The following is a 287,208-nucleotide window of genomic DNA, read 5'->3' on the forward strand; positions in this document are numbered from 1 at the left end:
TACCCTGTTCTCCTGCCAATCAGGTGTCTTCTCTGCTCCTCACATTGTACCTTTGACCTTGCAGATGCCCTGCCCCGGGGTCCTCTCGCCTCCTTCATGAGGCTGAAGGCCTCCTCCTTGAAGCCCTCTAGGCTGCCCTTCATAGCGACATTTCAGTGCTGACAGGAAGTTCTGAGGATGTGCTGTGAACTTTCTCTTGCTGACTCTCTGGGGCCGGGGCTGTGCCCTACATGATGAATGCATGCTCAGGTACATGGACTGAGCGTCCATGTACCTGAGCTCAGTCAGACTGAGCGTATGACTCAGGATTGGCTGCCCAGTTGGTGCTGGTGGTAAAGAACCTACTTCACACTGTAGGATACATAAGAGACGCTGATCCAATCCTTGGGTCTAGAGGATCTCCAGGAGAAGGGAATGGCAACCAGTATTCTTGCCTGGAGAATCCCATGGACAGAGGAGCCTAGTGGTCTACATACAGTCCATGGGGTCACAAAGCGTCAGAGGTGACTGAAGCGACTTGGCATGCATGGATATGCATACGATTCTGGACACCCCAAACTAAGATGCTAAGATGTGCATTCAAATCACCACAAGACAATGACTTGGAGACCATTTTCCCATTAATTTCACAAATGTTTATTGAACAACTACTATGTGCCTGGGGTTTCCCTAGGCACTGGGGATTCCAGTGTAAAAATACGTGGCTTGTAGGGAGCTTGTATCACAGTGGACTGAGATCTTTTCTATGCATTCGGTTCTGGAGACACGAAGATTTAAAAAATCCAGCTGCAATGATTTCATAAGCATAAGCTTCATTTTCCTTGCATGCAAAAATGAGGTTAAAATAGTTATCTCATAGGGCCGTTTAGAGGATTAAATAAAAAGATGAACATTTTTGGCATTGAGGCCTCAACAGATATTATTTTTTCCCTGAAAAGTCTAAAAAGCCACACATAGCTTCACAAACCTCAAGACAGCCTGACCAGCAGTCAGGCCCTCGCGCCTTTCTTCGGTAGCCCAGTCTTGGGCTGTGCAGGTCCGCGGGCCAGCCCTGGACCAGGCTATGTCGGCCTCGGCGGGGCCCTGAGCGGCCACGAGGGGGCAGCGCTCGGCAGGGAATCTGCGCCACCGGCCGCGGCCCCGCGGCCCCCGGGCCTCCGTGCGCTCTTGCGTCGCTCTGACGCGCCCGAAGGCGGGCGCCGGGAAGGAGACCGCGACTCCCCTCATCTGCGCCTCCGGAGGAGGGATCGAGCGCGTTCCCAAGGCGGCCCGCGAAAGACTGGGGTCCGGCGGGCAGCGGCGCAGTCTCGGACCCGCGTCGCCGGGAGGACCCCAGCGTCCTCCCCCCTCCGCCTCGCCCGGCGCCCCGCGCGCCCACCCTGCTCTGGGGCTGTCACTTCCGCGCGCCGCCGGGCAGGGGACCGGCCGTCGTCGAGGAGGATGCCCGGGTGCTGGCTGCGTCCCCAGGCTGCTGGCCGGCGCTGCCCAAGGAGGCGGTCGGGATAGCGCCGCCCAAACTTTCCTTCGCTGCAGCGTCAGGCGGAAACATCCCGCTCAGAGGCTCACGGAGAGCTCAGGAGGCTCTGTCGCCAGAGGGGACAGGCCCGGGCCTGCGCTGCGGAGCGCCCTGGAGTTCCTGGGGGCGCTGAAGGCGCCTTAAGAACAGGACTGGTGTCCGGCCTGCGCCCAGGCGGGGCAGGTCCAGGGCGCGGCTGCCCCTTCCCGGCGCCCCGCAGTGACCGTGACCTCCGCGCGCTCCCCGCGCACGTGCTCGCGGCCGAGGACGAGGAGGGGTCTGGCTGCACCCGCTGGGCAGAGGCTCGCGGGGAGGCCCAGGGCTCACCGGGGCGGTGCGGGGGAGCGCGCACGCCGCGCCCCCGCCTCCCCCGGGATCGGACTGGCGGCTGAAAGCTCAGAGCCGCCGGGTGTCTTGCCCGCCCGGCGGCGCCGCTGGAACCCGTGCCGGCCGGACTCGCAGAGAAGAGACAGGTGTAGTCCGCATCTGCGGGCGCTGCGCTCCGAAGCACTGGGTGGGCTCGGCGGTCCGGAGGGGGCTTGCGGGACTCGGAGCTCCGGTCCCGGCCGCGCAGGCCGATTGGCACCCCTTGGCGCTGCCACCCTCAGGGAAGGAAGTCGCGGTGTAGCCCGGTCCCCAAGCGGTCGTCCAGACGCGACCCTGGCGCCCACTGCCTTCGGCGGCGCCCGCAACGGCCCCGGGACCTAGAGGTGCGCGCGGTCGCCGCCGGCGCCGCCCCCATGCTGCTCGGAGCGCCCAGGCTGTGCGCATCCCGGGCGGCCGCCGCGGCGCAGAGAGAAGACGACGGCGACAGGCTGGGCGGGGACATGGACGAGTCGTCGCTGCTGGACCTGCTGGAGTGCTCCGTGTGCCTGGAACGCCTGGACACGACGGCCAAGGTGCTGCCCTGCCAGCACACCTTCTGCCGCCGTTGTCTGGAGAGCATCGTGAGCTCGCGTCGCGAGCTGCGCTGCCCCGAGTGCCGCATCCTGGTGGGCTGCGGCGTGGACGAGCTGCCGGCCAACATCCTGCTGGTGCGCCTGCTGGACGGCATCCGCCAGCGGCCCCGCGCCGGCGCCAGCCCCGGCAGCAGTCCGCCCGCGCGTCCTGGCCCGGGCCCCAGCCCCGCTTTGGGGGCGGCCTCGGCGCTCGCGAGTGGCGGGGGCAGCTCTCCTGGCTCCCCAGTCCTCCTCCCCGCGGCGACCGGCGCCACGTCCAGCCTGCGCGAGCTGGCGACCAGCAGGAGCGCGCCCCCGGCAAAGGTGGGTGTGCGCTTCTCCGAGTTGTGAGTGTGTTGTGGGCAGGGGGCAGTGCGGAGGGGCAGGGGACCAGAGGTGTTCTGCGATGGCCTTCACCTTGTGCTTCTTTCTCGACTGGCTTCCCTCCATCGACTCCGTAGGTGTAACCCTCCGAGTCCCACTTGCCGACTCTGGGGCATCACTGTGCTCCCATCCCGCCCCCTTCCAACTTCTCCTTGTGACTTGACGTCCATCCTCTCCCTCTGGAATCCCTGTGCCCACCTGCACTTGTTATGTGGCCTGTGCGTTTGTGTCAGTGCCCCTCACCACCACCACCACTTGGTGTGGCCAGGACTCCCTGCCCCTGTCCCCATCCAGTCCCTTGCTGCACTGGACCTGTTTCTCCACCTGTAACTTTGCTGGGCCTTTGGTCTCTCTGAACATAGTCTTCTCCTCCTGGACCCCAGACTAACCCTCTGTACACCCTTGCCCACCTGGACTGAAGTTAGTGCCTGCTGATTTCCCGGGTCCTGGCTGCTGGGAGGTGGGGGTGGGGGGGCGCTCCTGTCTGGTGTCTGGCAAGAGGGAGTCTGGCAGAGGCCAGTGCACACCTGGGTTACGAGAACACACACTGTAAACCTGTTTAGCAGGAGGGAAGAAGTCAACCTGGAGCCCAGGAATGTCTGCTTCAGCCCTAGGTGGACCGGGCCTGTCTGGCAGCCCTGGTCCTGTCCTGGGATCTCAGGCCTGCCGTGTCCCCACTGGGTTGTTATTTGAGGGTTTTTCTCCTTTTGCCTTTGGTGCAGCTCTGTTGTATAGCGTGGACTGCTTCTGTTTCAAAGACCGTATCTGGAGGGTTCCGGCGGTTTTGTTTCAAGAGCTACTCAGAGTATGTCATTTCACACCTCGGCCACCTTGGGCTCTGTGGCTGGGGGAAGCCAGCCCGTGGGATGCTGGTTTAAGTGAGAGATGAGAAAGTACTTGTGTTTCATGTTTTGTTTAAATGTGGAAAAGCTTAAAAGGATTGTTGATCTGTTGCAAATATTCACTTTAGAAAGCACAGCCATACCCCGCTGCTTTTGACCTTTTAAAGGTCTGGTGGTGCAGAAGCCATTTAATGAATCCTTCTTATATCTGAAGTACTGCAGTAAGGGAAGGTCTCCACCAAATTGCTAAGCACTGCAGTGTCTCTGAGGTCAGGAACTTAAGCCCTTGGGTAGTTAAGCTTTGGAGTTAAAAGTCAGACTTTGCCAAACTGGGTTTTTCCTATTAATCAGGGGGAATGACCATTCTCAAGTCAAGAATAGTCAAGGAATATTTATAAACGGGATCACTGCTGAAGGGGAATTGATGATATTAATTGCACGCCTGCTCAGTTGTTTCAGTCGTGTCTGACTCTTTGCGACCCCAGGGACTGTAGCCCACCAGGCTCCTCTGTCCATGGGATTCTCCAGGCAAGAATACTGGAGTGGGTTGCCATACCCTCCTTAAGGGGATCTTCCCGACCCAGGGATGGAACCGGCATCTCCTGTGTCTCCTGCATTGCAGGCAGATTCTTTACTGCTGAGCCACCAGGGAAGCCCGATTGTGTTAATTAATTTGGTTTTTAATTGTGATTAAATCCAGTTATAAGTGTTCTTGTTACAGATTTTTAGACTTTTCTTTCCCGCCTTGCTGTTATTGTCTAAGGTATTATAACTGAAGGCCCTTTTTTTACAAAACAAGTGGGTTACCTCTTCTGGCTCAGAGAATGAAATGATTTTTGAATGATGCTTCTAGTGAGGACGTTTTGTGAATGGAGTCTGATCAGGAGGGTGGGAGGCCTTGAGGCAGCTCCTGGAATCCATGGCATTTGCAGCATTTAAAGACATTTGTGAAGGGGCTGAACTTATAATTTTTAGTGATGACACTTAGTTCCAGAGAATTAATTTTTTGTTGCCTGGAGTTGGGGATGATTAACTGACTTTCTGTCTGGATACGTGCAGCAGATTCCGTCCAGGTCTGTCTGAACCCAGCAGACTCTGGAACACATTTCCCTTTTTCATTTTCCTGTTTTACCTAAGTGGGAGCTCAGTCCTTTTTTTTCAAGGCCCCCTCACCTAAGACACACTAAGCTTGTGTCTTAGGAAGGGTCCGAATTAAATCTGATATTACATTTGATCATTTTCAGAGAGGAAAGAAAGAATAGCGTCTGTGTGGACTGTAGTATCATCTAGGCTTTTAGCCACTGGTTTTCAATAATCGCTGGATGTCTTGGATAGAGGACTGTTAGCAGCCCCTGTGAGTGTGGCAGGCAAAACCTTAAGCTGAGCATCACTTCCAAGTAGGCTCTGGTACTTGACTGTCCACTGGAATAAATCTGGATCCGGGTGTTGCCGTGTGCTGTTTCATAGATGGGCACTTGCCATCAGTGGGTACTATGTATGCCTTAGTAGTAGGTGACTAAATATAAGACAGTCCCATTTCCCAGCGAGAAGCTCCTCCAACCTTCCTTTGGGTCAGTGGGGAAGTGTGGATGTTTTATTAGGTGGGTGGATTAGCAGGTATCTGCTTAGATGTCTGTTAATTTAGTGACAGGTAGATACTGGAATCAGAGAAGGCAATGGCACCCCACTCCAGTACTCTTGCCTGGAAAATCCCATGGATGGAGGAGCCTGGTGGGCTGAAGTCCATGGGGTCTCGAAGAGTCGGACACGACTGAGCAACTTCACTTTCACTTTTCACTTTCATGCATTGGAGGAGGAAATGGCAACCCACTCCAGAATTCTTGCCTGGAGAATCCCAGGGGCGGGGGAGCCTGGTGGGCTGCCGTCTATGGGGTAGCACAGAGTCGGACATGAGTGAAGTGACTTAGCAGCAGCAGATACTGGAATGGACTTAACTCCATTCAGTTCTGGGAACACTTTCCAAACCCTCACTTGCATCTTTCACTGGAGGTACTGGGACCCTCCAGCCTGGTGGGCGGGGCTCTGCATTCACCTGTGCTGCCTGGGACAAGGTGTTAGAAATGAGTTAAACCTGCTGCCCTGGAGCTCTTACACCATGGTTTCGGTGCCCACTGCCCAAGGCTGGCAGATGCCACCATCCTGTATGGCTATCAGAGTCGCCTTAGCCCGTGGGATGCGCTGCCACTGCAATTGCTGAGTTTCTCAGCCTAAGCTTTTTTTTTTTTTCTGTTTTACAGTTTTGCAAGGTGACCCCTCAAACACCCTAACTGCATTGATGGAGGTTTTTAGGGCCACTGGTCTTTCTGAGAGGGTTTTGTGGTTCCCAGTTGAGTAATTCAGAGAATACTTTTTAATGTGAATGAGTAGGGCATAGATATCAGACAACTGCAGTCTTTTTCTGAGTGATTTTCTGAGAAAATCCTTGCTTGTATCTGGCATACACCTGCACTGTGCAGGCGCCATCCTGGGTGACCAGGTAGGCGTGTCCCCGATGGAGCTGACATTAGGGCCCGGAGCCATTCTACCCTCAGGAGGTTCCTGGGGGGCGCCAGGCAGGTTTTGGCCAGAACTTTGTGGTGGTTAAAGGAAGGACATTATCACAGTTAAAGACCTATGGAGGGTTTGGCTAAGGCTCTTGCTGATGGAAAACATAGTGCTAGAGTCTGACTAGTTTGCCCGAAGGTACTTAAAACCTTGTGTATCTCTTGGCCAGCAGTATCTCCGAGAGATGGGGTCCGGGTAATGGGAGCGACCCAGTAATGGGAGCAGCGAAATGAACCATACCAATGATGTCTATTTGCTATTATATCTTACAAACACACACATACAATAATTCACCATATTTTGGATGCAGACTCAGAGTGTTCTCTGGGTTCTAACTTGCCTTTCTAGTTTGAGCCACAGTCACAATTTATGGTTTCCTATTTGTTTCTTTCAAATGGACTGAGGACTAAGAGACTCAAAATAATCTGAGTGGAGCACCTTCCAGATTTTAAATAATTCCCCCTGAATGTGTTCTGTTTTTGTTCCGGCCAAGTGCCAATTTTAAAGCCATCTCTCTTTGATAAGTCTTTCCTAAGTCATCACCTTGGTTTTCCAAGAAGTGACTTTTTATGCACTTAGATTTCTTTGGTTTACGTACTATTTAATTAGAGTTGTATCTATAAGTAAGTATATAAGCACGCTTGCATAAACATGCTTGAGAATCCAGACAGCGGACTCCTGGTGAGCACCAGCCTCCCCAGCAGGAGTGTTTACCTGGACAGTGGCCAGTCAGGTGCAGCTCTCTCTGGGGTGGACACCTTGGCTGTCCTGTGGAGGGTTAGGGCTAGGACATGACTGTGTCCTAAGGGTGGGAGGCTGTGGCTTTTTCTAGGGTGTCACAGGGGCTCCAGAGAAGGGACTTGGAGGTTATGAAAGCCAGGCTGCTCCCAGGATGGCAGGCAGTGGTGACCGCGGTCACTGTGTCTCCAGGGCAGATGCCAGCCTTTGTGATGGAAGAGTCGTGCCAAGTCCTTTGGGACATGTTTTTAGAAGGGCCTTGGGTGCAGAACCAGCTCTTCTGGGACACGTGGCCATTATTGAGTGCCTGCTGTGTGTGGGTAGGCTGGGCGGTGTAAGTGTGTCTCCTTGCTTTCCAACCGCAGCTCAGCGAGGCTGTTTCTTAGCAGATGGAAACTGACCTTGGAGGTGAACTCTGGATATACCGGCCTACTGGCTTCCTGATTAGCCACCTCTCACTATCATAGACCTAATCAGTTAGAGACTCTGGTCCCAAACCAGGCAGTTGGGTCCTGAGGTCACTCTGCCCACAGCTGCAGGTGTTTTGGGCCCTATAGGCGGGCCTGTGCAGAGTGAGGTGCTGGTGGGGGTCCCGGTGGGAGAGTGTCATGTTGGCTGTGGCTCTGGGGACAGGTTGCTGGCAGCTGTAAGTGTGGAGGCCCGGGCATCTGGGGTCTGTCCAGGGCTCCATTCTGTCCTCAGGGATGTATCTTCGTTCACCCTGTTCTGTCACTGTCCTGGGATGACACCAGGGGTCTCAAAGCAGATGCAGGGGCATCGTGACACTGTGAGAGGCCAGGTGTTCACTGCTCAGGTCAGGGAGCAGACCCAACTCGGCCACCCCCACCACACACCCCCGCACCCCATCCCTGAGGACTGGAGCCCAGCTCCTCGGGGTTTGGGACCCAGGCCCACCTCCCCCTGGGCCGCGCCCCACCGCCCCACCTCAGGTATTGGCAGGTTTCAGGGCTCCTGAGGGCCATGTGAGGAGGGTGGGTGGGGACTTGATAGACAACCAGGACTGGCACTGAGGATGGGTGTGTTCATTCCTGGGCAGATGGCTTGACTCTCCTGGGCCTTCTCATTAGTGGTGGGGAGAGCTTGTCTGCATTAGTGGGTGAAGGAGGTGATGCAGGTGGAGACCAACACAACCCAGGGGCTGTCGGCTGGGTACCATCAGCCACACACATCTTGAAACCTCAAATCACCACCAAGGTGTGCTCCTTGGGTCCACCTGACTGCTAGTGGAGTCAGAATATGGTGTCCTAAGTTGTGTGTGTGTGTGTGTGTGTGTGTGTGTGTGTGTGTGTCTCTCATACATGTTGTACCTCTAGGTTCAAAGTCGGTTCAAATCTAGTTCTCGTGACTGAATCTCTGAATGTTGAGGAGCGCCTAAGGGCTTGAATCTGTTTCACCTTTAAATTGCCTCCAACTTTTATCTGTTATTGAGGTAGTGTTCTTGATCCTTACAAGCTTCATTGAACTGAAAAAAAGCCCAAAAGATCATCTGTTTTAGGGAAGGCAGCTTAATAACCCTGCTGGGTGCTGAGTTGCTGCTTGGGCCTCTGCTGAGAGGGAAGGGGCACAGCTTCCTCCTCTGCAGGATGGGGGTAGTAGGATGGGGGGAGAGGAGTCGGGGGTCTCGTCTATACCTCCCACCTGTGCAGGAAGTGGTGGTGGGGGCTCATCTACACCTCCTGCCTCTACAGAACAGGCTTACCCCCGTTGTTCCCTCATCCAGCCCGTAAGAGCCCATGGGCTCGCTGGAGCAGGATGAGATTGAGTCTCAACTATAGAGTTGTTTCAAGTGTGCATTTCACTTCAGTCTGTATTTAACCTTTATTTTTGCAGTTAATATACTCTTTTTCAAGGTACATTTTTGGAATAAAACATCAGCAGGATTCAGTTGGGGAAATGCTCTAACTTTATGGTGCTTGAAGAGACCAAGGTCACTTTGTATCTGATTTGCCTTCCTTGGAAGATCTTCCAATCTGATGTACTTGATGCACATGTCATGATGTACTTGATGCATGTGTGACGTCAGTCCTGTTGGAATTCTAATTCACCTTGAAATGCGAGAGTGTCAGAGAGGTGGTGGCTGTGGTGAATGGTTTAAAAACTGTGGTGTGGCTCCCTTCTCCCTCCACACAAAACTGGACTAAAAAGAGCAGGTGAAGCAGCAGCATGATTCAGAGTCTCTTCGTAGGCTGCTGCTCCTTCGAGCCGGACTTCAGCTCCGATGGGAGGACTGGAGTCCAGCAAGCCCAGGGAGCTGCTGCATGGACAGCATGCTGCAGGCAGTCCACTTGCGCCAGCCAGCCCTGGACAAGCTACAGTACTTGGGCAGCAAAGAAATGCTCTTTGTATATTGTTATTTTTCATTTGCTGCTTGGTCAACACATCTGAGTCACGTTAAGTGAAAATCTTGCTGCACTAAATGGAATTCTAAACATAGCCCCATAAAGGGGCCAGAGAAAGATGCAGTGTCAATTATTCAAGAGGGTCGAACGTACGAGGTCTCATACTGTCACAGTTCCCAGTGCTTTCAAAAGTGATTTACTTCTTAATTGTCCACTGAGTGACCTTTCCAGTTATATCTTTCTGCTTCTAGGTCTTAGGGCACTTGGTTTAGTAACTTGAGTTTCTCTTACAAGTATGACAGGTAAATCATCAGTTGTTTAGGTAAATCGTCTGGAATTAGAGCCTGACCTGTTCATTCTCACTCAGTGACAAATATATTTCAATATATGTAAATGGATTTATGTATATACATACACATAAAAGACGCTTACTTCTTGGAAGAAAAGCTATTACAAACCTAGACAATGTACTAAAAAGCAGAGACATCATTTTGCCAACAAAGTTCTGTATAGTCAAAGCTATGATTTTTCCACTTGTCATGTACGGATGTGAGTGTTGGACCATGAAGAAGCTGTGCATCGAAGAATTAATGCTTTTGAAATGTGGTACTGGAAAAGACTCTTGAGAGTCCCTTGGACTGCAAGGAGATCCAACCAGTCCATCCTAAGGACTGATGCTGAAGCTGAAATTCCAATACTTTAGCCACCTGATGTGAAGAGCTGACTCATTAGAAAAGACCCTGATCCTGGGAAAGATTTAAGGCAGGAGAAGAGGGCAACAGAGGATGAGATGGTTGGATGGCATCAGTGACTCAGTGGACATGAGTTTGAGCAAACTCAGAGAGATAGTGAAGGCCAGAGAAGCATGGTGGGCTGCAGTCCATGGGGTTGCAAAGAGTTGGACATGACTTAGTGACTGAACAACAACAAATACACATATACTAATATATAGGAAGTATAAATATATGTGTATCATTTTTATATGTTACACATTTACCATTATTAATTTGGTTGGCATTTCATCCCTTTGAATGAAAGTTTGGGGACTAGCTGACTTCTGGTGACCTTTAGTTTCCTCACAGTGAGTCGTGTGCTATGAAAGCCCATCCAGATGGACTGAACTGTCCAGTGGTGACAGGAAAGACCTGTCTGTGCCCACGCTGTGTCCAGTTCTGGCAGGCCCCTCTGGCTCTGCTACCAGCTGCCACAGGGCTTGGGCAGCGCTGGCCTTCTGGGTGCTGTCCGGGCAGAGCACATGGATGAAGGACCTGGATGTGTGGCTGCCCGAGAGCTGCCAGCTGTCACTGGGCTTCATGGGACCAGTAGAAAACTGGCATCGTGCGGTCGTGTCTTCTGGGCCAGTTAGTGAGAGGCTGGGGCTTGAGGTGTGTGCAGGTGTCGGCAGGTGCAGGCGGGCACTTGTGAAGCACGGAGGGAGGCTTGAGTAATTGGCTCTGGGGACTGTGGTTGCTGATGGGGCCGTTTTGATGAGTAATAGACCCCATTAGATCCAGCAAGGTGCTCGATGATGTATAATTAAAGACGGCATTAGTCAGGCAGAAACCACAGCGTTTAAAAGTGTGCAAGGAATGGTGTCTCAGGCTAAAGCTTGCATCTGGGATGGGGGAGGCAGGATGCGAACCAGTCTGAAGCTGCTGCCTCTGGACAGTTGGGTGGCTGTTCACAGGACAGCTGGTGTCCTCCTGAGTCTCAGATATTTGTAGTGACAGCGGCCATGGTAGTTTAGAAGTTTATTTTAGGTGAATTTACAGCTTGTGGAACAGTTCTGATTGGTTACCACAAAACAGAAGTCCTATTTCTGTTCTCCGTGGAGCAGGCTGAGCCCAGGTGAGCGCTGGTCTGAGACCCGTCTGCACATTCCAGCTTCGGCTCCCAGTCCCTTCCTTATTCATGCAGTGGAGGGTGGGGGTGTGTGGGGTGGGGGCTTGGGTCTCTGCGGGTGGGGGGAGTGGGCCCAGCAGCTGGGCTGAGCGCTGCCCTGGCCGTCACCCACCTGACCGTTCAGACCTCTCTGTCCAATGCTGAGAGAACCGTGTGCCCCGCTGGGCCTTGGCTCCTGGACTCCTTTTAATCAGAGTCAAGCGTCTGGCAGACAACCTCAGTTGTTAATTATGCTGCTGTTAATATTCATGTTGACAGTCATCTGCTCTTCAGCCCAGGGGTTCCCGCAGCGCTTCACAGGCCAGGAGGCGGGCCCCCTCCTGCAGCGACAGACACAAACGGGAGCCCAGGTCACTGCTCCAAATGTCTGCTCTGTGCCTCCCACCAGTGTCCCCAGGGGAGGAGGGCTGCAAGGCTCCTCCAGGCAGCCATGTGGCTCTGTAGCCTCACAGAGGCCAGGGTCTGGTCTCTGACGCCCTGGAGCTCAGAGTGTGGGTGTTTCAAGAGACCAAGTGGGGTGCCAGCTGAAAAATGTCAGATGCAATGGAGATATTTTGTGATGTGTGTGTTTTATACTCTAGATGGATTAATTTAGGTAAAAAAAAAAAAGTTACTGAGTTCTCTTTGCATTCCATAGATGATGTCTTTATTCTGTGGAAGAAAGTGTCCTTGAAAGGATTGCAGCCATGGTCCCTTATGAACCTGGTGCTCCTGGACTTGGGCCACACATTGAAGTCCTGTAAATGCTGCAGCGTGGCCCCAGCCCTGAGGTCTTGATGCATTCGATCTGGGTGCAGCCCGGCGTTGGCTTGTCAAAGTCCCCAGGTGGTGCAGACGCTGGCCTGAACCACAGGGGCTGGGGAGGTTGGAGGAGTCGGGAGGACATTTCTGGAAGCCCTACCTCCCAGACGGCTGGCCAGGTGGAGAAGGAGTGTGGGCTTGGAGGCCTGGGACCCCGAGGTGCAGGGAGCAGACTTGGTCCTGGAGGGAGGTGATCGGGGCCAGTGAGGGTCATTGGCCAGCTGGACAGGGTCCTGGAGGGAGGTGATCGGGGCCAGTGAGGGTCATTGACCAGCTGGACAGGAGGCTCCAGGGGAGCTGGAGACAGAGGGTCATCCTCGGCCCTTTTATTTAGGAGCCTGACGCTGCTCTGCTCATTAATTCACTTAATAAATAATTCTTTGGGAGAAAGCTTCATACAAAAGCAATAAATTCGGCTCATTAATCCACCAGTGCTTGTGACGACTCAGCAATCTGGGCACTGTGGTTGCCCCCCTCTATGCAGACCCAGAGGAGTGTAGGAACTTGGGCTTTTCTGGGGCCATGCTGAGGTGGAGGGCTGAGGCTATGAGCCCCTCTCCACAGGGCTTGAAGGCGAAGTGTGAGCTGGGTTCCGATTCTTTCCCGTTGTTTTCACCTCACCAGGATGCCCAACTGGGGAGATGCCAGGATACTTCCTGCGGTCTTTACCACGTCATGAAAGAGGCAGGTGGGTGGGAGAATTTCCTGGTGGAACCGAAGGGGCAGATGTGGAGGGAGGGAGTCTTCCTTTCCCACCTGAGGGGTAGGTGAGAGTGGCCTGCTGTCACTCAGGGCCGGAGCCAGGGGCAGCCACTCACCTCAGAGGCCAGGGTGACATGATGACCCGCCCTGTGCTGGGGAGGTGGGGCTGTGGGGTCTTCCTGCATTGGAAGGCCTCTGCATTCACACGGTGAAACCAACATTATGGAAATGCAGTTAGTGAACCTGGGTCCCCAGAAGTGTCCTTCTGTTCAGTGTTCTCACATGGCAGCCTCTGCCGTCCATCTGAGGCTGCCTGCCCCCTGGACTGAGTGTTAAAATTGGGCCAGATGTGCTTGCTCGGGGCTCCACACTGGTGGCCATGGAAACGGACTAGATACAGAATCTTCTCCTGGACATCTGTGCCTCCACGGCTCAAACACATGCACAAAAAGCTACCGGATTTACACATGTTCAGATAAAGCCTTCGGATGGCACAAATTCTAGATTGTATCCTCCAGGCAGTGCTGTCTGCAGGTCTAGGATGGAGACCACCTGTGAAACATACAATTTTCTATAGCCACATTACAGAAGTCAAAAAGCAACAGATGAAATTGGCTTAATAATGTATCTTATTTAACCACTCGACCCAAATGTGTACCTGAGCGCCGCTCAGCACAATACATTCTCAGGGTGCTTTGCCTCCCTGGTCCATGCCTGGTGCCAAGCCCGCTGTGTCTGTCACCGGCCAGCACGCCTCAGCGATGGTTCAAGGGCCACACATGGCTGCAGAGCCCCCTGGGGGCACCAGGCTGCTGGCAGGGCTCCAGACACTGTGACAGAGGGCTGTCGTCTCCTGCTTCTACATTTCCAGTGACCTGTGCCCACGTGATTTGGAGGGTCTGTGGGCCATGCCAGGAGCCCCTCTAAAGTGTCAAGGTGACAGGATCTTCCAATGACACAGGCTCTGGGGATTTGGTGTGGTGACAGCGGGGGCAGCAGGAATGTGCCCCGAGGACCCCTCTGGACCCCAAGTGTGGTGGTTTCCTGCCTGGTCGATCACTTGGGTCCCTTCCTCACCAGCTTCATCATCAGCGGGCTCTTCTCTGGGTCCTGACAGGCATGGTGTTCTATCCCCTGGACAGAGTGAAGTCCAGCTCTTGTAGAAGGAGGGCCAGCGTCCCCCACATAAATGGTTATGTAACTGTCACCTGCCCGGCTGTCGGTTTCCTGAGGTGACAGGTGCACCGTCGGGGAGGGGTGTTTCCCTTCTCAGTCACCTGCAGTTTGTTCAGGGTGATGGTGGTGGGGGGCACTCTAGCTCCTTTCAGCGACACCAGGCAGGGCAGGGTTGTTTGGGTCTGACTTGCCCTTGGGGCGGTGTCCAGGGCAAAGCCCAGTTAATGGACTGTTTGAAAGTTCACGACCTGAAACTCAGATTTTTGCCTTTTCTGGTTTGCACTGTGTATTATCAGATTTCTATATCAGGCTGTGAGGACTTAGTTCAATTCAGTTCAGTTGCTCAGTCATGTCCGACTCTTTGCGACCCCATGAATCGCAGCACGCCATGCCTCCCTGTCCATCACCAACTCCCAGAGTTTACCCAAACTCATGTCCATTGAGTTGGTGAGGCCATCCAACCATCTCATCCTCTGCCGTCCCCTTCTCCTCCTGCCCTCAATATTTCTCAGCATCAGGGTCTTTTCCAGTGAGTCAGCTCTTCGCGTCAGGTAGCTAAAGTATTGGAGTTTCAGCTTCAACATCAGTCCTTCCAATGAACTTCCAGGACTGATCTCCTTTAGGATGGACTGGTTGGATCTCCTTGCAGTCCAAGGGACTCTCAAGAGTCTTCTCCAACACCACAGTTCAAAAGCATCAATTCTTTGGTGCTCAGCTTTCTTTATAGTCCAACTTTCACATCCATATGTGACTACTGGAAAAACCATAGCCTTGACTAGATGGACCTGTGTTGACAAAGTAATGTCTCTGCTTTTGAATATGCTATCTAGGTTGGTCATAACTTTCCTTCCAAGGAGTAAGCGTCTTTTAATTTCATGGCTGCAGTCACCATCTGCAGTGATTTTTGAGCCCCCAAAAATAAGGTCAGCCACTGTTTCCAGTGTTTCCCCATCTATTTGCCATGAAGTGACGTGCCCAGATGCCATAATCTTAGTTTTCTGAATGTTGAGTTTTAAGCCAACTTTTCACTCTCCTCTTTCACTTTCATCAAGAGGCTCTTTAGTTCTTCATTTTCTGCCATAAGTGTGGTGTTATCTGCATATCTGAGGTTATTGATATTTCTCCCAGCAATCTTGATTCCAGCTTGTGCTTCTTCCAGCCCAGTGTTTCTCATGATGTACTCTGCATATTAAGTTAAATAAGCAGGGTGACAATATACATCCTTGACGTACTCTTTTTCCATGATTTAATGAAGAGTTAGCATTTCATTGGAAATTCAGTTCCTGGGTTCTGGCTGGAGTGGGCTTGGGCAGGGACTGGGTGTCCCGTGGTGGCCTTCGTAGTTGGTCAGCAGCCCCACACCCTGTTGACTAAGGTGAACGATTGTAGCATTTGAAGTTGTGTCTCTACTTTGATGACACATCTTTTGCTACTTAGGATTTATTTCAAGCAGAGTGTTGGGTCTGTGATTTAATTCTGAGTTATAACATTGAGCTTCAGTATAGCTTCCATGTAACAGTGCACATATAATACACACTGTGTAAGAGTACACATGTAATGGCACCCGTGGAAGAGCACACGTATAAGTGCATATGTAATGGTGTACATGTAAGAGTACAAATGTAACACACATGTAAGAGTACACGTGTAACACATGTGTAAGGGCGCACATGTAACAGGACGTGTGTGTGGGCGTACATGTAACAGTGCACATGTAATGGTGCACGTGTAAAGACACACATGGAAGAGTGCATGTGTAAGAGTTCATGTGTAATGGCTCACCTGTAAGAGCACACCTGTAACGGTACACGTGTAGAGCATACATGTAACAGCACACGTGTAAGAGTACACATGTAATGGTGCATGGGTAAGGGCACAGATATAATGGCACACATGTAACAGTGCATGGGTAAGAGTGGACGTTTAATGGCACGTGTGTAAAAATGCACATGTAATGGTACATGTGTAATGGAGCATGAGCAAGGGTGCCTGTGTAAGAGTGCATGTGTAATGCTGCACATGTGATGACACACGTGTAAGGGTGCACATGTAAGGGTGCACATGTAACAGTGCATAGGCCCAGGTGTGTAACTGATGCAACATAGACACGCCCTCACCCCAGACTGCGAGACTATCTTAATTCCCAGTGTCTCTGTTCACTGTGTTCACTGCACCAAGAATGTTGGGTTGATTTAGCTTTTCTTGGTGACTGGGGGTCACTCATGGCAGTTCCTGAGCTGTCCCCTGAGTCAGGGATGCCCTGGGGGCCCCTGGGGGCTCCTGTGCTTCTGTATGAAATGCCCCAGGTTGGCAAAAGCAGGGCCTCCCCTCTTTGCTGTCACTTTAGTGATTGCTGGCTTCGAGTTGTCCTCTCTGCTCCTACAGCTAATTTGCAGTCACCTTTTGCAGATGGAGCCCACTGAGGGTGTTGCTGGGCTTGGTAACACTCTGGAGCTGTGGGTGGAAGGTCCAACAAGTCTCACCATGACCAAGGGCGAGTATGTGTTTCCAACTTGTTGGTGGCTCCCAAGCCAGGTGCTGACACTGCCGTGCTCCATCCAACGTGAGGATCTCATAGGGGAGTAGGTGACCCGAAGTGCTTGTTTGGGGACTTTCGGGTGATTCTGGGCAGCGTCCCTGAGTGTGAACACAAAGTTGTAATTTTTACGTTTTTAGAAAAGTGATGTGAGGGGTTGTGTAACTTTCCATGACGATGGGAAGTTACCAACCAGTTGCTCCTGATTTGGTAGTATCCACTGTGAGTTCTTTTCAGTTTAAATACTCTCTTGTTTGAAGATTTCCAAGTAAAGGTAACAAAGGCCAATTTCTCCCTGAAATAGCACAGGGATTATACATTCCATCAGCTTGCTCCCTGTGGAAAGGGTCTGCAGCTCTGACCTGGAGGGTTCCGGCATGTCTGTGGTGAATGTAGGGTTTCCTGTGATGTGCCTGGCATGTTCTCATCCACTGGGATGAAAGCCCAGGGGCTGTGATAGTGACTGAGGATCTTCACAGAAGTCACTCTGACCTACTTCATGCTCTGGGTCCCTATCCTGTGCCACCCACAGACCCCTTTTCCTGGGAGTCCCAGGTCTGGGCTGACTCCCAAGCTGGGCTTGGGCAGCTGGTGACCGTGGGAGTTTGGGTTGTTCAGGCTCTGAGCCCCACTCTTGCCCTGTCATTCAAGGCAGCTTCTCCTCCCAGCAGTTGCTGCTCCCACAGGTGTGTGGGTCCAGAGGCAGTGCCGTGCACCTGATGCGAAGGTGGGCAGGGAGGCTGCCGCTGCAGCCACTGGGGGTGATGAGACTAAGTCTGCTGAGGTTGTGTGGGTAAGTCCAGGCCACCTGGTGGGCTTTGCATGTGAGAGTTGAGGGTGGATCCTTTTGAAAACATGTAGATCCCCCAGTGAGGAGGGGCGTCTATCTCTCTGGCCGTGGACCTGCCAGTCCAGGAGCAAGGGCCTGTCTTGACCCCCAGGGCCGCCTGGTGAGAGGCCATCAGCGTAGTCAGCCTTCCTCTTGGGTGGGAGTCTCTGCCTTCCTAGGAGAAACCATGTGGTGTCAGGACACAGCGTGAATGGTATTTGCACACAAATGACTGTGCCCTGATGGGCTCCCCTCCTCCAGCTTCCTCACCTCCCGGAAGGGTCCACAGGGTCTGGGCGGTTCTTCTTCAGTCACTGAGGGCAGCTTCTCAACGCCTCTGGGCCAGCGAGTCCTGGGAAGGGCTAGCTTTTTGCATGGAGCAGCCCTGCCAGATCTAATGACCTGAGCTTGACTTCACTGGGGTGAGAGTCCACCGTGGGATGATTCTATATCCATTGGAGAGTTAAGCATGGCTGGGATGTATGTGTTTGACCAGGAGGAGGGGAGCAGCTTTTGCTAAGTTCAGAGCGCCTCCCCATGAATTCCAGGATTTCAGGACGGCTCCCCTGCCCTTGCTGTGAAGGTGTAAGTGATAGTGGTGTGATGGCAGTGATGGGGGTGATGGGGGTGATGGCAGTGATGGGGCTGATGGGGGTGATGGAGGTGATGGGGCTGATGGGGGTGACTGGAGGTGAGCTGATGGGGGTGATGGAGGTGATGGGGCTGATGGGGGTGACTGGAGGTGATGGAGCTGACAAAGGTGATGGAGGTAACAGTGGTGATGGAAGTGATGGAGGTGATAATGGTCATGAAGGTGATGGAGCTGATGATGGTGAGGGAGGTGATGGTGGTGGTGGCAGTGGGGTCCCTGCAGTGGAGGAGCTTTGGAGGCCTGTGATCCCCTGGGTGCCAACTTGTTCAGAGGTCCACTTGCTGTTCTGCTTCTCTGGGCAGAGCAGATCCTGGCATAAATCACCTTGTGCTCGAACATGGTGGGGGCATCACTGTTTCCTGGACTTTTAATTTTCCTGGGGTCCTTAACTTAGGGATGCTAATACATGAATTGAGGTGAAAGAAACATCAGCTCCTGTTTCCCTAATGACACAGAACTTAGCCTTCATCTTCTACTGCCCGAAGCCCTTACAGTTCTGATGGCATTTTGGCCAAAAGACATCATTAAAAGTATAGTTCTTATGCCTTTAAAAGCTTCCTTAGTGTGGAGGAGGTATGGTGTGTGGTCCCGTGGCCATGGGGAAGTAGGGTCCCTGAAGAGCCCTGGGACCCTAGGTGTCTCACATCTGCTGTCCCTCTCTTCCTGCCTTTCCTGTGGCCACTGGGCCATATTTTCTGAGAGTTGGTCCATCCTGCAGCAGGACGTTCATTCAGCAGTTATCTGGGGCAGAGATGGGGAGCCCCAGGGTCTCAGGGTCAGTCCCTAGGCAGATTTCCAAGCTGGAGACAAACGATCTTTTCCTCAGTTCAGGGGAAGCGATGGGCTCAGGGTTCAGTGACTCCCAGGTAAACAGGACGACTTGCCAAGTCTAGGAGCCTGGGGAGGGGGGCGTGGCTGGACCTGGGTGGGGCTGCAGCAGAGTGGGTCCTAGCAAGGCGAGGCGGGGCTGAGGGGGTTAGTTTACAGACACCCTGCTTGCTTTTTGACTTTTCTTTTCCTGAATAATTCGCAGAATTTAAGCAGCTCACCAGGTTTTTGTTGGTTGCCAGCGTCTGTCTGGTTGACTGTCCTTTTGTCTCCTCGCCATATCTGTGTCTTGTCTGCAGTCTGCTTAGAGTTCAGGGGTTTTGTCGTCTTCAAGCAGAATGGTGAGCTCTGCTGTCAGTTCCTCTTGTGGGCTGAGGCAATGAGCTCTCCCATGCCCTGAGCCCTGCTCCTTCTCTCTGTCCTTCTCAGAAGGACGCTGGGGGCCTGGGCACACAGCTGCGTCAGGACCCTCCTGCCTGAGGGGGGACAGTAAGTTCATCTGGACATAGAGCAGCTGTGCCGGTCCCTCCTCATCGTCTGTTGTCCGGGAGACGCTTGCTCTGGGAGTTTGGTCCCGTGATGCAGCCTGGAGGCCCCACCCCTCGGTGCCCTCCAAGCCCCTGCTCTGTGTCCCAGACGGTCCTTCGGGGCCTGTGGGGTCCTAACTCACTCCAGACTGGGAGAAGGGCTGCATCTCTTTCACAGACGGAAGACCTGTTCATGTTTCATGTGGATTTGTTTGTGAAAATCTCACTTCGTGTTCCATTAAGTACACAAATGTGCAGAGAACTGAACCATAGCTACCTCCTTTGTGGTAAAACTCTATCATTTTCTGAGTGACTTTGAGCTGACTTGTCCATTTCCCAGTCAAAGCCACTTCCATTGAAATGACCCCAAGGCAGGGGGCTTGGAGAGCATTTCTTCCTCTTGGAACCCTCTGCACAGGATGGTTGATGAGGAGCTGGCCATTTGTACCTCCAGTAGGTCCTCGGGGGGGCGGGTCTTCAGTCACAGATGACTGAATCATGTTTGAGCAAACAAAGTGAGCTCTTAGCCCCCCTTAACAACAGCTCAGAGAGCAGCAAATCTGAAATCTTAGGTCTTTGCTTTGGCGTAAAAGTGAGCTGTGTGCTTCCCTCATGGTCCAGTGGTTAAAAATCCACCTGGCAATGGGGGGACACGTGTTCAATCCCTGGTTTGGGAAGATCCCACAACTACTGAGCTTGCTTGCCTGGAGCCTATGCTCTGCAACAAGAGAAGCCACCTCAGGGAGAAGCCTGTGAACCACAACGAAGAGTAGCCCCTGCTCACCCCAGCTGGAGAAAAGCCGTAACAAAGACCCAGCTCAGCCAAAATAAATAAAATACATCTTCAAAAAAAAAAAAAGTAAGCTCTGAGCAGAACCTTTATTTTTAAGGATAAAGAATCAGTAAAAGGAAAAGTTACTTTCCCTAGGGGATTTTTCTAGGTGGGTGAACTTAAAATTAAATGAGTAGTTTTTAACACTGTGACCTTAATAGAAAATAATTCATTTTTCACCAACTTTAAGCTGTCATTCCAACAGATTAGTTTTTAACATGCATTTTAGTTTTGCATTTTAATTATTTATGGGATAAGTGCTGATTTATTTTTCCTGAGAGTCCTTTGAACATTTTATGGTGATACTTCACTTATCAGGATCACTCACATTGAAGCACATCAAAGAGCCAAGCAAGCAGGTGTCCACCTGACCCTCTGTTTATATCCATGAGACTTTCTTGGTGTCCCTCTGGGGCTTGTCTCCTCTTGGTTAACATACTGGGAGAATTCACTGAGTCAACCTGCATTCGTGCCTGCTCTTTTCTTGGCACAGTGCTAGGTGCTGAGAATTCAAAGGATAATAACCAACATATAGCCTGCTGCTGCTGCTGCTGCTGCTAAGTTGCTTCAGTCGTGTCCGACTCTGTGCGACCCCATAGACAGCAGCCCACCAGGCTCCCCCATCCCTGGGATTCTCCAGGCAAGAACACTGGAGTGGGTTAATATTTCCTCCTCCAATGCATGAAAGTGAAAAGTGAAAGTGAAGTCGCTTAGTCGTGTCCGACTCTTAGCGACCCCGTGGACTGCAGCCTATCAGGCTCCTCTGTCCATGGGATTTTCCAGGCAAGAGTACTGGAGTGGGGTGCCATTGCCTTCTCCGAACATACAGCCTAGTGAGGGAAAAACAGTCTGTACCATAATCATTTTGTGAAGTGTTAGTCGCTCAGTCGTGTTGGACTCTGTGACCCCATGGACTTTAGTTCATCAGGCTCTTCTGTCCGTGGGATTCTCCAGGCAAGAATACTGGAGTGGTTAGAGCCATTCCTTTCTCCAGGGAATCTTTTGGACCCAGAGATCAAACCCAGGTCTCCTGTATTGCAGGCAGATTCTTTACCATCTGAGCTACCAGGGAAGCCTGTTATTTTGTAAAGCTTGAGTTAAATGGTAATTGTAGACATTCAAAACATGTAAAAGTGCAGAGAAGGAAGTCAGTCAGTTGAAAGATCATTTCAGAGAGGGCTGGATGGAGGGCTTTGAAAGATGATGGATGAGTAGCGATGAGAGAGATTGTCCAGTTGGAAGGACGCTGCCTGTCCTGGAGACCAACAGTTGTCATGATTTCTGGGTAAATGTATAAGGGCCACGGAGGCAAGAAAGAGGGCAGTTATGTGGGCAGAAGCCAGGCTCAGCCCTGAACCTGAGTTCACAAGAGCCGGGGCATCGCTGGATGCTTTCAGCAGAGATGACGCTGTTTAGGGGAGAGGGACTGCTGTGTGTAGAGGTGGGGACATAGTCCTCAGGTGAGGCCGGTCAAAGACCACACATGGAGGAGGCTCTGGATTCTAGATGAGCTGTGACTGCCCTCTGAGGCCGTGGAGGGAGGATGAGAAGATGACCGAGGAGCAGACCAAAGGGCTGAGGAGGAGCCCTGCCCCGGGGCTAGGCAGTCAGGCTTCTCCCAGCTTTTCACCCACTAGCCCTGTGACCCGAGGGCGGTTACTTTTCACTGTTCCCAAATCTGAAGCAATGCACTGTGTCACCTGGGTGTGGGGCCCGGCTGGCCAGTGAGACACACCCAACCCCCTTTCTTATCATCTGTTAGAACAGGAGTGGTGGCCCCTTGGCAGGGCTGTTCGACAGGCAGGTTAAGTGCCACCTGGGGCTGGTGCACAGAAAGGGACGAGTGGCTTTCTTTCACTTCTATAAAGATGTTCGTGGTGGGACCCATGGGTGTCACCAACCAGGCAGGAACAATGGACATGAAGTGGTTTGGGGCAGGGGTTTCTTACCTTGAGACTGTGGCTCCCAAGAGGGTCTGAGGATGGACTTTGGAGCCCTGTGACCCTGGGGACCGTAAGTGCTTTCTCATGGAGATTCTGTTTTCCTGGGGACTGTGGCTGTCAGATTCTCATGGCAGTAGGGGTAGGGGCATGACCCCACCAGGCTGGAGCCGTGATCTGGAGCAAACAGGGGTCCTGAGGTGTGTAAGGTGGACCCGGTGCCAGGCGGCCTGGGTGTCCCAACCACGCTGAGATCCTGATCTTTAAAGGAGCCTGAAAACTCTCAAAGTGACTCAGGCTAGGAATGCTCAGAGGAAAATCACAGGAGTTGTTCCACTTGATCCTCCGGTAGATTTTGATGTAAGGAGTATCAAAGCCTATTAGACAAGGCAGTTCTTCTGATTTATTTTGGCTGACTGCCTGATGGCATGTGGGTCACCATGTAGTAAGCTTGTTTGTTTAATCCGTCCTTCTCCTTTGAGATAAGATTTCTGTCCTAAATTGGAAGTTTCTAGGGAGCAGGAGCCTCATTTGATTGGTCTTTCTATCTCCCAAAGCATCTAAGTTGCTCGGGAAGCCAGCAGACCTAACAACCCAAGTCTTTTCTCCTAGTTGTTCAAGCACGTTTCAATGTTAAGATATAAGCAAAACAAACAAGCACATGTTCTAAAACCAAAACACTTTCCCTTCCTACGTCTAAACCCCATCTGTCCTGTTACACTAACCACAGTTGAAAATATTTGAAAAAGTTACAGAAAGTTTCAAACAGCAAAACTTGAATTTGCCGCCTCAGCAACTATTTGCATAGCATTTATGCTGTCTGAGGTATTCTCAGTCACCTGGAGGTGACCTCTAGTCTGCCGAGGATGAGAGTAGGCTGCGTGCACCATTTTGTACAGAGGACTTGAGCTGCTGGAGTTAGATATCCTCAGGGTGCTGGAACCAGTCCCATGGGCACCCAGGTGGTGCAGAGAAGAAGCCAATTCTGACTCGATGTTGAAAACTGTTTCTTTGACTCACTTTTCATTCCTCTTGTTATTATAATCATACCAATGGCTTCCTTAAAAGGACTCTGCCCCTCTGACAGCTGAAGACAAGCATCCTGGGTCCCTGACTTCCCAGAGTCCTGGTCCCTGAGCTGGCATTAAACTAAAGTCCTTTTGTTCAGAACCCTGTCCACCTGTAGATCGCAGGAAGGAAGAAATGAACACATCCCCTGCTGGAGGCTTGCCATTCTAGATGTTTGCAAGATTAATTGGCTTTTTACTTTGCTTCCTTACCTTCCCCACCTCCATCTCTGATTTACAAAAGAACCTGCCATCCAGACCCCATAAGATGGTTATTTAGAAGAGGCGCTAGCCTGCCATCTTCTCAGTCAGCTGGCTTTCCAATAAAGTTGTTTTCCTTGCCTCAACGCCTCGTCTCTGGGATCCATTGGCCTGTCGTGCCGTGAGCAGAGCAAGCTTAGACTTGGTAACACAGGGACAACCGTATCACGTTGACTTTTGGGCCCTAAGTCTTTGACCTCAAATGTGCTGTTTGAAAATCGATCCCTGGTAGTTGAATGAAGCAGACAGTGGCTTGGCCCGCTCTCCCTCCTGGAATTCACTTCATTAAAAATCTTGTGTCACTCACTTAAATCTAATTAACATATTTAATTGGCATGTTGTGTAGTTCTGGAAGCTGCTTATTAGATTTCATAGGTGTCTCTGGCAGCACAAAATGTTAAATGAGCAAAATAATTGTGTTACAGTGAAATGAATATAAATTAATAAATGAGCTAAATGATGACTTCATGGAAAGTCCTGAGAACTTTGGGTTTAGGGTTATCTTCTCAGCATAAGATATGAAAATTGACTTTTTATGTGTATATGGAGGTTTTGGAGGAAAGAAATGTGCTTTTTATTTTAGATGGTGAAAATCTTGGGTGTATGCATGTGGTTTTAACCAGAATGAACATCTGTAAGGAGAGTGGGCTGGTGTCCTTTGAGACTGGACGAGCCTGGAGTTGGCTGGGGTAGTGGCAGGAGAGCCGGGCTGTGAGACGTCTCTGAGCAGGGAGGTGACGTCCCACCGCAGCTCTGGGGAGAGTGAGGGTCTACTGCCCTCTCTGATTCTGGACATGGTGCGGGGGAGCAAGAGGATGATATGAGAAGAGTGGTCCAGAGACTCGGAGCTCCTGGGGCAGCAGGTGAAGACGAGCATCCTGGGTCCCTGACCTCCCCAAGTCCTGGTCCCCGAGCTGGCATCCCAGGGCTCTTAGCCTCCAGCCCAGAGCCCTTCTGGCTGAGCCACCCTGCCTGCCACCCTCGAAGTGTTCCTTGTGGGAAGAAAATCGAGGGGCCAGAAAACCCCAGGGCTGTTAAACAGAGGCTGGCTTGTCCTGGTTCTTTAAAGGCTCTTGTGGTTGCAACAAACAAACCCACTCAGACCCATCAGGTGGTGGGCATTTGTTGAAGGTTCCCCCGCCTGGGGACCCAGCTGAACATGGGGTGCAGGAGGCAGGAGCCCAGCAAGAGGCCGACCCAGGGGGTGGCTGCCCTGCGGTTGTGTGCCCACCTACCAGCTTCTCTCTCCAGACATTCTCCTGCTGACCTCAGCCCAGGTTTGTCTACACCCTCCTCCCCCAACTCAGTCTCTGCTCCTCCCGCTCAGGCCGCCTCTCCTGCCTGAGCAGCTGGTGTCCTGAACCCAGATCCCAAAACAGACCGTCATAATGGCTGGGAAAGCTCTGATTCTGAAAATGCTCCCCCCGGCCCCCAACATGTCCCTACCTGGAGGATGTGGTCCTTACAGAAGCTCTGCCAGGTTAGGAATAGTTTTTCCATGTTTTAGACATGGAGGTAAGGCCCAGAAAGGGCAGGTTACTGGTTCAAGGTCACGCAACTCATAGGACACAGGCTGTCAGTGTCTCGTCTCTGAGGCCTCGTCCTGGGGGTTGAGCTCTCGAGTAACCCCGCCCCCTGTCACTGGCTGGGGATGGGCTCCTTAGCACGTCAGCCCCTCCTTTCTCACCTGTAACCAGATACACAGCAGTTGTGGATGGGTTAATGCTTGGTTGTGTTAACCCGTGCGTGCTGGCTGCCTGATCTCTGGTGGATGCGATGTTGTGTCCCACCCAGGGCACTGCTGGCTGAGCATGGTATCTGGGCAGGTTCACGTCCCCCTCCAGGTGGTCACTCGCTTGGGAGTCCTGGGGGACTTATGGTCAAATCATCCTTAGCAGGTTCTCTCTCCCATCTCCTAAAGAGCAGGTCCAGACCCTGTTCATCAGAGTGACCCCTGATTAGGGTGGACACGGGGAGTGTGGCCAGTTCAGGTACAGGGGTGGGGGTGGGGTGCTGGTGTCCTGCTGTCTTGCTGTCCCTGCTGCTGCCCAGGCTCCACTCGGGATCACTCAGCCTTCCTACGAGAGTGTGTCCCCCCAGGCCCCCTGCTCAGGGGTTCCTTCTCCTCCGCCTGAGGCAGCCCTCTCTCCAGTCCTCCATCTGAGGTGGGCGGAGCCACTGGCCAGAGTTTGGGGGGCAGGGGCCGTGCCACCTTTAAGAACATGTTTGCCCACTGGGGCAGCTGAGCTCCAGTGGGACACCCAGCAAAGGTCCTGGGAGACGGGGCCTCATCAGCCATGAAAAGTATCCATGTTTCCCTTTATTTCCGGGCGCCCTGACGGCATCACACCCAGGTCCTGGCTTCAGGGCCCATCTGCTGTCCTCTTAGTGTGGCTCTGAGTCACTTGCAGGGTGATCACAGGTCACCGGGTAGGTCCTGTCCCCTAGTAGACCCTGCGTTGCATCTGGAATGTTCTCCCAAGACTGCTGTGGGTCTGAAGGGCTATTGCTGTTCTGTGTATCGACCAGAATCACGTGGCAGGGATGTGTCGTCAGGTAAATGGTACTTCTGAATCGATGTGGATAAAATCCCCTGTAAGACAAGTTCAATGTGTGTGCATTTATTTAAACAATAAAAAATTGGATTGTTAGAGCTTCAGCAGAGAGTGAAGGCAGCCGCATTTGTTCTTTGGGAACTTGTTTTAAATCCTTGTCTGAAGAGGCAGTTGATCTAACAGAGAGAGGAGGACGTCTGTCTTCCTGGAGAGACAGAGCAGTGCTGAGACCTGCTGATGCCCCAGGCCAGCAGGTCTCTGGGTGTTAGTGGGGGGTCCCCACCATGGACAGGACACCCCAGTTCACCTCGGCTCTAGCCCATGGCTTTAGGGGGAGAAGATGTGCTGGGGACAGGAGGTGGGAGCTTCCTGCGTTTCAGACACGAGGCTTGTCCAGGGGTGACACATGAGCCTAGCTGATACAGGAGTTCATCTTTGGTTGAACTTCTGATCTTCTGTGTCTCAGCAGGAGATAGGGTGGTGTCCCTGGCATTACAGGGTCCCAGTGTGGACACAGATGCCCCCTGGTGTGGACGCGGATGGCCGCCCTTGGGTTCCTGAGGACATCAAGGCTGGACAGCAGGTGACACGTGGTGTCCAGGGACTCAGCCGCCCTTGGCTTCCTGAAGGGGGAAGTTCACTCTTGTCCTGGCTGCCTGGGGGGCACTTCCTCACAGGGTGCTTCCTTCTGCTTCAGATTTTCTCCAGCACTGGTGGGGCTGCTGTCTGCTGGCTTCTGAGACTTTCTGAGAGGCCCTGTTGCAAAAGCAAAACATTACAATCTGGTTATTTATTGACGTCCGTGAACACAATGAAAAACGGTGCTGGCATTCCAGGCTGCTCCTCCAAGTGCCACTGAGAGGGAGAAAGTGTTTGCTTTTCTGGGGCATTTATAGCAGCTGGCATTTATTCTAGCACTTTTTGTATTTAATAAAAGAATCCAAAAATACGTTTGAAGTGCTCGTTTCAGTCTGAAGACTAGAGGCTTCTTCTGAGGGGAGGAGGCAGCCCCCCAGCAGTACATCCAGCTTTCCAGGGCCTTGGGAGAAATGTCGGGGTCACCCCGAGCTCCAGCCCAAGCCCGGGCTCCCAGGAGCCTGTGACTTCACTGAGGGTTGAGTTTCTTCTAGGTGAAAAACAGTCTGTGCCCCACAGTGACAGCGAGGCCTTGGGTGTCCTGAGGGTACCTGGTGTGGGGCCCAGTTTGGGGGGGACTCTGGCTGCACCCCTACATCGACCACCAGGGTCATGTGCCTTGTGGCCTGATGGGTGGGGGTTACCTGCTGGACACCCCCTCCCTCTGACTTTCTGTGTTGCCCTCCTGGGGAAAAATGACCATCACAACCACACTTTCTCTACAGTTTTATTCAGCGAAATAAAAAAGGCTATTATTTACATCAGTGTTCTACATTTTTCATACTCTCCCACCAAATGATTTTCTAGTGAATCACAAATATAGATCCTGGAAATGGATCAATTTGATGTCTTATTATTAACCAAAGTTGACATTAAAAGCCCAGAGAATAGCTTTTATGTTTGCATCACTCCTGGCTACTTGTCCAGAGCATCCAGCAGTTCTGACCGTCTCTTACAAGCCCCAGGGTGGCCCCACCCCACAGCACATGTCCAGGTGTGCCGGCTGCTGGTGGAACAGACTGCTGTATCAGGCACACTTGTGGTTGGTGGAAGGCAGGGGTCACGCCTTGCAGGCAGACTCAAGGGGTCAGGAACAGCCAGGGTTGTGGGTCTTTAACTGTCTGTCCACAAGGAGGGGGAGCTCTCAGGACTTTCTGACACTCTCATTGCTTTAAACCCTCCTGTAATTGGGTGATTTTGCCTACATGAGCTTTAACAAAAGCTACGATCTAGCTCTCTCCCTTGATTGCAATCAAATTGGCGTCTTATTTTTATAGGTTGTTGCTGACAGGTTGTAAACTTCCAAAATGTTGATTCTTCTCCTCTGGAATTTCAGGACACTGAGTGAGCAGATGGTTAATGAGACGACAAGTTCCCCGCCTCTCATTGTACCTAATTATGTGGCCCTTGGGGCACACTTTTCTTATTGTTGCATTTCCACAGCCATGTGCATTTCAAGTCACCTGCAAACTGTTTAAAACCATTGACTGTGCCTGGTGTTCCTTCCTTTTCCAGTCAAACGGCCTGACACTCCTGGGATAGGAACACCAGTAGGTGCAACACACAAGGCTGAGGCTCAAATTAATCATTTTTAGGGGAATAATCAATTCAGGAAATATTTTATGAGACACGTGTGGTATGCAAAACACCGTGCTGTACACAATGAGAAAATGCAAGGTACTGTTTTCCCAGCTAGAAGCAAATATTTTTGCAGAGGAGATAACTCCAATTAATTTAAATAATTGCTTTAATACGGAGTCAGCAAATCTTTTCTGAGAAATATTTCAAGCTTTGCCGACACCAGTAATCTACCTGTCTTGTGGTAGCAGGCTGGTGGCCGAGGACAATATGCAGATGCAATTGGAGAGAGACAGGGAAGATTGCAGGTTGAGAGTCAAGGGGGGCCATGTAAGGCTGGTGGTGGGGGAGGCAGGGACAATGCCCCTGAAGAGGAGGTGGGCTTAGACACACAAGCCGGAGGAGGTTCCTGGCTGACACAGAGGGGAGGTGGTTGGAGACAGAGAGGGCATTTGCTAACCCGTTGAGAGTCCACGAGGATTCAAAGGCCCTGGGGACTCTGCTCAGGGCTGGGTTTTCTTGACTGCTGAGTCCTGTTTCGAGGAAAGTGGGATCATCAGCGAATCTGTGGGTTTGAGAGGGGCCCGCCTGCACCAGTGAGCTGTTTCTGGTCACCCTCAGCAGCCTGGCTTGGGGAGACCCTGTCCCATGGTGCTCTCTGGGTCTCCTCTGGCAGGGGGGCACTCTCCTCGTGTCATATGGCTGGACACGCAGGCCTTGCCCATGTTTTTACAGGCAGAAATGGTAATTGAGGACAATGCAGTCCAGATGGTGGAGGTGGTGTGGCAGGTGTAATGAGCCCCCTCATGGCCAGCTGTGTGGATGTCAGAGTGCTGGGGCCTCCGCTGCAGGGTCACCAGGCAAGGGGTGAACGCAGTAGCCAGGCTGGGGCTACCACAAATCATCTGGGTTATTCAGGCCAGACTTGTGGGCACCTTCGTTTCTTTGTTTTTGGCAGAAGATCCCTCTGCTTAACGGGGACACTTAAATGTGGTGTTTTTCTGGTCCATGAGTAGGCCCAGCTCTTCTGACCTGGCCACCATTTTGGAGGAAGTGGTGACCTGGTCTGCCTTGCTTTCTTCCCCAAATGGGGAAACAGTGACAGTGGTCAGAACGAGCTGGTTTGCGGTCATGCCCCAGCTCCGTGGGGGCAGTCTGCAGATGGCAGTGACCTACATGGGCACCAGCCTCTTAGCTTCTTCTTGGTTGTGTCTGTTCCCAAAAAGGGGCTTGTCAAGTCACTCAGCCTCGTGGGGATGTTTGGGGAAACCATGGCTTACCAAAACCAGATTTATTTGAGGTGCTTGGGTACGGAAAGCAAGAGAGTTTTTAAAAAATCTCCTTTCTTGAGCAGCCATCATTTTCAAAATGCAGAGTGTTTATGGTATTTATTACTGTGGGAAAAGACTTTGATTATTAGGATTTAATTTTCATTAGCCTGCTACGCTTTGTGCTGGTTTGGATGAAGGCACTTGAGTGCACATGTGGTCACTTCTGTAGCTGTCAGCATGGTCCTCAAGTTGGATTTTATCCGGAAGTGGCAGGGGACAGTGGACAGGTCTGGGAGATGGCTCCGGCTTGCATTCCAGCTGCAGGGTGGGATTTCTATCCTGAGCGACAGTTTCAAGGCCTGATTTTTAGCTCTGGAGATGGGTTTGCATTCCTGGGACTCCAGGGCAGCCACCACAGTTGGTGGAGGCCCGAGCAGGGACCCAGGAGCTTCATCCTTGACAGAGGTGCTGGACTCACTCCAGGTCATGTGCGCATGTGTCCTGCTTCTATGAATTGCTAATTTACAACCTTCCTCTGAGAGATGCCACCTCAGCTGCAGCAGCCTTGTTATTTAAATTAAGGGCAGTTCAGACAGAGGGAGCGAGGTGAGCTCCTATGACCTGGTACCCAGCCTCCTGGCAGCAGCAATGCAGGTCTGCTAATGACCCAGGGGTCAACCTGGAGAGAAATCACTTAGCCTGGTTCAGAGGTGAGCGAGCAGAGAATTGTGGAGAGAGATGTCTTAATAGTTCTAACAGTTGGGTTTGGGATCCCAGAGGGCACGCCAGAGGCATCACTGTAAAAGAAGTGGAATCAGAGTAGACAATTCGAGCTCCCGGAAGAGAAGCTGAGGGGACGAAAAGTACGTCCCCGGTCATTCCTCCTACATTTACTTTTTTTAACAGTTTTCTTGAGATAGAGTTAACATTCCCTACAATTCACACAGGGGCTTCTAGTTCATGCAGGCGTGTGAGAGCAGCACATAGTCATCATTGAGAAGTTTCCGTCACCCTGAAACAGTCTTCCACTTCCTTCCCCCCACCTCCGGAGCCCCCACTGTTCTGCTTCCTGTGTCTAGGTTTCCCGTTTCTGGGTTTTCCTGTGCAGGGACCATACAGTTAGTGACCTTCAGAGACAGGCTTCTTTACTCAGATAAGGTTTTCCAGGCTCACCCATGGTAGCAGGAACCAGCATTCCAGTCCTTTTCGAGGCCGAGTATCATTCTGCTGTGTAGATAATACCCCGTTGAGTTTACCATCCCCGCTGATGGACCCTGGGGATGTTGCCACCTCTGCGTTTGCTTGTGATGATCGCACAGAAAGACCAGCCTGCACCGTCAATTCTGGAGTCCAAACCGTCCTTTTTCTCACATGAGAACTTCCTGGTGATTAAAGGGACAGTATTAGGTCAGACTAAGGGTCCGGCCAGTCTCGGGACTCTTCTGAGGTCTCTGGCCAGTAAGCAGGGATGGCCGTGCAGAGTCCAGGTGCCCCTGGAGGAGAGGAGGTCCCTACATGCAGCCTCCTCTGCCCGTGTGCACTCGGCGTGCAGGGTCTCCGTGTCGGGACGTTCTGGTAAATGTCCCTGGGCTCTGGGTTTGTGGGCGGGGGCTGTGGCTGGGCTGCGTTGAGCCCCCTGCCCACACCAGCCCTCCCAGGAGTTCCAGTGTCAGGTCAGTTCTGACCTACCCAGGGACCCTCGCTCTCCCACCCACAGGAGGGCTTCCTAGGCTCAGGATGGGGCCACGTGTGCCGTCCACCTGCCCCCACATGCCATCCCCTCCTGCCCCTGTGTGCTGTCCCCTCCTGCCCCCCATGCCCCAGTGGCCCATCCTGCCCCATCCAGGCTCACCTCCCTGCCTCTGGCTGACGACTGGGCAGGTACCTGGTGTCCTCCGAGCCCCGGGTGGGTGATCGGGGAGCAGCGGAGACAGAGGGCTTGCCACTCTGTCTGCATCCAGGCGACCTGGCCTGCAGACAAGTGTCTGCTGCTTATTCCGAGGCCCAGCCACGTTCCCGCCTGCCCCCTCCCAGCGGGGCATGGCAGGAGCTGTTGTACGTGGGAGCCCACGTTCCCTGGAGGCTGCTTAATTCAGTCCCCGTTTGCACCTCTCCTGGCGCACACGGCGGTTTCTCCCTCATTGGAGCTATTTTTGGGTCCTTTTCTGGAAGACGAGTCTTTCCCCGCAGGCAGCCTCTGACCATGCCAGATGGCTCTGTGGTGTTTTATTTTTCTGAGCACTTTCTATTCCTGGTTTCGTAGGTACTCAGTTAACCCAGAATTCTGATAAGGTGTTTAAAATAGCCTTTGGACTCCTGTGAGCTGCTGGACTTCTAAAGTTACTCTTGTACTTTTTTGTCACCACTCGACTCTGGGGCCGAGGCAGGTAATTGGATGTTTCTCCGTTCCCTCCTCTGGGTGTCCTGTTGCCCATGCCTGCCCTGCAGTGAGCAGGGCGGCAGCATGACCAGCTCTTATGGAAGATTCCAGGGAAGTGTGTTTGCTGATCCCGAGGCATGTGCTTTTTAAAAGCAGGAATCCCCGTATGTTAGCAGTGGACAGTAGACCTCTTTGGTCGTCTTGTTCATAACTACTCAGAGGCCAAGCGGGGTTGGGTTGCTCCAGGTCATGAGCTGGTTCTCTGAAATCCTGTCCACCCTCGGGGCATGTCAGGTGGCCTCTGGGGTGGTTATTCCCTGGGCCCATCACAGGCCACCTCTGAGGGAGTGGAGGCTGACCTTGGTCTGTGGGTGCGTCCCCCTGCCCTGTCCTGGCTTACCCTGAGGAAAGGCCTCCTTCCTGCCTTTGCGCAAAGACCCTGACTTGTTTCCACAGAGTCCCACAGACAGTGGACCGGCCAGGCTGGCAGTCTGAGCTGGGACTCGTCTAGTGTGAGCTGCCCTATCAGTGGACCTTCAGGACATGTGGGGTCAGCTCCCTGCAGGAGTGTGGCCCTGAGAAGGCCCCTTAGAGGCTCCTTCCAGACGTCGGGATGGTTACTTTCAGGAACTTCGGGGACTGTGAGTGACCTGATGGTGTGGATTGCAAATAAAAAATAGAGTAGGACACACCCGCAGTCTCGCCCTGTGAGATCACAGCTACAGTGTCGTGTGTGTGGCAGTGAAATGTATGTCCCCAGAGAATAAATCCTTAATAGTACAAGACGGGGGTTACTTGAAGATCCAGCTGACAAGACTCAGAGCTGGGGATGGGGAGGGGCTGCCTCACAGAGTCTGGCAGTGTGTGTCCCCAGACTTTGTCAACGTCTGGAGGCAGCCTGGTGGTCCCAGCCCAGGACTTGTGGCCAGCCTCTGTGTGGGGAGCCGGGGGTGGGGCCAGGTGCTTGGCCAGGGCACAGAGTCCCCGAGGGAGGCAGGGGCCAACATCTGTCTCTGCGGAGATTGTGGCGCTGCCCTGTCCAGGGGCCAGTGGGGTATTACATGTGGCCTCCATGTTTTCTTAAGGCAGCCCTGGGGGTACTACCATTTCCAGTTTCCAGAAGGACAGAATGAAACCCAAACTCCAGATGCGTGTCTGTAGAGGTGCCACTGAGGGTCCCCTAGGGCCAGGGGGTTAGGGTTTTGCAGGAGGATAGACCCCCCACAGACCCCAAAGCCTCCTCCATCCTGTGAACTGTGGCAACAAGCCCCCATCCTGTGGACTGTCCTCATCCTTCTCACCCATCCTGGCTTTTCCCGGGTCTGCTCTGGCCCTGTGTCCTGACTGGTCAGGGGCCCCCAGAGCCCCTGCCCTGGCCTGAGTCTGCAGCCCGGATCCCAGACTTATTGTCACAGTCACCAGGCATGCTTTGCCCTGAGATGCTGACAGCTCCCTGGGTGACCCTGGTACAGGGTCTTCCCTGGCAAAGGGGGAACGCCTTCCAGCAAAGCTGGGGTTTGGGCTTCTCTGGTCAACACAGCGGGGCCAGCCTGCATCCCTGCCCTCATCTGTCAGGGAGCCTGGGAAGGGAAGGTGAAGAAAGCAGGGGGCTGTCTACATGGCAGACACACTGCCATCAGGAGGAACTGGCTTCCTGCTTGGACATGCAGACCAAGTGACAGCCCTGGAGCCCAGAGTGACAGGCCCTTGGGAAGCGTCAGCCATGACCTGTGACCTCATCACTGAGGACAGAGTCTGGTTCTTTGGTGCTTCTGTTCAGAAGTGGGGCTCCCATCATGTGGCCAGCATGTTCTTCTCCCACAGGGTGCAGACGTGCCCGGACCCCAGACCTGCCCTCTGTGCCCACGAGGGTGGGGCAGGTGATCTGTCTCTGTTCCCGCCCAGAACCCCTGCAGTTTCTGTCTCATGAGGGTCCCTCTCGTCCCCCTCCCTCCTTGAGTCTGGGTCTTTGATGGACTGCACGGTGGGACAGACCCTGCAGATCCTCCAGTGATGCCTGCGAGACCCTCAAACATGCACACATTGATGCTTGGGAGACGTTCTGAACATGAGAATCAGAATATTCTATGTTCGAGAGAATGTCAGAGAATGGGAATATTCTACCTTGGAGAAAACGTTAGAAGACCGATCACACGTGGTCAGGATCTCCTCCTTGCGCCAACCCAAGTGCACAGGAGAGAAGACAAAAGGAAAGTCTGGGGAAGCTGGGGTCTTCATCACTTTTATTCAAATTCAGTAAGTTTTACATGATTGCTTTTCCTTCCGGTCTGTGAGTCCAAGATCTTGGATGAACAGTGAAACAAAACCTTGATTTTGTAAGCATGCCAGCTGAGCCAGCATCTTCACTCTTGTTCAGTCGCTCAGTCGTGTCCGAGTCTTTGCGACCCCATGAACTGCAGCATGCCAGGCTTCCCTATCCTTCACCATCTCCTGGAGCTTGCTCAAACTCCTGTCCGTTGAGTTGGTAATGCCATCCAACCATCTCATCCTCTGCCACCCCTTTTTCCTCCCGGTGCCTTCACTCTGAGAACCGGCAAGAACTTCCTAACATTGTCAATGTCAGGTCAACAGGGAGCACGTGGTCCATGTTTGGGATTTGCCACTTGTCCCTTAAAATTCATTCTGTGGGTTTCATTAAAACACAGTTCATTGGTTACTTTTCCTTGTAATGTGTCTCTGGTTGCTCTGATCCAGACCAGGGCTCCTCAACACCGTGGCTGCTTCTCAGATGAGCAGGTGAACACCTTGCCTCCCCTTCCCTGCAATGTCAGGTGCCAACCTCACTGTCCCAGAGAGGCTGTTGGGGGTGGGGGGAAGGTCTCCCCAGCCCTGCTGTCCAAGGCTGCAAACCTCTGATGACCCCAAGCCCCTTGTTCTGTAAAAACCTCATTCTGTGTCTGCAGGTCGTTTTGTGGGTGTCATTCTCTGAACCAGGCATGGGGGCCACACCGAAGGCTTTCTTACTTCCTAGGCAAATGATTTTGGAAACGTGACTTTTAAATTACAGCAGTGTATGTGACCATCTAAGCTCACAGAGAGAATAGGTTTGAGAAACTTCCTCACATGTGGGGGGTGGGGAGCATGGATGACAAGTCAGGCCAGCTCTACCCAGGCTCCACAGGGCCACGTCTCCTGTCTGTGCCAGGCTGGGCAGGGGTCTCCCCTTGTCCTCCCAGCACCACCTCACCTGTGGAGGTGACACTCAGGTGGGCTCTCTCCATGTCCCTGCAGCACCACGTCACCTGTGGAGGTGACACACAGGTGGGCTCTCTCCATGTCGCTGCAGCACCACCTCACCTGTGGAGGTGACACTCAGGTGGGCTCTCTCCATGTCCCTGCAGCACCACCTCACCTGTGGAGGTGACACTCAGGTGGGCTCTCTCCATGTCCCTGCAGCACCACCTCACCTGTGGAGGTGACACTCAGGTGGGCTCTCTCCATGTCCCTGCAGCACCACCTCACCTGTGGAGGTGACACCTGTGTGAGCAGCGCTCCTGGACCTCGGCTGACCTTCCTCCTGTCCTCGTGTTTACCGTGGAGGCCAGCTGTAGGTTGTGGGCTGTGTGTTTACTTAAAAGTAAAAGGCCGTGTTTCTCTGAGCTCCCAGCAGCGCTGAGATGACTCTACTCACTTTCTGGAAAGCGTTTAGAGACCTGGTGCCAGTGGGACCCTCTGGGCATCTCCTGGACTCTGAGGTCACTGAGGTCGTGGAGCACTTTGTGACTGAAGGTGTGAGGATGGAGGGCTGGCCCCCGCCCCCTGGATCCTGCTCAGCATCAGATGTTATTCTGCAGGCTCTGCAGGGTGTTGTTAACACAGACCTGACCCAAGGGCTCTGTGGTCACCACTCTGACCCCGCTCTGCCCCCGAGCTTGCCTTGAGTTAGGAAGGTCACCAGTGATTGGCCGAGCTCTGCCTCTGGGAGTGGGAGTTGTGCGTGAGCCCTTGGGGCTGGGGCAGGACCCTCCTGGATCATTCAGAGGGAAGGGTGGGGGCTGAGGTCCAAGCATCCTGTTGTATAATTACACCCTTGTCCAGCAGAGAGGACTGTTTATAGGGGCTTAGTTTTATGAACTACGGTTATTGGTTCTGCACCATGCTGGTGGATGGTAATCATTAGTGTAAGCCATGTATCTGACTAAATAAAGAATTTGTCTCAAATTTATGCCAATTTAAAGATGTCTCCTGTGTTCTCTTGTCTCTGGGGGAGGGGAGGCCTGTTGCTATGGAGACAGCAAAAGAAAGAGTGACAGCAAAAAGGCTCCGCTTCAATTTTGAAAATATTGGTGACACAGATGATTATGTATGTAACGATGTTGTGTGGCAGAGTTATCTTCCTTGGAAATGTGTGTCTTGGAATTTCACGGTGAAACGGTGTTTCTATGAGGAGCACGATGCTGTTTGTGTGTTGTTAGGATGTTGTCATGTGAACGATGAGGGTGTGATTGTTCCTGGGGGTGGGCAGGATGGAGGGACAGCTGCTGTAGGAGGTGGTGTGTCACCCATAGAAACTGGAAATAAGGCAGATGTCGTAAGACTCACTGAGATTTGTCAGTGGCTAAATGTGAACCTATATCACACATTTGAGAGACCAATTTGACAAACCGACACATGCTGTTTCCTTCTGTCCTCACGTCTCGCTCAGGTTTGGAATCCTGTCTTCTGCCCGTGTGAATGGAGAAGCCTCCAAACCCAGCCCCGAGCTGGGATTCCAATGCGGTTTAAGACATGAGGGCACTTCAGTGTGGACCGGGTCGGCCCCACAGTTCAGTGAACGTTCACTGAACGCCTGTGCTGGACACTCAGGCTGTTACTGCCGGGCCCATGCTCCAGGTTTAAGGTCCCAGGGACATGAAGTCACTGTCCCAGGGTGGGGGACTGCGCATCAACACAGTCACCAGTTCCAAGCCTGGGTTTTGTTTAACATCTTGGTTATTGATGCTAGAAGCACCCGTTAACAGGGATTTAACGGGATTCACAGATGATGTTACATCGAGAGGAAATATGGCAGTAGGTGGTGAAGCCACATCTGGGAAAGTGGAGGGCCTGCCAGCCTGCAGGGGGCCAGGGGACGGGCCTTAGGAGATCAGAGGGCTGTCATGTCCCCTTCTGTGCCTCAGCCTGGAACCCTGAACCCTCTGGGCAGCAGGTTGGCTCCAGGGTCCAGGGAGCAGCTGAACCTGGGGGCGCTTTGGAGGATTCCATGTTCAGTGAATGGGCTGGTCCAGTGGCCCGTAGCCGGCTGGTCACAGTCCCAGGCTTCCTGGAAGAGGAACCAGAGGACAAGCCTGATTTCCTGTGGGTCTCATCCTCTGAGGAGCCACCCACCTGCCTCTGCTGAGGGCCTCGCCGGTGACCCTTCCCTGTGGCCAGGAGGTCAGGTCTTGCCTCTGATGCTAGTCCTGTAGGCCCCATGCTGCCTCTCTTGGGTGACAGTGCTTGGCTGCTTCCAGGATGCGAGGGGGAGTTGGAAGTTGCCTGTGGGCACCTTCCTCTGAAGGGGGATGTCAGGTTCCCGGGACACATGTTGTGTGAGGTCCTCTGCACGCTCCGGCGTGGTCACAGGGGAGTGACGCCAACCAGTTAACCTCAGGCTGAGCATGTCAGCCCCTGGCGGGGGCTTGGTGGCTCTGGTCCAAGCCCAGCATTGGCTGGTGGGCCAAGGCTGCAGAGCCAGCAGTTAGGTCGCAGAGCTGGCCGCTGCGCAGAGGGGTGAGGAAGAGTCTGTCTCTCTGGGTTGTGTTGGTCCCAGCAGAGCAAGTGCTGCTGCCTCACCGCCTTCTCCATCCCCGAGCAGCTTCTCACAGAACTGAGTTAGCCCCGAGTGTAGAGGAAGGGGGCTCTAGGGACCCAGCCGGGCACACTGTCTACTGACCATCAGCTCCATGAACTGCGGTTGGAAGCCATGCTCTGTGTGAAGGTGGACAGGCCCACGTAGCAGAGGAGAAAGCCAGGACCCCAAGAGAGAAGATGCCCTAAGCCTGGCCTCATGTCCAGTCCAGCTGGACCATCAAGATAACAAAGAGCAGAGGTGAACCCTGAGGCCTGGGGGAGGGAAGCCAGGCTCTGATGGGGGTACTGCCTCAGCCTTGTCCCCAGACTTGCTGGGTGGGCAAAGTCACTCACCTACTGATCGTCTGATAGAACTCGATGTAAATGGAAATTGTGGGGAAATATAACTAGGCTTTACCATTTTAAAAGTTGTTAAGTGTCTGCTTCAGTGGCATTTTTCACTGTGCAGCCATCACACCCTCGTGTGCAGAACTTTCTCATCTTCCTAAAGTGAAGCTTGGTCCCCATTAAATGCTGGCTCCCCCAGCCCCTGCCACCTATCTATTTCTTGTCTCTCCTATCTACTTCCTGCCCCCATCTACTTCCTACCCCCATCTACTTCCTACCCCCATCTACTTCCTGTCCCCCATCTACTTCCTGCCCCCCATCAACTTCCTTTCCCCATCTACTTCCTGTCTCTATGGACGAGATACCTCTGGGGACCTCACAGTACTGGAGTCACACAGCACTTGTCCTCCTGGGTCTGGCTTATATCCCTGAGCATCGTGTCCTCCAGGGTCACCCATGCTGTGGCAGGTGTCAGTCTCCTTCCTCTTCAAGATGAGCAACATTGCACGGCATGGATGGACCACATTCCATTTATCCATCATCTGCTGCTGGGTTGCTTTTGCAGACATTTTTGTAGGCTATTCTGGGAACAGTCACTCAGTATAATTCTGGTTTTCCTTGGAGCTTTGATCATGTTTTATTCTTATTTTTAGTGTATGGCGTGTCCTTGGAGAGCTGGGAGGCCCTTTCTATAGACACAGACCTGGGGCTACAGGTACCACACTGAGAGCCAGGTGGCCGCTGGGCTCCCATGAGACTGTTACCTGCTAGTCTGGGGTCACTGCCTGTCCTCCAGGTCTCCCTGGTCTTGACCTTAGTTGCTCTGCTGGTTTGTCCAGATGAAGGTTGATTGAGAGAGAGCTCATTCTCCTTTCACTGAGAGAGGATGTCACCTTGGCCTTCCCCAGACCTCAGGCATCTTTAGAATGTCCACCTCAGGGAAGTTTACTTAGCCTCCCATCATGAGTGTTTGGTGAACAGAATCAGAGCTCAGAACAGGAACACAAAGCCTAAGGGGGACTGAAGTGTACCAGTAGCTGGAGGAATCTCATATTCCAGGCTTTGGGAGTGGGGCTGTGTTTTAACTCCGAGTAACCATGGCAGTCAACACAGATGATCACCCCACTCTGAGCAGTGAATGCTGGTCTGGCCTGCCTGAGGGCAGGCGGGGCCCTTTTACTGGCCCATGCCAGGGCCAAGCCTCACTGTTTGTAAACCTGGGCCCTCAAAGGCTGTCCATGCCTCTGGGCTAGGGCGGGGTTGGACCCAGCAGAGCTGGTGGGCGATGGTCTGGGAAGCAAATGCAGCCATAACTTTGTTTTTAGAAGAGAGCTGGGACCTTGAGCAAACAGGCCCAGACCTCTCAACCTGAGATCCCCCTCTGTGGGGCTGGGACCCCTCCTATCCCCGGATTTCTGATGCCACCAGTCTCATCAGAACGTGCACTTCTCACAGTGGCCAGGGCCTCTTCTGAGTGTGCTGTGGCCAGCATCCCCTTCTCCTGGATGTGGCCAGTGGCCAGCATCCCCTTCTCCTGGATGGCACTGCTGGGCTGGACCCATCCCTCCTTCACAGATAGAGGAGCTGAGCCCAGGGTGGCAGGGACCTTCCCCATTAAACTGGGTGCAGGGTGAACCCCAGAGCTGGACAAGGGCCAGGCTCAGACTCCACGCTGGGGCTCTTCTCCTGACCTGCAGTGAGCAGGTGACAGAGCACCTATCTCGCTGAGCACTGAGCACCAAGGAAGTTATGGGCCATGGGAAGGGCTTGACTCACTGTGAATGTCAGTCCAGATCTGGTCCCCACTGTCCACCCTTGACATTGTTGTCCCATCAGAGTTCTCAGAGCTGTCCCGTGTGCCCTATTCACCCTCAGGACACTCCCGTGAGCGGCTGATGGGCTGGGAGGCAGCCCCGCCCTGGACATGACAAGGCAGGGGTCAAGGAGCTAGTGGCCAAGAGCAGGGTGTCCAGTGCTGACCCCTCACTGCCTGGCCTTCACTGGGCTCCTCATCACTGTCTTGCCCTCCCAGCCTTTCTCACTGCCCTGCTGCCCATCCCTTGCTATGTTTCTCAGCGTGTGACACACAGGACAGGGTGGGGACAGCTGTTGGTGGTGCAGTCATCCTTCTGGGTGGGCGAGGCCCCATGCTGGCCTCTTCAGGCCCCATGAGTGTCACCTCGTTTCCTCCACCAGAGCCAGGTGCCTGCTGCCTTCTGTCCAGCGTGTAAGCTCCTGGATGCTGTCTCTTCCTTTCTTTTCTGATTTTACACCCTTCATGGGGACTGGCCCTTCCTTCTTGGTCGGGGTGCTCTTTGGGCTCAAGTCCTCATGTAACTGACCTGGACTTGAATAATTTCCAACTTGCCATCAACTGGCGTCCACCTGATTGGCTGCAGGGAGTCCAGCCCCTCATCCCAAGCCCCACCTGTGGCGGGGTAGGAGGCACCATCGCCTGGAGCATCAGGGTTCTTGGCTGTCTCTAGAGTATCCCACGCAGTCACTGCCAGACATTTTGATCAGTATTTGGTTTCAGTTCAGTATATTTTCCGAAGCGTTTTAACTACATAGTTTCCACTTCATTGTTCCAAGTACAAAGTTTAAAATTTTCACCATCATTTAATAACAAACATCTTGATATCACAAGTAGATAGTGTAGCCATTTCTATTAAACAAAGTAAGGGAAGTTCTAGCCAAAGAAATTCAGTTCAGTTCAGTTCAGTCACTCAGTTGTGTCCGACTCTTTGCGACCCCATGAATCACAGCACGCCAGGCCTCCCTGTCCATCACCAACTCCCGGAGTTCACCCAAACCCATGTCCATCGAGTCGGTGATGCCATCCAGCCATCTCATCCCCTGTCATCCCCTTCTCCTCCTGTCCCCAATCCCTCCCAGCATCAGAGTCTTTTCCAATGAGTCAACTCTTTGCATGAGGTGGCCAAAGTATTGGAGTTTCAGCTTTAGCATCAGTCCTTCCAAAGAAGACCCAGGACTGATCTCCTTTAGAGACATCCAAATTAAAAAGGAAGAAGCAATATTTTTATGTTTGTAGATGACATGAGCTTATGATAGTAAACCAAAGAAGTACTTAGAAGTAATAAATGAATTCAAGAAACTCAAAGAGTATAAAATCAACACTTAGAATTCAGTTGTATTTCTATACATTTGCAATGAGCAACCCAATGTGCTGTGCTTAGTCACTCAGTCGTGTCCGACTCTTTGCAACCCCATAAACTATAGCCTGCCAGGCTCCTCTGTCCATGGGGTTCTATAAGCAAGAATACTGGAGTGTGTTGTCATGCTCTTCTCAACCCAAAAACAACCCAGTAAGGAAATTTAAAAAACAATTCTATTCACCACAACATCAAAGAGAGTAAAATAGGAATAGATTTAGCCAAGGCAGTAAAAGACTTGCACACTGAAAGCTACAAAACATTTCTGAGACAACTAGAAAGTCATTGCTTGTACATGGACTGAAAAACTTAATACTGCTAAGATGACAATGCTTCCCAAAGTGGTCCACAGATTCAACACCATCACTATCAAAATCCCAATGGTATTTCTTTACAGAAATAGAACAAGCTGTCCAAAAGTTAGTGTGAACTCTCAAGAGGTCCCAAATAGCAAAAATCAATCTTGCAAAAGAAGAACAAAATTGAAAGACTCACTCACAGATTTCAAAATATACCACAAGACTACAGAAGTGGACTCAGTGTGCTGGCCTGGGTAGAAACCACAGACCAATGGACTAGCGTGGCAGAAAACTTGCACAAATGTGGTTAATTGGTCTCAGCAAGACCATCCGGTGAGGAATGGCAGTCCTCAACAGATAGTGCTAGGAAAGCTAGATGTCCACACGCAGAAGAGTGGAGTGAGACCCTTACCTGACACCATATACAAAAGTTCTGTCTTGGGAGCTGGGCCTCTGTTATCTGAGGATGCTCGGGGACCAGTTCTATCTTCGGAAACAGGCCTCTGTTATCTGAGAATGCGCGGGGACTAGTTCTTTACTGGGAGACAGGCATCTGGTATCCAAGGATGCTCAGGGACTAGTTCTGTCCTGGGAGACGGGCCTCTGTTATCCAAGGATGTTCAGGGACCAGTTCTGTCTTGGGAGACGAGTGTCTGTTATCTAAGGATGCTTGGGGACCAGTTCTGTCCTGGGAGATGGGCCTCTGTTATCCGAGAATGCTAGTTCTGTATCCACCCTGCCCTTTTAATTTTAGCATGTCTGTGCCTGCAGCAGAGGGTTCCCACACAGGGAAGCACTGGGGTGGATGGGAATGGGGATAGTGGGGGCTATGAGCAAGAGCCTGGCTGTGGTTCCAGGGATGGAGTGGATGCCCAGGTCGTCTGATCCTGGTCATGAGGGCACAGTGAGGGCTGAGTGTGAGGCCCCATGTGTGGAGCAGGGGATGTTGTGGTGTAGACCTGGGATTGTGGGACTGCATTTGAAAGGCCCTCTCCCAGGCTGTCATGTACTCACTCCAGACTGGGCAGTGCTGGGTGAGGCCTCCTGCAGGGTCAGCCAGGCCCGGGACGCAGAGCACTGGGTGCAGAATAAGATGGGACCATCAGCAGAGGCCCCCTTGCAAATGAATGATGCAGGACTCATCTCTGCTGGCCTCCAGGCCTACCCTTGCTGCAGCAGGTGTCAGAACCCCTACTTTTTAGAGCCAAGTCATGTTCCATTTTGTGTGCATACTACACAGTTTGTTCATCCATTACCTGTATCTACTTTTAGAGGAGACAGAATATCTCATTTTCATTCCTGAATCTCCTGGGAGTTCACTGGCCCATTGGCTTCCCTTTGGGGCCACTCAAGTGCCTCTCAGGCAGGAAGGCAGGGTCACTTGAGTAGGAGGGAGGCTGACTGTGCGAGGCTGTGCAGGGCAGGAGGGTGAACTCTGGTTACTGTGGGAAAGCCTCCAGAAAGTGTGTGGAGGGCTTGGTGCAGTGGCTACAGCCCTTACTCCTCGGTCACTTCCTTCCTTCTTCCTCCCCTAGTGGGTTGGTGGGCAGAGGCTGGGCAGACCTTATGCTGTTCTGACAGAACGAGAGCTCTGGGAAGAAGTCATCCTCACGCCCCACCATGGCTCATGGACCTTTCTCTTCTCATGCCCACCAGATCTCGCTTATTTCCAACGTGCAGCTCAAATTCTTTTTGCAGAAACACCAACAAGAGTGAATGTCAGTGTTGGTCCGTGGGTGCCTCCAGCCTCTACAATTCTACTCAGTGATGCTCTGCTTTGCCACCTCCCAGGGGACCAGCCCCTTCCCTCTGCTCTGAGTCGACATGCTGTGGAGGACACGTTCTGGTTTTAACATTAGCCTGAGCAGGGATGTCATTATCAGTCGGTTTCCAAGTTAGAGCTTCCCTGATAGCTCAGTTGGTAAAGAATCTGCCTGCAATGCAGGAGACCCTGGTACAATTCCTGGGTTGGGAAGACCCCCTGGAGAAGGGAAAGGCTCCCCACTCCAGTATTCTGGCCTGGAGAATTCCATGGACTGTGTAGTCCTTGGTGTCACAAATAGTTGAACACAACTGAGCGATTTTCACTTTCACGTTTCCAAGTTAAACCTTACCATGCATCTACTGGGATGTATGTGCTGTGTTGACAACCTCTGACTCATCTGTAGTGACCAGGGTTGTGGTTCTCAGGCTGTTGGCAAGAATACCATGAAGTGCACATTCTGTGGACAGTTAACGTAGGAAAACTTTAAAAATGTTAAACTCTTCCTTTATTGTGAGACATTAAGCACTAAAACGTGCTGCCCTCCAGGCAGGAGGTGAGTAGATAGTTTTTCTGAATTTATTTGATGACAAATGTCTCATAGAGCCAGTATCCTTTGGAACCAAGTTTGGGAAATGCTGGGCTGCAAAGTACAGATGCTTGTTGGCGCTCCATCCAGTTATCTGCCATGTCTGTGCGGGCCTGCAGGTGTTACATCTCACCCGCCTTCGTTGGCCAGAATGAACCCCCGGACTGCACCTGCCTTCCTGGGGTCTGGTCGAGAATGTGTACATGGGGGGCAGCCGCTGGTCACCCCCTGAGTCTGGAGGGGCTCTGCCCCTGTCCTGTGTCCCAGCTGCGTTGTTCCCACTTGTGCATGGCTCACTGCCGTGGGATGTGGGTCTGGAACCCACCCTGATCCCTTTGCCCCACTTCCTCCTCCTTGGAGGCATCACTTTAAAGCCAGAACCCAGAGTGAAGAGGTTCAGAGGGGGCACTTGGAGCCCTGCCACCTGGGTCTCCAAGCATTTTGTGGAGGAGGAGCTTTCTTCAAGGCGCGACAGCCTGTAGGGGAAACACAGGAGTTCTGGGACGGGAGTGGCGGGGAACCAGGAACATGACTGTGCTTCCACGTCCTTCCCCTTCCCTCCCCTCAACCACTCTCTGGGCCTCCAAGGCTCCAGTCTGAGACCCCCATCCTCTCTGACCCTCTTCAGCCACTGAGCCAGGTGAGTCTGTACTTTCACATCAGTCCCTGTGGGGTGACAGGTGTAGGGGCACCTGGCCGCCTGGCCACCTGGAGACTCGGGAACAGGTGAGAGGGCCCCCATGCTGGCTGAGGCGGGCCTGAAATCCAGGGGCCAGGCCACAGAAGGACCCTAGAGTTGGCGCCTGGAACAAGTTCCCACCCAGAGAGGGAGGCAGTGCTTTCAAGGCCAACCACGCACAGCTTTACAGACAGGTTGTTGTTGCTGTTGTTTAGTCCCTCAGTCATATCTGACTCTTTTCGACCCCATGGACTGTAGTCCACCAGGCTCCTCTGTCCATGGGATTCTCTAGGCAAGAATACTGAAGTGGGTTGCCATGCCCTCCTCCAGGGCATCTTCCTAACCCAGGGATCAAATCCATGTCTCTTATGTCTCCTGTATTGGCAGACAGGTTCTTTACCACTGAGCCACCTGTGAAACTCTAAAGAGTCTTAACCACTGGACCGCCAAGGAAATCCAGACAAGTTAGAAATCTCATTAAGGCAAGATATACACCAGGAGAGATATTTACAGAGTGTATTTCAAAAATGTTCTTAATCTGTGGAGAATTTGTTGAAAGCAGTTGTTTAAAACTTGATTATGTAAAACAGCAAAGACTATAAGTAAATAATTCATAACAGAGAAAATGACAAAAGTGTTGGAAAACATTTGATCTTGTTGGTCTGAAAACGTGGAGAAATGTGTGGTCTGAGTAATTAGAGAGGCATACGTTTGCAAAAGCAGTAAAATGCTGTTCCTCAGCTGTCGAGTTGACGAGGAATGTAAGAGAGTGCAGTCTGGAGGACGTAGTGGTGATGGTCATCCCCAGGGACCTGCTCGGTGGGCTGAGAGCCTTGAAGAACCGTGCTGTGGGCTCCGTGGTCACCGTAGGGATCCACCACCAGAATACAAGCCTCAAAACCCACGGAAGCCAAACACCATCTCCACAAAGGCTTCCTTTAGTGTTGTGAAAAGTAGCCAACAGGGGAGACCAGCTTCATGGTATTAATTAATAGCATGGGGATCACTAAAGTCTCCTATACACAGTGAGTCCCATGTTATGCATCCAATTTAGATTGATTTTTATTAAGACTAATTCAAAAGGCGAGTGTTGGTTCTTAAAAATAAGCAGGATACCAAATGACATGTACATTGTTGTCACTGTATTTTTTTAAATCTTATAAACCTCTGCATGGAGAACAGAAGACAGCTGACAGGTAGATTATTAAGCCTTAAAGCAGATTTACCATTTCGGTGTGTCATGATTTTGTTATGTATTCTCCTGATCATGATGAGATAAAACTGAGTCTTTAAGCCTGTGACTGACGACGCTGCAGCCAAGTATCCAGACTGTGTGGATTCCCCTGGAGCTTCATGTGGTGATGGCGGAGAAGCTCTCAGTGCCACTGCCGCTTCTGCCTCTCAGGAGAGAGAGGGCCTCCCCAGAGAGAGGGCCTCCCCAGACAGACGGCCTCCCAAACAGACAGCCTCCCAGGTGGACATCTATCTCCCCCAGACAGACGGCCTTCCCAGGTAGACAGCTTCCTCAGGTAGACAGCCTCCCCGCGTAGACAGCTTCCTCAGGGAGACAGCCTCCCCATATAGACAGCTTCCTCAGGTAGACAGCCTCCCCATATAGACAGCTTCCTCAGGTAGACAGGCTCCCAGGCAGGTAGCTTGCACGTAGTATTTCATGCGAGGACGGTACTGTCAGGTGGAACTTCCTTCCCCGCCTCCACCCCTGAGCTGCTCACACTCCCCTGGGCCCTCCTCACTATAACCCCCGGGTTTTCTCTTCTCCCTGAGGCAAATCCCCCCTGGACTCTGGAGGCTCTGCATCCATGGGAACCCCTCCCTCTCTGTCTCCTTTCCTCCAGGGAAAGGAGCCCAGCCCTGCTTCTAGCCACAACTGGGTCCCTCACATCCACTCTTCACTTTCCTTTGACCCAGAGGACTATATTGAGCATCAGAAGAATTACTAAAATATATTGGCACCCTACTCCAGTACTCTTGCCTGGAAAATCCCATGGAGGGAGGAGCCTGGTGGGCTGTAGTCCATGGGGTCGCAAAGAGTCGGACACGACTAAGCGACTTCACTTTCACTTTTCACTTTCATGCATTGGAGAAGGAAATGGCAACCCACTCCAGTGTTCTTGCCTGGAGAATCCCAGGGACGGGGGAGCCTGGGGAGCTGCCGTCTATGGGGTCGCACAGTCGGACATGACTGAAGCAACTTAGCAGCAGCAGCAGCAGCAGCATGTTTAAAATCAGGCTTCCCTGGTAGCTCAGCTGGTAAAGAATCCACCTGCAATGCAGGAGACCTGAGTTCAATCCCTGGGTTGGGAAGATCCCCTGGAGAAGGGAAAGGCTGCCTACTCCAGTATTCTGGCCTGGAGAATTCCATGGACTGTATCATCCATGGTGTTGCAAAGAGTTGGACACTACTGAGCGACTTTCACTTTCATGTTTAAAATCAGCGACCTCAGTAATAAACTCTAAGAATGAGAGGCCTCATTGTCTAATAAATTAATCAAAATCAGATAATGGTCAAGGAGGACCAAGAGAAGGAGGCAAGTTTTTGTTTCCACAAGTGGAAAAGCAGCTTGTCCACATCTGCAGAAAATACACAGCAGCTGCGATCTGGCAATTTCAGTCTGAGAATTTAACAGGAAAAAGAGAAAAGGACAGCAATTCATTCATGAAGAAGTTCATCCCAGGGCTCCCCTGGTGGCTCAGTGGTGAGGCATCCACCTGGCAGTGCAGGGGACACAGGTTCGATTCCTGATCCAGGAAGATCCCACGTGCTGAGGAGCAGCTAAGCCCGTGGGCCACAACTGCTGAGCCTGTGCTCTAGCTCGTGCTCCACCAAAAGAGAAGCCACTGCAGTGAGAAGCCCGTGCACAGCAACACAGACCCAGTGAAGCCAAATATAAATACATACGAAGATCATCCCAACATTAAGGCCATTATAAAGAGTGGAAGGACAGTAGAACAATTTAAGTGAAAAAAGGATACAAAATTCTTTGTGTGGTGGGACATTCCCCTGTTTTCAATGCCTTACATGTATGTATTGGGGGAGAAGACTGGAAAGAATATTTGCGAAGTGTCTTTTTTTTTTTATTGAAAATATTTTAAGGATTCCCCCATCTGGTTAATTAACACATCCATCTTATCACACTTTTAACTTTTTTTTTTTTTTGTCTGCTGAGAACATTGAAGTTCTGTCCTCTTAGCAAATTTCAGTTATACAGCAGGGAGTTGTCACCTATAGTCACCAGGTTTTGCATCAGAGCTTCAGACCTTGTTGATCTTTTACCAGCCTCTTCCTGTTCCCCACTCCCAGCCCCTGGGAGGGAAGGGGCAGAGATGGGGAAGGGGAAGGGCGAGGGGAGTGGAAGTGGAGATGTTGTTCAGTTGCTCAGCCGTGTCTGACTTTTTGTGATTCCATGAACTGTAGAATACCAGGCTTCCCTGTCCTTCACTATCTCCTGGAATTTACTCAAACTCATAGCCATTGAGTCAATGATGCCATCCAACCATTTGTTGCCCCCTCCTCCTTTTGCCTTCAAACTTTCCCAGCATCAGGGTTTTTTCCAGTGAGTCGGCTCTTCACATCAGGTGGCCAAAGTATTAGAGCTTCAGCTTCAGAACTAGTCTTTCCAATGAATATTCAGGATTGATTTCCTTTAGGGTTGACTGACTGGATCTCCTTGCTGTCCAAGGGACTGTCAAGGCTGGGAGCATGCAGTTCCCTCCTGCTCCCCACTTTTCAGCCCAATTCTTATTCCCAAGGAGCTAACTTAAAGGTCATCTCAGGTTCCAACAATGAATTAATTGTCCTTCTGGATTCCTGCAGCACTTTGCTTACGACTTTTTATGCAACAATTTTATTATTCCTTGTGTTTTATTTGTTTTGCTTCAGGCTTGTGAGATCTTAGTTCTCTGACCAGGAATTGAACCTGGGTCCTCAGCAGGGAGAGCTCCAAGTCCTAACCAGTGGGCTGCCAGGGAATCCTTTATTATTCCTTATGTGGTAGACAGTGCATGGCCATGTCTCCTCCCTGGACTGCAGACCACCTGAGGGCCACGTCTGTGTCTTCTCTATCTCACATCATCCCTCTGAACCCCGGCCAGTCACAGTTCAGTGAGGAATGCTGAATGGGTGAGTGGACAAACGTGTATAAATGAGTGGTGGATGGCTGAGCTGGGGCACGAGGGTACAGGTGGGAACCTCAGGATGGTCCGACAGTCGGAACTGAGCATGGATGCAGTGTATCTGCCACAAGATGCTCCTTGATACCTCTGCCCCACTCCCGCTGCCAGCAGTGATGGTCAGATCTGTGGCGGGTAATTGTAGGGACGTTATTTTCTGTTCTGTTCGTCCTGGGTTCCCTGTAATTCTGATGGAAACTATGGTTTGCTTGAACTGAAAATTAAGCAAATCCTCCTTCGCTATGTTTTTGTTTTCCTTGTACTGTTTTGAAGGGTGTACTGTTTACAGACTGAAAAACAATGGATTCTAATCTGAGCTGGAGATGAGGAGTGTATGGGCAGTGTGAGACGTTTGAGAAGCATGACCACACATGACTACGATGAGAAAGTCACATGAAAGCTTTCTTCAGAAAATGTGCACTTGGCATTTTAGGACCACCTTGGCAGGGTAGCCCTTCAGATCTCTGGCAGTATTAAGAAAATAAACACTATGTTAAGTCTTTACTGGTCTTCACCTGTGAATGCAATTCTATCTTCCTGATATGCTGGAAATACCCCCAGACAAATGTCAGTGTGAGACTGGACACTGAATTTATAGGGCCCTGCACTGTGTGGAAGTGTTTTTCAAGAGGAGAGCGGTTTGACCTGATGCTTGTTTCAGGGATAAGGCAGCAGAGTCAGGGAACCCCGGAATGTCGTCTCCAGAATCCCCTTCGGGCAGGGACCTGGAGGGCACCCACGAATGTCCTTGTTGGCAGCCCCTGGGTCTCAACCTCTAGAAACCAGTCAGAGGCACATGGAGCCTCCGTTCTCAGGCCTCGAAGCCAGCTGTGGCCCTGGACAGCCTTATGAGGGCTTCAAGCAGAAGTCACATGCTTTCCACACTGCAGCCCACTGCTGAAGCCCAGCTGGTGTGGGGTGGAGTCAGAGTCAAGGCGAGGTGGTGGATTGGAGGCCTCCTCCCAACAGGCCCTGAGCCTCCAAGGAGGGGAGCATCGTTCTCGCTGAATGCCGGCTGATGGTGACCCTGTAGATGATCTGCAAACATGACCCATGACCTGTCCTGCCTGCTCTCAGCAAGGTGAGGGGCTGGCTCCACCCGCCCAGAGCTCCATCGCCAGGCCTGGCTGTGAGCTCCAGGCTCCTTCCTGTAAAAGACCCTGCCGTCCTGAGGTCCGAGCATCTGTGCTCGAAGGTTTTCAGACAAAGAGGCGAGCAGAGCTGCTGTTGTGAGTGAGGCCCCTGCCTTCGGTCACCCACTCTGTCCCCAGCTCACACCAGCGTCAGCTGCCACTGTAGCTGGACCCCCTCTTGGTGTTCAGATGGAGCTTTTATTTCTTTGTGCAATTTTAGTCTGGACACTCAGACCCTCAGAGTCTAGAGAACAGACTTGGACGCCAGTTCCTCCTTTTCAAGGGTCCACTGGTGATGAAGCCTGGTTAATTTCTGTTTTTCTTGGACTAGCTACCCCTTATAGGGAGACACGTTTAAGGCTGTCTATAAAATATCTTCATGGATTTTCATGATTGTTGCTCATCCCTTGAACCGAACCCAGGTTCACTAAGATTTTCCTTTGAAGTTGGCCAGCACGGTGTACTAAGCAATTCAAGAAGTTCATCATAAATCTTCATTTTTGCTGTGATTCCTCAACCTGCAGATTTTCCAGTTAAAGTTGCCTCAGGGGATTCTCAGTTCTTTTTGTAAACTTCCGGAGGCTGAGGACGCTTGGACGTGGAATCTGGGGCTCTGACCCAGGCCTGGCATTATTCCCAGAATCAGGAAATCCTTTGTGGAAGCAAAACCATGTGCCCCTGTTACAAAATGTGCTGATTCACAAAGCAGCTCATTTGCAAAAAAGTGTGTGAGCAAGTTCTGAAATTAGGACACCTGGGCTCAAGCCTCGGTCATGATGAGGTCGTCTGAGACTGTGATGATGTCACCTGGGATGTGATGACATCACCTGGATGTGGTGGTATCACGTGGGACTGTGATGACATCACTGGAGACTAATGATGTCATGGGGACTGTGATGACATCACCAGGAATGTGTTGGCATCATCTGGGAGTGTGATGATGTCACCTGGGATGTGATGACATCACCTGGATGTGGTGGTATCATGTGGGACTGTAATGACATCACTGGAGACTAATGATGTCATCAGGGACTGTAATGACATCACCAGGGTTGTATGACATCACCTGAGACTGATGATACCACCTAGGATGTGATGACATCACCTGGGATGTGATGATGTCACCTGGCACTGGTTCCCGCTGGGTCCCGTGACAAGCACTCAGTCTCTGGGTGTGAATATGGTGGACCCCAGACTTACATAGCCACTGCATCCATTTCCCAATTCCTGACCCCCTGGTAGAAGAGTGGCACTGGGGTCTGAAGATTGTCTTGACCATGGCTGTGGATAAGTGGGTGCATCTCTGTGGATCACTTTTAAGGTTCTCTGGTGTCTTGAGCTGCCCAGGAGTCTCTGAGAACCCCCTTCCCAGGGGCTTCCCCCCAACCTGCAGAGCTTCTCCCCTGACCCTGTATGAGCCCAGAAGGCTGAGCTGTTGGGACCACAAGGTTGGATTTGTCCAGTGTCTGCCTGCACTGGCTCCTCCCAGGGGGACTCTGCTGGGCGCTTGCCCAGCCAGGATGCTGTGCCCACTCCCTGCTGCTGGTCATGGGGCCACTCCATGCTGACACGGTTCCTGACCTGCCTGCACACCCAGGAGCCCCATCGAGGGCATCCCCACACCCCTTGGCTGGTGGCCCCTTGTGACGTTGCTCCTTTCCTCACCAGCCCATCAGTCTCTGGCCCTGAGCTCTCTGCCCAAAAGATGAGGCTCTGAAAGGGACTCAGGGAGCCAGACATCTTCACATGCAACCTGGGGAAGGCAAGGAACCTGAATTCCAGCCTCGTGAGAAAAGGAAACTAACAGTTGGGGCAGCTGTCTTAACTGCAGTTGCTTTTGCAAACTCCATTTGGTGTCCCAGTGGGGCCTGGAGGCCAGAGGCCACCTGAGTTCTTAGCGTGTTGGGGCCACGAGCACATGGGTGATGGTCCCTCAGCCCAGTTCAGGAAGGAGGGTTTTAATGTAAATACGCCAGCTCCTGAAAACAGGATGAAACCAGACATAAGGGTTCCCTACAAAGAAGCCCCGTGTCGTTGGCACCAGAAGCCTCTTGTCTATGGAGGGTGGGCCTGCATTGCTGACTGCTTGCTGCGAGTTTTGCAAGGAAGGTGCCATGCCCAGAGGAGACATCCTTAAGCTCTTGGTGCCGACTTCCTCCTCGCCGTCCCTGAGCCTTACGGGTGATGGAGGACACAGTGAGGCCGCCAGTGATCGGAGAGCTATTCCGTGCTCTGCAGCTCCCAAGACGCTTTCTGGGCGCGTGCGGGACAGCAGATGGCGGGGCCGTCTGCAGAGCCCACACCCATGTGGCCAGATTGACAAGCTTGTCGTGGGCTCGTTGAGGACATAAAGGAATCATCTGGCCACGCATGAAACTGGCGTTGTGTTGTCACTAACATTCGGTCGTCAACTGTTCTTGGAATAGGTGTTAAATTGTAACCGAGGAGCTGGCATTATCAAGATGAAATGGGAGTTTTCCAAGCTGTCAAATGAAAAGAAATCCTACCTACCCTTCTCTCATCCTCTCTCTGTCCCCGGGAACAAGGCCCTTCCCTGCTGCCCACGACTTGGCATGTGGCTCCACGCTGCCTGGTGATGACGTACTGTCACCACCCAGGCTTTTTATTTACTCTCAACTAGAGCAGATCTCAGATCTTTTGCTTCTACACAAAAGAACCTTAAAAACCACCGTTTCAGGGAGTTACTGGACTGAGAGCTGGGTGTATCGTTCCATAGAGTGTGGTTGTTTGTATACACATTCGCCATCTAGATGGTGTGTCTCAGCTGAACCTTGGCTGTGGTGGAAATGGGTGCAGAGTTCAGTAACCATGATAACCGTGGGGCAGCCCTGGGAGGTGCCCAGCATGCAGGTGTCTCTGTGTTTGGTTTTGAAACATACCGAAAGCTATGCAGATTTCCATCCCGTGGCCTCATGTGACAACACGCATGATGAGAAGTGGCGGGTTTTTGACTCTGAGAGCATGTGCTGGGGGAGGGGTGGGGGGGAACCTGCAGTCAGGAAATGATGGCTTGGGGTTTTTAGCCCCAAACTGGGTGACAGTGAAATCTCAAAAGGGGGAACCCTGGGAAACCAGTTAGCACTCTCAGACCCCGGTTTGCTCGTCCGGCACATGGTGGGTCGAGCTGGGTGACCACTGAGCTGCCCTCCAGACCAGCCAAGGGCTGGATCCTAGGCTTTTCAGTCTGGGTCTGGCTTCCCACCTTGAGGTGTTCACTGTGTGCTGGGGGCTTGTTAAAATACAGAGTCTGACTCTGAGATCCATGGACGCAGATGCCGTGGCCGCTGGGTCCTTCTTCATCTATAAATTGTCGGAGCTCTTCTTGTTGTTTTTCCCTCAGCAGCAAAGACACATAAGGATGCAGAGCAAAACCGATGCATCATACCAGCCACTCAATCAACATTTATTAGTTAACTGATGGGAAAAGAACTGTGTATCCAGACTGTATATGCAGGCTGGGTATCCAGGCCTGCAACACTCAGAGTTCCCCCAGGCACACACATGGGCATGTGTACACGTGAGCACACCCCTGCACACACGTGCACACATGCACAGCCCAGGTCCTTGCTGGGAGCCCCAAGGCCTAGGTCTTCCCACCTTACCCTCCAACACAGCCTCTGTTTTCTTAGTGTCTCCATTATGAACACCCCCCATAACTCGTCACTTTCCATATCAGTTCAGCCCGGACTCCTCCTTGTAGCTGCCTAGCCCCTAGCTCCTTGTCCCTGATAGCTTCCCTGACCCTGGGAGCCCAGCCACGCCCACTTCCCTGCTCACATACCCTCCCTGGCTTCAGGTCCTGCAAACCCAACGCTCAGTCTTGAGCTTCTAATAGCTCACCTGGTCTAGGGCTTAAATATTACCTTCATTCTTTCTGTGTATGTTTTCTGCCTCTTTGGCCAGATGGTGAACTTGCTGAGATAGGGGGCCGTGCATGTGGCTACTTATCTTGTTGCCATTTCCCATTTCCCCAGGGTGGCTGGCAGAGTACTGGGTGCAGAGTGCTGGGTGCAGAGTACCAGGTACACAGTGCTAGGTGCAGAGTGCTGACTGTAGTGTTGGGTGCAGAGTGCTGGGTGTATAGTGTTGGGTGCACAGTAGGTGATGACCTGACATTGTCTCCTGGGCTCATCTAGTGCCCGTGAAGCCCATGGCTCCCTGACCTGGGAGGTGGCCAGGACCATTCCTGATGGTCAGATGGAGCCTGGTTTAAGCCTCTTGTTCTCCTGAATCTGGGATTGGGGGGTGCTCCATTGAACATGAGCCTTTGAAGATGCTGTCAAGATGATGTGGAGAATTGCCAGGAAAGCAGCAACAGAAGGCTGTCAGGAGAGAAAAGAAGCTGAGAAATTTCTGGGTTTGCATTATGCTCGAGGGGTAGGGAGGCTGTTTTGAGTTTCAGTGTTCTATGTGCAGCTGCCTCCGCCGGCTTTGGTTGGATGAGGCCCATGTGCCTGAAGGCAGGTGGGGCGTGTTCACTCGGGACGGGAGGGCTTCTCCGCTGTGGGAGTTGGGGGTGGGGGCTCAGGTCCGGGAGGCCTGGGGGCCTCTCATCCCGTGATGCTTATGGAGGATGCTCTGCTAAGCCTAGGCGGCCCTGCGTGGTGGGGAGGTGAGCCCCCCACTCCCAGTAGCTGCCTATTCAGGGCATCTGCGGCTCCAGAGCCGGCACCCAGCTCAGCAGTGGCACCCATTTCCAGTGACTCTCATGTCTCAGTCCCGCAGAGGAACCACCAAAAGCTGAGCCGCATTTGATGTCTTTTCAGTCTGAAAGTAATATGTATTTTTAAATGTTTGCATCTAATTAGAAGCATTATTTATGCTCACTACGGAAAATGTAGGATGTGTAAATGTATAAAAGTACTGTTTAAAGAAGGAAATAGAACTTGCCCTTACCCTAATGTAGAGTGAACCTCATGGAGCCTTTGTTGTTCTGCACACGCGTTTGTTTCCAAACATGATCAGTCACGTTTGTGTGCTGGGCTCTCCGCTTCATCCTTTGTTTAGAACATTTTCCCTTTTTTAGAGTGTTTTAAAGGCAGGATATTTAATGACTATGAAACAGATCATTGCCGATATTTCTGTACATTGTGGAACAAGTCTCCTGTTAGACACCTGGGCTTGGTCCCATTCTTCTCTGTGTTAAATAATATTTTATCTCATTGCTTCTAGTTGTGTTTTTCCTCACTTCTATTTTGGACTTTTTTCTCTTCCCTTCTGTCACTTTTCTAGCCGCACGTGCTGTCTGGCAGGACCTGTTTTGGTGAGGGCACGACAGGGCACCCACCTGCCTGGCTGGGCTGGGACCACAGAGTGCTCAGGGTTAGGTCCACTCCACAGTGACCCGGGAGGGCAGGTGGGGAGAAGGCTGGGGCCAGAACTCCCAGAAATGGCGCCAAACCTGCCATGCCCATGGTTTGTGCGGCCTCTGGGTTGATCTGGTGGGACTGGTGAGGAAAACCCTCATTTTAGAAACACCCAGCACTGCAGCAGAGACCTGCAGATCCTCACAGCTGACTGGAGTCTGCTCTTTCCTGCAGCATGCATCACAACCTGTAGGTCTGGACCATGTCCCCCCCACATGGAGGCAGAGGCCACCACAGCTGAGCACATGGGCCCTGGCCCTGCTTCTCCTGGTCTGAGCACTCATAGCATCACCAGCTCAGGCCAAGGACAGAAACCCGAGGGCTTGATTTCCTCACCCACAACCCATCTGCACACATGGTCCCCTGACCAGTAGAGGATGGAAAGCAGGGAGCCCGTGCCAACCCAGGAGCCGTTTCCTCCAATCAGCCCAGTTTCCCAGGCTCCGTCATCCTGGGCTGTGTCCTGTGAGAGCGGGATTGGGTTTCACCAAAGAGGAAGCATCCTGTCTTAGCATCCCTGCTTTGCCACTGCCATCCTGAAATCCCTCTACAGCATCCCTGGGGACAGAGCCCTCCCTGCCCAGGTCTGGGTAGGATGTGGGGGTTTCTTTTCAGTCCAGAGTCCTGTTCCTTGACACAACACAGATTTGCTGCTCTGTGTTGGTGGAGCTGGGTGTCCCATGCCTGCAGTCCGGCCTAGCCCAGTAGCTGGGGGTGTCACAGCCTTCTTGTCTTGCTGTTTGTGGGGCGGGAGTTGTTTGTGGTCTGTGGTTGTTGTGTGCCCCTCCCCACCCAGGAGACAGGTCACTCCAGCCAGAATCTTTTCTCCCGTCGAGTCAAGGATGTAGGTGCAGCTCCTTGGAGCCTCAGCAGTGCATCCCTGCAGGTAGATGGGTGCTCTGTAGGAGGAGTTTGGTTAGCACACACCTTTGCATTCCTTTGTCCGATCAGCAAACGTCTGAGCACCTCCCTAGTCCCGTGGAGAGGCCCACCTGGTGGAGGCGCTGGCTGAACTAGGCCTCGGCCAAACCCCAGTATGGAGCCCACGGTGAGGTGCCCAGAAGAGGGGCCTCACAGGCAATGAGGAGGATTTAGTGGTGGGCGAGGGGAGGAGCTGTTGCCTCAAATGTTACAACACTTTGGCTGAAGTGAGGACACATGAGGCCTGGAGCCACCCAGGGTCTGAACACTCGCCATGTCCACATCACCTGCTCCCTGGTGCCCACTGCATGCCGAGCACTGGGCCCCGAGTGAACAGCTGAGAGGGACAAGTCAGTTTCTGCCCTCAAGGAGCTCTGGTCCAGGCAGGAGAGACAGCTGGGACATTAAGCTGCCCAGACACATGTCCACAGTGGGGGCATCGGGGTTGGAGTCTTGGGGGGTCACGGTGTGGCTCCGACATGCCAAGTCCCCAGGAGGAGTCACTCCTGATTTCATGTTAGTATTGTTATTTCAAGTGCTGTAAATCATAGGAAAGACTGCCTTCTGTCTGCCTTCTTGGAGACTCCTTTGTAAAACAGTTGAAAGGAAGCCCACAACAGAAGGGAAGGGGGCGAAGAGGTGAAACTCTGCCACCTGGTGACCAGAGCTGACTAGCCCCTGGAGAGGAACCCCAAGCCTGCCCTCACCAGCACCTCGCCTCCTGAGGTGACCCTCAGGCATGCTCCAGTATGGAGAGGCACCGTCCCCTAAGGCATTGTTCCTTAGGGAGGACTGGGGTAGGGGACACCCGGTGCTGGACTGGGAGCTTCCTTTTGTTCGGGGACACGGAAACCCTGACTTTAGGGCACCTGCACTTGGCAAATCTTATACCAGTTCTGCCTGGAATATTCTCACAATCAGAGGGACATGAAGTACAGAAGAACCCCCTGCAAGGCTCTTTGCTGTGTTGTCAGCACCGGATGGAGGATGTGGTCATGGTACGGGCTCATTTATTTATTGATTAAAATGCTTACAAAGCCCAGCGTGTACAGCCAGGCTGAACATTCAATTAAAAGCCTGCAAAGAAGATTCAGAACTGCTGGGTGACGAGCAGGCCGTGCAGAGCAGCTCCAGGAGGGGAGGACTCAGAGCCAGCAGGGTCCCACCCCCCCACATAGTTTGGAGTCAGAGCATCGTGGCCCACAGTGCAGCCGCTGAGCAGGCAGGGAGGCAGGGAAGCTCACCCGGGGCGGAGGACAGGGACCAGCTTGGCGGTGGGCATGAGGGCAAGTGTCTCCAGCAGGGGGCTGGCCACCCTGAGGCCTCCTTAGGGAAGGACTTGGATGAGGCCCTGGTGCCAGCGTCTGGTCTCCATGTGGACAGCTCAGGGTGGGAGGTTCGTGTGCCTCAGGAGCTCCTTCTCCTCCATCCGGCCCCTCCTTCCCTCCGCCTGCAGGGGGTGGACACCAGCAGGACCGGCCCCTGGCTCAACCTGGTGCCCACTGCCCCCCACCTTCCTGGGAAATCAGAACAAGAGCTCTGGCTGTGGCCCCATGCCCTCGAGGATGCTGGCAGCCTGCTAGCCCTGTGGATGGGGTGCCCGGCTCCCTGAGTTCTCAGTGACTGACAGCTACTGCCTCCATCCTTGTGAGCTGCCAGCCGGTCTGCTCAAGACCTGAACTTGTCTAAAGGCTGCAGACAGCTAAGTGGTCACATGTTTTCCTGGCTCTGCAGGCATGAGGGCTTAGAGGGTGGCCTGGCACCCAAGTGGAGGCCAAGGGGGTCCTGAAGGAGAAGGGCTGGGCCTGGACTGAGCTGGAGCAGATGGATGCGGAGTGAGTGCTTTGCATCGAGATCCACAGGAAGTGAGGGGATGAGTGAAGAGGGATCTGGTCCCCAGGCAGAAAACGCCAGCGGAGGAGGGCGGACAAGAGCTCTGGCGGCTACAGTAGAGCCGCGTGGTCCCGCGTGTGCTTCGGACCCCGGGGTCTGCGCTTGGCTCCAGACACTGATCTGGGCACACAGGTCTCTGCGGTGTGCTTGTGACTTGTAAACGGGAGGCTGTGTCTTTCTCAACTCTGTATAACCATCATGAGGTCTTTATTTCTCTCTTACCATGACTTGAGACAGAAAAGTATCCACGCCTGGCGTCCTGCTCACCAGCGACACTGGTGTTTAGCTCCCATTGCTCAGATATGCCTGTTGGGAAAGCAAATGTACAAAGGAACCTTTTCACAGACTGAACTTTCCTTTGGCAAACTGCCCTCATCCCCAAATCCAGCATCACACGTGCCATCTGAGACCTGTTACTGTAGCATCTTCAGGGGCACCCAGTGGGGTCGGGTGTCAGGGGCTGGGGTTAGGGGTCAAGACCAATGCCAATTCTCTGCCCAGAGCCCCTTCTTCTGTGTGGCAGCACTTGAAACTGGGGTGTTTTCCCTTTGGTTTGGCTCTTCCTGGGGTCATGGATGGTTGAGGGGTGACTTGGGACCAGTCAGAAGGGAATCTCTGGAAGCTCCCTCTGACTGGTGGAGCTGAGGGGAGCTTGAGTTTGTCTTTTCTGGCTTCACTTTGGGAGCAGCCCTGACTTCGCATGATGAGCAGGTGACACTGAGACAGATCCTTTGTCTTTCTGTGCACCTGTCCCATTCTGTACCTGTGCCCAAATGTCACTTCCTCATTTTCTGTCCAGTTATTATATTCTAATAATCAGAGGGACAGGAAATACAGAAGAACCCCCTCTCAAGGCTTTCTTTGCTTACGCTTTGCTCTGTTGTCAGCACCGGACGGAGGATGTGGCCATGGTGCGGGCCAACACAGAGCCCCTAGCTGTGGATAGAGTCACACAGACCTCGGAGCTGATATTTCTGTAAACCTCAACCATGCTTGTTCATGGTGGTGCATTCAGGCTGGAAGAGCTTGGCACTGTCGTGGAGCTGACCTGGGCACCATGTGGCCAGTCCCGCAGCTTGACCTCAGCCAGGGCAAGACTGCGGTGTGCTCCTTGGTTGAAAGATATGTCAGCTACTCAGAACTGGCACCTTGCTTATTTGAAAACTCAGAATCTTACAAAGAATCACAGATTTTAGTAAACAAAATGTATGAGGCCTGAGGGACAGAGTGCACCGCCGCTCAGGTCTCAATCCTCCCTTCCCTGTGGCTAGAATTCTAACAAGTTCAGTTCTTGGCCCTTTATGATCTTTCACTGTCTTTTACCACATGAATGCCCCGTCGGAACCATTTTCAGGTGTACATCTGTCACCCCTGCCTGGCTCGCACTCCCGAAGCTGTCACTCTCTGTCCCACCCCCGCCCCCAGCACATGCTCTCTGACTCTGAATTTGCTTCTCTGGGGTTAGGGAATGATACAGGACATGTCCTTTAGTGTCTAGCTTCTCTCTCTCAGCATGATGTTTATAACTTTCATCTGTGTTGTAGCCTGTGGCAAGGTTCCCTTCTTCTTCTTTTAAAATAATATTTATTTATTTGCCTGTGCCGGGTCTTGGCTACTGCATGCAAGGCTTCGATCTCCAGAGCGGCAGGTGGGAGCTTTCCTGCTGCAGCATGCCAGCGCTTAGTCGTGGCATGTGAACTCGTAGCTGCAGCACGTGGGGTCCAGTTCTCTGACCGGGGATCAAACCCGGGCCCTCTCCTTTGGGAGTGTGGCATCTTAGCCACTGGACCATCACAGAAGTGCCCGGATTTCCTTCTTTTTCAAGGCTCATACGCCGTGTGCTTACACGCATTCTGTGTGTCCATCACCTGTGGACATTTGAGCTGCCTCTGCCTCTGGGCTGTGGTAAGCGGTGCTACATGGAGCTTGCTGCATGGGCATTTGCTTCAACACCTGCTTTCAGTTCTTTGGGGTGTATTCTGGGGCATGAATTGCTGCGTCCTGTGGTAATTTTGTTTTTATCTTGTCGAGGAACCTCCAACAGCTCTCGGGTTTTGTTTCCAAATGCACTAAGGTGGAACCAGGAGAGACTGACAGGTGGCCTGTCTAGAGGGTTGAGAAGGGATGAAAGAGGGGGGCCTGGCTCAAGCCTACTGGGAAGGGGTCGTGTGTCCTGTGTTCATCACCTCCACTGAGGAGCCAGGCGGGACCTGGAAATGGGTGGGACCCTCGTCTGTACCAGCATCCTCGGCCCTGGCCCGATATCAGGACCCATCCTCCTTGGGCAGGGCCAGACCTCAGCCTGACATCTCAAGGATGGAGCTCTGTGTTTGTGGTCACTGCAGGAGGTCATGGTGTCACCGGGAGTGCAGCCACAGCTGGGGCATCCCTGGTCCTCACATTTGGGTGCTTGCTGTGTGCCAGCTGCTCTGTGCCCTCTGTGGGTGTGATGCATTGAAGAGACTGAAGCCCAGAGGGGCTGCTTACTTAGCCTGAGGCCACACAACTCGGCCAACGTGGACCTGCCTCTCAAGCTTTGTGAGCACAAGAGGGTGAGAAGGGAATACTCTGGAGCTCAGAGTTCAGGGGGATCTAGTCTCCTGGCTCATGGAAGGGACGTTCTCCCTGGGTAGTGGTGTTTGCTTTAAGCCCATTTCTGGCGGTCAGCCTCAGACACCGAGGGTGGGTAACCCTCCCACCGTGGCAGCAGGAGCCGAGGAGAAGGGTTGGCCTTCCAGGTGCTAGTAGGAAAGAGCAGGTACTGGGCTTGGGAAGCAAAGAGGCCTGAGGAGGAGCAGTGAGAGGAGGTTTGGAGGGTTTTGGGGGTACAGAGAGGACGGAGCCCCAGGACCTTCCTCCCTGAAACAGGGGAGAGGGAAGAGGCAGCAGAGAAGACCCTCTGAGCACCTGGGCCCATGGGTGGGGCCCCGAGGCAGAAGGTGGCAGGCCTGAGCCGGTACCTGAAGGTGGGCGGAGGCAGCGGCGACCTGGGCGAGTAGCCAGGGGACCATGAGGAGGGGCCGCGTGTGTCATGCAGCCTGTTTAAGAAAGCAGGGCTTAGAATACAGTTTAGAAGAATGTGCTTTTCCTGAAATGATTAAATTGATAAATCCTCAGTTATCTTCTAGAGGCTCAGGATTTCAATAACGATGCTTGGGTGTAGCCAGGAGGGCAGGGATGTGGTGCCCAGAGTCAGTGGGCCACCCGGTGGCCTGAACCTCAGCCTTTCCTCGCTGCTGGCATGCAGACTGCCACTGCCTGAACAGAACAGTTAACTTTTTCACTCTCATCACCCCAGCCCTGGGGAAGAGTGTCTGTATTCTAATTTGCACGCATCTGTCACTCTGCATCATCCTTATGGTTGTGTGTACATTTGTCAGTTTCTTTAGATGCTAAGACATACCTGCTCCTTCATGAATCATTTTATGAATCTTTTTTTTTTTTTCTTTTATTTGGGTGTCCTGGGTCTTAATGGTGGCACATGGGATGGGATCTTCAGTCTTCGTTGCAGTACTCGGAATCTTTAGCTGTGGCATGTGAACTCTTAGTTGCGATATGTAGCATCTAGTTCCCTGACTGGGGATCGAATCCGAGCCCCTTGCATTGGAGGCACAGAGTCTTAGTCTCTGGACCGCCAGGGAAGTCCCTACTGACTCTTCTTAAAGGGACTCCTCTCCACCAGATTGTTTCTTACTCTGTAAATTCCTTCACACTCTGGTTTTATTTAATGTGGGCTTTAACTATACTGGCTTCCCTGGTGGCTCAGCTGGTAAAGAATCTGGCTGCAATGCAGGAGACATGGGTTCAGTCCCTGGGTTGGGAAGATCCCCTAGAGAAGGGAATGGCAACCCACTCCAGTATTCTTGCCTAGGAAATCCCATGAATGGAGGAGCCTGGCAGGCTACAGTCCATGGGGTTGCAAAGAGTTACTGGCCTCAACTTTTGTCACTGAGTAGGGAGCTGGATGGTAGTAAGTGTACTCGATGGGCCATCACAGACCTGCGTAGGCAGGATGTTCCCAGAGCCGCCCCATGGCTGGAAGGCTCCCAGGAACCCTTGGCCATAGGCCCCCCCATACCCAGTGTTCACCCCTGCTGTGTCCAGCAGGGCAAGGCCAGCCATGCACGGAAAACGGCTGCTGGGCTGGATGGTGGGAACACAGCGTGGCCTCAGCAGAAAGATGACAGGCTGCAGCTTCTGCTGGTCTGTGCTGTTGGCAAGCGGCTGTGTTTTTCAACTTGCTCTCTGGGGCCTCCTGTCGAAGGTGAGCCCCACCATGTGTCAAGCACTGCACTGTCCTCTTGACGAGGTGGCAAGTGTAAAGCCTCCTGGGTCCAGCCCCAACCTTGGCCTCCTGTCCAGTGTCGCCCATCCAGCCCCAGTGCCCTTTGTCCCTGCCTGGCTCTTGTGGGACAGGAATGCCTGTCCACCTATGCCCTTGTCATTGGGAGGAAACAGGGAGCCTTCGAGATGTGTTGGGTGGTTTTTAGGTCTGAGATTAGGTTTCACGCAGGTATATCAGGATTTTTTCATCCAAATTGCAAAATTTCTGGTATTTAGGGATTTGGAGCTTTTGAAGGAAAGAGAGGCAAAGTGGGAGAAGGTGAGTTCTGCCTTGAGGGCCAGCAGGAGATTGACCTGGAGGTTGTGTGGGCTCCTGCCCAGCAGCCGGTCTGCTCTTGGTGCTGCGGGGCCTCTGACATGGGAAGGATGACAGACGGAGGAGGGTGAGGCTTACTCCACCCAGCTGATGGTGGGAAATGGCTGCTTGGTGGCTGGTGGCCCCTCGAGCTGGCTGGGGGCTCAATGTGTTGGGGTCCCTCCTCTAGACACTGGCTCCCTGCCCAGCACAGGTGAGCCAGTGGGCATGTGTGTCCCTGTGCCCATGGCTGCTCAGGTGACCTTTATACAGTCCATGACATGAAGAGAGCTTGTCACACATGTAGGAGTTCTGTTACTTTAAAAAAAAAAAAAATAGACTTTACTTTTTGAGCAGTTTTAGGTTCACGGCAAAACGGAGAGGAAGGTACAGAGTTCCCATATGCCTGGCCCCCACCTGCACAGCCCCCACCACCCCCAACCCCCGATGGTACATCTCTTGCAGGTGACGAGCCTATGTTATCATCACCCAGAGTCCACAGGCCACGTGGGCAATGATGGGCATGCTTGGGGTTGCATCATCTGCAGGTTTTGACAAATGTATAAGGACCTATTGGAGGAGGAAATGGCAACCGACTCCAGTATTCTTGCCTGGGAAATCCCATGGACAGAGGAGCCTGATGGACTACAGTTCATGGGGTCGCAAAGAGTTGGACATGACTTAGTGACTGAATGATGATGACAAGGACCTATGCCTGCTGTTAGCATGTCATACAGAGAAGTTTCACTGCCCGCAAGAGCCCCTGCTTGTCTTTCCAAGTCTAGAAGTTCCCCACTCCGCAAAGCCCTCCTAACCCTCTGTCTTGGTCCTGGCTTCATGAAGACACTGAGGGCAGCCTTGTGTGGCATCTGGTGAGGATGGGAAGGATGTGGCCGGGAGCCCCGGGTGCATCTGGGGTTAGGGTGGCTGATGTCCTAATGGCATTGGTCCTGCTGGGCCTGCCCACGTGGTTGTCTCTGGGAAGCATGGAAGGGGTCAAGAGGCGAGGTGCTTCCCATCCCTGTGTGACCACCTATGGCCCCTCCGCTGGAGAGCAGGGCCCAGGCTCTGGCTCTTTCCTTAGCCCCCCGGGGCAGCTCAGGGCCAGGTGAGCACGAGGAGCCGGGGGCTGTTCCCTGCAAAGAACAGGAAGAACTCAGCTATCTCGGATCCCCCTGGGTTTCCTAATCCAAGGTCAGTTTCCATGGTCAAGAGGAGGCTCCTCTCCTGTGGGATCCACGCTTGTCCTCTGGGGCCACCAAGACTCCCACCAGCCTGAGCTGAACCTCCCAGCCCTTGGCTTTGAGGTCACCAGGGCCCATGTCAAAATTTCACTCTTCATCACACAGGACTCAGAACTGTTGTCTGTGTGAAATCCCCATGAAGTGTCCATGTGAAGGCAGGTGCTTCCGGTGGTAAGCCGCCTCCTACGTGCAGACAGACCACGTCTGGAGAAAATCACAGTGCCCGGGCTTGTGTGCCAAATGGGCATGGACTGTGGCCAGACCAAACTCGGACCCCTACACTGCTCCATCATCTGTGGGACCCTGTACAACTTCCATAAGCTTTCTGAGCCACAAACCTGTGAACCAAGGATAATGTTGCATCTTGCAAGGTTTTAACCAGGACCAGACAGACGTATGTAAGGCATCATCAGAGGTTGTTCACAGGTGCTCAGAACACGGCTGTGGGTACCAACCAGCTTCAGAGAGGAGAGCCGTGTCACTGCTGATGAGCATTAGTCAAAAGTCAGAAACGAGGGAAGGCCGGGAGCACGTCTGTCAAGGACTGCTGCTCTGTGCCACCTCTGAGATGACGCAGGCAGCAAAGGAGCAAGCCTCACACCCCCCGAGTCACTTTTAATTAGGCTGTTCTCATCAAAACGCTGCTCCTTCACTCTCTTGCCACTTAATTTAGAAAATTGGTGGAGCAAGTGTGGCATGCAGATTGCCTCTTCCTCTGAACATCCTTCACTACCAAAGCCGCCGCGGACTGGAAGCATTTGAAGTGGAAATGAGTGGAGTCAGGGCACGGAGTTGTTGATTCCTGATTATCTGCTTGTAGTATTTTAAAAATTAGATTGTGCTTTGTTTCCATTTAACAAAGGAAGGAAAGTGTGTCAGTGGCGTTTTTATTAAAATAGAATTTTGACAAACACTCTTCAGTGGCTTGATGGATTACAAGAGATGAGACACACCCACAGAGGATGAAATTTTGCCAGATTAGGAGTCCTGTCTGAATATAGCTGTCTTGTGGTTGCAGAGACCTGGTAAACATGAATGAACGACAGCAGTGTCAGATTGGTCCCTGCGGGCAGCTTGAGGAAAGGCAGGTTTCCAGAGTGGAGAGGGTGAGGGTCTCCCTCTAACTGCCAGGATGAACACAGGAGATGTGAAAGGAGGAGCTTGTCTACATCTGACGTCAGAGGCCGGCCATGAGAAAACCGAAATCCTCTCCAGATTCCGGTGAGCTCCCACCACCTCCACAGCCCAGCATAGCTGGGACTTGAGGCCACTATGGAGTGGAAGCTGGGGTCACTTCCTGCAAGTCTGAGCTCGGAAAGTCGTCATTCAGAGCCAAGGCAAATACCGCATTTCAAGGAGTGGATGGCTCTTAAAAAGTCACCCTGACAACTGGAAGGCACAGCAAGGCAAGAGGATGGGCGGGAAAGAAGGAAGGGACTGATTAGAGTGGGGGACAGACAGACAGGATACCCGGCATGGCTTCTAACAGCCTGGAACCCCAAAGCAAGTAAAACCACTGTGCATGAGGGTGGCCAGGCCAAGAGGAGGCCGAGCCACGCCTGAGAACTGCCTCCCAGGACAGCCTGGCAGGAAGGCTGGCAGGAGCCCAGGGTACAGAGCGAAGAGTTGAGCTGAAGTCAGCCAGGAACACCATGAGTCTTGAGGAAGCTTGCATTTCTAAATAAGGCTCTGAGTAATTTCACGGTGGGGCCTGCACAGCAATGTGTGTGCTGGCTCTTGAGAGCTACAGCAAGGCTGGATTTGCTGAATGAGTGAATCTGCAGTGGCCTCCGGTCAGATGTGAAAGGACAGTCCAGTGCAGAAATCACACTTAAAAGGTGCAGCAACCGAGCACAAAGAGTGCCTGGGGACGTGATCTCCAGTTCATTAAGCTATGGACTGTCAGCTCAATCCTCGGTTTTCAGCAGAGAAGAATTCAAATGAGGACCCTCTCCACCTGGGCAGTCAGGCTTGTGCGGTCTGTGTGCTCACCACGTTGAGCTCTGGGCTGACAGCTTTATTGCCATCAGTTAAAAGTTCCACGCTCAGGCCTTGTAATGTTCAGATGAGGCCAAGAGGTGGCGCTTCCCTGGCTCAATGGGGATTTAATGAGTAGACAGACTCATAGGAAAGCCCAGCGTGGGATGTGCTGCCTGGCTGTCAGGGCTGCACAGGGGGCTCTTCTACTGTCTGTGTCTGTCCGACCCCAGGCAGTCTCATCGAAATGTCAGCAAAGATGGGGGCTCCCAGTCACTCTGCTGCTTCTACTCTGCCCACGTGCTGGGCTCCCAGCTGCGCTCCCTGGAGGGGGCTTGGCCCCTGTGGACGAGGCGTGGGACGAAGGGGGCCTGTACTTCTGAGGGGCATCCGGACCCTCTGGCTCATCAGGTCCTGGTCTGGAGGTCGTCAGGTGTTCAGTCCAGGCTGACATGGGGGCAGGTCCCCATCAGGCCAGTCATACCGGAGAGGATGCCCTGAAGAAGAGGCTGGGAGACTCCAACTCCAGGCTCTGTGTGTGCTCCATGAATGGGGATACACGGACACACACATGGGCTCACGGAGCACACACCATCCCAAGGAGTGTTCCGTGAGATTTAAAGGAACAACCACGGTGGTTATCTGCTAGTCGTCTGTGGTGCCCCCACCCCCAGGAGGAATATAATGGAGGTGGGAGGGGCACGAAATAAGCCCCCAACAGAGCAGTGCCAGCGTGACCCAACCTGGATGGCAAGGCTGCCTGCATGCGCCCTCCTGCAGTGGCGGGACTGTCCGGACGCTGTTCTAGACTGCCGGCCAGCCTGGCTTGCAGATGTCCATGCTTGTTGTCAGTGTAGGTCCCCAAAGGGCTCAGAGGGCTCACCTTTCAGTTTCTAAGTTTCCATTTTTATCTTTTAAAGTGGTTTTTAGTACAAAGTCGTGCGACCAGCGCACTGATCCCAGAGCATTTTCGTCACCCCAGAAAGGAACCCCACACCCTGTAGCAGTCCCTCCCTCTCCTCCGGTCCCCGCCTGTCCCCCAGCCCTGGGGCCACTCAGCTGCTTCCCGTCTCTATGGATTAGCCTATTCTCACCACTCCATGTAAATGGGATTAGTATATGGCCTTTTGTGTTTGACTTCTTTCCCTTAGCATCACATTTTCAGAGTTTTGTCATGCCTGTCACAAGTGTCAGCACCCCATTCTTTGTACGGCCGAGTAGTAACACGTCACATGGAGAGGCTCACTGGTTCTCGCTGATGCCTGTCAGCCTGTGGACACTTGGGCTGCCGTCACCTCGTGATAGCTGTGGTGAGTCCTGCCATGAATGTTCTTGTCTGGATTGTGTGTGGACGAGTGTCCTCGTTGATCTAGGAGCAGAATTGCTGGATAGCATGGTAACTGTTGAATCTTTTGAGGAGCTGCCTGACAGTTGCTCAGAGTTACCAAAGCATTTTTCATTCCCGCTTGCAAACTACAAGGGTTCTGTTTCTTGACCTTCGTGCCAACAGCCACTGAGGTCTCTTTATGGTTATAGCCCTTCTTGTGGGTGTGAAGTGGTTTCAGTTTATCTTTTAGATTTTAAAATAATGATGAAGGTTGTGGCCACCGCTTACCTTGGAAGGAAAACCATGCTGATGGTCTGTGAACTAATATTTATAAATTATGTTCTTTAACGGTCATGCTTTGAGAAGGCAAAGCTGACCTTTATTCTGAGCTCCCTGCTGGAAGCTGTGGACACCTCCTGGTGGTAAAGGAGATGCTGAGGACAGGACAGATGTGCAGACACCGGAATCCGTTTCTAATCCCACCACATCTTCTTTCCCAAGGCCCAGTGAGCTTGAACTCCACACGTTTTCGAGCACATGTGCTGATGTATCTTCTCCTGGAAGCAGCAGGACAGACGTCACCTCCCCAGGCCCTCTGTGTCCCCAGTTCTAAGTGACATGATGGTTCATACAGGAACATACGATACTCAACTCTGCAAGGAAAGTCCGTCCTGGGACAGGCCTTGGCTTGTGTTAAGAAACTTTTTAAAATTTATGTGTGGTTTTGTTTTTGCTGGAGGTTGACAAAGGGTGTGATGCCTCTCAGTGGTCCCTAGAGGTCAGTGTGGGAGCCACCCAGCAGGCCACACGTCCTTACGTGGCCCGGAAGCAGTGCTCAGTCTGACCTGTACAGAGCAGTGCTGGCACCGCCCAAGTGGGTGGGTCAGTCTCCACAGAGCAAGACAAGAAGTCATAGCATCTCTGGACTGAGGTGGACATCAGGGACCCCTGCCCTGCTTACTTCCTTGGTACCCACTCCCCGTGGCTCAGCCTCTTTAACTGCAGCCCCCAGAGTGGCTGTTTGCCGTCTGCCTGGACCCCAGACAGTGAGGAGCTCACCACCTCCAGGCAGCCTGTTCTCTTCCCAGTTTTCTTCTCTTCTCAGCTGGAAGGTTCTTTATTCTGTGACCTCCCAGTCTGCTGCCCAGGAACACCCCCCTGGCAGCCTGGGCTTCAGCCTGTGGCCACTCGTGGCTCAGTCTTCACATGGCGGCACCTTAATGAAAACAGTTAACTTAAAAACAGCCATTACCACCCCCTCCCTGACCCAGTGTCCAGGCAGACCCCCATTCCTCCAGCAACCCCAGGCCTGCAGCCATGTGTGGGGCCCGCAATTATCATGGATGCCTCTCCTGATCCCAACAGGAGCGTCTTAGGCCTTCATTCCAAACCACTGCTGGTGAAAAGCTTGGAGGGTTAAAAGTGTGTGCAGTGCTTAGATTAGGATGAAAGTCTGTAAGCTTTGTTTCTAGCAGCTTTTTTGTTGGGAGATGCATTGTACACAAGAGGGGGTTCGTGTGTGCAGTTGACAGTGAGAGCGGGACAGGCGGGGATGTCTCCACACAACCAGACCCACGGGACCTGAGGCCCTGCCATCCTTCCTTCGTTCCCTTCGGGTGAAGCCACACAAGGATGTGGACATGGATGCATGTGTCCACAGGGTCTGGGTGGTCGATCGGACACGTTCTGTGCTCACAACCACAGTGGTTTCTCCATGACCTTCTCCTGCTCATCAAGGACTTGCCATGTCCTCACGTGAGGCATCCAGCATTCCCACCGGACAGTGTCCATGATGGACGAGTCAGAATATTCCCGCTTAGCCCAGGGGCATTCCCTGCCCATGAGGAAGCGTGTTCTTGCATCCGATCCCTGGGCTGTGCTCTTGGGCCTGCACGCAGGCCTCTCACCGACCATGCAGACAGAAACTAGTTTTTATACCCTTGCAAACACTTGGTATTGTCAGACTTTTCAATGTTTGCCAACCTGGTGGGTTAGAATGGCATCATGTGTGCTTAATTTTCAGGTCTCTGATGACAAGTGACCAGTGTACTCATGGACCATTCATGTCTGTCTTTTATTCAATGCCTGTTGGAATTTCCTGCCTTTTCCTTGAAAACAAGCAGACAGTGTTCATCTCTGGTTACTGCCACCGTTCTCAGTGGTTTGGACACTCTGATAGTTCTAATCCTTCCCAGGGAAGTAGTTCCTAGTAGGGTGATGCCTGCCTCCTAGGTGAGGCAGCTGAGGGCCAGGTGGAGTGTCTTGCCCGATCCTGGAGGTGAGAGCAGGTCAGGGATGGCCGCTGACACTCTAACCACTGATTCATTTATATGTTCTGGGGACTACTACTCAATATCTTCTCCCAGCTTGTGGATTATCTTTTTCTTTTTAGTGTCCTGTGATGAAGAGACATTTTCTTAGTGTTGTTGAATTGAACACATTTTATGGTCAGTGTCTGTCTTGTGTCTGATTTAAAAAATCTTTTCCTACCTTAGATCCTTAGATTAGCTTCTAAAAGTTTCATAGTTTTGCTTTTCATGTCGAAGACTGTAATCTGGCTGGAAATAATTTCATACGGTGTGACGCAAAGGGCTATCTTTTCCCGTGTGGATGCTCCAATTTTGCCAACACCCTTTATTAGACGCCTGGCCTTCCCCTGCTGCCTGAGCACCCATGCTCAAGATCACGTCTCTCTGTGGGGTGCTGTTTCTGGGCTGACTCAGTCCCCTCTGCCTGTCTATCCCTAATTCCATTATGTTTTAATAATTGCTATACTGTCTTTAAAGTCTTGATGTCTAGTAGGAAAAGGAACTTTGCTGATCCACATGAATTTTGAATCAATTTGTCAGAATCCTGCTGGGATTTCCATTGGAAACGCATTTGAACCATGCATCAATTTAAGAGAAAATTATAGCTTTTCTAAATCCTCCTACTCAAAAACATAGTATTTCTTTCCATTAATTTCAATGATCTCTAAGGTCTTTCAATAAACTTTCATAATATTCTCCATAAAAGAAATGCGTATTTTTTGTTAAATATATTCCTAGTACCATTTATAATCCTGGAGAAGGGAATGGCAACCCACTCCACTAGTCTTGCTTGGATAATCCCATGGACAGAGGAGCCTGGTGGGCTACAGGCCATGGGGTGGCAAAGAGTCAGACATGACTGAGCGACTAACACACTGTAGTAGCAACAAAGAAAGTATTTTAAAACTTATATACTCTGCTTGTTGACTGTGTATAGAAAAACAGCTGACCTTTGTGTATTGGTGGTTGGATCCCATAACCCACCTTCAGGTGCTTGTGTGGTGTGTGGAGCTCAGCAAACAGAAAAAGAAAGTCATGTGAAAGCAACCAGTGTCCAGGAGTCTCTCTGGGGAACCTGCAGCTTTGGGTCTAATGGGTTCCTGGACCAGCAGTCATGGAACCAGGCACTGAGAAGGGGACACCATAAGTTCCTGGCCCTGAAGAAGTGTTTCTTTTCGTCCAGAGGAAGCAAAAGTTCAAAGGTTTTCAAGGCATGTGCATGATGAGCTGCATGTGCCTGTACCAACTGTCTGTCTCCTCTCCGGCTGTGGGAGGTTCCCTGAGGGAAAGTGCAGGAACGCGTCCCGTGCCCGGCTTCGGTCACAGTGAATGTGTATGATCGGCCTGCACTGCCAGGGGCAGGAAGAATGCTGCCTTTCCTCAATTTTGGTTTGATTTCAAATGTTATTGCAAAACTAAAGAGAAGTGGCAAGCTCCTCCTTGCCCCATCTCTTTCCTTACTTTTTTCTTTTTCTCATCTTGGCATATCTCAGAAGCATCAAGACTTTTATACTGTAGATTTTTCAAGTATGTAATTTCCGTGTATTGTTGTATAAATGAACGCTCCATCTTCCAGGAAGCAAGTGGGTGACAGGTGGAACAAGGTAGTACTTCACGTCTGCACTGAGACGCGAAACAGAGACTGCCATCGCCAGCCCCAAGAGGAGGGGGGGTGTGTGTATGTGTGTGTGTGTGTGTGTGTGAGAGAGAGAGAGAGAGAGAGAGAGACTGACCCACCGTGCACGGGCTCTGTGTGAAGGGCTGGGAACCCTCTGGAAGGGTCCCTGAGCTGCTCACCACTGGTCACTAGAACCCTGGGCATATTTGTGATGGGAGCCCTGAAACATGTGCCGAGCACAGAGGGTGCCAAGGGTTAGCTCATGGTCTGAGCCCAGGAGAAAGGCCAGGGATTTGGAATCTTCAGTATCTGTGGTTGACTTTGGACCAAAATCTAAAAAGGATGCCTCAGCTTTTCTCTTGAGCACAGGAAGGTGAGAGAAGAAAAACTGAAAGGCCATGCTGTGGGCCTGGAGCTCTGCTGCCCTGAGCATTGGAATCAAGACACTGAAACACCAACCACCCCCAGTTCTGCCTCCTCCTCCTCTTTTCTCTCTGCAGCCCACTTGCTTCATAAAGAAACCAATTTGATTATGAAAAGATGAATTCTCAAAGGGAGGACCTTCTCAGACCCCTGCCTGTCATTCCTGCCTGGAGTGTGTCCCCCTAAGCTGCAGGCTTCAGGTCCCTCCTTGGCCTCTCCCACCAGCTTGATTTAAACTGTGAAACCTACAGCCGCTGACTCTTGGACTCTCTTGCCTTGTTCTTTGTCCAGGGCTCTCCCTTCAGCATGCTGCGTGTATGGATGGCTCATTTTGTACATCTCTCCCTGCCTCTACAACGTGTGGCCCCTCAGGGCAGGAGTGTTTTCTGTCCACTTTGTTTCTGATGTATTGTTGTTGTTCAGTTGCTAAGTTGTGTGTGACTCTTTGTGACCCCATGGACTGCAGCACACCAGGCTTCCCTGTCCTTCAGTATCTCCTAGAGTTTGCCCAAACTCTTGTCCATTGAGTCGATGATACCATCAACCATCTCATCCTCTGTCGTCCCCTTTTCCTCCTGCCTTCAATCTTTCCCAGCATCAGGGTCTTTTCAAATGACTCAGCTCTTCGCATCAGGTGGCCAAAGTATTGGAGTTTCAGCTTCAACATCAGTCCTTCCAATGAACACGCAGGAGTGATCTCCTTTAGGATGGACTGGTTGGATCTCCTTGCCAGTCCAAGGGACTCTCAAGAGTCTTTTCCAACACCACAGTTCAAAAGCATCAATTCTTTGGCACTCAACTTTCTTTATAGTCCAACTCTCACATCCATACATGACCACAGGAAAAACCATAGCCTTGACTAGACGGACCTTTGTTGGCAAACTAATGTCTCTGCTTTTGAATGTGCTGTCTAGGTTGGTCATAGCTTTTCTTCCAAGGAACAAGCATCATTTAATTTTATGACTTCAGTCACTGTCTGCAGTGATTTCGGAGCCCAAGAAAATAAAATCTGTCATAATAACAGTTCCTAAAATGTGTCTGGCCCATGTTTAGGTGGCCAGTGTACATGCAGCGGAGGACCGAATACTACTAACAGTTCTGAAGAGTCTTCTGTTAAGACTCCAGAAGGGGCTGCGGCTCCCCGGCTTTCCCTATGGCCTTGTGGTGATCTGAGCCTGTGCGGGACTGGGGCTGAGCCCGTCCACACTGAGCCTCGGAGGCCTGCGAGCCGGTGGTGGGTCCAAGACGGTGGCCTTCCCTCCAGCCGCAGTGAGAAGACAGTGCAGTGTCTCCGGTCCTCCAGGCGCTTTGGTCTGGCCCTGTAGTGGCTGAGGCTGACTGTAAGGGCAGCAGCGGAGGCTCTTTACCCAGAGGGCTATGGCCTGTAGCCCCTTCAGCCTGCCTGAGTCCTGCCCGCCCTGGCCTCTGTGCCTCTGTGCACTGAGCCTGCTGTATCCTCGGGCTCCATCTTACATGAGCTCACGCCCTAGGGCACCGAGGCCAGCCTTTTGGCAGATGCTGTGAAGGCTGAGCCTCTGGCCAGGGCTGCCTCCCTCTCACCAACAGCTCAGCTCTGACCAAGGGCCGCCCCTCCAAGTTGCTTCACGCTGCTTCTGACCCTGCCTGCTCTCAGGGCTGTGTGGGAATGAGACAGAGCCTTCCCACCCCCGCGTACGGGGCCCCAGGCTCCCCTCTGCCCAGAAGGCTTTGTGCTTTCAGCCATGCCGGGACACCTTTCTTAACTTCCCTGCTGCTCTGAGCAGGCGGGCTGCCCACAGTGGGCAGGACCGGTGGGCAGGACCAGCTTTATCTGTCGGGCAGGAGGTGGGGGCATCAGCGTCTCTGCTGGGCAGGTGTCACAGACTCTGGGGTCCACAGGCAGCCGCTAGTTGCCTGTGTGGGTGGAGAGGCATACCACGCTCTTAAATTTACACAGTATGTTAATCATGTTCTCACAAATGCATTGAAACATTCTTGCCATGGGTGATAAATGCCCAGGAACCACTGGGTTCCTCTGAGCTGTTCTTATTGGGGAATGAACAGTCAAGCCAGGCCTCGGTGTGGCAGCTGACAGAAGACAAGGGCGGCCTTTGCACACCCACCTCTGCTATCAGCGTGGGGCTGGGCTATGTGGAGGCCTGTGCGGTGGAAGGTGAGTGTGGCCGAGCCTGGCCTGGTGGAGCGGCCACCCCCATCCAGGAATGACCCTGGCCCTGGGCAGACACCTTAGGGTCTGCCTACGTCCACTCTGAAGTCACATGAGAGCGTGAAGGCGAGAAGGGACTTCCCGTGGGCACGACGGCACACAGCCGGCCGGTTCTCCTGCACGTGGAGCACATTTGGAGCAAAGCTGTCCCCAGGAAGTCCCCCTTTCCATCTTGTAGTGACTCTGCCAAATAACATCAAAAGATGAAATTTGTCCATCAGATTATCACCTAAGGTCTTTGTTTCCACAGAGCTCGCCGGTGAGTGTGTCGCCTGTCGTGTGATGTGGACAAGTTGAGAGGGCATATCACGCCCTGCACAGCCAGGCCCTTAAACGTGCCGATGCCCAGTCACCCCCGATCCCTCCAGGGCCTGGGACCTGCTCTAACAGTGGTCTCCCTCTGGTCTTCGGAGCTGGATTCCTAAGGCAACTGATTATTTTTTAACCTGGATATTTATAAATACCTTATTTTTCCCTTGCTGTTGTTGTTTAGTCACTAAGTTGTGTTCAACTATTTGCAACCTCATGGACTGCAGCACATTAGGCCTCCCTCTCCTTCACCATCTCCCGGAGTTTGCTCAAACTCATGTCCATTGAGTCAGTGATGCCATCCAACCATCTCATCCTCTGTTGTCCCCTTCTCCTCCTGGCTTCAATCTTTCCCAGCATCAGGGTCTTTTCCAATGAGTTGGCTCTTCGCATCAGGTGGCCAAAGTAGTGGAGCTTCAGCTTCAACATCAGTCCTTCTAAAGAATATTCAGGACTGATTTCCTTTAGGATTGACTGGTTTGATCTCCTTGCAGTCCAAGGGACTCTTGGGAGTCTTCTCCAGCACCATCGATTCTTTGGTGTTCAGCCTTGTTTATGATCCAGCTCTTTTTTGGTAGCCTTGAAACAATGATGTTTTTTTAAAGTATTTAAAATAAGGTGGTGTTAGTGAGGGCTAAAATAAGGGCCTGAAAGGAGCCATCTGCCTCTCATTCTTGAGAAAGGACAGAGCCAATGAGAAGCCTCTGCTTTTCTTCCTGTCGCCCAGATACCCAGACACCTTTCATATGTGGCTGGAGATTTCATATGTGGCTGGAGATCTCAGCACAAAGCCCCTCCCTATAAAGCAGGCTCTGGTGAGTGACCTTCCCGCAGGATCCTGGGTGGAATGTGGGGACATATGACTGGCTGAGCATCCCTGGTTTGAGGCCACAACAGACCTGGGGTTGTTGGGGAGTTGCAGGCAGCTAGCCCCTCATCTCCTAGGGGAGCACTGGGGTACACACCACCAAACAGACCCTCTAGGGGCTTGGTCATACGCTCGTCTGGTAACCATTGTCCAGAATATAACTAGGAGCTTCTCAGAGTCGGTCTGCTGTTTGCTTGTTTTCCCTGAGAGTGGAAAAATGAACAATTCTCCAAACTGGATAAATGCAACACAGGTCTGGACCTTCCCAGCCTAATGGTCAACAATCCACCTTCCCTTTTCCTTCTGCACTAAACAGAGAATTGTCAGGGCCCCTCACCTCTCCAGTTTGGGTGGTGGTTAAGAGAAGAGGGCTGGCCCCCTCTTACCAGCCTCACGACATCTAGGAGCTGATTTGCCTCTTAGTTTTTCTCACGTGTCAAGTGGCAGTAATGACTGATTCCTACTTCTCACGGTTCCTGTGAGCAGTAATCAAGTTGCCTGGCATTCATGGCTCAGGGTCTACAGCTAGATAAGTGGTCATGTTATCAGGAGCAGCGTGAGTGGCAGGTATATGCTGGGCTCCAGAGGACAGTCTACCACTCTGCCACCTCTGGGACCCGGACACGTTACTGAACTTCACTATGCTTTAGCTCCCCGTCTGCAAAGTGGCAATGACATAAGGCCAGCCTCATAGGGTTGATGTGAGTGTCTGGTGGGTGGAAAGGGGTGTAGCCTGGTGCTCAGGAGGAAGGAGCCCGTCCTCACTGTGAAGGGGTGACAGAGAGTGTGAGTCAGGATGGAATGTCCCCTAGAATCAAAGGGGCCCTGAGCCAGTGCCCACAGACACGCAGGAGGGAGAGGGGGTGTCACACAGGGTTCTACTTCTCTGGTATCACTTCTGTTGGATGCAATTTAGAGTTAATGTGTGCAGGTGCCAGGCCTGCTGGTATCCTCACTGTACCCTCTGGCCTGTGTTCCTGCTGGAGAGCTGGGCTCCTTATTGGCTGTTTTCTGTGCTTAAAAGCATTTGCCTTTTCTAGGACTGCATCCAGGCTCCTGAAACACTTGTTTGCCTCAGTCAGCGATCCGTGAGAGTCTTTTTCATAGAGGGTTCTCCATTAAGAGATAAGAAGCTCCTTATCCTCTTCAGGTTCCTGGGGAATGTGGGAGGGTGGATTTGATGACCTGGTGTATGAGCCAGGCCTGAGTGCAGAGCCTGTTCCCCACGTGCCTGGTGGGGCTGCTCACCAGTGTAACAGGTGCCCTGCTCCCCCAGGGTGAGTAGACTCTCGTCTCTGACCTTGGCTGCACTCACCTTGACCTTCTACCTCACCTTTTCATACTTGTCAGAAGACGTTGGGCTTTCCTTGGGAACTGCACATTACAGAGCACCCCTGCCTCTCCAGGGTGCGTGGGGAAGAAAAGTCCACGCCTGGAGCCCAGTGTTTGTGCTGCAAACCTGGGGTTGTGCTCACTCCACCTGTCTGGGGACATATTGTGCACTTGTCTTTAGTTGCAAGCTTTCATGACCTTCAGGGTAAGGGATGTTTCACTCCCCAGAGGCACAGAGCCTGCTTCAGGACCTGATGTATCATGGTATCCCGTAAGTTCTTGGAGAAACAAGTGTCCAAACATGAAGAAGGAAACAGCCATCAAAATAAAAGAGAGAAAGAAACAGCCAGGATCCAAAGGAAGCTTTTAATAAGAAAAAGAGAAGAAGGAGCTTAAATTTTAACCTACGATAAAAGTAAAACCCGAGAACCTCCCAGCTGGAGTGTGATATAGTGACAACTTCGTTACAGATGAAATTTGTAGACTAGGAGACAGGGACTTTCTGGTTAAATACATTAGTAACATGTGCCTTTTCAGGTAATTCTAAATCTGAGTGTCCATGTTAGAAGGAAAGTGTGTGTGTGATGACCTCCAGGGCGATGTTAAGCGCTTTGACTTGAAACTGCTTATGAGCAAAGAAATTGTAAGTCCCACCTCAGACCCAGGCAGGATACAGGCTAACCTGCTGACGAGATCTCAAAACACGGCAGCTCAATCAGGATAAAGTTTCTTTTTTTTCATGTGACATCCGGGCCCTGCTCCCCAACGTGAGGACCTGGTCCTTCCCTCCTTTGCTTGGAGTGTCATCTTTGTGGAAAACGCTGCAACCCCCTCCTCTGCCCCCAGGGAGGGAGGTGCTGGTTAAGTGTTGGGAGGTGAGGGACTAGATATGGAATTTCCTCCTAAATGTCATTGCAAAACACAGCTCAGCCCAGAACTGGCTCAAGTCCCTCTCACTTGCCTTCATTGACTGGAATCTTGGCGTGTGGCCAGGGCTCCCCTCGAGCAGGGCTGGGAGGTGAAGTTCTTAACCGGTGAGCTTGCGCCAGTTGAAACTTGAAATATTCTTCCTGACAGGAGGAGCAGGTGGACTTGGGGGGCAATTGGCCGTCACTGCTGCCTTCTGAGACCCTGAGACATTTGACTAATTTGAGGCTGGGTGCTCTCCCCCTGGGGCCCACCCGCTGTCCAGGGAACTCACCAGGGTGTGTCTCTCCCAGGAGGCAGGCCCTGTGTCTCCAGCTCCTAGCCCTAGCTTGGCCTGGCTCCTCTTTGAGTGACCACGGGGATTTCCGGTCGTCTGGGCCCAGCCAGTGGTAACAAGGTTTAGAGCTGTGTGGACTCTCAACCTCCCATCCTGGGAGAAGTCCTTCCAGCCCAAGGCCCTTAAGCCGACTGTTATCCTAGGATTGGCTTGGCGGCCCATAGGGCAAGCCATTTGGTAGGTGTTTTGAGTAAGTGATCTGAACCAGGCCAGGGTCGGGGATGCAGCCTCGAATGTAGAAGCAGGTGGTGCCTGTTCTGGGGGCCCCCACACTGTAACATGTGCCCCCTGGGGAGTGGCGTGGTGGGAGAACCAGCGAGTCCTTGGAGTCTGAAGACTGAATGAGTTCTTCATCCACACTCTTCACCCTGTCTTTCCGGGGGTCAGATAGTGAGACCTGGTTGAGGGAAGGTCTCTTGGGGGCTTTATGGGCAGACGAGTGCAAGCAGTGCGTCCGCAGAGCTCACCTGTATGTCGATCCCAGTGAAGACAGAGCTGGCGCTGCTGTGCCTGCGTGACATCCCGCAGCTCCTCCACATCCGAGTCCTGAGCCGCGAGCCCAACGTCATCTGTCTTCATTATCACGGATGCCCCACGGGGTGGCTGTGTTAATAATCGGTGTAGGCACCCCAGTTGTGTGTCCCTCTCACTCGCCTTTCATCTTGTTTCCCGGGTGTTTTGATCCTGTTGAGTGGCACTTGGTAGCAGTGTTCAACTCAGCCGTCCCTCGGAGGGGTGCTTAGAGGGACGGGCTGCAGAGACCCCGTGGGCTTCCTGAGGTTGGGCCCGGGGCTGGTCTCAGGGGTCCTCTGGCTACCGCTGTGACATCTGCAGAGTCTTTTCCTGGCCCCACGTCCACCTGGCAGGACCTCCTCATGGACTCATTAGTTCATCTCATCAAGCATGAGAGGGTGAGAGGCTGGGGGTGCGAGACCCACCAGCTCCAAGCATTGCCAGGAGAGGGGAAGGGCTCGGGTTCACACAGCAACTGCCCCCTAGCTCCATCTGACTTCTATTCTTCACCCCCCAGGAGTGCACCTCCCCCTCCCCACCACGAAACTTAAGGTGGCCCCTCCTCTCAGTTCTATAGGAGATGCTGGTCTTGGCAGTCTGAGGGGCGGGAGGGGATTAGTGAGGTGGGTGTCTCTCCGTCTCCCAGTCCTGCTCCCCTAGTCTGCCTCCTCTTGCCACCTCCCGGTCCACCGACAGGACCAAACAGCAGCGTGGCCACCTCAGCAGGTGTGGCTGGAGCTGGTAAGGTTGTGTGCTTGCTCCCCGCCCAGCACTCCGACCTCCGCCTGAGGCTGTGGCAGGAGCCCAAGCCATCTGCTAGGCCCACTCCTGTCTCTGCTCCGGAGGCATCTGGCCTCTATCTTTCCCTCGCTCAGAGGCTGGCACCCATGGGAACTGGTCACTGCAGAGAAGCAGGAGAGAAACTCAGGCGCCCTGGCCTACACAAACCAGACCGGGGGATTAGTTGGCAGTTGCCCCAGGTGCGAGGTGTGGGGCTCAGTGGACCCATGTTACCCAAGAGCAGGGGGCCCGAGACTGGCTCGAGGCCAGACAGCAGATCAGAAGGGTAGCGGACTGGATGACCTTTGACAAGAGGACGGGGGCGTCCCACCTAGAAGGACCTGCCTCGGGCTCTTATAGATGAGGCCACCATGACCTCCGGAAGCCAGGGGCCATGGCAGGCGAGATGGGGGTGGCAGGGCAGCCGGGACTCCTCATTAGCGCTCTCAGCCCTAGGGGTGCCTTTCCCCCTGGTGGGCCTGGAGCCCGTGCCCCCAGGCCCTGCAGTGGTGATGTGTGGGGTGAGGGGGTGTGAAACAGCCCAGCAAGTCTGTCCTTTCAGCTTGAAACCCCCAGACACACGTTCTGAGTCACCGTCCTGTGGGATGGTGGTGGCTGGGAATGCAGCAGGGGGGATGGCACCCAGGGGATGACCAGTCAGCACGCAGTAGTGGGCAGAGCGTTCTGGAGCCAGAGCCCGGGTAGGGGCCCTATCCCTCTCAGAGTCTGCATGAAGGTCTCCCAGCTCCTCCTCAGCATCCTGCCAGCTCAGTGCATGGCAGCCCTCAGGGAGGCCTGGGGCACGTCTGGGGACCCCCTGCAGACCCCGTCCAACAGGGCGTGGCCCATATTTTTGGAACGAGTTGAGTTAGGCTGTTGTGCCAAGCGCTCTGTGTACCCGGTGGGCTGTGAGTACCCTGTATTCCTCAGAGGTATCCCCCCGTCCTGGGCTCTGAGACTTGGGGGCCCTGCAGGTCAGGCACTGGCCAGGCAGCTGCTGAGTAACACATGTTCTGTTTCCAGGGCCCTCCCCCACCACCTGCTGGCAAAGCCCTGCTCAACTTTGAAGGGACAGAGCCTGGGGAACTCAGGTGCGGTGAAGGGGACGCTGTCGTCCTGCAGCGCCGGGGCGACGAGCTCTGGTACCACGGCCTCCTGCCTGCCGGCTTCGTCCAGAGCGTGCGGCCACTGCCGCCTGCCCCGCCCCAGGGCAAAGCGCTCTATGATTTCGAGATGAAGGACAGAGACCAGGACAAAGACTGTCTGAGCTTCAGCAAGGTAAGGTGGGTTCGAACGCAGCCGTCCCCAGACCACAGCCCGAGCCGGGAGCCTGGGTGAGCATGTGAATCCTGGCCCTGCCCCAGTGGAGACAGCAGTGGTTTCTTCTTACTAAGGGTCTGCCAGGTGGAAGAAGGGGCACCCAGCCCCACTGATAGGTGCTCTCTGGTAGTGGGGGCAGGACCCTTGTTACCCAAGTCACGGGTGTGCAGGGCTCATGGGCCCTTGGAGGGGGCTTGCTGGGGAGACCATGGCAGAGACCCCTGGTCAGATCCTGGAGTGGGAGCTGGGCCCAGAAACCAGCCCGGGCCGGCCCTTCTTGGAGGGTCTGGGGGTAGATGCGTGTGTTTGGGCCATATGAGGCTCCACTGAGACCTCGGGACCCAGTCAGTGGCAAACTAGTTGTATTTCCTGTGTGCTTGTCCTGGGGATAACCTGGAATATGAAGTCAAGTGGGCCTTAGGAAGCATCACTGCAAACAAAGCTAGTGGAGGTGATGGAATTCCAGTTGAGCTATTTCAAATCCTAAAAGATAATGCTGTGAAAGTGCTGTACTCAACATGCCAGCAAATTTGGAAAACTCAGCAGTGGTCACAGGACTGGAAAAGGTCAGTTTTCATTCCAATCCCAAAGAAAGGCAATGCCAAAGAATGTTCAAACTACTGCACAATTGTACTTATCTCACATGCTAGCAAAGTAATGCTCAAAATTCTCCAAGCCAGGCTTCAACAGTACGTGAACGATGAACTTCCAGATGTTCAAGCTGGATTTAGAAAAGGCAGAGGAACCAGAGATCAAATTGCCAACATCTATAGGATCATCAAAAAGCAAGAGTTCCAGAAAAACATTTATTTCTGCTTTATTGCCTATGCCAAAGCCTTTGACTGTGTGGATCACCACAAACTATGGAAAATTCTTCAAGAGATGGGAATACCAGAGCAGCTGACCTGCCTCCTGAGAAATCTGTATGCAGGTCAAGAAACAACAGTTAGAAGCAGACATGGAACAACAGACTAGTTCCAAATTGGGAAAGGAGTATTTCAAGACTGTATATTGTCACCCTGCTTATTTAATTTCTATGCAGAGTACATCATGTGAAATGGCGAGCTGGATGAAGCACAAGCTGAAATCAAGATTGCCAGGAGAAATATGAAATACATCTCAGATATGCAGATGACACCACCCTTATGGCGGAAAGGGAAGAGGAACTGAAGAGCCTCTTGATGAAGGTGAAAGAGGAGAGTAAAAAAGTTGACTTAAAACTCAACACTCAGAAATCTAAGGTCATGGCATCTGGTCCCATCATTTCATGGCAAATAGATGCGAAAACAATGGAAACAGTGAGAGACTTTATTTTGGGGGGTCCAAAATAACTGCAGATGGTGACTGTAGCCATGATATTAAAAGACACTCCTTGGAAGGAAAGTTATGACCAACCTAGACAGTGAAGTAAAAAGCAGAGACATTAATTTCTCAACAAAGGTCCATCTAGTCAAAGCTATGGTGTTTCCAGTAGTCATGTGTGGATGTGAGAGCTGGACTATAAAGAAAGCTGAGCATCAAATAATTGATGCTTTTGAACTGTGGTGTTGGAGAAGACTCTTGAGAGTCCCTGGTACTGCGAGGAGATCCAACCACTCCATCCTAAAGGAAATCAGTCCTGAATATTCATTGGAAGGACTGATTGCTGAAGCTGAAGCTCTAATACTTTGGCCACCTGATGGGAAGAACTGACTCATTAGAAAAGACCCTAATGCTGGGAAAGATTGAAGGCAGGAGGAGAAGGGGACAACAGAGGATGAGATGGTTGGATGGCATCACTGCCTCAGTGGACATGAGTTTGAGCAAGCTTTGGGAGTTAGTGATGGACAGGGAAGCCTGGTGTGCTGCAGTCCATGGGGTCGCAAAGAGTCGGACATGACTGAGTGACTGAACTGAACTGAACTGTCCTGGGGACCGAGTGAGACACGGAGGGGCCTGGCTTCCAGGCTCCCGGCCTTGGGGGTGCAGTGTCAATGTGCAGAGGTAGCAGAGTCAGGGCTTGTGAACATCCCTGCTTCCTGGCTTCTTCACTTCATCCCAGTCCAGGGCTGGGAGGGCCAGAGCACCCGGACCTCGGAAACATCATCAATTCATTGTTGATCTTCAGAGCTGCCTACCAGGGTCCCCAGAAGCCTGTCTTCCTGATGTTGAAGCTGTTGCAGGAGGGAGGCCTCGTCAGGGCCTGGGAGTGGGCTTTTGTCTAATGCTCAGAAATGAATTGTCCAAGGTGATACATGTGCTGAAAAAGCACAAGACTTAACTGGGAAGGGCACCCAGGCAGAGAACAGCAGGACCCCAAGAGAGCCACTCTCCACGTGGCTCACAGTCTCTGGTTTTAAGGTAATGAATGGGGTTAGTTACCGGCTTGTTTCTGGCCAGTCATCTTGCTTGGCCTGTGTTTGTTCTGACTCAGGATCCTTGCTGGTGGCACGTGCCTCTCTCAGCCAAGATGGATTCCAGCACCAGGGTTCCTGGGAGGTTGGCAGAGCTTATTATGGGCTGGTATCTTCTCCCAAATTCTTCCAGCTGGTGGTAACTTCTTGGTTCCAAGCTCCCTGTTGGTATCACCTATTGTAAGATAATTAACACAAGTGGTTACTATCATGCCCGGCCAGAGTGGACAGGTTCCGCCTGTGGAGGGGGTTTCTGGTCAGCGGGTGTCTAGCAAAGCCACAGCTCTAAGAGGCTGCACAAACCTGCCCCTCTCCCATGTCCTGTCCTGTGTCTCCTCCTCCAGTCTCTCCCCGCACACAGTTGTAAACACAGAGCTAGGTTCCAGCTCACTGTGAGCCTCTCCTCTGCTCAGACTAGAGCTTAGCTGTGGTGCCAAGCACTGTGCAGGGATGTGAGAACCCCGTGCTCCATTTTGAGCAAAATTGGCCTGTTCTGTGCAGGCCGTTCCATTGTTCAGCCCAAAGGTGAATGATCTCTTTTCATTCACGTTTAACTCTCTCCACTTCCCTTCCATCAGGGTGTTCATTGCGATTGTCACCCGGCCCTGCAGCTTCCCTGAAAGCAGCATTAGGCGTCCCCCTCTGAGGTTGGAGCACGGGCTGCCAAGTGAGGTCAGGCAGCAGACCCCCTGGTGCCCACTCCCCTCGTGCCCAGCTCCCCTGCCCAGCCTGCCCTGAGACCCCTGGGCCCTGGTGCTCTGTGCTTTAAGGATCAAGAGAGCCGCCCCTTGGGGGTTGGATTGAGCCCTTGTGAGGACACAGACCCGTCACGGCTGACAGGGTTGGGGTGGGCCCTCCTCACAGCCTTCGTGGAGGAGGCTCACCAAGTGGACAGCTGCAGTGTGGGAGCCGCCAGCGTCTCCTCCCCGTGAGAGTAGGGAGAGGCCTCCCTGTCCTCCTCCTCCATCACACGCTCCGTGTGCCAGCCTCTGCCTGGTACCCTCACCTCCGGGGGGAAGTCCAGAGCCTACTGGACAAAGGACAGAGGGGCACCTGGCTGCTCACCAGCAAAACGTGCTGAGCCAAGCCCTGCTGGGAGCTGGGCTGTACCAACAAGCCTGATGTCGGCTGGGGAGACAGGGCAGGAATCCAGGGGACAGTTTCTGAGAGTGATGGGCAGTGTGGGTCACCCAGGAGGTGTGCGGGGTGTCTGGTCAAGGCGGTGGGTAATGTGTGTGGTATTTCAAAAGAGGCATTAAAGCTGCCTCATGGAGAAGGTGCGCACTCGGGTCCTTGAGACTTGCCTTGCGGTGGTGCTGCTGCCACTGGATCACGGGGCCCTGGCGCCCTGGACTGTGCCGTTGAGGCGAGTGGCCCCCAGTCTTCCCAGGACTTTGAGCCCAGATTAGGGAGCAGAGGTGTGGGAGCCGGTGGGCCACGCATCCTTCGGGCTGCTCTTCCAGGACTTTCTCTTCAATCCACGGACTGACATGGAGAGTTGGAGATGGCAGGGCACACTTCCTGGTGAAGACCTTGCTATGGCCCGGCCGTGTTCCCCACCGTGTTCACACAGGTGTGTCACCAGCACCCACTCCACACCCCTTAAGTTAGGGCACAGCCTGCTTGTCCAAGCACCTGCCCGTTCTCCTCTCTCTCCTCCAGCCGCTACTCCCCCCGCCCCCATCCCTGCCACCCTGCGTGACAGCCTGAGCTTCCCTCCACTGGCCTGGAATACTGGTTCTAACAGCCTCCCTCTCACCACCTTGAGTGACCACGTGGCTCTGACCAGCTTGGTTTTGCCTCCAGGGAGTGTTTTGCTGTTTGGATATGTTCCTTTCTGGACTCAGCAAGGAAAGAAGGAGTGTCTAAAATCCATGGATGGTGCTAACTTCCTTTTAAAAAACATCACTGTGGTGAGATGGATGAGGTTTTAAAAGGCATGAGGCATGTGCATCAAAGCAAGATTCTTACCTTCGATGTCAGCTCTTGAACAGTCTTGTTAAAATTGCATTAATTAAAGTCATTCTAAAACCAAAGTCTTTGTTTCATTGAAGAAGAGTGCATAATTACTTCTCGTAGGTAGAGAAGCTATAAAAAGCACAATTTATAACTTCATAGCAGTCCCACTCCAACGAGCTGGGCATGTGTGGATGAGAAGAGTCAAGGTGACAGCAGAGCAGTATCCCGCTCTGCCAGCCCGTTCCTCCGGACTGGCACCCGTAGTGCCCTCCATGTGACGGGAGGGGCTGGGCTGGTTTCTCTGAGCCGGCCAAGCCCATTTAAAGCCCCACTCATGTCCTGACTCCGGCAGATGCCCCTCCTGCTGGCAGCTCCACAAAACCCTCCTCACGGTCTTCCTCCACCTCTGAGTGTTTACTGGTCCTTCCTCAATGAGGAGATTCTCTGCTTTGTGAATTGGCCCAGCATTAATCCCAAAGCAAGTTCTGATAGAAATCAAATGTATTCAGAGTTTCAGCTCCTGAGTGAGATGGGATTCAAATTGTGACACCTTCACTTTTATCTCTTACTTTGGGTCATTTAGGGCTTCCCTGGTAGCTCAGATGGTGAAGAATCTGCTTGCAGTGCAGGATACCCACGTTCAATCCCTGGGTCCAGAAGATCCCTTCGAGAAGGGAATGGCAATCCACTCCAATATTCTTGCCTGGAGAATTTCATGGGCAGACCATGGAGTCACAAAGAGTTGGACACAACTGAGCAACTAACACTTTTACTTTCACTTGAATCATTTACTTCACCTCTGAGTATCTTTTTTGACTATAAAATGGAATTGATAGGATTCAATGAACAAAGGCATTTTGGGAACCAGCCTCAAAACAGGCACCAATCGGGGGCTCGCCTTTCTGTCCTTTCTGCCTTTGCCCAGGGCACTCCACGAGGCTGGGCCTCCTCCACAGACACACGCATTGGAGCTGAGTCCCCAGATGGGTCCCCTGCGCCCATCTCATCCTGGTAACTGCATCTGGGCAGACTCACAGGGGTGTGGAAGCCCTCATCCCCCAGGTCAAGGCCCCTGTGCCCACTGTGAGCAGCCTGGGCCCCCGTGTGTCCTGTGTCCTGAGGGCAGTCATGAGGCTCTCAAGGCGTTTCTGAAGGGCTTCCCCTGGTCTCTGCTTCTCGTTGCCTCTTGGAGACCACGTGGCTGCAGGAAAAGAGGGGCCCGAGGAGCTCAGAGGCCCCTGGAAGGGCAGGTTCCCCATGTGTGATCCACCCCACAGTGCATTTAGGAAATGGTCCAGCCCCCAGGGCTAGTCTTCTTGGAGCTGCTGTGGGAACTTTCTGGGTGTGGGCCAGGCCCTCAGTGTGTGAGACGTCCCTTTGACAGGGTGCTGGGGACAGTGTACTCAGCCAGCCACACTGTGGTGTCCAGGACTTCAGTGCAGGCAGAGACCCCAGTCTCCTGGCAGGTCAGAGAGGAAAAGCCTCAGGCCTGGGCTTCCTAACAGATTCATCTGTCTGCAGCTTGGCTTTTCCCCGGCAGGAGTCATGCACAGACAGGAGTGTGTGTATGTATGCTTCATTGCTCAGTCGTGTCCGACTCTTTGCCATCCTATGGACTGTAGCCTGCCAGGCTCCTCTGTCCATGGGATTCTCTAGGCAAGAATGCTGGAGTGGATTGCCATTTCCTCCTCCAGAGGATCTTCCAGACCTAGGAACTGAACCTGTGTCTCCTGCATTGCAGAAGGATTCTTTACCACTGAGCCACAGGGAAGCCCTACAAACATGGGAGAGTTGGATGAATTAATTAGAAATGCAGTTAAAGCCCCTTGATGTGGGGCCTGACTCCTTTGCCAGCAGGCTCAGGCTGCCCGCTGAGCCTGAGCAGGAAGGCGGTCCACTCCTCATATGACCAGTGTGTGTTCAAGGCCGCTCAGGACCACTCTGAGCTCTGCCTCTGGGCCCTGGCCCTTGATGTTGATTGAGCTTGGAACAGGGAGGTGGCCTAGGGGATCCACTGACCCGCGAGAGGAGCACTTGCCAGGGAGCCTGGAAGTGAAGCAGAGTTGTGTGTCTGAAGGTGGAAAGATGACACAGAGCAACTTTCATCCAGAAAATCCTTGACACGGCCAGACTGGCCCAGACCTTGTCCCACTCTCCAGCCCTTCACTGGTGTCCTGGCATCAGGAAGAGGACACTTGTTGCTCCACCCTGGGCAGCAGCTAGGGAACTGGGCTCCGGCCAACCTGCCCACTGGCGGCGGTTTCCGTCTAGTCTTGCTGGCTCTCATCCAGACCCCTTCACCCACTCTCCTCCTGCATCTCTGGCAGCTCACATCCTAAAAGAGCAGAGTTGAGCACTAGACAGAGAAGGTACGCCCAGCAGATCCTGAGATGCCAACTCCCTGGCCCAGGCTGGAGAGTCTGCAGCTTCAGTGGTGCTGCCCAGAGGTCCCTGCGTAGCCACTCACCTTATTTCGCAGAGGCCTCGGTGCCCCCGTGAGCAGTGCACTGTGCCCTGGACTCGGGCCTGCCCTGTCCAACACAGCTGGGGTCCCAGGGGGTGCATTTATTCACATTCTCAAGAGGCTGCAGAGCAGATGCCTACCCCAGCCCTAGGCTGTGAAGTATGACAGCAAATCCGAGGCCTGACGAGGACCCAGGCATCGTTTTCTGGGTCCTGTGTTGGTGGTGGGAGAAGGTGTGACTGTTGGCAGGACCTATGGAACTTGGTGCTGGTGGCTCTGCGGTGCCACTCAGCTCTCAGTGCTCCTCACGGAGGTTGTGTCCCTGGTACGGGTCAGGTTGGAGCAGAGCATAGCGGTGGGGAACTAGCCTCAGTGATATCAGGAAGTTGGTCACTTGCTGGTGCGCAGCCCAGCCAATAGCTTTACCATAGAGACTGCAGACTCCAGGACTGGGCCGCCTCAGGCCAAACAACTAATAGAGAGGGCTCACAGTCCCACCCATCAGCAGAAAATTGGATTAAAGATTTACTGAGTGTGGCCTTGCCCACCAGAGCAAGACCCGTTCTCCCCACAGCCAGTCCCTCCCATCAGGAAGCTTGCACAGGCCACCACTCTCTCCCCCACAACTCCTGGTAACCACTGATCCTTTTACAATCCTTTTTATGTTGCCGTTGTTCTGGATTTTGGTCATTCTATTAATAATCGTGTGCAGTGGCATGTTATTTTAATTTGCATATCCCTGATGACATATGATGTGGAGTATCATTTCATGTACCAGCTGTGTATCTTCTTAAGTGACGTGTATGTTATAGTGCTGACCTCATAGAATGAGTTAGGAAGTAGTCCCTCTGCTTCTGTTTTCTGAAAGAAATTGTTAGAAAATTTGGCATAATTTCTTCCTTAAATGTTGGTAGAATCCATGAGTGAACCCATCCGGGTCTGGTGCTTTCTGTTTGGGAAGTTTATTAATTATTGATTCAATTTCTTTAACAGATATAGACTTATTCAGATTGTCTATTAGTATTTTTCTTGTGTGAATTTCAGCAGATTGTGTCTTTAAAGAAATTGGCCCATTTTGTTTATTAAATCTGTGGGCATAGATTTGTTCATAATATTTCTTTATTATCTTTTTAATGCCCAAGGTATCTGTGGTCATGTCCCCTCTTTCATTACTAATATTAGTGATTTGTGTTGTTTCTCCTTTATAGCTATTGCAGCTTTCTTTTGAATAGTGTTAGTGTGGTATATCTTTCCTTATCTCATTATTTTTCACTTATACGTATCTTTATATTTAAAGTGGGTTTCTTGTAGACAACATCTGCTTGGGTCTTGTTTATTTTTAATCCACCATGACATTCTCTTTCAATTTGTACATTTAGACTATTGCTATTAAATGTGATTGTTGATATTGTTGGATTAATATTTACCACCTTTGTTTTCTATTTGTTGTCTTTGATTTTTGTTCCTATTTTGTTTTCTACTCTCCTTTGCCTTTTATAGTCTTGATTGAGCAATTTATATGATTGCATTTTCTTTCCTGTCTTAGCATATCAGTTGTACCTTTAAAACAATTTTTTTAGTGGTTTCCCTAGAAATTGCAATACACATTTACAACTAATCCAAGTCCACTTTCAAATGACACTGTACAGTGTGGGTACCTTATAATAATAAAATATTCCTAATTACTTCCTCTTGTCCTTTGTATCATTGCTGATACTCATTTAACGTGGATGTCAATATACATAATATATATACTTACATCTGTGTGTGTGTTAGTCACTCAGTCATGTTCAACTCTTTGCAACCCCATGGACTGTAGCCCACGAGGCTCTTCTGTCCACGGGATTCTCCAGGCAAGAATACTGGAGTGGGTTGCCATGCCCGTCTCCAATATGCTTACATACTATGTAATATATACTTATGTATACATAGATATGCATATATGTGGTAGGTAGATAGGTATACTTAATCAGATTCATTGTTGCTGTTATTATTGTGAACTATTTTTTCTTTTACCTTCACTTATTCCTTCTCCAATGTTCTTTCTTTATGTAGATTCAAAGGTTTTGACCTATGCAGCTTTTCTTCTAAGGAACTTATTTTAACATTTTTTGCAAGGCAGGTCTCCTGGCAACAAATTTCCTCAATTTTTGTTTGTCTCAGAAAGTCTTTATTTCTCTTTTGTTTATTTTTTTCTTTCTTCTCCTTCCTGTATTCCCATTATGTGTATATTACACCTCTTGTAGTTATCCTACAATTTTTGGATATTCCATTCTGTTATGGATTTTTATTTTTTTGTCTTTGTTCTCTTTGCTTTTCAGTTTGAGAGGTTTCTATTGAGACATCCTTAAGCTCAGAGACTCTTTCCTCAGCTGTGTTAAATCTACTAATAAGCCTCTAAAAGTCATTATTTCTGTTGCAGTGCTTTTGATCTCCAGCATTTCTTTGCAGTTCTTTCTAGGAGGTACCACCTGCCAGTTTGCAATGCCTACCTGTTTTTGCATGCTGCCTACCTAATGCATTAGAGCCCTTAGCATATTAACCATGGTTGTTTTAAATTCCCTGTTTGATAATTCCAACATTCCTTCCATATCTAAGTCTGGTTCTGATGCTTGCTCTTTGTCTTCAAACTATTTTTTGCCTTTTAGGACACCTAGTGATTTTTTGGAGAAGGCAATGGCAACCCACTCCAGTACTCTCGCCTGGAAAATCCCATGGACGGAGGAGCCTGGTAGGCTGCAGTCCATGGGGTCGCTAAGAGTCGGACACGACTGAGCGACTTCACTTTCACTTTTCACTTTCATGCATTGGAGAAGGAAATGGCAACCCACTCCAGTGTTCTTGCCTGGAGAATCCCAGGGACGGGGGAACCTGGTGGGCTGCCGTCTATGGGGTCGAACAGAGTCGGACACGACTGAAGCGACTTAGCAGCAGCAGCAGTGATTTTTTTCCTTTTTGGTATTCAGACACAATGTACCACGTGAAAAGTGCTGCTGTAAATTGGCTTTTTAGTGGGGGAAGAGAGGTTCTGTTTTTAGGGTCCCATCTTCTGAATTGCTGCACCTCCAGACTGTGAGCATCTCCACCTTCCCATCCTCCTTAGGCAGCCCTGGGTGACTGGCGTTATATTGGTGGACATACCATGAGTTATCGAACTAGCCCTCTTTGTACATTTGTCTCTAGTTTTTCTCTAGTTGAGCAAACACTGTAATGAGCATGCTCAGAGCTGAATCTTCTTGCGTGTCTTTGATCTTCTTAAGAAAGAGGCTCTAGAAATGTTCTTTCAGGTCAGTGTGTATGCAGGCTCTCACATTTGATAGGACTTGCCAAACTGCTGCCATAAGTTTATATCCCTGACAGCAGTGGTCAAGTGCCTGTAGACTTCACACTGACCACACTGGCTGGCTTCTGTTCATCCCTGCTTATCTGATAGACACCCAAAGAACAAAGAGGAGAGAAGGAATTTTCCTCTCTAAAGTTGTACTTTTTGAATGTTAGGTATTACATTTTAAAATGTATTTAACAACAGTTTGCTTTTCTTCCTTTTTGTAAATTATGTGATTTTTTGCCCTTGGCCTGTTTTCCTTTTAAGGTATTTATCTCTTTTTCCTGCAGTCCTCATGTAGCAAGAATATTCAGTCTTTCCTTCGAGACTTTTTCTAAGTCCTCTTGTAGCAAGAATATTCAGTCTTTCCTTCGAGTTCCCTGCAAGTGTTTTTCTAGAGTATTTGCCTTTTTGTCTTGTTCTTCTGTTTTTAACGTAGAGAACTTCATTTTTCTCTAGCCAAATCTTTGTTATTTACCTCTTATGACCACCCCCAGTTCAAGATTAAACATCTATTCATATTTTCTTCTTGGACTTTCAAGGTTTTTTTTTTCTTTTCCCTAACATTTAAATCATTAATACTTATGGAATTAATTTTAGCATATACAGTGAATTAGAGAATCGACTTTATTTTTTTAATGATCAGCCAATTTTAATCACATTTTCTAACTGATTATTGGTGGTAGATGGGGAAACCAATGATTTTTATGTATTTATTTTAAAATTAGCAGCCTTTCTCAAGTTCTTACTTATTCTAATTTTTAATTGATACTGTTTTTCTAGGTAGAAAATTGTATGGTCTTTTTCCCAGTATTTATACTTCCTATTTTTTTTCTTTTATTTCTTTCGGTCTAGTTTCTTGACCAGTCTCAAATAACAGTGTGGATATTGTGTATTTTATTTTTTTTTACCAAAATTAATCTGGCATTTTTTTTCTTTTTAATTTTACAAATTTAAATGTCTTTTTTTTGTTGTTTGATTTATTTTGCTTTTGCAAAAGCGCTGACTTATAAGAAGCCTGCGATTCTTTTCCTTTGCACCATCGGCAGGATCTCGGCGCCACCCTTTGGCTGAATCTGAGTGGAGTTCATTGTGGGCACAGGGCTCTCCTGGTCGCCCCTGAATGGTTCCACTGTTCCCCTGGCCTCACCAGCCCGGGCCCGACGCTCGCTGCTGCCAGTCATCCCCTCACTCCTCATCCCGCCCCCACCTTGTCGGCTGTCCCTGCACCTGTGGGTGCACCAGGCAGGTCGTCCCCTTGCTCCTCGTCCTCTGCCACCCTTGACTGTCCTATCAGCTTTGGGCACCTGTGTGGGCATTAGGTGGGGCCACCCTCTCTGGCCACCTGTCTCCCTGCTTCACGACCCTCCTGTCTCTACCTCTGTCCACCTTCTGCCTCTATCCTTGATAATGTCTGGCGTGACAAGAATTTAACAGGCTTGTTCAGACTTCCACGACTCTAAGTAAAGGAGTTGGATTGGGTCATATTTTGTGCTTTGATGGAGGTAGAAACACAGAAAGGATTAGTTGAATTTATATTTATTGAAAACAATCTTATCCATAAGTAATTATTAGGAACATGAATTTTAAAGTGCTCACTAGATTGTAAATTGCCATACACTTCCTTCAGAGGGTCTTGGCCTCTAATCAATACCAGAGAGGAAAAGCGATCACGGGTGAAGATGTGGGGATGAACGGTTTTCATGTCAGATCTCATAACAAGTCATCACTTAGAGTCTTCCCTTGGCATCAGTGACACTGACTGATCTCTTGGTTCTGTTTCTGTGTCTGTTTTGTGCATGTCCCTGGGCTTGTCTCCATGGGCCACTTCCAGGATGAAGTCTTGACCGTAATCAGAAGAGTGGATGACAACTGGGCAGAGGGAAAGCTGAGAGACAAGATCGGGATATTCCCACTGCTATACGTGGAGGTGAGACCCCCGCACTGCCCCGCCCCCATGATGTACCTGGAGGTGAGGTCCTGCCCCAGCTCTGCCCCCTGCTGTACCTGGAAGTGAGGCCCTGCCCCAGCCCCTCCCGCTGCTGTACCTGGAGGTGAGACAGTGCCCTAACCCCACTGCCTGCAGGTGGAGGTGAGGCCAGACTCCCAACCCTTCTCTTGCCCTTTGTGGTTTGTTTCACTAGACCCCAGGGTGCCCTGGTCTTGGAGCCCCTCTTCTAAAGAGAAGCAAGCTGCCCCACAGTCTTCTGAATTCAGGTGGGGTTGACCTGTGGGTCACTCCCTTGTCTCACCATGTGGCAGGAGGCAGGGCTCCCCTGTGGACTTCTGCTTCTCTCTTTACAACTGAGCCTGAGCCCTGTTTCCTTCTCCAAGACTCTCTGGGTTTCCCCCAGAGGCACCTGCCCCCTTCCCCCGCCCACACCCTGCGCCTGATTCTGCCAGCAGCCAAACAGATGTTGAGGGTCCCGGACTCCAGGTTTGGAGTGGCTGGTCAGCGGCCGGTTCCTGGAGTGGAGCACACTTGGGGCTTCCTGCCTTTTCTCTGGGGCTGATGGCTGATGTGCCGTAGGTATCCAGTGAATGTGTCACGGGCAGTGGCCAAGTGGGGAGTGTCCACAACCTTTGACCTTTCAAGTCCTGGTTGCCGTGGGCGGTGCCTGCACCCTGGACCCTTCTGAGGAGTCCTCGTCCCGCCTCTCACACATCCAGAGCATGAACACCAGGACTGCATCCCCTGCCCCCATGCGACCGATGAGCCAACAGAGAGGCTCAGAGCCGACTGCGATCGCAGGTGGACGTCTCTTGACTCGGCTCCCAGTGCCCCCACTCAGAGCCCACGGTCCCCAGTTCAGGGTGCGCTGCACATGATTCCCGGGATGTGGCCAGCTTTGCCTTTGTTGAGCCCTGTGGGCCAGTGGGCTCTGGGCCCTGCAGGATGGAGGCTGCTCTCTGGGGCAGGCAGCCAGGGCTCTCTGCACCTTGGCCTCCTCTGCTTTTCCAGCCACATTTCTGGCCCTTTCCCTCCATTTCCTAAATGTCCTGCCCCCTGCAGTTCTCACACTCACTCTGGATCACCTGCCCAGGAAATTCTGAGACCCTCCCCAGCAGTAAGGCCACACCCACGTACATGCTCCTCTCTGGCACCTCGTGAGGGGCACTCAGGGGCACACACTCTGCCCTCTGGCTCCTGGTATGGACCCCTGTCCTCACCTGTGCATTTGCCCCAGTGCCTGGGGTGGTCTCCATCCTACTGCTTCAGACCCAGAAACCACCCAGCGCCGTCCAGATGTGCAGAGTCAGACCCCACCGATGTCTTTAGTCAGTAGAACCTCTTCCTAGGCAGACCCTCGAGGGGCCACTCAGAGACAGCCATGGGACGTTCCTAAGAGCCTATCACGATGCCCCAAACTGGAGCCCAGTGTTTCCTCATTTTGTGCTCTGGGCCCCTGGAGGCCGATTGACTTGGATCCTCACGTCCTTGTGGACGGTCACTGGAATCTGCACCCGGAGGGCCGAGGCGGCTGCGCCTCTGCGCAAGGGGCCAGCACGGCTCAGGAGCTTCCCCGGGGACCCCTGCCCTGTAGTGAGAAGAGCTGATCCCAGGAAGACCACTCTGTGGAGGGGGAGAAGTCTGGAAGCAGAGGTGAGCAGGGAGTGGGAGACTCTGAGGAGGTGCGAGGAGCCTAGGGGTGACTCTGGAGTCTTAGAGCCAAAACATATTAGGCCTGCTCTGGTGGACCAGGCCAAGGTGGGAGGTCTTTGAGTCCCCAGGGCCCTGAGGACTGGATGGGGCTCACTGTCCCCACAGATGGGGTGGAGGTCAGCCCCACCTGCGGTTGCAGCAGGAGCTCCATCACAGATAGGGTCGCCCACACCCCAGGGGTAGAGGGGCTGACCTGACTGCCCTCAGGGAGGAGGTGGCTGGAGAGGAGGGTCTCGGAAGGAACAAGAGATGAGGAGGGGGCATTGAAGGTCTGCGCCCAGCTGTCCTCATCTCAGCCTCTCCGCAGAAGGTTGTTTGTCAAGAGTGTTCAGGACGCAGTAGGAGGTGATTTGGGGACTTCACCTGAGGTGTTGAGACCCATGAGGGGCAGGGAACCAAGGAAGACGTGGAGGCTGGGCAGGCTCCTAGTCAGCCGAGCAGAGGTGGACATGCCAGAGGACAGATGTGCGGCTGCGGGCACCACAGCCACAGAGCAGGTGCAGTGATCGATGAGGGCGGCTTTCAAGGAGGAGAGGACATAGCCCAGAGGAGAGAGCTGTGCGCTGCAGGCTGCAGCCCAGGGCTGCATGTGGGTGTGAGGGGCTCCACGTGGGCGTGAGGGGCTGGAGGGTGGAGGTGGGGGTGTCCATAGTGGTGCTGCAGGAGTCCTGTCTCCCTCCCACTGACCCTCGATATCCATCAGAGCTGCCCGCGTCCATCCGTCCACACAGCTGGATGGACGCGTCCATAGTGGCGTCTGTTGAGAGCCTGTGTCCTGAACCTGGAGCCATGTGTGTATCTGGTGGGCCTATCCTCTGGTTCCTGCTCCCCCTTCTGCTGCCCCACACGCTGGGATCAGGATCCGCCCTGATCTCCCATGGCCGTGGGGTACCTGCAGATGCCTGTATCCTGGATGAGGAGGTGGGGAGGCTGGGTGAGCCCCAGAAAGTGGGGGCAGCCTCATCCCGGGCAGGGGGCTTCCAGAGAGTTCTGACCTTGGGACCGGATCCAAGCCTCCGTCTGCTGGTGCTGCTGCAGGCCTCGGCTGATCCCTGAGGCTGATTGGTGCTATTTACAGATCCGGGAAAAGATGGAAGCAAAAACTCAAGTCTTGATTTAGCCAAATAGATGTAATGCCCAAAATGGTATGGTTGCTAATGGCAACTGCTTCCCATGTGAGAGGCTTGGTCTTCAGCGCGATGATTGCTGTGGAAGTCGCTTGAGCCTCCGCTAATTGCGATGTTGAACTTGGCCTTTCTTGCTCCTGGAGCACTATCGTCTCCTTGTCACTTTGCCTTATGAAGAGAGCATGTTATTCTGAGCATCCATCTCCAACTGTGGTATCAGAGCTGCCAACATCCCTGGAGACAAACAGCGTTGAAGCTGTCTGTTCTGTTTCAAAGGTGCGGGCTGCCCCGCACACATGGGGTTTGCTGACCCAGTAACTGCTGGCTGTTTCTTCACCTTTGTCTCAGGCCCTGGGGCAGGCAGAGTGTTTCCAGGGAGGAGGCTGGGGAGGGTCCTTGGCTTCTAGTGGAAGGTCCACGCCCAGGCTCAGGAAAAACAGAAAGACACAGGAGCTCTGAGCCCCATCCAAACCTCAGTGCCTCCACAGACCCTAGGTGTACTTGGGATCCAGGTGGATAGACCTGCTGGGGTGTCCCTGGTTGGAGGGCACAGCTCCTGGAAAAGAAACCCTGCATGTTGGGCATGCATAGCTCTGGGAGGTGGGGTTCTGACTTCCTGCTCTCACTGGGGGATGTTGAGGGGTGCTGGAAGGCTGCTCTCCTGGTCCGACTCTGGACCCACAGGCTACCTGAGGCCACTGGAAGGGATGGGAGGCCCTCACAGCATCTGAGGGACCTGGCCAGCCGTTCCCACTCTCTCAGCCACCCAGGGAGTCAGGGCAGTGACTCTGAGCAGAGGGGCTCTCTCAGAAAAGGGCCTCTTCTAGCTACTTTTTCTTTCTTTCCTACCTACAAACGACCAGCATTGCCAGCTTCTATGAAGTGGCCCTGGCCGACATGGGGATGGCTGTGTGACCGTCAGGCTGTTAGAGGGTCAGGGAAGGTGTGCAGCCAGGTGGGTTCTCCAGAGAGAGTCAGTGGGATGGGACCCTTGTTGGGCAGCCATGCAGACCCCCAGGCCCCCAGGCTAGTGGCCTGATGAATCAGTTCAAAACCAGCAACTTGCAGCCACATCTGGACGATTGACTGTGAAGCTCGAGGTGCGTTCACGTGGCGGCAGCTATTCCTGAGACTCTCCCATCGCATGGCCTCCCTCATGGCCAGCAGGTGGGTGGGTAGAACCGGCCCCAGAATCTCCCTGGGGCATCTTGTAACAACCACCCCCCTGCCCCATTCTTTCCTAGAGGGTTTTGTTTGACTCTGGGGCTTCAGGCCCCACCTGTGTGGAAGAACGTAGGAAGCGGCCTTGGTGGAGTGGCACATGGGAAGCATGTGCCCAACAGATAGATGGACGGACAAATGGACAGGGCCTCTGTGCCACGGACGGATGGGCTGGGTATCCAGGGAACTGGTCTTTAGAAGATGGATGGCGTCTTCCTCGTGTCCTTGGGGTGTCTCCTGATGTGCACACTGGCCTCGCTGCTCGGACGTGGGGAGTGTGGTCGGGGTGTCCACTGGTGCTTCCCCACCGACTCTGGGTTCTGGCTGGTTCTGGTTCTAGGTCCGCTGATGACCTCTTGCCCTGTGAATACTGACCCAGTTGGTTTACGGGCTGCATTCCCTACCGCTTTGCCTGCCTAGCACCTCTGAGGGGATGCGGTGTTGTGAATTTGCCTTTTCGGATGTGGGGTGTTCTTGCATGCCTACCAGCATTTGCATGCCGTCCTGGGATGTACTGAGCTATGCACGGAGAGGCTGTGTGATGCTTTTCGTGCCTTGCTCATAGCTTGTTAGGCAGAACGAGGGCGCCTCAGTGTGGGGCTGATTAGACGCCCTTCTAAAGCTATGTTTTCAACTGCGTGTCCTGCGGTGTATGAGGTTCTTCACTCCTCAACTGGCCAGTGTTCCATGTCTGAAAGCCGTGTTTCTTTAACCTGTGTTTAGCATTTCAGAGGAGAGGGTAAACATGGTCCTTGTTGCTCCTTCTTGTGAACCTGTGATGGATTAGAATTTTGAAATAAGGGTGGCAAACCATTATTTGTATACTTTAGCACAGTGTCGTATGTCAATTATATTGCAGTAACTGATATAATTGTAGTTGGGGACAAACAAGGATGATAAAATTAAGATCCCCGAGAGGTATTTTCTGCAGAACAGGAAGTCTGTGGGTCAGCTGTGGCTCTCCCGTGCTGAGGCCCCTCAGCTCAGGGCCTAGAGTAAACAGCTTCCACCAGAGAAGTGAGGACCAGGTGCAACTCTCTGGGGTCATTGTTCTCCATGGAGACAGGTTACAACCACGTCCAAACACTGTTCTGTGACCAGCACTCCAGGTGGGCCGGGGGGTGGGGCTCCTCCATGTCTCCCGAGCCAGGGTAACCCCTGCTTCCTCACCCAGCTCCTGACTCTCACGCCACCCTGATTCTGCCACACCAGAGGTGACCTGACAAAGTCCCAAGGAAGAAACAAGAGAGGAGCTGCTCAGGGGTCCCTGCCACAGAACACTGGGGAGATGTGATGGTGCTTGAAGCTCTGTTTTGTTTTTCCGTTTTCTTCTTCATGTCCTGTTTCTCATGAGCACCATCAGTGGGCAGCTGAGGCGGGGGTTCCCCCTCTGGACCTGGACATGAGCTCTGCCCACATTTCTGTGTCCAGGTTCAGACTGTGCCTTATGAAGAGCTAATGGGCTTCCCTTACAGGTGATGCCCAGTCACCACAGGGCAGGCTGGGTGAGGGAACAAGGCGGGTGGAGCTGACGGGGCTCCATCAGAGAAAGAAGGACCTCAGTGTCCCTCAGGTGTGCACCCCAAGGCACAATCCGAGCAATGGGATGTGGTCCTGGGTCCTCCACAGAGGCCAGTAGGTGCATAGCTACCAGCTCTTCCTGACCGCTCTCCCCTGTAGCACTTTTTGAACTGTTTGTGAAGTTACATCTTACAATGTGATACATACAAGGTAACATGTAAACAGGTATATTCCCTGTCATCCTGTCTCTACAGCTGCATAGGGAGCCAGTTTGAGGCCAGACCAATGACAATTCCTTTCCTTTCTCGTCCTGGCATAGTACTCGGCACACAGTAGGCAGTTAGTTCATTTGTGTAATGTTGTTTGGCTGTGGGCCAGTGTTTCATAGAAGTCAAACTATTATATAAGGACTAAGCCACCAGCCATCACCAAGGTCTTAGCTGGGACCCTTTCAGCGTGCCTGCGTATTAGCACACAGGGACCTAGCAAGGCCTGTGAGACCAGTCCCTCTGGGCCTTGAACTGCCAGCCTCTCTGGAGCCATCCAGCTGCAAGAGGGCCAAGAAGAAAGCAGAGGCGCTGACACGAGTGAATGTCCATCTTCCGTAGACCAGCGGAATGACAGTGTGGCAACCTGGAGCTGAAATGCAGGGAGGAGCCCGGCCTGGCTGCCGGTGGGGCCCACGCCTCTCCTGGGGCCTTAGCCCGCCTAGCATGGGGATGGCTGCCGGCTGTGCTGCGTTGACTGTTTCTGCTCAGGCGCCAGCGTCTTTCCTCCCTTCCCATCGCGTGTTCCCCACGTGGGCAGCAGTGACCCTGCAAACCAGGCACGTGAGGATGGGGCCATTTTTCAGCCAACTGAGCTCCCCCCACTGGATGCCGCCAGGCTTGGAATCTCTGTGTCCTCAGCTGCCGTCTACTCTTCTGCATTCTGCTCAGGGACACAGGCTCCTCAGCAACCCCCCGCCTCAGGCCGCCCTGGGCACCCTCCCGCCTGCCCTTCCCTTGGCCGTGGTTTCAACAGGTGCCTTTGCTCAACTTCCCTCCTCCCACCCCGACTCATCCCATCCAGTCAGTGACTCAGAAACTTCAGTGAGCATTAAAGTTGCCCAGAAAGCCCAGGCTCAGCCCCAAGTCTGACAGTGGGTCTGGATGGACCTGTGTCTGAGAAATAAGTTGGGGAAAAGGATCTTTTGCAGATTCCATGTGGCCCCAGGGGTGGACCTTGGCCGTGGATATGGGGTTACCTGCCCCTTGGGTGGGCCTCCTTCAGTTCAGTTCAGTCGCTCAGTCGTGTCCGACTGTTTGAGACCACATGAACTGCAGCACGCCAGGCCTCCCTGTCCATCACCAGGTCCCGGAGTTCACCCAAATCCATGTTCATCGAGTTAGTGATGCCATCCAACCATGTCATCCTCTGTCGTCCTGTTCTCCTCCTGCCTTCAATCTTTCCCAGCATCAGAGTCTTTTCCAATGAGTCAGCTCTTCCCATCAAGTGGCCAAAGTATTGGAGTTTCAGCTTCAACATCAGTCCTTCCAATGAACACCCAGGACTGATCTCCTTTAGGATGGACTGGTTGGATCTCCTTGCAGTCCAAGGGACTCTCAAGAGTCTTCTCCAACACCACAGTTCAAAAGCATCAATTCTTCGGCGCTCAGCTTTCTTCATAGTCCAACTCTCACATCCATACATGACCACTGGAAAAACCATAGCCTTGACTAGATGGACCTTTGTTGACAAAGTAATGTCTCTGCTTCTCAATATGCTATCTAGGTTGGCCATAACTTTCCTTCCAAGGAGTAAGCGTCTTTTAATTTCATGGCTACAATCACCATCTGCAGTGATTTTGGAGCCCAGAAAAATAAAGTCACTCACTGTTTCCCCATCTATTTGCCATGAAGTGATGGGACCAGATGCCATAATCTTAGTTTTCTGAATGTTGAGCTTTAAGCCAACTTTTTCACTCTCCTCTTTCACTTTCATCAAGAGGTTCTTTAGTTCTTTTTCACTTTCTGCCATAAGGGTGGTGTCATCTGCATATCTGAGGTTATTAATATTTCTCCTGGAAATCGTGATTCCAGTTTGTGCTTCCTCCAGCCTAGCGTTTCTCATGATGTACTCTGCATAGAAGTTAAATAAGCAGGGTGACAATATACAGCCTTGACATACTCCTTTTCCTATTTGGAACCAGTCTGTTGTTCCATGTCCAGTTCTAACTGTTGCTTCCTGACCTGCAACAGGTTTCTCAAGAGGCAGGTCAGGTGGTCTGGTATTCCCATCTCTTTCAGAATTTCCCACAGTTTATTGTGATTCACACAGTCAAAGGCTTTGGCATAGTCAATAAGGTGAAAGCAGACTTGGCATGGAGAGATTTGACTCTAGGTGTTTATAACGTGACAACAGAGCAGGGCTTGGCTGAGGTTCAGGCTGTGTTCAGTGCAGAAGGAACGGCTTGGCTGACTGTGCAGCTGGAAAGGGTCACGGGCCCCCAGGCTTCTTGCTTCCAGAGCTGAGAGCATTTGTGGGGAGGTGGCCCTGCAGTTCCTGCTGCCTCCACATTCATTCTCAGACTTGACCAGGAATTACTTCTGAGGTTAACTCTCTGGGCCAGTTTGAGAAACACCTCCCATCATCATGTTCCTCTTGCTCCCTTTGGCAGCACTTCTGTGTGGAGGAGAGGCTGTGTGTCCCTGATGACCTGACCCGTGCGTGTACTCTGTCCACTGTCTGCAACCGCTGCAACTCCATCAGTTACTGCAGAGAGAAAACACAGCTAATTTGGGCTGCGCCCACTCAGAGAGGCTCAGAGCTCTCCTCTGTGGCTTTTGTTTATTCCAAAGCCTAAAAGTGAGAGCAGTTAGGAGGTGAGTGTGAAGCTGCTGAGGACTCTGAGTCTGCTGGCACATCTGAGCCCTGGACCGAAACAGCAGTTTTCAGCACGTGGCCATCCGAGCTGCCTCTCATTTATTGAGCGACTGCTGTGAGCCAGGCCCTGGGAGAGTCATCTTGAAACCCAGGTTTTCGTGGGAAGAGACACAGATGGAGAGAAGGTGGAGTCTAGAGGCAGTGTGTCCTCCGTGGAGGACATGGAGCTGGAAGTGGGAGGAAGCTAGGGGAGGAGCTGTAACTCTCCTGCTCAGAGGGACCCGCAAAAAAGCCACCTTGGGGACAGGAGGAAGGGTGAGGGGCCAGCCCCCAGTGCCTGTGGGGCCAGGGTGACCCAGCAGGCCCAGTGGGGAGGCGTGGGGAGAGGGCAGGGGCCGTGGGAGGCCAGCCTGCTCACTCTCGGGACTCCAGAGTTTGCTCCACACATCAGAAGTAGGTGACTCCAGACCCCCTGCCTGTTCCAGGAACAGCCCTTGTGCCTCTGTCCACTGACCCCTATGCCCAACCATGTCATTCATTTCTAACTTTGCCTTTACCTGGAGTTGATAGCATAAAGCGAAGGTAAAGAGAAACTTTCAGAGGAAAAGTTTTCAGCTGTGCTGGGTGTCAGCCCTCCCAGGGCAGCCCTGCCATCTGTCACCATCTCCCAGACGACCCTCCACCCCCTGTCACCTCCCCATGGTCCACTGTCACACACGGACCGGACCATCTCTACAAAGGTGACTCAGGCCTCACTCCTGCCTGTATCCCTGGGGCGGGGGGCATTACTCTCAGAATAAATCCAGGCTTCTCTCTGCAGCCCACAGGCCCATAGGTCTGAGGGATCTGTCACCCTCACCCCTTCCTCACCGCACCCCCGCCCCCGCCCCCGCCACATGACCTTCAGGCCAGACCCCTCTGCCATTGTCACAGAACAGAGACTCAGTGAACAGGATGAGGCCAAACCGTTTTTCTGCCTCTGGAGGGTGCTCCTCTGGGGTCCCCTCGCCTGCGGCAGGAGTGGGAGAAAATGCAGAGGCTTCACCACTGGGAAGCAGCATTTGACACTCTCCCTGTGGTTTGTGGAGACCGTCTTCTTCAGTGGACAGTGGCTCGTCCTCCTTTCATCACCTGCGGAGTCACTCAGGCCACCCTAAAGCCCAGCTCTCCTTGTGGGGGCAGGGTGGTGGACATGTCAGCTCGGGGCAGACATGTGGTGGGCTGCTGATCGTGTGGCTGAGTGGCCGGTGTGACCGTGGGGCCAGGGCGTACCTAGTCCTGCTGTGTGCACATGTGCTCTGGGCATGCACACACCTGCCTTGTCCTTCCCTGGATTCCCTGGTCCTGAAACTGTGGTTTCTGACACTGACTCCATAGGGTCCCTGGGACGGAGTGCGGGGCTCCAGGGCTGCTGCTCTGGGGCTAAGGGGGAGTTGAGCCCGGTGGCGGCGGCAGTGCCATTATTTCCATACAGAAACCTGCCACATGGAGGCACAGGGCGGGTAGTTTAGACCAGGTTCTGGTGCCCATGCTTCCTGCTTCTGCTCTTTGGGTGGCCCCGCAGTTGGGTGCAGAACAGGGGGTACAGGAGGCCGGCCTCCAGGATCAGAGGGCCCCCCCAAAGAAGGGGGAGGGGATTCAGCACTGTAGAGGGAGCAAATGAGTAAAACCTTAAAATAGAGCAAAACAGCTGAGCCTCAGTGAAGGCAGCATTTCAGAGGAAATGATCCTGGATTTAGATCCCAGGTTTTGGGGCCTGGAGTGAATTGTATGACCCCACCCCAACCCCGTGAAGGATGGGTGTTTGCAGTGGAAATGCAGACAGCCCTGTGCCTGAGCAATCCGGAGCGCCGAACTCCAGTGCCTGCGATCTGTCAGCTTGGCCTGTGGACGCACCAAACCTTCCCCTCGCTGCGCGAATCCAGCAGCAAAGGCTTGCAACCCTTCTCTGCACCCGCCCCTGGTATGGTGCCCCACCACGGCCCTGAGCTCAGGCCTGGGCTCTGCTGTGCTCCCCTTGCGCCCCGCTCCCCACCTGGTACAGGCGTGTCCTGTTCCAGGGGGGCCTTTGTTCTACCCACCTCCCCGGACTGTGGGGACAGGGCTCTGCCGCAGCCTGAAGCCGCATGCACAGGGGGTGGACGGGGGGTGTGTCCTGCTGGCCCACGAGGTGTGGAGCACGTGGGGGCACTTCCCTCCACCCCCTGGGTGTTTCCTAGGCAGCACATTTGGGCCACAGTGGGGCAAAGGGAGCAGACCCCTGAAAATACAGCTTTTCAATCAAGTGCCCAGATGCCACCCTGGCCTTTACTATGTTTCCTCAACACTGTTCCTATTGGACATGCTGTTGGAAGGTTCCAGCACCTCAAACACACTGGCAGCTTTGAGGTGTGAGCAGAAGGCTGGACGTGGGGTGCGGCTGCTGATCACTGACCCTTCCCTTCCTCTCTCCTTAGCTCAATGATGCCGCCAAGCAGCTGATGGAGATGGACAAGCTGGGCCTGGCCTCGGCATCCGGCTGCCTTGCCTCCCTGCCCTCTGAGGCCGGCGCAGTGGCCACGCTGGCCGGGCCGGCCACGCTGGCCCCGGGTCCCTCTTCTGGCAGCACAGGGGCGGTCAGCGCCTTCCAGCGGCGTGTGGACAGCAAGAAGAACGCCAAGAAGCGGCACTCCTTCACGGCGCTCAGCGTGACGCACAAGTCCACCCAGGCCAGCGGCCACAGGCGCTCCATGGAGATCAGTGCCCCCGTGCTCATCAGCTCCAGCGATCCCCGGGCTGCGGCCAGGATTGGGGACCTGGCGCACCTGTCCCGCAGTGCTCCTGCCCAGGTAATTCCATGGCCTGCAACCTGGGGGCCCTCCTCAGTGCCACTCACTTCCCTCCCCCAGTCCCTGGGCAGGCATGAGAAGGCCAGGCACCTGTGCCTTTTGGGGTCCCAGCCTCAGGGCCCCCAAGCCCTGGTGGAGGTGAGTCTCCATCTCAACCACAGCACTTACACAGCCCTGGTGAACATGAGGGGCTTCTCAGGGACCTGAGATAGCCTCTGAAGGTTCAGTCCCAGCCCCCTGAGCCCTCTGACACAGGAGAAAGCCTGGATTAGTGCTCCTGTGTCTTCAGCATCTCGTGAGCCTGACCGATGTGCTCCCTGTGTCCACGGGTCTACGGAGCCCGTCTGTGTGGGATGAGGCACCAGCTCCATCTACCAGGGAAGTCAAGGGGATTTGCTTTGCTCGCAGCCAACTAGCAGAGCCAGACTGGTTCTGCTCGCTGCACGAAAGGCCAGTCCATCAAGAGATGAGGTGTTGGGGTCAGCAGCAGCGATGACCAGGTCCTAGGACCAGTGTTCCTACAGTTACACTGGAAGCAAACATTGTGACCAGGCTCAGGCCTCAGTGAGGCTGTCAGGAGGGGTGAGAGGTCAAGGGAAGCAGCTGCGCCCATCTCTGGAGCCTTGTCACTCAGCTGTTGCGAGGAGGAAGGGGTTCGATCGTTGTGAGCTAAGGGCAGGCCGGCAGGGCTGCGGGGCTTCCTTGGTGGCTCAGCAGTGTAGAATCACCTGCCAATGCAGGAGACACAGGAGGCAGGGGTTCTATCCCTGGGTCAGAAGATCCTCTGGAGAAGGAAATGGCAACCCACTCAAGTATGCTTGCCTGGGAGATCCCATGGTCAGAGGAACCTGGTGGGCTACAGTCCATTGGTTGCAAAGAGTTGGACATGATTGCACACTCACTCACAGGGCTGTGAATGGCATGTGCCAGTGTGCGCGGTGCTCGTGGGCAGTGGTCATGGGTGGTGGATGCTTCTTGGTGGAAAAAGGCCCCACCCATTGGCTCAAAGTCAAACCTTATGACGCCCGACAGGTCAGAAGTAGTCCTGTAACCGCCTTCCTCATCCCAGCTCGTTAGCGCTATGCAATTTTCAGCCCCGGACTGAATGGTTCCCAAGCTTCCCACTTTAGGGGTCCCACCCCTTCAGAGTGATCCGGGGAGGCCTGTCCAGCTCTTGGCCCAGCGCGACAAAGGCAGGGGCTGGAGGTGTGTCCTCTCACCGCAGACAGCACTTACGTGGGTTGGCCAGCTTTTCGGCCTTTTGGAGTCTGCGACCTCGTGGTCTCTATTGCAGCTTCCCTCCACCCTGGGAGCCAGGAGAATCTTGTTAATCAAGGCAGGGGTGGCAATGGCCAAATGTGACCTCGGGTGGGTCTGAGGATCCGAACGGACCTGGAGCCAGAGGCTCAGGGCTATGTTGAGAGTCTGTGGACCTGTCAGGGCCCCTTCAGGTGAAGTGTGAGTGGAGCCACTTGAGGTGAGCTTGGCCTCCCATCGGCCTCTGTCTTGCGTGGCCAGCCAGCTTTCCCGGGGCTGATGGAGAGAACTGTGAATGTTCTGTTGGCACAGTGCGATGGCTCCTTCTCCCAGGACAGACTGTTTCCTTCAGATCCTCGGCCTCTGACCTCTAGCTGCAGGTGCAAGCTTGGCCAGCCCAGGCCAGGCTCTGCCTGGCCAGGCTCACCACCCAGACCCTGCCTCCGGTCACCCTGGCCCTTCAGGTTGTTGGCTGTTCTTCTTGGAACTAAGCAAAGAGTTTGGCTGTAAACGTTTTATTCTGAAGTTTTATTTGGGAAGCATGTTCCTGAGAATCTTTTCCACCTTGCGTTCCAGGGTGGTAGCAAGTGATGAGTGAACTTGCCCATTTCCCAGCTTCTCAGGGTGATGACAGTGTTTTCTGGACACATACTAAAATGAAAGTGAGATGTTTCTTCTTAGGGTCTTGGGCTGCGTCAAGGAAAGTGACTTGGAGCACCTTTTAGCAGGGGTGCAGTCCACCAACCCACAGACCGTTTTCCCTTTTATTAATTCCAGTGGGAAATTAAAGGCCTGGTTCCCGGCTACTGCTCAGGGGCCCCGGGAAACGCCGCGGTGCGGCCTCCGGCGTCTAGTAACAACCTGACGGTTTAGAATCACGTCTTCTGGGGCTTGTCCTAGACTCCTGTCAAATGCTCCGGGAACCATTGCTGAACGAGGCTAGATGGGTCACTGGGGTCGGCCGCCCTGTGGTTAGTGGCCCCGAGGACTGTGCCACCCACGTCCTCACCCTGCTGGCGGCTCCCCTGGTCGGGCTGTGCTAGCCTCCGGGGCTAAGTCCCAGCGCGCGGCCATTAGGAGTCTACTGAATAGATTCCGCCTATTCTCAGCGGACACCTTCCCGCAGGCACAGGGCGGGGCCGGGAAGGAGGGGCGGGGCCTGGAAGGAGGGGCGGGGCCGGGAAGGAGGGGCGGGGCCGGGAAGGAGGGGCCGGGACGGAGGGAGGGCGGGGCCTGGACGGAGGGAGGGCGGGGCCTGGACGGAGGGAGGGCGGGGCCTGGACGGAGGGTGGGCGGGGCCGGAGGACAGAGCCGGAGCCGGGGCGGAGGTGGGGCGGGGGAAGGGGGAAGGGGGAGGGGGAGAAGGGGGAGGGGGAGAGGGGGGAGGGGCGAACCGTCACCCGGAGGCAGGAAGAGCTTGTCCCAGGGCTGCGTTCCCAATATTTTTTATCTGAAAGCGCTGGAGCTGGCTCCTTCCTTCCTTCATTCTTGCTCAGTTCCCTCACTCCTACCAAGCCCTCGCTAATTCCTTCAGGCCCAGAATCATTTAAAAGTAAGTCATTAAAAACCAAAGCGGAATCAGCCTCCAGCCCTCAGCTAGGAGACAGGCCCCAGACCCTGTGGGAAGCCTGTTCCACGTGGTCACAGCAGAGGACATGGGGCTGCACTGAACGACCTCAGTTTCTGCGCCTCTGGCCAGCGCCGTCCTCCGGGGACGGGCTGCTATGACTTGGAGGCACATGGGATGCCTGGTGCTTCCAAGCCCTTAATCCCGATGCCGTGTCTCCCTTGGGGTGAGCAGAGGCCTGCCTCACAGGCTCCTGGAGGGGCCGCCATGTCTGCGGCCGCGTCCTCCTTCTCTGGACCTGTGTCCTCGGCTGCCAGCGGGGGACAGCCCACCACCCTCTCTCAGGAGGAACAGAGGTGAAGACAGAACTCAGAGCGGGATGGGTGGGATCCTGCCCCACCAGGAAGTCCCAGGGGGGCTCCCACCACTGGGTACAATGTCAAAGGGGCCTTCATCTGGGCTCCACTCTGCAGGGGACTATGGGACCCCGGCTCAGTGGGCTTGGTCTTAGATGCTCTTCATCTCGACCTTGACCTTGGGAAAAGGGGTTATCACAGGTGTGGCCTCTCATGCCTGCATCCCTGCTCTAACGGAGGGTCTGCCCTGAAATCCCAGTTATTTGCTTTGTGGCCTCTGTCATGTCCGATCTCAACTGAGGGCCTGGTGTCCAGGGAGGGCCCAGCACTGCTCCCCTGTGGCTCCTGTAGGGCATCCTCGTGGCCCCAATGCTGGGTGAGTGCCCCGTCCTCCTGCCCCCAGCATCTGTCATCCAGAGTGATGGGCCAGGTCCGTAGGTTCAGCTCTGCGGCTCAGAGCTCAGCCACACCAGCCTATCCCTCCTCTGGCTGGGAGGCAGAGGCAGCCTCATCTGAGCTTGTCTCCTCTGGGTAAATCATGGCCAGAGTGGCTGGAGAGCAGTGAGGTGCAGAGAGACACCGGGGAAGGCTACCTCCAAGCACAGCGGGATTCAGCAGCCATGCCAGGTCATGGGGCTTCACGTGTGGTGCCTGTTGGCTGGTAGCTGTTTCAGGAGGCTTTATTTGCATAGGAACCCTCTGATAAGAGGTGGATTGTGAGTCTAGCTCCATCCAAGCCAGTCATCTTGTGGGTCCTGCAGTCCGGCTGAGGCCCTCCAACGGCACTGTGGCCACAGTGCCCAGATTTGGTCAGCAGAGTGGCTGATCTGCAGGGTCGCCCACAGTCCTCTCCTGGCCCCTCCTGGCCCCCCACAAAGGTGGCATGTATGGAATCCAGGAAACACGTGGTCACATCAACCAAAGCTTGATCTTGAAACAGACCTCAGATAATTGAACTCTGTCATTCTGTGTATCTCACTTTGAAAATGTATTGGAACCACTCACTGTTGGTAGTAAAATGATGGAAAACCTGAACAATTTTTAAAAAATTAACTCAAATCCCAACTCCGTAAGACTGGCTTTATCATCTGTATGTAAATTTCCCAATGGAAGCAGTCTGTATTTTATAGAAACAAGCTAAACCCAGGTGTCCAGCTCCCTCACCCAGTCCTGTTCGATGTGCTCCACGCAGCTGTCCACACCCACTTGTGCAGTTCCTTCTCCCTGTCGTGTGGGGGATGCTGGTTAGTAGACAGAGTCTCAGGTCAGCCTCTGTCCTTCCTCCGCTCTTTCTCGAGGCTGAATCTTCACCTCTGACCTCCAGTGGCTGCAGAAAGAATGAGGCCAGCATTTCCTTGCTTGCAGCTGTGAGTTACTGTATCTAATATTCCAACTCACCTGGAAGGTGAGGCCCCTCGATGGCCATTTCCTCATCCCTCCAGGCCCTGTCTTCACTGCTTGATTCTTGGGGACCCCAGGCTTCACAGTCTTGTCTGGTGCCCAGCTGTTCTGAGTGGGATGCACACTGTGCCTGTCCCTGAGCTGTGGTTGGGGCAGAAGTCAGGGCCTGAGGGTGTAACGCGCCTAGGGTCTCAGGCTGAGAGCTCAGGGCTCAGGGACCCTGTGCTGATCCTGAACGCACATGTCCAGGCCGTGCTCCAACTCCCCAGCCCCTGATCAGCTTCCTGCTGCGTCATCCTCAGGATCCAAGCACATCAGACTCACTGTGTCCAGTGCCCAGCCCATGGCCTCCCCCAGGCCTCACACTCCCCACTCCCTTCACTCAGCATCTCTGTCCTGCCAGTCACTAAGGACGGAGACTCAATGCTCCTTGTCTTGCATGCCATTCCTCGCCTGAATCCACTTGTCCTGTTGGTAGAGGGGAAATGATGGCCCCAAATATGTCCAGTCCTGATCCCCAGAACCCATGAGTGTGTTGCCTCCCTTGGCAGGAGACCAGAAAATGGAGCTAGGAGACAGTCCTGGACCCTCTGGGCCATTGTAACCACAGGGGCTTTCTGAGAGGAGTCCAGAGGGTCAGAGTCAGCGAGAAGCAAGACCGACCCCGGGGGTCCTCCCCTGTTGAGTTTCCTGGAGCTGCTGTAGCAAACCGGGTGGACTGGCTCCTTCTGCCTCAGCCAGCCCCTCAGCAGCTCACCGTGTGCCTGGCACTCGGCAGGAATCACCTGCGAGGGGTCGTCCCTCTGTCATCTTGCAGAGTGGACCCTTGAGGCTTTGCGCGCCTGGTCAGGCGAGATGCCTGTGTTTCACATCCTATCCGCTCTAGCCGCTGTGTTCACTGTGGAAGGACTGGTTTTCCTTAGCACTCAGGGATGTGGTTTTAAAGAAGCTTACATCTTGAAGCATGAAAAGTTTTGTCTGGCTTTTCTTGGACAAACACAGGAGTAACTAATTCAAGTCCTAAGAATAAAGGCAGCCCTCTCCCCTACTCCCATCTCCTTGCACGTTGAATGCTGCATCCGCTGTCCAACCAGACGTGGGCAGGAGCAGTTTCCTGAGCTGCTGTGGGAGGGACAGGGTTCACTGGCTGCCAGGCTCCCCCGGGAGCCTGTACTCCATTCACTGTGTCTTCTTATCTGTTTCCAGGACTCCTCGGCCGGATCCACCCCAGCGACTGAACAGCAGAGCACGACTCCCAGAGTCCAGCTGCCTCTCAACGTGTGAGCTGCCATTTATGTGCTTTCCGTACCTACCCCCACCCTACTAGCGTGTCCGTGTGGGGTTTTCTTGTGTGTCACCCACTTGGTTCTGTGCTCTCAGGACTGCTGATGGGGCAGCCTGGAGAGCAGGTTGGCAGGTTCATCAGCGTCTCCGCTTCTCCAATGTTCGGTGAGAGCTGGAGCGTGGTCCAGACATTTGATGACACCCACTGATCACTCAGGAAAGGGCCCCAGGCCCCTGAGGAGGTGGGCGTGGGCCCCATAGGGCAGAGGATGACCAGAGAAGCGGGTGCCACCAACGGCCCAGACGCAGCCTGCGGTCGTCCCACTCCCCAAAACGAGCTGCTTGTCATCACCAAATCGAGCCAGATGAAGGCTGCTGGGAAGTGCAATGTTTGTCTGTTAAGAGAATCTGCTCTTGTTAAATGACAGCTTCTAAAAGATGTGCCATTTAACATCGCCGTTCAAGAGCGTTCTGAAGAGCACCTTTCTGGCTGCTGTCAAGTAACTGCTGTTCAGCTACTTGAACGAACATTTAAGGTGGAGAATGTGAATCTGGCAAACAACGTGGCAGAGTGGAAAGCTCCCAGGGTCCAGAACGGCCAGAGTGTCAGTCTGTGTCGCTGCGGAACACTGAGGGTCTCGAGCACGCTAGGCTTTCACAGTGCAGCCTGCCTGTCTTAGGTAGGATTCCCAGGAGGCGACTGCATCCGTCCGCTGTGCAGGCTCGGCTGCAGAGTCCAGTCCCGACACGCGCCCTCTTCTGGCGCCAGATGGGACTCCCCGAACGCCTCCCTTACCTACTCGCCCTGTGAGAACTGGGTTCTTGCCACAACAGACCCAACCAAGGGCCTGGGGACCCGCCCCCTTTACACAGCTTCCTGAGGGGATGCAGGTTAGTAGGTGCTGTCTAGAGTCTTCAGGAAGAAGTTCAGGACAACACTGGACAGGAAGCGCTCCCTTCCAGCCAGGTCTGTGCTTCAGCCTGGAGACGGGGCACCAGGGCAGGCCGGGCAGTCGTCTCACTCTTGAAAACTGGGTGCCAGACCCTTTTCTGAAGAAGCAGCCTGTTCTGTGGGAGACAGTGGGGCTCCTGTCGCTTCCTGAGTGCGAGGCAGGACAGGAGAGCTCTTCAAGGACAAGCCCAGGGGTTTCATCTTGGCATCCCCAACAAGGTGCCTGGCATGCAGGCTCTCAGGAGCTATTCCTTTGTTCAGAGACAGCCAGTCCTCCCCTGCTGGACGCTAAGGGTCCTGATGGCAGCCCACCTCCTGCTCTTGTGCCCCCGTCAGCCACCCAAGAAGGCGGCTCTGCCTCAGACCCCAGAAGGTTACCAGTTCCAGGAGTATCACCCCAGAGAGCCATCAGAACGTTCTGGAGGCCTCAGCCACCTAAGGACCCTCCGTATCACAGAGAGCTTAAGTTTGGGGCAGAGTGTGTAGGGACTTATTTCTCTCCCAGACCCCCCTCCCCTGGCCTTAGGGCTTGAGGGATCAGTGTGGTCCCCAGCCCCCTGCCCACTCCCTCTGCCTCACCCCAGAGCATGGCTGTTTGGGTGGAGATCTTCGTTTAGCTGACAGAAGGGAGTCCGATCCATCTTTCAAAGGATAATGAGCATTTTGGCAGGAATGTGTCTGCTGGTCATGGTGGTCGTCACCTGGATGGTGGCCAGCGTGAGTTTAACTGGCTCCTGCACCTTAATGTGTGTATTCTGTAGCTCTGTCTTTTGAAATATAGCTTTGTTCTTTTCTCAGGGTTTATTTGGATCTTTGATGTCTTTTGTGATTTCATACAAATTTTAGAATTATTTGTTTTAGCTCTATGAAAAATGCCATTGAAATTTTCATAGGGATTGCATTGAACCTATAGACTGTCTTGGGTGGTATGAACATTTTAACAGTATTTACTGTTCTAATCCTTGAGCACAAAATATCTTTCCATTTATTGTGTCTTCTTCAGTTTCTTTCATCAATGTCTCATAATTTTCATTGTTTTCACCTCCTTGGTTAAATTTATCCCTAGATATTTTATTCTTTTTGATGCAGTTGTGAATTAGATTGTATTCTTCATTTTTCTTTTGGGTAGTTTGTTGCTAGATCTCTAATATATTAATATCATATGCTGCAACTTTATTAAATTCATCCAAGATTTCTAGTAGTTTCTTTGTGACATCTTCTGGATTTTCTATGTATAGTATCATGTCATCTGCAAACAGTGACAATTTTACTTCTTCTTTTCCCGCATGGATTTCTCTTTTTCTTGTCTGATTGCTATGATTAGGACTTCCAGAATTATGTTGAGAAAAAGTGGCAAGAGTGGGCATCCTTGTGTTGTTCCTGATATTAGAGGAAATGCTTTTAGCTTCTCACTATTGAGTATTATGTTTTGTTTTTGGTGTTTTTCAGTCCTAAGTCATTTCTGACTCTTTGCAACCCCATGGACTGCCACACACCAGGCTCCCCTGTCCTCCACTATCTCCTGAAGTTTGCTCAAACTCATGTCCTTTGAACTGGTGATGGTATCTAACCATCTCATCCTCTGCTGTCCCCTTCTCCTTTTGCCTTCAGTCTTTCACAGCATCAGGGTCTTTTCTATTGAGTCCACTCTTCTCATCAGGTGGCCAAAATATTGGAGCTTCAGCATTGGTCCTTCCAATGAATATACAGGGTTGATTTCCTTTAGAATTGACTGGTTTGATTTCCTTGCAGTTCAAGGGACTGTCAAGAGTCTTCTCCAGTACTATAATTCAAAAGCATCAATTCTCTGGTGCTCACCTTCTTTATGGTCCAACTCTCACATTTGTACGTGACTATGCTTTGACTATATGGACCTTTGTCAGCAAAGTGATGTCTCTGCTTTTTAATATGCTGTCTAGGTTTGTCATAGCTTGCCTTCCAAGAAGCAAGCATCTTTCAGTTTCATGACTACAATCATAATCTGCAGTGATTTGGGAGCCCAAGAAAAGAAAATCTGTCACTGCTTCCACTTTTTCCCCTTCTACTTGCCATGGAGTGATGGGACCAGATGCCATGATCTTAGATTTTTTGGATGTTGAGTTTTAAGTGAGCTTTTTCACTTTCATCAAGAGGCTCTTTAGTTCCTCTTTGCTTTCTGCCTTTAGAGTGGTATCATCTGCCTATCTGAGGTGGTTGATATTTCTCCTGGCAGTCTTGATTCCAGCTTGTGCTTCATCCAGCCATGCATTTCACATGATGTAGTCTGCATATAAGTTAAATAAGCAGGGTGACAATATACAGCCTTGAGCTACTCCTTTCCCAATTTTGAACCAGTCAGTTTTTCCATGTCTGGTTCTAGCTGTTGCTTCTTGACCTGCATACAGATTTCTCAGGAGGCAGGTACTCCCAGGTACTCCCATTTCTTTAGGAATTTTCCACAGTTTGTTGTGATCCACACAGTCAAAGGCTTTGTACAGTCAATGAAGCAGGTGTTTTTCTGGAATTCCCTTGCTTTCTCTACAATCCAAGGAAAGTTGGCGATTTGATCCCTAGTTCCTTTGTCTTTTCTAAAACCAAGTTCTGGAAGTTCTTGGTTCATATACTGCTAATGCCTAGCTTGAAGGATTTTGTACAGCTGGAAGTACTTGGTTCACATACTGCTAATGCCTAGCTTGAAGGATTTTGAGCACAAACTTACTAGCATGTGAAATGAGCACACTTGTACGGTAGCTTGAACATTCTTCGGCATTGCCCTTCTTTGGAATTGGAATGAAAACTTACCTTTTCCAGTCCTGTGGCTACTGCTGAGTTTTCTAAATTTGCTGACGTATTGAGTGCAGCACTTTCACAGCATCATCTTTTAGGATTTGAAATAGCTCAGCTGAAATTCCATCACCTCCACTAGCTTTGTTTATAGTGTGCTTTCTAAGGCCCACTTGACTTAACACTCCAGGATGTCTGGCTTTAAGTGAGTGACCACACCGACATGGTTATCTGGGTCATTAAGATCTTTTTTGCGTAGTTCTTCTGTGTATTCTTGCCACCTCTTTTTAATCTCTTCTGCTTCCATTAGGTCCTTGCCATTTCTGTCCTTTGTTGTGCCCATCCTTGCATGAAATGTTCCCTTTATACCTCCAGTTTTCTTGAAGAGATCTCTAATCTTTCCCATTTGATTGTTTTTCTTCTATTTCTTTGCACTGTTCATTTAATAAGAACTTCTTATCTCTCCATGCTATTCTCTGGAACTCTGCATTCAGTTGGGTCAGTCAGTCAGTCAGTTCAGTCACTTGGTCGTGTCTGACTCTGCGACCCCATGGACTGCAACATGCCAAGCCTCTCTGTCCATCACCAACTCCTGGAGTGTACTCAAACTCATGTTCATTGAGTCAGTGATGCCATCCAACCATCTCATCCTCGGCCATCCCCTTGTTCTCTCACCTTCAGTCTTTCCCAGCATCAGGGTCTTTTCTAATGAGTCAGCTTTTCACATCAGGTGGCCAAAGTATTGGAGTTTCAGCTTCAACATCAGTCCTTCCAATGAACATTCAGGACTTATTTCCTTTAGGATGGACTGGTTTGATATCCTTGCAGTCCAAGGGACTCTCAAGAGGCTTTTCCAACACCACAGTTCAAAATCATCAATTCTTCGGCACTCAGCTTTCTTTATAGTCCAACTCTCACATCCACACATGACTAATAGAAAAACCATAGCCTTGACTAGACGGACCTTTGTTTGCAAAGTAGTATCTCTGCTTTTTAATACGCTCTCTAGGTTGGTCATAACTTTTTTTCCAAGGAGTAAGTGTCTTTTTATTTCATGCCTGTGGTCACCATCTGCAGTGATTTGGGAGCCCCAAAAAAATAAAGTCTGCCACTGTTTCCCCATCTATTTGCCGTGAAGTGATGGGACCAGAAGCCATGACCCTTGTTTTCTGAATGTTGAGCTTTAAGCCAACTTTTTCACTCTCCTCTTTTACTTTCATCAAGAGGTTCTTTAGTTCTTCTTCACTTTCTGCCATAACGGTGGTGTCATCTGCATAACTGAGGTTATTGATATTTCTCCCAGCCATCTTGATTCTAGCTTGTGCTTCATCAAGCCGAGGGTTTCTCATGATGTACTCTGCATATAAGTTAAATAAGCACGGTGACAATACACAGCCTTGATGTACTCCTTTTCCTATTTGGAACCAGTCTGTTGTTCCATGTCCAGTTCTACCTGTTGCTTCCTGACCTGCATACAGATTTCTTAAGAGGCAGGTCAGGTGGTCTGGTATTCCCATCTCTTTCAGAATTTTCCACAGTGTGCTGTGATCCCTACAGTTAAAGGCTTTGGCATAGTCAATAAAGCAGAAATAGATGTTTTTCTGGAACTCTCTTGCTTTTCTGATGACCCAGCGGATGTTGGCAATTTAATCTCTGGTTCCTCTGCCTTTTCTAAAACCAGCTTGAACATCTGGAAGTTCGTGGTTCACATACTGTTGAAGCCTGGCTTGGAGAATTTTGAGCATTACTTTACTAGCGTTTGAGATGAGTGTGATTGTGTGGTATTTTGAGCATTCTTTGGCATTGACTTTCATTGGGATTGGGATGAAAACTGAACTTTTCCAGTCTTGTGGCCACTGCTGAGTTTTCCAAATTTGCTGGCATATTGAGTACAACACTTTCATAGCATCAACTTTTAGAATTTGAAATAGCTCAACTGGAATTCCATCACTCCACTAACTTTGTTCGTAGTGATACTTCCTAAGGCCCACTTGACTTCACATTCCAGGATGTCTGGCTCTAGATGAGTGATCACACCATCGTGATTATCTTGGTCGTGAAGATCTTTTTTGTACAGTTCTTCTGTGTATTCTTGCCACCTCTTCTTAATAGCTTCTGCTTCTGTTAAGTCCATACCATTTCTGTCCTTTATTGAGCCTATCTTTGCATGAAATGTTCCCTTGGTATCTCTAATTTTCTTGAAGAGATCTCTGGTCTTTCCCATTCTGTTGTTTCCCTCTGTTTCTTTGCATTGATCACTGAGGAAGGCTTTCTTATCTCTCCTTGCTATTCTTTGGAACTTTGCATTCAAATGGGTATATTTTTCCTTTTCTCCTTTGCTTTTCGCTTCTCCTCTTTTCACAGCTATTTGTAAGGCCTCCTCAGACAGCCATTTTGCTTTTTTGCATTTCTTTTTCTTGGGGATGGTCTTGCTCCCTGTCTTCTGTACAGTGTCACAAACCTCAATCCGTAGTTCATCAGGCACTCTGTCTATCAGATATCAGTCAGGTATATCTTTCCCTTTATCCTTTGCCTTTTACTTCTCTTCTTTCCTCAGCTATTTGTAAAGCCTCTGTAGATGATCACTTTGCCTTCTTGCATTTCTTTTTCTTTGGAATGGTTTTGATCACTGCCTCCTGTACAATGTACAATGTTATTGTACAGGACAAACATGAAGCTCCATCCATAGTTCTTCAGGCATACTGTCTACCAGATCTAATCCCTTGAATCTGTTCATCACCCCCACTGTGTAATCATAAGAGATTTGATTTAGGTCATGCCTGAATGGCCTAGTAGTTTTCCCCTACTTTCTTCAATTTAAGCCTGACTTTTGCAGTGAGGTGCTAATAATCTGAGTCAACTCTAGGTCTTGTTTTTGCTGACTGTATAGAGTTTGTCCATCTTCAGCCCTAAAGAATATAATCAGTCTGATTGCGGTATTGACCACGTGGTGATGTCCATGTGTAGAGTCATCTCTTGTGTTATTGGAAGAGGGTGTTTGCTCTGATCAGTATGTTCTCTTGATGTTAGTGTGGACTTATCATGTATAGCTCTTATTATGTTGAGATATGTTTGTTCAGTATCCACTTTGTTGAGAGTTTTTATCATAAGTAGATATTGAATTTTGTCAAACATTTTTTCAGTATTCACTGAGATGATCATATGGTTTTTATTCTTCAGTTTGTTAAAATGGAGTATCTGTCACACTAATTTGCAGATGTTAAGCCATCCTTGCATCCCTGGAATAAGTCCACTTGGTCACAATGTATGAACCTTTTAGTATATTTTTGAATTTGATTTGCTAACATTTTTAGAGATCTTTGCACCTATGTTTGTCACAAACAACCTGCAATTTGATATTAAATCTTTGAATATTTTGTGGAATTCATCAGTGAAGCCCTACCTCAGGAAACATGAAAAATTTCAAAGAAATAATTGAATCTTACACCTAAAGGACTAGAAAAAAGAAGGAAAAACAAAACTGAATGTTAATAGAAGGAAGGAAATAATAAATATCGGAGCAGAAATAAATGAAATAGAGACTAAGAAAACAACAGAAATGATCAGTAAAACTAAGAGTATTTCTTTGAGATTTTTTTTTTCTTGGGAGAATTTTGGTCACTAACTTTGTCTGCTAACTTGTAATCAGTCAGTTCAGATTTTCTCTTTCTTCATGGTTCAGTCTTGGAAGATTATGTTTCTAGAAATCTTTTCATTTCTTCCAGGTTGTTGGCATATGATTGTTCTCAGTAGTCTCTTATAATCCTCTATATTTCTGTGGTGTCAGTTGTAACTTCTTTTTTCCTTTCTGATTTTATTGTTTGGACCAGTTCTGTTTCTTTCTTGATAAGCCTAGCTAGAAGTTGGAGAATTTATCTTTTCAAAGAACCAGCTCTTAATTTCACTGATCATTTCTGTTGTTTTCTGTTGATCTGTTGATCATTTCTGTTTAGGTGTAAGGTTCGATTATTTGAGATTTTTCATTTCCTGAAGTAGGCTCATATCACTATAAACTTCCCTCTTAAAACTGCTTTTGCAGTGATCCGTAGATTTTGGATCATTGTGGTTCCATTTTCATTTGTTTCTAGGTATTTCTAAAATTTCTTCTTTGATATTTCTTTTCAGTGGCCCATTCATGTTCATGATTTTTTTGTTTGTTTGTTTTCTCCAATTTTTCTTTTGATTGATTTCTGGTTTCCCACAATTGTGGTCAAGAAGATGCTCGATATGATTTCCATCTTTGTAAATTCATGGAGGACTGTTTGTAAACGGATGTGATTTATCCTGGAGAACCTTCTGTGTGTGCTTGAGAAGAATATGCATCCTGCTGCTTTTGGATGGACTGTTCTGTATGTGTCCATTAGGTCCACTAGGTCCATTCTTCTGGGTTTGGTGTGAACATCGTGATGACCATTACTCTTTAATGGATAGATTGCTTATCTCTATTTTGTTTAGTTCTTTCTCTGAGGCTTTATCTTTTCTTTCAGTTGCAACATGCCTTTCTGTCTCCTCATTTTGCCTGATTCTCTATGTTTGTGTCTGTGTATTAGTAAATCATCTGTGTCTCCGTGTCTTGTAGGAGTGGCCTTGTTTAGGAGACATCCTGTGGGGCCCAGAGGCACCAGCCTGCCTGGCCACCAGAGCCAGGCACTCGAGGGTCCCCTCTGTGGGTGGTGTGTTCCCCCCTGTTGTGGGGGGCTGTAGTTACTGCTTAGGCACACTCGTGTGTGGGCCCAGCCACAGCAGCTGCTGGACAGTGGTGGGCAGAGTTCTCACTCAGCCAGGGTGAGACCTCACCTAGGTGCAGGGGTTGGTGGGCTTCATCAGGGCACACCCACTGACACTGACAGGTTAGATTTTGTTGTTTAGTCACTCAGTTGCATCCAAGTCTTCACAACCTAACAGACTGCAACACACCAGGCTTCCCTGTCCTTCACTGTCTCCCGGCTTCATCAGGGCACACCCACTGACACTGACAGGTTAGATTTTGTTGTTTAGTCACTCAGTTGCATCCAAGTCTTCACAACCTAACAGACTGCAACACACCAGGCTTCCCTGTCCTTCACTGTCTCCCGGAGTTTGTTCAAACTCATGTCCATTGAGTCGATGATTCTATCCAACTATCTCATCCTCTGTCATCCCCTTCTCCTCCTACCTTCAATGTTTCCCAGCATCAGGGTCTTTTCTAATAAGTCAGCCCTTTGCATTAGGTATTCAAAGTATTGGAGCTTCAGCATCAGTCCTTCCAATGAATATTCAGAGTTGATTTCCTGTAGGATTGACTGGTTTGATCTCCTTGCAGTCCAATGAGATTCAAGTCTTACAGTCCAAGATTCTCAAGAGTGTTCTCCAACACCACAGTTCAAAAGCATCAATTCTTCGGCACCCAGCTTTCTCTGTAGTCCAACTCTCACATCCATACATGACTACTGGAAAAACCATAGCTTTGACTAGATGGACCTTTGTTGGCAAAATAATATCTCTGCTTTTTAATATACTGTCTAGGTTTGTCATAGCTTTTCTTCCAAGAAGCAAGCGTCTTTTAATTTCATGGCTGAAGTCACCATCCACAATGCTTTTGGAGCCCAAGAAAATAAAGTCTGTCACTGTTTCTATTGTTTCCCCATGTATTTGCCATGAAGTGATAGGACCGGATGCCATGATCTTCGTTTTTTGAATGTTGGGTTTTAAGCCAGCTTTTTCCACTCTCCTCTTTCACCTTCAAGAGACTTTTTAGTTCCTGTTCGCTTCCTGCCATAAGGGTGGTGTCATCTGCATATCTGAGGTTATTGATATTTTTGCCAGTATGAAAAGGCAAAAAGATATGACAAGTTAGATGGAACATTCCAAAATTGTACCCACTGGGGTGGCATAACAAGGTAGCCTGCAATTTCTGAAATGGCTCCAGCTAGTGAGTCAGTCCCCAGGGAGCATCCCCCCGGCTCCTGACCCCTGGCAGATGCTGCCACATTACTCAGTGGCCTGTGCGCTATTCAGTCTGGTATTTTTATGCTGGTTTCTGGGTTGAATGAGCCTGCATACAGGCCCACTGAGAGCACGTTTTCCATTCCAGGTGCTTCTGTAGTTTTCCTGGTATTTTCTGTTGGTTTTCAAAGCCAGGTATTTGGGGGGCTGGTCTCTCCTGAGTGGGATCGAGGGGTTGGGTCCCTTCTGACTGGACCGTGGTGGCTGGGGAGGGGTTTCCTGGCGAGTCCGTCTCTCTGTCTCCTGTGCTCTCTATTGTCCTCCTGCCCTTAGTGGTGGAGGCTCTGTCCATCCAGTGTTCAGGTCCCTCTCTGAGGAGGTGGTCCCATAATGTGGTTGTGGGTTTGCTGTCTTCCTGGGAAAAGACAAGTTCAAGAGTGTCCTGTGCCGCTATCTGAAACCCTTTCCTCAGCCAATTCTGCTGATCGAAGGTCAGCAAGCAGGCACGTGTTTTGCTGGCCTGAGTCCATGCGGCACTGGCACCTAGAGCAGCAGGAGCAGGCTCTTTGCAGGAGGATGGGAGAGAATCTCACTTATTTCAGAAGAAATGAGCAAGCCATCATATGGAGGCAGAAGGGTGTGAAGTTAATGAAGGCGCTAAAATTTTTTAATCACTGCTTGATTAGAGTCTATAGACAATTAGCAGCAAGTGAAGATCTTCCATAGAAAAGAGCAGTTATGCGGTGAGTGGCGGCTGTTCCCAGCAGGCTGCTCATGGGAACACAGCTGCAAGTAGAGGCTGGGCAGCCACAGCTGCCGCGTGTCCAGACTGCATGCTGTCCAGCCGAGGGCACCAGGGAAGGGGCTGACGTGTCCCCAGACTCACTCCCCCAGGGCTGCATCAGCCTGGAGGCGGGGACGCCTCTTCCAATGGGCAGGAGAGCCCCCTGCCGGCCACCCGGCCATGGGGAGAGCCTTGTGAACCAGACCTCCCACTCTTGTCTGAACCAAGTACCTTCAGTACCAGCCTTGTGAGTGAATCCACTGAGACAAATGAATCCCAGGCCAGTTCTGGAGCAGCCGGCTCTGTGTCCTCTATGGAGGCATGTGCAGAGCTGAAGTCCTTTGGAAGGAGTAGAGAGGGAGTGGAGGAGGAGTGGAGGGGAGGCTGAGGGGAGAGGCACGTGGAGTACCGGAAATCCTGCAGGCGCTATCTGGTTCTCCTGGCCCTGGGCTCTGTGGGCATCGGCCTGCAGCTCCAAGGCCCTGCCGAGGGCACCCTCCAGGCTGGTGGGCGCGGGCGAGAGGGTGGGGACAGAAGAGGTGCAGACTATGCACCCTTCCCTGTGGCCACACTCAGACCGGGCCTGAGTGACCACTGCACTGCAGGGGCCACAGAACTGCAGACATCAGGCTGGGAGCCGCCAGCCCCTCCGGAGCATCCCAGGCCTGCGCACGAGCCTCAGGCAACAAGCAGCCCCACGTGCAGGAAAAACGCTGGCAAGGCAGTCTGGCTTCCCCTGAGGCATCGAAGGGAACAGGTTGGGGGGCAGGGGGTGTGCCAGGTGAAGTCAGATTGGTTTACACTCCACCCCCAAGCAGTGCACACGGAAAGACTGAACTTGAACTGTTGAGACCAGAGAACAGATTGCTCCTCGGAGAATGAATTCACAATAAGATGAAGGCCTCAGGACCCCCTGCTCCCGGCCTCACCCCAGCTTCCTACGGGGCCTACCAGGCCCTGGGGCCAAGAACAACTGCATGCCTCCAACTCGCTGCATAAACAGAGACACTCCATCTTTTTGAACCTCAGTTTGCTCAGCTGTGAAATGAGTAAGTAGCCCAGCCTCAGAGCTCATGTGGGGCTCCAGCAAGACCATAACAGACTCCAGCTTCCCACCCTGTCTGGACTCCGGACACCTGAGGGGGATGGGCTCTGCACACTGTCCCACAGGTGATGGCAGCGCCTCCTAAACAGAGTTCTGATTGATGATGGAGGAGGGTGCCCCGTCCCCTGGAGTGAAGGGGTCCTTAGAAGCAAGCCTATCTCCCTGCATGGTTAGCGCCTGAGGGCGCCAGGATCACTGGCATCTAGTAAATGAATGAACAGCTGAAACCAGAAGGAAACATCACCTCCCACTGCTATGACTCTAGAGGAGGCAGGACACAGGATAAATCAAGATATGCCTGCAGACCTGCTCACGACTCGGCTCAGCAGAGCCTATGGTCCCAGAGGCAAGAGTCGGGGAGGAGGTGCCCCCACCCAGTGGGGCCCGTAGTTGGTCCAAGTTTGGGGAGTCGGGTGGTAGTGTCAGCCAAGTTCACTTCTGTTGCCTGTTTTCTGCCTTTATTACCTCATTAGGAACCACGGTGTGTTTCTCTAAAGTACAAGTGGGATTTTGAAAGAAGACTGTTTCAATGTAAAGGCTTAATCAGGGTGCCTTAAGGCCCACAGTCTGAAAATAACTCATTCTCACTGTGATGGGAAGATCCTGAGAGGTGAACACAAACCTTGTTCCCTGAATGGCTTGGGGATTCCAGGATTTTGAGTGGGATCATCCACTCATCCCCAGAGATCACTCTGTCATCTGAAGACCCCTCCCTGAATCACAGACAGACAGACACACACACATACACACAGCTCGTCGGGCCTTTGCTGCAGTTGCTAACACATGTCTGTCTTTTAGAATCTGGGTTGATGCCACTGTGAAAGTAGGTGCCAGTGGGCACTATGCTAGGTGTGGGGGAGGCTTGCTGGGTGTGCGGGGGGACTGTGCCATGTGGAGGGGAGGGCTGCCCTGGCTACTGGAACCTCTGAGCCTCTCGCTCACTGCCCGAGGTCCTACTCTCCCCAGCAGGGACAGCACTTCACCCTCGGATGGCCCTCTGTCCACAGCTTCATGCTCCACTGGGCAGTGGACAGTACAGGTAGCCCCTGAAGTCACCCAGTCCCGGAGGCTGGGAGGGTGGCTAGGAGGCAAAGAAGGAGGCTCCTGGGGCCCAGCAGGGGCAGTGTGCCCACCAGGCCCATCCTGAAAGGAGGCCCAGGAGATGATGCTTCTTTAGAAATGCATCTTGGGATTTCCCTGGCGGTCCAGCAGTTAAGACTCCATGCTGCCATTGCAGGGAGCACATGTTCGATCCCTGGTCAGGGAACTAAGGTCCTACATGCCACATGGTTACAGCCAAAAAAAATTGTTTTAATGCATCTCGTTTCTTTGTTGGAGTGAAGCCCCCACCACTTTTCCTGCCCAGATCTTGCAAGCAGGGTATTTGCCTGAAATCATTCTCTCTGTTAGGTCAAACATTCCCTTCCACAAACCCCCAAAGTAGCAAAGCACTTATCAGAGGTTCTGAGGATGGTGCCAGGGGCTCAGGATATTTCAAAGAGTCCTGGCAAGTGAGGAGTGCAGTGTCTAAGCCCTCAGCTAGGGCTCACACCACCAAGCTGTTAAAAAATCTTGAAAGTAGAATTTCAGTTAGTCACCTATCTAAGGAGTCCCTAATTGGGCTGGTTTTTCTTTAAAAGGGCCTCCAAATCTCCTCCAGTTTTCATGGCTGGGTGAGTGGGCAGGTGGGACTAAACGAGGAAACCCACCCAAAGCTGCGTAGTTCACCCGTTTTCCCTAAAGCCTTCTCTTGCCCAGAGCTGCTGCTGCTGCTAAGTCGCTTCAGTCATGTCTGACTCTGTGCGACCCCATAGACGGCAGCCCACCACGCTCCCCCATCCCTGGGATTCTCCAGGCAAGAACACTGGAGTGGGTTGCCATTTCCTTCTTCAATGCATGAAAATGAAAAGTGAAAGTGAAGTCACTCAGTCCTGTGCGACTCTTGGCGACCCCATGGACTACAGCCCACCATGCTCCTCCATCCATGGGATTCTCCAGGCAAGGGTACTGGAGTGGGGTGCCATTGCCTTCTCCAGAGCATCAGGTATTAATCAGAGAAAAGAGAACAAAGTGGACCCAGACAGCTGGCCCCTCATCTGGTCCTGGCAGGGCCTCTCTGAGTTCAGCCTGCAGGTTGGCAAAGGGTGTGGAGCCCGTGGCTCCAGGGGTCTTTCCCCGGGGGCTCCTCCTGGCCCCTGACTGCCCACCAAGTGTGCGAGGGCACCCTTCTGTCCGCGGCACCACTCACCACCTGCTTCTTGCCCACAGGTACCTGGCGCTCTATGCCTACAAGCCCCAGAAGAGTGACGAGCTGGAGCTGCGCAAGGGCGACACGTACCGCGTCCTGGAGAAGTGCCGGGATGGCTGGTTCAAGGGCACGGCCCTGCGCACCGGACTCTCAGGCGTGTTCCCTGGCAACTACGTGACACCCGTCTCCAGGTGAGGCCCTCACTACCCGCCTCCTGTGGCCGCAGCCGTGTGGAGACCAGAGACCGTGCCCCGCCTGCTTTCCTTCTGCCCGCTGCCCCGGGGAGAAGGTGGCCGGGAGGAGCTGGAGCACCACACGGGGGCATGTCACAGGGCCGGATCTTGTGGGCACAAGTTCATGCATGTACGTGTGCACACATATGAGTACAGTGGGTGTGTGTGCAAAAGGCACATGCCATTCACACACGTGAAGGAAAGATTTCATGTTCCCAAAAGTTAACCATTATTACTGAGTGGAACATTATGAGTAATTAATTTTTTTCTTTCCTTGTCATTTCCTGTGTTTTACGAATTTATGGTTACATTATTTTTATAAACTGGCAAAAGCAAGTTTAATAGTTAGCTCGAGGTGACCCAGGGTTGTCAGATGTTTTCATGGAGAGGGGCGTCCCCTGCAGGTTTGGTTTAGGGTTGGCCTCGCTCTGGGGAGCCCCGGATGCCTCAGCCCAGTGTTCACAGCCCAGGACCTGCAGAGACCTGCTACAGAACCCCCACCCCACCCCCTGTTAAGACTCCAAGCAAAGTAAACACCCAGACCTGCACTGACACAGCCTGACTTGTACCTTCACAGCAGCAGGCCCGGGAGCCTCATCCCCCATACCCTCCTGGAAAGGCCCACTTGTGAGCCCTGTGGCCCTGTGGCCCTGTGCAGGGAGGCCCTTCTCCCCACAGCTGCTCTGCAGAGGCTCTGCTTGCTCCTACCATGGGTGGCTCCCCGAGCCTCATAGCTGAGATCCAGAGGAGACAGATGGGGAGTTTTTCCGGCTCTTGGACAAATGGAAGGCGTGTGATCCTGATAATGGATCCTAGGAGTTCCCCACCCCAGCCCCACATGCTTGGTGCTGGTGCATGGTTCAAGCTGGCCCGTGCAGGGGGAGGAGCCACTGGGGCCTGTCTCAGAGTCCTGTGCTCCACGGTGTGTCCTGGACTCTCCACATCACTTCCTCTGGAAAGTCTGGGGTAAAACCGCAAACACAAGGCTCATCTGCGCCCTTTCCTGGACTCCCAGGAGTCCCTCATCCAGAAGGAGCCGGGCCCCTGCCTCCTGCTGCCTGCCAGATGTGCCAAGCCCATTCCTTCTGCCTCTGTTTGGGGACACACAGCTGTTTGTTAGACTAAATCAAGGCAGTGACTCTGGAACAAAATATCTGATTAGCATCACTTCCCTGTTTCCTTTGGCTCTTTCACTGGTTGTCACATATGCAGGTGGAGAGACTGTGTGGTTGTCAGGGGCTCTGCTGTTCAGCCGGGCCTCTGGGCACCACATGCCCAGGTCATCTTGGTACTGCTGTAGGACTTGTCCTGGATGGCGTGGCCTCCAGCTCTCAGAGCCAAGCGGCTGAGCGATGCTTCATCAGTCTGTGTGGCGTGAGTGTATCTGTGCCCTCCCCTGACTTCATTCTGTTCATTTCCTCAGGATTCCTGTAGGAGGGGCTGGGCCACCCCGGAATAATGCAGTCGGAGGGTCTCCCCTGGCCAAAGGGATGGCCACAACCATGCACCCAGGCGGTGGGAGTCTGAGCAGCCCGGCCACGGCCCTGAGGCCAGCCCTTCCCCTCACCACAGCCCAGGTCCCAGCTCAGCACCAAGCCGCCTCTCCCCCACTGGGCAGTTGTCTGAGGCACACAGTCCAGCCAGCAGCCAGCCAGGCCCGGAGCGCCGGCCCCACTGGTATGTAGCAGCCTCCTGGGGACCTCACTCTGCTGGAAAATTTGAGGAAGCTGATCTCAGGGACACAAGTTATGAGTGTCCTTTGGCCCAGGTCTTGAGCGGTCCGTGGAGGGGTGCCCTGTAATCATGAATTTATGCTAGTCCTGGGGAACATGTTGACATATCTTCATAGCCTGTCCTGTAGCTGGAATGGATTAGAAAATTCACAGGTGTTTATACACTTCATGCAGCAAGAGGACTGGCTGGACCAGTGAGGTGACCTTGGCACCTCTGGGTGGCCCTGTGAGCCACTGTGGGTCACCTGCATCTACATGCCAGGCATCAAGGGGTCTCCTGATGAGGCAGCAACCCCCCCACTTCCCCGCCCCACCCAGGACAGAGCTGGTAATGAGACCAACCCACAGAGGTGCTTCCTGAGATGCTTTGAGGCTGAGGAGTGATGGCCACTGCTCCTCATGCAGCTTCATCAGTAGAAGACCAACCAGAAGTCAGGACAGTCTAGGTGGCTCCCTGTGTAGCATGAGATGAGAGGAAGTGTGGGGAGGTTCCTGAAAGTGTGAACAGGGTAAATGCATCTTGCTCGGAAGCTTGGCAGTCAGCTAAGAAGAACTGCTAAGCTTGACTCACGTGGTCCTCCTGGGAGCCAGGCCAGTAACTTTCCGACACATAAGCCAGTAACGTTGTCACTGTGTGGTGAACGGGACCCAGGATGGGAGGACCTGCCTCTGAGTTTCATTTAAATGATTCAGAATTCTTTTCCACTCCCACCCTATTCTCAAAAATAATCTCTTTCTCAGAATGTCTTTTTTTTTTTTTCCAAATTATTTATTTATTTTATTTTGGGCTTCCCTGGTGGCTCAGTGGTAAAGAATCCACCTGCCAGTGCACGAGAGCAGGTTTATTCCCTCAGTCAGGAAGACTCCCTGGAGAAGGAAATGGCAACCCACTCCAGTATTCTTGCCTGGGAAATCTTGCGGACAGAGGAGCCTGGCAGGCTACAGTCCAGGGGGTTGCAAAAGAGTCGGACACGACTTAGCAACTAAACAGCAACAACAATTTATTTATTTTATTTTTGACTGTGGGCTGGGTGTTCATTCCTGTGCACAGGCTTTCTCTAGTTGCAGAGTGGAGGCTATTCTTTATTGTGGTGCCCGGGCTTCTCGTGGTGGTGGCTTCTCTTGCTGTGGAGCTCTAGAGCGCCTGAGCTTCAGTAGTTGTGGCACATAGGCTCGGTAGTTGCAGCTCACGGGCTCTAGAGCCCAGGCTCAATAGCACACGGGCTTAGTTACGTGTAGAATCTTCCTGGAGCAGAGATCAAACCTGTGTCCCCTGCATCAGAAGGTGGATTCTTATCCACTGAGCCACCAGGAAAGTCCCCAACAGCAGCCCTACCCTGGTGTCCAGCCTCATGCTGGGTGTTCTCATTCAGCCACAGCAGGCTCTGTACCAAGGAAGCCCTGTGGATGGGCTTGGCCCCGCCTTTGTGTAGGTTTGCTAAGACTCACTTTGTAAATGTGGGAGATGATAAAGGACAGGGAAGCCTGGTGTGCTGCAGTCCATGGGGTCATGAAGAGTCAGACATGACTTAGCAACTGAACAACAAGAGTCCTTCATATATGTTTTTTTTTTCCCCTAAATTAGTGGAAAGTGAGGTCTGTTTTTCACCTGGCCAGTAGGGCCCTGGAGAAGAGCTTGTTGTCTCTGCCCTGGAAGAATCTGCAGCGATATCACCTGTGGCCAACCTCTCGGCCCAGCCATTACCTTCCATCCAGCCATGCTCAGGGCAGCTGATGGTGCTCATTGTAGCCTCCAGCTGTGGATGCAGCCCCTGAGGCCTAGAGATAGCGTGCCCAGGGAGTGCCCACCCACTGCTGCACGGCTGGGGAGACACGCACTGAGGTGCTGGTCTCCTGGGCCTGGAGCTCCCAGGCAGGGCCTCCTGCTTGTGACCCCCATCCATTCCCTGTGCTCCATGATGCTGAGAGCCACGGCAGGCCTGCCTCTCACGGAGTGTACATCCATCCCAGCCACCCAGCTCTGCACCAAGTGCCCTACGAGGGCCTGTCCACACTCCACCATGTCAGGAACCCACCAGTTCAAGGAGGAATATGACCTGCCCATCTCATTTATGGAATGGAATAACAGCAGAATCAAAGAAATCGGCAAGCCAGAGCAGAACAACACTCTCTCGGTCCTCAGTCACCATGGTAACCAGCATGGGTAACAGGCATGCTCTTCCATCTGTTTAATTCACGTGTGGGAGAGTGAGGCACAGGATGGTTTAATGGCATGCTGGGTGTGTTCCAGCCCAGGGCTGGTCCCCAACTCATGTGCCGCAGCCAGGATACAGGATGCCCCCATCATAGCAGTAATTAGGTATCTGGAGTCCCCACAGCATTTTCCACTTCCTTCTGTGTCTGGAGAGCAAGAACATACTCTTGACAGTGTGCACAGGCAGGGGATCGCTCACTGCAGTGACTGCCCCATCTCAGCAAACCCCAGCTCCGGCACCTGGGAGATCCTTGTTAGTGTCCTCAGACCAAACCACAGTCATGGACAAAGGCCTGGTTGCCTTGGCCGTGGTGCCCAGAGGGCAAGGGCCCCACATGGCCAATCATTTATCAGCAAAATGCACTGGGAGAGAGCTGGGTGCACAAGGGTTCTGCTGGGGTCTGGACCCATTTCTATCCCCCACCTTAGAGAGGAAGATGAGGAGACCCAGGTTACAGTGGAGTTTGAAAAGCACTGGGTGGAGGCTTGGGGGGTGTGAAGGTATAGGGAGCAGTGGGGGTGGACCCCCCTCGACCCCTCAGACCAAGGGGGAAGGAGGGGGTGACTGCGGAGGGGGCTGTGGACCATCTCCAGGAGGATGTGATGCTGCCTTGGTTCCTAAAGGACAGACAGAAGTACCCGAGTGGACCAAACAGATGGGGAATTCCGGCCACGAAGGCATGGAGATGAGCAGGACCACAGTTTGTGCTTAGAGTGATTCTGACTGTTTTAGTGTGACTGAGACAGAGGTGGGAAGGAGGAGCAGAGTGTTGGTGACAGTTTCTCTGCAGAGGCAAGGTGGACGTTAGGTCTAAAGCTCAGAGCAGAGCGTGCAATGGTGGAGCACGAGGGAGGCTCTGAGCCCCAGAGGGCAGGCGTGTTGGCGGCTGTGAGGCCTGTGACAAAGCTGAGGGGAGCAGATCGGGCTGTTTCTCTTCCACTGGGTCAAGGAACGTCAGTTTTTATTCTGTGGGCAGCAGGGCTCCTAAGAGGATTTAAAATAATAGATATAACCAGATTTTTATATGTAAGGGAGAAAGCTAGATTTCTGCTTATGGCCAAGATAAAGCAATGAGGTCAGGATTTACCCTCCCACTGGAAACAACTGAAAAAAACAAGGAATATATAAAACAGTGGTTGTGAGACACTGGATACTAGAAGACCAAGGATGGTGATCCATGAGACATGAGAACACAGAGGAAGGAACACAGAGGAAGGCTCACCTCCTGGGGAGAAGGCCAGGTGTCAGCACAGGGAGAGCACGGGGCTAGTCCAGAAGGCTCCCTGGGTGGGGGTATAGAGATGAGGGTCTGGATGACCGAGCTCCAGAGTGTGCAGTGTCCCTGGCTCAGGACACTGAGAACTGATGGGCAGGCATGTGAGGGACCATGTGGGCCAAGAGCACAAAGACTCTGCTGGGAAGTGCCTGTTCCCACCAGCCGGCTCCCAGGACACCAGCCACCGTGCAGAGGAGCTCACCTGGCTGGGGCAGCCGCACCCCGCCCACCTGTGTCTGATGGCAATAATGAAGCACCAGGCATGCAGAAGAGCAGGGAGAACACGCCCCACAGAGATGAGATCAACCAACCAGTCGTCAAAGCTGACCCAGAACAAAGATGCTAAAAAAGATGTCATAATTGTATTTCATATGCTCAAAAAGGTAAGTAGAAACATGGAAGATACTTTAAAGACTGAAATCAAGCTTCTAAAAATAACTACACAGTGTGAGATCAAGAATACACACTGGATGGCATTAATGGCAGATTAGACATTGCTTAGAAAATAGTAGTGAACTTGAAGATCTAGCAGTAGAAACTATGAAACAAAGAGACAAGAGAATTTTTTAAAATGAACAGAGCATCAGTGAGCAGCAGGACAATTTCAAGTTGCCAAATATATTTTTAATTGAAGTCCCCAAAGTAAAGGAGACAAGGGTGGGACAGAAAAATGAGTTGAATAAATAATGACCAAAATTGTTCTAAATTTGATAAAAGCTGTAAACTCATGGATCAGTGACACTCAGGGACTCCCAAGCACAAGGAACATGAAGAAAACTACAACAAGGCAAAGTATGATCAAATTGTTCAAAATCTGTGATGAAGACAACCTTGAAAGTTGCAATAAAGAAAAGATACATAGTGTAGGAAAAAAATAAGGGCGACAGTAGATTTCTTGTCAGGAACACTACAAGTGAGAAGACAGTGGAAAACCTAACAAGTCCCGAAAGAAATGCATCTGTCAAGTTAGGATTCTACACCCAACAAATGTCTCTCATAAATGAAAGCAAAATAAAGAATTATTCAGACACAGTGAAGTTAAAAAGATGTCATCACACACCATGAAAAATGTCAAACAGTAGTCTTTAGAAAGAAGGAAAAACATACCAGGTGGAAACAGGCATCTACACAAAGGTTACAGAACACAAGGTCAACATACAAAAGTCAATTTTGTTTCTCTATGCCAGGAATGATTTTTGGAAATGGGCATTTTAAAAATGATACCAATTTTGATAGCATTAAAAACATAAATTACTTAGGATTAAATCTGATAAAAGATGAATAAGACTTGAACACTCCAAAATATTGGAAATTAAAGAAAGAAATTAAGGAAGTCTTAAATATTTACAGAGATATACTTTATTTAGGAGTAAGAAAACTTAATGTTGTTAAGATGTTTATTCTCCAAAAACTGACCTATGGAGTCAGTGGAGTGCCAATCAAGATCTAACCCAATTTTTTGGTACAGCCTGAAAATCTGCTACCTAGATTCATATAGGCATGCAGAGGACCTTGGTCAAAAAAACAAGTTGAAAGCTAACACTGATTTTAAGACACATTGTAAAGCCGCATTTCTTCACGCCAGGCTTCAACAGTATGTGCACTATGAACTTCCAGATGTTCAAGCTGGATTCAGAAAAGCCAGAAGAACCAGAGATCAAATTGCCAACATCTGTTGGATCATTGAAGAAGCAAAAGAGTTCCAGAAAAACATCTAACTCTGCTTTATTGACTATGCCAAAGCCTTTGACTATGTGGATCACAACAAACTGTGGAAAATTTTTCAAGAGATGGGAATACCAGACCACCTGACTTGCCTCCTGAGAAATCTGTATGCAGGTCAAGAAGCAAGTTAGAACTGGACGTGGAACAACGGACTGGTTCCAAATAGAAAAAGGAGTACATCAAGGCTGTATATTGTCACCCTGCTTTTTTAACTTATATGCAGAGTACATCATGAGAAATGCTGGACTGGATGAAGCATAAGCTGGAATCAAGATTGCCAGGAGAAATAGCAATAACCTCAAATACGCAGATGACACCACCCTTATGGCAGAAAGCAAAGAGGAACTAAAGAGCCTCTTGATGAAAGTGAAAGAGGAGAGTGAAAAAGTTTGCTTAAAATTCAACATTCAGAAAAGATCATGGCATACAGTCCCATCACTTCATGGCAAATAGATGGGAGAACAATGGAAACAGCAACAGACTTTATTTGGGGGGCTACAAAATCACTGCAGATGGTGACTTCAGCCATGAAATTAAAAGACGCTTGCTCCTTGGAAGAAAAACTATGACCAACATAGACAGCATATTAAAAAGTAAAGACACTGCTTTGCCAACAAAGGTCCATCTAGTCAAAGCTATGGTTTTTCCAGTGGTCATGTATGGATGTGAGAGTTGGACTATAAAGAAAGGTGAGTGCTGAAGAATTGATGCTTTTGAAATGTGGTGTTGGAGAAGACTCTTGAGAGTCCCTTTCCATCCTAAAGGAAATTAGTCCTGAATATTCATTGGAAGGACTGATGCTGAAACTGAAACTCTAATACTTTGGCCACCTGATATGAAGAGCCGACTCATGGGAAAAGACCCTGATGCTGGGAAAGATTGAAGGCAGGAGGAAAAGCAGATGACAGAGAATGACACTGACTTGATGGACATGAGTTTGAGTAAGCTCCGGGAGTTGGTGATAAACAGGGAAACCTTGTATTTTGCAGTCCATGGGGTCGCAAAGAGTCAGACACGACTGAGTGACTGAACTGAACTGGACTGATAAAGCCGCAGTCATCAGTGTGGTATTGGTGTGAAGACAAATGACTGGATCAATAAGTACTTTTTCTGAAAACATAAAAGTGTCCATTAATTTGATGAGAGAGGAGTCACAGTTGCTCTTGTCCAGATAACATGATGGAAGAATGGGGTGAGAAGCGGTGTTTCTGGTATGGAAGTGAGTTGAGACTCCTGGAAGAATGAATCATGTGGGACTCCTGCCCCTTGTTCTCGTCACAGAGAGCATGGTTAATTCTGATACTTCAAGAAGCAATTGTGTGGATGTAAACAAAAGGACACAAAAGAGTTGATGTGCTGGCCTCCTGGGCTCCGGGATGAAGCTGATGGTGTTGGCTGACTCTCACCTCCTGCAGAAGACCGACAGGCGGCCCCTTGAGGACGTCTAAGGACGAAGGCCATGCTGAGGGTGGTCAGTACTGAACCCCTTGCTGGGGGTGATCATTACTGAGCCCCCTCCTGGGGGTGGTCAGTATTGAGCCCTTCTTGGGCATGCTCTGTACTGAGACCCCTCCTGGAGTAGGGGAGGGAATGGAGCTCCACCTGGACTTGGAGGTGAGTCTAGCTCTGGCCTGAGGGCGGGGTTAGCTACAGGAGGGGGCAGAATGACGGACAGGAGAAACTGAGTGCATGCCCTGGGCCTGGAGGCTGAGGGGTTGTGTCCAGACAGAGATGGCCCTGAAGTTGTGGACTTTCCAGCATCTGCTCCTCCATGTGACAGGACATGATGGCCTGAGAGTGAGGGAAGGACAGAGGTGACAATAAGCAGATCATCTTTCACTCACTTGCTTTCTGTAAAGCGCCCACTGAACCCAGTACTGGGAGGCGGAGTGGACCTGTGAGAGCCGGCAGGATTCAGGGGCCCAGAGTTACTGAGATGATGGGTTAGAGAAGTGGGGGGCAGACTGAGAGCAATGGCATGTCCACAGTCTTTCCTCCAGCAGCCCACATCTACTCTGGTGTCGCAGACCAGCAGGCTTAGGCGGTAACAGGCGCACATTTGGGTCCTGCCAGGTGGGCGACTGAGGGCCCATGGACTCTAACCCTCGTACCAGTTGTGGAGTGAGCCCCACCTCTCTTTGGAAATGTTCTTTTCTTCTCCAGTGGTTTAGTTCTGTGAAATCTGTACAGGTGTTTTAGCCGAGTTCTCTTTTCTCAGACACAAATATTCTGAAACAATTTTATTCAGTGCTTACTATGTGCCAGGCATCATTCCAGCTGTTTGGAACATGTTAGTGAATGAAACGTGAAGGTCCCACCACGCAGAGCTTACACTGGGGTAGGGAGGTGGGTGGTGAGCCTTCATCAGTGATCGTGGCTGGTGCTTAGCCAGCTCGACCACTGGGTATGGGAGCCAGGGGCTGGGCCGTAACTTCCAGTTCCAGGTGGAGACCGCCCAGCCACACTGTCCAGAGATCCCCTCACATTCAGTGGTGCCTGGTAACCCAGGGCCTCCCCAGGCTTCTTCCAGGCTCCTCCACAGTGTCCACTAAAAAAAATACACACAACCTAAAAGCTGAGAGTTAGGTTTTATTCAGTAGGAATGTTAGGACTCGAGCCCAGGAGACAGCATCTCAGGTGACCCCAAGAGTGCTTTGAGGAGGTAGGGGAGGAGGCAGGCTACATACAAGTTTGCAGGGAGAGGCAGGTAATCTAAATATTAAAATATTATGGTTAATTAAGAGAAAACTATATCTCTCACATGAAGAGATTTAGTGATCCTCTATGTATGGGAAAATTCAAGCGTCCAGGCTTGCTGAAATCATTTCTTTCATATGCACATAGCTATCTGGGGCCAATCCTGCTTTCTTTATTGTTCACAGACTAATTCCTTGTTCACCGTCAAAGAAGGCAAATGTAACGGTGTGGCCGCCTCTCACATCCCCCCAGCTCCTCAGTGCTTACAGGAGAGGAAGCAGCTGATGGCTTCCAAATAGCTGGCTTTGTTTCACCTGGGCTCAGAAATGTGCATTTGGAAAAGGCTGTTTACTGGTAGAGCTTAAAGCAGGAAACATTTCATTTCACTAGGGGCTTCAAGTCTAGAAGGGTTGAACAGGGTGTTTGTAAAACCAGAGTATACTGGTTCATCACCGGCAGACAACTGCAGTTCAGACTGTAGGAACCTGGGAAGGGCCAAGGCGAGGAGGTCGGCAGAGGTTTGTGGGCAGGAGGGATTGCCAGCTGCAGAATGACCTTCCCCCGCCCTCTCCACCCCTCTCTCCTAGCTGCCCACCCGGCCCAGGTCCAGGGCCGGCCGACCGCCACGGTGTCGCCCCTGCGCACTCAGAACTCCCCGTCTCGCCTGCCCGCCGGCCTCAGGCCCCCCGCCTTGGGGTCCCCGCAGCACAGCCCCCAGCCAGTGACGCAGTGCCCCCGGCCGGCCATCCCGCTCGCCTCGGCAGCCTCAGCCGTCACCCCTCCCAATGTCAGCGCCGCCAACCTCAACGGGGAGGCCGGAGGGGGCCCCGCCGGTGGCCTGACCGCATCCAGCCCCACCAGCGCGGGAGGCAGACCAGATGAGAGGAAAAACGAGAAGGTAAGTGCCAAGTGGGTGGTCCTACTTCTTTGGCATCAGACAGCATTTGGGGAGGGCTAGCCAAGCCCAGCGTGCTCGTGTACATCAAAAAAACAAAAACAAAAACAAAAACACCCCCTCCTCAAGACGCTTCAGTTCCTTCTGCGGGAAAGTCGCGGTGAACTACTCGCTCTGCTGGGATTAGACACTTACTGCCAGGTGTCAGGACGTCTAATAACACGTCCACAGACCTCTCATGCATGTGAGCAGTTGCCATCCTCCCCTCAGTGTTCTGTCCATGGGCAGCGCACACTAGGGCAGCGCGGGGCACAGGCCAGGCTCGGGTGCCGGCCTCCTCGTCGGTGTGGCTGGCCCTCAGCTCTTCCCCAGCAGTGAGGAAAGTGGGCTTATTTCAGAAAGAAACTGAGTCTGGGGAGCTGGCTTCAGTCACCATCAGCTAGCGGTCAGCTGAGCCAAGACGGGAGTCCAGATTTCTATGTCAGTGCCGCAGATGGAACTATAATTCAGACCACACGTGTAATTTGCAGTCTTCCTGTAGCCACATTGTGGAAAGTTAAAAATAAGATAAAAAGTGAAATTCATTTTAATGGTGTAATCTACTAGACCCAATATCCAAAAATGTTGTCATTTCAGCATGGGATCTGTATAAAAAAATCGTTGATGAGCCATTTTACCTTTCTTCACTTTTGGTCTTTCAGGGCAAGTGAGACGTGTCCAGTGGTCAGGCTACTGTGCTGCCCAGGCTGTGCTGGACGGCGGGCCCAATCCCCAGCAGGGGTCACTCCCTTTATTGGCCTCGCTGTCCAGGTGGCTTTTTCTCATGCTGTTGGCTCTGCTACAGCCTGGGGTGTTTTTTTTTTTCTTTCTCTCTCTGGTGCACGCTTTTTAAAAATACTTATTCACAAATTTGCGCTGCCCTTGTGGCTCAGATGGTAAAGAATTCTCCTGCAATGTGGAGAGAGTGGGAGACCTGAGTTCAGTCCCTGGGTTGAAAAGATTCCCCTGGAGAAGAGAACGGCTACTCACTCCAATATTCTGGCCTAGAGAATTCCTTGGACAGAGGAGCCTGGCAGGCTGCAGTCCATGGGGTCCCAAAGACTGGGGTACAACTGAATGAGCTTTCACTTTAGGGGCTTCCCTTATGGCTCAGCTGGTAAAGAATCCACCTACAATATGGGAGACCTGGGTTCTCTCCAGGGAAGAGCCCCTGGAGAAGGGAAAGGCTACCCACTCCAGTATTCTGGCCTGGAGGATTCCATGGACTATACAATCCATGAGGTTACAAAGAGTTGGACATGACTGAGCGATTTGCACTTCACTCACATATTTATGGCTTTGAGGGATCTTAGTTGCGGCACTCAGGATCTTCGATCTCCACTGTGGCATGTGGGAGGGATCTAGTTCCCTGACCAGGGATGGATCCCAGGCCCCCTGCATTGGGAGTGTGGAGTCTTATCCGCTGGACCACCAGGGAGGTCCCTGTGGATGTTTTCAGACCCTTCAGTATGAAACCAGCTTTGATTTGAGCATGCCCCTCAAGTAGACAGCATGCTCTCTGGTCCCTTGGGGGCAACACCCGATCCAGATGGTGAGGCTGTCTGCCTAGACCCCAGAGGGTGGTGGGAACGGGGAGCAGAACACCTGTCAGTCAGAGGAGGCCTCCTGGCAGCCTCAGCTGAGCAAAGGCCAAAGAAAGTAGCCAGCGGAAGCAGCCCAAGAGCCGCCGGGAGGCCCCAGGTGGGAGAAGCATGGGGGTCAGACCTGACCAGGGGCGCTCACGTGCCCCCCTCCCCTGCATCCACTCCAAGGTTGACTGCTGGCTCCGGCCAGCACTGTCCGTGGCCCCAGCATGCTGAGGGTCCTTCTGGTGACCCATGTTTGAAAGGACCCTCAGGAGTCACGAGACCAGCTTAGTGGATTTGGACCAATGTATTTTTAGATGGAACAGGACACGCAGCGGGTCGGCAGGCCCAGCACACAGGAGGGTCAGCATGTGTGGGGGTTGGTTGCTATTTGTGCTAAGTCCTGATTTAAAACTTACTTCAGAAACCTCAGAGCCCTGACTGACCCTGGAGGTGCCTCATGCATAGCGGGCATCTGGTGATGTTTGTTGATTGAAGAGAGTTGGAAAAACTGCCGGTAAAGTTCCCCCCGCATGACTTGTAGAAAATTCTTTACTTTATGGGCCAGAATAAAGTTAACTTTCCCCTGGTCGATGAGGGGTATTTCCTTGATGTTTCCCCTGGTATTTCCTTTTCACAGAGTAATAGAGTCTGGGAACCGGAAAAAACTTCCCAAGATCTTCACATTAAACTGTTCATTCTTGATGACCCTCCTAGGTTCAGAGATGCTGAGGCACTTGCCTAGGATCACAGAGCACTGGCTGTGGGGCCAGGCTGAGGACTCTGGTCTCCAGGCTGTCCGGTCCTAGTCCACTGACTTGTGGTAGCCTCCCCTCCCCATGAGACCGTGACTGCTGATGTTTTTGGCTCGTGCAGGACTTGGAGGGCAAGAAGTCTAGGGTAACTGCTGGCAGGAGGTCCTGAGGTCAGCCCAGAAGAGGGGACTGTGAGCCTGGGGCATCTGCCTTCTGGTTGTACATGATTCAAGTACAGCCAGAAGGGGTCCCATGAGAGTGAACCATCTGACCAAAACCACGCAGAAGGTGTGGCCTCCGTGGGCTAAGCCTTTGGGGGTGGGTTTGGGCTGATGGAGGCCAGTGGCTTTCCTGGTGGCTCAGACATTAAAGCTTCTGCCTGCAATGTGGGAGACCAGGGTTCCATCCCTGGGTCAGAAGATCCTCTGGAGAAGGAAATGGCAACCCATTCCAATATTCTTGCCTATATAATCCCATGGACAGAGGAGCCTGGTAGGTTGTAGTCCATTGGGTCACAAAGAGTCGGACACGACTGAATGACTTCACATGGTTCCGTGGTTGGGCCAATGACCAGGGCAGAGCAGGTGGGCCTGCTAACTGTAGGGACCTCATGGTGTAGGGACCAGTTTGCAGGTGAACTGTCCTTTATTAACCACAGCCCCGGATTAAAATTGTGTGTATATATGATGTGAGGGGGGCTTCCCTGGTAACTCAGCTGGTAAAGAATCCTCCTGCAATGTAGGAGACCCAGGTTCGATTCCTGGGTTGGGAAGATCCTCTGAGGGATAGGCTAGCCACTCCAATATTCTTCGGCTTCCCTGGTGGCTCAGATGGTAAAGAATCCGCCTGCAAAGCGGGAGACCTGGGTTCGATCCCTGGGTTGGGAAGAGGAGGGCACGGCAATCCACTCTAGTATTCTTGCCTAGAGAATCCCCATGGACAGAGGAGCCTGGCAGGCTACAGTCCATGAGGTCTCAAAGAGTTGAACAAAACTGAGCAACCAAGTACACCACACATGATGGGAGGGATACAATGACATGTTTAATGAAAACTCAGGAATGTACAATCTGAAGAAATCTTGAAGATGAGGCTTTTTTTTTTTAGGAATTGTCCCTGGACTTTTTTTTTAAAAGATTTTTTATTTTTGGCTGTGCTGGGTTTTCGTTGCTGCATGGGCTTTTCCCTAGTTGCAGTGAATGGGGGCTTCTCTCTAGTTGTGGTGTGCAGGCTTCTCATTGCAGTGGCTTCTCTTGCGGCAGAGGACAGGCTCCAGGGTATTCAGGCTTCAGTGCTTGTGGCACGTGTGCTCAGTAGTTGCGATTCCCTGGCTCTAGAGCACAGGCTCCATAGTTGTGCACACAGGCTTAGTTGCTCTTGACGTGTAGAGTCTTCCCAGACCAGAGATGGAACATGAGTATCCTGCATTGGCAGGCAGATTCTTTACCACTGAGCCACCAAGGGAAGCCCCAAAGTTGAAGCTCTTAAACAACCAGGCACCTTTTCCTAAAGTGAAGAACCACTGGTTTGTGAATTTATTTCCCCTATTGGGCATCCATGCGCCAAGCAAGCCGCTGCCCGTGCTGTTTCTAAGATGTAGATTAGGAGGAGGGTTTTGTCGGCTCTGTAACCAGTGTATCGGTTGTTGCCAAAGTGTTTTCATTTTCAAGACAGGCCCTGGCTTTCTGTTCCAGTGCCCCTAGCCCTGCCAGCCCCACCAGCAGGACACGGGGAGGCATCCTGCAGACATCATACCCAGTGGGGGAGTGGACTGGGTCTGACCTCACCAGGACTGGCATCCCCTGCAGGCCCTAACATCACACTGACCTCTGCGGGGAGGATAGGCCCACACCCTGCTCTCGATCAGCGCTGCATCCCCAGTGGGGCTCAATTACGCAGGAAACTCACTGAGCACACAGCCCAGGAGGCACATTCTCAAGGGCTTCAGGAACCCTGTCCACCCCACGAATGAGTTGCTGAGGAGTCCGGCGGTCATCTGGCCCCCACAGGCCATGGAGACCTGCGTCCTCCCTGGGACGTGCATGCTGGGCAGTCCTGCCTGCTGCGGTGCTGGAGTTGGTGCCCTGGCAGGCGGAGGGCCCTTTGCTGACTGCCCCAGGCCTCTGGAGGCCTCATGACCTCAGCCCTTCACCTCGGCTCCCTGCAGCTGGACTGCTGGTGGGAGGAGGTGGGCTGGCGTGAGGCAGGTGAGTGGTCCTCGGGCAGACAGCGAGCCCATCCTGAAAGCACACATCCCCACTGTCAGAACAGTGAGGCTTTACAGGCAACTTACTACTGGAGAGAACGTGCCATCAGAGCGTTCCTCCCCCGGTGACATGGGTAGGTTGTAGACCCTGAGTAGGACAGTCCAGGCCCCTCTGGTCTGTGGAGAGCTCAGAGGCAGCCTGGGACCTTCTCTGCACTCTCCCAGGAGGGCCTGGCCAACCTCCAGGCCTCCCTCTGAGGCCCCTGGCCCTTGTCCTGTGCTGAGCCTCAGTCCACCAACTTCTGGGCCTCAGCTCTGTGTGGTGCTGGTGAGCTTTCAGGGCGTGATGCACACCTGTGGGGCCAAGGCCAGGCATCTGGTAACCCCCTGGAGTAAGGCCAGGCCTTGGTGCTCAGCCAGTGCCCATGCCCTCTCCTCGGGCCTGTTGGTCAGCTTCTCCTACTGGGTGCCCAGGACATCAGGGTGGCGGGCAGGAGCCAAAACTACTTACTACACAGCGAGTGGAGCTTGAATTTGGAGAAGGAGGGCCCAGATGAATGGATGTGTGTGAAAGGGGTGGAGTCTCACATCACTGCCCCCGTAGGGGCTCCAGGGGCTTCCCCTGCTTGATTCCTGCATCAGTGAGGTAGCGGCATGGCATCTGCCACCATGGGGTTTGGAAGGAGGAAGTGCTCATTCGTGCTTTGTTGTTCCGTCACTCAGTCGTATTTGGCTCTTTGCAACCCCATGGACTGCAGCATATCAGGCCTCTCTGTCCTTCACTATCTCCCAGAGTTTGCTCAGATTCATGTCCATTGAGCCAGTGATGCCATCCAACCATCTCATCCTCTGTCGTCCCCTTCTCTTGCTTTCAATCTTTCCCAACATCAGGGTCTTTTCCCATGAGTCGGCTCTTCACATCAGGTGGCCTAAGTACTGGAGTTTCAGCTTCAGCATCGGTCCTTCCAATGAATATTCAGGGTTGATTTCCTTTAGAACTGACTGGCTTGATCTCCTTACATACATGCTTAGCATAGGTATTTGGACGAAAGTATTAGGAACCATTATTAGGTATCTGACAGTTCACTGAAGGCCAGATCCCATAAGAATCGTGGGTTAGATATAGATGCACAGCTTCTATTCCTGAGGCTCCTGAGGAAAGATTAAAAGGGGATTTGATTTTGCAGTTTCAGAAAAAGGACACCTAACGTTGCCAAACCAAGAGATGCTGCCTACTTGAAATGAACCTGGGCCGGTTGGCATTCTGTTTGTGAAACAGTACTTGTTCATCTCCACACTGGAGGCTCCATTTCCTGTGCCACCAAGAAACACGGGTGTAAAGGGGTTTTTAAGGTCTTAGTTTCACACCTGACATTTAGCCTGAAGGATGGATGACACCCAAGAAAACTATTCCAGTCAGAAGTTGGGTTTTTGCTGCAAAACATTAAACCAAAATTCATTTTTTCAGAGTGTTGAAGTTTTTTTTTTTTTTTGGCTGTGCTGGGCCTTTGTTGCTTCGGGCTTTCTCTAGTTGCTGTGGGTGGGAGCTACTCTCCGTTGTGGTGCTCAGGCTTCTCGTTGTGGTGACTTCTCATTGCAGAGCACGGGCTTCTAGGTGTTCGGGCTTCAGTAGTTGTGGCAAATGGGCTTAATTGCCCCAGGGCATGTGGGATCCTTCCAGGCCAGGGATTGAACCTGCGTCCCTTGGATTGGCAGGCAGATTCTCAACCACTGGACCACAAGAGAAGTCCCCCAAATTCATTTTTAAAATAGCAATAAACTCTACAAATGGAAAAGAATTTGTGACTCCGTCTAGTCAAGGCTATGGTTTTTCCTGTGGTCATGTATGGATGTGAGATTTGGTCTGTGAAGAAAGCTGAGCGCTGAAGAATTGATGCTTTTGAAGTGTGGTGTTGGAGAAGACTCTTGAGAGTCCCTTGGACTGCAAGGAGATCCAACCAGTCCATTCTGAAGGAGATCAGCCCTGGGATTTCTTTGGAAGGAATGCTGCTAAAGCTGAAACTCCAATACTTTGGCCACCTCATGCGAAGAGTCGACTCATTGGAAAAGACTCTGATGCTGGGAGGGATTGGGGGCAGGAGAAGGGGACAACAGAGGATGAGATGGCTGGATGGCATCACTGACTGGATGGACGTGAGTCTGAGTGAACTCCGGGAGTTGGTGATGGACAGGGAGGCCTGGCGTGCTGTGATTCATGGGGTCGCGAAGAGTTGGACACGACTGAGCGACTGAACTGAACTGAACTGAAGTTTCCCAGGAGGGCAAATGTTACTGTAACTAATCAGGATGGCAGACATTTGACACCTGAACATCCAGGGCAGCCAGGACAGCTGGCTGATGGTACAAAAGGTGGACATCCAAGTACATCCGAGTGGCCGTGGGCCATGGGCCCAAGAGATGCAACCTCAGCTAGAATTATCTGGTACAGAATTCCAGCCCAGCACTAGTGCTGTCTTCTGAGACCACTGTGTCCTCATCAGACGTGGGAGACTTTTTTTCCAGTCCTTCATGCCCAGGGAGTCTCAGCTGATGGAATCAGTTCAAGAGAAAAACTTGGGCACAGCCCATAAACCAAAGGTAGTGCCCACAGGAGACCGGGCCAGCAGGTGGCCCTCAGGAACTGCAGTGCCTTCCCGTCTTGTCACACACGCCATCGTGCAGGCAGCTGTGTGGAGGCAGGGCAGCATCCCCACCTTGGGACAGGACAGGAGCTGTAGACCTGCACTTCCCTCCAGGGCGAGGTCACTGTGGGGGCAGGCTTGACTGTTACGGGCTCGTATTTCCTTCCGGGCCACATCTTAATAAATTACAAGACATGTTCGCCTGTGGCATGGGAATGAAGCACATTCATCTTTTTAGAGGATTCACTCTCTTTCCAACCATATCTCAAGTAGAACTGATGGGTCAATTTAAAGAAAATGTTATCACTTCACGGTCTCTTTGTAAGACTAGCAGTTGCGGCTGCGTTTCTGGCTGCATCCACTGTCTTCTAATGTCTTTGCTTTTTATCACCTTAGACAAGTCCCGGAAATTTCTGTTTAATGCTAAGATGGGAAAAAGTGAAAAAGCTGGCTTAAAACTCAACATTCAGAAAACTAAGATCATGCCATCCAGTCCCATCACTTCATGGCAAATAGATGGGGAGACAATAGAAACACTGACAGACTTACTTTCTTGGGCTCCAGAATCACTGCGGTTGGTGATTGCAGCCATGAAATTAAAAGACGCTTTGCTCCTTGGAAGAAAAGCTATGACCAACCTAGACAGCGTATTAAAAAGCAGAGACATTTATTTGCTGACAAAGGTCTGTCTAGTTAAAGCTATGGTTTTTCCAGTAGTCATGTATGGGGCTGAGAGTTGGACCATAAAGAAGGGTGAGTGCCGAAGAATTGATGTTTTCGAACTATAGTGCTGGAGAAGACTCTTGAGAGTCCCTTGGACTGCAAGGAGATTAAACCAGTCAATCCTAAAGGAAATCAACTCTGAATATTCACTGGAAGGACTGATGCTGAAGCTGAAGCTCCAATATTTTGGCCACATGCGGCGAAGAGCTGACCAATTGGAAAAGATCCTAATTCTGAGAAAGATAGAAGCCAGGAGGAGAAGGGGGCGACAGAGGATGAGATAGTTGGATAGCATCACTGACTCAATGGACATGAGTTTGAGCAAGCTCCAGAAGATGGTGAAGAAAGCCTGGTGTGCTGCAGTCCATGGGGTCACAAAGAGTCGGACATGCCTGAGCAACCGAACAAAGATGGGAATAATGTCTTCTGCTGATTACAAAAGCCTTTCTTCATTATTGGTTTGTTCAATCAGAGTTCCACAGAGAAGCAGAGTGAATAGAGAGAGGTGCATTTATGCACCTCAGGGCCTGGGTTAATGCTCATCTGAGGGACTGGGTGCTGTGATGATCATGGAGGCTGGAAGCCGAAGACCTTGGTGCCGACAGGCTGAGAGAGGTTGGGGATCAAGATGCTATCTGGAGGCAGAAGGTCTTTCCCAGGAAACCTTGCTTGTTCCCTCGGCACGTGACCGCTGGCACCGGCCACCTGGCCATCAAGGCCCATGCTGCAAGGAGCCTGCTTTCCTGAGGCCCCAGCTTGTGGAGTTGACCACATCTGGACACACCTTCCCCACAGCATCCAGACGAGGGGCTGACCACTGGCCCCACAGCCTGGCCAACCTGCCACACAAAGCACCCATCATGGTGTACCCTGTTAGCTGGGCCCTGAGCCCAACTCTGACCCAGCCTCGTCTCTGAGTAAAGACAGCGAAGGGGCTTGCTTCTGCTGATGTGAGATCACTGTGCTGCGAGCCACTGGGATGAGCTAATCCCCACAGGGGGATGGCAAGTCCTCCATGATATTCGTGTTTCTCCATGGTGTCTTGTAACTGCAAGCCCGAGGTATAAAGTCAGCACTGCTGATGTTCTGTGATGAGGAATGGGAGAGTGAACAATCAACAGTATTTTATAGGTACACACACACGGCTGCATTCCTAACAGAACAAGGAAATCTCTGTGCCGACCACAGCACTCGTGTCTGTAACTGCCTCTCCTACCACCTGCTCCGTTGCCCCTTTGCCTCCAGCGAGCAACTCAGCTGCCGTGGTTCTGATCTGGGGACTCAGGGCTCCATGCTGAAGGGTCTGGGCCATCAGCTGTCCTGCCTGGGTGGGCTGTTGTCATTTCCCAATGACCCTGAGCATAGGGCATGGTGACACTGAGATGCCCCAAGGGGTCTCCTGGATCCAGACTCACTGGATCTTCAAGAGGTCACTGCACCACTCTGTCAGGCTGCCTGCTTGTGGACGGTGAGGGGCAGGGTGAGACCAGTGAATTCCACGAACAGGGGCCCATTGTCATGCTTGATTTTTTTCCAGAAGCATTGCTATGTAGAGTATCGGAGTATCGTGATGCTGGGTAAGGTATTCCCTGAGTCCATAGACAGGAGTTTTGGCAGAAGCATTGTATGTGGGGAAGGAGCCATGAGTCCAGAATAAGTGACTCTTTCAGTGGGAACTAAAAGCTGCCCCATCTGCGGTAGAAGTGGTCCCTTTTAATCAGCCTGCCGCCAGGGGGCACTCATCGCCCAGAGGGCAGGGCGTACTGGGGGCTCAGTGCTGGTCTCTGGCAGACTGGGCAGTCGGCAGTGGCTGCAGCCAGGAAGCGCTGGTGGGAGGACACCTGTGATATTGAGCCCACACGTCACCTCTGTCCCTACCACCATGGTCACTTTGATAGGACTGGCTGGGGAGAGAGCTGACTGGTGGCCACAGGATGGGTCATGAGCCCCTCCTCGCTGAGGTCACCTTGGGAGCATACACACGGGACACAAGTTATGTTCGTGTTTTCTGCCCATTCAGAGAAGGCTGTCACGTGACATGAGAAAGCCACTTGTGTGGAAAACAAGGCTAGGCTTATCTACAAGACCTGTGCCTGTTTTTATGTAGAAACCTTATTCCTTATTGAGTGTGTAGGGGGGGAGGGGGGTGGGGGTGCCCATATTCCGTGAAGATGAGAGGCAGAGCTAGTATTTATTTAAAGGGTTAGGCTGAGCAGAGAGCTCCCGGTCGCTGCTGGTGGGAATATTAGTAGAAGACGATACACATGCTCTGGAAGAGAGCCCAGTGGTTCCTAGAGACATGAACCCAGCCACTCAGTCCTGAAGGTCTTCCTAGGAGAGAGGGAATCTCATGCCCCATGGGCTCCAGAATGAGTGTGCAGAGCAGCTTCGTTTGTGACGACTCCTAGTATGACACAGCACAGAGGTCAGGCGGCTGTCGGGGGGACAGGCGTGTCTGGTGCATGGACCAGGGACAGCAGAGCAGTATAGGGAGGAGGTGCCGGGCCACACTGCAACCGAGTGTCATTAGAGCCAGGGCGGGAAAAGGACACAGACTCGTGACACCGTTTCTATTGGTGGTTGTCACACCAGCCTGTCCGGGCAGTGAGCAAGCCCAGAACCGATTCTGGTCAGTGGAGCAGAGCCCCCCTGGAGTGGAAAGACCCGTCTCGGCAGGCTGACAGCACCCCCACCAGAGGGTCCAGGGACCTAATCACAGAACGAAAATGAGCTTCCCTGCTCATCAGTGAAGGAGGAGTCTGATGGGGGGTCTGCAGGACCCAGAACCCGCGGCAGTGTGCCTCACACACTCACACCCCTACAGGGCCCCCTCCCCAGAGACTGACTCCCCCGTGACCAGAAATCCTGGCAGCACCTCATCAATCCTTGTTTTTCAGAACTCACCCTTTTCTTCACTGCATACCTGGGCTGCCCTCAGCCACCCGTGTGCTCTTTGATCCACTGACACAAGAATCTTTGTGGGCGCTTACTCGGCGGCGAGCCCTGGCTTGTGCCCGGGCTCAGAGCTGAGCAAGCGGGTGCTCCGTAGGGCGCCCTGGAACCCGGAGGCAGGGCCCATCGAGGGGCAGTAGGGAGACATGCAGGGGAGCTGCAGGCGGCTCCTCAGCCTCCTATGCAGAGAAGCCTGCCTTCCAGCCAGAGAGACACTCGTAGTTTGTGAAGGACACTGGCACCTCCCTCCTCTGTGCCGATGGCAAGAAAACACTGCTGCTGAGGCGAGACTGGAGAACAACAAGGTCCATCCCAGGGAGAGATGTGGGCTTTGTGGCCCCCCTCTGTGCTGGTCTGAGTCTCTGCCCCAGGGCACACACTGGGAGAGGGTCCAGAGCCTCTGCTTTCGGCACCCCTAGTAGAAACAGCCCCAGGAGTCAAGTCGTGGAAGATAAACTCACCCACAACTCATAGGCAGCCCTCCCTGCCCTTTGGTGTAAGCAGCTCTAGTTAAGCCTTTCCCACATCCTCCTGCCAGGACTGCTCACGAGGTGGACTCTGAGGCCCTCCCTCCATCTTCGAGGCAGCCGCCTCTTCCCTATTAGATCAGCAGCTCAGAGAGGAGCCATGAGGGGCTCCTGGTGACCTGAGTTCACTGGGGTCCTGACACCTCGAGTTCTTCCAAATTTCTGTCCTTTCCTAATCATTCTAATGTGATGATGACAAGCAGGCATGTGCATGTGGTGGCAGCTCTTTAGAGTTTAGGAGCAGAAGAGCCCAGTCAGGCCCTTCTCAGGGAGGAGCAGCCAGGCCAGGGTCTGGGATTTGCAGGGCTGAGGCCGACCACGCTGAGCTGGTGCCCAGGGGGTGTCACCTGACGTTGCCTGCAAACAGCTGTGCTAAGAAGGACATGAGTCCAGGAAGACAACTCCGGTGTCCCTGAGAGCTGGCAGGGCTGGTTGTCAGTGCTAGTGGAAATAACAGCTTAGATCCCTACCTGAGCCTCCAAGATCCTGCATCCCGCTGACAGAGCCCCTCCAGTGTGGACAGCCCCTCCCCTGTGGTGACCGTCCTGCTGCCGTTTTTCTGGTTGGATGAGGTAGTTTCTACCCATCTGTTTTGTTTAAAAAATTTTTCAGAAGTACCTGCACTTGGCACACCTGAGTAGATAAGGATGTGTTTGATCTTCCTTGTTCCATTCCAGAACTTCTGGAGGATACCAGGTTTTGCAGAGATTTCATCTGAATGCATTTCATTTAATCTAATATTTTGTGGTGGCCCCACACTTGTTCTACAGAAAACAAGCAGAAGCCTGTTGGAAACGTACTTTCAAGGCAAGGTTGTCCTGGTGGAGGAAGCCAAGAGCGGCTCAGACACAGCCTAGAGCCAGAGGGCTGTTCTGGCTTCACGCCTCTGCCATCTGCCCTCTGGCCTGACCTCCTCAGAAGCAATCTTAAAGACATTAGTGTTGAGCTATAAATTCTGCCGAGTTAACAGGCCTTCCTGCATCAGGGTGAGAAGAGAAAGGAGCAGGTCAGAATGCTGAGTCCAGGGAAAGCTGTGATGCAGTGAAAGCTCAGCGTTTTAACCCTCCCTCATCTCACTGCGTTCTGCCCAGTGACTTCTTGCCTAGGGACAAGGGTACCGCCCAGAGGCCTGGTCTGGCCCCGATCCAGAGCCGGGCTCCTGTGGGAACTTCCCTGGTGCAGGCACCACTGCCCATGGGCCTGGGTTACAGCACAAATTCAACCAGTGGTCCATGTAGGGGAGGGGGTAAAAAAACAACATACAGAGGCTGAAGACCTGAAGGCATGCAAGTGGACAGAGTGGATGAGAGAGAAACAAGCTCTCCCAGAAAGGAATGCTCACCAAGGGCCAGGGATGGGCTGTGAGTAGAGCTGGAGGGAAGGGATAGAGGGACTGCGCTCCCAGGGAGAGGAGAGGGATGTGCACGCCCAGCCCAGCCCACCACCCCCTCTCCAACAGCCCCGCTGCCCAGAGAGAACCTGAGGGAGCCACTCTGGGAGGCCTTGGGACCCCACCTCTCACTGGGGCTTGCCCGCTGTCTCACCCGCGCACTGCTCTCTCCTGGGGTATTTCCTGTTGGGGGAAGACGTTTCTCTCCCCTTCTGGGTCCTTCTGGCAGATTTAAGAACTAAATGAGGTGTATCAATAGGAGGATATCGAAGTTTAATAACACGTGCATGTGGGAGAGGCCCAGGAAAAGTGAATCACCAGAATGGGGGAGGCCTCACCTTGAACACCATCTCTGCTCAGGACACAGGAGGATGTGGGTGATGGTGGAGGGGGTGGGGTTCAGAACTCATAGAAGAGGAAAGAGTTTCACATGGAGATGGGAAAGCAGGTGCTTGCTGAATGCGGGGCCAGGCAGCACCCTGGACACAGAGCGGCGTCTTAACAGACCGACCACAGGCTCTGCCCTGTATACACACCTAGCCTCACTGCCATCGCCCAGGGAAGCCCCTTCTGGAGCTGCCCTCTACCCACCTGCTCCTCGGCATTAGGGAAGGCTCCTCCTGAGTCTTCTGATTCTTAAAAAGAATCATAAACAGCTTATGGTATTTTATATATATATAAAATCATAAAAGGGCTTCCCTGGTAGCTGCTAAGTCACTTCAGTCGCATCCGACTCTGTGCGACCCCACAGACGGCAGCCCACCAGGCTCCCCCATCCCTGGGATTCTCCAGGCAAGAACACTGGAGTGGATTGCCATTTCCTTCTCCAATGCATGAAAGTGAAAAGTGAAAGTGAAGTTGCTCAGTCATTTCCGACCCTCAGTGATCCCATGGACTGCAGCCTACCAGGCTCCTTCGTCCATGGGGTTTTCCAGGCAAGAGTACTGGAGTGGGATGCCATTGCCTTCTCCGTTCCCTGGTAGCTTAGATGGTAAAGAATCTGCCTGCAATGTGGGAGATCTGAGTTCAGTCCCTGGGTTGGGAAGATCCCCTGGGGAAGGGAACGGCTACCCACTCCAGTATTCTGGCCTGGAGAATTCCACAGACTGTATAGTCCATGGGGTCACAAAGAGTCGAACATGACTGAACAACTTTCACTTTCATTTCACATGCCAGAGAGATGGGACTTGGTGCAGCACACACAGTCCCCTCACTCCTAACGACCGTCTGTGCAGCCCAATCCCACCAGCGCAGCCGCCCTTCTCCTGGGGGCACTGTGTCCCATCCCCCCGGAGCAGCCCGATTGTTTGGGTCAGTCCACAGAGATGCGGGAGATGCGGTCCTGGGTGGGGTGCCCCTGGATTTCTAGAGGAAGCTTCTTTGCCTCTGTTTGGACTCATCACCTTAGATTTGGGGTGTGGCTCCCACTTGGGATGAATAAAGTGAGGCTGGCAGGATGGCAGTTTTCAGAGCCTGCGGGTGTTCAGAGACACAGGTCCAGGGGGGCTTGGCTGCCTAGAATATGTACTAGTCAACCCATGGATGCCAGACTCCCAGCCGCTCCTTGGGGTAGTGGGTGCGGGTCCCCTGGCCATTCAGAGTGGGGACCCAGCCTGGAAATTGCAGGACTTCCCAGAGCCCAGGAAGTACCTCAGTTCCGACCCATGAGGCCCTGCCCTCACTCGTGACTGAAGAACCCTGTGACCCTCCCAGGGCCCACCCAGCTGCCCCATTTCGGCACCAGGGAGGGCAGCACCCCTCCCCGAGTCCCTCTCCATGGCTCTCCAAGGGCTTCTGGGTCATTCTGTCTCCATCTCTTCATCCCCTGGGGAGACCCATGCAATGGAGTCGTCAGCCCCCAGCTTCCCAGAGCTGCTCCAAGCTGGTCACGTCAGCCCTCAGGTTGCAGAACCGAGGGTGGGGGTGATTGGGATGCAAGAGTAGCCCTGAGTGCAGAAGGCCGTCGCCAGCATCTGCCTCGGGCTGCTTTAGGGGAGGGACAGGCAGACGCCGGGAGCCTGACACCCGAGCAGTCCTGCGCTGTCAGCCAGGGGGCCTCGCCTCGTAGGACGTGGGGCAGCCGGTCAGAGCTTCACAGCCACCGCCTTTCACCTCGTTGTTTCTCAGCTGAATTAAACCATAGCCTCTTATCCCTGGTGAAGGGTGTGACCTGCTTTGAGAAGCTACCTGCACCCAGCCTGGCAAGTCCAGGGGCTTCAGAGAACCCAGGAAGCACCTCTGTTCAGAGCCGTGAGGCCCTTCACAGCCCAGCAGGTGACACTCCTGTTGGGGAAAGACATTCAGGCCTTCTGCTTCCTGTTCTGGCTCTGCTCACAGCCCCTGCGGCTCAGCACAGGGAAGGGCCCCCCTCTGCCACACATGTCACCACAGCCTGTGGGAAGCACAGCATCAACACTTGCATCCTGTGAGGACTGCTGTCGAAGAGACGAGGTCCTGGCACTGTTCCTCTGGCTGAGCATGGCATTTCCATGCCCAGAGAGTGAGATGCAGCCGTGGAGAGACACCCGTGTGTCACTGGTGGACTGGTGGCCTCAGAAAGAAGTCTCCAGCCTGCTCTGGTAACCATAGTGACGAGAGGGTGGTGGGGACAGCAGGCAAATGTCTGGCATGTCTTATTTCATCTGGTCCCCAGGCAGCTCTCAGGAGCAGGGACTGTCGTCACCCCCACTTCACAGGTGAGGAAACGAGGCCCAGGGGCACCTGCTGGGAGGAGTGCCAGGTGGCATGGCCCTTGCCCTCACCCTCTCATGTTGGGCCCCAGCCTGGCTTTGCACCCTGGGGCCCTTGGGGCAGGCGCATGTGCACAGGCCTCCTGCCTTCGCGGAGCCCTGGCCGCGGTGCCTCCTTCCCTGTGCTGGCCTTTGTGACACCACCTGGTGCAATGACAGCGTCCTGGGCTACACAGCAGAGGTGGGACCACCAGGGTCCAATCCCGAGTTCAGGGCCCTCACAGGGTGCTGACACCCCAGGGGTTCGGGCCACCCAGTCCTGGCCCTGGGAGGCTGTGACAGTGAGGAGTGGGAGATGTCAGCACTTGCTCATCTGATGGGCCAGGGGGCACAGGGAGGTAACCCAGCCCCCCACCCAGACCTGCTGAGCTAGAGCTCAACATAGCACCCAGGTTTCCTGCTATGGAGGCTGCTAGCTGGTCCATATCACGCCATGGCCCTCACTGAACATGGGGTATCTCTGGGACAGCAAGGTACGCAGGACGTTGTTGCAGTGTGTGGTTACCTGCAGTGCTGGGGGCCATGTGTGGGGGAGGCCCAAGACTGGCAGGAGAAGGTGGGGTTCTGTCCCAGGAGCTCCAGGACCTGAGGCAGGTTTGGGCCGGGTCAGCCGTGGCCGTATGATTGTGCTCAGGACACTGGCTGGAGACCCGGTGGGTCAGCAAACACTGAGTAAGGCCCTGAGGTGCAAGGCAGTAACGCCTGGAGGGTGAAGGGAGAGCAAACTCCCCCACCCTCGCTCATCCTGCTCCAGCAGTTATGGAACAGGCAGTGTTGGGGTCAGAGAGTGGCTGGGATCCTGCATCCAGACTGCCAGCTCCCCTCCAATCCCACTGCCCCTGCGACTCCAGCCTCTCAACCAGGCCCCCAAGGAGCCATCCACCATGTTGCTCTTCTCACAGGCCCCATGCTCCCCCCTCCCCACCTCCTGGATTCTCACCTGGACCTGCCCAGTTGGCTGGCAACCAGCCCAGCTTTCAGGCCACCCCAACCCCACTCCTCCAAAACCACCTCCCTTCCCATCCACGGAACAACAGAAGTTCTCTCCGGTACATCATGTCTAGAATCCTGTGTGCGGAGCAACTTTTACAAGTTTTGCTTTCATGTTCCTCTCAAATTAAGAAGAAACAACATTTGACATAATATGTCAGAAAATATCAAAATGTGTAATAAAATGAATTATCGTCGAGCCCCTCCTGCACCTGCTCTCCTGAGCCAACGTCAGCCATCTGGGGGACTAGATCTGCGCTTCCCCGATGGCAGCGATGCCCCCAGGCCACTGAGGGTGGACTCAATCGGAACATGGTCCATGACCCTTGATCCATGACCCTGAACTCCTGTCTCAGCTCGTGGAAATGTCCTTTTGGGCACCTGGCAGAGTGCACGTGTGTGGCTCTGTCTGTGCCCTGTGCTCGGAGGTGGTGGGAAGAGCCTGCCCTACCCACAAGTGCATTTGGTCCTGCAGGTTGAGGTTTTCCTAGGGGGTCGGGGCTGAGCCTTGCAGACCAAACCATGTACATATCAGTGCTGCCCACCACACCTGCCCAGCATCCAGTGTGTGCCCACCAGCAGCTTTAAATGTCCTGTGAACAGAACACAGGGTAAATCTGTGTGAGAGAAGTGGGGCCATCTAACCCCGTGGATTAATGAGGAAAATGTGGCACTCAGGTCTACTTCGTTTAATTAAATGAATTGACTCCCTAAAAAAATTAATGTCACATTTTATAAATCAAATTCTGTTCTCTTTGACTTCTTTTAATTTCAGAGATAATTTTCCATAATTTTAACTGACTTTTAATTGGCAGCAGTTTTTCATTTAAGCTTTAAATTTCTTTTTCCTTCGGCCAAGTTTTTGCATTAACGTTCTAAGGAACAAACCCTCTAGGGACAGAAGCTATCATTTTATTATTTTTAAGATGTTTTGCGGTTCTCCTGTAATGAATGTATATCTCTTTTATAATACTGGTTTCCAGGTGATTCTTTGCTAGCAGGCTATGGCTTTATCTCAGGTTATGTGTGTGCGGTGTGTGTGAGTGCATGCGTGTTTGTCTTTCTAATGTTCCCCTGGGCTCTTCTCTGATGTGCTGACCCAGGTGTGGACCTCGACAGCCTGGCTCCGCCTGTCCCTTTGCCTGCTGTGCCTGGCATGGCTGCCGTGCCCACTGAGCCCCTATCCTACGGTGGCCCTTGCCACCCAGTTGGCAGGTGCAGGTGGTGGGAGCCCGACACAGGGCTGGCAGCCCTACTGGTAGGCCTGGCGACCTGCTCTACTGGGAAGGCTGTGGCTTTGCCAAGAAACCTCCAAGAGGCCTTGCCCACTTGCCCTGGGCCTGTCCTAACTGTGTCTCCTTCGCCTTGATTTTATATGGAGCAGCAGCCAGAGATCTGAGCTGGGTGAGACCTAGCAATGGGCACAGTCAGACCTCACCGGGGATCGAGAGACCCTCCCCCTGGTCGCTGGCAGGTCTCATGCAGGCCCCTCCCCACTGGGCATGCAGGTTCTGGCTAACTCACCCAGCAGGACTCTCTGGCTATGATGCCACCAACAACCCAGCTCATGCCTGGAGCCTTTGTCCCTGCCCTGGTGCCCATGTGGTCCAGTGGCCCCACCGGGGTTTGTTGGTGAGTGTCCAGAATTCAGTCCCTGTGCTCTGAGAACCTGGCTGGCCCAGCAGAGCATCAGGAAGGGCAGTCAGCCCTCAGCTCCATGGGGTGCAGGCTGAGCCAGTGATGTGAACCTCCTCCTGTCGTGGATGGCACCATGGGGCCACTGGCAGGCCTGGGGACCCATCACATGGATCTTAATTTTATTCACCTGTGCGTGCACACACATGCACACAGACACACATGCATACATGTGCGCACATACATACGTATGCCCATGTACATGCATACACATACTGATACCGTCACACATAAGCACACACATTCACAAATAGGCACAGACATTCACGCAGAGGCTCGGACATTCACACAGGCACACACATATACTGTTAGATTACTTTTAGAGTTTTCATCTCCAGATCCCACTTGACCACTTGATAGCCAGTGGGTTTCTGCCAGAGACCCCGCAGTGTTTGAGGGTCTGTTGCCAGCCTGTCTCCCTTTCCAGAGCCCCCAAGTGAGCTCCAAGGACCCTCTGTGCACCTGAGCCGATGCCCTCCCCCTGCTGGTCTCAGTTAGGAGGCTGTCATCCTGGGAGTCCCTTCCTCTGCGTGGTGGCCTCAGGAACGTGGCTACTTGGAGGGTGGCAACACCTCCGAGCCAGCTGCATAGCGCCCCCTGGTGGCTAACTGACCAAAGCTCTCCTGAATGTGTCCCATGCTCATCTCGGTGGATACTAATCAAGGCTGCCCTGTGCCACATTTCCCCCATGCCTGCTCCCCTCCAGGCTGGGGCTTGCCCATGCCAGCCGTGGTGTGCATTCAGGGCATCAGCTCCAATCCTTTCCATCAGTACCAGTGCTTGGAGTAGAGAAAAACTTCAGATTTGTTCATACTAAAATGTTATTGACTTACTTTGAGGCACACACCCCTGCTAAGTGTGCTTTATGGCAATTTCAGCACCACTGACTCCCCAACAGCTTGGGTGGAAAAAAGAGTCCCCATTGGGCCACTGTGGGGTCCAACCAGCCCCATGACCCAATCAGACGCTGTGGTGGCCATTGCCGACCAAGGGCTCTGTGTCAGACTTAGAGTGCCACCTGTTTCACACCACACCCCTTGCCAACTAGCTAGTCCTCATGCAACGTCAGAACAGTCAGTTCCAGGAGGGCCGCAAAACTGGACACCAAGGCCAGCACATTTCCATGGAAGCACCTCTGCGTGTACACATCTTCCTCCTCCACACACCCTCACTCATACATGCACACATATATGTGACACACATGGAACCCAGCTCCCCGTGTGGTACAACCACAAACAGTGCTGTCAGGGCCTCCAACTGAAGGTGTGTGGGGTACTCGGTACTAATGTGGAATAACCACCCGCTCCCGCTGCAGGAGACCCATGGTGCCCTCAGCTGGTGGTGTTTCCAGGCTGGGATGTGGTCCTGAGATGGGGGTCCTGAGGTCAGGGTTCCTGAGAGGCGGTCCTGAGAGCGGGAGTCTGGGGGTGCGGTCCTGAGGAGGGGGTTGTCAGGTTGGCACCTCCAGGTCTAGGTCTGTGCTGGCGTGTCTTCCACGTCTCAGGAAAGGAAGGAAGCGAGATGGGAAAGCTTTCCATCTTCACTGTCCTCCTCTAGGTAGCTTTACTTGACCAGGACCAGAGTCTCCTGACAGGGCCACACCACTCACTAGAAGCACTTACCCAACTTCATTTTGTGTGTCTCTAGAAAGACAGGAAGAGTGGGCTGCTGAAGCTGCTGGCCGGTGCGTCCACCAGGAGGAAGTCGCGCTCTCCGCCATCCACCTCTCCCACCCATGACCCGCAAGCAGTGGACGCCTCTCTCCAGGGCGCGGTAGGGCCCGAAGTGTCCTTGCTGTCCATCCACGGCAGGGCTGGGTCCTGTCCCATCGAAGGCGAGATGCAGGGTGCCTTGGGGATGGAGCCACTGCACAGGAAGGCAGGCTCCTTGGATCTGAGCTTCCCGTCACCCACCCGACCGGCCGCCTTCTCCACAATCGCTGTCCGCCCTGAGCCCAAGCCACTTCCCAGAGAGAGGTAATGGGGAGCTGTGTGCTTCCGGGTGCAGTGGTCTCTCAGGTGTGGAGCCACTCTGGGGAAAGCGACGATGGGATTCCTGGGGAGTGAACCTGCCTGGTGTCCCTCACTGTCCCAGAGACTCGGATAAAACAGGAGCAGGTCTCACATTCTGAGTCCATCTGCAATCCGAGTTTGGATTTACAAGGAAAATCTGATGGAACTGAGGTGTTCAGAGCCCAAAGAGATGAGCTGCGCCCCCAGCCCCACGGGAACCTGGAGTGATCCCACCCCGGGCAACTCTTCTGGAAGCCTGGCCCCTCACCCCAGATTGGCTCAGGGTTAAACCATATGACATGGCCCGTATTCATCTGTTTTTCACCAAAGCCAGCGATTTCATAGAGTTCAGCCCAGAGTTTCTGGATCTGGGAACTGAGTTCACCAAGGCATCAGGTGGAAGGGCCAGAGGTCAGCATCCTCTTGGTGAGCAGCGCCATTTGAGTTATCGGTCCTTAGAGAGCTTCAGACAGGCCAGGGGCCTGCCGGGAGGAAGTACTTTCCTTTCTGAGCACCTCCTCCTCTGAGAGCTGCCTGAATGGTAAAAGGAGGGGGGTCCCCTGAGAATATAGTCTTGGTGTCTGTCAGAATCCTTCCCCCACTCGGCCACGCTGACGAATGCCAGCTCTTCCATGTGGCCTGAGACACACCTCACACACCATGTACGCCATAGACACCATGTACGTCAGACACAATATGTACACCACACAACCATGTACATCAGGCACAATGCAGACACCATACACACACCATGTACATCAGGCACAATGCAGACACCATACACACACCATGTACACCAAACACAATACAGATGCCACACACACACCATGTACACCGGACACAATACAGACGCCACACACACACCGTGTACACCAGACACAATACAGACACCACACACACACACCATGTACACCAGACACAATACAGACACCACACACACACCATGTACACCAGACACAATTCAGACACCACACACACACACCATGTACACCAGACACAATACAGACACCACACACACACACCATGTACACCAGACAATACAGACACCACACACACACACCATGTACACCAGACACAGTACAGACACCATGCACACCATGTACACCAGACACAATACAGACACCACACACACACACCATGTACACCAGACAATACAGACACCACACACACACCATGTACACCAGACACAGTACAGACACCACACACACACACCATGTACACCAGACACAGTACAGACACCACACACACACCATGTACGTCAGACACAGTACAGACACCACACACACACACCATGTACACCAGACACAGTACAGACACCACACACACACACCATGTACACCAGACACAGTACAGACACCACACACACACACCATGTACACCAGACACAGTACAGACACCACACACACACACCATGTACACCAGACAATACAGACACCACACACACACCATGTACACCAGACACAGTACAGACACCACACACACACACCATGTACACCAGACACAGTACAGACACCACACACACACCATGTACGTCAGACACAGTACAGACACCACACACACACACCATGTACACCAGACACAGTACAGACACCACACACACACACCATGTACACCAGACACAGTACAGACACCACACACACACACCATGTACACCAGACACAGTACAGACACCACACACACACACCATGTACACCAGACAATACAGACACCACACACACACCATGTACACCAGACACAGTACGGACACCATGCACACCATGTACACCAGACACAATACAGACACCACACACACACCATGTACGTCAGACACAATACAGACACCACACACACCATGTACACCAGACACAATACAGACACCACACACACACCGTGTACGTCAGACACAATACAGATACCACACACACCATGTACACCAGACACAATACAGACGCCATACACACACACCATGTACACCAGACACAATACAGACACCACACACACACACCATGTACGTCAGACACAATATATACACCACACACACACACCATGTACGTCAGACACAATACAGACACCACACACACCATGTACGTCAGACACAATACAGACACCACACACACACCATGTACACCAGACAGTACAGACACCACACACACACCGTGTACACCGGACACAATACAGACACCACACACACACCGTGTACATCGGACACAATACAGACGCCACACACACACACCATGTACACCAGACACAATACAGATACCACACACACACACCATGTACACCAGACACAATACAGACGCCACACACACACCGTGTACACCAGACACAATACAGACGCCACACACACACCGTGTACACCAGACACAATACAGACACCACACACACACACCATGTACACCAGACAATACAGATGCCACACACACACCGTGTACACCGGACACAATACAGACACCACACACACGCCGTGTACATCAGACACAATACAGAGGCCACACACACTCCGTGTACACCGGACACAATACAGACGCCACACACACACCATGTACATGAGACACAATACAGACGCCACACACACACCATGTACACCAGACACAATACAGATGCCACACACACACCGTGTACACCGGACACAATACAGACGCCACACACACACCATGTACGTCAGACACAATACAGACACCACACACACACACCATGTACACGAGACACAATACAGACACCACACACACACACCATGTACATGAGACACAATACAGACACCACACACACACCATGTACATCAGACACAATACAGACACCACACACACCATGTACGTCAGACACAATACAGACACCACACACACCATGTACGTCAGACACAATACAGACACCACACACACCATGTACACGAGACACAATACAGACACCACACACACACCATGTACATCAGACACAATACAGACACCACACACACACACATGCCACACTCAATCTCACACACCACACACCTGCCTTTCTTCCACTTCCCTCCACCTTGGGGCCGCTCTCCCACATCAGAGCCTTCCTTCTTACATGAGACCAGCCCAGCTGCTATGGTCTCTGCAGGGATTTGGCCCTTCTCCAAGGCCCACGGCTGGGCTCCTGGAGCATCTCCAGTCAGGGTGACAGGCCCTGCAGGTGCTGAAGCTGCCCTCACATCTCCTCCGAGTTGTTTTCTTCTCAGCTCTCTCAACCTCCAGACTCTACACGGGGCTTAAAAGACCCTGCTGTAAAAAATCTCGGGAGTCTCTGAGTAACTAGAAAATTCAGGGAATTCCTCCCATTTGCCCACAGTCCCAGCTAATCTGCATGTCATCCCTGGGGCCCTGGACACCCTCCTGCCCAGCACCCTGCACAGCTCGTTAGTGACCAGCACTGCCTAGCACGGCCCTCGCCCCACACAGCCCTGCGCAGCCCTCAGGACGCCACGTCATGGCCCCCAACAGGCTGGAGCCAAGGACGTGATGACAGCAACGTCACCTTCAGGCTGGGGCAGCTCACCTGGCCTCAGGCCACACTCCCAATGTGTGGATGAGGGGTGCTGCCGCTGGCCTGTCTGTTGCCGCCTGTGTGCAAGCTGTTTCTGACAGTGATCTCAGAGGAAGGACCTTTAGGTTGAGGGTGCTATCGAGGGAGACTGCCCAGGTGTGTGTGGAGGAACCATGGGGAGCACCTCCCAGGCTGGCCAGGCTCTCAGGAGGAGGCCTTAGGAACCAGGGTACTGCCCTTCCAGGAACCTAGCTTTGGGTGGTCTGCAGCACCCCAGCCTCTGGGCAGTGCACAGGGAGTTGCGTTTCTGGACATTGCTTGGGATCAGGAAAGCTCTTGTCCGGCTGTTCTGCTGGGGTCGGCTGAGCTCCTGCCTGCACTCCCTCCCCATCCTGCCCCTGTGCACCACGGTCCGCTGCTTAACAGCCATGTCACCCAAATGAGTGCCTTTGCTGTTTGAGTCCCAGTCCCCACACACAACAAGAGGATGACGGTGCCTGGGGGTTATTATATTTGCAAAGCAGCAGAATTAGTACCCAGGAAAGGACCAACAAATTTGTTGTTCAGTTACTAAGTCATGTCCAACTCTTTGCAACCCCGTGGACTGCAGCAAGCCACGCTCCTCTGTCCTTCTCTATCTCCAGTGTTTGCTCAAACTCTTGTCCACTGAGTCAGTGATGTCATCCAACTGTCTCATCCTCTGTTGCCCTCTTCTCCTCCCAGTGAACAGCAAGGGCAAGGACAACCATAACAACACAAAAGATGACGTGTGTGACAGTGTCGTGTGACATCACGTACATGACAGTGAGTGAGATCATGGTGGGGGTGGTGGTCTCCCCCCTTTGATTGACAGTCCTTCATGTTCACATGCATAGATGGTATGTCCTCACCTCCCGCTGGCCTGTCAGCTGTTGAGCTCTGTTGGGATTTAGAAGTTTCTTGCTTTGATCTCTTGTGGGTCATGATAGTGGAATAATGGCTCCCAAAGACATCTCTGCCCTAATCCCCACACCAAGGATAGGATGGCAGATGGACCAAGCAGCTGACCCTAAAGTGGAGAGGTCATCTAGACCCAGGCGTGCCCGTGTGACCACAGGAGTCCTCGCAGGCAGACAAGGAGTTCAGCTGGCCTTGCTGGCTTTGAGTCGGAGGAAGAACAGGAATGCTTCTCGGGAACGCTGGCAGCTTCTAGAGGCAGGAAAAGGGGAGGGGACACAGTCTCCCCGAGACCCTCAACTGTGTCCACGTGAGGTTGTGACAAACATCAGGCTTTCAGAACTGCCAGATGTGCACATTGTTACGTGCTGTCTGTGGGAATCTGTCAGACGCTGCAGGGACCCCAGGCCCATGTAGACCTTCAAGTGTGGTGTCCAGCGTATATTCTTGCATCTCCAAGGTCCGGCAGGACACCGCTGTGATGACCTCAGTCCCTACCTGGGACCCCTTGTCCTCACCAGGGCCCCTGATGTGACACAGAGGATGCCCCCCACCCCACATGCCAGGCAGTGGCGCCTGCAGCAGTCAAGTGGTTCCTGAGCCCAGTCTGCAGGCTTGCTGTGTGTGTCTGACGCACGACACCAGGACTGTGCCGCGAGCTGCTGCCCTGCCCGTTCTCTTGGCCCTTCAGCGTCTTGGAAGGATCTGGATGGAATCCCAAATGCTTGTCTCATAGACACTTGGTCCACGTCATCCATCCGGGCTCTTTAAATCACAGGATTGCTCAGAAGCACCAAATTTTTAATTACATTTTTAAAGTTGCTTGTTTCACATCTGGCAGTTGAGGCAAAAGCTAAAACTTGTGAGAAATGAACTCACCATTGTTCTTTCCTTGGGGGGTTGGAAGGGAGTGGCAGGTGTCTGCAGAGAAGGCAGTGGTAGCTGGAAGCCATGGGGGCGGCAGCGGTCCTGATGGTCACACAGCCTGGGTGCTAGGGGTGGGAGATGCTATCTGCATGGTGTTGGCTGACCTCACAGGTGCTGCTGTGTCCCAGCAGCCACCCGTCCTCCTCCAGGGAGTGGCTGGCAGGCAGCTGCTCACAGATATGCCAGGTTGGGAGGAGCTGTCACCCTTTCCTCACCCTGAAGGGGACCAAGGTGGAAACTGGTCCCAGCCTGCACACTGCAGGCACCTGGGGAGCTAGGCCAGCCCGCTCTCTCAGCACCAGGGCCTGCTCACCAGCCCAGCCAGCCCAGAGACTCCTTTTCTCTCTGCCCCTGCTTCCACCCCCTGGAGCAGGCTGGGAACAGGGTTTTCTCTGCCTGAGCGTCTTCCCCAAGCCCCGCACCAACTCCAGCCAGACAGGCCGGCCCCCAGGCTGTGTGCAGCTGGTTGAAGGAGGATGAAGTCGGCCTTAATGTTTTCATTCGGCATCCTGGTCCTTAGACGTCTGCGGGCAGATCCTGAGGAAACTTGTTCCCTGGTCCACTCCCCCCAGAATCTCATCCAGTGGGCCCAGGGTGCCCAGTCTGTGGGCCTCACTTCTAGAAGAGCTGACCTGGGACCTCTTGCTTTATTACATCCTGATTCCTCCAGGTCCAGGAAATACCAAGTCAGAGGCTCTGTGGACAAAACCCCTTGAGGACCCTGGGGACCCCCAGCTGCCAGACTCCTTCAGGGGCCCTTGGTGTGGCTGTGGCTGATGGGGAGGCAGGGCCCAGGGTACGGTCAGGAATCTCTCCCCTTCCCCAGCCAGGAAGGGGGGAGGGGGTGGGCAGCCCTCCTCAGAGAGAGGGGAGGGAGGGCCCAGAGCTCTGAGAGCATGGGGGCAGGGGGTAACTGGAGAGAAAGAGTGTCACAGTCTGCACCTCTGGCCCAGGGAGGACACCTGGTGGTTTGTGGGACTCGCAGGGCTGGGAGAACAGAGAGTGCCCTGGCTGAGAATGGCTCTCCCCAGCCCAGCCTCCTTCTCTGCCGCTGCCCACGACAGGGGTGTGGGCCAGACTGAGCCCGGGAGCAGGAGGTGTCCGGGTCACCTGTGGGCCAGATCAGTGGGCGGAGCTGAGCTGGGAGGTGGAGCCATGGGGCTGAGGTGAGTCTGGAGGGAGTGGGGACAGATGGAAGCACAGGTCCTCTTCCCAGCGTGCTTCTCGTTTGAGCCATGTGGTTCTAGCCCAGGAGGGTGGTGTGGATGGTGGGCTGGGATGGGGGTGGGTGGGGAGAGATGAGGAGCATGGCGAGGCCCAGCGCTTGGCAGGTCCATCGCGGAGACTTCACTGACCCCACATACCCAGCCCGTGGTGTCTGCAGTTTGCAGCCAGTGAGAACAGGTGCTGTGCTGGCCACCAGATCACCCAGACTGGGGTGTGCACAGAGTCCTCAGCTCCCTGCCTGGTCATTACCCCCAGAAGGGCAGTGGGCATAGGGCCAGTGTGACACCAGTGGGATGCCTGTGTGGCCCCCAGCTGGAGGGGTGTGGACCAGCAGCTCTGCTGGGCTGGATGGCAGGGAGGCCGGGTCACAGCCATCTGCCCTCTCCTGGGGGTGCTTTAGAAGGCTGGTCCTCAGAGCCGCCTCCTTGAGGCTTTCCAGGCAGGTGTGGAGTATAGACCCACCCTGTGCCCTTGGCCAGGCATGGCTGTCTCAGATCTGGGGAGCCCTCGGTGGGGAGGGGGGCCACCTGCTGAGGCCTGTGTGTCTGTTCCTGATCAGAGCCCAGGCATTCAGCAGGCAGAAGCTCCCACAGCGGAGACCCAGGTGGATTTTATGGCATGTTAGTCCGAAAACAGGGGTGGGAGGCCCTGGAACCCTGGAGACGGTGGGCTGCTCTCTCACCCCGGTGTCTGTTTCCCCAGGTACCGCGTGGTGGTCTCATACCCACCCCAGAGCGAGGCAGAGATCGAGCTGAAGGAGGGGGATGTGGTCTTCGTGCACAAGAAACGTGAAGACGGCTGGTACAAGGGGACCCTGCAGAGGAACGGCCGCACCGGCCTCTTCCCCGGCAGCTTCGTGGAAAGCTTCTGAGGCCGTGCCTGCCCCCCAGGGACAGAGGTGCAGGGACCCCAGGGGAACAGCCACCAGAGGCCCCAGTCCTTCCAGGCAGGCGGCAGGACCCACACACTGTGGGGTGGTTTGCTCCCAGGACCCTTCTTGCCCTCTACTTATGGGGCTGACAGGGAGCACGGGCCCAGCACATTTGGAGAGCGTTCTCAAGGCGGCTCCGGGCTTCACTTGGGTCTGGATTGCCCCTCACCCCATCTATACCTCAGGCACCACCACCGGGACCCTTAGCATGGTGCCCTGGCCCAGGTCATTATCGGCCAGGTCCCTGAGGCAGCGCTCGGCTCCCGTGGGCGAGGTGTACACAGTGCTTCTCGCCTTGCTACCACGGTCCTGCTCTCGTTCTTCTTTCTTACACCTTTTTACTGCAAAGCTGTTAGACTTTATAAATCTCTAACAGGTCGTACACTGCCTATTTTTCATACATCTGGTGCTGCCTTTTTGTAAAACTAGTAGGACTTGGTTGAAAAGATCTCTGGGGAGACAGCAAATGGGCAGAACTTCTGCAGGCACCCTGTGAGCCTGGGGAGCCTGATGTTCACAGCCTCGGTCCTCCTAGGGCTAGAGGGGCCTCAGCGTTGGCGGGAGTTAGGAAAAGCCTGTCTCTTTAGCCCTTCCAGTGGCCCTGCTGCATCTGGAGATGTTCTGACAGGGCTGGCAATGAAGGAACAGGAGGGGGGACCCCAGGCCGAGAGGCCCTCCTGTCACTGTAGAGAGGAGACCACACCTAAGGTTTTCACTGTCGAAACGTGCGGTGGTCACCACAGTTCAGATTTGCCACCTTGTGGAGGTTTCACCAAGTTTCCTTTAAATGGATAACTACTCTGTTCTCAGTGCAAACCTTGGTCTCGAGACCAGAGACATGGGGCTAACCAGGGCCACCAAAGGGCCATAGGAGCAGAGTCAGGGGTGGCAGCCATGGGTTGAATGCAGGCTCTGGCTGGGAAATGCTTGGCACTTTGCACACACACACACACACACACACACACACACGTTGTTTCTGTTAGACACAGATGTGTGTGATTTTGGAGGAACGAACTGATGACAAACCACGATGCCTGTGATTCTGAGTCTTTAAATAAAACTGAACGTGGAGAAGTCTGGTTTCTGGTTGGGGGAGCAGTCAGGTGGGGCCGGGCTGGGTGGGAGCTAAGCTGCTAGAAGACCCCCACATCCCCTCCACTGCCTGTGGGCGCACAGCCCTGCCACCGCCAAGAGCCTCAGAGTGGGGAACCCGTCTGTGTGGTAGGGTGGTATGGCGCTGAGGGTATGGGGGTACCAGACAGTCACACCCGGCACAGGGAGGAGTCCACTGCTGGGCCAGCAGAGCTGAGCCTGGGTGGGCGTGGGCATCTCTAGGTGCCCTGCAGGGTCTTGCCTGCCTGGAAGGGCAGAATGGCTTTCTATAGGTGATGCCCCTCCCTTGCTTGTGGGAAGCCTTCATGCCAGGAGTCATGCAGGTCCTGTGGACTAAGGGCGCCTGGAATCAGCCTCCAGATGAGCACACTTAGGGCCCTGCCTCAGGCGTCTTGGCTAAGGAGACCTGTCCTGGATCACCAGGTGCAGGGTGCCTGACATCCACCAGCAAGAGGGGTGTCAAGAGGCTGCCAGTTTCCAAAAGGGGGCTTGTAACCAGTAGCAGGTGGAGGACTGCCCATGGCCCAGGAGCTGCTCTCTTGGCCTGGACTACTGCCCAGAACCTCTGACTTTCACATCACTGGAGGTGGAACGGAGCTTAGCCCCAAGAGCTATTTCTCTCTTCTATAGGAATGGAGTGAACTTGGGGGTGGGGAGGGGAGGGGAGGGCTGCACTGCCATGATGAAGCCTCCACACACCTCTCCAGGAAACTGGACCAAAGACACTTGGCCAGATGGGCAATGGAGTTCAGTTCAGTTCAGTCGCTCAGTTGTGTCCAACTCTTTGCGACCCCATGGACTACAGCACACCAGGCTTCCCTGTCCTTCACCAACCCCTGGAGCTTACTCAAACTCATGTCCATCAAGTTGGTGATGCCATCCAACCATCTTATCCTCTGTCGTCCCCTTTTCCTCCTGCCTTCAATCTTTCCCAGCATCAGGGTCTTTTCCAATGTGTCAGTTCTTCCAATAAGGTGGTCAAAGTATTGGAGTTTCAGCTTCAGCATCACTCCTTCCAATGAATATTCAGGATTGATTTCCTTTAGGATGGACTGGTTGGATCTCCTTGCAGTCCAAGGGATTCTCAAGACTCAAGAGTCTTCTCCAACACCACAGTTCAAAAGTTATCAGTCCTTCGGCCCTCAGCTTTCTTTATAGACCAACTCTCACATCCATACATGACTACTGGAAAAACCATAGCTTTGACTAGATGGACCTTTGTTGACAAAGTAATGTCTCTGCTTTGTAATATGCTGTCTAGTTTGGTCATAGCTTTTCTTCCAAAGAGCAACTGTCTTTTAATTTCATGGCTGTAGTCACCATCTGCAGTGATTTTGGAGCCCCCAAAATAAAGTCTGTCACTGTTTCCATTGTTTCCCCATCTATTTGCCATGAAGTGATGGAACCAGATGCCATGATCTTAGTTTTCTGAATGTTGAGTTTTAAGCAAACTTTTTCACTCTCCTCTTTCACTTTAATCAAGAGGTTGTTTACTTTCTGCCATAAAGCTGGTATCATCTGCCTACCTGAGGTTATTGATATATCTCCTGGCAACCTTGATTCCAGTTTGTGCTTCATCGAGCCCCGCATTTTGCATGATGTACTCTGCATATAAGTTAAATAAGCAGAGTGACAACATACAGCCTTGATGTACTCCTTTCCCAATTTGGAACCAGTTTGTTTCATGTGCAGTTGTAATTGTTGCTTCTTGATCTGCATACAGATTTCTCAGGAGGCAGGTAAGGTGGTCTGGTATTCTCATCTCTTGAAGAATTTTCCACAGTTTGTTGTGATCTACACCATCAAAGGCTTTGGCATAGTCAATAAAGCAGAAGTAGATGTTTTTCTGGAAGTCTCTTGCTTTTTCGATGATCCAGTGGATGTTGGCAATTTGATCTCTGGTTACTCAGCCTTTTCTAAATCCAGCTTGAACATCTATAAGTTCAAGGTTCCTGTACTGTTGAAACCTGGCTTGTGACATTGTACAGGAGACAGTAATCAAGACCATCCCCAAGAAAAAGAAATGCAAAAAGGCAAAATGGTTGTCTGAGGAGGACTTACAGATAGCTGAGAAGAGAAGCTAAAGGCAAAAGAGAAAAAGATATACCCATCTGAATGCAGAGTTCCAAAGAATAGCAAGGAGAGAGAAGAAAGCCTTCCTCAGTGATCAATGCAAAGAAATAGAGAAAAACAATAGAATGGGAAAGACTAGAGCTCTCTTCAAGAAAACTAGAGATACCAAGGGAACATTTCATGCAAAGATGGGCACAATAAAGGACAGAAACGATATGGACCTAACAGAAGCAGAAGATATTAAGAGGTGGCAAGAATACACAGAAGAACTGTACAAAAAAGATCTTCATGACCCAGATAATCATGATGCCAGACATCCTGGAATGTGAAGTCAAGTGGGCCTTAGGAAGCATCACTACGAACAAAGCCAGTGGAGGTGATGAAATTCCAGTTGAGCTATTTCAAATCCCAAAAGATGATGCTGTGAAAGTGCTACACTGAATATACCAGCAAATTTGGAAAACTCAGCAGGACTGGAAAGGTCAGTTTTCATTCCAATCTCAAAGAAAGGGCAATAGAGATCAGAAGATAAATGAAGTGCACAGATATCATGGCTCAGTGGACCTCCAAGACCAACTCCCAAGGCTGGGCGATGAGCCAGGACCTCCATGGAAAGAGTGTGTTGGGCATGAGGGTGAAGGGCGGGCAGTGCCTTGGGGATCTGCAGGCCAACTAGTGGGGTCCTGACAGCAGGGAGTAACACATCGACCACCGACCACCACCCCCCACCCCCCACCCCCCCACTCCAAGAGCCACATCCAAGTCCTGGCAGGTTTCCCTTTGCTGGTTTCACCCCTGTGGGGAAGGGCAGAGGTAACAGAAGAAAAGGAAAGCAGAAAGAAAATGCAGAGGTAATGGGCTCTGCCTCCTGCCCCAGTGCTTGCCTGGGCCTCAACCTGAGGGTGGGGACGAGGTTCCTTCCCAGGGACCCCAACCCCTGGGTGAAACAGGAGAAGGGACCATCCCTCTCTAAAGCAGGAGGGGGACTGGGAGGGCAGCAGCGAGGGGCTGCGAGTCAAGTGTGCTGCCGGACGGAGAGCCATGGCCCCCAGTGTCCCAATCCCTCTCAGGTTACAAATGACAGAGAGGGGCTGAGGTTGCTAGCCAGCCGACAGGAGTTGGGAGCCACTCTTGGTCAGCGGGTGGGCCCAGAGTGATCACAGGGTCCTTGCCAGGACTTCAGGGAGGCTGGAGAGGCGCTGCGTGGGAAGGACTCCGTGCCCAGGCTCTGAAGCTGGACAAGCCACAGTCTCTTTTGGCCCAGGTCGGGTCCTGAGTGACCCGGGGAAGCCGCTAGGCCTCGGCCTCAGTTTCAGGAGGGCTGGAGTGGGCCTATTTGAACCGGGACGGGAGGAGGGCCAGTCGGGCAAAAGGAGAGGGGCCTCCTATCAGGAAGTGTCCGTAAGGGTCCTGGTAAGAGCTGAAGGAACTGCTGAGGAAGACGCTCCAGGTAATCGGGAGGCCCCCAAGGAGGTGAGCACCAGGGCCGCGCCGCGGAGGGACCACCAAGGGGGCGGTTCAGCTGGGACTGGGCTGGACGCCAGCCCCGCGAGGAGAGAGGTGCACCCGGCAGTGGTGGGGACTGAACACGGATCAAGGAAAGAGCGCAGATCCCTAGGAAGGCGACAAGCGGGGACTGGGGGGTGGGGGCGGTGGAGGGGCGGAACGACAGGCTCTGCCTCCTGCCTCGGGGCTCAACCTGGGGGTGGGGACGAGGATCCTTCCCAGGGACCCCACGCCCTGGGTGAAGCCGCAGCCCAGCTGGGAGACAGTCCTGCCCGCTCTGTAGTTCGCAGAATGACTCTCTCCCGTGCCAGGCCCCTTAGGCCCTCGGCTTTTTGGCACCTAACTGCCCTTTTCTCTAAATATGAAAATTAAGCAGCTCTTGCCCTGACGGTTCCCCAAAAGAAACACAACGGCCCCTTTAAGAGAAGACGTGCAGCTGCCCTCGGAATCAGAAAAACGGGGTCTACGCGATACAGGGATCGCAGGCGGACGTTGCGTGGTCGCAGGGACGCAGGTGTGGCCCGGGAAGGGGACTCGGCGCACCCGTGTCCCAGGAGCACTGGACACACGTCCACAGTACGTTCACGCACGGGACCCACGCACGGCACGTCGACCCTCGGGCTCACGCACGGGTTTCGCACGCGAGGCTTGGGCCACTGTGCCGACCCGGGAGGCAAGTTTGCAGCGGTTCTCGTTAGCTGGCTGAAGAGGCAGACGAGGAGTGGATGGCGCGCGTTCTTGTAAGAAACGGGAGGCGTGGGGAGTGAGTGTGTGTGTGTGTGACGGTGACAGGCACACGGCTGTGCTTCGTTCGTGCCGTGTTTCACACGAGAAAGTTACGGACGCGGGGAGCGCGACCGGGCGGTGGGCGGGCCTTGTCTGGAGGTCCCTCAGCGCGTGCTGTTTTCTGTAACCACGTAAGTAACCGGCTTTTTCAAAACTTAATTTTCAGTGTAAAAGTCCAATGACCCGTTTTGAATGAAAGTCAGAAGCTGAGCCGCTGCTGCCTCTCGGGGCTACTGACAGGGATCCTCAGTCCGCGCTCACCCGGCGGAGACGCCTGGGCTGAGGCGAGGCGCGGGAGGCAGCCTCGGAACAGGCGAAGGAAGGGGCGGGGAGGAAACGGGGCGGGGCGGGGCAGGCCCTGGAGGAGGGACGGGGAACCTGCGCCTCCGGCGGCCCACGGCCCCTCCGCCTCACCTACCCCGACTCCTCACCCCAAACCGGCCCGACCTTCTCTCGTGGCCGGGCGTGTGGACCCTGGACAGCAGAGCTGGGCCGCCCTGAGGGCCGGGCCTGGGTGTGGGTGCGCTCTGTGTACGGTCGCAGACGCAGTCCTGACGCTGGTTTCAGACGCTGAGGCCTTCAACCCTCCAGGCTGAATCGTGTTTGGCGGCCGCCCTCGGGGCATCGTAGGGCGGCTCTGTGGCCTGAACGCTGACTGATCACGGGAGGAGGGGGCAGGCCCTGCAACACCACCAAGCTACCCACACTGTGGCACGTCCAATTCGTGCTTCTGAAGTCAGCCCTTTAATACGCATCTTAAATGTGCGTCAGAGCGCTAGTAAACGTAAATCATACTGGGAATGACCTCGCAGCTGCTCGCCTGCCACATTGCAGATTTATGTTTTTTCAGCCAACTCATCAAAGGACCTACACTTTATTTATTTATTTCTTAAGTAATTTATTTATTTTTGGCTGTGATAGGTCTTCGTTGCTTGCATGGATTTTCTCTAGTCGCCGGGAGCGGGGACTGGCTGCTCTCTAGTTGCGGTGTGGTGGCTTCTCTTGTTCCTGAGCATGGGCTCTGCGCACGCGGGCTTCAGTAGTTGCCGCGTGTGGGCTCAGTAGTTGTGGCACACGGGCTTAGTTGTTCTCGGCTTGTCGGATCTTCATGGAGCAGAGATGGAGCCCGCGTCTCCTGCATTGGCAGGCGGATTCTTTACCACTGAGCCCCCAGAGAAGCTCAGGACCTACAGTTTTAATCAAATGCTTCACAATCTTCTGTGGGGCCCAGTCAAATCACTGTCAGTCCTCAGGGAGGTCTCTAGTGGCATACCACGGGGCTCTGCCCAGTTGAGTATTCTATAATTCAGGTGAAGGCATTAAGGTATTAAATATCACATCTATCAATTGCTCAAAGCTTGGCCACACAGGTAGATATAACAAGACGGCAGAATCACCGACATGCATTCCTCAAGGGAAGAGATTTCATGCACAATTAAAGTGATTGTAGAACCGTATTTCCAGAAATGTGTGGTTTATTGTGTTTGACCAACCAGCATGACTGGGTTCTCCATAAGGAGGACATGACAAAAGTAAATCCCAAACTGCCAAGGTGAGTTCAGAGAGAGGGCCCCCCACCCCTGAAAGTCTAGCTGAAGGCAGGTGCAGCGGTGGGGCCTGGGGAAGGGTTAGTGGCCACACAGCTGCCTTCAGGAATCAGGAGTTGGAGAGGACTCCCAGGTTGGCTAGGCAGGACTGGAAAGGCAGGCAGGCTTCCCTCAGTTTCAGACCAGGTGATTTCCAGGTTTTGGAATTAATTATTAATAGAAAAGGTCAGGTTGCATCAACCAAGTAAAATTGTAAAAATTGTTTTAAACTTTATATCCTCAAATCCCCAGAACTCTTTGTTCAAATGAAATCTTCTCTGGAAACCTAGCACACAAACCAAATGAAAGCAGGGCTGTTCTTGAAACAGTAGTGTGACCCACAATCCACTGCCCTCTGTGGGTCTCCCAGACAAACAGGAGCTTCTACTTTGTTTCTGTAACAGCTAACAAGCCATCGGTGGGCTGGGGCCTGCTATTCTAATAAATTCCTTGAGGGTCTTGTCAGAATGTTTAGACCCAGAAGCATATCCAGAATTGAAATCACAAAGCTTGGTCAAACCCTTCAGTGACCACACTCAGTCCTGTCCATCATACTCAGCTGAGGCTATGCTCCCAGAAAGCTTCAACATTTTGTTTTGGGCCCAGTGTCTCCGATCTGCTCATTTCTCCTTTTACTCAGTCTAAGGACCACTGTCACGAGATGTCCCTAAGCGGCCACTTCATGGTCTTGGGGCTCCTGCCTCCTAAGCCACATAGCTGCCATGAAAGTGAAAGTTGTTCAGTTGTGTCCAACTCTGTGACTCCACGGACTATGCAGTCCCTGGAATTCTCTAGGCCGGAATACTGGAATGGGTAGCCTTTCTCTTCTCCAGGGAATCTTCCCAATCCAGGGATCAAACCGAGGTCTTCCGCATTGCAGGCGGATTCTTTACCAGCTGAGCTACAAGGGAAGCCCAGCTACAGCTGCCGTGATCTGCAGGAAAACCAGGTTCTGTGGAGGTTAATTCACTCCTGCGTCTCAGTGAGACGGCTTCTTCTCCTCTATCTCTAGATAGAAAAGCCTCACCTGATAGACACTGGCTTTACCTTCCTCCTCTGAGGGCAGGATGGTGCCTAAATGCATTTTCCAGTCTGCCCTGCAGCCAGGCCTGATCCTGAGTGGGGATGCCTTCCTTCTTCCCATCTTTCTGAGAGCTCGGGTGTGGATGTATTGACTTCAGTCCTGGCCACAAAGACAGGAGCAAACTGTACAGGATGGAGGAAGAGGAGGAGGAGGTGAGGGCTCTGACCAGTCAAAGCCTCGGTGGACAACCTGCCCACGGGAGAGAGAAGGAAACACTGTCTATTTAAGCCATGGTCACAGGGAGGCTCTTATTATAGTAGTCAACCTTTTCCTTGTAAACCTGTGGACTTATTTTTGGGAGGACACCAGTCTTCACCAGATTGCTTTCTAATCTGATGCTCTATGAATGGATCATAGATGGAGCAGATGTTTCTGAGTGACCAAAAGCCAGTTCTGACTTTTGCTTATGGACATAATGGAAAAACAGAATTGGATTTACCCTGCCATCTGACATAGCTAGAAAACCAGACAAAACACAGGACATTGGAACATGGGCATCACAGAATGATTCTTGGGAGAAGGGCCCTTTAGTGAGTGAGGGCTGCCATCACAGAGAACCACAGATGGGGCCTAAAAACCAGAAGTTTAATTTCCTGCAACTCTGGAGGCTGAAGGTCTGATATCAAGGTGTCAGCAGGACTGGTTCCTCCTGAGGCCTCTCTCCTCGGTTGTGTGGACTACCGTCCCCTCCTTGGGTCTTCACATGGCTCCCTCAGGGCGCCTGTGTCTCGATCTCTTCCTGTTGGATTACAGGCTACCCATATGACCTCATTTACCTCACTTACCACTTTATAGAGACATTACCAACAAAGGTCCGTCTAGTCAAAGCTGTAGTTTTTCCAGTAGTCATGTATAGATGTGAGAGTTGGACCATAAAGAAAGCTGAGTGCGGAAGAATTGATGCTTTTGAATTGTGGTGTTGGAGAAGACTCTTGAATCTTGAGAATCCCTTAGACTGCAAGGAGATCAAACTAGTCAATCCTCAAGGAAATCAGTCCTGAATATTCATTGGAAAGACTAATGGCTGAAGCTGAAACTCCAATACTTTGGCCACCTGATGCGAAAAACTGACTCATTGATAAAGACCCTGATGCTAGGAAAGATTGAAGGCAGGAGGAGAAGGGGATGACAGGATGAGATGGTTGAATGGCATCACTGACTTGATGGACATGAGTCTGAGCAAGCTCCGGGAGTTGGTGATGGACAGGGAAGCCTGGTGTGCTGCAGTCCATGGAGTTGCAGAGAGTTGGACACATCTCAGTGACTGACTGACCTTTTCACAGACCCTGCATCAAACAGGGTCACATGCTTCAGCTTCATTGCATGATTTTCTTATGTGTGTGTTGTGTTTATTAAGTTAAAAATATTTTGTAAATTTGCCTCTTTTTGAGCTGTAGGTTTTTTTGAAGTGTATTATTTAATTTCTGAATATTTAGTATTTTCCTGGGTATTCTTTCCATTACTGATAGCTAGTTTAATTCCATTGTGGTCAGAGAACATACTTTACACAGTTTCAGCCCTCTTATGTTTATTCATTGAGGCTGATCTTATGGTAAAAAAATCTTCTGTGTGAATGTGCTGTGTGCCCTTGAAGAGAATGTGTGTCCTCTCCTGGGGGTTGGAGTGACCTCTAAATGTCCATTAGATCAAACTGATTGATAGCGTTGTTTAAGTTTTCTTGAGCTTTGTAGATTTTTGTTGTATCAATTACTGAGAGAACCTTGTTGGCATTTCCTGTCACAGGGTGGGCTTATTCTTTTAACCTCTGTGGTATCTGCAGGTCTCAAGTTCTGTCAGTTTTTTCTTCAGGTACTTTTACTTATTAGGTGCAAAGACACATGGTCGATAGATTCTCCTGGTAAATCGGCCCCATTATCATTCAGAAATGACCCCTTTATCCCTATCCCTATGCAGGTCCTTGTTCTGAATTGACTTTGTCTTGGTTATGCTCCCACTGGTGGCTCAGAGGATAAAGAATCTGGCTGCAATGCAGGAGACCTGGGTTCCATCTCCAGGATGGGAAGCTCCCTGGAGGAGGAAATGGTAACCTACAGCAGTATTCTTGCCTGGAGAATTCCATGGACAGAGGAGCCTGGCGAGCTACAGTCCAGGGGTTACAAAGAGCTGGACACGACTGAGCGACTAACCCCTTTGGTTATGCTGCCGTTTTAGTTTTTGTCTCATTCATGTTTTCGGGAGATGTATTTTTCCATCCTTTTACTCTGTCTTCATATTTAAAGTAGTGTTTTAGTAGACAGTGTATAACTGTATTTTACTTCTAAAATCCAACCTGACAGTCTCTGCCTGTTAACATTGGAGTGTTCTGACTGGTCGCAACAATGTAATCAGATTTAAGTCTACAATCTTGCTATTGTTTTTCACCCATTCATTATTTCTTTTTTCTCCCTCTTTCTGCTTTGGACTTGTTATTTTTCTGTTTTCCTAAAATAAAAAGGAATTTTATTTCCTTTTTGACTCCAGGCATACTTTTGTTTTGAAATTTTGTGATTGCTTTGGGTTTACAATATGTATATTTAGTTATCATTGATAAGTCATTCTGGTGTTAAAGATACACATTATGCCTCTTCACTTGTTTTGTGAGCATTTTTATTATTCAGATATGCCAATTCTGCCCTCAGTCTCCAGGCTGCTGTTTTCGTGTTTTCCTTCTGTATGTGTTACAAAAGCCCATAGTCTGTTTTGATTTTGCTTTAAACAATTGATTATCTTAAAGCAGTTTAAAATATTTTTATATTGGAGTATATAGTTGGTTTACAGTATTGTGTGTGTTTTAGGTGTACAGCAAAGTGATTCAGAGATACAATTATATCTGTTTTTTCAGATTCTTTTTCTTTATATTACAAAATATTGAGTATAGTTCCTTGTGCTTTGTGGTAGGTCTTTGTTGGTTATCTATTTTATACATAGTAGTATGATATCAAAGCACTTTTTAAACTAGAAAAAAAGATTTTAAGTTATGTATTTACCATTTCCAGTTACTTTGTGTAAATTTGAATTTCCTTTAGGTGTCATTTTCCCTCTGCCTGAATCACCCCCTTTAACATTTCATGTCATCCAGGTGTGTTAGTGGTGAAATTTTTCAGCTGTTGCTTGTCTTAATATCTCTCTTTTGCCTATATTTTTGAAAGATATTTCTACTGGCATGGAATTCTAGGTTCTTTTTTTCATTTAGCATTTGAAAAGGTATTGTCTGTTGGTTGGCATTGTTCTTGATGAGATCTTTGTTTATTCTTAACCTAGTTTCTCTAGTAATAGGGAAAAACCTCTTAATAGAATTAACTTGTATTCTATGTTAGTCACTAAAGGGATGTTCACTATAAGCCCTAAATTCTACATAATGGCCCATCTCTGGGAACCCCACCTCCCAGGTAATGAGCAGTAAGCTAAAATACCTTCCAGGAACCCTCCTGACCAGGCCTACCTGTGAGTGACTATAGGAGGATGAAATTCACATGTTCCCTCTGGAGGCTGATGGGAATCTGGAAGTGTCTGACTTTATTCCCTCCCCTTTGGTATAAAAGGGGCCTGCATTCTACCGTCTTCTCAGTGTGCTGGCTTTCCAGATAAAGTCACTACTCCTTGTCCCAACAACTCGTCTCTTGATTTATTGACCCGTTGTATTAAGAGCAGGATGAGTGCGAACTCGGTAACACCACCATTCAGACTCCTTGGAGTGTCGAAGATGTTTCCTTCTTCAGGCATCTTTTTTTTTTTTAATTAGTTAATTTATTTTAATTGGAGGCTTTTTACTTTACAATATTGTGGTGGGTTTTGCCATACATTGACATGAATCAGCCATGGGTGCACATGTGTCCCCCCATCCCGAACCCCCCTCCCACCTTCCTTCCCATCCCATTCCATCCCTCTGGGTTGTCCCAGAGCACCAGCTTTGGGTGCCCTCCTTCATGCATTGAACTTGCACTGGTCACCTGTTTTACATACAGTAATATACATGTTTCAGTGCCATTCTCTCAAATCATCCTCCCTTGCCTTCTCTGACATAGTCTAAAAGTCTATTCTTTACATCTGTGTCTGTTTTGCTGCCTTGCATATAGTGTCGTCATTACCATCTTTCTAAATTCCATATATATGCATTAATATATTGTATTAATGTTTCTATTTGACTTACTTTCGCTGTATGTAATAGGCTCCAGTTTCATCCACCTCATTAGAACTGACTCAAATGCATTCTTTTTTTATAGTTGAGTAATATTTCATTGTGTATATATACCACAGCTTCCTTACCCATTTGTCTGCCGATGGACGTCTAGGTTGCTTTCATGTCCTAGATGTTGTAAATAGTGCTGCAGTGAACATTGGGGTACATGTGTCTCTTTCAATTCTAGTTTCCTTGATGTGTATGCCCAGCAGTGTGATTGCTGGCTCATATGGCAGTTCCATTTCCAGTTTTTTAAGGAATCTCCACACTGTTATCCATAGTGGCTGTACCAGTTTGCATTCTAACCAACAGTGTAAGAAGGTGCCCTTTTCTCCACACCCTCTCCCACATTTATTGTTTATAGACTTTTTGATGGTGGCCATTCTGACCAGCATGAGATGATACCTTGTGGTAGTTTTGATTTGCATTTCTGTAATGAATGATGTTGAGCATCTTTTCATGTGTTTATTAACCATCTGTATTTCTTCTTTGCAAGCATCTTTTTAAAGCTAGTATTTTTCCCGTGTGGAGTAACATCTTAAACACTGTAGTCAACAATTCCGCAGGGAAATAGGGAAAGGGGAGTGAAAACGAAATCTGGGGCAGGCCCTGGCTTTGATTCAGAGGCTGCCTGCCTTCCGCTCCTGTTCTCTGACATGAGGGACTTGATAAGCTATTTCCTGATGCCCAGGAACGTGACCCTCAGCCCACTGCTTCCTGGAGACGTTCTTTCTGCGCAGCAGCCTGTGTTGATGCATAAGACGTTCAGAGACAAGTATTGTGGACAGAAAGCTTCACTGTTCACTTGGAAAGACTCAGAAGTGCCAGGTTTCCTTTGCCCAGCATGGCCACCATCACAGGAGGAGACAGGTCAGACCAGACTCTGACTCCTGTTCCACCTCCATGAGCGCAGGTCTCTCTTCCCTGGACCTCACCTCACCCTCTTTGCTGATCCGTCTGGTGGGGCAGCAGCACAGACTGCTTGCTTCCCAAAGTTCAAAGAGGAGCCCAAGAGTCTCGAGAGCTACTGGGAGTGGGAGGCCCCAGAAGGAGCAGCTGTAGAAAGCCATGAGGGGCCGTACAGTGGGCGGTGCCCTGGGGTGGTTTACTTGTTTGGTCAGCTCTTCCCTGGGAGCCCGGGCAGGAGAACTGAAGGTCTGGGACCACGCGGCTCTGTGGTGGGTGACCCCAGCCTGTGGTGACTCTGCCCACACAAGTGACAATTTCCCCACAGGCAGGAATTAAAGCAGACTGCTTGGGATTCCCTCACAGAGGCACAGGCCATGTACAGGCACCCGGGATCAAGTTGGCCTTGTGGAGGACCTTGACTTTGAACCACAGGTGGACAGGCCTGGGGGCAGCAGAACCTGAGCACAAGCCAGTTAATGAAGGGCAGTTGTCGAGGCCATACAGAGTAGGCGGGACAGAGCTGAGGACCCAGCTTCAAGAGCTGAGACTCTGCTTAGTGAGAACAGAGTGTCAGGCACTGAGCCTGCCCAGTGGCCAGCCGCATTCAGTCATCAGGTGGGCATCTGTGCCCACGACCCTGTGGACTCCTGACCCCAGTGCTCAGTGCTCTGACCACTGCTTCAGGTGGACTCGCTGCAGACAGAGCCGTGTCACCTGTGAGAACTGAGATCATCTTAATTTTTTGCCTCCAGAGGTGACTGCTGGCTCCAGTGATGTGTCTAACAGAAGGGATGGTCTTGCCACTCTTCCTTGCCTCCAGCCTTAAAGTGTGATGCCTACTCTGGGTTGCTGTTTGTGGGTACCCTTTATCAAATTGAGGAAGTTTCCTTCTATTCAGTGTTCTAAGAATCTTATCTTTTTAAAAAATATTGAAGATGCTACATTTTATCAATATTTTCTGATTCTACAGGGATGACCATATGATTTTTAATGTTCATGCTTTGAGTTACACTGGTTAATTTCCTACTGTTAAAACATCATTGCATTCCTGGATATTGGGAACTGTCTTTTTAAATACATTTTTCTGGATTTAGTTTGTTAGTAACCTGTTCAGGATTTTTGCATCTTTGCTCATATACGAGATTAGATTATTCTGTCCTTTCTCAGAATGTTATTAGGCTTCATTGTTAAGGTGTTAGGTTGCATGAGTTTTACAGACTTCTGTAGCCACATCATCCCCACACACTGTAGACCTGAGGCACCTGCACCAGCTGTTGGTTTCTTCCTGCTCCTGAGTCCAGGTTGCCCCCCAGCAAGGCTGTCTTCATCCTACAGAAGTGATGCCTTCTATAGAGAATATAGCTGAATAGCGAGGAGGGCCTGGCAACCCACTGCAGTATTCTTGCCTGGAGGATCCCCGTGGCCAGAGGAGCCCAGCGGGCTACAGTCCATGGGGTCACAGTCAGACACAACTGAGTAATTAAGAACAGCACAGCACAGCTGCACAGCAGCTTTTGGTTGAATGCACATGATGTACCTTTACCTGTCAGGATGGAAAACTTTAATCCTTTCTTGTAAAGTGACATAGCTGATTTTAAAAAACTTTTGCCTAAAAAAAAATTTATTGTGATTACTGGTTTGGGCCTAAATCTACCATATTACTAAATGCTTTTTGACTGTCATATCTGTTTTATTTCCTTGTTTCCTTCTGGGTTATCATTTATCAGGCTAGTTTTCCTTTTGCTGGCTGGAAAGGCACTTTGTCACCACACTTACGTGCTCTTCCTTCCTCTCAGTTACGGTGCACGGGGATCTCTACCTGCTCCCAGTTAACACAAGGCCCTCCTACTCCATTCATCCCACTCTCAACTGGCATGCCACTGAAGTCTTGAACTTTAGTTCCCTCTGTATTTCTAGCTCCAGAGGACATTTTCAGGGTTTTACATAGCCATTATTCATTTAGGCTGATCCATGCCATTTTTTTTTTTTTACTATATATTCCTTTCTGCCTCAGTGTTATTTAAACACTACCTGATTATTCTCCTGTGCATGCTGTGGTAGGAACTACTGGCCTGGGCTTCAGTCTGAGTTTTCTTGCCCATGGCCTGGCTCATCCCTTATCACACCTTTCCCTCTACTCTGGATGAGTATCTGACTATGCATGTCAGACCTCTCCGTGACTCCTCCTGCTCAATGGGTTAGGTTTATGAACTCCTTGTCTGTTCCCTGCCTCCTTCTAAACCCCCACCCTCACTCACATCCTGCCCCTCATGTTTCCCCGATCCTCTGTTCACATCGAGCTGCTTCCCGGGGTGCCCAGGCTTCCCTGTACCCAGGTCACCTTCTTCCCCTCCTACATCTGAAGCTGCTTCAGTCCTTCAAGGCCAGTCACCTCGGCGCTTTCCTGTGCTCCCTGGGCAGGAGCCTTTCTGAGAGAGGCTGCTCCATAGGGGCCTCATCAGTTTGTGCCCCCATTTCCTGTCCAAATAGGAAAACAGGACTTAAAACAGTTCATCTTCCAGATAGGGGTAGTAATCTTCCACATGATGCTTGGAACCTAGAATCAGAATCTGTGTGAAAGAACTTAAAAATGCAGTCCTTGGTACGAAGGTTAGTGGTTGGCAGTCAAAGACAATTATGTTTCAAATGCTTTATAAAAAAAATAATAAAACAGGTCTAGCAGTCCAAAGGGTCGCTGAGGGTGGGACACGACTGAGCAACTTCACTTTCACTTTTCACTTTCATGCACTGGAGAAGGAAATGGCAACCCACTCCAGTGTTCTTGCCTGGCAAATTCCAGGGACAGGGGGAGCCTGGTGGGCTGCCGTCTATGGGGTCGCACAGAGTCGGACACGACTGAAGTGACTTAGCAGCAGCAGCAGCGGCTTTATTTTATTCCCTGAAATTTATTGCTTCAAGCATCAGTGGATAATACCTCACTCTGTAACCTTGGAGAACTAATATGCTTTGTGAGAAGCTGAGCTTCATCCAGGCAGACCTCGCTGTATTGTGCAGGTGTGTGTTCTTTACACACTGAAGGCATGTGGCAGCCCTTCGTCAAGCAGGTGTGTCCGTGCCATTTTCCCACAGCATTTGTTCACTTTCTGTCTCTGTCACATTTTGATAATTCTCATAATGTTTCAAACTTATTATATTTGTTATGATGATCTGTAATCAGAGATCTTAATGTTACTACCACAACTTGCTGAGGGCTTGGGATGGTTAGCATTTTTTAGCAACTGAGTATTAACTAAGGTATGTGTATTGGTTTTCTTAGATATAAGCTACTGCACACTTCACAAGAATACTGCACAGTGTAAACATGGCTTTTGTATGCACTCCAAAAACAGTTCATGTGACTTACTTTATTTTAATACTCACTATATTGGATAGGTGGTCTGGATCTGAGCCTGCACTGTCTCTGAGGTCTGCCTGTACTGTAGTTGTTTAAACAATATTTTTTCTTTGCCATGCAGCTCTTCTAAAGTAGAATCTTACATGGAGTCGCAGATACATGAAGCAAGTACAGGACTCGCACTGTGGGCATGCACATGTGGTGAGCCTCCTTCACAGCAGCATCACCCGCAGCACAGGCGCCAGCCCTTCTGTTCAGCCCAGGGTCTGAGGTAGGTGTCCATGATCTTTTCAACTAGGAACTTGAATAACTTTTTGTAAGATGCCAACAACCACTCTGGCACTTAAAAGTAACTTTATTATGGTTCAGGATAGCTGTTTATACACAGTTTGATATAATAGGCTACGAACAACCCCCACTCGCGTCAGGTCACTGAGCTTGCCGCGTCGCTCCTGGGCTAAGGCTCAGCGCTGCAGCACTGGCCGGGCTCGGGAGGCCAGGCTACCTGCCTGCGAGGACTCACCGGCTCTCCTGCTCCCACCTTCCAGAGGCTGGGCATTACTGATCCTGAGAAAAAAGTGCAGAGCTTTTTCTGTGATACTTATAACTTATGTTACTAAAGTTCTAAAGGGCTAAGAGACATTTGTGAACTTTAGATTAAAAAATGGAATTTAAAGTGTTGGTCCGGATAAGCTGTGCTACAAAAGGAAAGGTTTCTGTTGCGACTTAAACAGAAATTCGTGAAAAATACACTGCTCAGAATCTGACATGTGCCATGTAAAATACTCTGTTGTCTGAGAAGTACTGATCATCCACCCCTGTTTTAAAATAACTCAAACATATAATTAACTAGTTCTGATAAAGTGTTTAAGATCAATATGCAAAAAGAAAAGTTAAGGTGATTTAAACACAGTTTAGTAAATATGTAGATACATTTTATTTGTCAAGAGTAAATATCAGTTTCATTTAGAATATTCAGGTACAAAAAGTGAAAACTTAATGAATGTTAAGAAAAAGTTAGAAACCATTAAATTGTTCTGCAAATGCTAAGGCACTGAATTCAAATATGCTTTACAATATGAATTACCTAAATTTTTATCTTTAATATTCAGATGTTCATAGCTTATTTTCTTAAGAAATATTTTTAGTAAGATGATATAACTTTATTTACCCTAGAAGACAGTTTTAAACAATTACATAATACAGACTAATGCACACAGTGTGAAGACACCCAGTTCTAAAGTTACTTAGCACTAGAAAAGGGCTTATTTACCTGAGTGTTTCTGCTCTTAAACATATCACAACAACACATGGACCACAATGCTGAAGCACATATTATGTAATCTGATACAAAAGCTTAGGATCATGTTTCCAACTGGATAATTATATCAAAACTTTAAAAGTTTTGAGCTGCTGGAGTTTCAGGTACATAATACATTTTAAAACATATTCCCCAAAGTTTACCTTTACATACCTTTGGTATGTACACAAAAGATTCATCTTGGAATATATATGCAATCAGAGCCTAATATATATGAGTCCTGTATTTTCAAAGCCACCAACAGACACTCTTGTCACAGTATAGTGACAGGCAGTGGGCAGCAGGGTAAATTATCTCAATTCATCACAAACTTATCTTAAACTACTAACAGTGAATAAGTAATACCATCCAGTCTGGCTTATATATTGACCTCATACTTAAAAGTATTTTCCCATAAATGGCAGTAACTGTGGCCATTTGCCAGATAAAGAATAAGTAGTACAGCATAAGTGATACATCAAATAAAAACAGCAAGAAAATCAAAGCATAATTCTAACATTTTAATAGCTTTTGCTTGTGATGACCTTCTGTGATCTGGAACCTTTGTTTTACATAAAATTGGAGCTGGAAAGAGAAAAAAAACCTTTTGTTTGGTACAATAGAAAACCATATAGGAAATAAAAATCACTTCTTTTACAAAGTTTTTACAGATACACATCTAGTATATGATAGGAAATCTAGCTGTGGGACTCTGGAAAAGAAAAAACAAACACCAACATTTCTTGAGGGTAAATTTTTCTGAGCTCGTAAACTGTGGGCTTGGCCCTGATTTTGCGAACAGCAGCCCATACCTTATTTTTCAAGTATGGAATGAAATGGGGGAGTCCAAGTCTAGTAAGACTAGACTAGACTAGTCTAGTAAAACTGGACTAAGTCGAGATGATGAGAAGGTGAACGGCCCCTTAGTTTTATAATTCAAGACACATTGAAAAGAAGTCATAAATTATATGTAAACAGTTGGCCCTCTGGATCTGGGGGTTCCACATCTGAGGATTCAATTGACTGAGGATCGAAAGTATTTGGGAAAAAAATTCCAGAAAGTTCCAAAAAACCAAACCTGAATGTGCCACTTGCTGGCGAGTGTCTACCTAGCACTTATATTCTATTTGCATTGTATTAGGTGTTAGAAAAAACCTGGAAATGATTTAATACGTACAGGAGAATGTGCATAGGTTCTGTGCAAAAACTATGCATTTGATATGAGGGACTTGAGCAGCAGTGGATTTTGGTGTCTTCCTGGAACCAGTCCCCCACAGATAATGGGGTGGTTTATTTTTTTAAATTCAGTGTATTCATTTTTTTTTCACAAATAACTGCATGCCTTTTTTGTATCAGGCACTGTTCTAGGAACTGAGGGTGGATACATCAGCCAACAAAACAGATCCACTCCCTGGAAGAGCTTATGTTAAAAGATTATACATGAGAATTCCTTCTTCCCACAAACCTAACATCCACAGGCCAATTAAATGGATTTAACTCTCCATAGTTCAAAAATGGAAAGCTATCACAGGCAATGTTATATTTTCCTAACTTTTTGAAGGTGACTTATAAAGAATTCTGACAATACCGGTTTGAAATACAATGTGGTGATAAAAGAAACCCGAGGACTGCCTTGTGAGGCCCAGGAGAATCTGAGCTGCCACAAGGCGGGCTGGATGCTCAGCAGAGCGTGCAAATAGGCAAAGTGAGGAGGACATTCAAGGGGGAGAAATACAGTAAAAAAATACAAAGGAGGGAAAACCACCTTATTTTCTAAGACTTTGGTTACACTGATTTTAACACATACCCCAGATCTACAAGCCTTGGCGCCATCCTCCACCTGTTATCAAGGCCGCCCTGGCGCACGGGGTCCCTCTCTACCTTCCTCTGCATCTTTACGTCCACCAATCGTTTCACAAGCTCTGACATCAAAGCACAGGAGTTCCAATCGATAGCCTGGTTCCCTTATCAAAATAAAAATTCTCACAAAATCATTAGCGGAATTTGTTTAAAAGAAGTAAACCTAAGAATTAATTTTTTATCAAGTATTTTCTTATGTCTCTAATTTCCCCAGGAAAGTATATAGCTTCTGTCAGGCATGAAAGTCGACAGAACTGACAGGTCAGTGGTTACTAGACATGTCCTGGAGTGGACAGTGCCCTCAGGTCACAGACCCTCACACGTTTTGGCAAATTTGTGTTGTGTTCACTCACACATTCATGCAAACATTCACTCAGATGTGTACAGAGCACTAGACACGTGGCAGGTGCCCTTCTATCTGCTGGGGAATCCGCACACCAGGAGGGACCAGGGCTCTGCTCTCAAGGAGCTTTTTGTTTCAGTGCAGGAGACAGAGGGGAATAAGGAGACAGGGCAAAGAGCCATGAAGAGGGGGCACTGAGGCTGGAGGGGTCAGACCAGGGGAAGGGCTTACTTCTTGCGGTCCTTGTCCTTCCTCAGGTTGCTGCCTGGGGTCATAAAGGTCTGGTTCTGGTATATCTCAGAAGTAGCTTTCTTCTTGGAGAAAGCCATGATTTCTTCTTCCAGAAGTCTTCTCTTCTCTTCCAGCCTCAGCTTCTCCTCTTGGTGGACTCTTTTAAGGTGTTCAAACTTGGCCTGGAGCTGTGAAGCCAAGTGAGATTCCTGCTGAGGATGCTGTGTGGCAGCACACACCTGCGCCTCTTGGCGCTGCAGCCCTGCTCAGGCTGCCTGCACAGCAACCAGGCAGATGTTCACACATGGAACTGCTTTAACAGTAACTGACATGAGCTCCCATGCAAAAACGCACAAGCAAAACAAAAACAGCCTCACAAACCTCAGTTTTTTAAACATTTGACCTCTTCTTAGAGTTTCTCTTTAGTTGCTCTACACATTTTCACCAAAAAGCCTCTTCAAATAAAGTTTCTAAAACTGTTATTAATAAAAGTGTGGGACATAAATTAGAGAATCGAGTTTTCAGAAATAGGGGAAAAAGTCCATCTTTTCCAAATAAATTTACCATGTACTAGTGAAATAGCTGTTGGTTACACTGGTGAACCTGTGTGGAAAGCAGTGTCAGTTTAAATCAAGAACCTTACAAATCTGTAGTGTTTTTCCAGTCATTCACCTTCTTGAAAATTAAATCAAACACTGTTGAAGATGTGTGTCACAGTCAGCTCTGTATCTGATTCAGCTGAGTGTGGATGGCACAGTCTTGTGGACTTAGTAAGTGAAAACACCCACCTATAAATGGGCTTATGCAGCTCACTCCCCAGTGGTTTAAGGGTTAGCTGCCCTCACCGTAGTAGGATCTACACCATAATTGAGGGAAAAAAAACTTTGTCTCTAAGAGAAATAACACTTTAAAATTCATTTATGCTAAATATACTCGATGCAGTCATTAAAATGAATTTTGCCAAAGTTTAGAGATTTCAGATTTCCCTGGTTTAATTGTTGTTTATCTGAAAAAAAAATCTAGGGACTTTAGCAGGTTCCTTATGAATCAGCTGTGTGCCAAGAATACAAGCACAGCATCTAGAATCTGCATCAAAAAGTCACTTTTTTGGGGGGATTCCTGGGTCTGGTTTCATTTTCTATTATTATTTTTAGCTCTGGGCAGCAACCTAATGTGTATACAAAAAGTAGGACTTGGTTTATAGAAAAGATGGCATATGATCATTGAGGAAATACTTTGCTAAAAACTAGAGGCTGAGGGCAGAGACAGCAGAGAGCTACGCTGCTTCCTAATAAAATTCGATATTCTGGATACAGAGCAGCTATCTACTGAGCCAGCAAACCTCACAGAAGAGTTTAGACAGAGACAGAATAGTGTTGAACAGGTGAGGTGAGGCCCAAAGACTCTTGTATTCCTGAGACTGTCACTTTCAGAGAGATCAGCACCTTAGCATCTGCATGTGCCTTTATATATATATATATATATTACATATAGCTAGGACATGGAAGCAACCTAGGTGTCCATCGGCAGATGAATGGATAATGAAGTTGTGGTACATATACACAATGGAATATTACTCAGCTATAAAAAAGAATGCATTTGAGTCAGTTCTAATGAGATGGATGAAACTGGAGCCTATTATATAGAGTGAAGTAAGTTAGAAAGAGAAACAGATACTGTATATTAACATATATGGAATTTAGAAGGTAACAATGATCCTATATGCAAGGCAGCAAGAGTCAAAGATGTAAAGAACAGATTTTTGGACTATGTGGGAGAAAGCAAGAGTGGGATGATTTGAGAGAATAGCATTGAAACATGTAAAATATGTAAAATAGATGACCAGTGCAAATTCAGTGCATGAAGCAGGGCATTCAAAGCTGGTGCTCTGGGACAACCCAGAGGGATAGGGTGGGGAAGGAGGGGGGTTCAGGACGGGGGGACACATGGGCACCCATGGCTGATTCATGTCAATGTATGGCAAAAACCACCACAATATTGTAAAGTAATTATCCTTCAATTAAATTAATTTAAAAAGTTATAAAGAGTTGGTGGAGTGGCAGCTCTCTGAGCACGTGTGCACCCTTATGAATTGGGAAGAAGAGCAGAAGGGAGGGTAATGCTTGGAAAGGGAGGCTACAGGGCAGGTTTATTATATATTATGTGAGTAGAATCCAATCTCTGATTCCTTAAATGGAGGGTACATACTTTAAATATTCTGAAAAGCTGTAGAGTACTTCACATGTCATTCATGAGGTTGACGAGAAATTCCAGGAAAACTGTAAAGACAAAAATGGCCTAGAAAAGGGGGTAGGCAGAATCTGACTATTATTTACATTACATGGAGTTCACAGCTTTTGGCAGTGACAGTCCACTCCACATATATGAAGCACTGACTTGTGGTACCACTTTTCACTACAAGGCCTTTAATTCAGACACATTTTCAAATACTTGAAAAGTTAAAAGCAGGAGACCTTCTGTGCTGTTGAAACTACTCAATGATGTTCTGAAGCGTCTGTGGCCACATGGTACACTGCTGTCTCTTGTACAAAGGAGCTTCTGAGGACATCGTACATTCTGCTGTGCAGTGACCTTTTTAAAGTATCTATTTTTAAAAGTGAATACCAGAAACAACATTCCTTTCTTGCCAGACTAGCCAGTGTCTTTGACCTGAGTTCTATACTTTGCTGGGGTCCCAGAAGTGTCTCTGAGAAGCACCCAGGACCGTGGCTCAGCCACACCTTGTATATATACTGCATATACTCACTCTGGACTCTCCAGGTCTGGGTTTTAGTGCAGCTGTACTTGTTTACTTCAAAGTATCTACAGTAATTGTGGAAACAGGAGAGGCATAAATATTAAGTGAACAATTAAGAAATAGACATGTGTGTGTGTTAGTTGCTAAGTGAAAAGTGAAATCGCTCAGTCGTGTACGACTCTTTGCGACCCCGTGGACTGTAGGCCACCAGGGTCCTCTGTCCATGGGATTCTCTAGGCAAGAATACTGAAGTGGGTTGTCATTTCCTTCTCTGGGGGATCTTCCTGACCCAGGGATCGAACCTGGGTCACGAACATTGCAAGTGGATTTTTTACCGTCTGAGCCACCAGGGAAGCCCCAATAGATAACTGGGTGTTTACAGTTAGAAGACAGTTTCCAGTGAGGCTCTGTGTGGTGGGGGCATGATGGCTGAGCCAACTGTCCAACCAAGAAAGATTATTCTCTGTGTTTGTGTGTGTTAGTCACTCAGTTGTGTCCAACTCTTTGCAACCCCATGGATTATAGCCTGCCAGGCTCCTCTGTCCATGGCTGGAGTGGGTTGCCATTCCCTTCTCCAGGGGATCTTCCCAACCCAGGAATCAAACCCAGGTCTCCTGTATTGCAGGTGAATTCTTTGCTGTCTGAGCCACCAGGGAAGCCTACTTAACATATAAAATTGGGAAGTACTAGCATTTGAATGGGAGAAGGCAATGGCAACCCACTCCAGTACTCTTCTTGCCTGGAAAACCCCATGGACGGAGGAGCCTGGTAGGCTGCAGTCCATGGGGTCTCGAAGAGTCAGACACGACTGAGTGACTTCACTTTCACTTTTCACTTTCATGCATTGGAGAAGGAAATGGCAACCCACTCCAGTATTCTTGCCTGGAGAATCCCAGGGACGGGGGAGCCGGGTGGGCTGCCGTCTATGGAGTCGTACACAGTCAGATACGACTGAAGCAACTCAGCAGCAGCAGCAGCAGCATTTGAATGATGGTTATATACTTCACTTGGAGGATAAATATATACTGTACTTTTTCTTGTGGTGTAAGAAGGGCTATACGTCTAGAATGATGTGGATAGAGATGTAGAAAAGGTAACATTTAAACAGTGTCTTGACATGACATCTGTCCTGTGTATCCCCTGCTCTACCTATCCAATGTTCACCGCATCTTCAGGTAAGTCTATACTCCACATGAAAATCATCCTAATGTATGCTGCTGCTACTGCTAAGTCGCTTCAGTCGTGTCCGACTCTGTGTGACCCCATAGACAGCAGCGCATCAGGCTCCCCCGTCCCTGGGATTCTCCAGGCAAGAACACTGGAGTGGGTTGCCATTTCCTTCTCCAATGCATGAAAGTGAAAAGTGAAAGTGAAGTCACTCAGTCGTGTCCGACTCTTAGCGACCCCATGGAGCCTACCAGGCTCCTCCATCCATGGGATTTTCCAGGCAAGAGTACTGGAGTGGGGTGCCATTGCCTTCTCCTCCTAATGTATACATAAGGTGAATTAGGAGGTATTTGTTTATAACCATATTGGCAAGGGTATTTTAATAACAGGGTCAGCTAATTCAGACTTAGATAATCCTGTGGGTTACCTGCCAGTGTCTTACTGATGAGCTAGCTTTGAATGTCCCAGTTTACCCCGTAGATACCTGGTTTACATCTGTTGTTCAATGTCATTACTAAAAAGCCACCTTTCTCTGCAAAACTGCACGAACACTGAGGATAAATTATATGGTCCTCCTTCATCTGAACTTCAATTGATGGTCCTTTTTTAAAATTTTTATTTATTTTTGGCTGTGCTGGGTCTTTCTTGCTGCATGAGCTTTTCTCTAGTTGCGAGCGGGGTCTGCTTTCTAGTTACACTGTGAGGACTTCTCACTGCAGTGACTTCTCTTGTTGCAGAGCATGGGCTCTAGAGCAGAGGCTCAAAAGTTGTGGCACAAGGGCTTAGTTGTTCCTCGGCACGTGGAAGCTTCCTGGATCAGGATTGGAACCCATGTTTCCTGCATTGGCAGATAGATTCTTTGTCCCTGAGCCACCAGGGAAGCTCACCTGATGGTTCTTGAGTGAATCATCACTCACATAACCGCTGATGACCCCAGACGCCCTTCTTCACCAGACCTGACTCTATAAAGTATAGATGATAACCTATGAGCTTTGCAGGATGAAACTGGTCATGAGGGAACTTATTAATATTATTGTAATATGAATAAAACAGGTCCCTAATCTACTATTTGTAAGCTTACATAATTATAAGTTGTCACTCTTGTGACAACTTTAAACTCATAACTTCATCATTAATACAATACAGTGTTTGAATCATTAAAAAAAAATCTACAAAGCACCTAGTGACAAATAATACTTCTTTTTCTTTCAACCATTTGGTCACCCTGAATTTTCAATTTACTTTTAAGTAATACACATTTGAGCAAAATTGTGCTTAGTTGCTCAGTCATGTCCAAATCTTTTCGACCCCATGAACTGTAGCCCGCCAGGCTCCTCTGTCCATGGGGATTCTAGGTAAGAATACTGGAGTGGGTTGCCATGCCCTCCTCCAGGGGATCTTCCCCACCCAGGGATAGAATCAGTGTCTCCTGCATTGGCAGGCAGATTCTTTACCATCTGACCCACCAGGGAAGCCCTTTATTATGTGTAACTCATGGATAATTATTGAATAATTAACAGATGTTTTGAAGAAATTAGTGAAGTGAAAGTCTCTCAGCTGTATCTGACTCTGCGACCCCAAGGACTGTAGCCTGGCAGGGTACTCTGTCCATGGGGATTCTCCAGGCATAAATACTGGAGTGGGTTGCCATGCCCTCCTCCAGGGGATCTTCCCAACCCACGGATTGAACCCAAGTCTCCTGTATTGTAGGCAGATTCTTTACCATCTGAGCCACCAGGGAAGCCCAAATATTCTTATGGGGGTTTTTAAAAATTAAAATTCAACTGTAAACCACTTCTACATCTTCTCCTTGGAGAAACTGAGAACCATGATATATGAGACAGAAACTCTTACAAGAGAAGTGTATGCTAATCAGAAGAAAAGCCAGCACAGTTTCCTACTCATCACAGTCTTCCTCAATGTTTGTATTTCAAAATAACTTCAAGCTAGGCACTGTTCTCGAATAAGAGACGACACAAAACAGAACACTAAATGCAATATTAGACCTAAGATTGAATTCTGGTTCAAAAACAAAAAATCACCAAATAGAAAGGAATAACAAAAGATAATCTTGGGATGACTGGAGAAATTTGATTATGAACTGATGATCAGGTTAGATTGTGGCATTGCTATTACTGTTCTTAGGTGTAATACTGGTACCATGGTTATGGAGGAGAAGGCACCTGAGCTTCAGGAATGCATGACATGCCTTTGATGTTTACACCAGCCTTCAGGCAGCCAGGAGAACATACACTCTAAAGATGGTGATATGTCCATTCTAAATCTAGGTGTGGGGATGGACATGGGTACCCTGTACTTTCACTTTCCCATTGTCTGAACTTTTTGAAAATAAAGATCAAATTATAGACAAGATATATTTGTACATTATTAAATTTATAAAACCACTTACTATTGGGTTTATTTAAATAGCAAGTACTATCAGAGTATTTTAAATAATAGGTTTGTATAGTTAAATTAAGCTTCCGAGGTGGCATTAGCGATAACCTGCCTGCCAGTGCAGGAAAAGCAAGAGATGGTCGGGAAGATCCCCTGGAGAAGGACATGGCAGCCAACTCCAGTATTGCCTGGAGAATCCCACGGACAGAGGAGCCTGTTGGGCAATAGTCCATGGAGTTGCAAAGAGTTGATCATGACTGAAATGACTTAGCATGCATGCATGTTCTCATGGATAATTTGATTACAAATAACTCTGCATTCAGATGGGTATATCTTTCCTTTTCTCCTTTGCCTTTTGCTTTTCTTCTTTACTCAGCTATTTGTAAGACCTCCTTAGACAATCATTTTGCCCATCTGAATGCAGAGTTCCAAAGAATAGCAAGGAGAGATAAGAAAGTCTTCCTAAGTGAACAGTGCAAACAAACAGAGGAAAACAATAGAATGGGAAAAACTAGAGATCTCTTCAAGAAAATTAGAGATACCAAAGGAACATTTCATGCAAAGATGCACACAATAAAGGACAGAAACGGTATGAACCTAATAGAAGCAGAAGATACTAAGAGGTGACAAGAATACACAAAAGAACTATACAAAAAAGATCTTATGACCCAGATAACCACGATGGATGGAGTGATCACTTGCCTAGAGCCAGACATCCTGGAATGTGAAGTCAAGTGGGCCTTAGGAAGCATCACTACGAACAAAGCTAGTGCAAGTGATGGAATTCCAGTTGAGCTATTTCAGATCCCAAAAGATGATGCTGTGAAAGTGCTACACTGAATATACCAGCAAATTTGGAAAACTCAGCAGTGACCACAGGACTGGAAAAGGTCAGTTTTCATTCCAAGCCCAAAAAAAAGCAATGCCAAAGAATGTTCAAACTACCGCACAATTGTAGTCATCTTTCACACTAGCAAAGGTAATGCTCAAAATTCTCCAAGTCAGGCTTCAACAGTATGTGAACCTTGAACTTTCAGATGTTCAAGCTGGATTTAGAAAAGGCAGAGGAACTAGAGATCAAATTGCCAACATCTGGTGGATTATAGAAAAAGCAAGAGAATTTCAGAAAAACATCTGCTTCATTGACTACACTAAAGCCTTTGACTGTGTGGATCACAACAAACTGGAAAATTCTTAAAGAGATGAGAATAGCAGACTACCTTGCCTGACTCCTGAGAAACCTGTATGCAGGTCAAGAAGCAACAATTAGAACAGGACATGGAACAACAGACTGGTTTCAGACTGGGAAAGGGGTACGTCAAGGCTGTATATTGTCACCCTGCTTATTTAACTTCTGTGCAGAGTACATCATGTGAAATGCTGGGCTGGATGAAGCAAGGCTGGAATCAAGATTGCTGGGAGAAGTATCAATAACCTCAGATATGCAGATGATACCACCGTTATGGCAGGAAGTGGAAAACTAAAGAGCCTCTTGATGAAAGAGGAGAGTGAAAAAGTTGGTTTGAAACTTTTTTAAGTTTTCTTAAAACTTCAGAAAACTAAGATCATGGTATATAGTCCCATCACTTCGTGGCAAATAGATGGGGAAACAATGGAAACAGTGACAGACCTCATTTTCTTTGGCTCCAAAATCATTGCAGATGATGACTGCAGCCGTGAAATGAAAAGACGCTTGTTTCTTGGAAGAAAAGCTATGACCAACCTAGATAGCATATTAAAAAGCAGAGACATTACTTTGCCAACAAAGGTCCGTATGGTCAGAGCTATGGTTTTTCCAGTAGTCATGGATGGATGTGAGAGTTGGACCATAAAGAAGGCTGAGGGCCGAAGGATTGATGCTTTTGAACTGTGGTGTTGCAGAAGACTCTAGAGAGTCCCTTGGACTGCAAGGAGATAAAACCAGTCAATACTAAAAGAAATCAATCCTGAGTATTCATTGGAAGGACTGATGCTGAAGCTCCAATACTTTGGCCACCTGATGTGAAGAGTTGACTCACTGGAAAAGACCCTGATGCTGGGAAAGACTGAAGGCAGGAGGAGAAGGGGACGACAGTATGAGATTGTTGGATGGCATCACTGACTCAATGAACAGAAGTTTGAGCAAGCTCTGGAAGATGGTGAAGGACAGGGAAGCCTGCTGTGCTGTAGTCCATAGGCTCTCAAAGAGTTGGACATGACTGAGTGACTGAACAAGAACAACAAATAACTCTTCAGGAACTCTCATATTAGCAAGTTCATTTGTATTAACATTCCTGTCTTCTCTCAGAAATTTTTTTTTGCAGCTCTTCCTTTTTGATCCTCAGCTTAACTTAGAATCCATTTACTTAGATGCAGCCATTGCAGTTAAGTCTACAGAAGATACCTTAACTCAAGTAAAGGTAAAATTTATCCTTGAAGAACCACAAGCAAACAAAACTAAAGAGAACCAAACAAAATTCTTTGCAGATAATTCTGTGCCAAGGCCACCCAAAGGCCACCTGGACCACCCACCTCCCCCAGGAAGCCTGACTTCACACTCAACAGCTCTGAGCCACCCACTTCCAGCAAACAACAGTGTGAGTGACTCTCAAAACTCAAAAGGGCTTATCAAACCTTAGCTAAAGCATCTCTGCCTCCTAGTTAAGATAGTTGAAACCCTTCTTGGTAATGTAGTCCTCTACCAGCACTCAATACACCACTTCTAATCAAAGACACTTTGTTCACAAAGGCAAAATTTTTTGTTTTCAGCCTGTGATTTTTTTTTTTTTTTTTTGGTAAAATTCTGCATCTAAAGACTACATGTTAGAATAGCTACTCTTAAAGAACAGCTCGTCTTCAAAACCACCTGTTAATTCTTGAGATAGACCCCCAGGTTAATAGGACACCCCAAATAGAAATCACAGCAAATAGCACACTTGCCTCTCTCTCAGCTTCTTTCAGGATGGCTTCTTTCTCCTTCACGCGCTGCACAAATAGCTGCTTCATCTCTTCTTCCTTCCTCTGGCGCTCACCATAGAACTCGTGTCTCTTGGCTTCGTAGGTCTCCTGAAGACTGAAAAGTTATTTGTGTTACTCTCATGTTAGCAACGGAGAAGGCAATGGCACCCCACTCCAGTACTCTTGCCTGGAAAATCCCATGGGTGGAGGAGCCTGGTAGGCTGCAGTCCATGGGGTCGCAAAGAGTCGGACACGACTGAGCGACTTCACTTTCACTTTTCACTTTCATGCATTGGAGAAGGAAATGGCAACCCACTCCAGTGTTCTTGCCTGGAGAATCCCAGGGACGGCAGAGCCTGGTGGGCTGCTGTCTATGGGGTCGCACAGAGTCGGACATGACTGAAGCGACTTAGCAGCAGCAGCAGCATGTTAGCAAGATGACGTAGAAACCTGCAAACATTCAAACTTCCAGGTTAGGCCTCGTGACTGTCACCGCGTGTGTGCCTCCAGGGAGCCACAGGCAGGGAGAACCCACCTCCTTCAGGGAGCACGGGTCTGTCTGTGGGTCCCTGCTGTGCCAGCACTCCCAAAAGTGCTCGTTTCACCCCACACGGGTTCCTCCATCCACTTCTCTGGACTCCTCCCCTCTATTCGTCACCACGTCTGATCACCAGGGTCTGGGAGTTCAGCCTGGGACCCCAACATCATCTCAGTCCAGGCTTATTTTGATTTCTACAGACACACTGTTCAGCCCAACTTGGTCTTTGAGCTTTTCTGCCTTCACTGTTTTAATAATCTAATTGAGCTCTAAGATTTGAGTTCATCTTTCTTTCATTTTGTTCTTCCTGCCACTCCTCAGATTTTTCCACCAAAAACACAGATCTCTTTTATCTTTTCCTTCTGCATTAGTTATATTATCTTCAAAACGAGAGCACTTTAGAAACTGCAGAATCCTGCAAACAGACCTCTCCTCCTCAGGTTTCAGGCACACATCTCTTGCTCCAGCCACTGCCTGCTGCCCTGCCCTCACTCTGCCCTACAAGTCCTATCCCTCCAGGAATCCGCTTCTAGTCTCCCTGGGTGGAATCCCCTGTTCCCTCCACACACTTCCATGGCTCTTTGTTTATACTTCTTCCTGGGCATTCCCACCCCAACTGCATCTCTCTTCCACCAGCTCAGCATCTTTGTAATCCAGCTGTCCAGCAGAGCTCTCTGACACTACGGTTTCTTCATAAATGTTCATCTAATGACAGAGACTGCAGGGAAGTAGGGCCAGTGTAGCCCACAGAGCAGGGACTTCCTGGAACTCCATGGCAAGCGCCTCTCTTGCCTGTGAAATTTCAGAGGAACCACAGACCTCCCCACATGCAGAAGCGCTGAGCCCTTCCACCGCAGCTCACTGAGAGAACGTCCCAATGTTTAACAGGGAATACAATAAACTGACTTTAACAGGTGTGTCATGATTAGAAATTTCTACTGCTTATGAAAATACTTTATAGCTAAGTAGATTTAAAATGTGATAAAATTTAGGAATTTTACTAATCTTGTCTAACCAGAGAAATAAATCTTTTATGGATAGAACTGTATACCTTTAAGGAAAATTGGTCAGTTTTCATTCCAATTCCAAAGAAAGGCAAAGCCAAAGAATGTTCAAACTAGTGCACAATTGCAGTCATCTCACACGCTAGCAAAGTAATGCTCAAAATTCTCCAAGCCAGGCTTCAACATTACATGAACTGTGAACTTCCAGATGTTCAAGCTGGATTTAGAAAAGGCAGAGGAACCAGAGATCAAATTGCCAACATCTGCTGGATCATCAAAAAAGCAAGAGAGTTCCAGAAAAACATACTTCTGCTTTATTGATTATGTCGAAGCCTTTGACTGTGTGGATCACAACAAACTGTGGAAAATTCTTCAAGAGATGGGAATACCAGACCACCAGACTTGCCTCCTGAGAAATCTGTATGCAGGTCAAGAAGCAACAGTTAGAATTGGACATGGAACAATGGACTGTTTCCAGATTGGGAAAGGAGTATGTCAAGGCTGTACTGTCACCCTGCTTATTTAACTTATATGCAGAGTACATCATGTAAAATGCGGGGCTAGATGAAGCACAAGCTGAAATCAAGATTTCTGGGAGAAATATCAATAACCTCAGATATGCAGATGACATCACCTTTATGGCAGAAAGTGAAGAAGAACTAAAGAGCCTCTTGATGAAAGTGAAAGAACAGAGTGAAAAAGTTGGCTTAAAACTCAACATTAAGAAAACTAAGATCATGGCATACAGTCCCATCACTTCATGGCAAACAGATGAGGAAACAATGGAAACAGTGAGAACTTTATTTTGGCGGGCTCCAGAACCACTGCAGGTGGTGACTGCAGCCATGAAACTAAAAGACGCTTGCTCCTTGGAAGAAAAGCTATGGCCAGCATAGATAGCATATTAAAAAGCAGAGACATTACTTTGTCAACAAAGGTCCATCTAGTCAAAGCTATGGTTTTTCCAGTAGTCATGTATGGATGTGAGAGTTGAACCATAAAGAAAGCTGAGTGCCGAAGAATGGATGCTTTTGAACTGTGGTGTTGGAGAAGGCTCTTGAGAGTCCCTTGGACTGCAAGGAGATCAGTCCTGGGTGTTCATTGGAAGGACTGATGCTGAAACGGAAACTCCAGTACTCTGGCCTCATGATGAGAAGAACTGACTCATTGGAAAAGACCCTGATGCTGGGAAAGACTGAAGGCAGGAGGAGAAGGGGATGACAGAGGATGATATGGTTGGACAGCATCACTGACTCAATGGACATGAGTTTGAGCAAGGTCTGGGAGTTGGTGATGGACAGGGAAGCCTGGTGTGTTGCAGTCCATGGGGTCACAAAGAGTTAGACAGGACTGAGTAACTGAACTGAACTGAAGGAAAATCAGAGTAAGAAATGTTACACATTAGTTCTTACAGCTGAGCATGAGTGTGTGGTACTTACAGCATGTGTTCCAAGGAGCAACAATCCTATACATTGTCTTTAGGAGCAAAGTTTATAAATATACACAGTGTTCTCGATGATCACATTAATGCCTCTGATCTCAAGGAGGCATCTTATTTCTTATGAGGTTTTTTTTTTTGTTTTATTTTTTCTGTGTTTGTTTTGGTCTTGTTTTAAAGAAGGCTCTAAATCAGTCATGCCACCTTCACTCACATTTCAGTGGTCCTACACTGGACTGATAGCTTTTAAAGACATAACTTGGTTTAAATAATGTATCTAAATCATGTCAAATCTAACTTTTAAAATGTTCTCAGAAATTTATTTACACAAGCCCTTGAGTTGTTTAGGAGGAAAGTCAAGCCACTTGACAAAGAGAAAAGACCAGACACTTAATAGCTGTGGCACCCTATTCCAGTACTCTTGCCTGGAAAATCCCATGGACGGAGGAGCCTGCTAGGCAGCAGTCCATGGGGTTGCAAAGAGTCGTACACGACTGAGCGACTTCACTTTCACTTTTCACTTTCATGCATTGGAGAAGGAAATGGCAACCCACTCCAGTGTTCTTGCCTGGAGAATCCCAGGGATGGCGGAGCCTGGTGGGCTGCTGTCTATGGGGTCGCACAGAGTTGGACACGAATGAAGCAACTTAGCAGCAGCAGCAGGGACTGGTCTGGACTCTCACTAATCCCTGTGGCACCTTGAAGAACAGGCACCAACACTGTCCTGCAGGGTTAGTGTGCTGACGCTCAGAGTGAGGTCATCTGCCCAGAGGGACAGAGTTAGCAAGGGCAGAACTGGAGCTGGAACCTGGTCAGACGTGCTCCAAAGCCCACATTCATAACCCCGATAAATCCTGCCTAAAATGATGCCTCAGCAGAAGGTAAAGGGAAGCACTGCTCTGATGTGCTCTCCATCTGTCACACGTGCCCACCGTGACATGGAAGCTTACAGAGCCAACTGTAAGGACCCTCTCTTGGGACCTCATCCGTGAGCTTAGGGTCCAGCTCTCCCAGGACTGCTGAGCGCCCCCACTTCTGCTGTAGGCCAAACACAGAAAGGGAACTACTTCTTGAGAGTTCCAAAGAAACAAAGTGTATGACACAGAAATTTTTCCAGACACTTAAGGAACTCTAAAATACCACACAAATCGACCTTCCAAACTCTAGAGCAATGATGATCAACAAGACTGTTATGTTCATCTAAAGTAGCTTAGGGATTTGAGGTTTATAAAAGCATGTTTTATGTAGTTTAAATAATTAAAGATCAGTTAATTAAGACCTTAAGGGTACACACAATGCCATTACCTGAACCTCATGAAAAGCACGAGATTGGCGTGGGTAGACTGGGACATGAATCACAACTCCGCACAACCAGTCAGTGAAAGGAAATGAAGATGCTGCAGGGAGGAAGCGGGGTCTTAAAGAGAAGAGGTCATCCAGACAGGCTTATTTTTCTAGTTGATACAATATCGAGGGACAGATTTTACATGCCAAGCAAATTATAGTGACTGCTGTTGCACACACACGAAGTAAATGGGAAGATCCCCCAAAAGACGGAATATAAGTTCTTGAAACCACACTCCTGAAACCTTCCTAAGACCCCAGACTAGAAAGAATGACAGAAGTTTTATCAAACAGTGTATCCACAAATGAGAAAGCATGAAGAGGAGAGATACTGTGCATGCCTGGCCCAGGGAATCTTGTCTCGTTAGGACTTGCAGGCCAGGGCAGGGTAGAGGCCCACCAGCTCCTGGGCAGCAGGCAGGCCCCCCCATCCCCGAGTGGAGTCCTTATCCTTCCTGCTTCTGCCATCCATCCTCTTTCAGCAGCCTGTAGCCACTGCTCCTACCCTCTCACCTACCATCCACTGAAGAGCCTCCTTTCCCATTCTCCACCTGTCCAGTGGACAATGCTTCCCAAACTGAAGAAATACTAAAAGAATGGCTGTTCACCTTGCCTGCCCACCACCTGTCTCCAGTTGTATTGCTATTCTACTTCTCCCCACAGGAGGCGTCTTGGTGGGACAGCCAGTCAGGCTCACGCCCACCCTGCCAAGACATGGGCACACGTCCTAAGTTGGGCCCATAAGACATCTCACTGTCCTGGAAGAAAGACTGGAAATGGTCTGTTCATCCTTCCACTCCAACAGTAGAATGAAACTGCTGGTTTTCTCCCTTCGAACCTGCAAGCCCTGGCCAGCACCGTAATCATGACTGACATGGCCTGCTCTTCTGAGAATGGCAAAGGAAGCGAATGGACTATATTGCACTGCTGTACAGTGACAGCACAACCCAGTCCCCCTCAACATGGCCCACCTCTCCCTTCCTGAGTCCCATTAAGTTCACCTTCCAGTTCCCCTGGAAGGGTAAACACGCATCTGACCATCCCCCTGCCACCACCACTACCAACCCCCTGTGTTTGTGCTTGGATGCCCATAGCAGCCTCCCGCCTGGGTCTCCTCATGCCCAGCTTCTGCTCATCATAACAGGGCAGGAGCGTCTTCCACTCTGGGGCCCTCCACAGGCAGGGTCTCTCTATCCCATGGTGCACATCTACCCACTGACCAGCAGGACATACCTGACAAAGGGCTGGATGCGGATTTTAACTTAAATGTGATTCTTAGATTCCATATCCAGAAATTCCGAGCCTGTATTTCTACATCACCCACAGGTGACTGATAACTGATCTATCCCTCTTCTCACTCATGCACACAGAGACCCCTGTGTAACCTCAGACTTGGAAGAATGAGAAATGAAGCCTCCTCTGGGAAACACTAGGGATGCCAGTGCTGGACAATTTCTCTTCAGCAGAGAAAATCACTTTACTAGAACCAGTCTGTTATAGCACGCCCAAAATTGGTGAGGAGGGTGAGCTATATAGAATTCTTAGTTTATTACGCTGCCAGAGCTAAAACACTCATTAATCTGTAGAATGGAAAAGTGTTTAGCCTCACCTGATATTAAACCTTCCCAAAGGTCACGTGCAGTGGCAGCTGGCTCTAGGGCTCCCCCCTCTCATGGTGTTTGCTCTGGTGCAGACAGGACACCACGGAGGGGCTGCAGAGTCAGAATGAGATGCCGAGGAACCCTTGGTCCCATAGCAGATTTAAAACAGTGCTGGTCCTGAGCAGAATTGTTTAGGAATGTGACATAAAAATAAACCTGATTTAGCACGTTTGCATAGTTTAATTTTAAAAAAAGACCTCAGGAGTGTATCAGCATATAGAATAATAAAAGAAGTTCCAACAACACTTCATGCTCTAACCACTGAGCAAGTTATAGTTCCTGTAACTTATGGTAATACCTTTAGTCTAATCTCTGACTCCCCACAAAAATGTTCATGCTTCCTTTATAAGAAATTTTCCTACATTTAGTCATTCCAGAACTTCCATCAGGATGAGAGACAACAGCTTCATAGTTTTATTTAATGATTTCATCTTCCAACTTTTTAAATAATAATATACTTTCATTTTTTTCATATAAATACAAAATTAAAATCAAATAATGAGAGTTTTTTCCTTTGGTTTCTATTTCAGCAGGTACTGGAATCCTGAGATTCTACCTTGTGTTCTTCCTTCTACGTAACTCCCTGAGTCGGATGAGGACTTGGAGACCTCCAAGAGCAAGAAGCCTTCCAGTGATTCAAGCAGCATAGAAACCGTGATAATAAATCATTATTAAGTGGTCTTTCATGGTGTGGGAGATTCTCCTGTCATCCTGGACAGATAAAGAGGTACCATCCTCCCTGCCACCCACTCCTCCGTTGGCTGGCTGCTCACCTGAGTGGCTGGTTCTCTGGGCCCACATCCATGAAGCCCATCTCCTCCAGCTTGCGGCGCCGGTACAGCTCATAATGCCTCGTGTGGGTCTGGTCTCGAAGATCCTCCATATTTGTACAAATGAGCATCTCCCGGAGCTTGACAAAGTCGCAGTGGTTTTCATTCTCCACTAGCCAGAGAGAGAGAAAATACCAATAGTGACTTTCAGTCCTGACACACAATTGGTATTTGTTGAATGGATGAGTAAATGAAAACATATTTGAAATAAGCAACAGCGAAATGATCAGTCTGACGAACAGCTATGGCTGTTTCACCCAAGTAGCCAAGGAAGCACTTCTTGTATCACACACACCAAATTACAGGCAGTGCTCATTAACAGACCAGAGCGCTGGCTTAAATTTGGTAGCCAAGGGAAACAGGAAAGAAATATATTCTATCTGGTACTGTATGCTCCACTAATTTCACTAATATTTTGTTACCAGTTTATAAACCATCCTTAGGACATTTCACGTACCACCTGAGAAGAGTATATAACATTTTTTCACTAAAACTTCAAGGTGGTAAATTCTGCACACTCAACAACACCATCTGTGCCTGCTGTGATTATCAAATCCTTGTACAACCACTATGCCACATTTGTGGTCCTGAGTCAGGTACCTAATTGTGACCAATAGTTGTAAATACAATTATCTTTATATTTTCTAAACATTAAAAATGTTAAGTTTTGTAAATATTTTCCACTAATTAAAAAATTTGTCAATTAAAAAAACAACACTGAGAAACCATTATCAGCAGGGGTAGTCTATTTCCCCATTAGTTAGTACCATGAGTGAATGAACCAGACAGTTAATTTCATACTCATTGCAATGTTAGATACATGCTAAAAATCTTCATTTGGCTGACTGTTTGGGAAATAGTTGGCAATACTTTTATAAGTAAAAATATATAAGTTTATAAGGTTTATTGTGTTCCAGAATTAACTAGTAATTAATTTATGTACTATGTTTAAACAATACTATTTACACTCAAATTCTGTTCAAAGTACCCAACTAGTGGTTCCTACCTTCTGAGTGTCTTAGCACACCTTGACAGGTAACTAACTGGTCTAACACAAGAAGTGGGGAGGCTCTATTTGGCTCTGCAGACGTGGCTAAAACAGAACACAGCCAGCCCTTCTGACAGCTAGTCAGAACCCAAAATAAGCATTGCCTCCGAGGATGCACTAAATGCAGCTTTTAGACTGTCAGGCAAGCACACATGTCCTCGTAGATCTCCTTTACCTTGTACGACGCCCCAGGGATACTGGCGAGCTTTGACCATCTTGTTTCCAACTTTCACTTCATCCATACTTCCCACCACAGCAAATGGCAGGTGTCCCTGCAAAGGAGCCAGCATATCAATCACATCTCATACCAATGGCAACAGAGAAAAGGACATTTACTAAATGACAAGTGTGTTAAAGTCAAATGGTCTGCTATGCCTTAGCTTTTAAAACCTGCCCTGTGAATATATGCCAGCTGTTCTATGGTCATCCTCAGGCCCTACAGAGAAAAGTAGTTACTGAGAATGCCCCACATGCATTCCAACTTTGCTATAAGAATACAAAAAAAAAAGAATTCTAGCACAGGTATCATTTACCTCATGGTCTTGGATATAAAAGACTGTTGAAGAAATCACATACACATCATATAACTAAAGTATATAACTATATTTAGGGTATACATACATACATAACACCAATATCAAGTAGTATTTAAGTCCCAAACTATGCTAACTACAAATGTTACAGAAATGTAGAGGAGGGAGAGATCTCTGTGGCAGGAAGACACAACCAAGCTGGAGACAGAGCAAGCAGAATAGAAGAAATAGCACAGCAAGAGGAAGCAAGAGGAAGATTGTGAAAAAAGACACAGTGGCTGTATTTAATGGCAGTGAGGAGACTGTCCTGTCAGACACTGAGGATTAATTTAGGGGAAAATCTAATGTAAACAGTATTATGTTTAATATTTAATGATTGTGTAATCTCTTAATTGTTACCCTCTGAAAATGTATTCCAGGTGGGCACACACACACAAAATCAGATATAAAGAGTTTAACACACAGGAATTATCACTTCCTTTACATAAGTCAGCTTTTTATATATTTAGTTTAAGTATCTTAATATGGACAAAGTGTGAAAAAATCAGAAAAGGAATAGAGGAGAAATGGAATGAACAGGTACTGAATGTCACTGCCAACCAGTGAACAAAGCTGTCTCCTTTGTTTTAAAAACATTTACCTGTTTTATAGGTAAGTTAACAGTCTCAGGAAAATGGGGAGCCCCATTTTATAGGTAAGTTAACAGTCTCAGGGAGGTTAGGAAGTTCCACAAGAACTCCAAAACCTTTGATCTGTCAAAATCCAACCAAGTATTTAAGAAATTTGGTAGCCTGAAGTAACACAAAGGACTTAGTCATTTTAAATCATACTGTTATGTATAATTAAAATATATACTAAATATATTCTATATTAAAACACAAAAGTTATGTGAATGTTTCACATGTACTTGTGATACTGTAAGGGAGGAGCTTAAATACCAGATTAGAAAGCTCCCTGTAAAGTCTCTCAAGAGGGAGGCTGTGCCGTCTTCTCCTGTCCTTAAGACAGGACAGAAAGGACTCTTACTAAGGAAATAAAAAATGGTTCCACAGAAGGAGAATCCCAGTCTCACAAATGTATCACTTCATTTAGGTGAAAGTAGGGAGGGAAGAAAAATGCTCACAAATGTAGTAGCAATGTCACTTTTTTTGTATATAAAACAGAATTATTCAATTAAGAGCTTACATTCATTGAAGCATTGATCTTAGCAATAGTTTCATCATCTGTTGGGAATTGGTATATCTGAACACCATTGCTGACCAGTTCACTCATGAGCTTGATCTTAAACTTCTGTAATTCAGTTTTAGAAATGGCATCTGCTTTGGCAATCACTGGTATAATGTTCACCTATTAAGAATAAAGAAAAACAAAATCTTATGATTCGAGGGTTTATTTTTTAATAACAAAGTTTCTGAATTCAAAACCACTCAAGCTCTGACAGATTTCCTTAGGACAGGCAAACTATGGTCCACTCATTGCCTGTTTACATAGGTAAAGAGTTCCTGAAACACGGCCAAGCCCACTCATTACACATCATGTGTTTCCTGTGATCACTTTCATTCTGTAACAGCAGAAGTGAGCAGTTGCACCAGAGGCCCATGACCTGTGAAGCCTGAAGTATGTACTACCTGGCCCTTCAAGGGAAAAGCTTGAAGGCTCCTGATGTAGAAATCACTGCTTCATTCTTACCAGACAGCCCTACACAGCCATTCCTGCAAATGCTGGCCTGGTAATAACTGCTTTTCAGAAGCAGAGCTCTTACAAAGTTCATCCTGCATCTGAAGTCAGGTTCAGAAATCTCACATTTCCCCCTCTGTCTCTTACAATTCTATCATACACAAAATAAGTAGAATGTAAGAGAGGAGCTGAAATCACCTGCATAATTCACTAAGAATTTTTATCTGTTAATAATCTCAGCACTAAGTAATTTGGTGACTGATTTCAGCAGACCTATGGGTCAGGCCACAGGCCTCCTCTGCCTTCACTGAAGCAAGCCCCTCTTCCCAGTGAATGCATCTGATCTGACCCCACTGTCAGAATCTTACCCACATGTCGACAGAGGGAAATTTTATGGATACCAACTAAAAACATTCACGACTCAAAGGAATTAGTTTTTCAGCATTATTTAAAAGTCCTGTCACTGGCCAGAGTGGAAGAGATGCAGGGACATGAAGACTAGTTCTGTGAGATGTTTAAAAAATATTTATTTATTTGGCTGTGCTGGGTCCGAGTTGTGGAGTGTGGGATCTTCAGTCTTCATTGTGGCATGCAGGATCTAGTTCCCTGACCAGGGATTGAACCTGGGCCTCCTGCATTGGTAGCCACTGGACCACCAGGGAAGTCCCAGTTCTGTAAGATTAATGTATCAACAAAGGAGTGATATCACCACAGATTAAAGGGTTTGTAGGCTTTTCGTTATTTATTAGCTTGTTTTTAGTGAAAAACTTCAGGCTGAGTAGTCACATGTGTCAAAAGAGTGAACTGTCGGTATAATTTTCAGAGTAGAAATGAAAACTAAAATAATTCTTTTTCTATTCTTAAACATCCTTTTCTTCTCCAGCTTCACGTTGATTTACTGTGTGTACATTTGGATTTATTAGTCTTAAATATGTTCCAAAGGGGATAAAGATTTTTCCAACTAACCATGAAATAAACTTTCCAGCAATTTTGGGTAAATGCCTTTCAAGATAAGTTAGTCAAAGTATATAAAAATTTGATGCCAAGTTCTTGATTTCAGTATCATATATACTTAGATATTCAGTAAACTATGCCAAGTTATACTTCTAATTGATTCCAGGATCAATAGCAGAAGCACCCCAGTGTATGTAGCTGACATTAAGCTTTCTCATTGTAGTATGAAAACCTGACTGATATTTGACTGCTGAGGCATCTGTTTCAGATATCCATTAGAATAAACAGCCAGCACCTGAGGACACAGCTACTGGCTGCCATCAGGTAAGGAACAGGTCACCCTCCTGGAGGACTCCTTTCAGAAAGTCTAGGTGACCCACCTCTCCCTTCAGGCCCCAGGTCCCACGGGGGTGCTTTAAAGTCACCCACAAAGAGGGAACTGGAGAAGCCCGAGATGCCCCACCCTCAGACCCTGATAGAGGCTGATCCCTCTCTCCCTTTTCCCTCCCATCCTCTTCCCCCTGCACCTGCTGCGCTGTGTACCCTCAGATCCTGTAGGAACAACCCTTGATCCTCAGAGTCCCCCAGTGCTTGTTGCTGAGGTGCCGCCTGGGATTCTAAGAACCACGAGGGCCGGCCCAGTGTCCCTGGAGGTGGGAGAGTGTGTAAGGGCCCACTATGAGTAAATGCAGGTGTGGAGCACTTCACATTCCCAGCCAAGCTCATCACCATCAGCTGAAGGACATGACACAGGCTGAAAGCAGATGTCCCCGCGGATGGGGTCATATCACCAGCTGCACAGGTAATTCCCCATGTAGAGCAGTGGAGTCATCTTTTAAGAACAAGATGCACTATCGATTTAATCACCCTCAGACTTCTTTCAGAGGTAGATAGTTTTGATTTTAAAAGTGAAGAAACTGAAGCTCAGAGTGGTGGAAACTTGCCAAGAACACAGGGCGATCAAGTAGCAGAGGAGCCCTGAAAGTCACCCCCACAACTCCACACAGACCTCAGCCTGGAGCTCTGTCTGCCTGAGATGAAGCTGCCCACTCCTGCATTCATGTCCCTTTAGTAAGGGTGGATTTCCACACATCAGACTCAATTGTGAAGATAACTGGCTGAATGGTTACAATATCCCATCAGGTGAACAGACTCTCACTCCAGCTCCTCCAGGTTTGTCTCAGCCAGGGGACCACAGTGCTGGTCTCTGTGCTGAAATGCCCACCACCTGCCTCCCACACTGACTCCTGTACAGAAGGCAGCCCTGGTAGACCCCATGCTCTCCCAGTGCCAGCTCACAGGCTGCTCAGCCAGGTCAGAGGTCACAGGGGAACCCTGGAGACCTTTTTAGTGTGAGCGTGTAGTCTTTATCCTTTAAACAAAAAAACCTGAAGTGAGTTAATTTCTGGATACTACTACTTACAGCTCCCTGAATTTATATATAGCTCATTGGCTCAGAAATTAAAAATAGGTTTTCTGGATACAGTTCAAATTAAAATTAATTTACTGCATGAGACTTTAGACCTTAATCTTCATCAGTGAGCTTCTTATCATTTAATAGTGTCATAAAGTAAAATTAGTGTCAAATAAATTCTATAGTTAAATGAAAATGAATACACATATTCTGACATGCAATTTAATCACTAAAAAAGGACTGAAATTTTATGTTAACACTTTTTCTTTGTATCTCATCTTCCAAACTGAATTTCTCTGTAAAATATCCTAAAATTGAAACTTGCTAAATGTTTTAAAAATATACAGAATGAGATAGTTAAGATATATGCACATATCATAAATATATTTATATATTTAACAGTTCACTCTAAATCCTGAAATGCAACTACTGGTTCTTCTCCAGACGCACCTTGCTATCCAGGCTCTTCATGGTCAAGAGATCCAGTGTCTTCAGGGAGTGGCCTGTCGGGGAGATGAAGTAGAGGCACACGTGGACACGGGAGTCATGGTAGTTAAAGAGAGAGCGCTTGATCTTCAGCTCTTCTTGGAGGTAAGCTTCAAACTGAGCATCTATGTAGTCAACTATTGGTTGGTAGCTGAAAAAATATTTAAATATTTAATATGATATATTCATGGTATCTTGATAAAGTATTTGCATAAATTTAAAGTTTGAAATCTGTTTTTTCACCTGTGAACAAACAGTTGACTTCTATGCTAAATAGATAACTTCAGTAATAAAATAAATGTGCAAATGTGCAGGTACAAAGGCAGTACTTTGAAACTATCAGAACAACCTGTGCCTTAAATGATTTTACAGAAATGACACTGAATGTGCCTCTCACACTCATTCACACCTGGAGCCCTCTGGCATGGCTCCCCAAACCTGCCAGGCTGCTGAAGGAGGATAAGCATCTAATTGCAACCGTGCTGGACATGGCGTATTACCCTACATGAGTATCAGCAACATAAAAGTTACTTAAGTCAAATTCCATGACTTCTTGTTTCTGAAATTAAATTTGTGTGGCATGGAAAGCATTAACATAGTAAGGAAAGGGCACACCCACATGGAAGTATCATAACTGGTGACAGAGGCACAACTTTATTCTCATTTACTTACAAGCAGAGGAAGGCCCATCACAGCCGACAGGCTTAGTCCTTGCATGGATCCATCCTCCTGCCTGAAATGCCTAACCCCAAGAGAAAGCAGTGCCCAGGGGCTGCTCTGCTTTGGGAAGAACTGACGTGTGGGCATGTGAGGAGAGGACCCAAGACTACAGACATTTCCTATAACCATCTTGGTGGTAGAAAACTACGCATTTGTCAAAATTAAGTTGTACACTTAAACCAATGCATCTTATTTATTGTCTGTAAATTTTACATCAATAGAACTTATTTATAAACAAATTAGAAAGGAAGAACAATGCCATTATTTTCAGACTATACTATTGCATACATAGAAAACCTAAACAAATTTATTAGAGATGCATTAACTAGAATTAACCAGAGAATACACAGAAGTTTCTGTGTACAAGATCAATTATATTTCCACACATTAAATGGAAAATGAAATATTTGTAAAAGATATCATTTATGAGCTCATCAAAAATACCAAATATCTAAGGATAAATTTAAGTAAAGCTTTACATAATTCCTATATAGAAAACTAAAAAAAAAGCCATGTATCATGGGCCTTTGCCTCCTCCACTAATATACTTCTTCCAGAAAGCCCACAAAAATTGTTTCTTGAAATCTATAGCAGAACACACAAATGTGCTGAACAGGTTAAAACATAATGAGAGTCAGTTTTGCAACATATTTTCACTCTAAAGCAAACTTTTGGGACCTAGAAAACTACCTGTAATAATGAAAATATATGAATTTCAAAAAGGAAAAAGAATGAACAGTCATTGCCTCAGTCTGTTTTCTCCTTTTATGGCTTAAATTTCATATTTAAGTCAAAATCATCTTTGTAATAAGATAGGAGAAATAATGACAAAAAAAGTAACCTAATACAAAATATAAATTAAAATTGAATCATCACACCTTTCCTGCAATGCTTAATGTGGCTAATTTAGTTAGAACTTCACAAAAAAATTCATGTACCATGGATTTGGTAATTATGTATTTGCCATGTATGCCTTTTTTTTTTTTTTCTCAACAAAACGGGTCTTGCCTGAAAATTACTTAATATACACTGAACTGTCATATCAGGAAAAAATTAAAACTATTTTTGCTGCCATGCACACTTTAAAAATGTGATTCAAATTATTCTAAAGAAAATAGACAACTGGGTAGAAAAATGTCAATTTGTTAACAAAAACAAAATATTGCTTTATTATTTAAAGAATTGAAGTCTGGGAAGAATGTCATGGGTTTCTACAGATTAAAGTCAAATCAGCACACATAGCAAGAAGGCAAATGTTCTGTAATAAGAAAAAACCTGTTTTATTACTAGAGGAAAGCATGTACCTCTCTTCTTTGTTTATTTGGTCACCAAATCCCACTGTATTCACGATGGTTAGTTTCAATCGAACGTTACTTTCCTGGAGTTCATACGTCTGTGCTTTAAGTCTAACATGTGGGTAAAAATGTGAGGATTCATGGTCTTCAAAATTAGTATTAAACAATGTGTCAATCAGCGTTGATTTTCCAATTCCAGTCTCTCCTGAAAGAAATGCAGATACATATTCATATTCACAGGTGCACAGGATAGATGAAGAACAGAACAGTAAACTCTTACAGTGATTTGGTTTCATGAATCCCAAATATTTCAAATATTGCAAAGGCTGGATTGTCCCTGAAAGAAGTACACGCTAAGGTGGTTCATTCTAAGCTGAGCATAAAAATGAGCCCTGTATGCCGAGTTACTCAGAACTCTGAAGAAGGCACTGAACTGTTTAAAGAGCAAAGAGAAAGCTTAAAGCAGCACGGCTAAGAAAAAACTGATAGAACTTACATAACTGAGAAAATCTGTACTCGTGCTCTCAGGTTGCTCAAATGGGCACCATACTGCCCATCACAAGGAGGTGAGCACAGGAACAGGACGAAAAAGTCTGGACAGGCTGGGCACTCACCCACACAGAGAATATTAAAGCAGAAGCCTTGCTGGATGGACCTGTTGACCAGCTGATCAGGCAGACTCTCAAAACCAACATGGCCAGACATGGTTAAAGAGCGAGGGCTGTCTTTTTGCTGCAAGGAAACAAAAACAATGGCAACAGTTTTCTTAAAGTTTTACTGAGACAGAGTATAGGCATATTGGAAAGCACAGACATAATTTATCAAAAAAACTAAAGACTTTTTTGATCATTATACCTCCCCCAGGATACAACTGGTTTGTGAGAAACCTGTGTCCAGACCCTCAAAACATGTATTTCTTATTATCTTCCTACTATGACAGCCTGACACCATTTAAACATTAAAATATTTGATTTCCCCACACAGAAAAATACTCAAACTATGGCATAATCACTCACAAAATGGAGTGTGGTGTGTAAAAGTCATGAAAGATGTTTATGATGAATTTTAGATATAAATTGTCACATTACAATGTCAAGTGAAAGAGGTACAGCACAAAGTTACAGATGGAGTTCCAGCTCACAGTTGTGACAGCATAACTTATGTCACACTCAGCCTCCTTGCTGGTTAGTTACAGTCAGTTCCCTCAAGTCACTGCAGCCAAAGGCAGAGAGACTGTGGAGTGAGGGACACACCCTTGTAGCTTCTCCCCTGAAGGCAGACCCAGCCGCTGCTGTACAAGCAGACAGAGCTCAGGAGGGAACTAGGCTGACTGGGTTCAGAAGCCAGTGGAGACAAGGGCAGGCAGGTCAGCTGAAAGGGGAAATTCCAGAAAGGAGGGAGTCCACAGTTGGCTCACACACACCCCTCAAGTCTTTGGCTGAGTGCTGACCTACACACGAACAGAGAAATGGGAATTGGAATGGCCAGCCTGGGGAGCTTAGACTTTAAGTCTATAAGTTAAAGGACTCAGTAAACACATGAAAACCTACATGGGTCTCATTTTAGGAGTAAGGATCAGGTCCCAGCACTCAGAAATCCTCCCTCGTGCTGAAGGCACAACTGAAGTAGACCTGCTGTAAACAGAGATGAGTGTGACCAGCCAGTGACTCAGCTAGTACCTGCTGGACCAGAGGCCAACACTCCTCAGAAGAAGACAGTCCAGCACCTCTCCAGTGTGTCATCCACAGCACCTAACTGTACAACCAAAGTACTACACAGAAAGAAGCAAAAAACACAGTTCACAGTCAAGGAAGAAGAAAACGGGCAGCAGAGCAAGATCCACATATAAGCCACATGTTGAACTAGCTGGTAAGAACTTTAACTCTGACAAATATGTTAAAAAGAAAAATGTTCTCTTTCTCTACAGAAGAGATATATATGACAGGTGACGTGACAGGTAATTATAAGAGAAACAAGAAAGCTCTCAACAACAACAAAAGGTGACAAATGAAATTCCTGGAGTGGAAAAATGCAACATCCAAAATAAAATAGTATTAACAGCAGATCAAACAATGGGAGAAAGACTTGTTCAATATCATATCCATACTAAATATCTTTGTCCATCTCTCATAGAAAATATAAAACTATAACAGAGCCTTAAAAAACTGGCACAATATTAAATGGTCTAACACACTTAGTGGGAATGCTAAATGGAGAAGAAATGGGAGCAGGGGATGGAGGACAGAAATTTGTAAGTAATAGTGACTGATAATATTCTAATTGTTTCAGCATGAACTCAGAGATCCAAAAATTTCAACAAACTGCAAACAAACAAAAGCAAAGGAATCCACAGCCAGGCACATCAGAAAAAACCATTTAAAAGTAAGAATGGAGAAAGATCTACAAGTAGCCAAAGATGGCAAGACATATTACAGACAAGTAAAACATAAAATGATCACGGTATTGGCACAAGAAATGATGTAAACCAAAAGACAACAGAACGTCATCAGTAAAATGCCAAAAGTAAGAAAATGACAACTCAGGATTCTTTATTTTTCCGAAATGTGTTTATATCTTTATGGCTACACTAGGTCTTTGTTGCTGGGTTTTCTCTAGTTGTGGCGCAGGGCTACTCTAGTCATGGTGCGAGGGCTTCTCACTGCAGTGGTTTCTCATTGCAGTAGTGTGGCGTACAGGCTTAGTTCTCGGACCAAAGGATCAAAGCCCTGTCCCCTGCACTGGCAGGCAAATTCTTAACCACTGGTCCACCAGGAAAGTCCCTTACAACCCAGAATTCTGTATCCAATGAAAATATCCCTCACAGGTGAGGGCAAAATGAAAACATCTTCACACAAAATCTAAGAATTTTACTGCAAGCGGGCCTTACCTGATAAGAAATATTAAAAATTCTCAAGAGAAAGGAAAATGACAACAGATGGAAATTCAGATCTACAAAAAGGATAAAGATTTGTCAGAAAGGTAAAAATATGGGTAAATACAAGAGAATTTTCTGCATGTTTTAATTTCTTGAAAATGTAGATTGACTGTTTAAAGCACTAACAACAGTGTGATGCAGGACTTACGATACATGGAGAAGCGGGATTCATGACCATGACAGAACAGAAGATGGGAGGGGAGGAATCACCCTGCTGTAAGACTCCTGCGCTGTCCATGAGTTGCCATCACCCTGCTCAAAGGCAGTGAGGTACCCCTCAACTACTGTTTTAAAAAAAAGAAGTTTAGCTAGTAAGCCAAGAATGGAGATAAAATGCAACCATAAAAACACTCCATTAATTCAAAAAGAGGCAGGAAAATAAAAAAATGAAAGAATAAAAGGGACAAATAGGACATAAATGGCCAGGCGGCAGACTGAAACCAGCCACGTCTGTAGTTACAAGGAAGTGGTCCCAGCCAGCTGTCCAGTAGACCCTTCCGGGACAATGCCAAGCTGCCAAAGGAACCACTAGCCACATGCAGACATGGCACACCTGGTTGTGACACTTGCAACTGAGGAAGGAACTTTCAAATTTTATTTAATTTTAATTAATTTAAATATCCAGGTGTGGCTAGTGGCCACCATACTGGACAGTGAAGGTCTAAGCTTTTCAAATAAAAGGAAATTGTCAGACTGGATGAAAGAGCACGACCCAACTCTGTGCTGTCAATACAGTAACTGACAAGCTCCTTGTAAAATTTACATGGGAAGCCAGAGGACTTAGCATCGCCAGAATCACTGTTCAGAAGAACAAGCTGAAGGATACACACTAGCTGGTCTAAGGCTGCAGTCACCAAGTAGCGTGTGTTGTGACTGTCTACTACTTACCTACAATTTAACAAAGAGGAGGGGCTGGGGAACATGAGGACTTAACAGTGGGCACTCAGTGCACCAGTCACCGAGCAATTACAGTAGATTCAGCAAAGCAGCGTGTCAGAAGGCAGGTTAAGAGTAATTCAGAAAGTCTGTGAGGTGGTAAAATAAAGATGGATAAGCTACTGTTACCAGTAAGAGAGCAAGAATGAACAAATCACCATTTATCAAAACTATGGGGACTTCAGCATGTGTGGAGGAAGAGAAGAGACTACAGAGCACAAAACTACAGGAAACCAATCATGATCACCTATGCTCATGTTTGCAGTTTTCTTTTAAAAAAAAAAACTCACCTTGTTCACCAGATTAAATTTACTCCTCTCTTTTTAAATAACTTTTTAATAAAAAACTACCAAAACCTGTCCTCCAGCGCAAGTACATTCAGAACCCCCTTGGAACCATGAAAGTCTGACGCTGTGCTCAGGAAGGCTCCTACAGGGCCATCCCATGGCACCACGCCTTGTCATCACTGAAGTCTATGAGGACACCTGCCAGAGCAGGGCCAGCTCCCCGACCGCTGTGGCAGAGCTGGAACCTGAATCTGCTTGACATCAGGCAGGGTAGAGACACTGTGGCCACTCAACAGTGATTCAGTCGATTACTGATTTTGAACTTGGATCAACGTTAACAGTTAATTCACATTCAAGGTGAGTACCAACAACAAGTCTGTCTAACCGCATCCTGAAACCACAGAGGCATCCACAGTATGAGGTGGGTCTGGTCTACTTAAGAGACATACTCACTTTCTGTTCATGGTCAGATACTTGTGAGGACGTATGAGCTGTTTTTGTTGTAATGTGAGACTGAAAGAGCTGAAAAAGAAAACACAGATGTTACTTAAAAGAAAAAAAACCTATATCTAAGTAATATATTAATAGTTACATTAAAAAGGAATTCTAGTATTGTCATTATCACTAGGCTTTGACTTGTGATCTACACAAGGTTTTCTTGCTGGAAGGATGTCTGCAGAGGTCAGTACCATGTGATAGTCAACACATGATACACATTATTGCACTAACACCTTCACTCACAAAAATGTAAGTTATCATCACAGAACCCCTGCTATAGCCATCCCCAGGCCGATGGGGCCCAAGCAGCTGTGGGGTTCTCAGAGTAATGCTGCCTCAAGAGCACTCCATCCTGGCATGCAGCACAGGACATGGAGAAAACGTGTCCTTTTTAAAAAGGAACAATAACATGGATGTAGTATGAAAAAGCGCAAGCAGTGGCGAATGAGAACAGAGAGCAGACTAAGTTCCCTCCTCCCTTGACTCCTGCAAGCTGGCAGTTCTCTCCCTTGGGGGTAGAGGCAGCCTGGAGTGTGAATGCACAGTGTCTGTGGCTCATGACTGGCGATCTGCAGTGGTTGTCCTTGCCACCTAATCTATGGTGGGGACCGCGTCAGCAGAGCATGAGCTACCTCCCTCCCTTCCTCCCTCCCTCCCCCCAGGATAGTGCCCCTTCTGTAAACTGCACAACATGCAGATGCACCGTCTTTAACTACAACAGCTGCACTGCAGTGAACAGCAGCTTGTCTACACATGGGACTAAGGGGAACCTGATGCTGTGGCAAGGGAGGGCACCTTGAACCCCAACACATGGGGTGGCCAGGACTGCATTCTACAGAACACTAATGACCCCTTCCCGTGGTACTTTCTGGGTAACGTGAGCTCTTGAAGGTGGGCCCTGGGACCTCACCAGGCACCTTGAGCAGCCAGCTGAGCGCACTGTGCTGGGAGTGGCTCTGGCCAGTGGGAATGCGCTGTGTATTAAGAGACAGCCAGGTCTCGGGGTGAACACAGGAACTGTTGTATGTATAAGAGAAAAGCACCTTGATACAAAGCCCACCAGAACTGGACTAGTGTGGCTTTAACTATACACACACTGCCCTGACTTTCCCTACCCCTGCCACCATGTGTCACGTGAGCTGGAGAGCACACCCCGAGTCTGAGCCAGCACAGAGGAGCCAGGGCACTGGGAAGACAGCCATGGTCACAGCCACACACAGAAGAGGGAAGACGACAAAGCGCTGGCCCAGGAGACACCAGCCTCAGGCAAGACGGCACTTAAGATAGAAAACATCTGTATAGAACAGTCTTTTGGACTCTGTGGGAGAGGGATGATTTGGGAGAATGGCATTAAAACATGTATATCATATAAGAAATGAATCACCAGTCCAGGTTCGATGCAGGATATAGGAACCTTGGGGCTGGTGCACTGGGATGACCCAGAGGGATGGTACGGGGAGGGAGGTGGGAGAGGGGTTCAGGATGGGGAACACGTGTACACCCATGGCAGATGCATGTTGATGTATGGCAAAACCAATACAATATTGTAAAGTAAAAAAATAAAAATAAAAAAAATACATAATTTTTAGATGTTAAAAAAAAAAAAAAAAAACATCTCTGAGCCCTGAAAGTGAGGTGGAGTATCCTATCTGGATAAAGTGAACCATCAGTAGAAGAGTTTGCTGGAAACAAAGGGCTCATCATCTCTTGTTGTGACGTTATGAAGAGGCCAGAAGTGGAGCAGGGAGCTGCAGGATGAGGCCCGGAGTGTCCACCTGGGGTGGAACCTGCTGTCAGGACACCAGGCACCATGGAGGGAGACTGAGCACAGCAGAGCCTCTGTGTCTGCCAGCATTAGATGGGAGTGGGTGCTGCATGTCTAACTTAATTTTATCAACTACAGGACTCTAATGAAGATTAGTCTTTAAAAAACTGCAGTAAGTAGTCTTGGGTTTTTAGTATAATGGATAGCATACTGAAATTTTTGTGAAATGCTGCTTAGGAAGCAGTATCATTGATACATAAAATTTGCTTAGAAAAAATAAGGTTTTGTACTTCTTTATTATTAAACTTTAAACTTTGACTAATAAAACCAAGGTTACATTTCTGTCATTTATATGAATTCATATCAAGTATTCACTTTTGTTCGTTCATTTCCTGTGTTTCTGAACACCTGCCAGAAAGCCTACTTAAAATCTCTGTGGATAAATGGTTTGATGAGGAAGTACAAATGAGTCACATAAAACTATTATAAATAGTTGTTCTTAATATTTCCACTGGTATACCTGGCTAGTCAGATTTCCAAAACAGATTTTAGAATGAAAACAGTTTTTAATAAATTAACAAAGACATTATTGAAGATAAAATAACAAGGGGACAAGAATTGACCCAGTGCACCTCTAGTGGTAAATCCTAAATTAAAAACTTGGAAGTGGGATTCCAATCTGCTCTACCACTGACTTACCTTCTTACCGTCTACTTTCTTACAAGCCCTGTGCTGGGAACGGGGTATCAGGAGGAAGACATGGCCCTTGATCTTAAGAGCTAATCTCGCAGAAACACAGGCAAATGATTGACAGTCCGCTCTCATTTCAAGGCAAAAGGGAGACCAACAGTCCCTATCTACACCTGATGACAGTTGGTAGTTTTTGTGTTAAATACATGCATCATAGATACACAAACACATGTATTTAAATCTATACATCCACATCCTAGAAAGGAAGAATGTATACAGTACTTTTAACTCTTAGCAAAGTCTAACACATTTTTTAAAAGTTTTAGTATATAACGAATCACACACACAAAAAAATGCCAGAACATTTGGGGTTAGATCAGATTCTCCACCTTCTTCAAAGTATCAGCTTGGGGAGTGTGGGCAACACAACAGATGTGGCATGCAATCTGTTCTGGGGTCCTCTGAACATAGGTGGTAGGGATCTTCTTCCTATGGGTCAGTTACGGGAAGGCATTTGGTGATTCAGGACAGGACCCAAGCTCTTCTGACCCTCCAGCAAACAGTCCTGTGACTGCCTGATAGCCTCTCTTTAGGCATAACAATGAGCTTTGGGTGAACAGAATTATGACTTGGGTTACAATTGCTTCATTTTACCTTCGTGTTCCCACTGTTTATCTTTGTAAAGCCAATCCAAGGAACAGAACCAAAATTTTCTAACTGTCCTCTGGTATTTCTTAAGAGTTTAGTTCAAAAAAAAAAAAAGAGCAGAGAGGCCAAAATAGTTAAACTGGGTCTATTTTATGGGTTTCAATAGGTCAGGGTTCTTTGGCTTAAGATAGTACTTTGAAAGTTTCCACAGATACATTATTTAAAATAATTTTATTAAATCTTCAGCTTAAATAAATGTTAATATGCTGATCTAAAATTTTCCTAAAAACAAATAGTAAAATTACCTTATTCAGATTATGTGGAAGATGATTCTTGAAGTACATAGTAATTACAACCAGGGAAAAAAGAGAGAATCCAACTGAATCAGTAAGACTTGACACAGGAGAAGCAGTGTGTTGGCCTCCTGTCCCCCAGAGGACAGACTTGGTCAAGGACAGCTTGGGGTAGGCCAGGTTCCATCAAAATATCACTTCAATTTTACCATCATCTCCAATACACATAAAAGAAGGTAACTACAAAGTCTGATATGCAGCCTCAAAATATCATCAAGACAGAAAAATTCTTGATAGTAATTCATAATGAAGAGATTTTAAACTCAAAAAAAACCTTTACAGTAATGTGTATTTAAGGGTTAAAATATAAATGAAATTTTATTTTGAAATTACTTTCCTCCCTTAAGTAGAAAAGGAATAGTTTGTGTATTATAGAAAAAAATACCCTTTGTAATAATTGTGTTACTGTAGTAACAGTACAGTGAACATCCTTCTGTGGCAGCCAGAAGGTATGCCCCTCAGATTGTCCCTCCAGTAAGCACCTGCAGGACCGGACCCCAGACCACTCCTTCCTAGGCAATCCTAGCCCAGGCCTGAGCAGAGTAGTGGGGCAGTGGGTCAGGACCTGGGCCATTCTGCCCTGTGAAGACTGACCTGGCAGGTACTGGGCTGGCCCAGACTCTGCCAGGTCTGCATGGCTTGTGAGCCTCTGTGGATTCTGTTTCTTCCCCTTTCTCCTCCAGGGCCTGACATCCCTTCCACACACAGCCCTCTGTCCCCTACAGAGGTTCCTCCTTGATGTCAGGTGGCAAAGTGTGGTAAATGCCAGACAGGGACACGACCCAGAGCAGTCAGGGCAGCAGTGGGGGCAGAGTTTCAGCAAGGTGCAGATCAGCTCAGCAGAGAGAGGACAGGCTTGTGCCAAGAGAACTGGACTCCTGCAGGCAAAAAACAAAAAACAACAACAAAAAAAAGCGTGCCACATCCAATTACCTCAAAACAGATCATAGGCCTAAAAACTCTAGAAGAAAAAGTATAAAGTTTTTGTGGCCTTAGGCTTAGGCAAAGATTTCTTAGATACAAGAAGCGTGATCCACAAGACAAAAAATGATAAACTGAACCTAATAAACCAAAAAAACCTCTGCTCTTCAAAGTACAGTTAAGAGAATGAAAAAACAAGACACATACTTGGCTAAAAGATTTGTAAGTCATTTATCTCATAAAGGACTTACGTAAGAAATATCTATATATTTTCAAAAACTTGGACAACTAGAAACAGAATAACTCAGTTTTTTAAAAATAGGGAAACACTGGAACAGACGCTTCACCAAGGATATAGAGATGGCAGATAAGCACACGGCAAGAGAATCAACATCATTAGTCATTGAACAAATGCAAATGAAAACACAAGGTGTCACTGCATGCCTACCAGAATGACCTAAAAAATTATCTGGCAAGGATGCAGAGCAGTTGTTAGCAGGAATGCAAACCCTGGCACAAACATTTTGGAAAACAGTTTGGCAGTTTCTGAAGTTAAAACACACAACATACTCAGCAATCCCACTCCTAGATCATCAGCCCAAGGAAAATGAAAAGTAATACTCGAATAAAAACCTGTATGTGAATGTACATATACAGTAACTTTATTAAAAACTGTTAAAAACTGGAAACAGCCTAAATGGTCTTCCAGTGGCAAATGGATGAACAGATTACACTGTGGCCCACGTGCACAATGGGCCACCACTCAGCAGTAAGGGAACGTGAGCAACGTGGTGGATGGGTCTGCTCTGCACTGAAGAAACTAGCTCAGAGGCCGCAGGAATCCACATGTATGGTGCAGGCGAAGCCACAGGGGCAGAAGGGGATGAGGAGGCAGACAACAGAGTAGCACCAGGGGATGTGGGCTGGAGGATGAGGCAGAAATTCTGTAGTTTTCATTGTGTTTGTAGTTATACAACGGTATACATTCATCAGAACTCATGAAACTTTATACTAACTGGAGCCTATTATACAGAGTGAAGTAAGCCAGAAGGAAAAACACCAATACAGTATACTAACGCATATATATGGAATGTAGAAAGATGGTAACAATAACCCTGTGTACGAGACACCAAAAGAGACACTGATGTATAGAACAGTCTTATGGACTCTGAGGGAGAGGGAGAGGGTGGGAAGATTTGGGAGAATAGCATTGAAACATGTAAAATATCATGTATGAAACGAGATGCCAGTCCAGGTTCGATGCACAATACTGGATGCTTGGGGCTAGTGCACTGGGACGACCCAGAGGGATGGTATGGGGAGGGAGGAGGGAGGAGGGTTCAGGATGGGGAACACATGTATACCTGTGGTGGATTCATTTTGATATTTGGCAAAACTAATACAATTATGTAAAGTTTAAAAATAAAATAAAATTAAAAAAAAATACCTTTGAAAGACATCATTAAAGTAAGGGATTTCACACACACAAAAAAAGTAAATGTTACTGTGCATAATTATAGCTCAATATAAAGTTAATTCTTAAAGATATAACAGAATTTTCTAACAGTAATTAATACATGGAAAAGCAGCAGCTAACAAAAATAGATTATCTGAAGACAATGATTTAAGATGATACATGTATGATTATTTGTGAGAACCAATAAAGAAAATATACAGCAAAATAAGCAAATTCAAAATGAGATTAAAATATTTTCTCCAACTTCAAATTACAATTCATTATTGGTTTCTTTTGGCTCTCAGAGTCATGTGGAAACTGTAAGTTATAATTCTTTTCCACACAACAGAATCTGTTACTATATGACAAGCAGCCTATCTTTTCCTAAAACAGAGAGCCCCTAGAAATTGTCTCAATGACCTGTGTCACAGGAGAGAACGGTTAACATGACGACAGTATAAATGTATGGTGTAAGAAGGCTGCTGGAGTTAACTGCGCATGGCAGCAAGAAACAGAGGTCTGGAGTGCTGAGTAACTGCCAGAGCCATGCACCAGGGCCTGGGCAAAGATGTACCAGCACAGCAGAAGCAAAACAAGACACTGTTCCACAAATTTTGAGACCGTTTACCCTCACCCCCAAGAATGGAGATAACAGTCCTCAGCTCAAGGGGCCGGTAGGAGAAATGTGATAATGCAAGGCCAAAACCCACCCCAGTGGATGCAGTCAGCACCAGGAGACTTCCGTTATCCCAGTGGTGTCCCAAAAAAATATATCTCCGATACATAACGTTTGCAAAGTCTTTAGATATTCCTAGATCCCTAAGAAAGTAAAGATACATCTAAAGAAGTTGAAAATAATGGTTAGTTTCCTTTAGTTTTCAAAAAATATACATTAAATTTTACAGCTATTTTTTTCATGATTGGCAAATACAATTGAAAGGCATCTTGTGATATTCTAAGATTGAGAATACAGGCTGAGTATGAGATGATGAATCTTTTTCATGCTTAAAATATTACCTCTGTGCTCATCCATGGCTGTCTCTTCCTTTAATACTCACCTCAATGCTGTGCTTTGCCAAAAAGGCTTCATTCTTTATATTTAAAGCTAGTACAAATCACCATGTCACATATAGGTTGTTTTCTCCAAAAGTTCATTTTAATAAGCTGCTTGGATTTACAGAAACAACATTACATTTAAAGTCCTGGTAGGTTGACAAATACCTTATTTAACCCATAACATACTATTTATAATCTTAGACTAATTTTTTTCAAATCCAGCAGCAGACAAAGCACATTTATTGCCCTATTCCTAAAAAGACTACTCCAGATCATGCATTCTTAATGGGGGGTATCCCCACCATAAATGTGGTAGAAATTGGTTCTGGGGGGTACCAAAAAATTCAGTGGTTTGTGGCCTTCCAAATCTCAGTCAACCTTACCTGAAAACAACTTTTCTAGTTTCTTCTTTAGTACCAACTCCCCTCTCCTTTCTTCTCTGGTACCAACTCCCTCTCATTTCTCCTAGAGGAATTCTAGTACTGAATTCCTCTCATGAGGGAGAACTTGATTAACTGGATCAATTCATAAGACTAGGTAAATGTTATTAATTAACTGAATTTAATTTAAATTTCATTTTTGTCCTGAAAGGTCAGTAATGAAAAATGGTAGAGAACTACTGCTCAGATAAACCCTGAAACAGGCCACATCTGCATGCGGCATTTTCCATCTTCCTCTGCAGCCCTCTCCACACTGTCCCGCACTCCAGTTTCTTCACCCAGTTCAGTCCTAAATCAATTGCCCACCTGTCTTCACTCAACCAAATTCTGTGGTCCATGTGATCATTTTGGTTAGCTTTCTGTGGTTGTGGTTTTCATTCTGTCTGTCCTCTGATAGATGAGGATAAGAGGCTTGTGCAAGCTTCCTGATGGGAGGGACTGGCTGTGGGGGAAAACTGGGTCTTTTTATGGTGGGCAGGGCCATGCTCAGTGAATCTTTAGTCCAATTTTCTGCTGATGGATTTATTAAAATGCAGAGACTTTATCAACCAAGGTCCATATAGTCAAAGCTATGGTTTTTCCAGTAATCTTGAATGGATGTTAGAGTTGGACCATAAAGAAGGCTGAGCGCCAAAGAATTGAGGCTTTCAAATTTTGGTGCTGGAGAAGACTCTTGAGAGTCCCATGGACTGCAAGGAGATCAAACCAGTCAATACTAAAAGAAATCAATCCTGAATATTCATTGGAAGGACTGATGCTGAAGCTGAAACTCCAATACTTTGGCCACCTGATGAGAAGAACTGACTCATTTGAAAAGACTCTGATGCTGGGAAAGATTGAAAGCAGGAGGAGAAGGGGACAACAGAGGATGAGATGGCTGGATGGCATCACTGACTCAATGAACATGAGTTTGAGCAAGCTCCGGGAGATGGTGAAGGACAGGGAAGCCTGGCATGCTGCAGTCCGTGGATGGGGTCACAAAGAGTCACACATAACTGAGCGACTGAATAACAACTAGGCAGTCCTGGTTTATTAATAACTCAAAGTAATATTCCAGTTAAAAAGTATACACTTGACTAAGTGAAAATATCACTGTGTTCTACTTATTTTTGTCCATGAAAAAACTGGAGAACAGACCACTCACAGAACATTTATGGTATCTATCAACATGTTCTTGACCTAGCATTCCATTATTTATGAACTCTTTCTACACACATCACACTGGCTAATTAGAACAAAAGGCCTCCTTCACTGCCTCCAAAGAGAGGCAAGATGACCTTGGTCTGGCTTTTCAGAGCAGCGTGAGAGGAGACCAGAGAAGTTGTTCCACAGCTCTCCCACCTCATATCTGGTGAGCCCTGTAGTTGTGAAACAACAGAGCTGCCTAAAACTAACTTGAGGGGCTGGGGAACCCATCCCACCTGGCAGGAAACCTGCAGGGCCAGCCCATCTTCCTGGCTCTCTGCCTCACCTACATCACAAACAGCAGTTGCCTCTTCTACTTTCCCCCAGCCTTAACCCCGATTCCTCATGAGGCATATTTTATTTTTTCAACATATGGCATAATTTTAATTCCCCCTTAAGTTGTATTACTCAGGTCTGACATCCCAGAAAAAAACCTATTCCTTCTATATGATTTCTACTTCTGGTTTGTGAATTAAATGATTACCATGCAACCTCTACTAAACTGCCATATGCTTACGTTTCCATCTGTCAGCTGTCTCAGGCCTCAGAGTATTGAGGATTGTTCAAACAGAAGAAGATTCAGGATGGCCCTAAAATGGAACACGGCCAAGAGGGTGTATCTTTTTCCCTCTCCCCTAACAGAGGTTCCAGGGCCTCAACCCTCCATGTCCATGTGGCACTGCTGCCACTTTGTCCAGGTATCTTCCCTTGTGACACAAAACTGGGGTGAAATTTTGACACCTGGGTTCATCTTCCTTTGCTTCATTTCTCCCAAAGGCTGCATTTCAAAAATCCCTCATATGCTCTGTTTGAGTCTGCCTTCATTTTTTAGTCTCACTACCTGGTTCATCTTAAAAAATTTCCCCAACAATTTATTCCATAATCTAAATTTTTCTAGTGTCATAAAAAGCAGACTGAAAGAAATCTGAAAATTCTAGAATTCCTAATATAGCCTCACTCATGGCTCTTGAGAGAATATGGTCACAATGTTTCTCAAAATAGATGTTCCAAACACATGGTCTGAAAGTATTCTGTACCTGGGAAGATACCTGGCACTGATCAAGAGAGCCCAGGACTTCTCAGAGCTTCTCTAAGCTGGTAAAACCCTATAGCCACACGTCTTCATTTGTCTCTGACAGGAAAGGTCTGCAGAAAGCCAAGGGGGAGCCTGCTGCTGCTGCTGCTAAGTCGCTTCAGTCGTGTCCGACTCTGTGTGACCCCATAGACGGCAGCCCACCAGGCTCCCCTGTCTCTGGGATTCTCCAGGCAAGAACACTGGAGTGGGTTGCCATTTCCCTCTCCAATGCATAAAAGTGAAAAATGAAGTGAAGTCGCTCAGCCGTGTCCGACTCCTAGCGACCCCATGGACTGCAGCCCACCAGGCTCCTCCGTCCATGGGATTTGCCAGCCAAGAGTACTGGAGCCTAGGTGACACCATTTAACCAAAACAATAAACAAGGAAAAAGAGGCCACTTAAAGCAATTTTGGACAACTTTAACATGTAGGCACATGTTCACTTTTACAATGACAAGTTCTAGAAGGAATCACATAATGTAATGAACGTTGGGTTCTATTGTATCTAAACTGCTTCAGCTAAATCCTCAGTGAAGAAATCGCCAGCCTTGTTTAGACAAAGTAGTTAATTTCAAATAAATGGAATTGCCAAATAAAAAAATTCAAAAACAGGAAAAATGCTCAAGCAAAATATGCTTATTTACTAAAAGTAATAAAAAATTGTAAGGATGCTAAATCATAATTGGTCTTAAAGGTATTTAAAATCATAGCTTTCAATCTCGTGGTTATGTTTGAGCCTATGAGCTTCTTATTTTCTGTGATCTTCAAAACATAAAGGGTGTTAAAATTTTAAAGCATCATCTAAATAAAACTTCCTCCCAGATATGATCAAAAGAAAGTGTAAAAATTAAAGTTCTCAGTGAAAAGCTTTGAGAATCAGGTATTTTATATTAAGAATACTTAAAATCTTCAGCAGAGAAAATTGAATTTAGTATGGTTAAAAATAAAAGGCCAGTAAGTATTCTTGAGAAGAAGAAATATATTCTGCAGTAAAATATGAAAATTTAAAACACCTTCTTCCTCCTTTCCCACACACCAAAATAAATAGGTAAATAAAACAGTTAACAGTTTGGAACAATGTCAGGAGCAAAGTCAGCCTGGGAAAAGCTCAAAGGCTTGGAAGAAGGAGGAGCCTTGTTAAAACATAAATGTAGACTAACAGCTCTGCCTGTAAGAATTTATAACTAATATGTATAACAATCAACAAGAATAAAATGACTCAAAAATGATCATGGTTATGGAGGATACAAAGAATATTACAAGCTGTGTTTCCTAAGTAAGTAAAGTCGCTCAATCGTGTCAGACTCTTTGCGACCCAGTGAACTGTAGCCCACCAGGCCCCTCCATCCCTGGGATTCTCCAGGCAAGAACACTGGAGTGGGTTGCCATTTCCTTCTGCAGGGGATCTTCCCAACCCAGGGATCGAACCCAGGTCTCCTGCATTGCAAGCAGACGCTTTAACCTCTGAGCCACCAGGGAAAGATCATTTAACTGAAGGGGTAAGGGGCAATGCAACTCACTAAAATTTAATGGAAAAAGTAACAATACAGAACATAAGTTAGGTATTGCAAGGAAGACATGACTAGTGGCAAACAAGCGGAATGACAGAATGCCATGGGTTAAAAGCTTCAGAGGAGATGGGACAGAAACTTGGTCTCATTATGACTATAGGACCTGGGCCAGTGAAGGGATGTCACTCCAGATCAGAAACACAAGATACTGAGGTAGTAATTAACTCCAGGACATAAAAGAGAATTAAAAGTCACAACTTCAAGAGAGAAAGTAAAACAAATGCGGGAAACTTCTGAGATATAAAAAATGTCATCACTGAATGATAACTGAAAAAAACAAGAATTCAGAAGTATTGCATCTGAAACAGGAAATGAAACAGGCAAGAAATGGAAAGATCTGGATATCATTTAAAAGGGCAGTCTGAAGATGCAGAAAATTATGAGTGTGTTTCTCTGGAAACAGGAAAAGATAGTGTCATTACAAGATCCACTATCACAATCAGCAGTACATAACTATACAGTCAAGCTCTCCTGAATCATAAAATGTAAGCAATTACTAATACTGCAAAATTCAGACTTCAATTGAAGAAAGTAGGGAAAACCACTAGACCATTCAGGCAAGACCTAAATCAAAACCCTTAGGATTATACAGTGGAAGTGACAAATACATTCAAGGGATTAGATCTGATAGAGTGCCTGGAGAACTATGGACGGAGCTTCATGACATTGTACAGGAGACAGGGATCAAGACCATCCCCAAGAAAAAGAAATGCAAAAAGGCAAAATGGTTGTCTGAGAAGGCCTTATAAATAGCTGAGAAAAGGAGACACTAAAGGCAAAGGAGAAAAGGAGAATGCAGAGTTCCAAAGAATAGCAAGGAGAGATAAGAAAGCCTTCTTCAGTGATCAATGCAATGAAATAGAGAAAAACAACAGAATGGGAGAGATTAGAGATCTCTTCAAGAAAATCAGAGATACCAAGGAAACATTTCATGCAAAGATGGGCACAATAAAGGACAGAAATGGTGTAGACCTAACAGAAGCAGAAGATATTAAGAAGAGGTGGCAAGAATACACAGAAGACCTATATAAAAAAGATCTTCATGACCAAGATAACCACGATGGTGTGATCACTCACGGAGAGCCAGACATCCTGAAATGTGAAGTCTGGGAAGTCAAGTGGGCCTTAAAAAGCATCACTGCAAACAAAGCTAGTGGAGGTGATGGAATTCCAGTTGAGCTATTTCAAATCCTAAAAGATGATGCTGTGAAAGTGCTGCACTCAATATGCCAGCAAATTTGGAAAACTCAGCAGTGGCCACAGGACTGGAAAAGGTCAGTTTTCATTCCAGTCCCTAAGAAAGGCAATGCCAAAGAATGTTCAAACTACCACACAGTTGCACTCATCTTACATGTTAGTAAAGTAATGCTCAAAATTCTCCAAGCCAGGCTTCAACAATACGTGAACCTTGAACTTCCAGATGTTCAAGCTGGATTTAGAAAAGGCAGAGGAACCAGAGATCAAGTTCCCAACATCTGTTAGATCATCAAAAAAGCAAGAGATTTCCAGAGAAACATCTACTTCTGCTTTACTGACTATGATGCCAAAGGCTTTGACTGTGTGGATCACAACAAACTGTGGAAAATTCAAGAGATGGGAATACCAGACCACCTGACCTGCCTCCTGAGAAATCTGTATGCAGGTCAAGAAGCAACAGAACAGCACATGGAACAATGGACTGTTTCCAGATCGGGAAAGGAATATGTCAAGGCTGTATATTGTCACCCTGCTTATTTAACTTACATGCAGAGTACATCATGCGAAATGCAGGGCTGGATGAAGCACAAGCTGGAATCAAGATTTCCGGGAGAAATGTCAATAACCTCAGATATGCAGATGACACCACCCTTACGGCAGAAAGCAAAGAACTAAAGAGGCTCTTGATGAAAGTGAAAGAGAAGAGTGAAAAAGCTGGCTTAAAACTCAACATTCAAAAAACTAAGATCATGGCATCTGGTCCCATCACTTCATGGGAAATAGATGGGGAAACAATGGAAACAGTGAGAGATTTTATTTTGGGGGGCTCCAAAATCACTGCAGATGGTGACTGCAGCCATGAAATTTAAAGACACTTGCTCCTTGGAAGAAAAGCTATGACCAACCTAGACAGCATATTAAAAAGCAGAGATATTACTTTGCCGACAAAGGTCTGTCCAGTCAAAGCTATGGTTTTTCCAGTAGTCCTGTATGGATGTAAGCGTTGAACTATAAAGAAAGCCGAGCACCGAAGCATAGATGCTTTTGAACTGTGGTATTGGAAAAGACTCTTGAGAGTCCCTTGGACTGCAAGGAGAACCAACCAGTCCATCCTAAAGGAAATCAATCCTGAATGTTCATTGGAAGGACTGATGCTGAAGCTGAGACTCCAGTACTTTGGTTACCTGATGAGAAGAACTGACTCGTTGGAAAAGACCCTGATGCTGGGAAAGACTGAAGTTGGGAGGAAAAGGGGACAACAGAGGATAAGATAGCTGGATGGCATCATTGACTTTATGGACATGAGTTTGAGCAAGGTCTGGGAGTTGGTGATGGACAGGAAAGCCTGCCGTGCTGCAGTCCATGGGGTCACAAAGAGTCGAACAGGACTGTGCGACTGAACTGACTAATAGAGGACATGCTGGAGATCATGCCAGACACAATCTGGCCAAAGCATATCTCATCATCATTAGCTGTGACCCCTTGAGTATCCACTAAACCTCCCTGAATCTTAATGCAGTTTTAAAAAGTTACTTTCCATTTACAGTTATTACAAAATATTGGCTATATTCCCTGTGTTGTACAATATATCTTTGAGTCTTAACGTTCTCATCTATTAAAAAAAAAAAAAAAAGTCTGAAAACCTGAAGAGTTTCAAGTGAGTTTTAAAACAGAACTCTTTTAAAAAATAAAGGTGGAATGAAAATGAAAATAAAACATACCAAAATCTGTGGGACACAGCTAAAGCCCTGCTGAAAGGGAAATTCATTAATACCTTATGTGTATATTAGAAAGGAGGAAAAGTCTCAAGTCAGTGATCTAAGGTCTCTCAAGAACTTAGAAAAAGAAGAGCAAACTAAACCAAAAGCAAGCAAAGGAAATAAAAAGATCAGTTTTTTGCAAATAGAAAAATAACAGAAAAAAAAACGGTGAAACAGAAATAGTTCTTTGAAAAGGTCAGTGAAGTTAACAGACTTCTAGCAAGACTAAAAAAGATAGGCAGAAGATGAAAATTTTACCAGTATCAGGAATGAAACAGGGATTATCACTATAGACCCTAAAGAAAGCAAAAGGAGATTAAGAGAATATTATGAACATGTCTATACACATAAATTTGACAATCTGGAAGGAATGGATTGCAAAACCACATACCATCACAACTCACCCAGTGTGAAATAACATGAACACACAGGTAACTATTACGGAATTTAAATCTGTAAGTTTAAAACTCTCCAAAAAGTCATCTGCAGGCCCAGATGGTTTCACAGAAGAATCCTACCAAACATTTAAAAAAGAATACCAATTTTACGTAATCTCTTCCAGAAAACAGAAGAGATGGGGACACTTCCCAGTTTCTTTTCTGAAACTAATATTACTCTGACATAAAACCAAAGACAGTACAAAAAAACCTGCAGACAAATATCCCTCTTGAACTTGATAAAGAGTATCTACAAAAGAACAGCAGCAGCCTGCTGCTCTGATGATGGACTAAATTCTTTCCCGCCAACATCACAGTAAGGCAAGAATGTCTGCTGTCACCACGCTTATTCAAATATGGCAGAAGAGAAAAGGTATACAGATTGGAAAGAAAGAAAGAAAACTGTCTCTGTGTTGAGATGACATAATTTTTATGCACACAAGAATTTACTCCAAGGAATTTACTCCTAGAATAAATTAATTCAGCAAGGTCAAAGGACTCAAGAGAAACATACACATCTCAATTGTATTTCTGTGTTAAAATGATATGAGGACAATGAAAATAAAAATATGGTATCATTTGTAACTGATAAAAAATGAAAGAAATGTAAATCTAACAAAACAAATGCAGGACTTGTGTACTGAAAACTATATAAATCTGATAAAGGAAATCTGAGAAAATATAAAGAAATGAACAGAAACATCATGTTCATTAGCTGGAAGACTCAACATAGGTAGAAATAACAATTTTCTTTAAATTGAGACTTAATGTAATATCTATCAAAATCCCAGAAAAATTCTTTGTACATAGACAAGACTATTCTAAAATTTATAATGAAAGATATGGAAACTAGAATAGCCAAAAATTTTTGAAATTTAAGAATAAAGTGAGAGTAATTAGTCTACTTATTTCAAGATTTATTTATATAGTTATAGGAATCAAGACTGCATGTTAACAGAGACCCCAGAAAAAGATCCGCACAACATGCTCAACTAGTTACTGACAAAAGTGCAAAAGCAATTCCATAGAATATGATAGAATTTTCAACGAATGTTGGAGCATCCATTAGTCAAAAATGACCCTTGACCTAAGTCTTATACAAAAACTAACAAAATGGGTCATGGATTTAAATGTAAAATGAACTACAAGACTCTTAGGAAAAAAAATAAGAGAAAACCTTTGGTATTCTGAGTTAGGCAAAGGATTCTTAGACTTGACAAAAAAGTACAGTCCATAAGAGGAAAAGGTGATAAAATGGATTTTATCAAAACTAAATATGTTTGCTTTGCAAAATATTAAGAGAATGAAAAAGAGAAAAAACATTTGCAAACCACATATCAAGGATTGGTATCTAGAATACATATTTTAAAAACGTCTAAAATCAGCAGTAAAAAAAGAAAATCCAGTTAGAAAATGGGCATTAAAAAATGAAATTCAATGAAGAAAATATACAGATGGCAAACAAGCACATGAAAAGATGTTTAACATCACTAGCCATTAGAAAAATGCAAGTTAAAACCACAATATATAATTACATACCTATCAGAACGTCTTAAAAAAAAACACCAGGAACTCCAAATGCTGGTGAGATGTGGAGAAACTAATCTCACATACACTGGTGGTGGGAATGGAAAATGCAGAAACTGGGAAACAGTTTGGCAGTTTCTTAATGAAACTAGTAACTGCCATGTGAATTCCAGAGAACTGAAGACAACATTTTCCTTATGTTACGTGTTAACATACAGTTAACGTAACTGTATGTATAAACATACAGTTTATAGCAGCTTTATTTATAATAGCTCAACAATGGAAACAAGGCAGGTGTGTCCTTCAAAGTGTGTTACATCCATACCATGTAATATTACTCAATTAAAAAGGAGCAAACAAATACTTGGAACAACCTGAATGAACCTTCAGAGAATGCTACTGAAGGAAAAACATCCAATCCCAAAAGGTTATATTCTAGGTGATTTCATTATGTAACAGACTTGAAAAATTACAGAAATAACAAATTATAGTAGTTAGGGGTTAAAGAGGAGGTGGAGTGGAAATGAAGTGGGTGTGGCTACAAAAGGGCACGGGAAGGGTCCTGTGGTGGGGGCAAGTTCTGTCTCCACAGAATCAGTGTCCATGTGCTGGTAGTGGCCTTTCCTATGATTTTGTAACATTTTACTATTAAAGAAGAGTGCGGACTCATTGGAAAAGACCCTGATGCTGGGAAAGACTAGAGGCAAAAGAAGTGGGCAGCAGAGGATGAGATGGTAAGATAGCATCAAATTCAATGGACATGAATTTGAGCAAACTCCAGAAGATGGTGAAGGACAGGGAAGCCTGGCGCGCTGCAGTCCATGGAGTCACAAAGAATTGGACACGACTTAGCGACTGAACAACAACTATTAATGAAAATTGGGCAAAGTTACTGGGGAATTCTGTTTCTTTATCACAATTGCACACGAATTTAGTTAACTCAAAATAAAAAGTTTAATTAAAGGTAACATTACTGCAAAATAAGCACAGCAACAGACAAGAAATCCCATGTTTAATTCTGAAGATTAAACTTCACTCTGAAACAAAGACGTGTACACAAACACAACAAATGTAACAAGGCAGGTCAGAGAGGAAAGCCGAGATTTCTCTAAAAATGAGACAGAGAAGAAAGAGACCTGGCTGAATCAGGAGAAAGACCCTCCTCCAGGCTCTGTCAGAGAAACTGGCTGTGTGATTGTGGACCCATCTACCCTCCCAGGTTCCTACCAGCTTAATTTCTAGAGACTGCTACCAGCACGTCTCACTTTTTGGTCTCAGGTCCCAGAAGAGCTTTTGTTTACGTGGATTACGATCGCTGGTATGAATAGTATCAGAAGTTAAATTTTTCAAAAAGACAAGTGGTCCTTCCACACGGCGTAGCGTCGGGAAAACAACAGGGACACAAGAGAATGAGTGAAAAGGGCAAGCAACAGATTGGTGTGGCCGAGAACACCTCTGTGGCCCTCCCATGGCTTACTCTGAAATGAGACCAGTGTAGAGGAGGGACAGAAAACAGAACACATCAGTCGCATCCGTTCTTTTAACGGACAAGGGCTCCAAGGCAGGGAAAAAAGGCTATAATCCCAAAGATGTCAACGCTGGGTAAGGTGGGAGGCTTGTGAAGGCCTGGGAGGCCGAGTCCAGTGGGGCGCCCGCCACCAGTCCCGCGCCCGCGCGTTTGGGACCGTTACGCAAACCGCCCGCTTCACACTCCACTCTGGGGAGACGGGAAGCCGAGAGGCGCCGCCCGAGGGAGCGGGCGGGAATCGCGGGCCCAGCCGGGAGGGCGGGGGTCCCTGGCCGAGGGCGTAGGGCTGGCGGACTCACCAGGTGCCGCGCCACCTCGGAGGCCATGGTCCGGGCGACTGGGCGGGCGAGGGGCCAGCAAGGCGGCGGCTGCGGCCGACCAAGCCGCGCGTCCAGCAGCGGAGGGCGGGATGGAGCGGGGCGGGGCGGGGGCCTAGGAGGGAGGAACGGAGGGGAGGGGTCCCCCGGCCTCAGTGACGTGGGGGCTGAGCGGGATGGCGCGGGGGGCTGAGCGGGATGGCGCGAGGGGCGGGGCGGGTCTGGTAGGGTGGGGAGGAGAACTGAGGGGAGGAGTCCTGTGGCCTCAGTGACGTGGGGCTGAGCGAGATGGCACGGGGAGCGGGAGTCCAGAAGGGAGGGGAAGGGAGATGAGAGGAGGGGTCCAGCAGCCTCCGTTGAGCTGGGGGCCCCTGGGCGGGCTGCGAGTCAGGGCTCCCAGACACCTCCTCGAATTGGGTCTGTCACAGGAGTGCCTAGATGTTTTAGAGCAGCAGTCTCGAAACTTTTTGGCACCAGGGACCCTTTCATGGAAGATATTTTCACAGATGGGGGGAGGGGGAAGATGGTTTCGGAATGATCTATACACAATTATACACACAAATATACACACGTTTATTGTACACTTTCTATTATTATTATAATATCAGCTCCACTTAAGATCATCAAGCACTAGATCCCAGAAGTTGGGGATCCCTATTTTAGAGAATGACCAGTCAGTGCCTGGGAGAGGATGGAGCACAATTGCTAAGTTAGAAAAAGAGGCGGGGAAGAGCAGCCATGGTTCTTCAGACCTTTGGGCGGGGCTGAAGCACTGATTGCGGCTCTATGGGGCCGGAAGTGGGCGTGTCAGGGCGTGTCCTCTGGAGGGAGCAGCCATTGCTGCCAGAGAGGGGCCGGAAGTGGGCGGAGCCAGACGTGTCCAAGGGAAGGCGCTGAATGCAGCTGGTTCGAGGACCCAAAAGAGGTGGGGTGGAGTGGGGCGGGGCCCGCGGGAACAGTAAGGCCGCCTCCGGGGAGGCCGGAAGTGGGTGGGGCCCCCGACGGGGGCGTGTCCGCGGGCGAGGCAGGGGGGCGGTGGCTGTTAGTCCCGCGGCTGCGGTGCGCTAGGAACTTGTGGAGCGGCCGCCGCGTAGGTCCGGAGCCAACCAGGTACACTATCGACATGGAGGGACCCGCCGAGTACAGGGCTCGGGATCGGCAGGCCGAGGTGGAGCAGCCGGTTGGGGGCGCCCTGGGCGGATCGCCCGAACAGCGCGCCAGCGTCCGCCCCCGCCCCAAGGAGCCAGAGGACGCGGCGGGAGACCGCGCGGACCCCTTCGACCCGGTGGAAGGCACCCCGAGCGCACCGCTCGGAAGGCGACCCCGCGGTGGCCTGGTGGGGGAAGGTACGCGGCCCGAACCGCTAGGCGATGCGCCCCCCACGCCGCGGCCGGGCCGCACTGCGCCCCGGGACCCGGCTGCAGGCGGCTCTCCTCAGCTGCGGCGCGGCCCCGGGGGCGCGGACGGCGCGGCGGCCGAGGAGGAGGGCGCGGGCTCTCTGACGCTGGATCCGCTGGAGCACGCGTGGATGCTGTCGGCCGCCGACGGCCGCTGGGACAGCCTGGAGGGGCTGCTGGCCTGTGAGCCTGGACTGCTGGCCAAGCGCGACTTCATCACCGGCTTTACCTGCCTGCATTGGGCAGCCAAGCACGGCCAGCAGGAGCTGCTGGCCCTGCTGGTACGCTTCGCAGGCCAGCACCGGCTGCCGGTGAACATCAACGCGCGCACGAGCGGCGGCTACACTGCGCTGCATCTGGCGGCCATGCATGGGCACGTGGAGGTGGTGAAGCTGCTGGTGGGGGCCTACGACGCGGATGTGGACGTTCGCGATTACAGCGGCAGGAAGGCCTCGCAGTACCTGAGCCCGAGCACCGCCGAGGAGATCCGGACGCTGGTGGGCGCCCTGGACGAGGACGAAGGCGAGAGCGCGGCGGGCAGCGGGGGAGGGCGCTGGAGGCTCTCGAGGGTGCTACCCTCGCACCTCATCTCCGGCAGGCTCTCCCACGCTCTGGAGGACGGCGGGGACCATCATCACCACCTGGCCGAGGGATTGACTGCGGGCAAAGCAAAGGAGCCGAATCGCAAAGCCTCGGGCAGCTCTAGTGGGCGGATGAAACCCAGACTCAACAAAATCCGCTTCCGAACCCAGATCATCCACACCACACCCTCTTTCAGAGACCCAGAGCAGCCTCTGGAGGAGGGGGAGGACGAGGAAGAGGACCGATCTCTTAAAGGCCACTCGTCCTCTTTCAAATTGAGACCCAAGTCCAATGTATTTGGGTAAAAATCATTTCTTTTAGAAAGTTCTGAGACTTGTTTGCCGTCAGGAATAGGATACTAGATGTAGACAAGAAAGTGAGACCAGAAAAGACGCTGAAGGCTGCATTCTTAATCCGAGGAGTCTCCCCAGCAATGTGGCTGCCGTGGCTTTCCAAGTGATTCCTCCAACCTTGACCTCGGTCCCTTGCCCCCTGCAGCCTCTCTGCCCTGGAGTTGCTGTTTTGGAGAACTAGTAATGTATCTAAATCCGGTGCAGAGTTGATGATTGCAGGTTCCTTTAATTTAAACATTGCCGGATGCCATGCAAAGTAAGGAATATTGCACTTTGCAGTATCTTTTTAAAAGTGGTTACTCTTCCAAGAGCTTCCCTTTGTGGCTCAGCTGGTCAAGATCCAACTGCAATTCAGGAGACCAGGGTTCGATCCCTGGGTTGGGCAGATCCCCCTGGAGAAGGGAAAGGCTACCCACTCCAGTATTATGGCCTGGAGAATTCTGTGGACCGTATAGTCCATGGGGTCCCGAAGAGTCGGACACGTATGAGCGACTCTCACTTTCACTTTGCACTCTTTCAAGAGCAACAAGACATGCAAGTAGTAATGAACTGGTAGTATTTGTAAGTGTAAACAAAACTACACACCGCCGTCTGTTTTTACTAATTGCATTTGCTTTAAGATACTACTGATGGCCAGGTCAGAGTTTACATGCACAAATACTAATTAGGGAATAATATGAATACAATTGGGAATTCTGTTGGTACCCTACTTGTAAGTTGTGTTCAACTCTTCAAAAGCTGTTTCAGCTTTAACTACTGAACTGAAGAATGGGCAACATTCACTTTTGAGTTAATCTGTTGGGTGGTTTCCTCTTAACTATCTCTAATACCCCTGCACTCAGTATTAAGGTACGTTATTAATAACTACAGGGCTTCCCTGATAGCTCAGTTGGTAAAGAATCCACCTGCAATGAAGAGACCCCAGTTCGGTTCCTGGGTGGGGAAGATCCACTGGAGAAGGGATAGGTTACCCCCTCCAGTATTCTTGGGCTTCTCTTGTGGCACAACTATTGAAGAATCCACCTGCAATGCCAGAGACCTGGGTTTGATCCCTGGGTTGGAAAGATCCCCTGGAGAAGGGAAAGGCTACCCCACTCCAGTATTCTGGCCTGGAGAATTCCATGGACTGTATAATCCATGGGGTCTCAAAGAGTCAGACTCGATTGAGCGACTTTCACTTTAATGACTACACAAGTTTTTATTTAAGAAAACACTTGTAACAACCTATGGTACTTCTAGGAAAATAATTGCCTCTGGTTCTTATTCTCACAAACTTGTTTTGCTCTTGTAAAAGTCTGAATGTTAGGAGTTTTTGTTCCAGGGCTTATACAACCGTTGGTTCTACTTGATGTGATCCTCTTTGTGCTTAGAGTTGAATTGCCTACGGAAGCTGTTTCTGGTTTAGGTGATGAGCAAAAATTGATGTAAATGTTAGCTGATGCTTCTATGAAGTAATTATTAAATCAACTTAATGATTCTCACATAAGGTACACTTTTTATTTTCTAATGAAATACATTCATAATCTCAATACTTTGTAGCAGTGTTTTGCAAATGTTTAAAATACTAAATCCTTTTAGTTTTCATGTTTCTTTGAATCTATTAGAGACATAGAGTGAAGGTATTGGGAAGCTGGCTAGTAAATCTACCCAGTTAAAAATAGCACTTTATAAAAAAGGGAAAGATAATAGATGGGACATTTTCTATATTTAAATGCTGCTGGCTATTGAATCCTTTTGTATATAAGTGAAAAATATCAGTCATTGCAATTAAAGACTCAAGTGTACTTAATTACATGTCATTCAAATATACTAGGGTGAATGTCTTTACAATTATTGTTAAATTTAATTCAGAAACATATTAAATTCACTTGTAACAGGATTCAAAGCAATTTGAGAGAGATCTAATTCCAAAAACTTCTTCTCCCTTGGTCTTTTTCCTTGTAAGAAGAAAAAGACAGTTCCTGAAACATGCATTTTGCAGCCTACGGAGATGACAGAGTGAGTTCACAGCTTGCAGAGTGAATGAACCAATACACGAATTGCACACAACTGCAGTGTTTAGAGAGTTCTTAAATCTTTAATTTCCCAAATTATAGAAATTTGTAACAAATTGGTCACACTTCCCTAGATAGTAGTTGAATTTGTTTAAAGGCTAATGAAAAGTATTCATATAAAACAAAGTATTGTCCATTCCTGTGCTTTTAGTTTTGTTTTAGGATTACAGAAGTGGGCTATGTACATTTGAGAAGCACTTTTATCCATACATTTAGGTGAAAAACAATCTAATTTTGTATAAATTAAAAATAGGTTCCTATCTAGTACAGGATAAGTTGTAATTTGTCACCAAGTCTTAGGCTTACAGACGTGTGAAGCTGAAGTGAGACATAAAAACACTGCAGAACCACCTCTACGTTCTCCTGAACAGTGTTAATCTCTTAAATGTGTATGGTTGGTTTAGTCACTCAGGCATGTCTGACTCTTACAACCCCATGGACTGTTGCCTGCCAGGCTCCTCTGTCCATGCAATTTTCCAGGGTTGTTGTTAGTACTTAATTGCATAAAATCTATAATTTGCTAGATCTTTAGAAACTGAATCAATTCCTAATTTGCTTTTCTGATAAAATGTACTTTAAAGTTTCAAAAATCATTCCTCGGGGAACAATTTCTAGCATTCCTTGTCATGAGGTACTTGTGTGCAGTAAGTACAGCATTTTCAGCTACTTAACTCTGTTCCTCTTTTTTTTTTTAATTTCCAATTTTTTTTTTTGGAATTTTCCAGCTTATGAAAAGCAAGTGATTTATGTAGTTTGGTATCTGTGGAGTTATGCCTGCCATTAATGGAAATATGTGTGTCAGTTACTCAGAGGTTGTCGATACAAAACTGGTTAGAAAATCCAGGCATGTCCATGTGTTTCTTCCAGGTGCAGTGGAGACTGGTGAGTCTGTCACAGCTCCCTTCACTGTTATGGTATATGAAGTGCAGCTAGCTTATACAACCTGAACATATGGTGCTATTTTATTCATGTCTGAAATCTTGGCATCCAGAAGGCCTTGTCTCTTATTTTTCAAATAAGTGAAACTTTGGGAGTTCAGAAAGTAAAATCTATGAAGTTTGTTTTGTCAGAATAAAAGATTCACATTAGATTTTCCCTCTGAATTGTCTAAATCGCTGTAGTCTTTTACCTTTTATAATTTTATGGGGTTTTACATTTCATACAGTGCTTGTTTAAGTTTCCATCTGTCCTTTTTCTATCCCTTAAGTCACTGGCCATATATCCCTAATTACATGTGGGGGGATGAAAGTTGGTGCTGTTCAGCACAAAGCAATGGCAAGAGGACCTCAAGACTCAGCGCTCTTCCACAGCATTATCTTTTCTGCACTTTGAATTGCTAAGTTTTGGCCAAAGTGCTCTGGTTGGGCATGAGTGGTGGAGGATTCAGCTAGAGGAGAGGGTCATACCTTTACCTTAAAAAATGCGAACAAAGGGACCAACAGGGATTAGTTTCTAAAACATACATATGGCTCATACCAGCTCAATATATATATAACACATATATATAAAACAATAAAAAATGGGTGGAAGATCTAAAGAGGCATTTCTCCAAAGAAGACATACAGATGGCCAAAAAGCAGATGAAAAGATGCTCACTGTCACTAATTATTAGAGAAATGTAAATCAAACCCACAATGAGGTATCACCTCATACCAGTCAGAATGGCCATCATCAAAAAATCCACAAGCAAATACTGGAAAGCGTGTGGAGAAAAGGAAGCCCTCCTACACTGCTGGTGGCAATGTAACTTGATACAGCCAGGATGGAGGTTCCATAAAAAATTTAAAAATAGAGCTACCATATGATCCTACAATCCCACCACTGGGCACATATCCAGAGAAGAACATGGTTTGAAAGGATAATGCACTCCAATGTTCATAGCAGCACTGTTTACAAGAGCCAGGACATGGAAGCAACATAAATGTCCATTGACAGAGGAATGGATGAAGAAGATATGGTACATATATGCAATGGGATATTACTCAGCCATTGAAAGAGTGAAATAATGCCATTTACAGCAACATGGTCGGACCTGGAGATTATCATACTGAATGAAGTAATTCAGAGAAAGATACATATATGCTATCACTTGTATGTGGAATCTTTAAAGTGGTACAGATGGGCCTATTTACAAAACAGAGACAGATGTAGAAAACAAATTTATGGTTACCAAAGGGGAAAAGGGGAAGAATAAATTGGGAGATTGGGATTGACATAAACACACTACTATATATAAAACAGATAATAAGAACCTACTCTATAACACAGGGAACTCTACTCAGTGCTCTGCAATGGCCCATATGGGGAAAGAATCTAAAAAACGGGATACATGTGTATGTATAACTGAATCACTTTGGGGTACACCTGAAACTAACACAACATTGTAAATCAATTATACTCAAAAATTAATTAAAAAAAAAAACTATGACTCTTGCACAAACCAGCTACCATAAACCCTTCATGCCCAGTCAGAAGCTTAAGAAAGAAGGGAATGCCTTTTTCCATTCTCTTCAATATCCATCAAACATTGGACAGTAATTAATTAATTTCCTCATCAAGGTTGCCCTTGATCTTTGTTTTGATGACGTTCAGCAGATACAAAGTGTCATGTGAATCCTTGCTGTCAACTTCCTCATCCCTCCCTGTAGGAAGATCCTGCTACTGTTGCTGCTGGGACTTAGTGTTGTTGCTGATGTTTTGTGACAATGCATAAAACAAGGTTTCTGTTTCTAGAATAACTTCTTTCCTTAGAAGTGTGTATCTTAAAAGGGCTCATTGATGAGTTCATGTGAACATATCTGTAATTTTTCCTAGTGAAAGATATTTTTTATTTTGCTAAATACATGGTATTATTAATATTTAGTTTCTTTTAAGTTAATCCTGAAAGTACTCTGGGAATTTGCTGGAATCCATTGTTCCTTAAGTGATGAGTCACATAGTTACAATTTGAGGGCTAGAAAGTGACCCTTTGTGAACCAAGGGTTCTTGAAAAACCATATCTGTTTTTCAAGATATGGCAGCAGTTGTTTGCATCATTATTGATTTTTTTTCCAGTGAAGAATATTGTTCTCATGTTACCAAACTTTTTTTTCCTTAATCTTCTCTTTAAATGTCAGTTTTGTCCCAGGAAGGGGCTTCCCCATTCAGTTAATAAAGTGTCCACTTTTCCATATTTATGCTTCCCGTGATGGCTCAGAGGATGAAAAATCTGCCTGCAATGCAGGAGACCTGGGTTTGATCTCTGGGTCAGGAAGATCCCCTGGAGGAGGAAATGGCAACTCATTCCAGTATTGTTGCCTGGAGAATTCCATGGACAGAGGAACCTGGTGAACTACGTCCATGGGATCGCAAAGAGTCGGACACGACTGAGCAACTAACCCCTTTTTCATATTTATTGGGGAATGTGTGACAAGTGCCCCCACTGGCACGAGGCCTGGCATGTTGAAACGCTAAGGAAATTTTTCATAATGTTGCATTACATGGATAATTTCAATAATATGCTTTCATTCCAATTGAATAAAGGTAAGAATTTTTCCTACGGTGTGACTGCACTGCCAGCCAACCACTCCATCTGTAGCCCAGCCCAAAGAACAACCTATTTCGATCCTGGAGGTGGAATCGGCTTTATTAGGATTTTACTTTGTAAGCAATTTAAGAGATTTTCAACAGTAAATTTGATTATAAGTTTTACTTACAAGTTTATTCAAGTACCTAATCCCTAGGAGAATCTGCTTTAAATGGCTTTAAATAGTCTAAGTATTATCATGCATACAAATGACTACTTGTCCTGTGAAGCCACAAAAGCAAGAGAACAGGGAGATGAAGTTTAGTTCAGCTTAGAGAGCTTTCTAATAATCATTTTAAGCAAAGAGTAGGACACAACTGAGTGACTGAACTGAACTGAATCTGTCCCATGAGGTAGAACACTCAGCCTTTGCAAATAACTGGTCAGGGGCTACATGAGGACCAGAAAAGGTGAAACATCATTTTAAAGCACCCCTGTGATTGATGCTGTGTTGAGAAACATTGCTCTAGACCACTCACTGACCAAAGCTTCAGCCCAAATTTGGCTGGGTTAGAATGAAGTTACATATATGTTTTGTGTTTTTTAAAACAAATGTTATATGCTGTTCTATCAAAGAACCTGGAAGTGCCTGTTAGAATATTCTGGGTCGCTAAGAAATGTTGAGCTAAATATTCTAGAAATATAATTGAGAATCCTTGAGATTTGTCCAGAAGTGTCTAGTGGTTTGTTTTTTTTTTTGTTTTTTTAACATTTACTCATTTTTGGCTGCACTGGGTCTTAGTTTGCAATGCTCAGGGTCTCTAGTTGTGATGCTTTGGCTTAGTTGCCCCAAAGCATGTGTAATCTTAGTTTCCTGACCAGGGATCAAATCTGCGTCCTCCACCTTGGAAAGTGGATTCCCAACCACTGGACCACCGGGGAAGTCCCTCCAACATTGATGAATGGGATCATGTTTGTCTTAGTCTGTTTGGGCTGATGAAAGAGCATCCCATAGATTAGGTGGCTTTTAAACAACAGAAGCTCGTTTCTCAGGGTTATGGAGGCTGGCAGTGCAAGATCAAGACCTCGGCATCTTGGTGTCCAGTGAGGGCCTGCTTCCTGGTTACTGGCAGCCGTGTGCTCCGCGTGTCCCTCTGGTGCCTTGGCACAGGGTCTCTGGCAAGGGCACTAATCCCATCATGAGATGAAGCCTTCCAAAAGATCCCACCTCCTCACAGTGTCACCTTGGAGTTTGGCTTTCAGCATGAATTCTGGGGGACACAAACATTCAGTCTGTGATGAGCTTACGTTCACAAGGCTCACTTGGTTGCAGTTAGCAGCTCAGCTTGCACAGAGGGGAGTGACTCCTGGCTGCTGCTAAGCCACTTCAGTTTTGTCCGACTCTGTGTGACCCCATAGACGGCAGCCCACCAGGTTCCCCCATCCCTAGGACTCTCCAGGCAAGAGCACTGGAGTAGGTTGCCATTTCCTTCTCCAATGCATGAAAGTGAAAAGTGAAAGTGAAGTCACTCAGTCGTGTCCAACTCTTAGCGACCCCATGGACTGCAGCCCACCAGGCTCCTCCATCCATGGGATTTTCCAGGCAAGAGTACTGGAGTGGGGTGCCACTGCCTTCTCCAGACTCCTGGCTGAGGGTGTTTTTTGCGTAAAAGCCATTCATTCTGCTAGGAGGATGACTGTGTAAACCAGGCAAGGTTTTAAGCACATTATAAAAAGTAAGCTGTTTAATTCTCCCACCTCCCTCCTGCACTCAACTCTGGCATCTCTGATTTGTTGATGAGCAGTCAGTGGCAGAAACTGGCTACTCGCCCAAGTTCACGAAGCGAGTTGGCAGCAGAACCTGGCCTTGAACTCCAGCAGCTGGGCCCCCAGGCCATGCAGCAACCACTAGCTGTGCCACTTCTCTGGGAGCACAGAGGCAGGACTACACCCAGTGGTGCAGAGTGTGTACAGTCCCTGTGGAGGAAGAGACCCGACAGATCACCAATAAGTACTAGTGGGTGAGACAGACTTGACTTGTACACCTAATACCATTCCTGCACAGGAATAAGAATAGAACTGGACTTTTAGATGCTTGGTTTTCTTCATCTCACCTAGGATAGGATTCATCTGGGCTGGAAAAGGGCATCTCCTTAGCTCAGATGCTGGGGTTGCTCCACTGTGTAGGGTGTGGTCATATTTCTCCTCCGGCCACAACCTCCACCCAGTTGTCTGAGCACTTGAGCTTTACTTGAAGGTTCCCGTCCTTTGTAGTCCTGGGATTCCAGGTGGACCTGGAGGAAAACCAGCAGCTCGGCATTCACTTTCCTTACAGTAAAATTATAACTCATGACTGATGCTAAAGCTGAAACTCCAATACTTTGGCCACCTCATGCGAAGAGTTGACTCATTGGAAAAGACCCTGATGCTGGGAGGGATTGGGGACAGGAGGAGAAGGGGACGACAGAGGATGAGATGGCTGGATGGCATCACTGACTCGATGGACATGAGTTTGAGTGAACTCCAGGAGTTGGTGATGGACAGGGAGGCCTGGCGTGCTGGTATTCATGGGGTCGCAGAGTCGGAAACGACTGAGTGACTGAACTGAACTGAATTATGAATTTTGGAATCTCATTTCAGAATATGCAGAAGCTTACCTTTGCTCCACTACAAAGGGTGATGGGTGAGTTAAGAACAGAATTTCAAAAGATATTTGCTCCATTGTTTGCAATTTCTCTTAAAAAACCAACGAGTCACTTGCTACAATTTTGATACCCAATTAATTATGCATGAACTTCAAATGAACAAAAATGCCTAGTTTTATTTACTATTTTTGTATTTAAAAAAAATGTATGCTCATGGGTAGCTTGAAGCAGATAGGGTGAAAAGTAAAAACTACTAATTTCTCCTCCATTTGCATCCCCATCAGAATTCCAGCTAATGCTTCCTTCTATACTTTTGGGTATTTGACTTTTCCTTAATTCAGGCTGGCCTCTCTCCTTGACTTAAAACGCTTTATCCACATTTTACTGGATTATACCTAATGCAGATACTGAAGAAGCAAAGGAAAGCTGGTGTTGGGCTTCCAGCCTGCGAGCCCCTGTGCGTGCCGGCCTCCACGGTTTCCACAGCCTCCTGACCACGGCCCACTGCTCTCCGCCCTCACCTTGGGCCACTAGTCGCCAGCGCTAGGCTCCTTCCAAGCCTGGCACTCTTCTCTGAGCTATGCAGGCAGTGGTGTCACTTTCCGGTCGCTGCCTTGTCCCTGCCTCTGTCCCCAACCCTGACAAGTCTGACAGTTTTCTGCTGCTTGCCTGGGCCTTGTGTGCCCCTAGCTCTTGGAGCTGCGGGTTTCTGGCCATCTATCTGTTCTCAAGCGCACGCCTTCATCTTGCCCATTCATCCTGAACGTGAAGACTGAGGAACAAAGGGCTCTTCTGGACACCTGGTCCCCCCATCTTTACTTTGCACACAAATTTTGGATCCCTAAGAAGAGGATACAACTTGAGCTCTTCTTTTCTCAGACCTATGCTGAGCAGCGCTGCAGGAGAGCTGCTAGGTGATGAGCCTCGTGTGTGCCTGCAGTGATGTAGTTCCAAAAAGTCACCCCCTTGATTATCTTCCCCAAGGTTTTACCCAATGCCTGTTCCTTGAAATGTTCCTTCCAGGAGAGGGAACATGTGAAACCATAATGACCACTAGAAAACACTGCATTCCTCTATGAAAAACTTGGGAGTTCAGTTCAGTTCAGTTCAGTCGCTTGGTCATGTCTGACTTTGCAACCCCATGGACTGCAGCAAGCCAGGCTTCCCTGTCCATCACCAACTCCCAGACCTTGCTCAAACTCATGTCCATTGAGTCAGTGATGTCATCCAACCATCTCATCCTCTGTCGTCCCCTTCTGCCTTCAATCTTTCCTAGAATCAGGGTCTTTTCCAATGTGTTAGTTTTCCCCATAAGGTGGCCAAGTATTGGAGTGTCAGCTTCAGCATCAGTCCTTCCAATGAATATTCAGGACTGATTTCCTTTAGAATGACTGGTTGGATCTCCTTGCAGTCCAAGGGATTCTCAAGAGTCTTCAACACCACAGTTCAAAAGCATTAATTCTTCAGTTCTTAGCTTTTTTACAGTCCAAGTCTCACACCCATACATGACCACTGGAAAAATCATAGCTTTGGCTATACAGGCCTTTGTCAGCAATGTCTCTGCTTTTTAATATTCTGTCTTTTCTTCATAGCTTTTCTTCCAAGGAGCAAGCATCTTTTAATTTCAAGACTACAGTCACCATCTGCAGTGATTTTGGAGCCCCCCAAAATAAAGTCTCTCCCTGTTCCCATTGTTTCCCCATCTATTTGCCATGAAGTGATGGGACTGGATACCATGATCTTAGTTTTTTGACTGTTGAGTTTTTAGTTAGCTTTTTCATTCTCCTCTTTCACTTGCATCAAGAGGCTCTTTAGTTCTACTCTTTCTGCCATAAGGATGGTGTCATTTGCATATCTGAGGTTACTGATACTACTCCCAGCAAGCTTAATTCCAGTTTGTGCTTCATCCAGCCCAGCATTTCTCATGATGTACTCTGCATTTAAGTTAAATAAGCAGGATGACAATATACAGCCTTGACGTATTCCTTTCCCAATTTGGAACCAATCTGTTGTTTCATGTGCGGTTCTAACTGTTGCTTCTTGGCCTGCATACAGATTTCTCAGGAGGCAAGTCTGGTGGTCTGGTATTCCTATCTCTTTCAGAATTTTCCATAGTTCGTTGTGATCTACACAGTCAAAGGCTTTGTTGTAGTCAATAAAGCAGAAGTAGATGCTTTTCTGGAACTCTCTTGCTTTTTTGATGATCCAGCAGATGTTGGCAATTTGATCTCTGGTTCCTCTGCCTTTTCTAAATCCAGCTTGAACATCTGGAAATTCACGGTTCACATATTCTTGAAGCCTGGCTTGGAGAATTTTGACCATGACTTTACTAGCATGTGAGATGAGTGCAATTGTGCAGTAGTTTGAGCATTCTTTGGCATTGCCTTTCTTTGGGATTGGAATGAAAACTGACCTTTTCCTGTCCTATGGCCGCTGCTGAGTTTTCAAAATTTACTGACATATTGAGTGCAGCACTTTCACAGCATCATCTTTTAGGATTTGAAATAGCTCAACTGGAATTCCATCACCTCCACCAGCTTTGTTCATAGTGATGCTTCCTAAGGCCCACTTGACGTTGCATTCCAGGATGTCTGGCTCTAGGTGAGGGATCACACCATCGTGGTTATCTGGGTCATGAAGATCTTTTTTGTATCATTCTCCCATTTATTCTTGCCAACTCTTCTTAACATCTTCTGTTATGTCCATACCATTTTTGTCCTTTATTTTGCCCATCTTTGCATGAAATGTTCCCTTGGTATCTCTAATTTTCTTGAAAAGATCTCTAGTCTTCCCCATTCTGTTCTTTCCCTCTATTTCTTTGCATTGATCACTGAGGAAAGCTTTCTAATCTCTTCTTGCTATTCTTTGGAACTCTGCATTCAGATGGGTATTTTTCCTTTTCTCCTTTGCCTTTAGCTTCTCTTCTTCCCTCAGCTATTTGTAAGCCCTCCTCAGACAACTATTTTGCCTTTTTGCATTTCTTTTTCTTAGGGATGGTCTTGATCACTGCCTCCTGTACAGTGTCAGGAACCTCTGTCCATAGTTCTTCAGGCACTCTGTCTGTCAGATCTAATCCCTTGAATCTATTTGTCACTTCCACTGTATAATGGTAAGGGATTTGATATAGCTCATACCTGAATGGTCTAGTGGTTTTCCCTACTTTCTTCAATTTAAGTCTGAATTTTGCATAAAGGAGTTCATGATCTGAGCCACAGTCAGCTCCCAGTCTTGTTTTTGCTGATGGTAATATAATCAATCTGATTTCAGTATTGACCATCTGGTGATGTCCACGTATAGAGTCGTCTCTTGTGTTGTTGGAAGAGGATGTTTGCTATGACCAGTGCGTTCTTTTGGCAAAACTCTGTTAGCCTTTGCCCTGCTTCATTTTGTACTTCAAGACCAAACTTGCCTGTTACTCCAGGTATCTCTTTACTTCCGACTTTTGCATTCCAGTCTCCTGTGATGAAAAGTACATCTTTTTTGGTGTTAATTCTAGAAGGTCTTGTAGGTCCTCATAGAACCATTCAACTTCAGCTTCTTCAGCATTACTGGTTGGGGCATAGACTTGGATTATTGTGATACTGAATGGTTTGCCTTGGAAATGAACAGAGATCATTCTGTCGTCTTTAAGATTGCACCCAAGTACTGCATTTAGGATTCTTTTGTTGACTATGAGGGCTACTCCATTTCTTCTAAGGGAATCTTGCCCACAGTAGTAGATATAATGGTCATCTGAATTAAATTCACCCATTCCAGTCCATTTTAGTTCACTGATTCCTAAAATGTCTATGTTTACTCTTGCCATCTCCTGTTTAACCACTTCAATTTCCTTGATTCATGGACCTAACATTCCAGGTTCCTATGCCATATTGTTCTTTACAGCATTGGACTTTACTTTCATCACCAATCACATCCACAACTGGGTGTTGTTTTTGCTTTGGCTCCATCTCTTCATTCTCTCTGGATTTATTTCTCCACTCTTCTGCAGTAGCATAATGGACACCTACCAGCCTGGAGAGATCATCTTTCAGTGTCCTATCTTTTTGCCTTTTTCATATTGTTCATGGGGTTCTCAAGGCAAGAATACTGAAATGGTTTTCCATTCCTTTCTCCAGTGGACCACTTTTTGTCGAAACTCTCCACCATGACCTGTTCGTCTTGGGTGGCCCTACACGGCATGGCTCATAGTTTCATTGAGTTAGACAAGTCTGTGGTCCATGTGATCAGTTTGGTTAGTTTTCTGTGATTATGGTTTTCATTCTGTCTACCCTCTGATGAATAAGAATAAGAGGCTTATGGAAGCTTCCTGATGGGAGAGACTGACTATGGGGGAAACCAGATCTTGTTCTGATGGGCGGGGCCATGCTCAGTAAATCTTTAATCCAATTTTCTCTTGATGGGTATGGCTGTGTTCCCTTCCTGTTGTTGGCCTGAGGCCAAACTGTTGAACGACATCTCCACTGGAGACTCCTTGACAGTCACAGGCAAGTCTTACTCAGTCTCTTGTGAGGACACTGCTCTTTTCTCCTGTCTCCTGGTGTACACAAGGTTTTGTTTGTGCCCTACAAGAGTCTGTTTCCCCAGTCCTGTGGAAGTTCTATAATCAAATCCCACCAGCCCCCAAAATCAAATTCCCTGGGAGTTCTCAGTCTCTTTGCTGGATCCCCAGGCCAGGAAATCTGTTGTGGTTCCTGGAAAAAACTGGAAAACGACCTTTGAAACAAAATCAGTCTCCTAAAAATTCCTTCTTTAGTAAGTTAGGGGTGGGGAGAGAAAAGGACAAGGGAGGGAGGACCCAGAGAACCTGAGGTGGGGTATGGACAGCATAGGGTGCTCACCAGGGCCCCAGGGAGGGACCAGACCATGATCTCCTGTGTTGTCATGGGGCTCATTTAATTCTACAGAAATATGATGGTTGCCCTCTGTGCACGGTAGGGCTTGGTGTCCTCTATTAGTCTTCCGGCTCTGGAAGGGAGAGTCAAAGTGTTCAAAGGAGACTGTGGGAGCATGGAAGGGGTCTGAGGCTAAGAGGAAAACACTGCCATGGTTCAGCCTATCATACACAATTGTTTTGTGGTAAGCCTCCCTGGGGATGCTACACGGAGAGTTAGTGAGAGAGAAGCATGTAGCAGCAGCTTGGGACATCTTGCTCTGATTGGGAGTCGAGGGGGTCGCCCACAGATCCTGGAGAGTGTCTTGAGCAGGACGGTAACAGGATGCATTTATGTCTTCAGGAGAGGTATCTAGCAGAATCAGTTGCTTTCCTTAGTCTAACAGCATTCTGGGCTATGATATATGTGTTCAGCCCTCTTGCCCACTGCATACTGAAGCCACTGCAAACCATCAGGGGTGTTCCTGGAGGTGGGCTCCTGCTACCCATCCCCACCCCCGCAGTGAGGATAATTGACTCTGGACCACGTGACCCTCTGCATGCACTGGCTTCCCACACCCGGTGCTGCCTCTTGCTTGTACCCAGGACTCTTCAGGTGTGGGCAGTGTTGAAATTAAGCCTTTGGCTAATTATGAAGCAGGTGAACAAAACAGAGGAGTATTTAAGAGACGTGCTGCTATGGGGTGAGGGGTGAATGTTAAACCACCACCATGTGCCTTTCATTCGAGGCTAATTCTGCCCCTAGTGCAGGATGTTGAAGAGAGATTCCCAACTCCTAAACCTTGAGGTCATTTTAATCAGAAAATTCTGTGCCATCTATGCTTCTTGTCATGCTCTGCAACCTAGCTGCAGGTCACTGTCTGTGTTCACTAACCCCAGGACCTGTGTTGAAACAGACGTTTGTCAGCCTAATTTGAGTTTGCTAAATAGACATCAATCGCACATGCAACATCTTAGAATTCAGAATTTTCATCCATTCATGTTGATCTCACCTGCAATTAGTATTGATTTTAGTATTTTAAAATACTTAGATATAATTGACTCATGCAAAACACGTTATTTTCTCCTTTAGTTCTGTTCAGTTCAGTCACTCAGTTGTGTCCAACTCTTCGCGACCCCATGAATCACAGCACGCCAGGCCTCCCTGTCCATCACCAACTCCCGGAGTTCACTCAGACTCACGTCCATCGAGTCAGTGATGCCATCCAGCCATCTCATCCTCTGTCGTCCCCTTCTCCTCCTGCCTCCAATCCCTCCCAGCATCAGAGTCTTTTCCAATGAGTCAACTCTTATCATGACGTGGACAAAGTACTGGAGTTTCAGCTTTAGCATCATTCCCTCCAAAGAAATCCCAGGGGTAATCTCCTTCAGAATGGACTGGTTGGTTTTCCTTGCAGTCCCAGGGACTCTCAAGAGTCTTCTCCAACACCACAGTTCAAAAGCATCAATTCTTCGGCGCTCAGCCTTCTTCGCAGTCCAACTCTCACATCCATACATGACCACTGGAAAAACCATAGCCTTGACTAGATGGACCTTTGTTGGCAAAGTAATGTCTCTTCTTTTCAATATGCTATCTAGGTTGGTCATAACTTTCCTTCCAAGGAGTAAGCATCTTTTAATTTCATGGCTGTAGTCACCATCTGCAGTGATTTTGGAGCCCAAAAAAATAAAGTCTGACACTGTTTCCACTGTTTCCCCATCTATTTGCCATGAAGTGATGGGACCGGATGCCATGATCTTCGTTTTCTGAATGTTGAGCTTTAAGCCAACTTTTTCACTCTCCACTTTCACTTTCATCAAGAGGCTTTTGAGTTCCTCTTCACTTTCTGCCATAAGGGTGGTGTCATCTGCATATCTGAGGTTATTGATATTTCTCCCGGCAATCTTGATTCCAGTTTGTGCTTCTTCCAGTCCAGCGTTTCTCGTGATGTACTCTGCATATAAGTTAAATAAACAGGGTGATAATATACAGCCTTGACGAACTCCTTTTCCTATTTGGAACCAGTCTGTTGTTCCATGTCCAGTTCTAACTGTTGCTTCCTCACCTGCATATAGGTTTCTCAAGAGGCAGGTCAGGTGGTCTGGTATGCCCATCTCTTTCAGAATTTTCCACAGTTTATTGTGATCCACACAGTCAAAGTCTTTGGCATAGTCAATACAGCAGAAATAGATGTTTTTCTGGAACTCTCTTGCTTTTTCCGTGATCCAGCGGATGTTGGCAATTTGATCTCTGGTTGCTCTGCCTTTTCTAAAACCAGCTTGAACATCAGGAATTTCACAGTTCACATATTGCTGAAGCCTGGCTTGGAGAATTTTGAGCATTATTTTGCTAGCATGTGAGATGAGTGCAATTATGCGGTAGTTTGAGCATTCTTTGTCATTGCCTTTCTTTGGGATTGGAATGAAAACTGACTTTTTCCAGTCCTGTACCCACTGCTGAGTTTTCTAAATTTGTTTGCATATTGAGTGCAGCACTTTCACAGCATTATCTTTTAGGATTTGAAATAGCTCAACTGGAATTCCATCACCTCCACTAGCTTTGTTCATAGTGATGCTTTCTAAGGCCCACTTGACTTCACATTCCAGGATGTCTGGCTCTAGGTCAGTGATCATACCATCATGATTATCTTGGTCGTGAAGATCTTTTTTGTACAGTTCTTCTGTGTATTCTTGCCACCTCTTCTTAATATCTTCTGCTTCTGTTAGGTCCATACCATTTCTGTCCTTTATTGAGCCCATCTTTGCATGAAATGTTCCCTTGGTATCTCTAATTTTCTTGAAGAGATCTCTAGTCTTTTCCATTCTGTTGGTTTCCTCTATTTCTTTGCACTGATCACTAAGGAAAGCTTTCTTATCTCTCCTTGCTATTCTTTGGAATTCTGCATTCACATGCTTATATCTTTCCTTTTCTCCTTTGCTTTTCACTTCTCTTCTTTTCACAGCTATTTGTAAGGCCTCCTCAGACAGCCATTTTGCTTTTTTGCATTTCTTTTCCATGGGGATGGTCTTGATCCCTGTCTCCTGTACAATGTCATGAACCTCCATCCATAGTTCATCAGCCACTCTGTCTATAGATCTAGTCCCTTAAATCTAGGGACTTTTTCACTTCCACTGTATAATCATAGGGGATTTGATTTAGGTCATACCTGAATGGTCTAGTGGTTTTCCCTACTTTCTTCAATTTCAGTCTGAATTTGGCAATAAGGAGTTCATGGTCTGAGCCACAGTCAGCTCCCGGTCTTGTTTTTGCCGACTGTATAGAGTTTCTCCATCTTTGGCTGCAAAGAATATAATCAGTCTGATTTCGGTGTTGACCATCTGGTGATATCCATGTATAGAGTCTTCTCTTGTGTTGTTGGAAGAGGGTTTTTTCTATGACCAGTGCGTTCTCTTGGCAAAACTCTATTAGCCTTTGCCCTGCTTCATTCCGTACTCCAAGGCCAAATTTGCCTGTTACTCCAGGTGTTTCTTGACTTCCTACTTTTGCATTCCAATCCCCTATAATGAAAAGGACATCTTTTTGGGGTGTTAGTTCTAAAAGGTCTTGTAGGTCTTCATAGAACCGTTCAACTTCAGCTTCTTCAGTGTTACTGGTTGGGGCATAGACTTGGATTACTGTGATACTGAATGGTTTGCCTTGGAAATGAACAGAGACCATTCTGTCATTTTTGGGATTGCATCCAAGTACTGCATTTTGGACTCTTTTTTGACCATGATGGCTACTCCATTTCTTCTGAGGGATTCCTGCCCGCAGTAGTGCATATAATGGTCATCTGAGTTAAATTCCCCCATTCCAGTCCATTTTAGTTGGCTGATTCCTAGAATGTCGACCTTTACTCTTGCTATCTCCTGTTTGACCACTTCCAATTTGCCTTTATTCATGCACCTAACATTCCAGGTTCCTATGCAATATTGCTCTTTATAGCATCGAATCTTGCTTCTATCACCAGTCACATCAACAACTGGGTATTGTTTTTGCTTTGGCTCCATCCTTTCATTCTTTCTGGAGTTATTTCTCCACTGATCTCCAGTAGTATATTGGGCACTTACCGACCTGGTGAGTTCCTCTTTTGGTATCCTATCATTTTGCCTTTTCATACTGTTCATGGGTAAAAGCATAGGGTGATGTATATCAAACGTAATCTGATCATTCAGTTCATTTCAGTCGCTCAGTCATTTCCAACCCTTTGCGACCCCATGAACTGCAGCATGCCAGGCCTCCCTGTCCATCACCAACTCCCGGAGTCCACCCAAACCCATGTCCATTGAGTGGGTGATGCCATCCAGCCATCTCATCCTCTGTCACCCCCTTCTCCTCCTGCCCTCAATCTTTCCCAGCATCAGGGTCTTTTCAAATGAGTCAGCTCTTCGCACCAGGTGGCCAAGATATTGGAGTTACAACTTCAACATCAGTCCTTTCAATGAACACCCAAGACTGATCTCCTTTGGGGATGGACTGGTTGGATCTCCTTGCATTACCGGTAGAGAAAAGGAAAATGAAGTGGGCAAACTTAACTGTGTCTGTGGAGTTTTGTTTCTTTAAAAAAAATCTGAATCAAACACAGCAAGATTTTTTTTTCAAACTTTAAACTTTTTATTTTGTATTAAGGTATAACCAGTTAACAATGCTGTGATAGTTTCAGGTGAACAGCAAAAGGACTCAGCCATACATATACATGTATTCATTCTCCCCCACACTCCTATCCCCCCATCCAGGCTGGCACATAACACTGAGCAGAGTTCCCTGTGCTGTCCAGTAGGTCCTTGTTGGTTATCTATTTTTAATACAGCTGAGTGTAGATGACCTTCCCAAACTCCCTAACTATCCCTTCCCTTCAGCAACCTTAAGTTTATTTTCAAAGTCAAACACAGCAAGATTTAAAATATGATAAAGCCGAGTGATGACTGGACATTTGCTATACTTCTCTGCATGTTTGGAATGTTGTCCAAGGGAGAAAAGAACAAGAAAGACAAGAAAGAAGCAAGAACAAGAAAGAACAAAAAAGGAACAAGAAAGAAAGGCGTTCTTTGGTCTTCTGTATCATGGTACTTCCCTTCTCACTCTTTGAACTCATTCACGATAAGCATCTAAGTGATAAAACATGTCCTTGCACGGAAGAGGCCCCCAGCAGGAGCACCAGCAGGCGGATGGGGAGTGGGCTGGTCTGTGGCAGGTCCCACATCTCCATTCCCACCCTGTCGGAACCTCACATCTCTGCTACTCACAGCCACACCTCTCAGACCGGCAAATCTGGGAACTTGATGTAGACCGGCTTCTACACTGCCGATAGCAGGTTGGGAAGATCAGAGTGAGGTGCAGGCTGCACTGCTCTGTCATCCACAGTCAGGCTGGCCCTCCAGTTTCCCAGGAGCAGATCCCCAGTGTGGTCCTCAGCCTTAGGATGCTAGAGCCGAGTGCAGGCCTCCATCCTGGCATGGATGGGGCTGCAGCAGTGGGGGCCTGGGTCCACTGCTGCGGCAGGAACTTTAAAAACCCAAACTTCTGTGTGGAAGTATAGAAAATACATGCAGAAAGCACACGATTCTATGTATATAATGATGACTTTTAAACAAACTCATCCCAGCTATTTAAGGGGCACCCAGAATGAGACACAGAGCAACACCAGCCCTAGAAAACTGTCTCACACCACCTTCCATCCCTGCCTTCCTCACAAGGGTGACTCGCTCCTGACTCATAATGTCCTAGGTTCGTGTTGACAATGTTGTACATTTTTTAAGGGGAATTATACGCTCTGTACTCCTTGTGTCTGACTGTTTGCTCTATAGCACTTGGAAGATTCATCCATGTTGTTGCAATGAGGTCTGTGTTTATTCTCCTTGCTGTGTGGTTGTGTGATTCTCACAATTTCTCTTTCCTCCATTGACATCGGTGAGTAGTTTTGTTTGGGGCCTCATGGGTCCTGGGGCTGTGAGTTCTTGCCTGGCATCTCTGTGATGTGTGGCCTGCCTTCCCAGTGGATAGATGGGATGGCTCCAGGATCCTTTGTTAGTGGTTTCTGGGACTTTCTTCAAAGCCTGGCCTGCAGCTGCCTCCTAATACTCATAAGGCCTGGGAACGGCCAAGGGTCCCCCTCTCCTGATTTCTGTCACTGGCAACTGACCACTAACCATTAAAAATGGGTATTTCCTGTCTTCCCCATTTGGCCACATCAGTTTCCACGTGTAAGCCTCCTTCACTTATGTAAGCAATCGTATTCTCATACTTTCTGTTAAACTCATCTTCTTTCCCCCAGAGCTGTCTGCTTTTATTTTGTATGTGCTAATTATTTTGTTGTTTTTAGTTACATGGAATGTATTTTCTTTTTTTTCCTTTTTTTTTTTTTTAAATTGAAGTATAGTTGATTTACAATTTTTATATAGTTTTATTTATTATTTTCCTTATCAGAGTGTAATTGCTTCACAATGTTGTTAGTTCCTGCTAAACAGCAAAGTGAATCAGCTCTATGGATGCATGTATCCCCTCCCTCATGGACTGCCCTCCCCCCACCCTCCCCAAGTCATCACCGAGCACCAGGCTGAGCCCCTGTGGTGTACACGTACAGCAGCTTCCCAGTGACTATTTTACACGTGGTATTGTATGTATGTCAGTGCTACTCTCCCAGTTCACCCCACCCTACCCTTCCCCCACTATGTCCACATGTCCTTTCTCCATGTCACTGTCTCTATCCCTGCCTTGCAAATAGGTTCTCTGTACCGTTTTCTAGATTTCCACATATATGCATTCAGTTCAGTTCAGTCGCTCAGTCGTGTCCGACTCTTTGCAACCCCATGAATCGCAGCCAGCCAGGCCTCCCTGTCTCTCACCAACTCCTGGAGTTCACCCAGACTCACGTCCATCGAGTCGTCGATGCCATCCAACCATCTCATTCTCTGTCATCCCCTTCTCCTCCTGCCCCCAATCCCTCCCAGCATCAGAGTCTTTTCAAATGATGAGTCAACTCTTCGCATGAGGTGGCCAAAGTACTGGTTTCAGCTTTAACATCATTCCTTCCAAAGAGATCCCAGGGCTGATCTCCTTCAGAATGGACTGGTTGGATCTCCTTGCAGTCCAAGGGACGCTCAAGAGTCTTCTCCAACACCACAGTTCAAAAGCATCAATTCTTCGGCGCTCAGCCTTCTTCACAGTCCAACTCTCACATCCATACATGACCACAGGAAAAACCAAAGCCTTGACTAGATGAACCTTTGTTGGCAAAGTAATGTTTCTGCTTTTGAATATGCTATCTAGGTTGGTCATAACTTTCCTTCCAAGGAGTAAGCGTCTTTTAATTTCATGGCTGCAGTCACCATCTGCAGTGATTTTGGAGCCCAGAAAAATAAAGTCTGACATTGATTCCACTGTTTCCCCATCTATTTGCCATGAAGTGATGGGACCAGATGCCATAATCTTTGTTTTCTGAATGTTGAGCTTTAAGCCAACTTTTTCACTCTCCACTTTCACTTTCATCAAGAGGCTTTTGAGTTCCTCTTCACTTTCTGCCATAAGGGTGGTGTCATCTGCATATCTGAGGTTATTGATATTTCTCCCGGCAATCTTGATTCCAGCTTGTGCTCCTTCCAGTCCAGCGCTTCTCATGATGTACTCTGTATATAAGTTAAATAAGTAAGGTGACAATATACAGCCTTGACATACTCCTTTTCCTATTTGGAACCAGTCTGTTGTTCCATGTCCAGTTCTAACTGTTGCTTCCTGACCTGCATACAAATTTTTCAAGAGGCAGATCAGGTGGTCTGGTATTCCCATCTCTTTCAGAATTTTCCACAGTTTATTGTGATCCACACAGTCAAAGGCTTTGGCATAGTCAATAAAGCAGAAATAGATGTTTTTCTGGAACTCTCTTGCTTTTTCCATGATCCAGCGGATGTTGGCGATTTGATCTCTGGTTGCTCTGCCTTTTCTAAAACCAGCTTGAACATCAGGAAGTTCACGGTTCACATATTGCTGAAGCCTGGCTTGGAGAATTTTGAGCATTACTTTACTAGCATGTGAGATGAATGAAATTGTGTGGTAGTTTGGGCATTCTTTGGCATTGCCTTTCTTTGGGATTGGAATGAAAACTGACCTTTTCCAGTCCTGTGGCCACTGCTGAGTTTTCCAAATGTGCTGGCATATTGAGTGCAGCACTTTCACAGCATCATCTTTCAGGATTTGTGCATTAATACATGATATTCCTTTTTCTCTTTCTTACTTCACTCTGTATGACAGACTCTAGGTCCACCCACATAACTGCAAATAACCCAATTTCATTCCTTTTATAGCCGAATAATGTTCCATTGTATATATGTACCACATCTCTATCTATTTATCTGTTGATGGATGTTTAGGTTGCTTCCATGTCCTAGCTATTGTAAAAAGTGCTACAACAACCCCTGGGGTGCATGTGTCTTTTTGAATTATGATTTTCTTAGGATATATGCCAAGGAGTAGAATTGTAAGCTCATCAGTTCAGTTCAGTTGCTCAGTTGTGTCTGACTCTTTGTGACCCCATAGACTGCAGCACACCAGGCTTCCCTGTCCATCACCAACTCCCAGAGCTTGCTCAAACTCATGTCCATCAAGTCAGTGATGCCATCCAACCATCTCATCCATCCTCTGTTGTCCCCTTCTTCTGCCTTCAATCTTTCCCAGCATCAGTGTCTTTTCCAATAAGTCAGTTCTTCTCATTAGGTGGCCAAGGTTTTAGAGTTTCAGCTTCAGCACTGGTCCTTCCAATGAATATTCAGGATTTATTTCCTTTAGGATTGACTGGTTTGATCTCCTTGCAGTCCAAGGTCATATGCAAGGTCATATATATGATAGTTCTGTTTTTAGCTTCTTAAGGAACCTCCGCACTGCTCTCCATAGTGGCTCTATCAGTGTACATTCCCACCAACAGTGTAGGAGGATTACCCTTTTCCCACACCCTCTCTGGCATTTATTGTTGTAGATTTTTTGATGATGGCCATTCTGACTGCTGTGAGGTGATACCTTACTGTAGTTTTGATTTGCATGTCTCTAATAATCAGCTATGTTGAGCATCTTTTCACGTGTTTGTTGGCCATATGTATGTCTTCTTTGGAGGAATGTCTGTTTAGGTCTTCTGCCCACTTTTTGATTGGGTTGTTTGTTTCTTTGATATTGAGCTGCTTGAGCAGCTTATATATTTTGGAAACTAATTCTTTGTCAGTTGCTTCATTTGCAAATATTTTCTCCCATTCTGAGGGTTGTCTTTTCATTTTGTTTATGGTCTCCTTTGCTGTGTAAGAGCTTTTAAATTTAATTAGGTTCCATTTGTTTATTTTTGTTTTTATTTTTGTTACTGTAGGAGTTGAGTCAAAAAGGATTGTGCTGCGATTTATGTCAGAGAGTGTTCTGCCTACATTTTCCTCTAAGGGTTTTTCTGGCCTTACATTTAGATCTTTAATCCATTTTGAGTTTATTTTTGTGTGTGGTATTAGGAAGTGTTTTGGCTGCCCTGAGAGGCATATGAGATCTTAATTCCCTGACTAGGGATCAAACCCGTGCCCCTGCATTGGAAGCCCAGAATCCCACCTCCTGGACCACCAGGGATGTCCCCCTGATTTACAATGTTGTGCCAATCTCTGGTGTACAGCAAAATCTGTCTGCTTGTTTTATACCTTTTTCTATCTCAAGCATTTCATCAAAATTGAGGTATATAGGATCTTTAGTTGCAGCATATGGTATCTTGTTTTCTGACCAAGTATCGAACCCTGGTCCCTTACCTTGGGAGTGTAGTGTCTTAGCCACTAAACTACCAGGGAAGTCGCAATAATTTATTTTAAAACCTCAGTCCCATTTGGTGGGACTGCAGTCTCCAATGCAATCTCTGTGACATTCTTTGTTCAATGATTTGGTGGCAGGATTTTATTTCTCAAGAAGATGAGATCATTTCCAGCTGGAGGGCCAAGGAGGACAGGTGGAGTGACAGCTAAGGATAGAAAAAGACAAATTTTCTGAAATTAAACACCTGAAATACACATACTGAAAATACCCTGAGAGTGCTGGTTCTCTGAAAGTGGTGCCAACTGTTGGATCATGGTGGTCATAGGACTACAGGTACTGTCTCGTCCAGTTCTTGGAGTCACAGTTGAAACAGCAGAGACAAAGGACAATCATGCTGCAGCAGAGCTAAGACATGGACCTAAGCGTACAGAGTCTCAATGCCTCCACTTAGACTGTTTTCCATGGTTTGGATGAATTACACTTTCTTTTTTTTTTTTTTTTAATTTTATTTTTAAACTTTATATAATTGTATTAGTTTTGCCAAATATCAAAATGAATCCACCACAGGTATGCATGTGTCCCCCATCCTGGACCCTCCTCCCTCCTCCCTCCCCATACCATCCCTCTGGGTCATCCCAGTGCACTAGCCCCAAGCATCCAGTATTGTGCATCGAACCTGGACTGGCATCTCGTTTCTTACATGATATTTTATGTGTTTCAATGTCATTCTCCCAAATCTTCCCACCCTCTCCCTCTCCCACAGAGTCCATAAGACTGCTCTATACATCAATGTCTCTTTTGCTGTCTCGTACACCGGGTTATTGTTACCATCTTTCTAAATTCCATATATATGCGTTAGTATACTGTACTGATGTTTTTCCTTCTGGCTTACTTCACTCTGTATAATAGGCTCCAGTTTCATCCACCTCATTAGAATGGATTCAAATGTATTCTTTTTAATGGCTGAGTAATACTCCATTGTGTATATGTACCACCACTTTCTTATCCATTCATCTGCTGATGGACATCTAGGTTGCTTCCATGTCCTGGCTATTATAAACAGTGCTGCGATGCACATTGGGGTACATGTGTCTCTTTCCCTTCTGGTTTCCTCAGTGTGTATGCCCAGCAGTGGGATTGCTGGATCATAAGGCAGTTCTATTTCCAGTTTTTTAAGGAATCTCCACACTGTTCTCTATAGTGGCTGTACTAATTTGCATTCCCACCAACAGTGTAAGAGGGTTCCCTTTTCTCCACACCCTCTCCAGCATTTATTATTTGTAGACTTTTGGATCGCAGCCATTCTGACTGGTGTGAAATGGTACCTCATAGTGGTTTTGATTTGCATTTCTCTGATAATGAGTGATGTTGATCATCTTTTCATGTGTTTGTTAGCCATCTGTATGTCTTCTTTGGAGAAATGTCTATTTAGTTCTTTGGCCCATTTTTTGATTGGGTCATTTATTTTTCTGGAGTTGAGCTGTAGGAGTTGCTTGTATATTTTTGAGATTAGTTGTTTCTCAGTTGCTTCATTTGCTATTATTTTCTCCCATTCTGAAGGCTGTCTTTTCACCTTGCTAATAGTTTCCTTTGATGTGCAGAAGCTTTTAAGGTTAATTAGGTCCCTGAATTACACTTTCTTATAATGGAATACTTTTAAAAAAAGTCATGTGTAGTCCCAAATCTTCTTAGAAAGTGAGCTAAGTATATAGCTCACTTATATATGTTGATTTTTGTTTGAATATCAAGTGCTCAGGAGAGACGCTACGAGTTTATTAAGGCATCTCTGATCACTTTTGCATAATAAAAACTCTTTCTGGTCTTTGTCCTGAGTTCCTGGCATTAACTTCTAAAATCCCTTGTAATTTCCTGAGTGACAGAGTGTCTTTGTTATACTAATGGAGTGACCCTGGTAGGTCGCTGGAGAGGCTCAGGATGGGAGCTTGTCACCAGAAAGAACAACTCTGTGATTAGGGGGTTGGGACCTTGAAATCCATGACCATTGGGGAGGGGGTTGGGGCTGGAGATTGGGTTTAGTCATGTGACCAGTGGTTTCCTCAACCATGCCCACGTAATGAAAGCCCAGTAAGAGTTATGGATGGACACCTAGGCTTCCCGTTTGGTGAGCAGGAAGGGGAGAAGGCACAAACCCTGCATGTAGGAACCCTGCCCCCCCACCATCTCGCCCACCTGTGTCCTTTAACATAAACCCAGTCTCTCAGATCAGATCAGATCAGATCAGTCACTCAGTCATGTCTGACTCTTTGCCACCCCATGAATCGCAGCATGCCAGGCCTCCCTGTCCATCACCAACTCCCAGAGTTCACTCAGACTCACGTCCATTGAGTCAGTGATGCCATCCAGCCATCTCATCCTCTGTCATCCCCTTCTCCTCCTGCCCTCAATCCCTCCCAGCATCAGAGTCTTTTCCAATGAGTCAACTCTTCGCATGAGGTGGCCAAAGTACTGGAGTTTCAGCTTTAGCATCCTTCCTTCCAAAGAAATCCCAGGGCTGATCTCCTTCAGAATGGACTGGTTGGATCTCCTTGCAGTCCAAGGGACTCTCAAGAGTCTTCTCCAACACCACAGTTCAAAAGCATCAATTCTTCGGCGCTCAGCCTTCTTCACAGTCCAACTCTCACATCCATACATGACCACAGGAAAAACCATAGCCTTGACTAGACGAACCTTTGTTGGCAAAGTAATGTCTCTGCTTTTGAATATGCTATCTAGGTTGGTCATAACTTTCCTTCCAAGGGGTAAGCGTCTTTTAATTTCATGGCTGCAGTCACCATCTGCAGTGATTTTGGAGCCCAAAAAAATAAAGTCTGACACTGTTTCCACTGTTTCCCCATCTATTTGCCATGAAGTGATGGGACCGGATGCCATGATCTTCGTTTTCTGAATGTTGAGCTTTAAGCCAACTTTTTCACTCTCCACTTTCACTTTCATCAAGAGGCTTTTGAGTTCCTCTTCACTTTCTGCCATAAGGGTGGTGTCATCTGCATATCTGAGGTTATTGATATTTCTCCCGGCAATCTTGATTCCAGCTTGTGCTTCTTCCAGTCCAGCGTTTCTCATGATGTACTCTGCATAGAAGTTCAATAAACGGTGACAATATACAGCCTTGACATACTCCTTTTCCTATTTGGAACCAGTCTGTTGTTCCATGTCCAGTTCTAACTGTTGCTTCCTGACCTGCATACAAATTTCTCAAGAGGCAGATCAGGTGGTCTGGTATTCCCATCTCTTTCAGAATTTTCCACAGTTTATTGTGATCCACACAGTCAAAGGCTTTGGCATAGTCAATAAAGCAGAAATAGATGCTTTTCTGGAACTCTCTTGCTTTTTCTATGATCCAGCGGATGTTGGCAATTTGATCTCTGGTTCCTCTGCCTTTTCTAAAACCAGCTTGAACATCAGGAAGTTCACAGTTCACATATTGCTGAAGCCTGGCTTGGAGAATTTTGAGCATTACTTTACTAGCGTGTGACACTCTCTCAAGTCCCATGCTTTCCTGAGCTGTTAGCTGTTCTAGTGTATTGACAAACAAAGGGGGTCATGAGAACACCACCTGTGTGGAGTCTGGGGACCCTGTCTGCAGTGGGCAGCCTGTGGAGGGCCTCATCTTTCCTGGGGGGCCACTTGAACCCTGATGACTGGTGCTGGAGCAGGCCAGCAGCCAGGTCGGGGGAAGCATGCCATGTTCTGTCTTTAATACTTGATGTCCCAGATGAAGTACATGGTTACCATTTTGGAAATTTTCCTTTCAAATTCTTTTGGCTCCAAAATGTTAATAAGTTGCCATAAACTTAGTTTTTCCCTTTTATTGTGCTCATGCTCGATAGAAGTTCATTTAGCGGAATCATGTCAGGCAAGGTCCTGGCTGGAGACAGAAGGCATTTCGGCTAAATTTTTTGGAAAGACTTTTGAATGAAGGAACAATTTTTAAAAGAATAGACAGGAGTGAGGGAATGAGCATGGAAGGAAGAGGTGCCCAGGGAAGCTGTCCTCACCCCAGGGCCTGTGGAAAAAGCTGTCCACCTAGAAGGATGCCATCACTGTGGAAGGAGCCATCCACCTAGAAGGATACATCACTGTGGAAGGAGCTGTCCCCCTAGAAGTATACATGACTGTGGAAGGAGCTGTCCCCTTGGAAGGATAATCACTGCCCTCCAGCCTGCTCTCCATCCTCCAGTGATTCTCAGGGTGGGGAGAGCCAGAGGCAAGGTTAAAAAGGAAACTTGACTGGAGAATGAATCTGGGGGCAAAGGGATGATCTCTGATAGCACAGAGAATGGGCGGGGGTCACAGCCTGAGAGACAGCCCTCACAGGCTTGTCAGTTTCAGAGTCAGTGGATATGTGCTCCTCCTGAGAGTTGGTTCTATTTAATTATCTTTAAAATCCAGTTTGTGCAGCAGCCGCTACCATGTGAATACCATTGTATAAGACAGATATGGATTAACTGCTGGTTTTGGTTGCAGTTTGTCATCCCTTCTGGGAAGCTTTTGAAGAATTGGCTACATTATCTGTTGCATGTTCCCTGTTGCATTTCCCCTGTGATATTGCGATTTCGTTTTTCTACCTGCCCTTTTCCCTACTATGTGGTGAACTTTTTCAGGGTATGGATTTTCTCACATTCCTCTCTGAATAGTGAGCACAAAAATGTGAGCAGGTAACAAGAGACTATAAGTTCAATAACCTTATTTGAAAAATACTGAGATAAAATTTTCATAGATAAAATGTATAATAATTGAAATTTAAAACAACAAAAAAATAAACTTAAGGGACAGCCTACACCAGATTAGACATCTCAGAAAAGGGGAAAAAAATCAACTGGAAGACAAATTAAAGTAACTTTTCTAGAATATAGCTCATGGAGATTTTATATTAATGTAAAAAAAAAAGTTAAGACTCATAAAAGACAGAATGACATCAAAGATACATGCATGTAGGATTTTAGAAGCAGAAAATATGGTGAAAAGAAGCAGCAGCAGTATTTAAAGAGATAATGGCTGGGAATTTTCCCCAACTGATGAAGAACACCAATCATTGACCAGAAAGTCCAGCAAACCACAAAAACCCAGGCCTAGAGACATGATAAAAACTGACAAACATGAAACAAAGAGAAGACACGAAAACAAACCAGAGACAAAAGACAGATTATCTGCAGAATATGGATGATCAGGCTGAGAGCTAATCTCTTGATAGCAGCAGTGAGAACCAAAAGGTTGGGAGTGGGGGAGGGCACAGTTATTTGCAAATAATATAAAGTCGTGGGCTTCCTTGGTGGCTCAGATAGTAAAGAATCCGCCTGCAATGCTGGAGACATGGGTTTGATCCCTGTGTTGGGAAGATCCCCTGGAGAAGGGCATGGCAACCCATTCCAGTATTCTCGCCTGGAGAATTCCCATGGACCGAGGAACCTGGCTGCAGTCCATTGGATCACAAAGAGTCAGACATGACTGAGTGACTAAGCACAGTATAAAGTCACAACCATAAATGAGTATCCATAAAGAGATAAAAAATTATGTTGATGTAAATAAAATTAATCAGTCAACCTAGGGAAGAAATGGAAAATTTTAGTTGAGCCAATTTGAGTATTATAACCCAGGAAGGATATCTCAGAAAGCTGTGAGAACTTAGAAGTCAAGTGTCTGAGACAGGACGGTGCATCATATGACATTGTTTATTGTTGTATTTTGTTTTACTTTATTTTATATTTTATTTTGCCACCCAAGGATTGAACCTGGGCCCCTACAATAAAAGCACAGAGTCCTAACCATTGGATAGCCAGGGAATTCCCTTCAAATGATGTATTATTGACAGTTTACATAATTCATATTATTTACATAATCCAGATCTAAGGGCAGTCATGGTGGGTCATGTGACTGCTTACAAACTCAAGGAGGAATGTTGTCTTTCAAGGAGTTGTCTTGTTTATTCGGGGAGAAGATTGCTGTTTATGATTGAGCAGGTATTTGCCCATGGGGAAGTTTGGCGATGTATAAATGCAGTGCAAAAAGCTGGCTTAAAACTCAGCATTCAAAAATCTAAGATCATGGTGTCTGGTCTCATCATTTCATGCCAAATAGATGGGGGAAAAGTGGAAATATAGTGACAGATTTTATTTTCTTGGGCTTCAAAATCACTGCAGATGGGGACTGCAGCCATTAATTTAAAAGATGCTTGCTCCTTGGAAGGAAAGCCACGACAAACCTAGACAGCATATTAAAAAGCAGAGACATCACTTTGCTGACAAGGTCCAAGTAGTCAAAGCTATAGTTTTTCCAGTAGACAATGTATGGATATGAGAGTTAGATGCCAAAGAATTGATGCTTTTGAATTGTGGTGCTGGACAAGACTCTTGAGGGTCCTTTGAATTGCAAGGAGATCAAACCACTTAACTCTAAAGAAAATCAACCCTGAATATTCATTGGAAGGACTGATGCTCAAGCTGAAGCTCCAATACTTTGGCTACCTGCTGTGAAGCACCAGCTCACCGGAAAAGACCCTGATGCTGGGAAAAATTGAGGGCAGAAGGAGAAGGGGATAACAGAGGATGAGATGGTTGGATGGCATCACTGACTCAATGGACGTGAGTTAGAGCAAACTCTGGAAGATAGTGAAGGACAAGGAGTCTGCAGTCCATGAGGTCCATGCTGCAGTCCGTGCTGCAGTCCAGGAGGTCACAAAGAGTTGAATACAACTGAGCAACTGAACAATAACAAAATGTGTTTGCTTTCTCTGTCATCTACCAGTGACTGCTCATAGACATGGGCTATGTGTGTGCTTGTGTGCTTAGTCGCTCAGTTGTGTCCAGCTCTTTGCGACCCTGTGGACTGTAAACCACCAGGCTCCTCTTTTGGCAAGAATACTGGAGTGGATTGCCATTTCCTTCTCCAGGGGATCTTCCTGACCCAGGGATCGAACCTGAATCTCCTTATTTAGCTGGCAGATTCTCTACCACTGAGCCACCTGGGAAGCCCTACACAGGCTATGGAAGAAGCCTAAATGTTATCACCATTTTATGGAGAATCCTGAAACTGGTGGGTCTTTAACCTTACATCTTCTATAAATTTCAAAAAGAACAGTTTTTGCATATTTGAGGTCTAGTTTTTTATGCAACTTCATTGTTCATCAGAAGTGAGATAACTACGGGACATACCATATTTTAATCGTTTATTTTTCAGCAATCTAACCTTGTCAAGAGATGGATTGAGGCCATTTCACCCACTGAGGACCAGTGGAGCAACACAGCACGTTGAGAGGGAGCCATGTCTAGACTGGACTGTCTGACCCTGTATAAGCTGAGCAAGAAACAGAGATGGAAGTGGTGGAGGGTGGGGAACAGAGCAGAAAAAGACAGGTGGTTCTGGGTGCTAACTAGAGGTCATGCCCTTTACTGGTGCTAAGTTGTAAACGTGCACTCTCCACTTTTCCTGTGATTAGAAAGTGATAGGTAAATCACAGAATCATAACTACAGTTATTATGAATTTAATGATAGTTTAGAAGTCTTATGGTTTTTTATTTCACAGAGAAAGGCATACCAAGATATAACTTTTCTATTAGCAATTGTTCATCAACATAGTATGGCTCCTGATTTGATGCACTAGAAAAACACATTACTTCTATGAAATCTCTGCTGAAAGTGCATGACCCGATTGAAGTAATTAGGAAGAATCTGATAAACCCAAGTGAGGGGACTTTCTGCGATATACTGATGTATAGTCTTCAGAACTGTCAAGATCATCAAAGACAAAGACTGAGAGCCGTTCCAGATTAAAGGAGACTTCAGAAATACGACAGCTGGCAAATGCAGCACGTGAGCCAGGCTTTTCTTTTATTACAAAGGACAATATTGAGCTAAATGGCCAAACCTGAATAAGGTCTGTAGGTTGTGATGGTGTTGTGTGATGCTGATTTCCTGGGTTTGATCTTTGTTCCGTGATTATGGAGTGGACTGACCTTGCTTCTGGGAAGTCCTATTCAGACCCAAGAGCCTCACCTTTGCAACTTACTCTCAAATGATTCAGAGAAGAGCAAGAGACAGAGGAAGTCAGGGTAGATGTGGCAAAATGTTAACATTTGAAGAAGGAGGACAGAAGATAAATGGAAATTCTTTGTGTTCTTATTGTAACTTAAAGTTTTAAACAAAGGTAGCAGAATAAAACTGTTATTAAGGATTAAAACGAAGCACTTCAAATGTTGATAGCACTCACGAGAAGGAGGTTAAGTCTGTTTAAAGGCGAAGACACTGGGTTGCTCTCTGAAAACATGAGATTTCATTTTTCCTGAAACATTCTTTTTTTATGCCCTATAAAAGCAAACTCAGGGGATTTCCCTGGCAGTCCAATGGTTAAGAATCCACCTTCCAATGCAGGAAATGTAGGTTCAATCCCTGGTCATGGAACTAAGATCCCACATTTTGCTGGGCGACTAAGCCGTCTACCACAGAGAAGATGCCACATGCTGCGACCAAGACCTGACACAGCCAAGTAAATAAATATTAAATAAAAAAACAAACTCAAATTCCAAATTCCTCCCCAGGTGTGCATGTCGTGTGTTTGGACTGTGTCATTGTTTTTTCTGAAGCTGCTTTTGAAGGCACCTCCAGAGTGGGGCTGAGCCGCCTGCCACGGTGACCGTGACAGGACTAAGGCTCCTGTGCAACTGCTTCCATTGACTCGTTTAAAAATCAGTCCAGTTAGGGACTTCCCTGGTGGTCCAGTGATTAACACTTCATCCTTCCCATGCAGGGGACATGGGTTCACTCCCTAGTTGGAGAACCTTAGTTCTCCCACATGCTGCAAGATGCATGGCCATAAAAAAATAAAAGTTGGTTGAGTTAGACTCAGATTTCACAAATGGGCTAAATCAAATCAGTTCCCGAGTCCCTGTGTAGTAGGTTTGCACACTAATTAAAAAAAAAAAAAATGTTTTAATGGAATCTCAGCCACAAGGCTTCCTTTATTTCTCCTTTAGTTTCTTTTGAAAATCTTTTTAAAGTTGACTTTTGAATTGAAATATATTTGACATATAACATTGTATAAACTTAAGGTGTACACCATGTTACTCTGATACATTTATACATGTAGGAATAATTAGCACCTCTCTCACATCACATGATTATCTTCCCTTCTTAGTAGTAGCGTCATGGGATCCCTTTCCCAAAGCATTGCTTGCTGCAGTCCATGGAATGGCTCTCAGTAGTAGTAGGTGAATTTAGGAATCAGTAAGTTCTTAGCACGGCTTCCCAGGTGGTGCTAGTGCTAAAGAACCTGACTTCCAGGCCAGGAGACATAAGAGATGCGGTTTGATCTCTGAGTCATGAAGATCCCCTGGAGGAGGGCAGGGCAACCCATTCCGGTATTTTTGCCTGGAGAATCCTGTGGACAGAAGAGCCTGGTGGGCTGCTGTCCATAGGGTCGCATAGAGTTGGACACAGCTGAAGCGACTTAGCATGCATGCATGCGTTGGAGAGGGAAATAGCAACCCACTCCAGTATTCTTGCCTGGGGAATCCCAGGGACAGAGGAGCCTGGTGGGCTGCTGTCTATGGGGTTGCACAGAGTTGGACACAACTGCAGCGACTTAGCAGCAGCAGCAGCTAGCAGTTCTAAACACTAAACTTTTAAAAATTTCTAAAACTGTTGAGAATGAGTTCAGATGCCTAGGAAGTTGTACTGTTGAGATGATTTTCTTGTAAGATTCCCTGTTTATTTTGCCAACCCTCTGAGATGATGTTTCTTGAAATAAATAGAGATTGGAGACTTTTTCTGTTTTCCTGGCGCTGTGGCCATGTCCCAAACAGAGCCTGTAGCCAGCAGCTGATGTCCTGGCCAAACCCCTTCCCAGTACACAGGGAGTGATCCAGGAGAGTGTCCCTGGGTTTTCTCTCCAATATCCTTGGAAAGAAGGAGCTTGTTGCCTAATGCTTAGGATGCTTTTGTTGTCGTAGAGACCTCTCATGTCAGTGTGGTTTCATCTGAAGCATCTCCTCCTTTGCAGAGATTCATGCAGTTTTGAAAAATAACTATTTTAATTTATTTGGCTGCACCGAGTCTTATTTATATCACGTGGAATCTTTAGTTTCCGCATGAGAATTCTTAATTGAGGCATGTGGGATCTAGTTCCCTGACCAGTGCTCGGCTCAAACCCAGGACCCCTGCTTTGGGAGCTCGGGGGTCTTAGCCACTGGGCCACCAGGGAAGTCCCCATTCAGACTATTTTCAAGTTCAAGACTTTGTTCTCTACCTTCTGAACTGAAAGAGTATTAGTCCTCAGTGATGGATTTAGACATTAGGCCAGGTCTACACTAAGAAAATAAACAGATGTTCTGCTAGGGTCTTGGGGAAACAGCGATCTGACTCGGGGCCATGTGAGAAAACCATTGCATTCTAGAGGTTCTCATCTGCCTTTTACAGAAAGTTGTTGGTGTTTTCTATTAATAACAGGGTGAGATTAAGAGGGAAACAGAACACAAGGAACTTCCTGCTCTTAAAGGGCTGGGAATCTTCTATTTTTCCTGCCTTCTGTTTTTTTTTTTCTTCTGAAAGAGAACATTAAGCATTGTGGAGGGATCACAGAATACTTAGGAATTGCATGATTCCTTGTGTTTTCAAAGCCCAAATCTCCTTTGATATTTAACCTCTCCTCACAACAGCTCTGAACACTCGCAATAGCTCTGAACAGTATGCATGTCTTACAGGGTCGCTTTTCTAAAAGCAGGTAAACTCCAGCCAGCATGGAGCTGTTCCTGTGGCCCCAGCAGGGCCCGCCTGCAAGGTCCATCCCCACCCCAGCTCCTGTGCCGGCTCCCGCTGCCCTTTCTAGGTGGGAGCTTCAGATGCTGGGCTCTGTTTCCATCCCATGTGGCTGCTGTTTACTGAACAGTCATTCCAAGTTCTCCAGCCTGAAGACTGGAGCCTCTGTTTTTCTCAGTCTGTCCCAGGTGTGGCGGGAGGGCTGACTCAGACAGTGGAGTGAATGTCCACGCCTGCCTGGCTCCTGCCTCTAAAGTGACCTGATGATCTCCTGATGCCCAGAGCCTGGGACTTTTGTTTATATGGGGTTTACCAGAGGCTGGAAATTGTAAATCTTGTAGAATTACCTTAAAAATAAGATGTGGAAGAAAGGAAATGCTCTAAATGCCTAAGGGGTGTAGAACTGGAAAAAATGGCTCCAAACCTGGATTTGGCTGGGTATACACCTAAGAGAATTGAAAGCAGGGACTTGCTTTCAGTATTTGTGGTCACGTGTTGAGAGCAGCATTGTTCACAGTAGTCAAAAAATGGAACCAACCCAAGTGACATCAGTGGATGATGGATAAACAAGATGTGGTCTGTACATACAGCAGAATATTATTCAGCCTAAAAGGGAATGAAAATCTGACCCAGGCTACAGCATGGATTTATCTTGAAGACATTGTGCTAAGTGAAATGAGCCAGACACAGAAGGGCAAGTACTGTTTGATTCTACTCCTCTGAGTCACAGAGACAGAAAGTAGATGGTGGGGGCCGGGGGCTGGTGGAGGGGCAGGGGAAGCCAATGTTGAATGGAGATAGACTTTCAGTTTTTGCAAGATGAAAAGTTTTGTTGGTGATAGTTGCTCACCAGTGAAACATACTTAATGCCGCTGAAGCGTTCACCTGCTGCTGCTGCTGCTGTCGCTTCAGTCGTGTCTGACTCTGTGCGACCCCATAGACAGCAGCCCACCAGGCTCCTCTGTCCCTGGGATTCTCCAGGCAAGAACACTGGAATGGGTTGCCATTTCCTTCTCCAATGCATGAAAGTGAAAAGTGAAAGTGAAATCACTCAGTTGTGTCCCACTCTTTGCAACCCCGTGGACTGCAGCCCATCAGGCCCCTCCCTGCATGGGATTTTCCAGGCAAGAGTACTGGAGTGGGTTGCCATTGCCTTCTCCGAAGCATTCACCTAAGAATGGATAAAATGATAAATTCTGTGTTATATATATTTACCACACTAAAAAAATACGGACGGGGGAACAAAGGGGCAGCAGTCATATAAATGACAAAGTCAGCCTTTCTGTTTCTCAAATGACCTTTCTTTCTTTTCCTTTGGCTATTTGAAATACATTTAAAAAAGGAATTAGGATTAATAAAAGGTGGCTCAGATGGTAAAGAATCTGCCTGCAATGTGGGAGACCTGGGTTCAATCCCTGGGCTGGGAAGATCCCCTGGAAATGGGAACGGCTACCCACTCCAGTATTCTTGCCTGAAGAATTCCATGGACAGAGGAGCCTGGTAGGCTACAGCCCACAGTGTCATAAAGAGCTGGACACAACTGAGCGACTTTCACCTTCACTTCTTTTCAGTGGCCACTTAATGAGTGATTCAGGGTATTTCAGCCAGATTTTCTGGCTGTATTTCAGCTATTTCTTGGCAGCTGAACATTTGGGGGGCAGGCAGGGGTGAAGCAAGAAATAAAAGCCCCTTGCATGTGCATTGAATAACACCTCACTTGGATTCCAGGGGCAATCTGCTAATGTTACTGGTTAGGTCATAATGTTGCAGGGAGGAAGCTGATTCTGACTCCATGTTGGAAACTGTTACTTTGACTTGCTTTTGGTTGCTTTTGTTATTATACTTAATGGCTTGCCTCAGAGGACCCTGCCCCTCTGCTTAACTGTAACCTAAAGTGCCTTTGTTCAGCTCATGGAGAGAGAGATTTTTCCCTGCCCACCTGTGACTAGAAGAGATTAACACAAACCTTCCAAAGGCTGGCTGTTCCTTTGGAGATGTTTTTGCGAGACTGAAGACCCTTTCACTTTACATCCCCACTGCCTCTCCCTCTCTAATCTGCCTTTTGACTTTAGCTCCTCATTGCTTCTCTCTCTCTGACTCTACAAAAAAGCTTGGCATCCAGACCCTGACAAAATGGGTATTTTGAGACACTAGCCTGCTGTCTTCTCAGTCAGCTGGCTTTCCAAATAGAGTCATTTTCCTTGCCTCCACACCTCGTCTCTTGGAGTCTTTGGCCAGCCATGCAGCGAGCGGAGCATGCTTGGGCTCAGTAACGGTAAGGCGCATCTTCCCATGCTGGGCGTCCCAGAGGCTGGCCTCGGGTGGTTTCCTTTCTTCTGGGAAGACTGTCTCACTTCTAGCCTTACTTCTCCTAACTCTGTGCTCAGGTAATTATCATCTTTTCTCTTTCAAAGCTCTACCTTTAGCATCCAATTGAGGAATTACAGCCACTTAACCACACTTGTCAATCATGTGCTGTGGATCATAGTGCCAAGTCTTCTGTGTATCAGTAAATATAAGATGAGACTTTTGGTCTCAGGGACTTAGAACCCAGGTGAGGAGGACAGTCTTAGGCACACAGAAAGGTAACTGACAGCACTGGTGCTCAAGCCAGTCTGTGTATAGAGCAGGAATCCTGTGCCTGGAGGGTGACATAAAAGCTGGTCCCAGCAACAGGATAGCAGGGTGAGTCCCATTTGGGAGACAAAGTAAGCAAAAACTGTTGTCTACCCAGAAGGAGAAGATAAGATGCATGCTAAGTTGCCTCAGTTGTGTCCCTCTCTTTGCGACCCCATGGACTGTGGTCCGCCAGGCCCCTCTGTCCATGGGATTCTCCAGGCAAGAATACTGGAGTGGGTTGCCATACCCTTAGGAGATGGGAACTGTTGACAAAAGATGGTGGATCTCGAGAACTAAGACGTCAGCTGGTGGGAAATGGTTGGCTCTGAGTGGTTTTTGTGTTGTTAAGGTTCATTTTGGAAAATGTCACAAAAGGGAAAAGTATATGAACCCCGATGTTCCACAAATCAGCTGTCCCTCTGCACAGGGAATGCAAGTCATAGGCTGTAGTTTTATTTTATTTTACTATTATTGTTTTTTAAAATATTTATTTGGCTGCACCAGGTTTTAGCTGTGGCATGTGGAATCTTTAGTTCAGGCATGTGGGGTCTAAATCCTCGACCAAGGGTGGAACCTGGGCCTCCTGCATTGGGAGCATGGAGTCTTAGCCACTGGGCCACAGGGAGATCGCATGTAGTTTGATTTTAGATCAGTTGTGCATAAGCTCTTCTGTGCTCTTGGGAGATGACACCTTCGAAGTCCAGTCTGTTTCCTTCTAGAGCCTAAAAAGGGAAGGGAAGGGTGGTTACAAAAGAGACTTAAGGGACAGATTAACCAAATATACAGCATGAAGTTTGTTTGCATCCTGATTCCACCAGAGCAATTATAAAAACAGGTTTCCAAGGCGACATGTACAATGTGAGGAAATTGTTAATTTTTGACATATGATAATAGTATAATGGATGTGTTCCTTAAAAATTCCTTATCAGTTACAGAAGCATACTACAGTATTTACAGGAAAAAAAGACAGCATGATATAATGGAATTGCTTTAAAATATTCTGAAACAAAGCAAAGTACCAATTTGTGGGGGGGGGAGAAAAAAATAATGTGCAAAATGTGGGGTTTCTTGAAGCTAGTTGATAAATATAATGAGGTTTATTATATTAATCTCTCTGCTTTAGTGTCTAAAACTTTCTATAGTAAAAAGTTTTTGAAGCATAAAAACGACAAAAATTAAAAAGCGAGAGAGAGAGGAGGGAAGCTTTCATGATATAGTCTAGGTGGAGACAAAGGTGACTAGTACTCTGGTTTCTGTCAGCAAGATGGTGAGAACTGATAAATTCGGGGTATATTTGTGGGGAGTAGAGAGCTATTTTCCAGCGGTATTAGCAAAGAGGGTGAGGACAAAGAATGCCGCCTCCCACAGCAGTAAACAAGGGATGCTGTGGCTGTCAAGCCAGCAGCCACGGGGCCGCCCTGACTGCAGCCCAAGGGAACTCAGGATGGAGAAGAGAAGGATGTTAGCCCCAGACAGCTGAGGTGCCCATCAGAGGAATGATTTCAGTGAACCCAGACTCTTGCATCTTCCCAGACATACCAGAGCACTAGATTCATTAACAGTAATTTTTCAGTGTTCTGACTGCCTGGTATTTGTTGCAAAAACTCCTGGATATTCTGGCTCTCCTCCTTGACTGTAACAGAGCACACCCTCAGAGCTGTTTGAGAGCCTGCATCCTGGGCTTAAGTCCTCCAAAGTCTGCCAAACAAACTCCACTTTCCGGCTGTGCATTTCTCTCAGTCGACAGGAGGAACTGGTTATGATTCTTCCATTCTGCCTGTGGTGGCTGGAAGGAGGCCATGAACTCATTAGAGACAACTGGGAGATGGAAGAGACAGGCAGAGCTCTGAAGTTCACTTGTGGCCACACTGAGCCTGAGATGGAATTAGAAATCTAGGTCCCAGGCGGAACTTTGAGAAATGGAGTGTTTTCTGCCGGATCAGTAAACAAGGCTGACAACTATCAGCGATTCTGGCCCTCTGCATGTGAATTCCTGAGCTCTAAGGGCACCCAGGAAGGAGAAGAATGTCTGCTCCATCTGGCAGCACTCAGACTGCATCCACTCCCTTCGGTGAGCCTTGAGGAACTCAGGGTACTGGCCCCAGATAACTGAGATGCATATGAAAGGAACGATTTCAGGGAGTCCAGATTCTTACATCTTCCCATATGTAGAAAAGGGCTAAATAACTTGAGATATCTGGTTTTCTTTAAGTCACAAAAATAGTTTTGATGTTTGACTACCTGCCCTTTGTTGCAAACTTCTGTATAACCTGGCTTCTCCACCTCGCCTCCTTGGAGCAGTTCTCTCAGAGTTACTTGAGATGCTGCTTCCCAAACTTCAGTCCTAAAAATTTCTGCCAAATAAAGCATAACTCTCAGCTTCTAGGTTGTGAGCTCAAGTCGGCCCTGAGCTCAGAGGAGATGCACATTTAGGAGCCATCAGTCAATAGATGGCATTAAAACTAGGGGATTGAAAAAGTTCACTAGGAGAAAGGCTGTGGTTAAAGAAAAGTAGTTTGTGTTAGAGGTGGAATTTTCCAGAATCTCTAAGATGACTACTGAGAAATCTGAGGCAAAAAAAGAAATCAGGCTTTTGCAGTAACCACACTCAAACTGTGGGAGCTGTGCACTGGCTGGCATCCTCTATCCCATGGGCACCAGAGCTCTGTGGCTGGGAAATTGCGGCCATGCTGCCTGGACGTGGCCTGCGGGGGACGTCGGCCTGCAGCTAGCGCTCTGCTTTCCAAAGAAGCGACACTGTCATCCAGACCTGCGCCTTGCTCCTGCCTGCTCCCCGGCTGCTTGTCAATATTTGATTCCAGATCACAGGACACTTGTGTTGCCAAACCCCAAGCCTGTCACTTAAAACAAACAGAAGAGGAAGTCAACAGAAATCGTTCTGATCAAACTGTCGACTTTTCCCTGATTCTTCGCTGTGGCTGGTCCCCACCCCCAGGGAGAGCAATGCAGGGCTGACTGAGCAGCATTTGTTTGCTTTCTGACTGTGTGGCCTAGAAGGACAATGCTGCATTCACAAGCCCGTGGGACTCAAAATGTCAGTGCAACTGCCAGCAGTGAGGTTCTGTGCAGTCTACCCCACACCCTCTCCTAGAGCAGCAGGTAGTCTGTGAGGTGGCTGAGTGGGCACCCAGCCAAGGTCTGTGGGTGATGCCTGAAATCACCCTGTCAACCAGAGATGTTTTTCTCTGTGTAAATGGGACTGTGCCTTATTAAATGCAGGTCCCCCCAAGTTTATATCTGAGAGGAGACCTTCTGGGTGAGAATGGTGGTGGTGTATTGCTGGCTGGAGGGGACCTCTGGGCTGGTCATGTAAACAGTGTGAAAAGACAGAAGCATGCAACATGCAGATGGAAACAGCAACCAGAGGCCACGTGGCCGTGGGGCTGGACTTGGAATCATTCTCCAGGTCCTGGGAATTCCCTCAGGAGGCTGCCTTGGGTTTCATGATCTACACGCCTGTCCTTATGACTAAGTCCTTTTTCCCCCTTCAACTGCTGTAAGTAGATTTCTGTTGACCTACAAGACCTTCTAGAACTAACACCAAAAAGAGATGTAATTTTCATCATAGAGGACTGGATGCAAAAGTAAGAAGTCAAGAGATACGTGGAATATCAGGCAAGTTTGGCCTTGAAGTACAAAATGAAGCAGGGCAAAGGCTAACAGTTTTGCCAAGAGAACACACTGGTCATAGCAAACACCCTCTTTCAACAACACAAGAGATGACTCTACACATGGACATCACCAGAAGATCAACACCAAAATCAGATTGATGATATTCTTTGCAACCATAATGGAGAAACTCTATACAGTCAGCAAAAATAAGACCGGGAGCTGACTGTGGCTCAGATCATGAACTCCTTTATGCAAAATTCAGACTTAAGTTGAATAAAGTAGGGAAAACCACTAGACCATTAAGGTATGATCTAAATCAAATCCCTTACCATTATACAGTGGAAGTGACAAATTTAAGGGATTAGATCTGATAGACAAAGTTCCTGAAGAACTATGGATAGAGGTTCCTGACATTGTACAGGAGGCAGTGATCAAGACCATCTCCAAGAAAAAGAAATGGAAAAAGGCAAAATAGTTGTCTGAGGAGGCCTTACAAATAGCTTAGAAAGGAAGAGAAGTGAAAGGCAAAGGAAATAAGGAACGATATATCCATCTGAATGCAGAGTTCCAAAGAATAGCAGGGAGAGATAAGAAAGTTTTCCTAAATTATCGATGCAAAGACATAGAGGAAAACAATATAATGGGAAAGACTAAAGATCTTTTCAAGAAAATTAGAGATACCAAGGGAACATTTCATGCAAAGATGGGCACAATAAAGGACAGAAATGGTATGGACCTAACAGAAGCAGAAGATATTAATAAAAGATGGCAAGAATACACAGAAGAAATGTACAAAAATGATCTTCATGACCCAGATAACCATGATGGTTTGATCACTCACCTAGAGCCAGACATTCTGGAATGCAAAGTCAAGTGGGCCTTAGGAAGCATCACTACAAACAAAGCTAGTGGAGGTGATGGAATTCCAGTTGAGCTATTTCAAATCCTAAAAGACGATGCTGTGAAAGTGCTGCACTCAATATGCCAGCAAATTTGGAAAACTCAGCAGTGGCCACAGGACTGGAAAAGGTCAATTTTCATTCCAATCCCAAAGAAAGGCAATGCCAAAGAATGCTGAAACTATCGCACAATTAGTACGTGAACCAAGAACTTCCAGATGTTTAAGCTGGTTTTAGAAAAGGCAGAGGAACCAGAGATCAAATTGCCAACATCTGTTGGATCATCAAAAAAGCAAAGTCATGCTCAAAATTCTCCAAGATAGGCTTCAATAGTATGTGAACCAAGAACTTTCAAATGTTCAAGCTGGTTTTAGAAAAGGCAGAGGAACCGGAGATCAAATTGCCAACATCTGTTGGATCATCAAAAAAGCAAGAGAGTTCCAGAAAAGCATCTACTTCTGCTTTATTGACTATGCCAAAACCTTTGACTGTGTGGATCACAACAAACTGTGGAAAATTCTTAAAGAGATGGGAATACCAGAGCAGCTGACCTGCCTCCTGAGAAATCTGTGTGCAGGTCAAGAAGCAACAGTTAGAACTGCACATGAAACAAATCGCACTGGCTGCACACTGGTTCCAAATTGGGAGAGGAGTACATCAAGGCTGTATATTGTACCCTGCTTAGTTAACTTACATGCAAAGTGCATCATGTGAAATGAGGGGCTGGATGAAGCACAAGCTGGAATCAAAATTGCAGAAAGAAATATCAATAACTTCAGATATACAGACAACATCACCTGTATGGCAGAAAGCAAAGAGGAACTAAAGCCCCTCTTGAAGAAAGTGAAAGAAGAGAGTGAAAAACCTGGCTTAAAACTCAACATTCAAAAAACTAAGATCATGGCATCCAGTCCCATCACTTCATGGAAAATAAGATGGGGAAGCAATGGACACGACAGACTTTATTTTCTTGGGCTCCAAAATCACTGCAAGTGGTGACTACAGGCATGAAATTAAGAGACACTTGCTCCTTAGAAGAAAAGCTATGACAAACTAGACAGCATATCAAAAAGCAGAAACATTTTGCCAACAAAGGTCTGTTTAGTCAAAGCTATGGTTTTTCTAGTAGTCATGTATGGATGTGAGAGCTGGACTATACAGCTAAGCACCAAAGAATTGATGCTTTTGAACTGTGGTGTTGGAAAAGACTCTTGAGAGTCCCTTGGACTGCAAGGAGATCAAACCAGTCCATCCTAAAGGAGATCAGTTCTGAATATTCGTTGGAAGGACTGATGCTGAAGCTGAAACTCCAGTACTTTGGCCACCTTATGGGAAGAACTGACTCATTGGAAAAGACTGATGCTGGGAAAGATTGAAGGCAGGAGAAGAAGCGGACGATAGAGGATGAGATGGTTGGATGGCATCACCAACTCGATGGACATGAGTTTGAGCAAGCTCTTGGAGATGGTGATGGACGGGGAGGCCTGGAGTGCTGAAGTCCATGGGGTTGCAAAGAACCAGATATGCCTGAGCAATTGATCTGATCTGAACTGAACTGAGAATCAGAAAAATCTCTCACAAAAATTTGTTCAGTCAACTAGGACAGCGGGTGTCATTTCAAATTTCTGAGGTCATGGGTGCTCCTTATGCTGGCAGCGTTTGGGGAGAGAGGAGACTCCAGGCTCGGAATAGCCCCAGGTGTGTGGGGGTCCCTGCGGGACCTGCTGGGACAGCCAGCGTATTCAAACCTCTAGCCTGAGCACTTAGCACAGCCATTGTGTTTTGTGGCTTTTGTAGGAACTCCTGCACCAACCACAATGCAGTGCTTCTCCACTAGGACCCTTGTTGAATACAGATTCCGACTCAGCAGGTGAGTGGTGGGGTAGACACCCTAACTCCTAACCAGTGGCCAGGTGACCTAAGAGGGGAGTAACCAGGCTAGGCCACGTTGGCCTGGACCTACCTCTACACTATTTAGAGTAAATTGGCTTCTGCTGCTTCACTTAGAACCGTGCTTGTTAACTGCTACCTTCACCCCATAAGCAGGAAGGTAAGGGTGGCCCAGTGGCTAAGACTCTGCGCTCCCAATGCAGGGGTCCCAGGTTCGATCCCTGTGAGGAAACTAGATCCCACATGCCACAATTAAGAGTTCGCATGCGGCAATGAAGGTCGAAGATTTGGAGTGCCGGTGCAGCCAAATAAACACTAAACAAAAAAGCAAGAAGGTAAGACAGTGCTTACGAAAATGAAAATATGACAGTTTTTATTGAGAACTAGAAAATAAACACCTGACTACCTAAACATTCCAAAAAGGGGAGTGGGTGGGAATTCCCTGATGGTCCAGTGATTAGGGTTCAGTGCTTTCACTGCCTTGGATCCAGACTGGACCCTGGTCAGGGAACTAAGATCTGCAAGCCATGTTGTTTGTCCAGGATAAAGGTGGTGGTGGGGCAACAAGCTTCTTTTTATGCATTTATCTGCCTGTGCTAGGTCACTGGGTCTTAGTTGCAGCATGTGGGATCTAGTTCCCTGATGTGGGATCGAACGTCGGCCCCTTGCATTAGGAGTGTGGAGTCTTAGCCACTGAGCCACCAGGGAAGTCCTGATGCTTCTTTTTAGCTGGGAACAGAAAACTTGGAGATGGCTTTGAAATCTTGAGTGATTTAACCTTCTCCTTTCATTAGCAGAAGAGTTCTAATGATCCTGAAAATGGTGCTTGAAATGTGTCACAGGGGCTCAGTATTTAAAAGTATTGTGAATTTTATACCTTTCTAAAATAAAGAATATTTTTTTTGGTAAAACATCTGATTAACTCCTTATCTCTTTCAAAATTCCAATTTTTTTGTATTCCATTTTCTAGGAGCTGAATTCCAGAGCACATATTTTTTTCACTAATATTCCTCCCCGCCTTGTGTGTTTAAGAGAAGTAACTACTTGGGCGGAGATGAACTTGGGGAGCCATGACAGCCCACAGGGGCCATGACCCCGCCCTCACAGTGTCACACTTGTGTGATGACATGACAGTTCTAGGATGCAACCATTTGTTGCAGAACAGCTGTATCACTTTCTTAGGGCAAGTGATCCTACAGCTTCCTGGAACAATCTAGGTTTTGGATATTCTAGCAGGGCACGGGTATGTGTGTCTTAGCCACTGGACCACCAGGGAAGCCCCTAGCCCCTATTCTTGGATGTAAAGAATGTTCTACTTATCATCACAATATCCTGCAAAACCTGACTCTCTTGCATCCAAGGGACTCTCTTGCATCCAAGGAAGTCATTGTCACGTGATGATGGAGCCCTGCTGTGCATGCACTGCCACGTGGCTTGTGGCCCAGACAGTACCCAGTCCATGACATCGGCTTGAGTGCCTGATATGGAGCAGAACCCCACACATGTCTTCCACCTGCCTTTTGCCCACTGTCCGTGAGGACTACTTTCTTTCCTTTAATTTTCAACTCCTTTTCTTAACACTAAAATGCCAAAGGAAGCCCAGCTTCATTTGTTCAGGTACCTGATGTACATAATCCTTTCTGAAGTATATCTCAAGTGATTAGTTAGTTAGCAATTGTACAGTTAATTTGCCCTCTGGCATTAATTAATGTCATCTGAGTCTTCTGAGTTTTCTTCAGCTCAGTTTTTAGTGAATGAAGAATAAGGCCTGAAGGGGCTGGAAAGAGAGAAAATGCAGTCTGATTTTGTCAAGAAAATGGAACGAATGTAGAAAAGTAGAGTCATAGGAGGAACCAAGATCCATGATGGAGAAAGGAAAGGACAGACAGCAAAAATTCACAAACCTGAGGTTGATCTTCTATCCAGTTGTTTCAACATTGGAGCCAAGAAAATCCATGATATGATTTAAGAGATGAAGTCATTTCAGCTAAATTAGAAACACCCTCCGCTTTCTTGTGGGCTTCAACAGCCCAGAGCTGGACTTTATCCACCTGGTGACGTTAACAACCAGTTCTGTGGGGCCAGGCAGGCACCCCTGCATGTCAGATGCCTGTTTGTTTAGGCAGAACTCTCTTTCTTTCACACCCATGTCCTTTCTCAGCATTTCCATAGAAAGAACATCATATACGTGTGCAAAGTGACGTCCAACTTGAAGTAAATGTTTAAGTTGGTTTTAACTTCATGTCTAGTGTGTGTTACTCTTAGAAACTAGGAATGATGTTTTATTAAGGACGAGGGTGGATCCACTCTCAGAAGGGAGTCCAAGGTGACCGAGGTCTCCAAAGGCTCGATTAGCTGTTTGGCATCCGTCACTTGACGTGGAAGTCTTACCAAGTTCCTGACTTTGAAATTTGCACAAATCGGAATTCATGTTACATAAACTGATTGTTACTTGTTTCCTGAATAAAATGATTTCACATCTAACAGATGTGAATCAGAATCACAGTGTCCTCTCCTTATTTAAATAGGTACCATGATATCTGGTGCTGAGATTCTTTTAGAACAACATCTAGTCACAGTGAAAGTATCGTATTAGAGCCATTCAAAGACTAACCCATGACACCCATGATATCCCAAGAAGGAAACTAGATAAAATCAAAGACGCTCAGGTAACAGTAACCCAGTTGCCTTGGCTACCTTTCAGAAGTGAATGTTGACGAGGATTGGAGCACTGTCTTCTGATAGAGATGCTCTTATTTATCCTTGGGCAACTTTGAGTGTGCTCAGAGGCTCACCAATGGCTGGATGGATGGAGCCGGCCCGGGAGAGGGATGAAGGTGGCCTGGCATGGTGTGTGTGCAGCCCCGGCAGCAGGCACTGTATGCCAGGGTGACTTGGTGTGGCAGACAGAGTGCATGCCCAGGACTCAGAGTTAGAAAAGGGGTCAGCAGAGCTCCAGACAAGGTGGGGAGGACAGAGGGGCCAGGACGCCTGAGTGAAGACAGAAAAGAATCAGTCTGGGGGTCCCTTTGATGTCCCCAAAGACCTAGTTTTTTCCCTTTTCTGGAATCTCACAGCAATTTGCACAGATCCCTAACCTTATGTCTTAGGTGCATGATTATCTCCTCCACTAGTGCAAAAAATTGAAGGCAAAGGTGGTATTTCATTCATTCACTCAGAATCTGCTATGCACCAGTTTTTTTCCTGGGTGTTGGGGACAAATCAACATGATAAAGACATCCCAGATGTCCCTTTGCTGGTGGAGCTCTGATCCAGTTTAGACCCAATGTTGAGCACACATACAAAGTGCCTTGCTGTTAAATGCTGAGAGGTTACTTAAACTAGCCTGCCAACCAAATACGTTGCTAACAGCAGCACTGAAACTCACGTCTCCCTTGGGTGAAAGAAAAATGGAATTATGGCTTAGAATGTCTGCAGAAATTTCGTAACTACATCAACAAACATGAAACGAGCCACAAGGAAAGGCTGAGAACACTTGAGACAGGAGTTAGGATGGTTGACAGAACACCCAGAGTAGCGGGAGCAGCAGTGATGACGTTGATGAGTCCACGTGGCAGCAGAGAGACTGGGCTCATCCAGGAACCGTTTCCAGTTGCTGGTGGGGAAAAGGCTCTTGTGACATTGAGGTACCTGCCCAGGGTCACCAGGCAGTGGCCAGCCTGCTTGCAGTCATGGACCCAGATGCACTGGCTGAGAGCTGGGAGGAGCATGAGGTGGAAAAGTCTCCAAGTCAAGCCTGTGTTCTTTTCTGCTTGGAGAGCAGGCTGTCCCGTCCTGGTGCTTGCTGGGCAAGCCTCATTAAGTCTGTTCCTCTTCTGAATCATCCTTCCTGCTGGGCAAGGTCTCTGCTTGTCGCACAATTCCATCATTCAATTTCTACAGATATGATGCATGCATTTAGAAATTCAAGCAATAGTGCAAAATTTAGAATCACCTAAATTCCCTCCCAGAAAGCACCTTTGTGAATGTTTAGTGAATAGTCTCACAGAAATTTCTCAGTGAATACTTTAATGTAGATAAAATTAATTATCCCCAAGTGAGACACAACAATCCTACTTATAATTCTAAATTTCATTTTAAAACTTTGTAAGTATGCCATACATACAGAAAAGGGGAAAATTTCAAAGCTGTAAATGCAACAATAAGAATACATCTATGTAAACTCCACTTAGGTCAAGAAATAGATCAGTGCCCAGAATCCCACTCCCTGCTCCTCTGTAGAAGGCCCCCTCATCACCCTTTCTTCCTCCCTCCCCCCAGAGGACCACTGTCCTGACTTCTGTCACCATAACTTAGTTTTGCCTTTTAAACTTTTTATAAAAGGAATCATCGGGACGTCTCTGGAGAGCCAGTGGTTAAGATTCTTCCCTTAACAGGGGAGGGCTTGTGGGTTTGACCCCTAGTCTGGGATCTAAGATCCCATATGCCTCGGGGTGCAGGCCAAAAGAAAAGGAATTCGGTATTACTTTGTGTCTGACTTCTTTGGCTCAAAATGATGTTTGTGAGTCTCACCACCGTTGCTCTGCATCTCCGTTGCTGGTTTTCATTGTTGTCTAGTGTGCCGTTGACTTCTGTGAACAGTCAGTGGACATGTGGATATTTCAGTTCAGGACTGCTGTGAGTAATGCTGCTCTAGGTGTTCCTATGCACATTGTAGCCCGTGTATACACGTCTGTTAGATATTCCCAGGAATAGAATTGTCGAGTCATGTAGCACCTGCACTCTGCTTTGGTCAGAAAAGGCCAGTTTTCCAAGGCAGCGGCATTAGTTTCCCTTTGCAGACAGTACACGAGGGTCCCAGGACCCCAGGCCTGGTCTGTTCAATAGGATCCAATGTCTTTCTGCATTTTAGCTTTCTTGTTGTTGTTCAGTCACTCAGTCATGTCCAGCTCTTTGTGGCCCCATGGACTGCAGCATGCCAGGTCCCTATGTCCTTCACCATCTCCCAGAGTTTGCTCAAAATCATGTCCATTCAGTTGGTGATGCCATCCAATCATCTCACTCTCTGTTGTCCCTGCTCCTCCTGCCCTCAGTCTTTCCCAGCATCAGGGTCTTTTCCAATGAGCCAGCTCTTTGCATCAGGTAGCCAAAGTATTGGAGTTTCAGCATCAGTCCTTCCAATGAATATTCAGGGTTGGTTTCCTTTAGGATTGACTGGATTGGTCTCTTTGCTGTCCAAGGGACTCTCAAGAGTTGGCAAAGTGATGTCTTTGCTTTTTAGTACTGTCTAGGTTTGTCATAGCTTTCCTACCAGGGAGCAAGTGTTATTTAATTTCATGGCCACAGTCACTGTCCACAGTGATTTTGGAGCCTAAGAAAATAAAATCTTCCCACTTTTCCCCCTTCTATGTGCCATGAAGTGATGGGACCAGATGCCACGGCCTTCATTTTTGAATGTTGAGTTTTAAGCCAGCTTTTTTACTCTTCTCTTTCACCTTCATCAAGAGGCTCTTTAGTTCCTCTATAGCTTTCTGCCATAAGGGTGGTGTCATCTGCATATCTGAGGTTATTGATATTTCTCCTGGCAATCTTGATTCCAGCTTTTGCTTCATCCAGCCCAGCATTTTTCATGATGTACTCTACATTTAAGTGAAATATACAGGGTGACAGTATACAGCCTTTGTCATACTCCTTTCCCAGTTTGGAAACAGACCATTGTTCCATGTCCAGTTTTAACAGTTGCTTCTTGACCTGCATACAGGTTTCTCAGGAGGCAGGTAAAGTAGCCTGGTAGTCCCACCTCTTGAAGAATTTTCCACATTTTGCTGTGATCCACACAGTCAAAGGCTTTAGTGTAGTCAGTGAAGCAGAAGTAGATGTTTTCCTGGAATTCCCTTGCTTTCTCTATGATGCAACGAATGTTGGTACTTTGATCTCTGGTTCCTCTGCCTTTTGTAAACCCAGCTTGTACATCTGAAAGTTCTCAGTTCATGTATTGCTGAAGTCTGCCTTGAAGGATTTTGAGCATCACCTTGTTAGCTTGTGAAATGAGTGCAGTTGTATGGTAGCTGGACCATTCTCTGGCATTGCCCTTCTTTGGAATTGGGATGAACTTCCCTGATGGCTCAGTGGGTAAAGAATCCACCTGCAATGCAGGAGACATAGGAGACATGGGTTGGGAATCCCAGGGTTGGGAAGATCCCCTGGAGAAGGATAAGGCAACCTACTCCAGTATTCTTGCCTGGAAAATCCCATGGACAGAGGAAACTTATGGGTTACAGTCCATGGGGTCACAAAGAGTCAGACACGACAGACAGCTAACTAAGCACAGCACTGGTATTCTTGCCGAGAGAACCCCAGCAACAGTATGATAAGGCATTTTTGCTATTCTGGGAGAAAAGTTGTAGCTCACGTGGTTTTAATTTGTGTTTTGCTGGAGACTAAGGAGGTGAACACCTGTCCATGCGGTCATTGCCTGTCCAGGGTGTCTGTTGGTGAAGTGCCTGACTGGGTCTTCTGCCTGGTTTTCCTGCTGGGCTGTCTTCCTGTTTCTCATTAATGTGTCAGGTTATGTTGCAGAGACCTCCTTGCACCCTGTGGGAAACACCTTTCACTCTTTCAGGGCTGCCCATGACAGCTTTTTATTGTGTCAGCCTTTACATCTCAGTAAGCACAAGCTGGTTTTAGAAAAGGCAGAGGAACCAGAGATCAAATTGCCAACATCTGCTGGATCATGGAAAAAGCAAGAGAGTTCCAGAAAAACATCTATTTCTGCTTTATTGACTATGCCAAAGCCTTTGACTGTGTGGATCACAATAAACTGTGGAAAATTCTGAAAGAGATGGGAATACCAGACCACCTGATCTGCCTCTTGAGAAATTTGTATGCAGGTCAGGAAGCAACAGTTAGAACTGGACATGGAACAACAGACTGGTTCCAAATAAGAAAAGGAGTACGTCAAGGCTGTATATTGTCACCCTCTTTATTTAACTTCTATGCAGAGTACATCATGAGAAACGCTGGGCTGGAAGAAACACAAGCCGGAATCAAGATTGCAGGGAGAAATATCAATAACCTCAGATATGCAGATGACACCACCTTATGGCAGAAAGTGAAGAGGAACTCAAAAGCCTCTTGATGAAAGTGAAAGTGGAGAGTGAAAAAGTTGGCTTAAAGCTCAACATTCAGAAAACGAAGATCATGGCATCCGGTCCCATCACTTCATGGGAAACAGATGGGGAAACAGTGGAAACAGTGTCAGACTTGATTTTTCTGGGCTCCAAAATCACTGCAGATGGTGACTGCAGCCATGAAATTAAAAGACGCTTCCTCCTTGGAAGGAAAGTTATGACCAACCTAGATAGCATATTGAAAAGAAGAGACATTACTTTGCCAACAAAGGTTCGTCTAGTCAAGGCTATGGTTTTTCCTGTGGTCATGTATGGATGTGAGAGTTGGACTGTGAAGAAGGCTGAGCGCCGAAGAATTGATGCTTTTGAACTGTGGTGTTGGAGAAGACTCTTGAGAGTCCCTTGGACTGCAAGGAGATCCAACCAGTCCATTCTGAAGGAGATCAGCCCTGGGATTTCTTTGGAAGGAATGATGCTAAAGCTGAAGCTCCAGTACTTTGGCCACCTCATGCGAAGAGTTGACTCATTGGAAAAGACTCTGATGCCGGGAGGGATTGAGGGCAGGAGGAGAAGGGGACGACAGAGGATGAGATGGCTGGATGGCATCACTGACTCGATGGACGTGAGTATGAGTGAACTCTGGGAGTTGGTGATGGCCAGGGAGGCCTGGCGTGCTGCGATTCATGGGGTCGCAAAGAGTCGGACACGACTGAGCGACTGATCTGATCTGATCTGATCCGAAGCACAAACATCCTATTTTTTAAATTAATTAATTAATTTATTTTTCTGTGCTGGATCTTAGTTGTGGCATATGGAGTCTAGTCCCCTGACCAGGGATCAAACTTGTGCCCCCTGCATTGGGAGTATGGAGTCTTAGCCACCAGACCACTAGGGATAGTCCCCGAAAACATCCTGTTTTAAATGATAAATACTGAGTGTCACTGTACTTGAATTTAACAGAAAAAAACGAAAAACAAAAAAAACTGAAGATGGAGAGAATGCAGAATTTCAGATAAATATTTCCTCACCATAAAATAAAAAATACTAGTTTCTAAGCTAAAGCTGCTGAAATTAAGAAAAGGATTTATGATAAGCATTAGTGAGCAGCAGTTAATTTTGTTTGTTTATTTTGACTGCACCCTGTGGCATGTGGGATCTTAGTTCCCCAACCAGGGATTGAACTCACACCCACTGCAGTGGAAATGCGGAGTCTTTACCACTGGAACCCCCAGGGACGTCCCAGCGGTTATTTTAAAATGTGTTTTAACTTTGGATAGTATCTAGTAATGCTTGATATGAATAAGGAAATCACCTTCTCACATTTCCTTCCTTCTCTCTCCCAACCTCCTGAGTTTGCCAGCTCTATGCTGCTGAGTTTTACATTTTATTCTCAAACCAGTTTCCTCTGTAGAACAGATTCATTCTCTTTGCCAGTCTTTTGACCGTGGCTCCTCCCTCCCTTAATTTTCTGTTTTGATCCACCTCTTGCTTGGCTGCACTTCATTTCCAGTGATGTTTTTAAGCGCCCTCAGGTGCTGACTTCCTCTGATGCTAGAGAATGTCTGCCACCTGCCAACTCGGAGGGCACAGTGGCTGAGCTCTTGCCCATGTGCCTCTTGGCAGACACAGTAGCACAGCCTTTGTCCATGTGCCTCTCGCGACAGCTGCTCTTGAACGCAGTGCTGGCGCCTAGTGACATGGAATTCCCTGAGCCCGGGACCCCATGGCTCCTTCCGTGCCAGCCCCACCCTGCCTTCTTGTCTCTACCAAGGGTGGCTCCATTTGAAGACTGTGTAGTAAAATGTTCCGGGGTGTGTGGAGGCCCTGAGCTCCCCTCACCTGCAAACAGTGCCCTTCCTATCCCTGGGAGTGTTTGGTTCCCGTGGGAACACAGGCATCTGGGTGGGGCAGGGAGACTACAGGAGCAAGACTGCATCTGCTTATTCTTCCACAAACATTTACCAGTGAGGGGGTTCCTCCAGTGTAACAGCCATCACAGTCCTGCTGCGTGTGCCCTGGAGGAGGTCTGGCAGGCTGGAGGGACGGTGGCCAGATCCACTCCGTCACCCTTCCTGCCCTGGTCACCTCCACCAGCCCACCCTCTGCCTTTCTCCTCCCACCTGCACAGCCTGGGTCCTCGGGTGCACGTGGGACCAGGCTTTCCCTCAGCACTGGCAGTGCCCTTTGAAGGACACCTCTCTCAGCATCACCTCCGCACCTGCGCTCTCCCCACTGCCCCGACTCAGTGAGTAACTGCGAGTACAAGTGGGCGGTGGTTCCCATTCAGAAGCAGGGGAGCTACAGGCAGGCGTGTGCAGGCACTTAGATTCACTGGGCACAGTTTCTGCCTTTTCAGCATGGCCGGGAGGAAATATCTGAGGCCTGAAATTGCCTTTGTCAGAGCAGAAGCCAGAGAGCTGACGTGACAGGACAGACCCAGGAAATTCCAGCTGAACGAGGGGTCGTGAATGTTTTTGTGGAAAGGAAAGGAAGCATTTTTCTTCCTGAAACAAGGAAGCAAGCCAGCTATGACCACCTTGGGCGTGTGCTCACTCTGCCTTCCCAGCGTGCTCCTCCTGTCTGCGGGCAGGTGGTTGTTTATCCTGGGAGCTCTGGGCTCATCCCCCATGGCCCCCCATGGCCCCCATGCCTCCCTGAGGCCGAGGCCACCATCTGGGCTTCTGCTGACTTGACTTGGACCCTGTGGGCGATTCCTTGGCGTCTGTCTTTCCGTCATCTTCTCTGTGAGACCTGGTCTGAGAGGAAGAGATCGCCATCTCTCAGATGCTGGGGTGTCATCTCTGAGGTTTCCCACCTCCGCTCTGCTCCTCACTAATTTGTCACTTTATGTCACACTCCCTGTCTTCCAAGGCAGACACCCCTATTTGCAGACGACTTTTGCTCACTCTGTTTTCAGCACTATGCCCCTCCTTCAGGAATTCTTGAGGGAGGGACCCCAGGGCACAGTCTCTCACCCACCCCACCTGTGCTACAGGATGGCCTGGTGTCACAGGGGCCCCCCACCCCACCGTCTGAATGGGGTGCTCACGTCCCGCCACCTGGCTTTCAGGCTGTACCCCTGCCTGGCCCAGGACTTCTCCGAATTTGGTGGCAGGAAGTCTGTGGTCTCAAGGTTGATCCTGTACCGGTGTCCAGTCTCCACCCCGTGGTCTGCTTTCCCTTTTGTGCTGTGGCTCACCCTCCACCGCTGTCCTGACACCCTAAGAGTTGAGGCCCGTCCACTCCGAGCAGCCTTTCCCGGTGATGGTGAACTGAATTCTACCAGGACCAGCAGAATGCTTACTGAAGGTTTGTGGGTAACAGGAAGTGCTTTAAAAGCCAAGCAGTTAACTCCACATCCCTCTTGTGCTGGGCCTCAGCCAGGATTTTCGAAGCTGGGCTCCCCATCCTCCCTCCTCTTCTCCTGTTTTCCAGTAACTCCCTCCCACCCCACAGGCTGCGCTTGCAGCCTCCTTATCCCGTGTGCCAAGTCCTGACCCAGAAGTTTACCAAGTCATTTTCTCGGATAAAGTCGGTTTCCTCCCAGTGGAAAACTCTGGTGTCAGCTGTTTAGATAAAGCAGTTTTTTATTTCCTTACAAGAACAACTGCCACACTGTCGTATAATCACTCGTTGGGGCTGTCTCCCTCTGAAACCAGGCTGGACTCTCCTGGTTTAACCCAGGCACCCCCAGTACCAGGCAGGGGGACTTGCAAGCACCCAACAAATCCCTCTGCAGAGACAGACAGGATGGCTGACCAGAGGGAGGGGCAGAGGCCCCTCAGGGATGCGCCCTGGGACCCTACTGAGCAGGAGGGCTGGGGATGAGGGACTTGGGGGATGTACAGTGTTGCTTAGCAACAGTTCCTTACTTCCTGTCACTCAGAAGGTACAGACCAAAAGTTTCTTATGGCAAGACTGCATCTTTGATTGCTCTTAAAACTAGGTAAGTTCCTTCTTTTTGTCTCAGCTCAAATTACAAAATTTTTAAAGGACCCCCCAGGGTGGAAAATGTTGAGGATATCAGATTCACACTTGAGAATCTGTCACCAGAGGGTTAGCCATGTTTGAGTGAGTGGGGAGGCTGTCCAGAGCCAGCCTTCCGATCCCTGAGGGGCAGACCCGGCTGCTGGCCTGGACCCAACAGAAGCACCTCCAGACATGCTCACTCAGTCCAGGAGAGAGCGTCCAGAGCCTTCCTCCGAACGTGAGCTCCTAGAGAATTTGCACCGAGAACTTTGTGCAGGAGGCAGGTAGTCCTGAGGAGTGACCAAACTCCCTGGGGTTGGAGTGCACAGTGGACACTCAACTCTGCCTTCTCCTCTTTCCTTCCGGCTCCCAAGGAGCCTGAACCAGACCGTGGAGCCTAGCCAAAGGGGCTCCGCCGGCTCATGGGTGCAGGGCAGGCTGGCTGCCCCATAGCTCGAGAGCAGAACCTCCATGTGGACCCAGCACACAGGAGGGGCATAATCAGGAAACAAGCCTGGAGCCTTCCACTGCTCCACTCTCAGCCAACAGCTGTGAAGGGCCTGTCCTGGGCTGACCCAGTAGAGGCAAAGGCAGAGGTGCCTCCGCATTTGGTCTCGCTGCCTCCGCGGCCAGTCTGTTCTGTACCCAGATTCTGCCACCAGGGAAATACAAGGCTAGGTCCCGTGACTCAGCACTTCCATCAGCGGGTCAGCATGGCACCTTGTTCTGTGTGCTTCAGTGTAGACACGATATTGAATACAAGTTATTGATTCACTGTCACTGAACTCTTGTGACTCAGGCCTGAAGGAGACTCAGTGTATATGTGCAACCCTGCCTGCAGCACACTCCAGCCTTCCTGCCCATAGAAGCTCAGACAAAGTCACTCCTGGGGCCATTTACAACAGCGTGAAATGAGGAGAACACACGAAAACTAAATAGGCCATGGAGAGGACATTGCTGACAGGGTGACGTGAAGCAGAAAGCAGAGCCTGGCTGGCTGGAGCTCAGTGGGAATGTATGGATGGGTGACACGTTTCTCTCCGCGTGAGCCTGTGTACACCTGTGCACATCAGTCAGTGAGTGATGATTTGGCGCTGCAAACTAATTTAGAAATACAGAATCTGTAAATCACAGCATCGACTCTATGTACGTATTATTGATGTATGTACAGACATATGCAGCATATTTATCACAACATGTGTGTAGGTGCATCTACATACATGCATACCTGAGACACTGTATGCATACATTGGTCTGTCTTTAAACGCTAAACCTGACACTGTACTCCCCTCCACCGCGTTGAGGAGATGTGGTTCTAAAGGTGACCTCTGTCAGTTGGCTGGAGCAAACTTCTGGTTACTTGGTTTAAAACTTTTCAGAGAGAAATTTCCAAATCTAAGCATCCCACACCATCTCAGTGAGATGAACTCTGTGTGTATTAGTTACTGATTTGGAGAATAAGCCAATTCTGACTCCTAGTTGAAAACTGTTTCTTCAACTTGCTTTTTGTTGCTTTGGTTATTATAATCATACATAATGGCTTGCTTAAAATCATCCTGCCTCTCTGCCTGACCAGGGCTTCCTTGGTGGCTCAGACAGTAAAGAATCCATCTGCAGTGTGGAAGACCTGGGTTTGATTCCTGGGCTGGGAAGATCCCTGGAGGAGGGCATGACAACCCACTCAAGTATTCTTTTTTTTTTTTTTTTAATTTATTTATTTTAATTGGAGGCTAATTACTTTACAATATTGTGGTGGTTTTTGCCATACATTGACATGAATCAGCCATAGGTGTACATGTGTTCCCCATCCTGAAACCCCCTCCCACCTCCCTCCCCATCCCATCCCTCAGGGTCATCCCAGTGCACCAGCCCTGAGCACCCTGTTTCATGCATCGAACCTGGACTGGAGATCTGTTTCACATATGATAATACACATATTTCAATGCTATTCTCTCAAATCATCCCACCCTCGCCTTCTCCCACAGAGTCCAAAAGACTGTCCTATACATCTGTGTCTCTTTTGCTGTCTTGCATGTAGGATTATTGTTACCTTTTTTCTAAATTCCATATATATGCGTTAGTATACTGTATTGGTGTTTTTCTTTCTGGCTCACTTCACTCTGTATAATAGGCTCCAGTTTCATCTACCTCATTAGAACTGATTCAAATGTATTCTGTTTAATGGCTGAGTAATACTCCATTGTGTATATATACCACAGCTTTCTTATCCATTCATCTGCTGATGAACATCTAGGTTGCTTCCATGTCCTGGCTGTTATGAACAGTGCTGTGATGAACATTGGGGTACACGTGTCTCTATCAATTCTGGTTTCCTCAGTGTGTATGCCCAGCAGTGGGATTGCTGGGTCATATGGCAGTTCTATTTCCAGGT

At 48.7% G+C, this 287,208-nt stretch overlaps 3 protein-coding genes and 2 long non-coding RNA genes across 14 annotated transcripts; 3 read left to right on the forward strand and 2 right to left on the reverse strand.

Moving 5' to 3' along the window:
• Window positions 1–626: 626 nt before the first annotated feature.
• SH3RF3 (SH3 domain containing ring finger 3) lies at window positions 627–162,742 on the forward strand. Of its 2 annotated transcripts, XR_015136850.1 has the most exons (11): window positions 627–2,778; window positions 79,817–80,071; window positions 92,089–92,184; window positions 103,109–103,480; window positions 109,268–109,341; window positions 123,143–123,313; window positions 124,779–125,032; window positions 133,590–133,900; window positions 153,797–154,125; window positions 158,371–158,451; window positions 161,440–162,742. XR_015136850.1 is itself a non-coding variant. In XM_086326729.1 (10 exons), the coding sequence occupies exons 1-10, from the start codon at window positions 2,257–2,259 to the stop codon at window positions 161,606–161,608; spliced, it is 2,553 nt and encodes an 850-aa protein (XP_086182855.1). In that variant the 5' UTR covers window positions 627–2,256; the 3' UTR covers window positions 161,609–162,742. The 2 variants fall into 2 exon arrangements, 1 of the variants encoding a protein (XP_086182855.1); XM_086326729.1 differs by lacking the exon at window positions 158,371–158,451.
• On the reverse strand, window positions 25,997–31,454 carry LOC147363236 (uncharacterized). The gene is made up of 3 exons (XR_015136851.1): window positions 31,289–31,454; window positions 30,610–30,818; window positions 25,997–26,707 (listed from the first exon to the last, which is right to left on the reverse strand). It is a non-coding gene; the product is annotated as an uncharacterized LOC147363236 (long non-coding RNA).
• Window positions 162,743–166,818: 4,076 nt separating the features above from the next.
• Window positions 166,819–197,919, forward strand: LOC147363237 (uncharacterized). The gene is made up of 3 exons (XR_015136852.1): window positions 166,819–167,100; window positions 178,382–178,531; window positions 197,769–197,919. It is a non-coding gene; the product is annotated as an uncharacterized LOC147363237 (long non-coding RNA).
• On the reverse strand, window positions 178,598–228,865 carry SEPTIN10 (septin 10). Of its 9 annotated transcripts, none has more exons than XM_086326735.1 (11): window positions 228,759–228,865; window positions 210,807–210,875; window positions 206,810–206,927; window positions 206,205–206,400; window positions 204,145–204,331; window positions 200,835–200,996; window positions 199,292–199,388; window positions 198,012–198,180; window positions 191,236–191,368; window positions 181,995–182,182; window positions 178,598–178,827 (listed from the first exon to the last, which is right to left on the reverse strand). In XM_086326735.1, the coding sequence occupies exons 1-11, from the start codon at window positions 228,783–228,785 to the stop codon at window positions 178,725–178,727; spliced, it is 1,449 nt and encodes a 482-aa protein (XP_086182861.1). In that variant the 5' UTR covers window positions 228,786–228,865; the 3' UTR covers window positions 178,598–178,724. The 9 variants fall into 9 exon arrangements, with proteins under 9 accessions (XP_086182861.1, XP_086182862.1, XP_086182858.1 ...); XM_086326736.1 differs by having other exon boundaries at window positions 178,598–180,145; XM_086326732.1 differs by lacking the exon at window positions 228,759–228,865 and adding an exon at window positions 217,395–219,986.
• A 948-nt stretch (window positions 228,866–229,813) lies between these two features.
• On the forward strand, window positions 229,814–234,265 carry SOWAHC (sosondowah ankyrin repeat domain family member C). The gene has a single exon (XM_086326742.1). The coding sequence runs from the start codon at window positions 229,900–229,902 to the stop codon at window positions 231,058–231,060; it is 1,161 nt and encodes a 386-aa protein (XP_086182868.1). The 5' UTR covers window positions 229,814–229,899; the 3' UTR covers window positions 231,061–234,265.
• The last annotated feature ends 52,943 nt before the right edge of the window (window positions 234,266–287,208 follow it).

Source organism: Bos grunniens, chromosome 11 (assembly GCF_055505025.1).
Source record: "Bos grunniens cultivar Pamir isolate PY7600 chromosome 11, Bosgru_T2T1.0, whole genome shotgun sequence".
Lineage (NCBI taxonomy): Eukaryota > Metazoa > Chordata > Mammalia > Artiodactyla > Bovidae > Bos > Bos grunniens.

What these genes read in the sequence shown, in the direction of transcription:
- SH3RF3 (XM_086326729.1), top strand. Translation starts at nt 2,257, where the DNA reads ATGCTGCTCGGAGCGCCCAGGCTGTGCGCATCCCGGGCGGCCGCCGCG. An exon ending in CCCGCAGTGCTCCTGCCCAG is followed by an intron (nt 103,481 to 109,267) that starts GTAATTCCATGG and finishes ATCTGTTTCCAG; the next exon opens with GACTCCTCGGCCGGATCCAC. An exon ending in AAGCCACTTCCCAGAGAGAG is followed by an intron (nt 154,126 to 161,439) that starts GTAATGGGGAGC and finishes CTGTTTCCCCAG; the next exon opens with GTACCGCGTGGTGGTCTCAT.
- SEPTIN10 (XM_086326731.1), bottom strand. Translation starts at nt 217,523, where the DNA reads ATGTATCTTTACTTTCTTAGGGATCTAGGAATATCTAAAGACTTTGCA. An exon ending in TATCTGACCATGAACAGAAA is followed by an intron (nt 206,928 to 210,806) that starts GTGAGTATGTCT and finishes GTTTCCTTGCAG; the next exon opens with CAAAAAGACAGCCCTCGCTC. An exon ending in TGAAGAGCCTGGATAGCAAG is followed by an intron (nt 200,997 to 204,144) that starts GTGCGTCTGGAG and finishes TATTCTTAATAG; the next exon opens with GTGAACATTATACCAGTGAT.
- SOWAHC (XM_086326742.1), top strand. Translation starts at nt 229,900, where the DNA reads ATGGAGGGACCCGCCGAGTACAGGGCTCGGGATCGGCAGGCCGAGGTG.